At 45.5% G+C, this 288,358-nt stretch overlaps 1 protein-coding gene across 1 annotated transcript; it reads left to right on the forward strand.

Moving 5' to 3' along the window:
* Positions 1-101,548: 101,548 nt before the first annotated feature.
* LOC123067513 (aspartic proteinase NANA, chloroplast) lies at positions 101,549-105,522 on the forward strand. The gene is made up of 2 exons (XM_044490278.1): positions 101,549-102,353; positions 104,568-105,522. Exons 1-2 carry the CDS (start codon positions 101,557-101,559, stop codon positions 105,397-105,399), a joined length of 1,629 nt encoding a protein of 542 aa, XP_044346213.1. The 5' UTR covers positions 101,549-101,556; the 3' UTR covers positions 105,400-105,522.
* Positions 105,523-288,358: the final 182,836 nt, after the last annotated feature.

A 288,358-nucleotide genomic window follows, 5' to 3' on the forward strand; every position in this document is an offset into this window, starting at 1 on the left:
TCTTCGACATCTTCTTCAAGGCGTAGAAGTTGACGTGTCCAAATCTAGCATGCCATAACCACGAATCATCATCACTCTTGGCGAGCCAACACTCCGGTTGAGATTGATCAAGATTGAGGATATAGAGCTTGTTCTGTGTGCGATTTACACGGGCTAGCACGTTTCGGAGGTTGTCGAAGATCGTCATCACTCCGTTCTCAATATCCACCTTGCATCCATTCTCGTCAAGTTTCCCGACAGAGATGATGTTATTGCGAAGCCTTGGGATGTAGTACACTCCAGTGAGTATGCGATGTTCTCCTGTGAGACCCTCGAAGAGGACAGAACCTTGCCCGCAAATCTCCACATTTGAACCATCACCGAACTTGACCGAGCCTTGAACATCATATTCAAGCTCGAGGAACTTCTCCTTGCACCCCGTCATGTGGCTACTGGCACCTGTGTCTAGATACCACGACATGTTCTGGCTTCCGGATAACTTTGGTGTTACCTTTTTCTCATGAAGTAGCACCTTCCGGTTTGGTTTCACAACCGCTGTTTGGACGAGATCACAAACTTCGGCCATCAGAAGACCTGGACGTTCATCTTCCTGCTTTGCCAAATTTGCCTTGATCTCCCTCTTGTTAGGCTCCGGACAATCCTTCGCAAAGTGACCCATCTCGTTGCAGTTATAGCACTTGACCTCGGACATATCCAAGTTTTGTGGCTTCCGCTCTTTAGATCGGTCCGCCTTACCACGACCTTGTGGCTTGCCTTTTTCGGTTTGTCCATCGCGCTTCGCGTTGCTTGAGCCTTCGCCAACGTTGCGCCTTCCTTTGCTACTTGGGGACTCCCAATCTGCGCGCGCGTACATGAGTTGGTCACTACCTCCTCCGTTGCCTTTTCGACAGCCACGAGCATTCTCTTCCCATGTCCGCAAGCGTCTGATCGCCTCCGTTATGGTCATGTCGTCGATGTCGTAAAGCTGCTCGAGCGTGCCGATGATGTACGTGAATCTATCAGTCACCGAACTGAAAAACTTCTCCACAATCTCGGTCTCCTCGAGCTTTGCACCAAGTGCGCGGATCTCTCCCATCAAAGTAGTCAGACGCATGGCATAGTCGTTCACCGATTCAGTTTCCTCCATCTGCAACTTGTGAAATTGGCGCTTCAGCACTTGTGCCCGAGCCTTGATGACGCGATCTTCTCAAATCCTCATCTCTTTGAGTGCATTTCACGCCTCTCTTGCTGTCTCGAACTCCGCCAATGTCATCAGCACGGAATCCGGCACAGACTGGGCTATGGCGGCCATGGCACCTTCGTCGCACTCCTCGTTAACGTCGTCGTCCGTGATGGCCTCCCACACTCGTAGGGATCGGAGAATAATCTTCATCTTCACCGCCCACACGACGTAGTTGGCGTCGGTGAGCATCGGGTACTGGATGGGGATGTTGCGATGCGCCTGCACGTTGGTGCCGCCCGTTCCGCCACCACTGGTCGCTGACTTGCCGTCCTTCTTCACTTTGTCGCCATTCTTGTTCGCCTTGGAACCGCCGTTGCCGGACTTGTTTCCCTTAGAACCGCCATTGCCGGACTTGACTGACTCAGCGTCGCTGTTCGTCATCGTAGATCGTCGAGGCTCTGATATCAATTGTTGGCTTTTGATCTTGCTAGATCAAATCCACCCAGGAAGTATGCACACAAAGTGTAAAGCTAGCTAGATGTGGCTTGATTGATTCTCAAGCTGAACACACAAGCACATACGTGTACGTGAACTGGACCTGAGCTAGCTAGCTTGACCGATCGATCGTCTCGGCAGAACTTGCGAACGTAGACGAAGAAACTGATTGGAAGATTTTGGTGATAGCCACAGGTGCCTGTCGCACCTGGCTTTTCTTTATTACTTTTCTTCTTTTCTTGATACAGATTACACGGTCTGGGGTACACGCATACATACATACATATATATATATATATATATATATATATATATATATATATATATATATATATATATATATATATATATATATATATATATATATATATATATATATGCTGAGCATAGCCAACGAGCAAACCTAGTCGACTACTACCTGAAGTACTATTCGGACGCTAAGTACAAGTACTAGTCGGGCTCTGCACGATCGTGTTTAACTCTCACACGGAGAACACGTACAGTACAGTACACGGGGTAGAACAAAGCAGATTTAACAGCATGGCGCGCATCGATGCTACGCTCATGACCTGCGCCGCATGGAACCAAAGCTTAGTGGGTGGAACACCTACGACGAATTATGGCTGTCGATGCAGGGGACTGAGTCAATGATGAAAGAGTGATCATCATCATCATATTAGCCACACAGATGAGGCAAATTTGACTATTTTGACCTGTGGACGAAATCAATTCACAAAATGAACTGCCCGTGAAACTATTTCACAGCACTGACCCTTTTGTGTAGCGCCCGCCACGCAGGCGCCACACCCTACGGTGCAGCGCCCAACTCGGGGGCGTTGCACGCCAGTCCACCGTGGCAGTCCTTGGGCCCGCACCCAACAGTGCAGCGCCTCCTAGCTAGGCGCCGCACATGTAATGTGCAGCGCCTAGCGTTCGGGCGCTGCACTGTGACTTATCCAGCGGCTGGGCCCCCCTCCCCCACTCCCCCCACCCCACACACCCCAACCCGAGCTTTGCCCCCTCTCCCACTCTGTCCCCCTCTCAATTCCTCTCCCAAAACTTGCAAATTTGAAGAATTTGTCCGTGGATTTCGAAGTCATACCCTCCCTCAAGGTAATCTTCTCCGATCCCTTGTTTTGATCCAAGTAATGCTAGTTTGGGAAACCCTAGTTTTGTTTGGATCTAGAGATTTGCATGAAGATGTGAGATCTTTGTTTGCCAATTTCCTATGATTAGGCTTTGTTAGTATGTTAGGGTTATTCTTATGGGTGTTCTTATGTTGGTGCTAGGGTTATGGTTAGGGTTATTGTTAGGGTTATGGTTAGGGTTAGGGTTATGGTTAGGGTTAGGGTTATGGTTAGGGTTAGGGTTAGGGTTGTTGTTTGATATATATATATATATTAGGGTTTGTATTCCGTGTTAATCCTTAAATTAGTAGTCATGGAAGCAATGTTACGATGTGTTGTTTGAATGCTTATAGGGATGGGAAGAACATGTGTGTTTGTTCATCATGGGGACAAAGACGCCTTCTTGAAAGGCAATATTGAACCGGATCCGGATGAGCTAGATATGTTGTTTGATAGTAGTCCTAGCTATGCGGAGCTCTTGCAACAAGTGAGGAAAGATTTGAATTGGATGGACCCTAGTGATATCGTTGAGTTGGAGGGAAGGCATAATGTAGGTTTTGGAATGCACATCCGTTGGAAGACAATGCGTATCAACTCGGAGCAACGTTGGGTTGCATACAAGGAAACGGTGGCCGATTCACTTGACAAGGCTCTTGAGTTATTTGCAACGAAGAAGGTTGATTCAAATTTGCATTTGGACTTGAACCGGAAACCCTCCCCTTTGGTTGCTAGTAGCCCCCCACCCTTGAAGCGAGATGAAATTGTTGAACCTCTTTTGACCCAAGAAGTGAGGCCAACATTGAGCCCGTTTACAAACAACCAAGATGAAGCTTTGCAAGAGGACAATGATGAGTATGCAGACGATGACAATGAAGTTGATCTCCATGACAACAATGTGGGTGATCTTGACAAATATCATTTGCAAGAGACAATGGACCATTCCATCCCTTTTTCACGTTCATATGCATCGGATTCGGATGACGAAGGTCCCGATGAACAAGTTGATGAGGAGGGGTTCACGGTGAAGGAGGCCGAAGCTTTCGAGAAGGTATTCGGTCGGGATCACAAGACACCATTGTTCAAGGATGTTAGTCTCGCGGATGAAGCCGTTGTGGATGGTGGCAAATCTATATCTCTTGGGGTTAGGCCAAGCTCTCACCGTGATTTAGGAGACGACAAGAACCGGATTGGTAAAGGGTGTAAGTTCGAAACCTTCTTGGAATTGAAGATGTGGCTCGACAACTACTCGGTTACGCATTATCGTCCACACAAGGTGGTGCATTCGGACGTCAATGTGCGCTACACGGTTGCATGTGCATGTGAAGATGAAATATGTCCGTGGATTGTGCGTGCAAGACCATGGAAAGGAGGTCCCGCTTGGCACGTAGTGAGTTGTGTGCCAACTCACATGTGCCGAGGCAAAAGGGTGGATGGCAAGATTGTGTCCCAAGACCACAGACAACTCACGTCTGAGTTCATCGCTTACAGGCTCTCCAACTCAATATCCACACTTCCAACAATGAGCGTCCAACATGTCATTGACCTTGTGAAAGCCATCTTTCATTACAAGGTGAAGTACGGCAAGGCATGGAAGGCGAAGCAAGCCGCATTTAAGATGTTGTATGGTACTTGGGAGGAAGCATACAACCGAATCCCTAGGTTGTTGTTAGCCATGGCCGCCACAAACCCGGGCATGGTTCATGTTGTCGAGCCTCATGGGCACCAAACAACGGTTTATGAAGGAAAGAAAGTCCGAGTATTTGGCCGTGCATTTTGGGCGTTCGAGCAATGCGTGAGGGCTTTCGAACACTGTAGGCCGGTCATCTCCATTGATGTCACGTTCTTGACCGGACAATACAAGGGCACCTTGTTGGTTGCGATAGCAAGTGATGCCAATAACTGGGTGTTGCCATTGGCATTTGCTTTGGTTGAGGCGGAGAACAATGACAACTGGGAGTGGTTTATGCGTCTTTTGAGGACGAAGGTGTTACCCGCTCAAAGGAAAATTTGTGTCATATCGGATCGGCATGCAGGAATTCTTAACGCAGTGGAGATTGACATTCCCGGGCATGCTCCGTTGCACCATCGATGGTGCATGAGGCACTTTTGTTCGAACTTCTATAGGGCATGTGGCCTTAAGGAGTTGGCCGATGATCTTCAAGATTGTTGTCTTGCTTTCTCCGAGAAGCGGTTCGCCACTTTGTTGAACAAATTGCTCGCACACAAAAAACTTGATCACGGGGGTCAAGACTTTATGAATAGGCACATTCCCCACCGGAACAAGTGGGCACGTGCTTTTGATGAAGATGGCCGAAGATACGGTCAAATGACAAGCAATATGGCCGAATGCTTCAATAGGATGCTCAAAGGTGCACGTGGATTACCCGTGACGGCAATAGTTCAATACACATTTGACAAGATGAATGCGTACTTTCTAAAGTACTCAATGGAAACTGATGCACAGATAGCGGGTGAGAACCCGCGTAAGTACAAGTACAAGTTCCCACCCAAGGTTGATGAATGGTTAGAATTTCAATCACGAAAGGCGGACTCAGAAGAAGCTATATTATATGACAACGAAGAGTGGAAGTATGAAGTGAAAGAGCCAGGAGGAACCACAAACGATGGCTGGCAACATGGAGGTCGGGCTTTCAAGGTGTCGTTAACACAATGTGATTGCTCTTGCGGGAGGCCATTGTTGCTTCATCTCCCATGCTCACATTTGTATACCGCCGGTCGCGTTAGAAATGTGGACATCAATCACCCACGCACCGTGAGGGAGTTGGAGTTCTCAATCATGACGGTCAAGAAAACATGGCTCCCCGCTTTCACCCATACTTTGACCAATCACAATGGCCGGAGTACCATGGAGTTCAACTATGGCCGGATCCGGAGTTGAAGGTTGTTAAACGTGGTAGACGTAAAACAAAGCGTTTTAGAGGCGACATGGATGGATGGGGCCATGGTGGCTGCCGCGAAGCGGGAAACGATCAATTCCAAGAGCCTCGTGAGAGCTCCCGTTGTGGGGAATGCAAAGGTCATGGCCACAACAAAAGAAAATGTACGAAACCAAGGAAAAGGTCCAAGAAAAATGATGCAAGCACTAGCCAACAAGGAGCTACACAAGGGAGCCAACCAAGTGGTAGCGAACAAGTGCCAAGCCAATCAAGAGGTAGCCAACAAGTGCGAAGGCAACAACGTGGTAGCCAACAAGTGCCAAGGCAACCAAGTGGGAGCCAACCTAGTGGTAGCCAACAAGTGCCAAGGCAACCAAGTGGGAACCAACCTAGTGGTAGCCAACAAGTGCCAAGGCAACCAAGTGGGAGCCAACCTAGTGGTAGCCAACAAGTGCCAAGGCAACCAAGTGGGAGCCAACCTAGTGGTAGCCAACAAGTGCCAAGGCAACCAAGTGGGAGCCAACCTAGTGGTAGCCAACAAGTGCCTAGCCAACCAAGTGGTAGCCAACAAGTGCCAAGCTAACCAAGTATTAGTCAAAGAGGATCTAGGCAACAAAGAGGTCGGCAACTAGGACTTACAAGAGGCCGTGGTGGTGGTAGTCTAGGCCGTGGTGGTGGTAGAGCTCGTGGTGGTGGTGTTGGCCGTGGTGATGGTCTTGGCCTTGGTGATGGACTTGGCCGTGGTGATGGACAAGGGCAAGGTCGTTATAGAGGAATGTTTGGATACCTCGATGGACCATTTCCGTATGTTGCTCACTAACTATAATGTTTCAAATGTTCTTGTTTTCCATATGTTCTTTTTTTTCATATGTTCCATTTGTTTGTATTGTCTTTACTAACCATTATGTTTCACTCATTGTAGGTATGGCGGCTTCCCAACCCAACAAACCAACAATGAAGGAGGATGGCGAAGATGAGATGGCGGGATGGTGGGAGAAGGCTACGAAGAAGCTTAGAGAGGAGGATGCAACCAAGCTAAAGAAGAAAAAGGAAGAGGAGCTTGAGGAGAAGAGGAAGGAAGAAGAGAGAGCGTCAAATGCGATGCGCGCTAGGGAGCAAGCATTGGTGAGGAAATGTGAGGAGGCACGGAAGAAGCGTCAAAAGGATTTTGAAGAAGGAACCATGAAGCTTTGGGCAATTGCAGCTGAAAAAAAAGAGAGGGAGGAAAAGATATTCATGGAGAGGGTGGTTAAGGAGGCCCACCTCATAATGAAAAGGGAGGAGGAAGAGGAAGAAGAGAAGAAGAAGAAGAAGGGAAAGGGGCCTTGCTCTACGCAATAGAGCTATGTCATCTTCAACTTGCTTGTGGACGATAATCATGTTATCCTCTAAACTATGCTTTTCGATTTGGTTGTGAACTAGTATGTGTCATGAACTACTATCTCTCCTCTTCGATTTGGTTGTGATCTACTATGTGTCATGAAGTACTATGTATTATGAATTAGTATGTGTCGTGAAGTACTATGTGTCGTGAAGTACTATGTGTCGTGAAGTACTATGTGTCGTGAACTACTATGTGTCACAGTTCTTTGCTTGCTATGTGTCGTGAGCTACTATCTCTCCTCATCGGAATATGTGTGCGTGTGCCCAAAAATTTGCTAAGTACAGGTGCAACGCCTAGCTACTGGGCGTTGCACTGCACAGTGTGGCGCCTTGGTGCTAGGCGCTGCATGGGCTGTAGCTTGCAAACAGAGTGTTTGCTCTCTGTTTAGCTCAGTCCATGTGTGCAACGCCTCAGCTCTAGGCGTCACACTGTATAGTGCAGCGCCTAGAGCTGAGGCGTTGCACACATGGACTGAGCTAAACAGAGAGCAAACTTTCTGTTTGTAAGCTACAGGCCATGCAGCGCCTAGCACCGAGGCGCCACACTCTACAGTGCAACGCCTAGCTACTGGGCGTTGCACTGTACAGTGTGGCACCTCGGTGCTAGGCACTGCAGTGGCTGTAGCTTGCAACCAGAGTGTTTGCTCTCTGGTTAGCTCAGTCCATGTGTGCAACGCCTTAGCTCTAGGCGCTGCACTATACAGTGTGACACCTAGAGCCAAGGCGTTGCACACATGGACTGAGCTAACCAGAGAGCAAACACTCTGGTTGCAAGCTACAGCCACTGCAGCGCCTAGCACCGAGGCGCCACACTGTACAGTGCAACGCCCAGTAGCTAGGCGTTGCACTGTAGAGTGTGGCGCCTCGGTGCTAGGCGCTGCATGGGCTGTAGCTTGCAAACAGAATCATTATCAGGTAGAGATGAGGAAGGGAGAGGGGGACTTGGTGCACCCAGAGGGTGATTGTCATGGTTCAGAGTTCAATGTGGTTGAGCAGGGAGTTGAGGTCACCCTCGAGGATCCATACCAGTTCAAACATGTCGAGACTGCCAGTGTGAATGATCAAGATGAGGGCTTTAATGGTGAAGCTAATGAAGATCAAGTTCAACATTATTAAGACAACAAGTGCAACATAGAGGATCAAGTTCAACATTGCTAAGACGTCAACTCCAAGTTCAACATAACTAAGACATACAAAGAGGATCAAGTTTAACATAGAGCTACCACAAATAAAGGACTATGGCTGGTTCCTAAGAAGAGCTAGTTCCTTGAGCGCTTTTTGGCTGCTCCCTCCCCCTCTTGCTGGCTAACTTCTTGACCTTCCTAGGAAGAGGAACACGCTCCCGCTCCGGCTCCGGTTCCTCCACGTCATCGACATCGTCATCCAAATAGTCATCCAAAGCCGCCATCCGCGAGGTGCCGACCGTCCTTTTGCCTCTTTCGGTGAAGTCTTCAGGTGTGTACTTGTTGATTCCCTTTCTAGGCTTTAGCATGTATGCAGACCTAACCTGGTACGCCCCAAGGTCATATCATCATCAGCAACCTATGCATCAATAAAAGATATGGAAAGACCGTGTGTGAGGATATAGTTAGAAATGCATCAACAATTGGATATATATGCTCATGCCATACCTCTTGGGTGACCACACCCACATCCTCATCCTCCGAATGATCACCATGGCTCTGGCCCGAAGCGGGATCTGATGGTGTCGCCTACCTAGACCGTTCTGGTGATACATACTCGGGGTCACGACAACCAAAAAGGTTTGATAGCCACCTTAACTTTTGGCCCTGGCGCTGCAACATGTACAAGTCAATGAGACATCGAACGTAGCAACACATGTTAAGTGCTAGTTTGAAGGAGATGTGAACCTTGATGAATGCTCGAAGTGCACCTTCTCCATCGCTTTTGCCAGCCGGGGTTGTTTCAAGAATAGTCTCGGTCTCATCAGCTGCTTTCTTGATCTGGGCACGCTATGAACAGAAATGGTATTAACGTGTTAGGCAAGCGAAGATGTGAATAGTGTGAATGAAAATCAAAGAGGGCAAATACCACAAAGTTCATCATTGGAGCTGAAGGGATCACTGAGTTGCCTTTCCAGACTAATGCGTTGTACTGGTGTTGGGCTACCTCATCAAAAACAGTGGGTTCTTCCAAAATCTCCTCAGCATAGGCCGGCTTGCATACCTCCACACGGGTACTTGCAAGAAACCATGTGAGATAGTTGTTGAACGCTACAGGGCAGTGCTCACGAAGCTGGACTCCTTTTCCAGCCCTAGCTTGCTCCACACTAAGCGCAAACTGTACGACATACTTTCTGTGATGCTTGGCCCAATCCTTAATCTTCCGCTGCCTTTTCCTATCCAACCTGCAAGTTAGAAACATAATATTAGTAGCATCGAAACCACCGAGAAGCTGCTAACTACTCAAGGTTAATTATATCTTACGCGTGTAGCAACTTGTCCGTGTCCTCCCACTCCGGCGGATGTGCCTGGAACAAACCAAACTGACGGTGCACTCGATGTGGGAGGTGAAGCTCAACCGCCCAGTTGCATATGAGTGGGCACCGCATACGCCAGAGATCCCTATCCCTAGTGCACATCGGATTCAGCCTGAACTCTAAAGGGTTACCAAAACTATCTCCTGTTCCATACGGCTCCCATATCACCTGCAAAATGGGATAGAATGCAAAATTGATATCGAGTTGCAATAGAAGCATCATAATCACTTATGCCATGTCAATTCACCTGCTCAAGCGTGATCGCGTCAAGCTCACTCTGGTACAACTTGTACATGACCGAGGGATCATCTGTCGTCTCATTTATCACATCCCACTTGTAAGCCCAAGTGGGTAGCCGTAGTAGGTCGCCTTTGTCATCCCAATCATCGTACTTCACCTTCTTCGGACGTCCAACCGGCAAACGCTCCCAGCTCCATATGGAAAGTGCGAGCAAACAACCACCAATACCTCCAGATGACCTACAACAGGCTTCGTCCAACTGCACATAAAAGAGAACATGGTTCAATTAAGAGCAAGATCGCATTCATAATGTAGCAATGAAGTGAAAAATAAACAACTTCATACATGTCTATACAAGTAAGCCAGTGTCGCCGAACCCCAACTCCATTTGCTATCGAAGACGGTCAACGCCTTCAGCCACATCCATGAAGCATTCTTGCCTGTGCCATCAGCAAACATAGTCATGGATATCACATACCACATGTAGACACGAGCATATATCTTGACCGTGTCCTCATCAGCTTCCGGTGGGCAAGTACCAAAGTGCTCAGTAATCCACGTGAAAGTAGCACCGGCTACGACTCTTTCCTTCTTCTTGTTTTCTGCTGCTGGTTTCGGAGGCTCCGGAGGAACCATACCGATAAGGGCATGCATCTGCGCAAGCCATCCATCAGAGTCGGTGCTCATACATAGAGGATTCCCATCGATAGGAAGACCGGTGATCATAGCAATATCCTGGAGCGTCACTGTCATCTCACCGGTCCGTAGATGGAAACTATGTGTCTCCGGCCGCCAATGATCAATAAGCGCGGTGAGTGCTGGATCATTGTTGGGTGGCGTCGACCGTCTGACCATATGAATGAAAGGGAGAAGTCCTGTCTCCCTTACATACGGTGTGTATCGCTCATCATAGCGCATCCACCCAAGGGTGACCCCGTGAGAACGAAGCTTCAAAAGTGCAAGCGCCTACAAACAAACAATTCATAACATTACATATGGGGCATTTGTGTTTGAAATAAATACGAAATTCATAAAACAGGCCACTTTCATTATTACCCGCTGCTCCACCGCCATAGCGTACGACCGGTGTTGTTTGTCCCAGTGATCATCGAGAAGCCAAACCATCCTAACAATTTTGAAAGAAAGCTTTCTTGTCAACACGATTATCTTTTCAATACAAATAAACTAAAGTACGCCTACTAGATGCAAAATACAAAGCATATGTATCCAAACCATTCTTGCCAATACAAATGTAATTTCAATAAACTAAACTAAGCCTACCTCATGCAAGATTCAATACAAATATCTTTTCCATATAAATAAAATGTCAACCTATGTATCCAAACTATATAAATAACATGTCAACCTATGTATCCAAACCACATTCTAGTCTAACAAGGATTCCCCAAATCTAATACATGCAAGATTCAAACAAAAATTCCCTAAATCTAATACACACAAGATTCAAACAAGGGTTCCTCAAATCTCCAAAATAGCATACATTCTATGGATAGAAAGAAGGGGATCGGAGAAAAGTACCTTCTAGGATGGATTGGTGAAGGAATCCACGGGCCAAATCGTCAGATTTGAAGATTTTTTAAGAGGGGATTGAGAGGGGGAGAGGAGGAAGCCGCCGGCCGCCTGTTCTGTAACTCCTCTGGAACGAATGGGTGGGGTGGGGGGGCAGCGGGCGGCTGGCATCTAAGTCACAGTGCAGCGCCTGCGGGCCGGGCGCTGCACATTACGGTGCAGCGCCTAGCTCTGAGGCGCTGCACTGCTGGGTGCGGGCCCAGGGGCTGCCACGGTGGACTGAGGTGCAACGCCCCCGAGCTAGGCGCTGCACCGTAGGGTGTGGCGCCTGCGTGGCGGGCGCTACACAAAAGGGTCATTGCTGTGAAATAGTTTCACATGCAGTTCATTTTGTTAATTGATTTCGTCCATAGGTCAAAATAGTCAAAATTGCCCACAGATGATGAGCGCATGCAGATGCAGCGAGCGACGTACCAAAAAGCATGGGGCAAAATGCATGCACGGGGCCCTGGCCAGACAGGCATGCAATCTGTTAGGGAAAATCTATATAGATTGTGCAGTACTAACAGGTAAGCAGAGCTCTGTCTTACAATAATTTCCTCATGTCCGTGGATGCTCGTCGTTGGAGGCTCTGTCATCTGCGGTGAAATAAACCGAGTCTATCAAGCCTGGCCGTATGCCATCAGAAATCGGCACAGCTGTGGCCTCGGTGCTGCCGGCCACCACGACCGATCGAGCAGCAAGAGTGTGATCGTGGGTCTGCAAGTGCACGAGCGCGCCCACTGCACCAGTGCGCACCTGTGCACGGCGGTCCGCGGTAGCATCCCTGCATTCAGGTTCGTGGAAAGAAAGTGTAGATATTTTGACCGGACCATATATGATTGTGTCCATGGCCACGAGTAACAAGAACCCGGCCCCGATCGGTAGTAATGACAAATGCACCTGGGACACTATGTGCAGTTCGACCACCCGATCACGTGGCGGGATGGATCGATTCGACGGGACGCTGCCAGCTCATCCCCAACACGAACCCTCGAAAGACTCGCAAATATTTCAACTGAGGTCGTCCAACAAGGTACCTCTCGAACCATGGTGTGTCCTTTTGTTCAAAATCCTACAAACCCGCTACAAATTAGAGAAGGTTTGCGGGCATCCGGACCAGATCTAGGCCTACAGGTATGCAGAGTGTTCAAAATCCTGCAAAATCCTGAACCTAGGCCCAAATTTTCAGATAGGTCTATATGGGTCGCTGGTCCTCCTAGGCGCTGAGTCGAGTGTCCCGGCCTTCCAGGCCGCCTGCTTGGTGCGTTGGACATTTGACGATCGCTTGGTAACCTTGTAGGCGCATAGAGACGGCGGTATAGCACTTGAGAGTGCCATCCGGATGAGTCTTGTGCCGAAAGACTCACTTGCCCGTGATGATATTGGCACGGGGCGGCCAAGGGACGAGCCGTCAGGTACGGTTCCGCTGGAGAGCGTCGAACTCTTTCTGCATCTCAGCGAGCCAATGAGGATCCCGAAGGGCAGCTCGAGCTGACGATGGGAAAGGAGACGACTCATTGACGGAGGCAGCAAGAAGGTACTCATCGCTGGGTACCCGTGCTCGGTCGGAGAGTGCCAACCCGAGAGCGAGTCATTGGGCGGGGCAGCGGGTCCGGAGTGGAGACGGGCGACGACGAAGAAGAGCCCGCCTCCTCCGAGACGGCCGCAGGCGAGGCCGCCGGCGAGGCGGCGGACGAGACGGCGGCGGGTGAGGCCGCCGGCGAGACGGTGGGCGAGGCCGCCAGAGTGGTCGAGGCCGGGGACGCCAGGGGCGTCGCGGGCGCCGAGGGAGGTGCGGCCCCTAGGGCAGCCAACCGAAGAGAAACTCGACCCGTGGCGCGGGGGGCACCCTCAAAGCCGGGAGGCGGCCCAAGAGAGGCACGGGAGCGGCCGTCACCTGGAGCGGGCAAAGCCGCAACATCCGAAGGTACCTGCTGAAATGGAAAAACCATCTCATCAACGTAAACATGTCGTGAAGTGATCACCCGATGTGAGATAGGATCATAGCAGCGGTAGCCTTTGGTGTTGGGGGGTAGCCAAGAAAGATGCAGGCCACAGACCGAGGGGCGAGCTTATGAGGAGTAGTGGAAGCGATGCTGGGGTAGCACAGGCAACCAAAAATGCGGAGCTCGGCATAGGAAGGTGGCGTGCCAAACAAGATGTGATGAGGTGCAAAATTCCCGCGAGGGCGACAAGGACGAATGTTAATGAGTAGTGATGCGGTGGCGAGCGCGTTGGGCCAAAAACGTGGTGGCACATTGGCGTGAAAAAGGAGGGTGCAAACGCAATCATTGAGAGTGCGAAGCACACGCTCAACGCGGCCGTTTTGTTGCGAAGTGTATGGGCAAGTGAGACGAAAGATCGTGTCGTGTGAGGCGAGAAGGTTGCGGATCGCAAGGTTATCGAATTCCTCCCTGTTGTCTGTTTGCAACGCATGAATAGGACGTCCAAACTGTGTGGAGACATAGGAGTAAAAAACAGTGATAGTGGCAACGGAGTCCGACTTTCGCCGCAACGGGAAAGTTCACACATAGTGCAAAAAATCGTCAAGTATGACAAGCTAATAAAGATAGCCCGTGTTACTTGCAACAGGGGAGGTCCAAACATCACTATGAATTAACTCAAACGGGTATGATGCAACATTCGAGGAAGTGCTTAAAAGGAAGACGAACATGTTTGCCGAGACGACAGGCATGACAAGTGTGATCGTCGATCTTATTACACGTGAAGGAAAAACTCCAGAGAATATGACGAGGGTGGCGGTGTTGGGATGTCCGAGACGAGCGTGCCAAAGGTCCACTCCGGCGGAAAGCGCCATGGGTGCAGCGACGGAGGAGGTAGAGGAGTGGATCGGGTAGAGCTCGTCGGGGCTATCACATCGATGGAGCACCATCCGGTCATGAGGATCCTTAACAGAAAAGCCAAACATGTCAAATTCAACAGTAACAGGATTTTCACGTGTAAGAAAACGAACTGAAACAAGATTTTTAATGATGTCAGGAGAAATAAGCACATTAGAAAGATATAATGGCATGGAGTTAGAAGGAAAAGCAACATGACCGACATGAGTAATAGGCATGGAAGAACCGTCACCCATGGTAATGCGAGCAGCGGTGTGAACAGGGTGAGCGGCGAGAAGGTTACCGGGGTTGGCGGCCATGTGAGTCGTAGCTCCGGTGTCCATATACCAGTCGCCACCGCCAGCGTACTGCTGAGGCATGGGGGCGGTGTGGAGAGCCGCGAGGAGGGTGGGTGCCGGTGGGAGAGCCGGGGCGAACGGCACCGGCTGAGGCAGGGGCGCCACAAACCCACCGCCCGGAGGCAGCCCATAGGCCACAGAGGGGCCGTAGTGTTGGGGAACGTAGTAATTTCAAAAAAAATCCTACGCACACGCAAGATCATGTGATGCATAGCAACGAGAGGAGGGAGTGTGATCTACATACCTAGTAGATCGACAATGGAAGCGTTTGGTTGATGTAGTCGTACGTCTTCACGATCATACCGATCAAGCACCGAAACTACGGCACCTCCGAGTTTTAGCACACGTTCAGCTCGATGACGATCCCCGGAGTCTGATCCAGCAAAGTGTCGGGGAAGAGTTCCGTCAGCACGACGGCGTGGTGACGATCTTGATGTACTACTGCTGCAGGGCTTCGCCTAAGCACCGCTACAATATTATCGAGGACTATGGTGGCTGGGGGCGCCGCACACGGCTAAGGAATAGATCACGTGGATCAACTTTTGTGTTTCTGGGGTGCTCCTGCCTCCGTATATAAAGGACTAAAGGGGGGAGGCTGGCCGGCCAAGGAGGGCGCGCCAGGAGAGTCCTACTCCCTCTGGGAGTAGGATTCCCCCCCTCCCCCCAATCCTAGTTGGAATAGGATTCGCGGAGGGGGGAAAAGAGAGAGAGGGGCCGGCCCCCTTTCCTTGTCCTATTCAGACCAAGGGAGGGGAGGGGCGCGCGGCCCATGTAGGGCTGCCTCTTCTCTTTTCCACTAAGGCCCATCATGGCCCATTTAGCTCCCGGGGGGTTCCGGTAACCTCCCGGTACTCCGGTAAAATCGTGATTTCACCCGGAACACTTTCGGTATCTAAACATAGGCTTCCAATATATAAATCTTTATGTCTCGACCATTTCGAGACTCCTCATCATGTCCGTGATCACATTCGGGACTCCGAACAAACTTCGGTACATCAAAGTGTATAAACTCATAATATAACTGTCATCGTAACCTTAAGCGTGCGGACCCTACGGGTTCGAGAACAATGTAGACATGACCGAGACACGTCTCCGGTCAATAACCAATAGCGGGACCTGGATGCCCATATTGGCTCCTACATATTCTACGAAGATCTTTATCGGTCAGACCGCACAACAACATACGTGTTCCCTTTGTCATTGGTATGTTACTTGCCCGAGATTCGATCGTCGGTATTCCAATACCTAGTTCAATCTCGTTGCCGGCAAGTCTCTTTACTCGTTCTGTAATACATCATCCCGCAACTAACTCATTAGTTGCAATGCTTGCAAGGCTTAAGTGATGTGCATTACCGAGAGGGCCCAGAGATACCTCTCCGACAATCGGAGTGACAAAACCTAATCTCAAAATACGCCAACCCAACATGTACCTTTGGAGACACCTGTAGTACTCCTTTATAATCACCCAGTTACGTTGTGACGTTTGGTAGTACCCAAAGTGTTCCTCCGGTAAACGGGAGTTGCATAATCTCATAGTTATAGGAACATGTATAAGTCATGAAGAAAGCAATAGCAACATACTAAACGATCGGGTGCTAAGCTAATGGAATGGGTCATGTCAATCAGATCATTCTCTTAATGATGTGATCCCGTTAATCAAATAACAACTCATTGTTCATGGTTAGGAAACATAACCATCTTTGATTAACGAGCTAGTCAAGTAGAGGCATACTAGTGACACTTTGTTTGTCTATGTATTCACACATGTATTAAGTTTCCTGTTAATACAATTCTAGCATGAATAATAAACATTTATCATGATTATAACGAAATAAATAATAACTTTATTATTGCCTCTAGGGTATATTTCCTTCAGTCTCCCACTTGCACTAGAGTCAATAATCTAGATTACATAGTAATGATTCAAACACCCATGGAGCCTTGGTGCTGATCATGTTTTGCTCGTGGAAGAGGCTTAGTCAACGGGTCTGCAATATTCAGATCCGTATGTATCTTGCAAATCTCTATGTCTCCCACCTGGACTAGATCCCGGATGGAATTGAAGCATGTCTTGATGTGCTTGGTTCTCTTGTGAAATCTGGATTCCTTTGCCAAGGCAATTGCACCAGTATTGTCACAAAAGATTTTCATTGGACCCGATGCACTAGGTATGACACCTAGATCGGATATGAACTCCTTCATCCAGACTCCTTCATTTGCTGCTTCCGGAGCAGCTATGTACTCCGCTTCACATGTAGATCCTGCTACAACGCTTTTTTTAGAACTGCACCAACTTACAGCCCCACCGTTTAATGTAAACACGTATCCGGTTTGCAATTTAGAATCGTTCGGATCAGTGTCAAAGCTTGCATCAACGTAACCTTTTACGATGAGCTCTTTGTCACCTTCATATACGAGAAGCATATCCTTAGTCCTTTTCAGGTATTTCAGGATGTTCTTGACCGCTGTCCAGTGATCCACTCCTGGATTACTTTGGTACCTCCCTGCTAGACTTATAGCAAGGCACACATCAGGTCTGGTACACAGCATTGCATACATGATAGATCCTATGGCTGATGCATAGGGAACATCTTTCATATTCTCTCTATCTTCTGTAGTGGTCGGGCATTGAGTCTTACTCAACTTCACACCTTGTAACACAGGCAAGAACCCTTTTTTTTGCTTGATCCATTTTGAACTTTTTCAAAATTTTGTCAAGGTATGTGGTTTGTGAAAGTCCAATTAAGCGTCTTGATCTATCTCTATAGATCTTAATGCCTAATATGTAAGCAGCTTCACCGAGGTCTTTCATTGAAAAACTTTATTCAAGTATCCCTTTATGCTATCCAGAAATTCTACATCATTTCCAATTAGTAATATGTCATCCACATATAATATCAGAAATGCTACAGAGCTCCCACTCACTTTCTTGTAAATACAGACTTCTCCAAAAGTCTGTATAAAACCAAAAGCTTTGATCACACTATCAAAACGTTTATTCCAACTCCGAGAGGCTTGCACCAGTCCATAAATGGATCGCTGGAGCTTGCACACTTTGTTAGCTCCCTTTGGATCGACAAAACCTTCTGGTTGCATCATATACAACTCTTCTTCCAGAAATCCATTCAGGAATGCAGTTTTGACATCCATCTGCCAAATTTCATAATCATAAAATGCGGCAATTGCTAACATGATTCGGACAGACTTAAGCATCGCTACGGGTGAGAAGGTCTCATCGTAGTCAATCCCTTGAACTTGCCGAAAACCTTTTGCAACAAGTCGAGCTTTGTAGACAGTAATATTACCGTCAGCGTCAGTCTTCTTCTTGAAGATCCATTTATTCTCAATTGCTTGCCGATCATCGGGCAAGTCAACCAAAGTCCATACTTTGTTCTCATACATGGATCCCATCTCAGATTTCATGGCTTCAAGCCATTTTGCGGAATCTGGGCTCACCATCGCTTCTTCATAGTTCGTAGGTTCATCATGATCTAGTAGCATGACTTCCAGAACAGGATTACCGTACCACTCTGGTGCGGATCTTACTCTGGTTGATCTACGAGGTTCAGTAGTATCTTGTTCTGAAGTTTCATGATCATTATCATTAGCTTCCTCACTAATCGGTGTAGGTGTCGCAGAAACAGGTTTCTGTAATGTACTACTCTCCAATAAGGGAGCAGGTACAGTTACCTCGTCAAGTTCTACTTTCCTCCCACTCACTTCTTTCGAGAGAAACTCCTTCTCTAGAAAGGATCCATTCTTAGCAACGAATGTCTTGCCTTCAGATCTGTGATAGAAGGTGTACCCAATAGTCTCCTTTGGGTATCCTATGAAGACACATTTCTCCGATTTGGGTTCGAGCTTATCAGGTTGAAGTTTTTTCACATAAGCATCGCAACCCCAAATTTTAAGAAACGACAACTTTGATTTCTTGCCAAACCACAGTTCATAAGGCGTCATCTCAACGGATTTTGATGGTGCCCTATTTAACGTGAATGCGGCCGTCTCTAGAGCGTACCCCCAAAACGATAGCGGTAAATTAGTAAGAGACATCATAGATTGCACCATATCTAGTAAGTACGATTACGACGTTCGGACACACCATTACGCTATGGTGTTCCGGGTGGCGTGAGTTGCGAAACTATTCCACAATTTTTCAAATGTACACCAAACTCGTAACTCAAATATTCTTCTCCACGATCAGATCGTAGAAACTTTATTTTCTTGTTACGATGATTTTCAACTTCACTCTGAAATTCTTTGAACTTTTCAAATGTTTCAGACTTATGTTTCATTAAGTAGATATACCCATATCTGCTCAAATCATCTGTGAAGGTGAGAAAATAACGATATCCGCCACGAGCCTCGATATTCATCGGACCACATACATCTGTATGTATGATTTCCAACAAATCTGTTGCTTTCTCCATAGTACCGGAGAACGGCGTTTTGGTCATTTTGCCCATGAGGCACGGTTCGCAAGTACCAAGTGATTCATAATCAAGTGGTTCCAAAAGTCCATCAGTATGGAGTTTCTTCATGCGCTTTATACCGATATGACCTAAACGGCAGTGCCACAAATAAGTTTCACTATCATTATCAACTCTGCATCTTTTGGCTTCAACATTATGAATATGTGTGTTACTACTATCGAGATTCATCAAAAATAGACCACTCTTCAAAAGTGCATGACCATAAAAGATATTACTCATATAAATAGAACAACCATTATTCTCTGATTTAAATGAATAACCGTCTCGCATCAAACAAGATCCAGATATAATGTTCATGCTCAACGCTGGCACCAAATAACAATTATTTAGGTCTAATACTAATCTCGAAGGTAGATGTAGAGGTAGCGTGCCGACCGCGATCACATCGACTTTGGAACCATTTCCCACTCGCATCGTCACCTCGTCCTTTGCCAGTGTTCGCTTAATCCGTAGTCCCTGTTTCGAGTTGCAAATATTAGCAACAGAACCAGTATCAAATACCCAGGTGCTACTGCGAGCTCTAGTAAGGTACACATCAATAACATGTATATCACATATACCTTTGTTCACCTTGCCATCCTTCTTATCCGCCAAATACTTGGGGCAGTTCCGCTTCCAGTGACCAGTCTGCTTGCAATAGAAGCACTCAGTTTCAGGCTTAGGTCCAGGTTTGGGTTTCTTCTCTTGAGTAGCAACTTGCTTTCCGTTCTTTTTGAAGTTCCCCTTCTTCTTTCCTTTGCCCTTTTTCTTGAAACTAGTGGTCTTGTCGACCATCAACACTTGATGCTCCTTCTTGATTTCTACCTCCGCAGCTTTCAGCATCACGAAGAGCTCGGGAATAGTCTTATTCATCCCTTGCATATTATAGTTCATCACGAAGCTCTTGTAGCTTGGTGGCAGTGATTGGAGAATTCTGTCAATGACGCAATCATCTGGAAGATTAGCTCCCAATTGAATCAAGTGATTATTATACCCAGACATTTTGAGTATATGCTCACTAACAGAACTGTTCTCCTCCATCTTGCAGCTATATAACTTATTGGAGACTTCATATCTCTCAATCCGGGCATTTGCTTGAAATATTAACTTCAACTCCTGGATCATCTCATATGCTCCATGACGTTCAAAACGTCGTTGAAGTCCCGATTCTAAGCCGTAAAGCATGGCACACTGAACTATCGAGTAGTCATCAGCTTTGCTCTGCCAGACGTTCATAACATCCGGCGTTGCTCCTGCAGCAGGCCTGGCACCCAGCGGTGCTTCCAGGACGTAATTCTTCTGTGCAGCAATGAGGATAATCCTCAAGTTACGGACCCAGTCCGTGTAATTGCTACCATCATCTTTCAACCTTGCTTTCTCAAGGAACGCATTAAAATTCAACGGAACAACAGCACGAGCCATCTATCTAGAAACAAGCATAAACGAGCAAGATACTTATCAGGTACTAAGTTTCTTGATAAATTTAAGTTCAGTTAATTTACTTAAAGAACTCCCACTTAGATAGACATCCCTCTAATCCTCTAAGTGATTACGTGATCCAAATCAACTAAACCATGTCCGACCATCACGTGAGATGGAGTAGTTTCATTGGTGAACATCATTATGTTGATCATATCTACTATATGATTCACGCTCGACCTTTCGGTCTCCGTGTTCCGAGGCCATATCTGTATATGCTTGGCTCGTCAAGTATAACCTGAGTATTCCGCGTGTGCAAAACTGGCTTGCACCCGTTGTAGATGGACGTAGAGCTTATCACACCCGATCATCACGTGGTGTCTGGGCACGACGAACTTTGGCAACGGTGCATACTCAGGGAGAACACTTCTTGATAATTTAGTGAGAGATCATCTTATAATGCTACCGTCAATCAAAGCAAGATAAGATGCATAAAAGGATAAACATCACATGCAATCAATATAAGTGATATGATATGGCCATCATCATTTTGTGCTTGTGATCTCCATCTCCGAAGCACCGTCGTGATCACCATCGTCACCGGCGTGCCACCTTGATCTCCATCGTAGCATCGTTGTCGCCTCGCCAAGCTTGTGCTTCCACGACTATCGCTACCGTTTAGTGATAAAGCAAAGCATTACATCGCGATTTCATTGCATACAATAAAGCGACAACCATATGGCTCCTGCCGGTTGCCGATAACTCGGTTACAAAACATGATCATCTCATACAATAAAATTCAGCATCATGTCTTGACCATATCACATCACAACATGCCCTGCAAAAACAAGTTAGACGTCCTCTACTTTGTTGTTGCAAGTTTTACGTGGCTGCTACGGGCTTAAGCAAGAACCAATCTTACCTTCGCATCAAAACCACAACGATAGTTTGTCAAGTTGGTGCTGTTTTAACCTTCGCAAGGACCGGGCATAGCCACACTCAGTTCAACTAAAGTTGGAGAAATTATCACCCACAAGCCACCTCTGTGCAAAGCACGTCGGGAGAATCGGTCTCGCGTAAGCGTACGCGTAATGTCGGTCTGGGCCGCTTCATCCAACAATACCGCCGAACCAAAGTATGACATGCTTGTAAGCAGTATGACTTATATCGCCCACAACTCACTTGTGTTCTACTCGTGCATATAACATCAACATATAAAACCTAGGCTCGGATGCCACTCTTGGGGAACGTAGTAATTTCAAAAAAATTCCTACGTACACGCAAGATCATGTGATGCATAGCAACGAGAGGGGGGAGTGTGATCTACATACCTAGTAGATCGACAACGGAAGCGTTTGGTTGATGTAGTCGTACGTCTTCACGATCCGACCGATCAAGCACCGAAACTATGGCACCTCCGAGTTTTAGCACACGTTCAGCTCGATGACAATCCCCGGACTCCGATCCAGCAAAGTGTTGGGGAAGAGTTCCGTCAGCACGACGGCGTGGTGACGATCTTGATGTACTACTGCTGTAGGGCTTCGCCTAAGCACCGCTACAATATTATCGAGGACTATGATGGCTGGGGGCGCCGCACACGGCTAAGGAATAGATCACGTGGATCAACTTTTGTGTTTCTGGGATGCTCCTGCCTCCGTATATAAAGGACTAAAGGGGGGAGGCTGGCCGGCCAAGGAGGGCGCGCCAGGAGAGTCCTACTCCCTCTGGGAGTAGGATCCCCCCCCAATCCTAGTTGGAATAGGATTCGCGGAGGGGGGGAAAGAGAGAGAGGGGCCGTCCCCCTCTCCTTGTCCTATTCGGACCAAGGGAGGGGAGGGGCGCGCGGCCCATGTAGGGCTGCCTCTTCTCTTTTCCACTAAGGCCCATCATGGCCCATTTAGCTCCCGGGGGGTTCCGGTAACCTCCCGGTACTCCGGTAAAATCCCGATTTCACCCGGAACACTTCCGGTATCCAAACATAGGCTTCCAATATATAAATCTTTATGTCTCGACCATTTCGAGACTCCTCGTCATGTCCGTGATCACGTCCGGGACTCCGAACAAACTTTGGTACATCAAAATGTATAAACTCATAGTATAATTGTCATCGTAACCTTAAGCGTGCGGACCCTACGGGTTCGAGAACAATGTAGACATGACCGAGACACGTCTCCGGTCAATAGCCAATAGCGGGACCTGGATGCCCATATTGGCTCCTACATATTCTAAGAAGATCTTTATCGGTCAGACCGCACAACAACATACGTCGTTCCCTTTGTCATCGGTATGTTACTTGCCCAAGATTCGATCGTCGGTATTCCAATACCTAGTTCAATCTCGTTGCCGGCAAGTCTCTTTACTCGTTCTGTAATACATCATCCCGCAACTAACTCATTAGTTGCAATGCTTGCAAGGCTTAAGTGATGTGCATTACCGAGAGGGCCCAGAGATACCTCTCCGACAATCGGAGTGACAAAACCTAATCTCGAAATACGCCAACCCAACATGTACCTTTGGAGACACCTGTAGTACTCCTTTATAATCACCCAGTTACGTTGTGACGTTTGGTAGTACCCAAAGTGTTCCTCCGGTAAACGGGAGTTGCATAATCTCATAGTTATAGGAACATGTATAAGTCATGAAGAAAGCAATAGCAACATACTAAACGATCGGGTGCTAAGCTAATGGAATGGGTCATGTCAATCAGATCATTCTCTTAATGATGTGATCGCGTTAATCAAATAACAACTTATTGTTCATGGTTAGGAAACATAACCATCTTTGATTAACGAGCTAGTCAAGTAGAGGCATACTAGTGACACTTTGTTTGTCTATGTATTCACACATGTATTAAGTTTCCTGTTAATACAATTCTAGCATGAATAATAAACATTTGTCATGATTATAAGGAAATAAATAATAACTTTATTATTGCCTCTAGGGCATATTTCCTTCACGTAGAGTGGCACGGGCTGGTACGCCTGAGGGGCCGCGTGAAGCGCCTGATGAGCGGTCGGGCGGGCGCCGAAGAGGCCCGGAGCGGGGGCACACGGTATAGGCATGGAATATGCATGCACAACCCCGATCCAGGGGTTCTGGTCGGCCTGCCAGGACGCCGGGTGGAGCTGTGGGCGCAGCGCCCCGCCGGGCGCAGCCGGCTGCTGCTGTTTGCGGCCGCCGCGGCCACGGCGGCCCCCGCGGGGCTGCTACAGCTGCTCGTTAGGAGGCGGCGGAGGAGCCGGCTGCGGCTGCGGGTAGGGGAACCCGGGTGGCGGCGGCGCCGAGAAGGGGCCCGGGGCGGGCCTTGGCGGGGCGGAGGGCGGCGCACCACCGCGAGTACCGGCGGTGAGGGTGGTGTGGGTCATCCGGGCGCGTGACATCCGCATCCGCTTCTCCTCCAACTTCAGGTAGGCGATGATCTTGGGGAACATCGGGTTGGTGATGAAGGGGGTGTTGGAGGCGGCGTTCCCGAACTCATCGTTCAGGCCGGCGATGAGGGTGCTGAGGAGGAGCTCGTCGGAGACCTTCTCACCAAGGTCACGGAGCTCGTCAACAAGCTTCTTGAGGCGCATGCAGTAATCATCGACAGGCGAGTCAAGCTGCTGGCACCCAAAAAACTCGCCGTGCAAGAAAACCTTGCGTTGGAGCGCGTTGTCGGTGAAGAGGCCGTTGAGCTTGGTCCAAACGGCGAGAGCATCATCGTCGGCGGAGACCACCGTGTGGAAGAGGTCCTCCGAGATGGTGGTGTAGAACCAACGAATGAGGGAGGTGTCGATGGACATCCACTCCTCATCGTCCTCCATGAAGCGGGAATCCACGATGCCATCAATGTGATCCCGGATGTTGTACTCCCGAAACACAAGGGAGAAGTACGTCTTCCATGCATAGTAGGTGGAGGTGAGTTGGTCAAGGACGACGGGAACCCGAGCAAGGATGTTGAGGTCGCAGATGACGACGGGATCAGGGCCATCGAACGGATTGGTGCGGCGGCTGCGGCTGGTGCCGAAGGAGCCAGGGGAGGCCATGGGGAGACGAGGGCGGCGACGTCATGCGAGAAACGGCGCGGCGGGTTGGGGGGCAAAAGCAGGGCGACGGTCGCGGCGGCGTGGGGTGGCGGTGGCGGCGGCAGCGATGAGATCGCGGCGGCGGCAGTGGCACAGGTTTAGGGTTAGGATCTTAGATATGATACCATATTGGAAACGAGAGTTTGGCAATGCTTCACGATGTATTGATCGGTGCAAAACGCATGTATATATGAAGTATAAGGTGGACCACAACCTCAACTATACAATGACTAAGAGGTGGGCCTAGCTATACTATATGCATACACAAAACCATATATTCAACAGATATCAATTACATCCAGAGGCAAACATCCAGAGGCAAGCGAGACAGTTCATCCAGACCAGATCAAAATTGATCGCATCCAATGCCAGTGATGGGCGACACAGCGACAAGCGCAACGAGCCTCCCGTTTCTGATTAACTTCGTCTGATCAATATGTTGCTCTCGTCAAAACAGGTAGCTGGCTTGTCCTCCTAATTAACTTCGGTCTCTACTGTCCTACTTCTAATTCCTAAATCTTAATTAATTTCGGAAATGTTAACGCCCATACGTGTGGGCGTTGACCATCTCGACCACACGCATCCATCACCGTCTAGTACTATATGCATGAATCTTGACACAATCTGGCTGATTTTCTGTGCCACGTAGGACAAGGCATGTGTGTGGTGTGTGACATAGTTCACCCACACATCCGTTTTACCACACGGAGGGGCCGGTGTGTGGGCGTTTAGCAGTTCACCCACACACCAGTTTTCAGTCACGCACAAGGACTGGTGTGTGGGCATTTGCCATCTCGCCCACACGCCCGTCTCCTCTCCCACAAGTAAGCTGCTTGTTGCCATGTGTTTTTGCAGTGCACATGTCAACTGTCTCTAGTGTGCTTTATAAGCAGGTGGCAACTCTCTTTTTTTACCCGAGTTGCCATGTGTTTTTGCAGGGTACACGACAACTGCCTAGTGTGCACGTAAGCAGATGGCAACTGTCTTTTACCGAGTTGCCATGTGTTTTTGCATGGTACATGGCAACTACCCCAACGTTCACGTACATGGCAACTGCCCTAACGTGCACGTAAGCAGATGGCAACTCTTCCTTTTTACATGGCAACTGCCCTAGCATGCTTTTGGGGAATGTAGCAGAAATTCAAAATTTTCCTACGTGTCACCAAGATCTATCTATGGAGTCATCTAGCAACGAGGGAGGAGTGGATCTACATACCCTTGTAGATCACGCGCGGAAGCGTTCAAGAGAACGGGGTTGATGGAGTCGTACTCGTCGTGATCCAAATCACTGATGATCCTAGCGCCGACCGGACGGCACCTCCGCGTTCAACACACGTACGGAGCAGCGACGTATCCTCCTTCTTGATCCAGCAAGGGGGAAGAAGAGGTTGATGGAGATCCAACAGCACGACGGCGTGGTGGTGGAAGTAGCGGGATTCCAACAGGGCTTCGCCAAGCGCTGTGGGAGGAGGGAGATGTGTCATGGGAGGGAGAGGGAGGCGCCAGGGCTTAGGTATGGTTGCCCTCCCTTCCCCCCACTATATATAGGGCCAAGGGAGAGGGGGAGGGCGTAGCCTTGACCCTTCCTCCAAGGAAGGGTGCGGCCAAGGGGGGAGGAGTCCATCCTCCCCAAGGCACCTCGGAGGTGCCTTCCCCCTTTAGGACTCTCCCTTTCCCTTGATTCTTGGTGCATGGGCCTCTTGGGGCTGGTGCCCTTGGCCCATATAGGCCAAGGCGCACCCCCTACAGCCCATGTGGCCCCCGGGGCAGCTGGCCCCACCCGGTGGACCCCCGGGACCCTTCCGGTGGTCCCGGTACAATACCGGTGACCCCGAAACTTGTCCCGATGGCCGAAATAGCACTTCCTATATATAATTCTTTACCTCCGGACCATTCCGGAAGTCCTCGTGACGTCCGGGATCTCATCCGGGACTCCGAACAACTTTCGGGTTACCGCATACTAATATCTCTATAACCCTAGCGTCACCGAACCTTAAGTGTGTAGACCCTACGGGTTCGGGAGACATGCAGACATGACCGAGATGACTCTCCGGTTAATAACCAACAGAGGGATCTGCATACCCATGTTGGCTCCCACATGTTCCATGATGATCTCATCGGATGAACCACGATGTCAAGGACTTAATCAATCCCGTATACAATTCCCTTTGTCTATCGGTACGACACTTGCCCGAGATTCGATCGTCGGTATCCCGATACCTTGTTCAATCTCGTTACCGGCAAGTCTCTTTACTCGTTCCGTAACACATCATCCCGTGATCAACTCCTTGATCACATTGTGCATATTATGATGATGTCCTACCGAGTGGGCCCAGAGACACCTCTCCGTCACACGGAGTGACAAATCCCAGTCTCGATTCGTGCCAACCCAACAGACACTTTCGGAGATACCCGTAGTGTACCTTTATAGCCACCCAGTTACGTTGTGACGTTTGGCACACCCAAAGCACTCCTACGGTATCCGGGAGTTGCACAATCTCATGGTCTAAGGAAATGATACTTGACATTAGAAAAGCTTTAGCATACGAACTACACGATCTAGTGCTATGCTTAGGATTGGGTCTTGTCCATCACATCATTCTCCTAATGATGTGATCCCGTTATCAATGACATCGAATGTCCATGGTCAGGAAACCGTAACCATCTATTGATCAACGAGCCAGTCAACTAGAGGCTTACTAGGGACATGGTGTTGTCTATGTATCCATACATGTATCTGAGTTTCCTATCAATACAATTCTAGCATGGATAATAAACGATTATCATGAACAAGGAAATATAATAATAACTAATTTATTATTGCCTCAATAATCCAGTTCACATCGATATGTGATTAACACTCAAGGTCACATCCCCATGTGACTAACACCCAAGAGTTTACTAGAGTCAATAATCTAGTTCACATTACCATGTGATTAACACTTGATGAGTTCTAGGTTTGATCATGTTATGCTTATGAGAGATGTTATAGTCAACGGGTCTGAATCTTTCAGATCCATGTGTACTTCGCAAATCTCTATGTCATCTTGCAGATGCAGCTACTACGCTATATTTGGAGCCATTTCAAATAACTGTTCTACTTGGAGCTATTCTAAATTGTTGCTCCATTATACGTATCCGGTATCTCTAATCAGAGTTATCCGGATAGGTGTTAAGCTTGCATCGGCGTAACCCTTTACGACGAACTCTTTTACCACCTCCATAATCGAGAAAATTCCTTAGTCCACTAGTTACTAAGGATAACTTTGACCACTGTGTGTGATCCATTCTTGGATCACTCTTGTACCCCTTGACTAACTCAGGCAAGGCACACTTCAGGTGCGGTACACAGCATAGCATACTGTAGAGAGCCTATGATAAAAGCATAGGGGACGACCTTCGTCCTTCCTCTTTCTTCTGCCGTGGTCGAGCTTTAAGTCTTAACTTCATACCTTACAACTCAGGCAAGAACTCCTTCTTTGACTGGTCCATCTTGAACACCTTCAAGATCATGTCAAGGTATGTGCTCATTTGAAAGTCCCATTAAGCGTTTTGATCTATCCTTATAGATCTTGATGCTCAATGTTCAAGTAGCTTAATCCAGGCTTTCCATTGAAAAACACTTTCCAAATAACCCTATATGCTTTCCAGAAATTCTACGTCAATTCTGATCCACAATATGTCAACAACATATACTCATCAAAAATTCTATAGTGCTCCCACTCACTTCTTTGGAAATACAAGTTTCTCATAAACTTTGTATACACCAAAATCTTTGATCATCTCATCAAAGCATACATTCCAACTCCGAGATGCTTACTCCAGTCCTTAGAAGGATTGCTGGAGCTTTGCATACTTATTAGCATCTTTCAGGATTGACAAAACCTTTCCTCAAAAACGTCGAGGAAACAATGTTTTGACATCCTATCTGCAAGATTTCATAAATAATGCAGTAATCGCTAATATAATTCCAACAGACTCTTAGCATCGCTACGAGTGAGAAAGTCTCATCGTAGTCAACTCCTTGAACTTGTCGGAAAACATCTTAACGACAAGTCGAGCTTTCTTAATGGTGATACTTACCATCATTGTCCGTCTTCCTTTTAAAATCCATATGTACCTAACAGCCTTACGACCATCAAGTTGTTCTGCCAAAGTCTACACTTTGTTTTCATACATGGATCCTCTCTCGGATTTTATGGCCTCGAGCCATTTATCGGAATCCGGGCCCACCATCGCTTCTCCATAGCTCGTAGGTTCATTGTTGTCTAGCAACATGACTTCCAAGACAGGATTACGTACCACTCTGAAGTAGTATGCATCCTTGTCATCCCACGAGGTTTGGTAGTGACTTGATCTGAAGTTTCATGATCACTATCATAAACTTCCACTTCAATTGGTGTAGGTGCCACAGGAACAACTTCCTGTGCCCTGCCACACACTAGTTGAAGAGACGGTTCAATAACCTCATCAAGTCTCCACCATCCTCCCACTCAATTCTTTCGAGAGAAACTTTTCCTCGAGAAAGGACCCGATTCTAGAAACAATCCCTTATTGCTTTCGAATCTGAGACAGGAGGTATACCCAACTGTTTTGGGTGTCCTATGAAGATGAATTTATCCACTTTGGGTTCGAGCTTATCAGCCTAAAACTTTTTCACATAAGCGTCGCAGCCCCAAACTTTTAAGAAATGACAGCTTAGGTTTCCCTAAACCATAGTTCATACGGTGTCATCTCATCGGAATTACGTGGTGCCCTATTTAAAGTGAATGTGGTTGTCTCTAATGCCCAACCCATAAACTATCGTGGTAATTCGATAAGAGACATCATGGTATGCATCATATCCAATAGAGTGCAGTTATGATGCTCGGACACACCATCATACTATGGTGTTCCAGGCTATATTAGTTGTGAAACAATTTCCACAATGTCTTAATTCTGTGCCAAACTCGTAATTCAGATATTCATCTCTATGATCATATCATAGATCTTTTATCCTCTTGTCACGACGATCTTTCAACTTCACCCTGAAATTACTTGAACCTTTCAATAATTTAGACTCGTGATTCATCAAGTAAATATACTCAACAACTACTCAAATCATCTATGAAGTAAGAACATAACGATATCCACTACATGCCTCAACACTCATTGGACTGCACACATCAAAATGTATTACTTCCAACAAGTTGCTTTCTAGTTCCATTTTACTGAAAACGAGGCTTTCAGTCATCTTGCCCATGTGGTATGATTTGCATGTCTCAAGTGATTCAAAATCAAGTGAGTCCAAAGGATCCATCTGTATAGAGTTTCTTCATGCATATCTACCAACAAACATGGTTCGCATGTCTCAATCCTTTCAAAAATGAGTGAGTCCAAAGATCCATCAACATGGAGCTTCTTCATGCGTTTTATACCGATATGACATACGTGGCAGTGCCACAAGTAGGTGGTACTATCATTACTATCTTATATCTTTTGGCATGAACATGTGTATCACTACGATCGAGATTCAATAAACCATTCATTTTAGGTGTAAGACCATTTGAAGGTATTATTCAAATAAACAGAGTAACCATTATTCTCTTTAAATGAATAACCGTATTGCTATAGACATAATCCAATCATGTCTATGCTCAACGCAAACACCAAATAACAATTATTTAGGTTTTAATACCAATCTCGATGGTAGAGGGAGCGTACGATATTTGATCAACCTTGGAAATACTTCCAACACATATCGTCATCTCACCTTTTAGCTAGTCTCCGTTTATTCCGTAGCTTTTATTTCGAGTTACTAACACTTAGCAACTGAACCGGTATCTAATACCCTGGTGCTACCAGGAGTACTAGTAAAGTACACATCAACACAATGTATATCCAATATACTTCTATCGACCTTGCCAGCCTTCTCATCTACCAAGTATCTAGGGTAATTCTGCTCCAGTGGTTGTTCCCCTTATTACAGAAGCACTTAGTCTCGGGTTTGGGTTCAACCTTGGGTTTCTTCACTAGAGCAGCAGCTGATTTTCCGTTTCATGAAGCATCCCTTTTTGCCCTTGCCCTTCTTGAAACTAGTGATTTCACCAACCATCAACAATTGATGCTCCTTCTTGATCTCTACTTTTGTGGTGTCAAACATCGCGAATATCTCAAGGATCATCATATATGTCACTGATATATTATAGTTCATCACGAAGCTCTAGCAGCTTGGTGGTAATGACTTCGGAGAAATATCACTATCTCATCTGGAAGATCAACTCCCACTCGATTCAAATGATTGTTGTACTCAGACAATCTGAGCACAAGCTCAACAATTGAGCTTTTCTCCCTTAGTTTGCAGGCTAAGAAAATCGTCGGAGGTCTTATACCTCTTGACGTGGGCACGAGCCTGAAATCCCAATTTCAGCCCTCGAAACATCTCATATGTTTCGCGACGTTTCAAAACGTCTTCGATGCCTCAACTCTAAGCCATTTAACTGAACTATTACGTAGTTATCAAAATGTGTATGTCAGATGTTCGCAACATCCATAGACAACGTTCGAGGTTCAGCACACTGAGCGGTGCATTAAGGACATAAGCCTTCTATGAAGCAATGAGACAATCCTCAGTTTACGGACCTAGTCCGCATAATTGCTACTATCAACTTTCAACTAAATTTTCTCTAGGAACATATCTAAACAGTAGAACTGAAGCGCGAGCTATGACATAATTTGCGAAGACCTTTTGACTATGTTCAGGATAATTAAGTTCATCTTGTGAACTCCCACTCAGATAGACATCCCTCTAGTCATCTAAGTGATTACATGATCCGAGTCAACTAGGCCGTGTCCGATCATCACGTGAGACGGACTAGTCATCATCGGTGAACATCTTCATGTTGATCGTATCTACCATACGATTCATGCTCGACCTTTCGGTCTCTTGTGTTCCGAGGCCATGTCTGTACATGCTAGGCTCGTCAAGTCAACCTAAGTGTTTTGCATGTGTTCCGAGGCCATATCTGTACATGCTAGGCTCGTCAACACCCGTTGTATTCGAATGTAAGAATCTATCACACCCGATCATCACGTGGTGCTTCAAAACGACGAACTTTCGCAACGGTGCACAGTTAGGGGGAACACCTTCTTGAAATTTTAGTGAGGGATCATCTTATTTACTATCATCGTTCTAAGCAAATAAGATGTATAAACATGATAAACATCACATGCAATCAAATAGTGACATGATATGGCCAATATCATTTTGCTCCTTTTGATCTCCATCTTCGGGGCTCCATGATCATCATCGTCACCGGCATGACACCATGATCTCCATCATCATGATCTCCATCATCATGTCTCCATGAAGTTGCCTCGCCAACTATTACTTCTACTACTACAGCTAACGGTTAGCAATAAACTAAAGTAATTACATGACGTTTATGTTGACACGCAGGTCATAAATAAATTAAGACAACTCCTATGGCTCCTGCCGATTGTCATACTCATCGACATGCAAGTCGTGATTCCTATTACAAGAACATGATCAATCTCATACATCACATATATCATTCATCACATCCTTTTGGCCATATCACATCACATAGCATACCCTGCAAAAACAAGTTAGACGTCCTCTAATTGTTGTTTGCATGTTTTACGTGGCTGCTATGGGTTTCTAGCAAGAACGTTTCTTACCTACGCAAAAACCACAACGTGATATGCCAATTGCTATTTACCCTTCATAAGGACCCTTTTCATCGAATCCGATCCGACTAAAGTGGGAGAGACAGACACCCGCTAGCCACCTTATGCAACTAGTGCATGTCAGTCGGTGGAACCAGTCTCACGTAAGAGTACGTGTAAGGTCGGTCCGGTCCGCTTCATCCCACGATGCCGCCGAATCAAGATAACACTAGTAACGGCAAGCATATTGAACAAAATCAACGCCCACAGCTACTTTGTGTTCTACTCGTTCATAGAAACTACGCATAGACCTAGCTCATGATGCCACTTTTGGGGAACGTAGCAGAAATTCAAAATTTTCCTACGTGTCACCAAGATCTATCTATGGAGTCACCTAGCAACGAGGGAGGAGTGGATCTACATACCCTTGTAGATCACGCACGGAAGCGTTCAAGAGAACGGGGTTGATGGAGTCGTACTCGTCGTGATTCAAATCACCAATGATCCTAGCGCCGAACGGACGGCACCTCCGCGTTCAACACACGTACGGAGCAGCGACGTCTCCTCCTTCTTGATCCAGCAAGGGGGAAGGAGAGGTTGATGGAGATCCAACAGCACGACGGCGTGATGGTGGAAGTAGCGGGATTCCAACAGGGCTTCGCCAAGCGCTGTGGGAGGAGGGAGATGTGTCATGGGAGGGAGAGGGAGGCGCCAGGGCTTAGGTATGGTTGCCCTCCCTTCCCCCCACTATATATAGGGCCAAGGGAGAGGGGGAGGGCGCAGCCTTGCCCCTTCCTCCTGGGAAGGGTGCGGCCAAGGAGGGGAGGAGTCCATCCTCCCCAAGGCACCTCGGAGGTGCCTTCCCCCTTTAGGACTCTCCCTTTCCCTTGATTCTTGGCGCATGGGCCTCTTGGGGCTGGTGCCCTTGGCCCATATAGGCCAAGGCGCACCCCCTACAGCCCATGTGGCCCCCGGGGCAGGTGGCCCCACCCGGTGGACCCCCGGGACCCTTTCGGTGGTCCCGGTACAATACCGGTGACCCCGAAACTTGTCCCGATGGCCGAAATAGCACTTCCTATATATAATTCTTTACCTCCGGACCATTCCGAAAGTCCTCGTGACGTCCGGGATCTCATCCGGGACTCCGAACAACTTTCGGGTTACCGCATACTAATATCTCTATAACCCTAGCGTTACCGAACCTTAAGTGTGTAGACCCTACGGGTTCGGAAGACATGCAGACATGACCGAGATGACTCTCCAGTCAATAACCAACAGCGGGATCTGGATACCCATGTTGGCTCCCACATGTTCCACGATGATCTCATCGGATGAACCACGATGTCAAGGACTTAATCAATCCCGTATACAATTCCCTTTGTCTATCGGTACGACACATGCCCGAGATTCGATCGTCGGTATCCCGATCCTTGTTCAATCTCGTTACCGTTAAGTCTCTTTACTTGTTCCGTAACACATCATCCCGTGATCAACTCCTTGATCACATTGTGCACATTATGATGATGTCCTACCAAGTGGACCCAGAGACACCTCTCCGTCACACGGAGTGACAAATCCCAGTCTCGATTCGTGCCAACCCAACAGACACTTTCAGAGATACCCGTAGTGTACCTTTATAGCCACCCAGTTACGTTGTGACGTTTGGCACACCCAAAGCACTCCTACGGTATCCGGGAGTTGCACAATCTCATGGTCTAAGGAAATGATACTTGACATTAGAAAAGCTTTAACATACGAACTACACGATCTAGTGCTATGCTTAGGATTGGGTCTTGTCCATCACATCATTCTCCTAATGATGTGATCCCGTTATCAATGACATCCAATGTCCATGGTCAGGAAACCGTAACCATCTATTGATCAACGAGCCAGTCAACTAGAGGCTTACTAGGGACATGGTGTTGTCTATGTATTCACACATGTATCTGAGTTTCCTATCAATACAATTCTAGCATGGATAATAAACGATTATCATGAACAAAGAAATATAATAATAACTAATTTATTATTGCCTCTAGGGCATATTTCCAACACATGCTTGTGAGCACATGGCAACTCTCTCAACCGCCTAGTGTTAGTATGTGGCAACTCCTAAAATTATGAAATCATGGCAACTACATTAGATGAGACCATACATGGCAACTGCAGTTGCGCAACCATGGCAACTGCAGTTGTCCGACATGGCAACCGTAGTTCGGCGACATGGCAACTACAGATAAACGAACATGGACGAGGGTCTGGACCATGGCAACTGCGGGCGCACGGTGGGCGTCACGCATCGCGTGCGAGACCAGAAGGGTACGAGGCCTGACATACGTGCGTGTGGGCGTTATCAACTTCGCGCACACACACGTGTGTGAGAGGGTTCAGAAGGGAAAAAAGATGTTTGTGGGCATTAGTTATTTTGCCCACACGTAGGTGTGTGGGCTGGTTGCTGTCCATGCCACACGAGGCGTGTGGCATAACTACCCGATACACCACACGTGTGGCAGTTATCGGGACCCATTAATTTTCAGAAATGTTAACGCCCACACGTGTGGGCGTTGACCATCTTGACCACACGCATCCATCACCGTCCAGTACTATATGCACGAATCTTGACACAATCTGGCTGATTTTCTGTGCCACGTAGGACAAGGCGTGTGTGTGGTGTGTGACATAGTTCGCCCACACATCTGTTTTACCACACGGAGGGGCCGGTGTGTGGGCGTTTAGCAGTTCACCCACACACCAGTTTTCAGTCACGCACAAGGGCTGGTGTGTGGGTATTTTCCATCTCGCCCACACGCCGTCTCCTCTCCCACACGTAAGCTGCTAGTTGCCATGTGTTTTTGCAGCGCACATGGCAACTGCCTCTAGTGTGCTTTATAAGCAGGTGGCAACTCTTTTTTTTACCTGAGTTGCCATGTGTTTTTGCAGGGTACACGGCAATTGCCTAGTGTGCATATAAGCAGATGGCAACTGTCTTTTACTGAGTTGCCATGTGTTTTTGCATGGTACATGACAACTGCCCCAACGTGCACGTACATGGCAACTGCTCTGACGTGCACGTAAGCAGATGACATCTCTTCCTTTTTACATGGCAACTGCCCTAGCATGCTTGTGAGCACATGGCAACTCTCTCAACCGCCTAGTGTTAGTATGTGGCAACTCCTAAAGTTATGAAATCATGGCAACTACATTAGATCAGACCATACATGGCAACTGCAGTTGAACAACCATGACAATTGCAGTTGTCTGACATGGCAACCGTAGTTCAGCGACATGGCAACTGCAGATAAACGAATATGGACGAGGGTCTGGACCATGGCAACTGCGGGCGCGCGGTGGGCGTCACGCGTCGCATGCGGGACCAGAAGGGTACGAGGCCTGATATACGGGCGTGTGAGCGTTATCAACTTCGCCCACACGCACGCGCGTGAGAGGGTTCGGGAGGGGAAAAAAGATGTGTGTGGGCATTAGTTGTTTTGTCCACACGTAGGTGTGTAGGCTGGTTGCTGTCCATGCCACACGAGGCGTGTGGCACAACTACCCGATACATCACACGTGTGGCAGTTATCGGGACCTATTTTTTATAAGAATTGTTAGTTTGTTACTTCCTTAAAGGTGATTCTTACCTCCTCGATTAAAGATCACAGTATAGCAGTTCAATCAGACAAGACACAAGTCTAGTGTATGGTTGTTTTATGTATCCAATTATTATGTCAAAAAAGATACTCCGTCCGTAAACTAATACAAGAGTGTTTAGAATACTATTTAATATTCTAAACACTCTTATATTAGTTTACGGAGAGAGTATCATATACATTATTATTTTTTGTTAGTTCGTTTTTTCCGATGATAATGAGATAGGATCCATTTCTTAATCTCTCGCATGACCCGTATTCAGGCCACCCGCCACATACGCATCTGACCGCACCTCCCACTCCAATAAGTTTAAAAATATTGGTTGCATCATCTTGCACCATGCACGCATGCTCCACGTAACCTAACACTACGTGGCCGTGTTGTGGTTAGCGCGCGATTTGGCAGATTGGTGCACGCTCGCCGTCCACTTGACGTGTGCATGGTTAATTGCATGTGTTTGTCAACGGGGGCAGGTGAAAGCGACGACCATTAACGAGTTACTACATTTCAGTTTCTCTTTTTCTCCTGTATGTGTGTGTGAGGAAGCAACTGTTACGTGTACGGCCCCGTTACGGCCGACATGATTTGTGGGGCCAAGCCAAACCGGCCAATGACTGATGCAGTGAAAATAACGGAGTATGCAGACGTGTCATCCGATGATGTGACACGCCGGCCATCTGTTATATACTCCCTCCTGTTTTTTTTACTCTACATATTAGAATTCTCTGAAGTCAAACTTCACAAAGTTTGACTGTATTTATATGAAAAAATATCAACATCTGTCATGCTAAAGTTATATAATATAAAACTTTAAGTCATGACACATCTAGTGGTATTGATTTTAGATTGTGAATGTTGGCATTTTTTTCTATAAAGTTGGTCAAACTTTATAAGGCTTGACTTCAGTCAAATCTTATATGCGAACTAAAAAGGACCAGAAGGAGTACTCTTTCCATCCGCGAATAAGTGTTGTCCTAAGTTAAAATTCTAAAATTTTAATCGACTTTATTAAAAAGTGTAGTAGCAATAATTGGTATATTATGAAACTACATTTCAAAATGAATCTGGCGATACTAATTTAGTGTCATAAATGCTACCGCTTTTTCCTAAAATGTTGATCAAAATTTTAAAAGTTTAACTTAAGACAAAAGCTAGATATACACTTATTCGCGAACGAAAGAAGTATTACCGTAGCTAGTCTCTGCAATGCATGCATCAGCACAAGGAAACTGGTGTGCCATCGAGCTGCCACGTACGTGGCGAACAGGGATGACAGCAGGGCCGGTTCGTGTGCAATGCGCATTGCTAGCATAGGCGATTTTGTTATCGTGTATACGTGTGAACGTATGATTAGCAGGTTCAACAGATCAATATGCATGCGCATATAGCAACAAAAATCAATCAGTGGCACGTAATCAGGGGCGCACGTGTAAATGTGCTGGCTCGGTGTACATGCACCGGCGTATGTGTTTACCGGCGACAATCGGAGCTGTTCGCTCTGATTGGGGATTTTGGAATCATCCACCAAAGGTGCGTCGCTCTATGCTCGCGTATCTCTGCTGGAATCGGCGCCGCGGGCACATATGCCGTCCGTGCCAACTCAATCAAACAAATCTTGCACCTTGGAGACGAATTTGCGTGCCATCTTGCAGCCTCTACAGTAATCTTGCTACTGCGAGGAGCCTTTCTAGCTAAATGTCACATGTAATGTGGTTGTTTAATTGCCGTTTGTGCGAGCGCCTTCCTTCTGTCCGGCTGTTCCTTTCTTCACACAAAAATTGACTGACCCAAATTATAAATTTAGACGACTTACGTACAACTATTGTGAAACTTGATACTCACTCATTCTGGCCATGCTACTTTAGCTAGGCTTGAGAGCCCGGAACAACAGTTGTTTTTGCTGCCTCATTCTAATAAAATGGGACGGGAAATCCCTTTCCTTTAACTTTTACTTGATTACTGACGATTACGATCAAGCAAACACTAATAATATTGCCCCCCCCCCCCCTTAAAAATTCACATAATAATATTATTAGTGAGCATTGGCTAGAAAGATGGTTTCTTTTACAAAATCATAGAACCATAATATTTAATCACCCTGATTAAGCACACATCATTTTTTGACAAGTTATCGTCTAGTTGCCTAAGGGCAACTCCAATGCACGACCCTAAACGGACGTCTGTTTTATCCGGATTTGGTCCATTTGGGGGTGGCAATGAGGAGGGAGTCACCCGGATTTCTGGATGCGCCGGCCGTGCCCAACGCGTGGCCGCATCTTGTTCGTCTACATGTAAATTTTTCATAATCAAGCATAGGAAATAGTTCATAATCAAACATAGCAAATACTTCTACATCCAAAATAGTCTTACAACCCAATCAAAATAAAAACAATAGCAATATGACTATTTCGAATACTTCTGTAACTCAAAAAACTCTGAAAAATTAGGATGACCTGAGAAATTTGTATATTGATCTACTACAATTGGAATGGGTATTGTATCGCTCTATGATAAAAAAAATGGAAATTAATTTCGTGCGCATAAAAGTTTCTTTTTTTCAGCAAGATCAAACAACTATTGCCAAGAAGATCCTAAAGGCTTTACTTGGCACAACCACTAATTAAAACAAAAAAACACAATCATAATAGTAGCATAATTGTGCTAACACTCAAGAACAAAAATCAAAAAGCAAAAGAAAATTTTATTCATTGGGTTGCCTCCCAACAAGCGCTATAGTTTTACACCCTTAGCTAGGCATAAGGCAAGGATCTAAGTTTTGTCATCTTTGGTTCAAGTTTCATAAGATGCCCTCATGATTGATTCATAAGGTGGCTGAATTCTAGTTCTAGGAAAGTGTTCCATACCCTTCCTCAAAGGAAATTGGAACTTAATATTGCCTTCTTTCATATTAATCACGGCACTGATAGTGCGTAAAAACGGTCTACCAAGAATAATAGGACAAGACGGATTGCAATCAATATCAAGAACAATAAAATCTATGGGCACATAATTCCTATTTGCAAGAATAAGAACTTCATTAATTCTTCCCATAGGCTTTTTAATAGTAGAATCCTCCAAGTGCAAATTCAAGGAGCATTCTTCAAGATCGGTAAGACCAAGCACATCACATAAAGATTTCGGAATTGTGGAAACACTAGCACCCAAGTCACACAAAGCAAAACATTAATAAATTTTAATCTTGACTTTGATAGTAGGTTCCCATTCATCATGCAATTTTCTAGGGATTGAAACTTCTATTTCCAAATTTTTCTTCCAAGCTTTCATCATAGCATCAACAATATGTTTAGTAGAAGCTTTGTTTTGTTCATAAGCATGGGGTGAATTTATCATGGATTGCAACAAAGAAACACAATCAATCAAAGAACAACTATCATAATTAAAGTCTTTGTAATCCAAAATAGTGAGTACATCACTAGCTAAAGTTTTGACCTCTCCAAACCCACTTTCATCAATTTTCTCAACAAGATTTTCACCCTCCGAAATATTGAGACGCCTTCTACCTAAAGTTGAATCTTCTCCGGTCCCTCTTTCAACATTCTTAACTTTACTAAACAAGGAATCAATAGAAGAACACAAAATATTTTAAGATCTTCATCACTTTTGCAAGAATAATCACTAGAAAAAGCTTTTTTGAAAAATTCTCTTTTAGCTCTAAGCATAGAAGTTATTTTCTTACTTTCATCCATAGAAACATAAAGAGCTTTAATTGATTCATCTACTTTAGGCAAAAATAAATTCATCTTGAGGTTTTCCACATCATGAGCAATTCTATCAACACTTCTAGACAAATCATCAATCTTGTTCAACTTTTCTTCTATGGAAGTGTTGAAAAGTTTTTGTGTGTTGATAAATTCTTTAATATTATTCTCAAGATCAGAGGTGTTCCTATTATTATTGTAAGATTGATTTCTGTAGGAATTACCATAATTGATAGAGGAATTACTAGGAAAAGGTCTAGGATTAAAATTACCTCTATAAGCATTGTTGTTGAAATTATTGCGAGAAATAAAATTCACATCAATAGCATCACTATTTTGCTCAATAAAAGTAGACAAAGGCATATCATTAAGATCAATAGGAGCACTTCTATTATCAACCAATTTCACAAGAGCATCAACTTTTTCACACAAAGAAGAAATTTCTTCAACCGAATTAACTTTTTTACAAGTAGGAGCCCTTTCGGTATGCCATTGTGGATAATTTGTCATGATATTATCAAGCAATTTGGTGGCTTCACCCAAAGTAATTTTCATAAAAGTACCACCCGCGGCGGAATCTAAAAGATTACGAGAAAAAAAATTCAATCCCACATAAAAAAATTGTATGATCATCCAAAGATTTAACCCATGAGTTGGGCAATTCCTTAGCATCATTTTCATCCTTTCCCAAGATTGCGCAACATCCTCATGTTCAAGTTTCTTAAAATTCATGATCTGGGTTATAAGGGAAATATTTTTTGCGGGAGGAAAATACTTAGTGATAAAAGCATGTTTGCACTTATTCCAAGAATCGATACTATTGCGAGGCAAAGAAGAGAACCAAATTTTTGCAGGATCACGCAAAGACAACGGAAATAATTTCATCTTGACCACATCATTGTCCACATCTTTTTTTCTTTTGCATATCGCATAATTCCACGAAGGTATTAAGATGGGACGCGACATCCTCATTAGGAGTACCAGAAAATTGGTCTTTCCTAACAAGATTAAGCAAAGCAATATTAATATCACAACTCTCCGCACTAGTGGTGGGAGGAGCAAGCAGAATGCCAATAAAATCATTGTTGTTGGTATTTGATAAATCACATAACTTGGTGTTCTCTTGAGTCATGATTACCACACAACAAGATTGCACCCAAAAACAGATCCGTCAAGAAAACGGCGAACAGAACAAGAGGGGCGAATAAAACGTCATTTTTTGTGAAGTGGGGGAGAGGAAAACGAGAGGCAAATGGCAAATAATGTAAATTGCGAGGAGATGAGATTTGTGATTAGGAACCTGGTTATGTTGAAGATCCTCCCTGGCAACGGCGCCAGAAATTCTCCTTGATGGTAGCTGGAACTACGTCCGTATTTCCCTGGAGAGGGAGGGATGATGTAGCACATCGACGGTAGGTATTTCTCTCAGTTATGAAACCAAGCTTATTGAACTAGTAGGAGAACCAAGAAACACAACGTAAACAGTCCCTGCACACAAATAACAACACCTCACAACCCGACGTGTTAAAGGGGTTGTCAATCCCTTTCGGGTAACGGCGCGAGAAACGACGAGTGACAGGAGATAAAGTTGTAAATATTGATAGATCAAACGCCAAATAAAATAAATTACAGCAAGGTATTTTTGGATTTTTGGTTTAATATATCTGAATAAAAATGTAAAGAAAAAGTAGATCACAAGGAAAATATATGAGAAAGAAGACTCGGGGGCCGTAGGTTTCACTAGTGGCTTCTCTCGAGAAAAATAGCAAACGGTGGGTAAACAAATTACTATTGGGAAATTGATCGAATTTCAAATAATTATGACGATATCCAAGCAATGATCATTACATAGGCATCATGTCCAAGATTAGTAGACCGACTCCTGCCTGCAACCAGTACTATTACTCCACACATCGACCGCTATGCAGCATGCATCTAGTGTATTAAGTTCATGGAAAAACGGAGTAATGCAATAAGAAAGATGGCATGATGTAGACAAGATCCGTTTGTCTATATGGCGGTAGATATAGATCTCGTCTTTTTATCCTTAGTAGCAATGATACATACGTGTTGGTTTCCTTTCTGTCACTGGGATCAAGCACCATAAGATCGAACCCACTACCGGGCACCTCTTCCCATTGCAAGATAAATAGATCAAGTTGTCCAAACAAAACCCAAATATCGGAGAAGAAATACGAGGCTATAAGAGATCATGCATAAAAGAGATCAACGAAACTCAAATACTTTCATGGATATAAAAAACATATATCTGATCATAAACTGGAAGTTCATCAATCCCAACAAACACACCGCAAAAGAGTTACATCATATGGATTTCCAAGAGGCCATTGTATTGAGAATCAACAGAGAGATATGAAGCCATCTAGCTACTAACTATGGACCCAAAGGTCTACAAAGAACTACTCACGCATCATCGGAGAGGCACCAATGGAGGTGGTGAACCCCATCCGAGATGGTGTCTAGATTGGATTTGATGGTTCTGGACTCTACTGCGGCTGGATGAATATTTCGTCGACTCCCCTAGAGTTCTGGTATTTTTGGGGTATTTATAGAGCAAAGAGGTGGTCCGGAGGGCACCCGAGGTGGGCACAACCCACCAGGGTGCGCCTGGGCCTCCTGGCATGCCCTGTTGGGTTGTGCCCCCCTTGAGGCACCCCCCAGGTGCAACCAAGGCCTGTTGCCTTCCTTCTGGCCCATAAAAATTCTTCGTAAACTTTCGTGGCATTCGGACTCCGTTTGATATTGATTTTCTGCGATGTAAAAGACATGGAAAAAACAGCAACTGGCACTTGGCACTATGTCAATAGGTTAGTAGCAAAAATGATATAAAATGATAATAAAGCATCCAAGATTGATAATAAAACAGCATGGAACAATAAAAAATTATAGATACATTGGAGATGTATCAATACCTCTCCGGTCAATAACCAATAGCGAAACCTGGATGCTCATATTGGTTCCGACATATTCAACGAAGATCTTTATCGGTCAAACTGTTATGACAACATATGTTATTCCCTTTGTCATTGGTATTTTACTTGCCCAAGATTCGACCATCGGTATCATCATACCTAGTTCAATCTTGTTATCTCTTTACTCGTTCCGTAATGCATCATCCCGTAACTAACTCTTTAGTCACATTCCTTGCAAGGCTTATAGTGATGTGCATTACCGAGAGGGCCCAGAGATACCTCTCCGATACTCAGAGTGATAAATCATAATCTTGATCTATGCCAACCCAACAAACACCTTCGGAGACACCTGTAGAGCATCTTTATAACCACCCAGTTACGTTGTGACGTTTGATAGCACACAAGGTGTTCCTCTGATATTCGGGAGTTGCATAATCTCATATTCAGAGAAATATGTATAAGTCATGAAGAAAGCAATTGCAATAAAACTTAACGATCATTATGCTAAGCTAACAGATGGGTTCCTGTCCATCACATCATTCTCCTAATGATGTGATCCCGTTCATCAAATGACAACACATGTCTATGGTCAGGAAATTTAACCATCTTTGATTAACGAGCTAGTCAAGTAGAGGCATACTAGGGACATTTTGTTTTGTCTATGTATCCACACATGTATCAAGTTTCCGGTTAATCCAATTCTAGCATGAATAATAAACATTTGTCATGATATAAGGAAATATAAATAACATCTTTATTATTGCCTCTAGAGCATATTTCCTTCAAGATCAACTACAGATGGAGACATGAAAAACCACGGTGGACATAATGTTCGTTAGTAGCCGTAGCTTATGCTGGAGCGACGTTGTTGATGTCGATGTTGGTGACGACTTAATGCAGATTATGTTGAAGACGACGATGAGTAGTGCCACCTGAATTGGACGGAAGATGACCCATGGTGACGAACTTGAGAGTCGCGCTGAGCGCTTCCTGAAAATCTAATTTGTCCTCTCCCGGTGCAGGATCTCAAGGACAAAACGTTTTCGAACTCTCCCACGCGTCGATGCGTCGGTGCAAGTTACGAGATGAGGCAAAACCTTAAGTGTTTTCAATGTGTCTTTGGCCACGGCCGGTAAGTTGTACATATGAGAGTACTAAGAGTCCAGAAATCGGATTTCGACTGATCATTCACGCCGGATTTCGAACTTAACTATACAAATAGGCATCACACCTCGTCAACTCCAGGATGAGATTAAACTTTCGAACCACCACTTCCGTTTTATACATGGGCCTCTTTGAAATTTGAACAATTGTACATAGGTTTAGGCCCATTATTTGTAACATCGGCAACAATCAGGGTGTGGATGTCCTGACGAACATGGTTGTCATTCATCTTAGGAAACACTTGGTCGCTCATGTCGCAAGCGCATGTTGATCATTGTGTTTGGGAACACAGTATTTCAAAAAAAATTCCAACGATCACATAAGATCTATCTAGGAGATGCATAGCAATGGGAGGGGAGAGTGTGTCCACGTACCCTTGTAGACCGAAAGCGGAAGCGTTTAGTAACGTGGTTGATGTAGTCGAACGTCTTCGCGATCCAACGGATCCAAGTACCGAACACACGACACCTCCGTGATCAGCACACGTTCAGCTCGATGACGTCCCTCGAACTCTTGATCTAGTTGAGGCCGAGGGATAGTTCCATCAGCACGACGGCGTGGTGATAGTGATGATGAAGTTACCGACGCAGGGCTTCGCCTAAGCACTACAACAATATGACCGAGGTGTGTACTGTGGAGGGGGGCACCGCACACGGCTAAAAGATCAACTTGTATGTCTTTGGGGTGCCCCCTCCCCACATATATAAAGGGGGAGGAGAGGAGGCCGACCCTAGGAGGGGGCACGCCATGGGGGGGAGTCCTACTTGGACACCTAGTCCAAGTAGGATTTGGTCCCCCCCTTTTCTAGTCCAAGTAGGAGAAGAAGGGAAAGAGGAGAGAAGAGAAGGAAGGAGGGGGCGGCGCCTCCTCCCCTTGTCCAATTTGGACTGGGCAAGGGGGGAGCACGCCACCTCTGTCTGGCCCTCTCTCTTCTCCACTAAGGCCCATTGTGGCCCATTAATCCCCCAGGGGGTTCCGGTAACCTCCCGATACTCCGGAAAATGCCCGAACCTATCCGAAACCATTCCGATGTGCAAACATAACCTTCCAATATATCAATATTTATGTCTCGAACATTTTGAGACTCCTCGTCATGTCTATGATCTCATCCGGGACTCTGAACAAACTTCGGTTCACCAAAACACGAAACTCATAATACAAATCGTCATGGAACGTTAAGCGTGCGGACCCTACGGGTTCGAGAACAATGTAGACATGACCGAGACACATCTCCGGCCAATAACCAATAGCGGAACCTGGATGCTCATATTGGCTACTACATATTGTACGAAGATCTTTATCGGTCAAACCGCATAACAAGATACGTTGTTCCCTTTTGTCATCAGTATGTTACATGCCCAAGATTCGATCGTCAGTATCATCATACCTAGTTCAATCTCATCACCGAAAAGTCTCTTTACTCCTTCCGTAATGCATCATCCCATGGCTAACTCATTAGACAGATCGCTTGCAAGGCTCATAGTGATGTGCATTACCGAGAGGGCCCAGAGATACCTCTCCGATACACGGAGTAACAAATCCTAATCTTGATCTATGCCAACTCAACAAACACCATCGGAGACACCTGTAGAGCATCTTTATAATGACCCAGTTACGTTGTGACGTTTGATAGCACACATGGTATTCCTATGGTTTTCGGGAGTTGCATAATCTCATAGTCTGAGGAACATGTATAAGTCATGAAGAAAGCAATAGCAAAAAAATTTAACGATTATTATGCTAAGCTAACAGATGGATCTTGTCCATCACATCATTCTCCTAATGTTGTGATCTCATTCATCAAATGACAACACATGTCTATGGTCAGGAAACTTAACCATCTTTGATTAATGAGCTAGTCAAGTAAAGGCATACTAGGGACACTTTGTTTTGTCTATGTATCCACACATGTATCAAGTTTCCGGTTAATACAATTCTAGCATGAATAATAAACATTTATCATGATATAAGGAAATAAGAATAACAACTTTATTATTGCCTCTAGAGCATATTTCCTTCAGGATCAACTACAGATAGAGACATGAAAAACCACGGTGGACATAATGTTTGTTAGTAGCCGTAGCTTATGCTGGAGCGACGTTGTTGATGTCGATGTCGGTGACGACTTAATGCAGATTATGTTGAAGACGACGATGAGTAGTGCCACCGGAATTGGACGAAAGATGACCCATGGTGATGAACTTGAGAGTCGCGCAGAGCGCTTCCCAAAAATCTAATTTGTCCTCTCCTTGTGCAGGATCTCAAGGACAAAACGATTTCGAACTCTCCCACGCGCCGATGTGTCGGCGCAAGTTATGAGATGAGGCAAAACCTTAAGTGTTTTCAATGTGTCTTTGGCCATGGCCGGTAAGTTGTACATATGAGAGTACTAAGAGGACACAAACCGGATTTTGACGGATCATTCACGCGTGTGTCGCACATCCGCACCGCCCCGAGCTGTATGGTCCTATCTTTCTCTCCTCAACACTTCACTTAATGCGGCGCAGAGAATTAACTATATAAATGGGCATCACAACTCGTCAACTCCGGGATGAGATTAAACTTTCGAACCACCACTTCCGTTTTATACATGGGCCTCTTTGAAATTTGAACAATTGTACATAGGTTTAGGCCCATTATTTATAACATCGGCAACAGTCAGGGTGTGGATGTCCTACCGAACATGGTTGTCATTCATCTTAGGAAACACTTGGTCGCTCATGTCGCAAGCGCATGTTGATCGTTGTGTTTGGGAACATAGTATTTCAAAAAAATTACCAACGATCATGCAAGATCTATCTAGGAGATGCATAGCAATGAGAGGGGAGAGTGTGTCTACACACCCTTGTAGGCTGGAAGCGGAAGTGTTTAGTAACGTGGTTTATGTAGTCGAACGTCTTCGCGATCCAACCGATCCAAGTACCGAACACACGGCACCTCCGCGGTGAGCACATGTTCAGCTCGATGACCTCCTTCGAACTCTTGATCCAGTTGAGGCCGAGGGATAGTTCCGTCAGCACGACGGCGTGGTGACGGTAATGATGAAGTTACCGACGCAGGGCTTCGCCTAAGCACTACAACGATATGACCGAGGTGTGTAACTGTGGAGGGGGCACCGCACACGGCTAAAAGATCAACTTGTATGTCTTTGGGGTGCCCCCTCCCCACATATATAAAGGGGGAGGAGAGGAGGCCGACCCTAGGAGGGGCACGCCATGGGGGGAGTCCTACTTGGACTCCTAGTCCAAGTAGGATTCGGTCCCCCCCTTTTCTAGTCCAAGTAGGAGAAGAAGGGAAAGAGGAGAGAAGAGAAGGAAGGGGGGGCGGCGCCTCCTCCCCTTGTCCAATTCGGACTGGGCAAGGGGGGGCGCATTCCACCTCTGTTCGGCCCTCTCTCTTCTCCACTAAGGCCCATTGTGGCCCATTAATCCCCCGGGGGGTTCCGGTAAACTCCCGGTACTTTGGAAAATGCCTGATCCTATCCGAAACCATTCCGATGTCCAAACATAACCTTCCAATATATCAATCTTTATGTCTCTACCATTTGGAGACTCCTCGTCATGTCTGTGATCTCATCCGGGACTCCGAACAAACTTCGGTTCATCAAAACACGAAACTCATAGTACAAATCGTCATGGAACATTAAGCGTGCGGACCCTGCGGGTTTGAGAACAATGTAGACATGACCGAGACACATCTCCAGTCAATAACCAATAGCAGAACCTGGATGCTCATATTGGCTCCTACATATTCTACGAAGATCTTTATCGGTTAAACCGCATAACAACATACGTTGTTCCCTTTTGTCATCGGTATGTTACTTGCCCGAGATTCGATCGTCGGTATCATCTTACCTAGTTCAATCTCGTCACCGGCAAGTCTCTTTACTCGGTCCTTAATGCATCATCTCGTGGCTAACTCATTAGACACATTGCTTGCAAGACTCATAGTGATGTGGATTACTGAGAGGGCCCAGAGATACCTCTCCGATACACGGAGTCACAAATCCTAATCTTGATCTATGCCAACTCAACAAACCCCATCGGAGACACCTGTAGAGCATCTTTATAATCACCCAGTTACGTTGTGACGTTTGATAGCACACAAGGTGTTCCTCCCGTATTCGGGAGTTGCATAATCTCATAGTCTGAGGAACATGTATAAGTCATGAAGAAAGCAATAGCAGAAAAGCTAAATGATCATTATGCAAAGCTAACCGATGGGTCTTGTCCATCACATCATTCTCTAATGATGTGATCCCATTTATCAAATGACAACACATGTCTATGGCTAGGAAACTTAACCATCTTTGATTAACGAGCTAGTCAAGTAGAGGCATACTAGGGACACTCTGTTTGTCTATGTATTCACATATGTACTAAGTATTCGGTTAATACAATTTTAGCATGAATAATGAACATTTATCATGATATAAGGAAATATAAATAACAACTTTATTATTGCGTCTATGGCATATTTCCTTCATGTTGTCCATGTTGGCAACTGCTCGTCGGCCATGTCGCCAACATCAGCGAGAACCTGCTAGCCGTCCTCGCCCACGAGTGGTGCGAGATTAACTACCTACATGATTAATTAACTATATGTCTAATTGGAAAAGGATATATACTTCTAATTATCTATATGCCTAATTAATTATTGCATTAATGACTTGGTGTACAAATTGATTCTTTGCGAAAAAATCCTTACTGAAGTGGACCAAATTAATTACATAGGTAATTAACAAGTACTATCTAAGTATTAGCTAGCAGTTTTTCTATCATACCCGAAGGATGCTCATAAGGAATTTCATTTTCAATAGGTTCAGTAGGTTGAGGAGCAACTCTTTGCTCTACTGGTCAGGGTGAAGATACCCTGAACAAGCCCCTCAGAGGATTACTTTCCATAGTAACAAGTGACAGTAAATTTCAGCACACTATATAAATTTTTCCTTACCAAATTCCACCTACCAAAGGCGCTTCACTCCCCGGCAACAGTGCCAGAAAAGAGTCTTGATGACCTACAAGTATAGGGGATTGTAACGCCCCGAGACCAATGTGCCAGGTGTCTTTCAGTTATTCGCTGTTGTTGCCATGTCATTCGCTTGCGTGTTGCATTTTATCATGTCATCATGTGCATTGCATCATCATGTTTTCAAACCTTGCATCCATTCGGTTTCCCCCATTTCCGTCCGTTGTCCGTTTTGAGCCCAGACACACTTCCACGCGCTCGCGGCATGTCCGAAATAGTATTTTATAAGTGGTGGGAAAATGTTCTCCGAATGGGATGAGAGTTGACGTGTGGTCTTATTATAGTGTAGATAGACCGCCTGTCAAGTTTCATCGCATTCGGAGTTCGTTTGACGCCCCAGCGATTAACTATAGCGGCAGTATAGCTGGTCTATCGTCGGACGTTTTCGGTCTCCGGAAACAGTCACCGGGCCTCTCCTCTTCTCTCTTCTCCGATCTTTGCTGCACTACCTCTCACCGCCAGGCCCTACCTAACCTCTCTCATCAGCCCGCGGACCTCCTCCCGCGCGCATCCGAAATCTGTCCCGGACCCGACCCGGGCAGTCATCACCGTTGTGTCTGGATCATCCCCGAACATCTACAAAACGTCTTCGTTTTTCTTTTTGGGCTACCTAACCTATTTTTCCCGTCCGTCCGATTTCGATCGGAGGGACCTAAACGCCCTATACTGATTTCATCCACTATAAATATATCAGTCTAACCCTAGCCTACCCTATCCAATCCACCCCTTTCCCACCACGCCGCCGCCAGCCAACCACTCACTCGTCTCCCACCTCGGGATCCTCCCAGATCCAAACCCATAGCCGACCACCTTCCTGGTTTTCAGCGCCGAGCCAACCCAGTTCCTTCGATCCATCCATCCATCAGCCCGGCCGCCTCGTCCCTCCAGGTCGCAGCGCACCCTTCCCTTCCTCTGGTTCCCTTCTCTCTCTCTCTCTCTCTCTCTCTCGCTCTCTCAATTTATCTCTCTCTCTCGCCAGGAGCAGGAGCAACGGGAGGACGCCCTGCTGCCATGGCCATCGTTCCGTCGCCCTCTACAGGTCAAAATCGCCGCCATGGAACCGTAGATCCGCCGTCTGCCTGCTCCTCACCGGAGTACCTTGCAGCGCCTCGCCTCCCAGCCATGCTTCTCGTCCTGGATGCCGAACAAGCTCGTCGGTGTCCTCACGCCGTCCGCCACGAGCAGGACCAGGGCCCCTGCCTCGCGCCCTCCTCCTCCTCGTCCTTCATCGTCTAGAGTCGCCGGGAGCCCGCGCCAAGTCCCCCGCCTCGCTCGCCGGAGCTCTGCTCCAGGCGCCATCGCGGCTCTGCTTTTGTCGAGCAAAGGACGCCCGCTCGTCCCTGCTTCGTTGACCGTGTCCAGCTGCTTCGATGGCGACCTCCCATGGCCAGATCCGGCCTTCCAGACGCCCTGCCTCGAGCCACTCCAGCGCAGCAGCCGCACGTTGACCAGATTGAACACACACACAGTGCTACAGCTGGCCTGCTGCTGGCAAGGCCCAGCCTCCCCTTGGCCCATCCGCGCAAGCCCAGCGGTCGCGCTAGATCCGCTAGTCCAGCAGGCCTGCTAAGGCCCAGTGTGAGCTCCGCCCAGCCCCTTTTGACTGTGCATAGTTGGGCCAGCCACTTTCAGCCCAACTCCTGTTTTTTTATCAGGCGATTTGTCTATTTATCCAGAGTTGGCAGTTTTGCAGAAAAGCCCCCATACTTCATCCATTTAATAACTCCCAAACTATGCATCGTATGTAAAAACTCCAAATATGAAACTTGCTTAGAATTTCATCTAGTTTAATAATATCCAACTTTCATCCATGTTTAAAATGTTTAAAATGCTGTTTGGTTAAATTTGCTCCTATGCCATGTTAAAATGCTTTAATTCATAACTTAATAACCGTAGCTCGGTTTTAAATAATCTTTATGTGTAAATGGGGTAGAAAATGCCTAGTTTAACATGGGGTACTTGTTTTTCATGTTTAATAACTCTAAAATTATGTTTAGGGCAGAACAGTACCAAACCTAAAATATGCATATGAGGATTTTTCCGGACTTGTTGTTTGTTGTTCCGGCCTCATTTAAACTTGCCTAGATAGGTAGTTTTCATTTGCTTCACCCTCTTGCCATGTTTAACAACATTGAATATTGTTGGGTACATAAACAAGATCGAACTAAATAAGTCATGTGGTGTTTCGTCAATATGCAACTCCGTTGCATATTGTGCTCCACTTAATTTGTAGGATTGTTTGTGCACTTTGCCATGCCATGCTTCATTAAACCGGACATGCATCATACTTGATTGTGCATCATGCCATGCTTATGTGATGGTTGTTTACTATGTTGTTTGCTTCTTTCCGGTGTTGCTTCTTCGGGTTAGTTCCGATAACATCGCGTTTTTGAGGACCCGTTCGACTACGTCCGTTTGTCTTCTTCATGGACTCGTTCTTCTTCCTTGCGGGATCTCAGGCAAGATGACCATACCCTCGAAATCACTTCTATCTTTGCTTGCTAGTTGCTCGCTCTTTTGCTATGCCTATGCTGTGATACCTACCACTTGCTTATCATGCCTCCCATATTGTTGAACCAAGCCTCTAACCCACCCTGTCCTATGTAGGATCGAAAGTATGTCTAGAGGGGGGGGGTGATTAGACTACTTGAGCAAATAAAAGCTTAACCTTTTCCCAATTTTAGTTCTTAGCAGATTTTAGCTATTTTAGGACAAGTCAAGCAATCATCACATAATTCAAGCAAGTATGCAAAGAGTATATAGGCAGCGGAAAGTAAAGCATGCAACTTGCAAGAATGTAAAGGGAAGGGTTTGGAGAATTCAAACGCAATTGGAGACACGGATGTTTTTCCCGTGGTTCGGATAGGTGGTGCTATCCTACATCCACGTTGATGGAGACTTCAACCCACGAAGGGTAACGGTTGCATGAGTCCACACAGGGCTCCACCCAAGGGTAACGGTTGCACGAGTCCACACAGGGCTCCACCCATGAAGGGTCCACGAAGAAGCAAGCACCCACAAAGGGTCCACGAAGAAGCAACCACCCACAAAGGGTCCATGAAGAAGCAACTTTGTCTATCCCACCATGGCCATCGCCCACACAGGACTTGCCTCACTAGCAGTAGATCTTCACGAAGTAGGCGATCTCCTTGCCCTTACAAACTCCTTGGTTCAACTCCACAATCTTGTCGGAGGCTCCCAAGTGACACCTAGCCAATCTAGGAGAAACCACTCTCCAAGAAGTAACAAATGGTGTGTAGGTAATGAACTCCTTGCTCTTGTGCTTCAAATGATAGTCTCCCCAACACTCAACTCTCTCTCATAGGATTTGGATTTAGTGGAAAGAAGATTTGAGTGGAAAGCAACTTGGGAGAGGCTAGACATCAAGATTCATATGGTAGGAATGGAATATCTTGGTCTCAACACATGAGTAGGTGGTTCTCTCTCAGAACATATGAGTTGGAATGGTGTGTGTGTTCTGATGGCTCTCTCTTTGAATGAAGAAGGAGGTGGAGGGGTATATATAGCCTCCACACAAAATCCAACCATTACACACAGTTTTCCAATCTCGGTGGGACCGAATCAATAAGCTCGGTCGGACCGAAAATGTAAACCTAGTGACCGTTAGAGATTTTTGGTGGGACTGACATGCAACTCGGTAGGACCGATATGGTTAGGGTTTGGGCATAACGTAATCTCAATGAGACCGATTACACAAACTCGGTGAGACCGAGTTTGGTAATAAGCTAACCAGAGAGTTGGTCAGGCAAACTCGGTGGGACCGATTTGCTCTTTCCGTGAGACCGAGTGGAACTCGGTGAGACCGAAAAGTTACAAAGGGGAAACACTGAGTTTACATTGCAATCTCGGTGGGACCGATTCGCTCTTTCGGTGAGACCGAAAAGTTACGAAAGGGAAACAGAGAGTTTGCAATCCCATCTCGGTGAGACCGAGATCCTTATCGGTAGAACCAAATTGCTAGGGTTTGGCAGTGGCTAATGACAAGTGAAACTCGGTGGCGCCGGATAGGAAGAATCGGTAGGACCGAGTTTGGCTTAGGGTTTAGGTCATATGTGGATATGGGAAAGTAGTTGAGGGTTTTGGAGCATATCACTAAGCACATGAAGCAAGAGGCTCATTAAGCAACACCTCATCCCTCCTTGATAGTATTGGCTTTTCCTAAAGACTCAATGTGATCTTGGATCACTAAAATATAAAATGAAGAGTCCTGAGCTTTTGAGCTTGATCCAATCCTTTGTCCTTAGCATTTTGAGGGTTCCACTTTCACATCCATGCCATGCCAATCATTGAGCTTTCCTGAAATAATCATCTTGGAATAGCATTAGCTCAATGAGCTATATGTTGTTATGAATTACCAAAACCACCTAGGGATAGTTGCACTTTCAATCTCCCCCTTTTTGGTAATTGATGACAACATATAGATCAAAGCTTCGACAAATGATAATAAGCATGAAATATATCGTTGCTTTGAGAAGTATGTGATAAGTAAGAGCTCCCCCTAAATTTGTGCATATTTAAAATTTGCTTTGGACTGCAAATGCACAAGGAGTTAGGGTCATGGGTTACTCTTCCATGTCACATACATCTTGGTGGAGCGCTTAAAATGATAAGAATGAAATACATGCACTCATCACCAAGAATAGTGAATGATCACACAAGATAGATAAGATAATAGCATTAAGCAAGCATTAAGTGTAGCTTATGATCAAACACATGATCATCAATGTCTCACAAATAATGACTTAGTATCTCAAGCACTCAAAAGCAAACAAGTTCGAAAAACCACCAAATAAAGCAAGAGAGAAAAGCAACACTCTCTCTCTCTCGAAGCCTATGATCTATACATTTTTCTCCCCCTTTGGCAACAAGTTACCAAAAAGTTCCTAGAAAATGCATAGCACTAGATCGACGCTCAGGCTTGATCTTCTGGTGGTGGTGGAGTCTGGATCACTCCAAGGACGAAGGCTTCGGTAGACGCTGAAGTAGACGCTGGAGTTGGAGCTGAAGTAGATGCTGGAGCTGGTGGAACTAAGGCTGTAGCTGGTGCTGAAGTGGTGGCTCTGGTGTCAGCAACTGGCACGGCAGATGACCTCGGACCTCTTGGCACTCTAGCAAAGGCATGAGTAGTAGTCCTGCCTCTCCTCTCCTGCATGTCCTCCTGGAGCTGCTCCACTGCAGACTGAACTTCTGTTACTTTGACATCCAAGTCATAGAACTTCTGTTCCATGATTCTCTCTAGGCTCTGCTGATTCTGAGTGAGGGTGGCCAGACTTTGCTCAATCCTCAGCGTGGATGCAATCAAGTAACCAAGCTGCTCTTGTTTGGTCTTCAAGAAGTACTCAGATGCCTCCTCTTGAGTTGGCATCTTGGCAGCTTTCTCCTTTCTTGCCTTCTCCTTCTTTGCGTATGCTTGGGCAGATGATGGCTCGTTCTCAGTCATGACAACCTGACTGTCCTCAAAATCCGGATGGATGGGCAAATGTTCCTTGTCCAATAGATACATGCCCGTGCCCATCTTGGAGTTGATGAGCTCCTGAATCTGAGGGGCATATCCGCAGCTCCTCTTTTGATCTGCTGCAGTACTTTTGATAGTTTCCACTATGAGGCTCATCACTTTGAACTTCTGAGGCACATCAAACACATGTAGCAAGTTGATAGTATGGCCTCTGATCATCTTGTGATCACCTGACTTGGGCAATAAGGTGTGCCTCAAGATCCAATTGATAGTCGGGAGCCCTAACAGAAGGTAATGTACTGAGCCAAACTTGAAGGTATCAAGTGCTTCATTTGGGATCTCCTTGTGCATATTTGACATTGAGTTGTGGTCCATCTTCTTCTTGGCATATATGTCCATGTCATCATCATGCTCCTCTGGGGCATTAATCAACTTTGCCCATTCCTCAACAGTGGATTGGTACCTCGTACCCTCAGACATCCATGTGATCCTCCCATCTGGATAAAAATGTGCCGTGGAGTAGAACTGCATTATAAGCTCCTCATTCCACTTTGTGAACTTCTGCCCAACAAAGTCAGCTACTCCACAAGCTATGAAGTTGTCTTGCACTCCAGGATAGTGCTCCTCATTGTCCTTGATGTATGTCCAATCAACCCATCGCATATCACAGACAATGGGCTTCTTATCTAGCAGCATTGTCTCATAAAAATCCTGCTGCTCCTTGGTGTGAAACCTGTAGTCAACTGCTGTCCTTCTCCTTGAAGCATACGGGTCTGCTTTTCTCCACTTCCTCAGCCCTGAGTCTCTCCTAAGCTTCATGTCCTCAGCCACAGGATGAGCATCGTTGTGGTCTGGGATCTTGGGCTTGAGCTTTCTCAGAACTTGCTCTTCATCCTCCTCTTCAGCAACAGTTTCAGGCACTGGGGCCTTGTTCTTTTCAGCAGCTAGGATGCTCCTTGTATTCCTCTTGGGCTTTGGCTTTGGAGCTGGCTTGGCCTTGGAAGCAGCTCCCCCTGATTTTATGGCATCTCCCATTAGCTTGGGTGCCTTGGGTGCTAGTGCAGCTACTTCTTCTTCTTCCTCCTCTTCCATGATGGAAGATTTGCCAAACACTCTAGCCACAGTCTTCTTCACCCTTTCCTTTCTTTTCTTGCCCTCAGCTGCAACTGGCTCTATGGGCTTCTCAGTTGACATTCTGGCCTTTGACATTGGTTGCCTGCCTGTTGGCCTTTTGATTTTTAGCCCTGGCTTTGTGCCTTGAGCTGGCTCAACTCTCTTGGAAGTGGCCTCTTCCTCTGCCACATAGTCTTCATCTTCGGAATCTGAAGTCCTCTTCTTCCTCTATCTCATGGCAGCCTTTGGCAAGTTGCTAGGGGTGCTCCTGCTGCCCTCATCTGACGAACTTGAGGGACTAGTGCCCTCACTCATCACCACTTGCTGTTCTGACAGATTCTGGCTATCACTTTGATCAGACATGCTGCAAACTCTGACTGCTAACCCTGTGAACAGATTATAGATGAGTAGAAAGGATGAGCATCACAAAATGCAGAGATTTTTGCAAAAGAATGATCCAAAAACTTAGTTTTAGTTTCCCACTGAAATCATCTCGGATCTACCGATTTTCAAACTCGGTGATACCGAAGCAGTTTTGGAACCTAAACTAGTGAACTCGGTTGGACCGAGTCATAGTTCGGTGGCACCGAGACTGCTAGGGTTTCACAGAGTTCCAAAATCGATCACACCATAAGTAATTCTCGGTCAGACGGAGTCTCACTTGTGCAATGGCATAAGCCAAATCGGTGGGACCGAGTTTTTCAACTTGGTGGGTCCGAGATGGTTTCGGCGGAAACCTAAACCTAGAATTTTTGAATCAAACCTAATCTATGAGTTCATTAACTGGATAGAAGTGTTTCAATCGTGGCAAGAATCATGAAGAACACAATGTGCTAGGAATCAGATTGGAGAATAGCACAAAGATCAAGTCCATACCCTAGTTCGGCGGGGACTTGCTACGGCGGCAACGGCGGGGCAGAATTCCTGTTGACGGCGACGGAGACCAGCTACTGGAGGCGGCTGGCGGCGAGAAGACGATCCGGAGACCACGAGTGCAGAGCAGGCTATCGCGCGGGCGAAGGGGTTCGTAGAAATTTCCAAAATTTTGCCCGTGACTATATATAGCCCGACCCTGTCGGTGTGACCGAGTGGAACAACTCGGTGGCACCGAGATTCATAACTGCGTGCAGTTACTGAAACTCGGTGTGACCGAAATGTTCAAATCGGTTGCACCGAGATCGAAAACCTAGATCAACTTAATGATCTCGGTAGGACCGAAAGTGGGGTATCGGTCAGACCGAGAATCATAAAGAGGTTTTGGAAGTTTAAGTCTATGACGAATCGGGGACTCCGAGCGCTCCTCACACAGAGTGGTTCGAATCTGACTTGATCAAATATTGTGATGCAGCATGAATAGAGTTTGAGACGAGAAAAGCATAGATAGCTAGGGGAGGTTCTTAGGCATTCTTGTCCATCCACTTGGCAGAAGAAGATAAAACCAAACAATCAAAACAACAAGTGGATGTCCTCGAATGAGTAAAAGATGCAACCAGCATGCTCACACAATAAGATGGCAAATGAAATATTTGACAAGGCATGCACAACCAATTCTAGCATCTATCAAGCAATTTGCGATGGCTAGGTCATCTATATATGAGTATATTGACTTAGGAGTCAAGTGAGAACACTTGATCATAGGTCATACTCATCGTTTAAGCTCAAGTGGGGTTACCACTTTTACATAAAGCATTGTTGTGTTCACATCTTTAGAGTTGCTTTAGCTCAAGTCTTAGAGTAAAGCTCCCCCTAGATGTGATATCCCCCCTAAGAGGGATGAACTAACCTTGGGTTTGTCGATGATGACTTCATGTAGATGTTGAAGATGTGGATGCTCAATGTTGATGTAGATCACTTGGAGCTATCCATTTGAGTGAATTGCACTTTCAATACCTACATGGGTTAGTCCCACAAGGAACAAACAAGGATATCCATAGACATAGAGTGATGCACACAATGATGTCCATGAAAACTTTTAGGTTACCTTGTCCCTTGTCTTACCAACAAGAGGGTTTGTGACTCCTTGAACTAGTGCAAGATGTGGAAGTTGATTGCACTTGTTCTTGCCAAAAAGATAAGAGTGAAGTATGTTGGCGGAGTCACCCTCAAGAACTCTCTAGTTCTTCTTCTTTTGGATCCACATCATCTTGATGAGAATCCTTGGAGTTATAGTCGTACTTGATGAAGTGGAACTTGAATTAGTCTTGGTAATCCACTTGACTAAGGTCTTAGGAGCTTCTTCAAATGCATCAATTTCCTCTTGAAGCTTGTCCTTGCCTTTTTGCTTGTAGTCTTGTGGTGGAAGATCATCTTGAGCTTGTGTCCCATTGAAAGAAGCATCATACTTCTCTTCTTGAGGGACAAACTTTGTCTTGGGGTATTGATCTTCTTCCCACTCAACTTCATTGGTATTGAACTTTCGTTCAAAACCAACACCTTGATTCTTCCGGTGCATTCTTGCTTGCGCACAATTTCCTCGAATTGCTTACTCCCGGCAAGGCTTTTGTACACTCCTTTCTCTATAATTCCCTTCAATAAACTATTTTCTTGCTCAAGTGTAACTTGGCTAAGAGAATCATTAGTGGAATCAAGAGAACTACTAGAAGCAACAATATTGGATTTAGCATGATCATTGTTACTACTAGAGGAAGAATCTTTCTTGTTCTAGTTACTAGACTTGACTTGAGGCATGTAAGTGGATAAGAGTAAACGCTTGGCAATGTAAGAAGAACTTTTCTTGCGGAGATCATCATTGATTGCCTTTAAGAACTCATGCTCTTGCTCAAGATTGAGCTTTTCAAAGCGTAATTTCTCATGAGCTCTTAAAAGTTCTCGATGATCTTCGAAGATAGTGTCATGAGCTAACTTAAGAGTTTTTAGTTCTTTAGTTAGAGCCTCAATCTTCTCCTTATCATTGTCATTCGTTTTATCTTGATTAGCATGTTTAATTGACATTTCATCATAGTATTCATCACTAGAGTTGTCAACAAGCAAGTCATCACCTAACAAGTCATCTTCATCACTATTCAAATCAACATACTCAGGGTGTGTTACCTTAGGACCTTTGGCCATGAAGCATCTTCCAATTCCTTCATTTGGTGAGTCAAATATGTCGTAGGAGTTGGTTGACACAAGTGCTAGACCGGCAACACCTTCATCTTGAGTATCTTCGGAGTCGGAGTGATAACTTCTCTCGGAGTGGCTGTCGGAGTCGGAGCCGGATACCCATTCACCAACATGAGCTTGATGTCTTTGTCTTGTGTAGCTCCTTGATGATTTTTCCTTCCTTTCCGAATCCTTGCTTCTCCGTGAGTATCTTCGTTCATAACGATCATCTCTACTCCTTCTCTCTCTTGGTGGTGATTCTTTGCTTCTTCTTCTTGGAGAATCTTCTCTTCTCTTGTAGGGAGATGTACACTCATTGGAATAGTGTCTGGGTCTTCCACAATTGTAGCAGTTTCGCTCTCGACTAGAAGATCTTTTGTCATTGTAGGACCTTGACTTGAAGCTTCTATCTTTGTTTCTACTCTTGTAGAACTTGTTGAAGTTCTTCACCATTAAGCTCAATTCTTCATTGAAGTCTTGTTTCTCACTTGATGATGTAGGGGCTTCACATGAGGCTTTATAGGCACCACTTGATTTGTTGTGAAGTTCCTCTTTATCCTTAAGTGACATCTCATGAGCAACAATTCTTCCAATCACCTCCGTTGGCTTGAGATCTTTGTAATTTGGCATCATTTGGATCAATGTGCACACGGTATCATATTTTCCATCCAAGGCTCTTAGAATCTTCTTGATGATGAATCTATCGGTCATCTCTTCACTTCCTAAGCCGGCAATCTCATTTGTGATGAGAGCAAGCCTAGAGTACATTTCAGTGACACCTTCACCATCCTTCATCTTGAACTTGTCAAGTTGGCTTTGAAGCACATCCAACTTGGATTCCTTGACGGAGTCGGTACCTTCGTGCATATCAATCAAAGTGTCCCAAATTTCCTTCGCATTCTCAAGATGGCTGATTTTGTTGAATTCTTCGGGGCACAATCCGTTGAAGAGAATATCACAAGCTTGAGCATTGTATTGCAACATCTTCAACTCATCCGCGGTAGCTTCACGGTTTGGTTCTCTCCCATCAAAGAAGTCACCTTGCAAGCCAACACACACAAGAGCCCAAACGGCGGGGTTATGTCCAAGAATATGCATTTTCATTTTATGCTTCCAACTAGCAAAATTAGTACCATCAAAGTAAGGACCTCTACGGTGATAATTTCCCTCGCTAGACGCCATACTCTCCTAGGTTGTGAAACCAAGGCTATGACCACCAAAAGCTATGGAGATCAAGCAAATGGAGACCAAAGCTCTGATACCACTTGTAGGATCGAAAGTATGTCTAGAGGGGGGTGATTAGACTACTTGACCAAATAAAAGCTTAACCTTTTCCCAATTTTAGTTCTTAGTAGATTTTAGCTATTTTAGGACAAGTCAAGCAATCATCACATAATTCAAGCAAGTATGCAAAGAGTATATAGGCAGCGGAAAGTAAAGCATGCAACTTGCAAGAATGTAAAGGGAAGGGTTTGGAGAATTCAAACGCAATTGGAGACACGGATGTTTTTCCCGTGGTTCGGATAGGTGGTGCTATCCTACATCCACGTTGATGGAGAATTCAACCCACGAAGGGTAACAGTTGCGCGAGTCCACACAGGGCTCCACCCAAGGGTAACGGTTGCATGAGTCCACATAGGGCTCCACCCACGAAGGGTCCACGAAGAAGCAACCACCCACAAAGGGTCCACGAAGAAGCAACCACCCACAAAGGGTCCATGAAGAAGCAACCTTGTCTATCCCACCATGGCCATCGCTCACACAGGACTTGCCTCACTAGCGGTAGATCTTCACGAAGTAGGCGATCTCCTTGCCCTTACAAACTCCTTGGTTCAACTCCACAATCTTATCGGAGGCTCCCAAGTGACACCTAGCCAATCTAGGAGACACCACTCTCCAAGAAGTAACAAATGGTTTGTAGGTAATGAACTCCTTGCTCTTGTGCTTCAAATGATAGTCTCCCCAACACTCAACTCTCTCTCATAGGATTTGGATTTAGTGGAAAGAAGATTTGAGTGGAAAGCAACTTGGGAGAGGCTAGAGATCAAGATTCATATGGTAGGAATGGAATATCTTGGTCTCAACACATGAGTAGGTGGTTCTCTCTCAGAACATATGAGTTGGAATGGTGTGTGTGTTCTGATGGCTCTCTCCTCGAATGAAGAAGGAGGTGGAGGGGTATATATAGCCTCCACACAAAATCCAACCATTACACACAGTTTTCCAATCTCGGTGGGACCGAATCAATAAGCTCGGTCGGACCGAAAATGTAAACCTAGTGACCGTTAGAGATTTTCGGTGGGACTGACATGCAACTCGGTAGGACCGATATGGTTAGGGTTTGGGCATAACGTAATCTCGGTGAGACCGATTACACAAACTCGGTGAGACCGAGTTTGGTAATAAGCTAACCAGAGAGTTGGTCAGGCAAACTCGATGGGACCGATTTGCTCTTTCGGTGAGACCGAGTGGAACTCGGTGAGACCGAAAAGTTACAAAGGGGAAACACTGAGTTTACATTGCAATCTCGGTGGGACCGATTCGCTCTTTCGGTGAGACCGAAAAGTTACGAAAGGGAAACAGAGAGTTTGCAATCCCATCTCGGTGAGACCGAGATCCTTATCGGTAGAACCGAATTGCTAGGGTTTGGCAGTGGCTAATGACAAGTGAAACTCGGTGGCGCCGGATAGGAAGAATCGGTAGGACCGAGTTTGGCTTAGGGTTTAGGTCATATGTGGATATGGGAAAGTAGTTGAGGTTTTTGGAGCATATCACTAAGCACATGAAGCAAGAGGCTCATTAAGCAACACCTCATCCCTCCTTGATAGTATTGGCTTTTCCTAAAGACTCAATGTGATCTTGGATCACTAAAATATAAAATGAAGAGTCTTGAGCTTTTGAGCTTGAGCCAATCCTTTGTCCTTAGCATTTTGAGGGTTCCACTTTCACATCCATGCCATGCCAATCATTGAGCTTTCCTGAAATAATCATCTTGGAATAGCATTAGCTCAATGAGCTATATGTTGTTATGAATTACCAAAACCACCTAGGGATAGTTGCACTTTCATCCTAGCAAACCGTTGTTTGGCTATATTACCGCTTTGCTCAGACCTCTTATAGCGTTGTTAGTTGCAGGTGAAGATTGGAGTTTGTTCCTTGTTGGAACATGGATATTTTGTTGGGATATCACAATATCTCTTATTTAATTAATGCATCTATATACTTGGTAAAGGGTGGAAGGCTCGGCCTTATGCCTGGTGTTTTGTTCCACTCTTGCCGCCCTAGTTTCCATCATATCGGTGTTATGTTCTCGGATTTTGCGTTTCTTACGCGGTTGGGTAATAATGGGAACCCCTTGACAGTTCGCCTTGAATAAAACTCCTCCAGCAAGGCCCAACATTGGTTTTACCATTTGCCACCTAGCCTTTTCTTTCCCTTGAGTCGGCCGGCTCAAGGGTCATCTTTATTTTAACCCCCCAGGGCCAGTGCTTCTCTAAGTGTTGGTCCAACTGAGCGATGTTCGAGGCTACCAGGGGCAACTCTGGGCTGGCTTACCCGACGCCTTGCTCATCCGGTGTGCCCTGAGAACGAGATATGTGCAGCTCCTATCGGGATTTGTCGGCACATCTGGGTGGCTTTGCTGGTCTTGTTTTACCATTGTCGAAATGTCTTGTAACCGGGATTCCGAGTCTGATCGGGTCTTCCCGCTAGAAGGAATATCCTTCGTTGACCGTGAGAGCTTGTGATGGGCTGAGTTGGGACACCCCTGCAGGGTTATGAACTTTCGAAAGCCGTGCCCGCGGTTATGGGCAGATGGGAATTTGTTGATGTCCGGTTGTAGAAAACTTGAAGTTGACCTTAATTAAAATACTTCAACCGCGTGTGTAACCGTGATGGCCTCTTTCCGGCGGAGTCCGGGAAGTGAACACGGTGTTGGAGTTATGCTTGACATAGGTTGTTCTAGGATCACTTCTTGATCATAGTTTCACGATCGTGCTTTGCCTTCTCTTCTCGCTCTCTTTTGCATACATGTTAGCCACCATATATGCTAGTCGCTTGTTGCAGCTCCACCTCATACCTTTACCTTACCCATAAGCTTAAATAGTCTTGATCGCGAGGGTGTGAGATTGCTGAGTCCCCGTGACTCACAGATACTTCCAAAACCAGTTTGCAGGTGCCGATGTTACCGAGCAGGTGACGCAACCAAGCTCAAGGAGGAGCTCGATGAAGATCTTATCCTTTTTGTTGTTCCGTTCTAGTTGATCAGTAGTGGAGCCCAGTTGGGGTCGATCGGGGATCTGTGTAGCATTTGGGGTAGTCTTCTTTTTATTTTGGCTCCGTAGTCGGGCCCTGATTGTATCTGGTTGATGTAATGTTTTATTCATGTATTGTGTGAAGTGGCGATTGTAAGCCAACTATGTATCTCTTTTCCCTTATGTATTACATGGGTTGTGTGAAGATTACCTCACTTGCGACATTGCTTTCAATGCGGTTATGCCTCTAAGTCGTGCTTCGACACGTGGGAGATATAGCCGCATCGAAGGCATTACAAGTTGGTAATCAGAGCCTTCCCCGACCTTAGGAGCCCCCACTGCTTGATCGAATTAGCTGACGAGTTGAGTCTAGAAAAATGTTTTGAGTCATTTAGGAATTATATATCGGAGAGTTAGGAATTCTTTTTACTCCCCAGTCCCTTCATCGCTCTGGTAAGGCATCCTGACGTAGAGTTTTGACTCTTCTCTTCTCAAATTTCACTAAAAAATTTAGGATCACGCGGGTATCTTGGAATCGTTCCGATCGATTTGTGACGAGGACATTGTTCTTAGTGCCTCCTGTCATTTAGGGGTTGTGGCAGTGTCCCGGGGAGTTGAGCTCCGAGGTGTTGTCGTCACAATTTTATCGTTGCAGTTCTGGAATACCTGAGTTTAGTTTCGCCGACATCGAAAATCTCTTTTATGCAGTTGTTAGTGAGATAACCTCGATGCCACCCAGTACTGGGGAGGGAGTTCGGGAGTATTGCCATAACTTGTATAACGGATGCTTTTCGAAGGTTGAGGTAGATGATTTCCGAAGGTTTCTTGGTTATGTGTTGAAGGATGGATACAACTGGATGTAGGATTTGCTAGTTTTGGGTGAGATATTATGCTTCCCCTGTATCCCCAACACCTGATTGCATAACCAGAAAATTCAGGAGTTTATAAGTGGGAATTCAAGTAGCTCGTAGGATATCTTTCCCACAAATGTATGATATGAAATTGGTGTTCGACGTCTAGTGGTCCGCCTATTCACGGTTGATTTTATAGTGGTCTCGTTGTGTCTTAAAGAGTCCTTGGCTATGCCGACTCGGGGACGCTTCGTATGTCATGTGCACTGCCTTGTACATGATGGTGATGTACGATCGAGCCCATGTAGGCCCCACCACGAAAACTTCGGACGAAATCTCTATCATATGTTTGTTCCGGCTTATTTCGCAAGCCAATCCTTTGTTTTGTTTTGAGTTGTGGTATTCGAGTTGCTTCGAAGTCAAATGTTGATTCCATACCTTCCCCAAATGGTGTTCTCATACTCCGATGTGAATACTAATCCTTCTCGATCATCGAGTCTGTCATGTCAATCCTTTTCAACCGGTGTGTCTCTCTTCAAGTGGATCCGATCACTTCAACATTCGCAAGATCAATTATCAGTTATTCTCAACGGTGTTCATTTCATCCGTCTCCAAGTTGCCTGTGTTTTTCCCGCCCACCCACCCTTTTTCCTCAAGGACTAAGATTTCTTTATCAAGTATCCTTTTATTCTTGTGAAGTCTCGCCATTCTTTTCCGTCAATATTCTTATCCAGTGATTCTCATGAAGATCGTAACGGAGCTTCAAGTTATCATTCTTTGCTTCTTCTCTTCTCTGGTGGTTTCAATTCAAGCTGTGTTGATCATACCCTTTTCCTCGTTTCAAATACCTTCTCATGTCGGTGCTCATCATATTCATTCATTTCTCGCTATTCAATTATTCTGAAGTGCTGAAGATATCTTGGAAGGCTCGTCTTTTCCTTCAAGATCCGTTCAAACCTATTCCGAGGTTGTTATCTCATTCAAGCCATTTATTTCAACCGGCGCAATCTCCCTTTAAAAAATTTCAATGGTGTTTCTTTTGAGTAGGCCCTAACCCACAGGTCTTTTTCCAGGATCTTACCTGACTCTTCTTATTCTCCCGGAGTTAGTCTCAAATTCATTTCAAAGTTTGATGTAAGAATGATTTATCATCAGTCAAATGTCTTCTCCAAGATCCGTCAAAATCTTTTCATCGTTGGCTCAACCTTCCATTTTTCATCCCGGAGTATCTCAACAATTTAGTGGTGTTTCTCATCATGTGAAGACCGAAGAAGATTTTTTCTCCCAATCTTGTTCTTGTCTCTTCAAGACTCGTCATTCTAGCTTGTTGCCATCCTCTCATAGTTATTTTTGGATTGTGAGAATTCTTTCACCTATCCGGAGCAATTCAGGAGTCGTTTCAATTTGATTCTCAGGAGCCCATCATCTCATAATTATTTCATTCCCAGCTTTCAGTTATCGTTCTCCAAATCTTACCGCTGCATCATTCAAGTATTCTCTTATCAGCTCTTGATCTCTTCATTCTCTTGTATCTAAATTCTCTCAAGCATCTTCATTCTTTTGCTAATTCTTCCCGGTGTTTCCTTATCTTTTCTTCGTTTACTTCCTATTCTTACGGTGATTCGTTCAAGATTTCTTCTTCCCTCATTTATCATATCAATGCATTCTTGTTTTCAAATTCTACCGGTGGATCGTTGAAGACTTTCTCAAGTTTGCGCCATATCTCTCTAAAACCTTCCAACGGGAATAAGTTGTTTGCAATCCGTTGCTTGTCATCAACTTAAATTGATGAAGGATACGCATAACATAATTCTTATTCTTGTTTCTTTCAAGTAATCTAATTTCCTGCTTTCCGGCGTGGTTCATCATATCACATTCTCGGCTTGAGGTGCTCTATCTTTCTTTTCTGGAGTTCCAAACTCTCGCAATTATATCATCACGAAGATACACCTAAAGCATTACAAGGTTTCACCTTGTGTTTTCAACTTCCCTTTTCTTCTCGTTATCCTTTTGTTACCGGAGTTCTTCACGGAGGTTCTACATGATGGATTCATCAAGGATTTAATTCCTTCTCGAAGTGTTCATCGACATTCTTTGCTAAGAAGCTCAAGTTTTCTTCATCTTGCTATCCGGAGTGCAATTCTTTCTTCCGTATCATTGGAGATTGTATTATGTCATTCTTGATAATTTGAGTTCATGTTTCATGATTCACATCTTATTAAGAATTAGGTATTTTAAATCCTTCAATCTTGTCATTGGAGTTACCTTGGGTTATATTTCACCTAAAGCCTTCCCTAAGGAGTCTTGCTATCTATGGTGCTTATAAATGATCCAATTTCTTCATTTATCCTTTCCGGTGCGACATACTTTCTCGCCAATTTGCTCATATCAATCCTATTCTTTTCCCGTGAGTGGCAGGTTGTCACCTCATAATTTGAGATGTACTCCATAAGACCATATCAAGCTTTTTCTTTCGTTGTTGACTTTCCAATATCTTCGTTCGACCCTTCTCCTAAAGATGCCTTTTCAAACTCTTTTGTGACAGAAGTTGGCATTTTCTTCTCCATTCTTTTATTTCAATTATCTATATTCTATTCTTTCGTTCCGGAGGCCTTGTGATGTTGCTCTTTTCTATCATCATCTCGAATTGTGAAGATCATGTTCTTTTCGTGCTTATCAATTTAACCGGAGTGTGTGCCCACCGCTCAAGTTCTTTCTTTTTATCAAGTCTTGCATCCCTTCTCAACCGGAGTATTGTTCGAATTTGTTCTTCCTTGTTCCTCTTTCTTAACGGAGTGCTTTCAACTTTGTTCTTCTCCATGGCCTTCTTTCTTTCATTTTGCTCAACCTTTTCAAGGTTTTTTGGTTTCACTCGTTTGTCAAAGAAGCAACTTAGCTTTACCTCTTCTCTTTCTCTTCCATTTTCCCTCCGGTGCCATTCTAGATCTCAGGACGAGATCCTCTCGTAGTGGTGGAGTGTTGTAACGCCCCGAGACCGATGTGCCAGGTGTCTTTCAGTTATTCGCTGTTGTTGCCATGTCATTCGCTTGCGTGTTGCATTTTATCATGTCATCATGTGCATTGCATCATCATGTTTTCAAAACTTGCATCCGTTCGGTTTCCCCCATTTCCGTCCGTTGTCCGTTCTGAGCCCAGACACACTTGCATGCGCCCGCGGCATGTCCGAAATAGTATTTTATTAGTGGAGGGAAAATGTTCTTGGAATGGGATGAGAGTTGATGTGTGGTCTTATTATAGTGTAGATAGACCGCCTGTCAAGTTTCATCGCATTCGGAGCTCGTTTGATGCCCCAACGATTAACTATAGCAGCAGTATAGCCGGTCTATCGTCGGACGTTTTTGGTCTCCGAAAACAGTCGCCGGGCCTCTCCTCTTCTCTCTTCTCAGACCTTTGCTGCACTACCTCTCACCGGCAGGCCCTACCTAACCTCTCTCGTCAGCCCGCGGACCTCCTCCCGCGCGCATCCGAAATCTGTCCCGGACCCGACCCGGGCAGTCATCACCGTTGTGTTCGGATCATCCCCGAACATTTACAAAACGTCTCCGTTTTTCTTTTTGGGCTACCTAACCTATTTTTCCCATCCGTCCGATTATGATCGGAGGGACCTAACCACCTGTCGGAGTAAGTGACCATGGTTAGCCTAGCCAGCTCCCCCTAGCCTTTTTGAAAAAATTACGAGCCGATCCGGCTCTTAAGAATCCAAGACATGGGGCCGCCTTCCCCTGGCCGGCTGTCTCCCAGGCCGGCTATTGGAAGGCGGCCCGACTTCAGCCCTCATGAAGAAAGCCGCGGAAGGGCCGGCTCCGAGGAGCCGGCTGCGAGAAGGCCGACTCCAAGGAGCCGGCTCCCATAAATCGGTCAAGACCGTACCCCCGAAGTCTGCATCCACATAACAGCGATGTGACGGGGCGTGGCTACAGTGAAGCCTGCCACCCCCGAATCCTGGAGCGCGCCTGGCACAGTGCGCCGTACGGGTGGCCATGACCCGTCCGGTGCGGCACTGTTGCCACACTGACCCTGATGTCATCCACGACGGGCTACCAGTACGGCCCACCGGCGGTGGGCCCCTTCAGGCAGAGAGACACCTGAAGGCGGCCTGGCCTCCCCCAGTCGGCCCGAGACGGATCTAGCTTGCCACCCCCTCGAAGGAGACGCCCCACTAAGGAGACAAGACGCGGTGAGGCTACAGTGGTCACCCGCCGGACGGCAGCACTGTAGCCATGCTTACCTCGGCGAAGCCCTCGTCACCAAGATTGAGCAACAGTCACCAGCCACCGACAAGGCCCTGGACAGTGGGGCCTGCCTGTCGACCAGGGAGCCGGCAGCCGGCGGGACCCACCAGCCGGCGGGCCCCAGCAGCCGGCGCAGAAGCCGGAGAGCGAAGACACGGACGGCTGGGCCCCACGCCCAGCCGGATTACCATTGTACCCCCTGGGGGTAGGCCTATATAAACCCCCCGGGACACCCATGCAAAGGGTTGATCCCTGCTAGTTTTAGACACCACGTAGGGAGGAGAAGAGAGCAAGCAGAGCCCTTCTTTCTCCTCTCGTCAAACAACTCAAGGAGCATCGTGTAGCTACTTGTTCATCTAGTGATCATGCGGAGACCCCGCAGAGCAGCAGTAGGGGTGTTATCTCCACGGAGAGCCCCGAAGCTGGGTAAGATTCGCCGGCGTGCATGTCTTCGCCTCATCCCGTTTCCAGGCACCGGCGATGTTTTACTGGCTCCCACAATGATAAGCCACCCGCTGGCATATGTCGCACCTACCACCCGACATTTGGCGCCCACCGTGGGGCCAGGTGCACCGTCGTCCGGAAACCTGTTCTGGACGGGAACCCTCTTCCTCCCCCGCGAGCGTAGCCAGCCCGGCACGCCCGATGGCGCTTGCCACGACGCGCTGCAAGGCGTCACCAACGCCTGCGCAGCGAGCAGCCTCGCTGATCTCCTCGACAAGACCCTCATCTCCGACGAGCTCGCCTCCGACGCGGGCACCGACCACCTCGTCAACCTCCTTGGCCGGCTCCATGTCTCCGGCGAGCCTGCTGTGGACTTGGAGTCGGTTGGCTCCACCGATCCGATGCCTGTCGACTCCGACACGGCCTCGTTCGACACCTTCCCCACCAACGTCACGATCTACAACGACCCGCTTCCCCGAGCCGATGGCTGCGACGCTGTCACCACCGAGGTGATGGTCATCGGCCACGACGGCGCTGCTGACGAGAGCGCCCACGACGCCCCGCACGCGGCGGTCCACGACTTGTCCATCCCCCTCCCGGCCGACGCCGACGCTGAAGCACTGGAGGCTCGCCGCCTCGCCCTCCTCGCGGAAGGCCGGAAATTGGTTTCCATGAGACGCCTCGCTGAGGCCCACCAATGCGAGGCCGACCGCGCCGCCTTTGGCACGCCGCCCCCAGGCGGGCCCAGCCGGGTCGGCGTTGTCAGACAGCGCGGCGCTGTCGTTGCCGACACGTTAGGAGTCGACCGCCCAGTCTACGCCACTCCACTCGAGAACCTGCGCGCCGCCCAGGCGGCCGTAGACGAGCTAGACGGACTGGGGGCCGAAGAACTCCCCCACATGACCCGACGCATCCAGCAGCTGATCGATGCAGCCGCGCAGCGGCACGAAGCCGACGCCCGCGCGGAAAGCCCTCCCCCGCGCCGAGATCACGGCGCGACGTCCCGGACGCCGACTGCGGGTAGAGACCGCGCGCGGCGCGAGAAAGAGCCGGCTGCCAGCCGAAGCCAAACCCGGATCTCCATCGAGCGAGACGCAGAAGGCCACCCTCGGGCCGTGGAGTGGCAGGGCAACCCGCCTCCGCCTCGGCCCCGTGGAGAGAGATATCCCACCCCTCCGCCGGTGGCGCATCCGACTCTCAGCGGCCGACTAGGTCGCCGCGAAGGAGTCGGCGAAAACGACGCCCGCCATCGGATCGACCGCCTGGCGCGATCCCTGGCGCTGGAAGAAGAAGACGATGTCGGTCCGCCTTGCTTCGGCCCCCGCATCCGCGACGAGCCCTTCCCCAAAGGGTTCTCGCTCCCAAGAGACACGCCCAAGTACAACGGCTCCGTGAAGCCGGAAGATTGGCTGATCGACTACTCCACAGCGGTTAGCATAGCCAACGGCAACCGGCGCGTTGCCGTGAAGTACGTGCCCCTCATGCTGCAAGGCACGGCGCGGACCTGGCTCAACAGCCTCAAACCACGCAGCATCAACAGCTGGCTAGACTTCACAGAAGCCTTCGTCCGCAACTTCACCAGCACCTACAAGCGGGCTCCCAAGCCCAGACAGCTCTCCTTGTGCGTACAAGGCCCCGCCGAGTCAACTCGCGACTACCTCACGCGTTGGGCCGAGCTCCGCAACTCTTGCGAAGGGGTGCACGAGGTGCAAGCCATAGAATACTTCACAGCCGGGTGCCGAGAAGGCACCCTCCTCAAGCACAAGCTTCTCTGCGACGAGCCGACTACCCTCGACGAGCTTCTGGACATAGCGGACAAGTACGCCACCGCCGACTCCTCAATGAAGACCGAGCTCCGGGTAGACGCGTCCGGAAAAGTACTCAACCCGGCGCCCAAGACGCCGGCTGGGGATTCCGGCCGACGCCCACACTCGAACGACCACAAGCGCAAGGGCCCCGCGCCGCCTCCCGCCAGTCGGCAGGTGGCCACAGTTGAAGACGTGCCGCCCGAAGGGCGGCCCGCGCCCAAGAAACCCAAGGGCGGCAGGCCGGCTTGGCAGCCGGCCTTCTCCTACGAGCAAACTCTCGACGCCCCGTGCAAGTTCCACAGCGGCGCGAAGCCGTCCAACCACACAACCCGGAAGTGCCATTGGCTCACCCGAATCTCCAAAGGCGAAGGGCTCGCGCCGCCTCCGCCTGCCGGCCCGCCGCCTCCGGTTCCGCCGGCGCCGGCCGCTCGGCCCGCAGTCGGAGCCGTGCATGATGAGTTCCCCGACGAGCATGCCGCCTATATCGTCTTTACAAGCCAGCCCGAAGACCGGCGCAGCAAACGCCGAGAGAACCAGGAAGTCAGCATGGTTGCTGCCAACCCCGCCGAGCACATGCACTGGTCAGAAAAACCTATCAGCTGGAGCCGGGCCGATCACCCAGAGGTGATGCCATCTCCCGGCTCTTATGCGTTGGTTCTGGATGCCACCCTTGCAACGGACAGACGCGCCGCCCGCTTCTCCCGTGTGTTGATAGACGGCGGGAGCAGCATCAACATCTTGTACCGCGACACCCTGGAGAAGCTGAACGTCAAGACAAAGCAACTCATGCCTACTCGAACAGTGTTCCATGGCATCGTACCCGGCCTGTCCTGCGCCCCCATTGGCAAGATCAAGATTGATGTACTTTTTGGGGACAAGGAGCATTTCCGCCGGGAAGCGATCTGGTTTGAAGTGGTGGACCTGGAGAGCCCTTACCATGCATTGCTTGGCCGACCTGCCTTGGCCAAATTCATGGCAGTTCCCCACTATGCATACCTCAAGATGAAGATACCAAGCACCAAAGGCGTCATCACCGTAGCCGGCGATTACAAGAAGTCCTCTGAGTGCGCAGCAGCCAGCAGCCGGCTGGCCGAGTCCTTTGTGATTGCCGAAGAAAAGAAGATGTTGGACCGAGTCGTGGCCATAGCCGGCAAGCAGTCGGCCTTGTCCCCCGATCCCAAGGAGCATGATGCTCAAGGATCTTTCCAGCCGGCCAAGGAGACGAAGAAGATACCTCTTGACCCCGAGCACCCAGAGAGGTTTGCCGTCATCGGGGCAAACCTAAACAGCAAATAGGAAGGCGAGCTCGCCGATTTCCTCCGTGAGAATCGGGACATCTTTGCATGGTCCCCCAAGGACATGCCGGGCGTCCCGAAGGAATTCGCCGAGCACAAACTACACGTCCGAGAAGACGCAAAGCCAGTCAAACAACCCCTTCGCCGACTGTCGGAGGAGAAACGCAGGATTGTGGGAGAGGAGATAGCCCGGCTTCTGGCAGCCGGCTTCATTATGGAAGTTTTCTTTCCAGAGTGGCTCGCCAACCCGGTCCTCGTGCTAAAGAAGAACAACAAGTGGCGCATGTGTATAGACTACACGAGCCTCAACAAGGCCTGCCCCAAAGATCCCTTTGCCCTGCCGAGGATTGACCAAGTGATAGACTCCACGGCCGGATGCGAGCTGTTGAGTTTCTTGGATGCTTACTCAGGGTATCACCAGATAAAGTTGGATCCGGCAGACCGCCTGAAGACCGCCTTCATCACGCCATTCGGAGCCTTCTGCTACCTGACTATGACATTCGGCTTGAGAAATGCCGGTGCCACTTTTCAGCGTTGCATGCAGAAGTGCCTCCTCAAGCAACTCGGCAGGAATGCCCACGTCTACGTAGACGACATTGTGGTGAAGACGGAGAAGCGCGGCACCTTGCTGGAAGACCTCAAGGAAACATTTGAGAACCTACGCCGGTTCCAAATCAAGCTTAACCCCGAGAAATGCGTGTTCGGAGTACCAGCCGGCCAGCTCCTAGGCTTCCTGGTCTCCGAACGCGGCATCGAATGCAACCCAGTAAAGATCAAGGCCATTGAGAGAATGGCGATTCCCACCAAACTTCGAGACGTCCAGAAGTTTACCGGATGCTTGGCCTCCCTAAACCGCTTCATCAGCCGGCTCGGAGAGAAAGCTCTCCCCCTCTACCGCCTCATGAAGAAGACCACTCACTTCGAGTGGAATGACCAAGCTGACCAAGCTTTCCACGAGCTGAAGAAGATGCTGGCCACACCGCCAGTCCTAGCGGCGCCGACTGAGAAAGAGCCCATGCTCCTCTACATTGCCGCAACCAGCCGGGTGGTCAGCACCGTCATCGTAGTCCAACGCCCAGAAGAAGGCCGAGCCCAGCCGGTCCAGAGGCCGGTGTATTATTTGAGCGAGGTGCTGTCTACCTCGAAGCAGAACTACCCGCACTACCAGAAGATGTGCTATGGCGTGTACTTCGCCGCCAAGAAGCTGAAGCCCTACTTCCAAGAGCATCCCATCACGGTCGTATGCACCGCCCCGCTGGCCGAGATCATAGGCAGCCGGGATGCATCCGGCCGGGTGGCGAAATGGGCCATCGAGCTGGCCCCTTACACAATCTTCTACCAGCCTCGCACCGCCATCAAGTCCCAAGCATTGGCCGACTTCCTCGTCGACTGGGCCGAGACCCAGTACCTACCGCCGGCTCCCGACTCCACTCATTGGCGCATGCACTTCGATGGGTCCAAGATGCGCACCGGCTTGGGAGCCGGCATCATCCTCACCTCTCCCAAAGGCGACAAGCTCAGATACACGCTGCAAATTCACTTTGCCGCCTCCAACAACGTGGCCGAGTACGAGGCGCTCATACACGGGCTCCGGCTTGCCAAAGAACTCGGCATTCGCCGGATCCTATGTTATGGCGACTCGGACTTGGTGGTCCAGCAATCATCCGGCGACTGGGATGCCAAGGACGCAAATATGGCAAGCTACCGCTTCCTCGTTCAGCAGATCAGCGGGTATTTTGAAGGATGCGAATTCCTCCACGTACCGCGAGCCGACAACGAGCCAGCTGATGCTCTGGCTCGAATAGGCTCCACCCGGCAAGCAATACCAACCGGCGTCTCTCTACAACGCCTCCTCAAGCCGTCTATCAAGCCGTCTCCAGAGTCCGATTCCATCTTCGTGCCGCCTGACCCCGACGCGGCCGGGTCTGGCTCGAAGAACCAAGCAGGTGGCCCGGGGACTTCGATAGTCGGCCAGGGGGTATCAGCAGGCGGCTCGGGGACTTCCGTAGTTACGCCCGACCCGGGGACTGCCTCACCCGGCTCGGGGACTGCGGTAGTCGGCCCGGAGACTACACCAACACAACAGGCGGCGGCCGACTCCAGCATTTCACCGCCCAGCCCGCCCGCCCTGGTCACAGTAGCCGTTTTGGCAATAGAAGAAGTCGCAGCTCCGTCATGGGCTCAATCCATCCTCAACTTCCTAATAAACCAAGATCTGCCGGCTGACGAAGTAGAGGCAAGACAAGTCCAACGCCGAGCCGGAGCATACACAATCGTCAACAGAGAGCTCGTCAAGCGCAGTGTCACTGGAGTCCTCCAGCGATGCGTCGAGCAAGAGAAGGGCATTGCAATCCTCAGAGACATCCACCAAGGAGAATGCGGCCACCATGCGGCCTCAAGATCACTCGTCGCCAAAGCCTTCCGCCATGGTTTCTTTTGGCCGACTGCTTTGGATGACGCCAAGGAGTTAGTTAAACATTGCAAAGGGTGCCAACTCTTCAGCTCCAAGCAACACATGCCGGCTTCAGCACTCAAGACCATTCCCCTCACCTGGCCCTTCGCCGTTTGGGGACTGGACATGGTGGGCCCATTCAAGACGGCGCGCGGCGGCATGACACATCTGCTTGTCGCCGTGGACAAATTCACCAAATGGATTGAAGCAAAGCCGATCAAGAAGCTGAATGGGCCGACTGCCGTCACATTTATCGCAGATATAACAACTCGGTACGGCGTGCCACACAGCATCATCACCGACAATGGCACAAATTTCGCCAAGGGAGCCTTGGCACGTTTCTGCGCGACGCAAGGCATCCGGTTGGATCTAGCATCCGTCGCCCACCCGCAGTCAAACGGCCAGGTCGAGCGAGCCAACGGCCTCATCCTTTCCGGCATCAAGCCCCGACTGATCGTACCACTGGAGCGCTCAGCCGGCTGTTGGCTCGATGAGCTGCCGGCTGTCCTCTGGAGTCTGCGCACTACACCAAACAAGTCAACCGGCTTCACCCCTTTCTTCCTCGTGTATGGTGCCGAGGCGGTCATCCCAACTGACATCGAGTTCGACTCGCCTCGAGTAACCATGTACACGGAAGCGGAGGCCAAGGAAGCACGAGAAGACGGCGTCGACCTGCTGGAAGAAAGCCGGCTGTTAGCCCTCAGCCGGTCCGCCATCTATCAGCAGGGCCTGCGCCGCTACCACAGCCGGAAGGTCAAGCCAAGATCCTTCCAAGAGGGCGATCTTGTGCTCCGGCTGATCCAGCGAACAGCCGGCCAGCACAAGCTCTCGGCCCCTTGGGAGGGCCCCTTCGTCATCAGCAGAGCCTTAGGCAACGACTCCTACTACCTGATCGACGCGCAGAAGCCGAAGGCACGAAAGAGAGACGACTCCGGCAAGGAGTCGGAACGACCATGGAACGCCAACCTCCTCCGAAGGTTTTACAGCTGAAATGCAGTATGTATCACGCTAACTTTTGTACTAAGTACGAGACAATAGGGCCCCCGAGGAGAGCTCGGGGACTGCCATCTTTTGTCTATAAATGAAAAGTATCATGCTTATGGCCTTGTCATTGCATTCACTTTTTTCCGTCCGGCACCGGGTTCGACTAGTCGGCCCGGGGACTGGCCGCCTGGAGTTATATTAGAAGTCCTACCCGCAGTCAGACAAGTAGTGTGCCGGCTCCCAAGCCTTCTCTTGCCAAAAGTCGCAGTTCGAAGAACCGGCTGTCCGGCTGGCAAGAGTTAAGGGCAGGAACGGGTGCCCACACGAAAAACGGCTAGGGACTAACGGACTAATATAACAAAAGCCGGTTTTTCTCCCACCGCCGACCGGCTACCAAAGTAGCCGGCCGGCCGGCTTCCATTCACCTCGCTCCAATCTAAGAAAGCTCGAGTACTTGCCTTCCCAGAAGGGGAAGACGGCAAAGGAAACAGCCTAAGGATAAAAAGCATACGTGAATGGAAACCAAACATGCACACGATAATATTTACATAAAAGACCTTCAAAAGGCCAGCATTCAACATAGTTTGGATACACCCCCAGTGGGTGGAACTGCGGAAGCTTAATAAAATTGTTCAGAAGGCAACAAGCAGGAAAAAACAAGGACGGCAGATTAAGCCGGCGGAGCGACCGAAGAGCCGGGCAGGTCGATGGAGACGGCAGTGCCGGCTGGAGGAGCGGCCGGCTGGCGAACCTCGGCATGATCACCGCCTCCCGCGGAGGGCGCGCTTGCGCGCGCCTCGTTGCTGGAGGCACGGTCAGGCTGAGGCTAGCTGGCTGTTCCACCGGCCGGCTCGACGTCTTCGTCTTCCTCTGCTTCGTCATCTTCGCCTTCGTCGCTGGAGGCGATTTCTTCTGCCGAGTCTTCACCCGCCGCCGGATCCAGCCCGAACCACTCCTCCGGTTGGGCAACGCGGTCATCATTAATCTTGGGAGCGAAGATGCTGATGTCAATACACTCGGCGATTGTCGATGCGCGCTGAGCGATAGCCGGCCGCACCTCCGCTAGCTCCTCGTCGGCCTCCAGCCGCCAGGTGCGCAGCTGGTCCAGGTTCAGCCCCGGATACCAAGCTCGGACGAACTCCAGCGCCCGCCCAGCTCCAAGCCGGGCCGCCGACGCCTTCCAGGCCTCGAAGCGGCCAACCGCAACCTCCAGCCAGTCGGCAGTCCGACTCGGGGTGCAGGGAATCGCCTCGCTTGGCTAGAGGGCGGTCAACACCTGCGCTCCGGCGCGCTGGAGGCGGCGGAGCATACGATGAGTCGGCTGCAGCCGCGCTTGGACCGCCAAGAGTTGCTCTTCGAGCGACCGACTCGCGTCCGGCGCGACTTCAGCCCCCGCCTGCCGGCGCGCTTCGCGATGGGCCTCGATGGTTTGGGCGGCGAGGACGGAGTAGCCAGGAAAGTAGTCTGCACAGAGAATAAAAAGCAGCTCAAGTCAGAACACAAGTCAGGCGGCAAGGGGCAGGCAAGGAGCGAGGAAGGCGGCTTACCGTCGATCAAATCCTCAATACGGCCGAAGCCTTCATTCAGCGCTTGCCTAGTCTCAGCCCAGCCCGCCGCTTCAGTCTCGAACTCGGCCTTCAGGGCGGCTTCGTTATCCTGCGCCTTCTTCAGAGCCGCCTTGTGGCTCTCCTCCTGGTCAGCCAGCTTCTTGGCCAGGCGGTCACGCTCCAGGACCAAGGCGTCGTACTCGGTTTCCTTGGCACGAAGGGCGGCCTGCGCCTCGCTGAGCTGCCCCCTTAAGTCGGCGTTGGCTTCTGCGAGCACGAAAGACAAAAGAAAAACCAGTAAGGTGAAGTCGTCAGGAAAGATCCGACCCGACTGCTCAGCAGTCGGCCCGAATCTCGGGGACTACACCCAGTGGGTGCGCTGACGCGCCCCCACAGGAGATGAACGAAACCAAGTACGTACTCCGGCTGCTGATCAGGTCTTCGGTTCTCCGACCCAGCTCCTGGGCCTGGGAGTTGAAGCGGCAGCGCGGAGGTTATGATACTCCTGGAAGATTAGACAGGAGGCGAGAATAAGGTAGTCGTCAAGGAAGATCCGACCCGACTGCTCAGCAGTCGGCCCGAATCTCGGGGACTACACCCAGTGGGTGCGCTGACGTGCCCCCACGGAAGAAATCAAGAGAACAAAGCAACCAAAGATAGAAGACTCACCCGGATGACGGCCCGCGTCGCTAGGAACTCCTGGGTGTATTGCTGCAGTGAGGCGGCTTGGGCCTGAAGCCGGTTCCGAACCTCTTGGGCCGCCACATTCAGCCCGCCCGTCCCGCCGCTGGGAGTCCACTCGGACGTGCCGATGCTGGCCGCCTCCAAGGCCTCCGCCGTCCGGCGGGCACCCGAAGCTCGGTGCGGCTCTGGCGCAGCGGTGCCTCCCCCTGTGCGCTGGCGCACTGCCGGCTGCACCTCGAGGCCGGCTCCCGCTTCCGGCTCACCCCCAGCCGGCTGCTCTGGCGCCGCAGCCGACTGGCCGCCTTGGCCCACTCTGGTTGGCACTGCCGGCGGCGCCCTCTCCACGAAGATCACGGAGTCCTCCCTCCGCTCCATCACCGGTGGTTCTTGGTCGACCTCCTCCAGCGGAGGCACAGGAATGTTGGGGGCCACGGCACGGAGGGGAATGGCTAGCAGCGGAGGCTGGTTGTGCGAAGCCTCCGCCTCCGTCCCCGTAGCTGCCGCCTCCGTCCGAGCCTTGGCTGCTGCGTCGGCCTGCTCCTTCATTGCCTGGGCGGCCCTTCGCTCCGCCACCTCCCGCTCCTCCCGCGCCTCTCATGCGTTCCGCTCCGTGGCCTCCCTGAGGTCGGCGCGGGGATGCACTCGGCGGGAGGCTGAAGACCCTCCAGTCGGCCTGACTATGGAGCCGCCCGGACCCCGCTCAAGGGAAAGCGGTGCCCTGTCCGGCGAGCAAAGAAAGGTTTAGAAGAGTTTTCAATCGAAAAGAAGAACAACAAAAAATATATCCAAGCATTCGACGACTTACGCTGAGATCGCCTGCGGCTGCTTCACCGCCTTGCGGAAGCGGGCCGCCTTCGCGGCCGCCTCATCTCGCTTGGTCGCCGCTGTGGAAGCCTTGGACTTCTTCGGATGGATGCCGAAGAGGATCGACACGGCCCGGCGCTTCTGGGCGCCGCCGCCAGCAGCCGGCGCGGCGGACGAGCTCGCGCTTTGATGATCAGGCGCCGACTGGCAGCGCGGAGCAACTTCAACCTCGGCATCATCCGGCCAGTCCTCGAAGCCGGCCGTGAGCCCCGCGCCTCCGGCCCCGTCGCTTTCCCCCACGATGGCGTCTTCCATGGCGGCCGCTCCCAAGTCCGGGTCGTCGGCGTCATCCACCGTGCGGTCGGGGAGGAGCTGGCGCTCGACCCCCGCGGCCCCAGCTGTCGGCGGGAGAAGAGGGTTCTGCAAAAGGCAAACGAACTGATCAAGAGTCGGCTATCATGAGGCCGGCTACAAAAGGAAGAAAAGAAGAAAAAACTTACGACGGGCGGAGGGTTGGCGCGAGAGTACGGCCCCTTGCCGTACCGCCAATCCTCGGCGAGCTTGCAGTTGGAGATATAGTTCACCATGTAGGAGACCTCCGGATAAGGCATCTCCCTGGTGCTTAGCCGGCATGGGTCGAAGCGGCCGCTCATCTGACAAACCATGTGAGGCCGGCTTTGGAGGGGAAGAACCCGGCGCTCCACGAAGGCGGCCACCAAGTCGGCTCCGGTCAGGCCCTCCGACTGGATCATCACCCGAAGTCGGGAGACGGCTGCGTTCCCGGCCTGAGACAGCGACCTGGCCCGATAGCTCCACGAAGGCTGCCTCCCAGCCGGCGGGCCGGCTACGTAATCCGGCAGGTTGACGTAGTCGCCTTGCTGGGCGACGTTCCTCACATAGAAATAAGACTTCTGCCAAAGCTTCACCGACTGGATCAGCGGAATGGACGGGAACGGATTGTTCTCGCTCGCCCGCCTCATGGCGATGAAGGCTCCGCAGGAGGCGGGCACGCCCGCGACGACGGTGCCGAGTTTGCTCTGGAAGAATTCCGCCCAGAGCTCGAGCGTGGGGAGGACCCCAAGGAAGCCCTCGCACAGTGTGACGAAGGCCGACAGCAGCATCACCGTGTTGGGCGTGAGGTGATGCAGCTGGAGGTTGTAGAATTCGAGGAAGGCCCGGAGGAACCCGCTCGCCGGAAGGCCGAAGCCGCGCAGGCAGTGCGAGCGGAAGATCACCCGCTCGCCTTCCTTCGGTGCCGGCGAAATCTCCTTCTCCGGCGCTAGACGAACCCGAACGAAGTTTTCGCCGGGCAGGCGTTGCGTCTGGCGAAGGAACGCGACGTGGTCCTCATGGATGTTGGAGCCATCCCACAAGCTTGACAGCGCCATGGGGCAGCGCGGCGAGAAGCAAGACGATGCGGCGGCGGAACGGCGCGGCAAAGAGCTGCTGCGGGGAAGAGAAGAAGAAGAAGGGCGAGAAGGGGGCGGAGTGAGGGAGAGCGCGCGAGCATCTGCTGCTCCCCCTCCTCCTACTACTTATAGACCGCGCGGCGGAGCCGAGGAGGCGTGGCGTGGGGGAACGTGGGGATCAACTGCGCCCACTCCCCCACGTCCCACGATTACTGTGCCTTGATGGCAGAATAAATCCGTCGCGGGAAGGCGAGCGGTCCATGTGGGCCGCGGAAGATCCGCGCTCGGACCGAGGCCTGCGAGTGGCGGGCCCGGGCCTGCGGCGGCGTCCCGTCGCGCGCGTGCGTTGGCAGGATTTCCTCGCCACGTGGCCCGCGTTCCCGCCTACGAGAAACGGAGCCCTTCAAAGTCGGCGCGCACAAGCAAAGCCGTCCCCTCAGGATAGGAAGCTGACCAAGCTTCTCGTCCCTTTATCAGCCTCGAAGCTCGCTCAGCTTCGGGGACTACTGTCGGAGTAAGTGACCACGGGTAGCCTAGCCGGCTCCCCTGGCCTTTCTGAAAAAATTACGAGCCGATCCGACTCTTAAGAATCCAAGACATGGGGCCGCCTTCCCCTGGCCGGCTGTCTCCCAGGCCGGCTATTGGAAGGCGTCCCGACTTCAGCCCTCATGAAGAAAGCCGCGGGAGGGCCGGCTGCGAGAAGGCCGACTCCAAGGAGCTGGCTCCCATAAATCGGTCAAGACCGTACCCCCGAAGTCAGCATCCACATAACAGCGATGTGACGGGACGTGGCTACAGTGAAACCTGCCACCCCCGAATCCCGGAGCGCGCCTGGCACAGTGCACCGTACGGGTGGCCAAGACCCGTCCGGCGCGGCACTGTTGCCACACTGACCCTGATGTCATCCACGACGGGCTACCAGTACGGCCCACGAGCGGTGGGCCCCTTCAGGCAGAGAGACACCTGAAGGCGGCCTGGCCTCCCCCAGTCGGCCCGAGACGGAGCCGGCTCTCTCCAGCCGGCTTGCCACCCCCTCGAAGGAGACGCCCCATTAAGGAGACAAGACGCGGTGAGGCTACAGTGGTCACCCGCCGGACGGCAGCACTGTAGCCATGCTTACCTCGGCGAAGCCCTCGTCACCAAGATTGAGCAACAGTAACCAGCCACCGACAAGGCCCTGGACAGTGGGGCCTGCCTGTCGACCAGGGAGCCGGCAGCCGGCGGGACCCACCAGCCGGCGGGCCCCAGCAGCCGGCGCAGAAGCCGGAGAGCGAAGACACAGACGGCTGGGCCCCACGCCCAGCCGGATTACCATTGTACCCCCGGGGGTAGGCCTATATAAACCCCCCGGGACACCCATGCAAAGGGTTGATCCCTGCTAGTTTTAGACACCACGTAGGGAGGAGAAGAGAGCAAGCAGAGCCCTTCTTCATCCTCTCGCCAAACAGCTCAAGGAGCTTCGTGTAGCTACTTGTTCATCTAGTGATCATGCGGAGACCCCGCAGAGCAGCAGTAGGGGTGTTATCTCCACGGAGAGCCCCGAAGCTGGGTAAGATTCGCCGGCGTGCATGTCTTCGCCTCATCCCGTTTCCAGGCACTGGCGATGTTTTACTGTCTCCCACAATGATAAGCCACCCGCTGGCATATGTCGCACCTACCACCCGACACCGTCCTATACTGATTTCATCTGCTATAAATATATCAGTCTAACCCTAGCCTACCCTATCCAATCCACCCCTTTCCCACCACACCACCGCCAGCCAACCACTCACTCGCCTCCCACCTCGGGATCCTCCCAGATCCAAACCCGCAGCCGACCACCTTCCTGGTTTTCAGCGCCGAGCCAACCCAGTTCCTTCGATCCATCCATCCATCAGCCCGGCCGCCTCGTCCCTCCAGGTCGCAGCGCACCCTTCCCTTCCTCTGGTTCCCTTCTCTCTCTCTCTCTCGCTCTCTCAATTTATCTCTCTCTCTCGCCAGGAGCACGAGCAACAGGAGGACGCCCTACTGTCATGGCCATCATTCCGTCGCCCTCTGCAGGTCGAAATCGCCGCCATGGAACCGCAGGTCTGCCGTCTGCCTGCTCCTCGCCGGAGTACCTTGCAGCGCCTCGCCTCCCAGCCATGCTTCCCGTCCTGGATGCCGAACAAGCTCGCCGGTGTCCTCACGCCGTCCGCCACGAGCAGGACCAGGGACCCTACCTCGCGCCCTCCTCCTCGTCGTCCTTCGTCGTCTGGAGTCGCCGGGAGCCCGCGCCAAGTCCCCCGCCTCGCCGCCCCTTCGCCTCGCTCGCCGGAGCTCTGCTCCAGGCGCCGTCGCGGCTCTGCTTTTGTCGAGCAAAGGACGCCCGCTCGTCCCTGCTTCGTTGACCGCGTCCAGCTGCTTCGACGGCGACCTCCCGCGGCCAGATCCGGCCTTCCAGACGCCCTGCCTCGAGCCACTCCAGCGCAGCAACTGCGCGTTGACCAGATCGAACGCACACGCAGTGCTACAGCTGGCCTGCTACTGGCAAGGCCCAGCCTCCCCTTGGCCCATCCGCGCAAGCCCAGCGGTCGCGCCAGATCCGCTAGTCCAGCAGGCCTGCTAAGGCCCAGTGTGAGCTCCGCCCAGCCCCTTTTGAGTGTGCATAGTTGGGCCAGCCACTTTCAGCCCAACTCCTGTTTTTTTATCAGGCGATTTTTCTATTTATCCAGAGTTGGCAGTTTTGCAGAAAAGCCCCCATACTTCATCCATTTAATAACTCCCAAACTGTGCATCATATGTAAAAACTCCAAATATGAAACTTGCTTAGAATTTCATCTAGTTTAATAATATCCAACTTTCATCCATGTTTAAAATGTTTAAAATTCTGTTTGGTTAAATTTGCCCCTATGCCATGTTAAAATGCTTTAATTCATAACTTAATAACCGTAGCTCGGTTTTAAATAATCGTTATATGTAAATGGGGTAGAAAAATGCCTAGTTTAACATGGGGTACTTGTTTTTCATGTTTAATAACTCTAAAAATATGTTTAGGGCAGAACAGTACCAAACCTAAAATATGCATATGAGGATTTTTCCGGACTTGTTGTTTGTTGTTCCGGCCTCATTTAAACTTGCCTAGATAGGTAGTTTTCATTTGCTTCACCCTCTTGCCATGTTTAACAACATTGAATATTGTTGGGTACATAAACAAGATCGAACTAAATAAGTCATGTGGTGTTTCATCAATATGCAACTCCGTTGCATATTGTGCTCCACTTAATTTGTAGGATTGTTTGTGCACTTTGCCATGCCATGCTTCATTAAACCGGACATGCATCATACTTGATTGTGCATCATGCCATGCTTATGTGATGGTTGTTTACTATGTTGTTTGCTTCTTTCCAGTGTTGCTTCTTCGGGTTAGTTTCGATAACGTCGCGTTTGTGAGGACCCGTTCGACTACGTCCGTTTGTCTTCTTCATGGACTCGTTCTTCTTCCTTGCGGGATCTCAGGCAAGATGACCATACCCTCGAAATCACTTCTATCTTTGCTTGCTAGTTACTCGCTCTTTTGCTATGCCTATGCTGCGATACCTACCACTTGCTTATCATGCCTCCCATATTGTTGAACCAAGCCTCTAACCCACCTTGTCCTAGCAAACCGTTGTTTGGCTATGTTACCGCTTTGCTCAGCCCTCTTATAGCGTTGTTAGTTGCAGGTGAAGATTGGAGTTTGTTCCTTGTTGGAACATGGATATTTTGTTGGGATATCACAATATCTCTTATTTAATTAATGCATCTATATACTTGGTAAAGGGTGGAAGGGTCGGCCTTATGCCTGGTGTTTTGCTCCACTCTTGCCGCCCTAGTTTCCGTCATATCGGTGTTATGTTCCCGGATTTTGCGTTCCTTACGCGGTTGGGTAATAATGGGAACCCCTTGACAGTTCGCCTTGAATAAAACTCCTCCAGCAAGGCCCAACATTGGTTTTACCATTTGCCACCTAGCCTTTTCTTTCCCTTGAGTCGGCCGGCTCAAGGGTCGTCTTTATTTTAACCCCCCCCCCCCCCCCGGGCCAGTGCTTCTCTAAGTGTTGGTCCAACCGAGCGATGTCCGAGGCTACCAGGGGCAACTCTGGGCTGGCTTACCCGACGTCTTGCTCATCCGGTGTGCCCTGAGAACGAGATATGTGCAGCTCCTATCGGGATTTGTCGGCACATCTGGGTGGCTTTGCTGGTCTTGTTTTACCATTGTCGAAATGTCTTGTAACCGGGATTCCGAATCTGATCGGGTCTTCCCGCTAGAAGGAATATCCTTCGTTGACCCTGAGAGCTTGTGATGGGCTAAGTTGGGACACCCCTGCAGGGTTATGAACTTTTGAAAGCCGTGCCCGCGGTTATGGGCAGATGGGAATTTGTTGATGTCCGGTTGTAGAAAACCTGAAGTTGACCTTAATTAAAATACTTCAACCGCGTGTGTAACCGTGATGGTCTCTTTCCGGCGGAGTCCGGGAAGTGAACACGGTGTTGGAGTTATGCTTGACGTAGGTTGTTCTAGGATCACTTCTTGATCATAGTTTCACGATCGTGCTTTGCCTTCTCTTCTCGCTCTCTTTTGCGTACATGTTAGCCACCATATATGCTAGTCGCTTGTTGCAGCTCCACCTCATACCTTTACCTTACCCATAAGCTTAAATAGTCTTGATCGCGAGGGTGTGAGATTGCTGAGTCCCCGTAACTCACAGATACTTCCAAAACCAGTTTGTAGGTGCCGATGTTACCGAGCAGGTGACGCAACCAAGCTCAAGGAGGAGCTCGATGAAGATCTTATCCTTTGTGTTGTTCCGTTCTAGTTGATCAATAGTGGAGCCCGGTTGGGGTCGATCGGGGATCTGTGTAGCATTTGGGGTAGTCTTCTTTTTATTTTGGCTCCGTAGTCGGGCCCTGATTGTATCTGGTTGATGTAATGTTTTATTCATGTATTGTGTGAAGTGGCGATTGTAAGCCAACTATGTATCTCTTTTCCCTTATGTATTACATGGGTTGTGCGAAGATTACCTCACTTGCGACATTGCTTTCAGTGCGGTTATGCCTCTAAGTCGTGCTTCGACACGTGGGAGATATAGCCGCATCGAGGGCGTTACAGGGATCTATCGTAGTCCTTTCGATAAGTAAGAGTGTCGAACCCAACAAGGAGCAGAAGGAAGTGATAAGTGGTTTTCAGCAAGGTATTCTCTGCAAGTACTGAAATAAGTGGTAACAGATAGTTTTGTGATAAGATAATTTGTAACGAGCAACAAGTAATAAAAGTAAATAAAGTGCAGCAAGGTGGCCCAATCCTTTTTGTAGCAAAGGACAAGCCTGCACAAACTCTTATATAAGGAAAAGCGCTCCCAAGGACACATGGGAATACCGTCAAGCTAGTTTTCATCATGTTCATATGACTCGCGTTCGATACTTTGATAATTTGACATGTGGGTGGACCGGTGCTTGGGTGTTGTTCTTACTTGAACAAGCATCCCACTTATGAATAACCTCTATTGCAAGCATCCGCAACTACAACAAAAGTATTAAGGTAAACCTAACCATAGCATGAAACATATGGATCCAAATCAGCCCCTTATGAAGCAACGCATAAACTAGGGTTTAAGCTTCTGTCACTGTAGCAACCCATCATCTACTTATTACTTCCCAATGCCTTCCTCTAGGCCCAAATAATGGTGAAGTGTTATGTAGTCGACGTTCACATAATACCACTAGAGGCTAGACAACATACATCTCATCAAAATATCAAACGAATACCAAATTCACATGACTACTAATAGCAAGACTTCTCCCTTGCCCTCAGGAAGAAATGTAACTACTCACAAAGCATATTCATGTTCATAATCAGAGGGGTAATAATATGCATAAAGGATCTGAACATATGATCTTCTACCAATTAAACCAACTAGCATCAACTACAAGGAGTAATTAACACTACTAGCGACCTACTAGCACCAATCCCGGACTTGGAGACAAGAATTGGATACAAGAGATGAACTAGGGTTTTGAGCTGAGATGGTGTTGATGAAGATGTTGATGGAGATTGCCCTCTCCCGATGAGAGGAGCGTTAGTGATGACGATGGCGATGATTTCCCCCTCCGGGAGGGAAGTTTCCCCGGCAGAACAGCTCTGCCGAAGCCCTAGATTGGTTCCGCCAAGGTTCCGCCTCGTGGCGGTGGAGTTTCGTCCCGAAAGGTTGCTTCTGGTTTTTTTCTCGACGAAAGACTTCATATAGCAGAAGATGGTCATCAGAGAGCCACCAGGGGGCCCACGAGGTAGGGGGCGCGGGGCGCGCCCCCCACCCTCGTGGACAGGGTGTGGGGCCCCTGGTCTTCATCTTTGGTGAGGATTTTTCATTATTTATTATAAGGTATTCCGTGGAGTTTCAGGACTTTTGGAGTTGTGCAGAATAGGTCTATAATATTTGCTCCTTTTCCAGCCCAGAATTCCAGCTGCCGGCATTCTCCCTCCTTATGTAAACCTTGTAAAATAAGAGAGAATAGCCATAAGTATTGTGACACAATGTGAAATAATAGCCCATAGTGCAATAAATATCGATATAAAAGCATGATGCAAAATGGACGTATCAACTCCCCCAAGCTTAGACCTCGCTTGTCCTCAAGCGAAAGCCGATAACAATAAATATGTCCCCAAGTTTAGAGGTAGAGGCGTCGATAAAAATAAAATACGGACATGAAGGCATCATGATTATTCTCATAACAGCTACATATATAGATATTGTCATATGATTACTTATGTTCAAGTGATGATCTATTCATAATGCAAAAGTATGAATCAGAAACCTTATTGAGAACCAACAAAATATAACCTCAGTCATTGAAGCAATTGCAATTTATCATAACATCAGAAAAAGTCTATGTCAGAGCTAAAAAGCAAGTCCACATACTCAACTATCATCTAGTCCTTCATAATTGATAACACTCACGCAATACTTGTGGTTACAGAGTTTTAATCGGACACAGAGAAAGATAGGAGCTTATAGTTTCGCCCCACAACCTTTTACCTCGAGGGTAATGTCAACAATAATAACTCATGCCCCCCTACATCCAATTAGATATATATATATATATGTGTGTGTGTGTATATATATATATATATATATCAGGTTCTTTCCAACATGCTGGGCTTGCCAAAGGATAAAATGAAAAAGGAGAGGTGAAGTTCACCATGACACTTGCATAAGGTAGAAGATACTAATAAAAGATAGGCCCTTCGCAGAGGGAAGCAGAGGTTGCGATGAGCTTTTATGGTTGGATGCACAAAATCTTAATGCGAAAGAACGTCACTTTATATTGCCCCTTGTGATATGAACCTTTATTATGCAGTCCGTCGCTTTTATTACTTCCACATCACAAGATCGTATAAAGGTTATTTCTCCCACACTAATCATACATATTTAGAGCAATTTTTATTGCTTTGCATCGATGATAACTTACTTGAAGGATCTTATTCAATCCATAGGTAGATATGGTGGACTCTCATGGCAAAACTGGTTTAAGGGTATTTGGAAGCACAAGTAGCATCTCTACTTGGTGCTGAGAATTTGGCTAGCATGAGGGGGAAAGGCAAGCTCAACATGTTGGAGGATCCATGACAACATAGTTTATCTCAGATATAAGAAAACATAACCCATTACGTTGTCTTCCTTGTCCAACATCAACTCTTTAGCATGTCATATTTTGATGAGTGCTCCCAATCATAAAAGATGTCAATAATAGTATATTTATATGTGAAACCTCTCTTTCCTTATTACTTCCTATTAATTGCAACGATGACCAAAGATATGTCTGCCAACTCCCAACAACTTTTAATCGTCATACTCTTTCTATGTGAAGTCATTACTATCAATAAGATCAATATGAACTTTTGTTTCTTCTTATTCTTTTTCTCTTTTCTTTTATTCACCCACGATCATAGCAAGAAAATCAACCCCTTGACTCAACACTAATCTTTATTATATAGCTCACGGACTTGATTAATAGAGATATCATAAGGCAAAACTCAAAACTAGATCATGCCATAAACTTTATTCTACTAGATCAAAATGCTACTAATAGGATCGAACTGAGGAAAACGGTACCGGGGCACCTACCCCAAGCTTGGCAGTTGCCAAGGGGAGTGCCCGTACCCATGTGATTATATCTCCTTGGTTGGTGAAGATGGAGGTGATGGATAGTCGCACATCGAGCGTAAGAGGTCCTCTAGCTTGCGAATAATGCCCTTGAGTGCAAAGATATGCTCCTTCAACAAAATATTTTCACTTGTGAGATACTTGTTTTGAATACGAGTTAACTCAATCATCTGGAAAGCTTCGATCTCAGTTGGGGTAAGAAGGTTGTGATCAAGTTGAAGGATGTCTTCTGTTGCCGGAGCTTGGTTCTCCGTGGCCTTCTTGATCCCTTCATCCTTGTTGATCTCCATGGGTTCTTCCCTCTTCAGCTCTATCTTCATTAGTCAGGCATCTTTGTCACTGTTGTTGGAGGAGGGGGACGACATGATGCCTGGCCTTGACAACCCTGACAAATAACAGCCCAAAACAAGAACATGGGATATTTGCATGATACAGGAGTCAAAACCTTCGGGAGAATAAATAGTGAATTTTTACCGACCAAAATATGTATCGTGCAAGAAAACAGAGTCCGGAAGGCACACAAGGTGCTCACGAGGTAGGGGGCGCGCCCAGGGGGTAGGGCGCGCCCTCCACCCTCGTGGGGCCCTCGTGTCCTTCCCAGACTGCTACTTAATTTTCTATTTTTCTACATATTCCAAAACGGAGAAATATTGCCTTAAAAAACTGTTTTGGAATCGGTTTACTTACCGTACCACATACCTACTCCTTTTTGGAGTCTGAAACGTTCTGGAAAGTGTCCCTTATGTATTCCTCCGAGGTTACGGTTTCAATAATATGGGTTTCAATATTTATGGGATTACCTGAGATATAATGTTTAATTCTTTGACCGTTTACCACCTTTAGATTTGTGCCTTCGAAGTTGTTGGTTTTTATGGCACCGGAATGATAGACCTCCTCAATAACATAGGGGCCTTCCCATTTAGAGAGAAGTTTTCCTGTAAAAAATCTTAAACGAGAGTTGTATAGCAGTACATAATCACCTACATTGAACTCATGCTTTTGTATCCTTTTGTCATGCCATCTTTTAACTTTTTCTTTAAACAACTTGGCATTTTCATAAGCTTGGGTTCTCCATTCATCAAGTGAGCTAATATCAAATAACCTCTTCTCACCGGCAAGTTTGAAATCATAATTGAGCTCTTTAATAGCCCAATATGCCTTATGTTCTAGTTCGAGAGGTAAGTGACATGCTTTTCCATATACCATTTTATACGGAGACATACCCATAGGATTTTTATATGCAGTTCTTGAAGGAAATATGCCCTAGAGGCAATAATAAAGTTATTATTTATTTCCTTATATCATGATAAATGTTTATTATTCATGCTAGAATTGTATTAACCAGAAACATAATACATGTGTGAATACATAGACAAACAGAGTGTCACTAGTATGCCTCTACTTGACTAGCTCGTTAATCAAAGATGGTTATGTTTCCTAACCATGAACAAAGAGTTGTTATTTGATTAACGAGATCACATCATTAGTTGAATGATCTGATTGACATGACCCATTCCATTAGCTTAGCACCCGATCGTTTAGTATGTTGCTATTGCTTTTCTTCATGACTTATACATGTTCCTATGACTATGAGATTATGCAACTCCCGTTTACCGGAGGAACACTTTGTGTGCTACCAAACGTCACAACGTAAATGAGTGATTATAAAGGAGCTCTACAGGTGTCTCCAATGGTAGATGTTGGGTTGGCGTATTTCGAGATTAGGATTTGTCACTCCGATTGTCGGAGAGGTATCTCTGGGCCCTCTCGGTAATGCACATCACATAAGCCTTGCAAGCATTACAACTAATATGTTAGTTGTGAGATGATGTATTACGGAACGAGTAAAGAGACTTGCCAGTAACGAGATTGAACTAGGTATTGGATACCGACGATCGAATCTCGGGCAAGTAACATACCGATGACAAAGGGAACAACGTATGTTGTTATGCGGTCTGACCGATAAAGATCTTCGTAGAATATGTAGGAGCCAATATGGGCATCCAGGTCCCGCTATTGGTTATTGACCGGAGATGTGTCTCGGTCATGTCTACATTGTTCTCGAACCCGTAGGGTCCGCACGCTTAAGGTTACGATGACAGTTATATTATGAGTTTATGCATTTTGATGTACCGAAGGTTGTTCGGAGTCCCGGATGTGATCACGGACATGACGAGGAGTCTCTAAGTGGTCGAGACATAAAGATTGATATATTGGAAGCCTATGTTTGGATATCGGAAGTGTTCCGGGTGAAATCGGGATTTTACCGGAGTACCGGGAGGTTACCGGAACCCCCCCCGGAGCTATATGGGCCTTAGTGGGCTTTAGTGGAAAGGAGAAAGGGGCAGCCCAAGGTGGCTGTGCGCCTCCCCCCTTCCCCTAGTCCTATTAGGACTAGGAGAGGTGGCCGGCCCCCTCTCTCTCTTTCCCCCCTCAAGGAATCCTATTCCAACTAGGATTGGGGGGGGGGGGAATCCTACTCCCAGAGGGAGTAGGACTCTCCTGGCGCGCCTCCTGTGGCCGGCCAGCCTCCCCCCTCTAATCCTTTATATACTGAGGCAGAGGCACCCCAGAAACACACAAGTTGATCCACGTGATCTATTCCTTAGCCGTGTGCGGTGCCCCCAGCCACCATATTCCTCGATAATACTGTAGCGGAGTTTAGGTGAAGCCCTGCTACTGTAGTGCATCAAGATCGTCACCACGCCGTCGTGCTGACGGAACTCTTCCCCGACACTTTGCTGGATCGGAGTCCGGGGATCGTCATCGAGCTGAACGTGTGCTCAAACTCGGAGGCACCGTAGTTTCGGTGCTTGATCGGTTGGATCGTGAAGACGTACGACTACTTCCTCTACGTTGCGTCAACGCTTCCGCAGTCGGTCTGCGTGGGTACGTAGACAACACTCTCCCCTCTCGTTGCTATGCATCACATGATCTTGCGTGTGCGTAGGAAATTTTTTGAAATTACTACGAAACCCAACAGTGGCATCCGAGCCTAGGTTATTTATGTTGATGTTATATGCACGAGTAGAACACAAGTGAGTTGTGGGCGATATAAGTCATACTGCCTACCAGCATGTCATACTTTGGTTCGGTGGCATTGTTGGACGAGACGACCCGGACCAACATTACGCGTACGCTTACGCGAGACCGGTTCCCCCGACGTGCTTTGCACATAGGTGGCTTGCGGGCGACTGTCTCTCCAACTTTAGTTGAACCAAGTGTGGCTACGCCCGGTCCTTGCGAAGGTTAAAACGGAGTCTATTTGACAAACTATCCTTGTGGTTTTGATGCGTAGGTGAGATTGGTTCTTGCTTAAGCCCGTAGCAGCCACGTAAAACTTGCAACAACAAAGTAGAGGACGTCTAACTTGTTTTTGCAGGGCATGTTGTGATGTGATATGGTCAAGGCATGATGCTGAATTTTATTGTATGAGATGATCATGTTTTGTAACCGAGTTATCGACAACTGGCAGGAGCCATATGGTTGTCGCTTTATTGTATGCAATGCAATCGCGATGTAATGCTTTACTTTATTACTAAACGGTAGTGATAGTCGTGGAAGCATAAGATTGGCGAGACGACAACGATGTTATGATGGAGATCAAGGTGTCGCGCCGGTGACGATGGTGATCATGACGGTGCTTCGGAGATGGAGATCACAAGCACAAGATGATGATGGCCATATCATATCACTTATATTGATTGCATGTGATGTTTATCTTTTTATGCATCTTATCTTGCTTTGATTGACGGTAGCATTATAAGATGATCTCTCACTAAATTTTCAAGAAGTGTTCTCCCTGAGTATGCACCGTTGCAAAAGTTCGTCGTGCCCAGACACCACGTGATGATCGGGTGTGATAAGCTCTGCATCCATCTACAACGGGTGCAAGCCAGTTTTGCACATGCAGAATACTCAGGTTAAACTTGACGAGCCTAGCATATGCAGATATGGCCTCCGAACACGGAGACCGAAAGGTCGAGCGTGAATCATATAGTAGATATGATCAACATAACGGTGTTCACCATTGAAAACTACTCCATCTCACGTGATGATCAGTTATGGTTTAGTTGATTTGGATCACGTAATCACTTAGAAGATTAGAGGGATGTCTATCTAAGTGGGAGTTCTTAAGTAATTTGATTAATTGAACTTAAACTTATTATGAACTTAGTACCTGATAGTATCTTGCTTGTTTATGTTGATTGTAGATAGATGGCTCGTGCTGTTGTTCCGTTGAATTTTAATGCGTTCCTTGAGAAAGCAAAGTTGAAAGATGATGGTAGCAATTATACGGACTGGGTCCGTAACCTGAGGATTATCCTCATTGCTGCACAGAAGAATTACGTCCTGGAAGCACCGCTGGGTGCCAGGCCTGCTGCAGGAGCAACGCCGGATGTTATGAACGTCTGGCAGAGCAAAGCTGATGACTACTCGATAGTTTAGTGTGCCATGCTTTACGGCTTAGAGTCGGGACTTCAACGACGTTCTGAACGTCATGGAGCATATGAGATGTTCCAGGAGTTGAAGTTAATATTTCAAGCAAATGCCCGGATTGAGAGATATGAAGTCTCCAATAAGTTCTATAGCTACAAGATGGAGGAGAACAGTTCTGTCAGTGAGCATATACTCAAAATGTCTGGGTATAATAATCACTTGATTCAATTGGGAGTTAATCTTCCGGATGATTGCGTCATTGACAGAATTCTCCAATCACTGCCACCAAGCTACAAGAGCTTCGTGATGAACTATAATATGCAAGGGATGAACAAGACTATTCCCGAGCTCTTCGCGATGCTGAAAGCTGCGGAGGTAGAAATCAAGAAGGAGCATCAAGTGTTGATGGTCAACAAGACCACTAGTTTCAAGAAAAAGGGCAAAGGGAAGAAGAAGGGGAACTTCAAAAGAACGGCAAGCAAGTTGCTACTCAAGAGAAGAAACCCAAGTCTGGACCTAAGCCTGAAACTGAGTGCTTCTACTGCAAGCAGACTGGTCACTGGAAGCGGAACTGCCCCAAGTATTTGGCGGATAAGAAGGATGGCAAGGTGAACAAAGGTATATGTGATATACATGTTATTGATGTGTACCTTACTAGAGCTCGCAGTAGCACCTGGGTATTTGATACTGGTTCTGTTGCTAATATTTGCAACTCGAAACAGGGACTACGCAATAAGCGGGCACTGGCAAAGGACGAGGTGACGATGCGCGTGGGAAACGGTTCCAAAGTCGATGTGATCGCAGTCGGCACGCTACCTCTACATCTACCTTCGGGATTAGTATTAGACCTAAATAATTGTTATTTGGTGCCAGCGTTAAGCATGAACATTATATCTGGATCTTGTTTGATGCGAGACAGTTATTCATTTAAATCAGAGAATAATGGTTGTTCTATTTATATGAGTAATATCTTTTATGGTCATGCACCCTTGAAGAGTGGTCTATTCTTATTGAATCTCGATACTAGTAATACACATATTCATAATGTTAAAGCCAAAAGATGCAGAGTTGATAATGAAAGTGCAACTTATTTGTGGCACTGTCGTTTAGGTCATATCGGTGTAAAGCGCATGAAGAAACTCCATACTGATGGACTTTTGGAACCACTTGATTATGAATCACTTGGTACTTGCGAACCGTGCCTCATGGGCAAGATGACTAAAACACCGTTCTCCGGTACTATGGAGAGAGCAACAGATTTGTTGGAAATCATACATACCGATGTATGTGGTCCGATGAATATTGAGGCTCGTGGCGGATATCGTTATTTTCTCACCTTCACAGATGATTTAAGCAGATATGGGTATATCTACTTAATGAAACATAAATCTGAAACATTTGAAAAGTTCAAAGAATTTCAGAGTGAAGTTGAAAATCATCGTAACAAGAAAATAAAGTTTCTACGATCTGATCGTGGAGGAGAATATTTGAGTTACGAGTTTGGTGTACATTTGAAAAATTGTGGAATAGTTTCGCAACTCAGGCCACCCGGAACACCACAGCGTAATGGTGTGTCCGAACGTCGTAATCGTACTTTACTAGATATGGTGCGATCTATGATGTCTCTTACTGATTTACCGCTATCGTTTTGGGGTTATCCTTTAGAGACGGCCGCATTCACGTTAAATAGGGCACCATCAAAATCCGTTGAGACGACACCTTATGAACTGTGGTTTGGCAAGAAACCAAAGTTGTCGTTTCTTAAAGTTTGGGGCTGCGATGCTTATGTGAAAAAGCTTCAACCTGATAAGCTCGAACCCAAATCGGAGAAATATGTCTTCATAGGATACCCAAAGGAGACTGTTGGGTACACCTTCTATCACAGATCCGAAGGCAAGACATTCGTTGCTAAGAATGGATCCTTTCTAGAGAAGGAGTTTCTCTCGAAAGAAGTGAGTGGGAGGAAAGTAGAACTTGACGAGGTAACTGTACCTGCTCCCTTACTGGAAAGTAGTACATCACATAAAACTGTTTCAGTGACACCTACACCAGTTAGTGAGGAAGCTAATGATAATGATCATGAAACTTCAGATCAAGATACTACTGAACCTCGTAGATCAACCAGAGTAAGATCCGCACCAGAGTGGTATGGTAATCCTGTTCTGGAAGTCATGCTACTAGATCATGATGAACCTACGAACTATGAAGAAGCGATGGTGAGCCCAGATTCCGCAAAGTGGCTTGAAGCCATGAAATCTGAGATGGGATCCATGTATGAGAACAAAGTATGGACTTTGGTTGACTTGCCCGATGATCGGCAAGCAATTGAGAATAAATGGATCTTCAAGAAGAAGACTGACGCTGATGGTAATGTTACTGTCTACAAAGCTCGACTTGTTGCGAAAGGTTTTCGACAAGTTCAAGGGGTTGACTACGATGAGACTTTCTCACCTGTAGCGATGCTTAAGTCTGTCCGAATCATGTTAGCGATTGCCGCATTTTATGATTATGAAATTTGGCAGATGGATGTCAAAACTGCATTCCTGAATGGATTTCTGGAAGAAGAGTTGTATATGATGCAACCGGAAGGTTTTGTCGATCCAAAGGGAGCTAACAAAGTGTGCAAGCTCCAGCGATCCATTTATGGACTGGTGCAAGCCTCTCGGAGTTGGAATAAACGCTTTGATAGTGTGATCAAAGCATTTGGTTTTATACAGACTTTCGGAGAAGCCTGTATTTACAAGAAAGTGAGTGGGAGCTCTGTAGCATTTCTGATATTATATGTGGATGACATATTACTAATTGGAAATGATATAGAATTTCTGGATAGCATAAAGGGATACTTGAATAAAAGTTTTTCAATGAAAGACCTCGGTGAAGCTGCTTACATATTAGGCATAAAGATCTATAGAGATAGATCAAGACGCTTAATTGGACTTTCACAAAGCACATACCTTGACAAGATTTTGAAAAAGTTCAAAATGGATCAAGCAAAGAAAGGGTTCTTGCCTGTGTTACAAGGTGTGAAGTTGAGTCAGACTCAATGCCCGACCACTGCAGAAGATAGAGAGAAAATGAAAGATGTTCCCTATGCTTCAGCCATAGGCTCTATCATGTATGCAATGCTGTGTACCAGACCTGATGTGTGCCTTGCTATAAGTTTAGCAGGGAGGTACCAAAGTAATCCAGGAGTGGATCACTGGACAGCGGTCAAGAACATCCTGAAATACCTGAAAAGGACTAAGGATATGTTTCTCGTATATGAAGGTGACAAAGAGCTCACCGTAAAAGGTTAAGTTGATGCAAGCTTTGACACTGATCCGGACGATTCTAAATCGCAAACCGGATACGTGTTTACATTAAACGGTGGAGCTGTCAGTTGGTGCAGTTCTAAACAAAGCGTCGTAGCGGGATCTACATGTGAAGCGGAGTACATAGTTGCTCCGGAAGCAGCGAACGAAGGAGTCTGGATGAAGGAGTTCATATCCGATCTAGGTGTCATACCTAGTGCATCGGGTCCAATGAAAATCTTTTGTGACAATACTGGTGCAATTGCCTTGGCAAAGGAATCCAGATTTCACAAAAGGACCAAACACATCAAGAGACGCTTCAATTCCATCCGGGATCTAGTCTAGGTGGGAGACATAGAAATTTGCAAGATACATACGGATCTGAATGTTGCAGACCCATTGACTAAGCCTCTTCCACGAGCAAAACATGATCAGCACCAAAGCTCCATGGGTGTTAGAATCATTACAGTGTAATCTAGATTATTAACTCTAGTGCAAGTGGGAGACTGAAGGAAATATGCCCTAGAGGCAATAATAAAGTTATTATTTATTTCCTTATATCATGATAAATGTTTATTATTCATGCTAGAATTGTATTAGCCGGAAACATAATACATGTGTGAATACATAGACAAACAGAGTGTTACTAGTATGCATGTACTTGACTAGCTCGTTAATCAAAGATGGTTATGTTTCCTAACCATGAACAAAGGGTTGTTATTTGATTAACGAGATCACATCATTAGTTGAATGATCTGATTGACATGACCCATTCCATTAGCTTAGCACCCGATCGTTTAGTATGTTGCTATTGCTTTTCTTCATGACTTATACATGTTCCTATGACTATGAGATTATGCAACTCCCGTTTACCGGAGGAACACTTTGTGTGCTACCAAACGTCACAACGTAAATGAGTGATTATAAAGGAGCTCTACAGGTGTCTCCAATGGTAGATGTTGGGTTGGCGTATTTCGAGATTAGGATTTGTCACTCCGATTGTCGGAGAGGTATCTCTGGGCCCTCTCGGTAATGCACATCACATAAGCCTTGCAAGCATTACAACTAATATGTTAGTTGTGAGATGATGTATTACGGAACGAGTAAAGAGACTTGCCAGTAACGAGATTGAACTAGGTATTGGATACCGACGATCGAATCTCGGGCAAGTAACATACCGATGACAAAGGGAACAACGTATGTTGTTATGCGGTCTGACCGATAAAGATCTTCGTAGAATATGTAGGAGCCAATATGGGCATCCAGGTCCCGCTATTGGTTATTGACCGGAGATGTGTCTCGGTCATGTCTACATTGTTCTCGAACCCGTAGGGTCCGCACGCTTAAGGTTACGATGACAGTTATATTATGAGTTTATGCATTTTGATGTACCGAAGGTTGTTCGGAGTCCCGGATGTGATCACGGACATGACGAGGAGTCTCGAAATGGTCGAGACATAAAGATTGATATATTGGAAGCCTATGTTTGGATATCGGAAGTGTTCCGGGTGAAATCGGGATTTTACCGGAGTACAGGGAGGTTACCGGAACCCCCCGGGAGCTATATGGGCCTTAGTGGGCTTTAGTGGAAAGGAGAAAGGGGCAGCCCAAGGTGGCTGTGCGCCTCCCCCCTTCCCCTAGTCCTATTAGGACTAGGAGAGGTGGCCGGCCCCCTCTCTCTCTCTTTCCCCCCTCAAGGAATCCTATTCCAACTAGGGTTGGGGGGAATCCTACTCCCAGAGGGAGTAGGACTCTCCTGGCGCGCCTCCTGTGGCCGACCAACCTCCCCCCTCTAATCCTTTATATACTGAGGCAGAGGCACCCCAGAAACACACAAGTTGATCCACGTGATCTATTCCTTAGCCGTGTGCGGTGCCCCCAGCCACCATATTCCTCGATAATACTGTAGCGGAGTTTAGGCGAAGCCCTGCTGCTGTAGTGCATCAAGATCGTCACCACGCCGTCGTGCTGACGGAACTCTTCCCCGACACTTTGCTGGATCGGAGTCCGGGGATCGTCATCGAGCTGAACGTGTGCTCGAACTCGGAGGCACCGTAGTTTCGGTGCTTGATCGGTTGGATCGTGAAGACGTACGACTACTTCCTCTATGTTGCGTCAACGCTTCCGCAGTCGGTTTGCGTGGGTACGTAGACAACATTCTCCCCTCTCGTTGCTATGCATCACATGATCTTGCGTGTGCGTAGGAATTTTTTTGAAATTACTGCGAAACCCAACAGTTCTATAGGCCCATAATGCATCATCAAGTTTCTTGGACCAATTCTTTCTAGACCTATTGACAGTCTTTTGCAAAATTAATTTGAGTTCTCTATTACTCAATTCTACTTGACCACTAGACTGTGGGTGATACAGAGATGCAATTCTATGATTGGTGTCATATTTAGCAAGCATTTTACGGTAAGCACCATGAATAAAATGTGAACCACCATCAGTCATTAAATATCTAGGGACTCCAAACCTTAGAAAAATAACTGCTTTAAGCATTTTAATAGAAGTGTTATGATCAGCACTACTAGTTGGAATAGCTTCTACCCACTTAGTAACGTAATCAACAGCAACTAAAATGTGTGTATATCCATTAGAGGCAGGAAAAGGTCCCATATAATCAAAGCCCCAAACATCAAACAGTTCAATAACAAGTGAATAATTCATAGGCATTTCTTGACGTCTACTAATATTACCAATTCTTTGACATTCATCACAAGATAGGACAAACTTACAGGCATCCTTGAAGAGAGTAGGCCAATAAAAATCGGATTGCAATACCTTATGTGCAGTTCTATCTCCCGCGTGGTGTCCTCCATAAGTTTCGGAGTGGCACTTGCGTAGGATCTGTTCATGTTCATGCTCAGGTACACAACGTCTAATAACACCATCTACTCCTTATTTATAAAGATGTGGGTCATCCCAAAAGTAATGTCTCAAATCATAGAAGAACTTTTTCTTTTGTTGGTATGTGAAGCTAGGTGGTATGAATTTAGCAACAATGTAATTAGCATAATCAGCATACCAAGGAGTACTACGAGAAGTACTTATGATATTTAATTGTTCATCAGGAAAGCTATCATCAATAGGTAGTGGGTCATCATCGGGTATACCTGCAAGCTTAAATAATCCACAAACTTCATCCACATATATTACGTGTTCATCAGGATGCTTTGTTCCATCTCCTGTAAAAGGATTAGCTAGCAGTTTTTCTATCATACTCGAAGGATACTCATAAGGAATTTCATTTTCAATAGGTTCAGTAGGTTGAGGAGCAAGTCTTTGCTCTATTGGTCGGGGTGAAGATACCCCGAACAAGCCCCTCAGAGGATTACTTTCCATAGTAACAAGTGACAGTAAATTTCAGCACACTATATAAATTTTTTCTTACCAAATTCCACCTACCAAAGGCGCTTCACTCTCCGGCAACGGCGCCAGAAAAGAATCTTGATGACCCACAAGTATAGGGGATCTATCGTAGTCCTTTCGATAAGTAAGAGTGGCGAACCCAACGAGGAGCAGAAGGAAATGGTAAGCGGTTTTCAGCAAGGTATTCTTTGCAAGTACTGAAATAAGTGGTAACAGATAGTTTTGTGATAAGATAATTTGTAACGAGCAACAAGTAATAAAAGTAAATAAAGTGCAGCAAGGTGGCCCAATCCTTTTTGTAGCAAAGGACAAGCCTGGACAAACTCTTATATAAGGAAAAGCGCTCCCAAGGACACATGGGAATATCGTCAAGCTAGTTTTCATCACGTTCATATGATTCTCGTTCGGTACTTTGATAATTTGACATGTGGGTGGACCGGTGCTTGGGTGTTGTTCTTACTTGAACAAGCATCCCACTTATGATTAACCTCTATTGCAAGCATCGGCAACTACAACAAAAGTATTAAGGTAAACCTAACCATAGCATGAAACATATGGATCCAAATCAGCCCCTTACGAAGCAACGCATAAACTAGGGTTTAAGCTTCTGTCACTCTAGTAACCCATCATCTACTTTTTTTGACATAAAGACTGTAAGGGACCCCCCTAAAGTATAATTGGTGCAACAAACCCAAATTGCAAGTACCATGCCTTGAACCTGCGTGGGTGGGAAGGCATCAGCCCCTTCCACCACTAGGCTATGCCTTAGTCTGCAACCCATCATCTACTTATTACTTCCCAATGCCTTCCTCTAGGCCCACATAATGGTGAAGTGTTATGTAGTCGACGTTCACATAACACCACTAGAGGCTAGACAACATACATCTCACCAAAATATCAAACGAATACCAAATTCACATGACTACTAATGGCAAGACTTCTCCCTTGTCCTCAGGAACAAACGTAACTACTCACAAAGCATATTCATGTTCATAATCAGAGGGGTAATAATATGCATAAAGGATCTGAACATATGATCTTCCACCAATTAAACCAACTAGCATCAACTACAAGGAGTAATTAACACTACTAGCAACCTACTAGCACCAATCCCGGACTTGGAGACAAGAATTGGATACAAGAGATGAACTAGGGTTTTGAGATGAGATGGTGCTGATGAAGATGTTGATGGAGATTGCCCTCTCCCGATGAGAGGAGCGTTGGTGATGACGATGGCGATGATTTCCCCCTCCGGGAGGGAAATTTCCCTGGCAGAACAGCTCTGCCGGAGCCCTAGATTGGTTCCGCCAAGGTTCCGCCTCGTGGCGGTGGAGTTTCGTCCCGAAAGGTTGCTTCTGGGTTTTTTCTCGGCGAAAGACTTCATATAGCAGAAGATGGTCATCGGAGAGCCACCTGGGGGCCCACGAGGTAGGGGGCGCGCCCCCCACCCTCTTGGACAGGGTGTGGGCCCCCTGGTCTTCATCTTTGGCGAGGATTTTTTATTATTTATTATAAGGTATTCTGTGGAGTTTCAGGACTTTTGAAGTTGTGCAGAATAGGTCTCTAATATTTGCTGCTTTTCCAGCCCAGAATTCCAGCTGCCGGTATTCTCCCTCCTTATGTAAACCTTGTAAAATAAGAGAGAATAGCCATAATTATTGTGACATAATGTGAAATAACAGCCCATAGTGCAATAAATATCGATATAAAAGCATGATGCAAAATGGACGTATCATATGTCAAATTGGAAAAGCATATCTACATCTAATTATCTATATGCCTAATTAATTGTTGCATTAATGACTCGGTGTACAAATTGATTCTTTGCGAAAAAATCCTTACTGAAGTGGACCAAATTATATACGAGTTGGTACAGACATAACCTTTCGCTCCTGCCCACGTGCCAACTCCTATCTAGGGTTTCCTTGCCTCTCACCGGCGCCGCCAGTCCGCCTCATCTCCTATGGTCCTTGGACCATGGAGGCACAGTGGATCTCGGCTCTTGCGGCGGGAGGGCTTCGCTTTTAGATGGTTTTCTGAGTTTAGTTAGGGTTTGTGCCATGCTCAATAAGATGAGGCGGCGACGACTTTTTGAAGATGGAATAAGGTCCTCCCCGCCTAGCTTCCATCCCGGTGATGTTTCAAGCATCATCGGAAGGCGTGTGGAGGTTTGTCTTCGGCGGATCTCGTGGGATCCGGTCGGCGTTTGTCTTCGGTGGATCCAACTGGATCCGGTCTTCGTTCGTCTACGTCTGTGTGTCTGCAAGTTGGATCCTTCCGGTCTATGCTTCTCTTCATCGGCGGCGGTTGCTGTTTTGGTGCGCTGGTCCTATGGGGCCTTAACACGACGACCTCCCGACTGTCTACTACAACAATGTTTGCCCGGCTCCGATGAGGGAGGGGCGATGACGGCGGCGCGTCTTCGGCTCGCTCCAGTGCTTGTAGTCGTCGCTAGGTGGTCTATGGACCTGGATGTAAATTTTACTTCTAGTGTTCTTTGTACTACCTTGACAGTTGATTAATAGATCGAAAGTTTTCTCGTAAAAAAAAGAAATGGACCAAATTAATTGCACAGATAATTAGCAAGTACTATCTAAGTAATAATGAAATTAATGACTTGATATCAAAATTAATTCGGCGCTCGGTTTTGAAATTGCTTTCCAGTAATGACTACGTGCAAACGGCGACGACCTACGGATTCTTCTTTTAGAGATTTGCTTGCCCTCTTGAGCCTCTACAGTAATGATTTACTTGATTACTTACTTACAATCAAGCAAACACTAATTTACTTGATATACTTGTTACATAGAACCATACTATTTTCTCTTGATTTTCTCGTGTTGCCTAATTTGCAAGCATTGGAAGTTGATTTTCTTCTGAAATCACAGAACCATACTACTTCTTTCGTCTCATAATATAAGACGTTTTTTAACACTAGTATTTGCTTGATTACCCTAATTAAGTGACATAATGTAACATTTATGTGCAAATTACCCTAATTAAGCACATAGCATTATTTTGGCAAGTCATGTCCGGTTGCCTAATTCGCAGACACTGTCCTCTGAGGCTCTCACTGACACACCGCTCGTGGGTACATGATTAACGGGTCGAGCCGAATCGGGCAAGAAATGATTCTCGACCCGCAATCGCAGCGATCGCCAACGAAGCAAGCACCCAGCGCAATCAACCGCGTTATATCCGTCCATGTCTGGAGAGCGCAGGCGACTTTTATAAAAGCCGCCTCCCCTCGCCGTTGCCGGACACTGCCAAAAAGCAGGGGCCGCCAAGCTCCGCTCCGCTCGCCATTGTCGTCCGGTGAAGCTGCCAAGGAGGAAGAAGCAATGGCCCGTTGTGGGGTCGCCGTTCTCGTGCTGATCCTGCTGGCCTGTGTCGCTGCGGCGGCCGCTGGCGGTAGGGATCACCACCACCGGCGGGGCAGCAGGGCGTCGGCGCGGCTGCAGCTGGTGCCCGCCGCCCCGGGCGCGTCGCTGGCCGAGCGCGCGCGGGACGACCGGCACCGGCACGCCTACATCTCCCGGAGGCTGGCGTCGTCGGCGTCGTCTAGCCGGCGGCGCGCGGCCGAGACGTCGACGGCCCCGGGGCCGGAGGCGTCGGCGTTCGCGATGCCGCTGACGTCGGGCGCGTACACGGGCACGGGGCAGTACTTCGTGAAGTTCCGCGTGGGCACCCCCGCGCAGCCCTTCGTGCTCGTCGCCGACACCGGCAGCGACCTCACCTGGGTCAAGTGCCGCGGCGCGTCCTCGCCGTCGGCCGCGTCCCCGTCGGGCTCGCCGCGCGTGTTCCGGCCCGCCGACTCCAAGTCGTGGGCGCCCTTCCCGTGCTCCTCCGACACGTGCAAGTCCTACGTCCCCTTCTCCCTCGCCAACTGCTCCGCCGGCACCGCCCCCTGCGCCTACGACTACAGGTCAGTACCACCACCATTGCCAAGTTGTCGCTTCTCCATTCTAGCTCGCTCTGGATCGTGCGACACGGTGGTTCGGTTCGGGGTGGCGCGGCAGCAGGTGCGCAGTAAGTGCGCGCCGTGGCCGGCCTAGTGGCCTGGGTGCGTGCTGGGTGGGTGTGGCGCGCGGGCAGGGGCCATAAAGTTGCCGCGGCCGTGGTGACTGTGGCCGCCTCGCCGTAGCAGAGCAGGGCGTGGCATTCATTCACTCACGAAGCCCCGAGCTTCGCCTTCCTGCTTCGGCTTTTGTGGCGTTCGTTACGGCCATTGATTGCGCGCGCCCGCGTAGGTGGATGAGCGATCATGAGCATGTCCGAACGAGGTACGAATCAGAGCCCGTCGCGCCGATCGGCCCCCGTCCGACCCGCTCGCTCTTCACTCCGCATTCACTGGGTTTCCACCAACTCCACTGTGGAGTCCAGCAGTATCTATGTATAGAGTATACATTTTTCCTGCCAATTTTTCTACTATCTGGTTTCGATCGTGATGATGCACAGTCTCCAAGCTCGGACAGGGGGATTGAGGCGGTCTCCCTATTTAATCGTTGGCGTCAGACGGCCGCGTCACCTTGTCGCGCGCGCCAGATTTGGACGCACTGTGCGCGCTCTGGGCTTGCTCCGCTGGTGGCACGCCGCGCGCACGTTGCCGTCTAGGCTAGGCGGCGGCGCGCGCATGCGGCCAGCGACGATGCGCTGTCGTCGTTGCTATAAAAAACGGAGCAGCTTGGCAATGGTAGATGGCGCCCAACGGTGGGTCGGGCTGGCCGGGGCGACCGAGGAACGCGCCATGTGCGGCTGCGCGTACGTACGTACGTACGCGTATGATTAAAATTCAGAGAAACGCACGCAGTGTTTGCTTGCTCTGTCCTGAACTACTCCTGTTGCTGGCAACGCTGTCTTTTGCCAAGACTGTTGATTTGTTCTCCCTGTCGTTCATACTTAGCACAGCTTGCTCCTTCGTAGTACAGTGCTAACCGCAGTCGTGAAACTCATGACACTATTACCACAAGCGGTAGCACCCTCAAGCTGACCAGCAGACTGCGTCTGAACCTTTGCCACGTTCGGCCGCAAGCTTTTGGCCAACATGTCGATCCATCTGTCACCGATCGCTTTAGCACCTGCTTTACAGTTAACGGCTAGGTTTTCAGAAAAGGCGATTAGGAAATGTACCATTCCGCAGCTCGTTTATTGGGCATGTACGTGCGATGCAAGTTGGGATCGACGCGCGCGCAGTATCTGAATCTTGCCATGTTCGCCCTTATCCAGCCCAGCATATGATCTGTCACCGATCTCGATCTTCAGCACCTGCTTTGCAGGCAATTAACTCAAGTAGGTCCGATGCGCTGCTGTACTAATCCTACTAAAAAATGATTAGCTAGACAAATGTACTCTGTTCTTTTTCTTTTCGAGACCGGAGGGGAAGAATCCCTCGGTTTACTTTTATAGAAGAATTAGGTGAGTACGCGCTGGTATTGCGAGCACGGAGGCTCGAACCCAGGCGGGCAGGCATGCATCAGCCCATGCCTACCATCCCGGCTATGCCGTGGTTCTCAATCAAGGGGCAATGGGGGTGCCACTGCGTAGCTCGTTCGGTCTGCCAGCTAGCTTGATGAGGCTGATTGACATTCATATTGGTGCGTCACTGTTCTTTGCCGAAAACAGACTGGGTCACCTGGCTACAAAACTGTGTTGAGCTACGCTGGATTATTATGCCCTCCCTCCACTGTACTTAGGTCCACCTCTAGGAACAATGCTCCCTCCTTTTGCTTTACAGTTCATGAACAAGACGTGTGATCTTTTCAAATGATGATTCCGTTATGGAGCATATGGAAGATGAGTAGCAGTAGTATCTTGCAAGCTGGCTCTGTCTGTTGTTTACCTTGTGCATGCTGCCTTACGAAAAGACACGGTCCCCATGGCACACCACCATCACTTTGTAGTAGTAACTTGCAAGTAGGATTTCATCAGATGAACACATTAGGCCCAGGATCACCAACAGACACCGTGCGCGCTCTAGCTGGAGTGGGTCAACTCGGCTCCATCATAATGCGTTGCAAATTTTCTTCCCGGCTGCGCTGTGTTCTGCTACCCTGTCAGAATCTCTGGCTGCATGTGCCATCCAACCGCTAGCCCACCCAACTGATGATCCTAACGACCTGATCGTGCGTGTGGCTGGCAGGTACAAGGACAACTCGTCGGCCCGCGGCGTGGTGGGCACGGACGCGGCCACCGTCGCGCTGTCCGGCTCCAGAGGCGGCGGCGCGGACAGGAAGGCCAAGCTGCAGCAGGTGGTGCTGGGCTGCACCACCTCCTACGACGGCCAGAGCTTCCAGGCCTCCGACGGCGTGCTCAGCCTCGGCAACAGCAACATCTCCTTCGCCGCCCGCGCCGCCGCGCGCTTCGGCGGCCGCTTCTCCTACTGCCTCGTCGACCACCTCGCCCCGCGCAACACCTCCAGCTACCTCACCTTCGGCCCCGACGCCAACGGCGCCGCTTCATCGTCGAGGACGCCGCTGCTGCTCGACGCCCAGGTGGCCCCGTTCTACGCCGTCACGGTCGACGCCGTCTCCGTCGCCGGGGAGGCCCTCGACATCCCCGCCGAGGTGTGGGACGTCAAAAAGAGCGGCGGCGCCATCCTCGACTCCGGCACCAGCCTGACCATCCTCGCCACCCCGGCGTACAAGGCTGTCGTGGCCGCGCTGAGCAAGCAGCTCGCGGGAGTGCCGCGGGTGACCATGGACCCGTTCGAGTACTGCTACAACTGGACGGCCACGAGCACGCCGCCGGCCGTCCCGAAGCTGGAGGTGCGGTTCGCCGGGTCGGCGCGGCTCCAGCCGCCGACCAAGAGCTACGTCATCGACGCGGCGCCCGGCGTCAAGTGCATCGGGCTGCAGGAGGGCGTGTGGCCCGGGGTGTCCGTCATCGGCAACATCCTGCAGCAGGAGCACCTCTGGGAGTTCGACCTCGCCAACCGCTGGCTTAGGTTTAAGGAGAGCCGTTGTGCACAGTAATTAATTGTTAGGCAGCAAAGTAGTCATTTCTTCTGATTCCGTTCTCGTTCTTTCCCGTAAGGGTCTCGCTGATTCTGTAAGGCTCTTTCATAAGCAAGTGTTAATGAAAATGGGATGAAGATATCTGAAGTTGAAACAGGATAATGCAAGTTTCTGACACGGATCTTTTACAAAGATTCACTAAAATACGTAAAAGGCTATCTAAGAGCATCTTTAACGGCCGCACAAAAGTCTTGTGCCCAATAAAAATTATAGCGCGTCACTGTAACACTTTTAATGCGTCTGGACCAACATTACTTTAGTAGACGCTTAAAAACACGTGTCCAAAAAGCACACAATGTAAATTGTGAAGCACGCGTAACTCGGAACCCAAAATATGCTGCGCGTGATAGTGTTTTTCAGCGCACGCCAAAAAACTTTTAACGTTACAGCATCTACTGGAGCTGCTCGGCGCCAAAAAAATAAAATTTTAGTGCGTGAAGCTCTTTGTGGCCGCCTATTGGAGATGCTCTAATGGTCATTCTACCCTTGTTTGATTCTGAAGGTTGAGTATTACTATATTATGCTACCGTATCATAATAAATAATATGACACTACAATGTCTTATACTCCCTCCGTTCCGAAATAATTGTCTTTCTAGAGATTTCAACAATTGACTACATACGGAGCAAAATGAGTGAATCTACACTCTAAAACATGTCTACATACATCCGTATGTTGTAGTTCATTTGAGATGGCTAGAAAGACAATTATTTCGGAACGGAGGGAGTACATGAGATTTTCTAAGATATTCCCTCAGTCCCATAATATAAAAGATTTTTTGACACTTCCCATAATATAAGAGCGCTTTCCACAATATTATATTATAGTGTCAAAAAAACTCTCATATTATGGGAAGAAGGGAGTACTAATTTATGTATATTATGGATATAATAATACTAGCATATGATACTTCCACTACGACCAGCCTTAGTTATACAAATCCCATAAAGAATAAACACTAAAGAACCATTGATTCATGTGATGGGTTAAGATATTTAAATTGATCAATGTAATTTACTCGCATAGAGTTGCTAGCTAGCTATAACCTGAAGTCCCTTGGTGATTAGTGATTACACACTCTGGATCTTAGTTGGCACTTGGTAGGTGCCTAGTACAGACTACAGACAGAGCAAAAAGTAGAGACCAGAGACAATATTACCTTTGTGGAATATATCTGACCTAAGATCCAAGAGAAAGCAGACAAAGACAACTCCATACGTATATGAATATCTTATCATGATACATTATGGTACTCAAGTACAGTATGTACAATCAGCCGGCGAGATTGTTCGCTTGGCTGTATTCTTTCAGAGTCCCACACCAAATGCAGCATGTGCAAGCTCGGGAGTGGAAATGACGACTCCTCCACCTGCAATGTGGGCTTCGACATTGAAGCACGCATAAAAGTTGGCCATCCGTCAAGAATGGACAACTACATGCTCATTAGTTAGTTAGGGCATATCTAACGCCGACCCTTAAACTGTCTGTATCCGTTCGGACCGTCGAGAAATCCAACCCCGGACTATATCGATCCGCATAGCGGTCCGGACGTGTTTTCTTTCGCAAATCGGAATCAAACATGGAGAGGGTTTTGCGGGAGTCCGGACACATGAAACGTCACTCTCTGACCCCCACCCCCCTCCCGCCCCACGCGAAAGGAAGACGGAGCCCGCGCTTTTATAGCAACTCATAGTTTTTGCGCCAAAATCCTCCACTCCCCTTTTTCTTCCTCCGCCGCTCTTCGTCCAATTCCCGCTCTTTTCTCCCACCCTCTCTTTCCTTCCGCCGACGACGCATGGAATCGCGGAGAACCTGCCGAAGATGGAGGTGGCGAAGGTGCCGAAGGATTCGAGCATCACACTCGCACGGAAGATCGGCTCGGCTACGCGGCAAACTCGGTGTGTCAAAGCGAAGGCCGCAAAGGAGGAGAAGCTCAAGAACAGGGTGCTCGCAGGCTGTTCGCTATAATGCCTAGAGCGGGGAGCCGACGTACGACGACAACGACAGGCAGATGCTCGACATCATCTACGACGTAGGCGAAAGAGGAGGAGGTGGCTATGAGGACGGGTAGGTGGAAGACTCGGATCCCATCCAATCCGGCAATTACCACCAGCAGCAGTCCAACACCCAGACGGCCACGCAGCAATCTCATCGTCGTCTGCATAAGGTCATCACCGACATCATCAACAACAACATCGCACCAGCAACAGCTACGACTGCCAATGAACATGTGTTCGTGTCTTCTATTTGTAGTTGATGTTACATGTACGATGCTACTGTGCATTGCATGCGGTTGTTGCATACTAATTACTGTTAAGGCCAAGGTCGCGCGCTCGAGGACGACCAAGCGATAACGGTCGAGGGTTCCGACCATGCCTTCGAGAACAACAGTATAGGACAAACAGTCATACATCATCACTTTTTAAATATTGTTTCACCTCGTAGCAACGCATGGATATTTTAGCTAGTTCGTCTTCAAGATGCAAGATTTGATTGATTGAGTTGGTACGGGCACCATATATGCCCGCGGCGCCGATTTCAGCAGAGATACGCGAGTATAGAGCGACGCACCTTTGGCCGATGATTCCAAACCCAATCAGGGCGAACAGCTCCGATTCTGGCCGGTAAACACATACGCCGGTGCATCTACACCGAACCAGCACATTTCCACGTGCGCCCCTGATTACGCGCCAGTGATTGATTTTTGTTGCCATATGCGCGCGAACATTGATCTGTTGAACCTGCTAATCATACGGTCACACGTACCATAACAAAATCGCCCAACTATCGCCTATGATAGCAATGCGCGCATTGCACACGAACTGGCCCTGCTGCTCGCCACGTACGTGGCAGCTCGATGGCACACCCGTTTCCCTTGTGCTGATGCATGCATTGCAGAGACTAGCTACGTAGGAGCTTATAGAACAGGTGGCCGGCGCGTCACATCACCGGATGACACGTCTGCGTACCGATCATGTAACGTTATTTTCACTGCCTCAGGCAAAGGCCGGCTCGCATGCCGGCCTGGCATGGCCCACACAAACCATGTCGGCCGTAACTTGGCCGTACACGTAACAGTTGCTTCTCCACATACGTGAGAAAAGAGAGATTGAGATTTGGTAACTCGTTGCTGGTCGTCGCCTATGCTAGCAATGCGCATTGCACACGAACCGGCCCTGCTGTCATCCCTGTTCGCCACGTACGTGGCAGCTCGATGGCACACCAGTTTCCTTGTGCTGATGCATGCATTGCAGAGACTAGCTACGGTAATACTTCTTCCGTCCGCGAATAAGTGTATATCTAGCTTTTGTTTTAAATTAAACTTTTAAAATTTTGATCAACATTTTAGGGAAAAGCGGTAGCATTTATGACACTAAATTAGTATCGACATATTCGTTTTGAAATGTAGTTTCATAATATACCAATTATTGCTACTACACTTTTTAATAAAGTCGATTAAAATTTTAGAATTTTAACTCAGGACAACACTTATTCGCGGATGGAAGAAGTACTCCCTCTGGTCCTTTTTAGTTCGCATATAAGATTTGACTGAAGTCAAGCCTTATAAAGTTTGACCAACTTTGTAAAAAAAAATGCCAACATTCACAATCTAAAATCAATACGACTAGATGTGTCATGACTTAAAGTTTTATATTATATAACTTTAGCATGACAGATGTTGATATTTTTTCATATAAATACAGTCAAACTTTATGAAGTTTGACTTCAGAGAATTCTAATATGTAAAGAGTATATAACAGATGGCCGGCGTGTCACATCATCGGATGACACGTCTGCATACTCCGTTATTTTCACTGCATCAGTCATTGGCCGGTTTGGCTTGGCCCCACAAATCATGTCGGCCGTAACGGGGCCGTACACGTAACAGTTGCTTCCTCACACACACATACAGGAGAAAAAGGGAAACTGAAATGTAGTAACTCGTTAATGGTCGTCGCTTTCACCTGCCCCCGTTGACAAACACATGCAATTAACCATGCACACGTCAAGTGGACGGCGAGCGTGCACCAATCTGCCAAATCGCGCGCTAACCACAACACGGCCACGTTGTCACACAGGTGTTAGATTACGTGGGGCATGCACGCATGGTACTCCCTCGTTCCTAAATATTTGTCTTTCTAGACATTTCAACAAATAACTACATACGAAGCAAAATGAGTGAATCTATACTTTAAAATATGTCTACATACATTCGTATATAATAGTCATTTGAAATGTGTAGAAAAACAAATATTTAAGAACGGAGCAAGTACAAGTTAGTACCAAGATGATGCAATCATACTTTTTAACTTGTTACGGCAGCTGGTAGCTATGTGTTCTAAAATATCAGTAGGTGTGTGTGCAGTACGTGATCGGTGGACAAAACTCACAAAAGGGTAGGCGAATACGGCCAGCTAGACGGCGAGCAACTTATTGTTACCGCACGCTAGATTTGGTGGTGTTTGGTTATTTAGTCCTAAAATTTTTTCTAGTTTCAACTAAAAAGTTTCTAGTCCCTAAAAAGTTTCTCATTGTTTGTTTTTAGAGACTAAAAAGTCACTAGTCTCTTCCTAGAGATTATTAAATGACCATGTTGTCTCTAGTATATAGAAAAATAACAATCAAACAACACAATAAGATGGCGGGCCAATGGATACATGGAGAGACATTGTTGAAAAAGTCCCCAAAAGACTTTTCTTGAGAGTCTTCTTCATTTAGTACAAATGCCTAGTTTAATTCTTAAAAAATCTCTTTCGTTTGGTAAAAAGGTTTTAAGAGGGACTTTTTCTAGTCCTTATAAAAAAAGTCCATAAAAACAAACGCACTTAGCTGTGTTGAGTTGAGCCCGCCGAGTCCGGGTCGAATCGATCCGTCACGCTGTGTGATCGGGTGGTTGAACTGCACCCGCTTCGTTTTGAGAGGTTTTTTTCGGGTAAAGAGGGCTTTGGAGTGGGAGACGACGGTCACACACATACATGGCGGGCGGTCCGAAACTCCGAATGCCCGCAAACATTCTTTAATTTATATATCCAGTCTGCAGGATTTTAAAAAAGAGAAGACGGTGTGAATCGATGAGGTACCTTGTTGGGATTGTTGGGATGACCTCGGTTTGAACATTTTTTTTAATAAAGTACAGACGCAATACATATGCGCATATACTCATCCTTATGAATACATACATGTATACCTTATCCTATAAGCATCTTTGAGAGACTGAGGCGACACATCATCTTAAGATTTACAAAGTCATCATAAGAGCATCTACAACCGGATCCCTCATGTCCATCTCAAATGTCCGGGCAGGCCGTCTGGTCAGTGACCTGTCACAAAAATGCGACCCAATCAGACCCTTCATATCCGCCTCAAATGCCCGGACTAATCGATACCCTTCATATCCATCTCAAATATGAGGACGATATGAGGGCTCGTGGACATGCCCGGACGCACCCGGTCGGTCCACCACATATGACGCGACCCCATCCAGACCACATTTTCTCTTTCTTTATTCATTTTTTCTTTCTCTTTTTTTCCATCAATCACACGCAAGTGACCAGATATATGAGAAGTGTGGTTGCGCGGACGAAAAAGTAGGGGCTCAAAACGGGCGCGTCCCGGTCATTGACCGGGCGCGTCTGCGGGCATTTGAGGGATCGAATTAGGGGTGTGTGGCTGAAGATGCTCTAAGCGCCTCGTCGTTGACGGGAATCTCCTCCTACTGAAAATGTATCGCCGAAAATTCCGAAATAAATACAGAAATAATCCGAGCACCAAGACTTAAACCATGGTGGGCTGAGTATATCATTGTCCCTCTAACTATCCAACCACATGTTGATTCACCTCGGTTTGAATATTTAGAGTCTGTGCATTGGGGATGAGCTGGCAGCGTCCCGTCGAATCGATCCATCCCGCCGTGTGATCGGGTGCATAGTGTCCCAGGTGCATTTGTCATTACTACCGATCGGGGCCGGGTTCTTGTTACTCGTGGCCATGGACACAATCATATATGGTCCGGTCAAAATATCTACACTTTTTTTCCACGAACCTGAATGCAGGGATGCTACCGCGTCCGCGCGAGACGCCCAGACCGCCGTGCACAGGTGCGCACTGGTGCAGTGGGCGCGCTCGTGCACTTGCAGACCCACGATCACACTCTTGCTGCTCGATCGGTCGTGGTGGCCGGCAGCACCGAGGCCACAGCTGTGCCGATTTCTGATGGCATACGGCCAGGCTTGATAGACTCGGTTTATTTCACCGCAGATGACAGAGCCGCCAACGACGAGCATCCACGGACATGAGGAAATTATTGTAAGACAGAGCTCTGCTTACCTGTTAGTACTGCACAATCTATAGATTTTCCCCAACAGATTGCATGCCTGTCTGGCCGGGGGCCCGTGTATGCATTTTGCCCCATGCTTTTTGGTACGTCGCTCGCTGCATGCGATCATCGTCTGTCTGGCTAAGATGATGATGATGACTCTTTCATCATTGGCTCAGTCCTATGCATCGACCGCCATAATTCGTCATAGGTGTCCCCGTTCCATGCGGCGCCAGTCATGAGCGTAGCGTCGATGCCATGCCATGCTGGAATGAATTGCAACTGCCGAATCTGCTTTGTTCTACCCCGTGGACTGTACTGTACGTGTTCACCGTGCGACTGAACCGATCGAATGGAACACTGTGCCTAGCTAGCAGTCGTAGCTCTTAGCCTCTTATAACTAGATAACTAGATCATCTACAACCGGGTTCCCTAAACCCTCTTATGCTGGACGGACGGTCCGGTCAGTATCTGTTCACATAATCTTGATCAAAATGGGCTTTTCGTATTGGTTCTGTATAAATTTGGGTTGATCGACACCCTTGTATCATATCCAGTCCAAGTTTAAGGTGCATAGAAGGAGGCCTGAACACACCTGCCACGTCTATCCCAACCATGGGCGGATTCAGGCCCCAGGCAGAAGGGGCAGCGGCCTCTGGCGTGAGGCCCATCTCCTTTGTATATTTTAGCACTGTAGTTACAATAAAACGCTACAGTCAACGAAGCTGCCTGGGCCTTGGCCCAGTTCGCCTGGGGCGTAACCCATTCCTGGGTCCGCCACTGATCCCAACCCCACATATATTTGTCCCTATCCGTATTCCGGACACACTATAGCCACTTTACTCTGCCCCTAATCTCCCTTTCGGCGATCTTTGCATGATGCGGCGGATCCGACTCCGACCAGTCTCAGTCTATCGACTGGGGCATCGTCCCATGCAGGGACGAGGAGGTTATGGTCGTCCTCACGGCCCTCCGTCGCTCCCAGAAGGAGTGCACCCGACCGAGGTCGGATTCGATCCGATGATAATCCATTGCATCGGTGCAATTGACTCTTGGCTCCGCTAGAGCTGGAGGCTCGAGATCCGTCTTCCATCCCATCATCGATGCAGAAGTGTATGAGTGTTACCGGGGCCGGCATGCCTACCGTGAGATGCCAAAGGAGCAGGAGGGCGAGGCACGTCTCGTTGCCGACACAGCGGATGCAGCGTCGCCCGCTGCCTTGGAAGAGGAAGCCGTCTGTGCCCGCATCCTCCATAAGCGGCAGAGGGGAACACGCGTGCCCTCGTCCGAGTGCAAAACCTTGCGGTCCCTGCCATGGCCATGGACAGTCCCCACCCCCTGAAGAGGAGAAGAAGGACAGTGACTGGTCGGACAACTCCGGCGATGAACATATCCGACTTGATTTATTTTGCGTCTCCGAGCGCTACTTCCTCAACAAAGACGCCAATAATGCTGGCAAGGGCATGTGTGGATGATATTTTGTACATAGCATACTATGTAGAATATGTCATTTTTTGTAGACCGATGTCATGTATTGATGTAGTAGCCGGACGCTTTGTGCGGGATTTTTATGATACACCTGATTATACGAATTTCGGGTTTGCTAAATGAGATACGGGTTGTGGGAATGAAAAATTGGGGACTGTCCGCGGGCGCGGTTGGGGGGCGGATTACCTATAGGTGCGTTCAAGAACATTTGAGGGGCAGGATTAGCCCATGAATCTACGCACGTTTGAGGGACGAGATTAGTGGCTATAGATACTTTTACTGTTCATAGTTATGCCTACCTATGTTAGACACGTTCTCCTACATATTGTCTTGTCTCCGTAGGCCTGCATGACGATCGAACGAAGCTGTACCGCAGTTTGCGAAATTAGTCAGGTAGCAGGTCTTATCCCTAGCTGCACTTTCATGCATATATATATATGCACTTCGCTACAAGTTCCGGAAAGGGCAACGCCACGTACGTACGGTTGGCAAGCTGGAGATGACTCAAATGAGATAGTGGATTGGAACTTGGAAGGGACGCACATGGCGCATGATGAACAGAGGAGGAGAAGTAGTAGGAGCGGGCCACTAGCTGGATGGATTATTTGTCTTCATCTTTTCCAGCGAATCATCCATTGACTGCAGCGCAGACCGGCCACACCGCCACATGTTTGGTACCTACAGTGTCGACCCTAGAATAAAAGGGATATGGTCGCGACTTACAAAGGTCACGAGACCTCGAGTCACAAACTTATTAGCTGGCGAATCCCATGAAGAATATCTATTTATTATGATTTACGTACGGAGTTAAGTTAATGATTCCTTGGTTAGAGTCAGAAGTATCTTTGCCTGAAGGATGTACACGCTCTGGGTGGTTGTTTTTTTCTTTTCATTTTTGACATTACACACTATGGAATCTGGTTCTTAGTTGTCACTTATAATTGGTAGGTGAATAGTACAGAAGTACATGCTGAGTAAAGCAGAGACACAATCTTATCTTTGTGGTATATATCACCTAATTAAGAGCATCTACACCCGGGTCTCTTATACCCGTCTCAAACACCCGGTTAGTGATCGGTCACAAAAATTCGACTCAACCGGACCTCTTAAACGGGCCTCAAACGTCCGAATTGACCGGCACCCCTCATATCCTAGCCCAAATATAGGGCGGATATGGGGCGGCCCGGGTACAACCAAGCGCATCCGCCTGACAGGTCCGGCCCATCATAGACCCCATCAAAAAAACCCAATACAGGTGGCGAGCTCAAACCCTAGCTCCCTCTCTCCCTCTCTCGCTCTGTCCGTCCACTCCTCTCCCTCTCCGGTTCTGATCCCATCCACCACCATGAGCAGCTTCGGCAGTGACTCTGGCTCGGAGCTCGACTACGAGGAGGAGATGGCCCTCTGCGTTGCAATGGAGCGGTCCAAAGTAGAGACCGCCGACAGCTCCGGATCTGGAGCGTCGTCGCACCTCCCGCGCAGGCGCAGCACGGGCGTCAGAGCTGGACCCTCCCGCCCACGCGTAGCGACTCCCGATCAGCACAGTCAGCGCCGACCCCGCGCCGTCTCCTTCCCCCGTCGGCCTCTCCTCCATGCGGCCAACGCTGGGTGCTTGTGCCCGTGCCTCCGTCCCGCACGCGCACTCCGGGGTCGGAGGCGCGCACCGTGCGCCGTGAGAGGCAGCGGGCACGGGAGAGGAAGGCGGCGGTGCAGTCCGCATGCCGCCGCCATGGAACAGAGCCGGACACCGACGAGGACGCGTGTCTCCTCGCCTGGGTGTACTGCCGCTCCCTCACGACGGCGGGGACGGACGGCAGGACAGGGCGGTCCATTGGATGAAGGGGCTGATCGTCCTCACCGACTCTGACTCTGACGGCGGCGACAGCTGCACCTCATCGTCCGACGACCAAAACCCTCCACCAGCCGCGAACGCCTACAGTTGCGCCGACGACCGGAAAAGGCAAAGGCCCGGCGAGGAAGTGGTGATTCCGGCCTCCCTCCTCCTCAATGTTTATATCGTTTTAGTTGTAGAAGTTTATGAACTTGTCCGTGGACGAACTGTGATTTTTTTGGATGTGGTGAAGTATGTTTGTGTCAGCCGATCTTGTGTTCCGTTATAGCTTAATTTTGTTGTCCGCCGTCTAATTACGTAGGATAGATCAACATGTACATGGGTAGTATGGATATAAGACGCCGGATATGAGATAGGCAGATGTAGAACGACAAATACGAGAGGTGCCCGGTCAGTGTCCGCGGACGTTTACGATGCCCGATTTTGCCAAGTCCAACTGTAGATGCTCTAAGATCCAATAAAAATCACGCAACGAGTTCATATATCCATGTACACAGAAGTACCGAGGATTATTCTAACTCTGAGACACTATGAACATGACAGTAGTCGATAGATATTAGAAGTACGACGGCCGGTGAGACTGTTGGCTTGGTTGTGTTCTTTCAGAGCTCCAAACCAGGTGCAGCACATGCAGACCCTGAAGTGGAAACGGCCACTGCTCCACCTGCGATGGGGGCTTCGACATTGAATCTATAGTTCATCCCCACTATCATATTTCTCTACACATGCAGCCTATCCACATCAGCATCCATTCCCATGCTGCCACGTCAGCACTAATCTTGCTCCCGCACGGTTTTCCGTAGCTCTCTTTTTTCATGGCAGCGCCGCCTCTGCTTCCCAATCGCTAGCCCTCCCGGCCTCCTCCCTTCATCTTCTCTAGAGTCCATTAAATCGGGTAGTGTTGAAATCACGGAAGTGGAAAGGATCCAGCTCTATATTTACATGGGGGCATCGATCGATAACATCAGAGCCAACAAGATGAGACGTCGAGGTCGAGATTCAAGTCAAGAATCAGACAGACGGTGGAGGCGGAGCGACGGCTCCCCGGCGCGGCGGCCTCCTTCCTCGGCGGTCGTGGTTCAGGTAAAGGTTCATACATGCGGCAGAGGTGGAGCGACGGCTCTCCGGCATGGCGGCCTCCTCGGCGGTCGTGGTTCAGGTAAAGGGTCGGACCGGCGGTAGACACAGAGCGATGGCTCGCCGACGAGGCGGCTTTCTTGGTGGTCGTGCTCCAGCCGTTGGCGTTGCTGCTCGCAGCCGTGGCCTCTTAATCCCACCGGCCGGTCAACCACGTCAGTTCACAACCGGCTGCTGCCTGCTTCTGATGGATGCTTACCATTTCCTGCACATTTGACGCGCGCTTAACTCAAGCATGCATCCATCCTCTTATTCTCCTTTGATGCAGGGCTCCGCGGCGCTCTGTCCCACGTACTACCATCACCATCCACAGATTCACCTAATCGACTAGAGTGCACTGCAACAAGCAGTAGCATCAGCCGATGGAATTCTTGGCTTGGTCAAAAGGAGGAGAGCTGCTGCCTTTAGATACTTTTTTGGGACAACTGCATCATGATACGTTGCGATGTGAAGAGACACTAGCAGTCAAGAGCCAAGGGCATATGTACAGTTGTACACCCAAGAAATCCAAGATACCAGTTAACACTTCCAAGTTTCAGATTTGTTATTGACCTGATATTTGCTCTAACAGGATGCATCACTCATGTTAACTAAGTTTCTTTGTGATATAGTACGATGCTACCACCCACTAGAGGTAACTCTTGCTGCACCATTTTGTTGGTATGATTGCCTTAATTTGCAGACTGTATTGGCCATCGCTAAATGAGAGATCTGAAGAATTACCCTAAAAAAAGGCACAATTCTCTTTTGATTGCCATCGCTAGATAAGAGATCTGAAGAAATTACCCTACAAAAAATGCACAATTCTCTTTTGATCGTATGACGTCCATGATCTGTTTTGTGTTTTCAACACATCTTCTATTTTTGTAATTACTGATGTGTTCTGAACTTATTTCTAAATAATCAAAATATCTTGGTGTTTGCAGGTTACTTTTGTCTGGGTTACAGGGGGAAAAGTTTTTGTCCGGATTAGTACTCTTCCAATCTTGCTCTCGGCGTCATCAACTCTTCTTACACACCATTCCTTTTCCACTTTTCAAGTGTCACCGTTCTATTCCTATTAATATAGAAGATTGTTTGTTGTCTTTGCCAGATGAAATAATCAGTGAGCTATGATGCGAGCAACTAAGAATCATTACCACCTTCCAAGAAAATCATTAATGCCTATTTGATTTGTGGTCTATTTATTTGTTCTTTGTGGGCGAGAAGTTTCTGATGCACGAATGGGAATGAAACCACTAATGTTCATATGTTTTTGAAAGGAAATGTTATGTATATTGTTCAATCTCATGAAATAGTTATACTTTAGATGAGAGATGACAAGGTTATCAAGAATATTTCATTTGCGGATTTGCCTAATATACCTATTTTTCTTGCTACAGTTCCCGCAACAACGTGCGGGGTATCATCTAGTTGTGCATAAGAGTTGGTCGTCCAGTCCACCATCAATGCAACTGTTAAAAATCTCTAGCAGATTCCTGTTTGAAAGTTCAAAATCTCCTCCATGTCTTAAAAAGTGAAATTTCTCACATATCAGAGTCCCTAAAATTTGATCTCTTTAAAATTCATTCGAAATACATATTTAGACTACTTTATTTCATAATTAAACAATTGTACTACGTTAACATGATGTAGCACACTAGAACGGCCCATTCCCATCCTGATTAACATCAAATCTAGCATACTAGAACGGCTCATTGCCTAGTACCCCCTTTGTAAAGAAATACAAGACATTTTATATCGGAAATTCAGAAAAAGCGAGTGAGTAGCGCTTCTATTAAACTCCTAGTCAATGCTCTTAGCGCCAGGTAACAAAAACAGCGCCCGCGCTTCCCCTCGGGTGGGCTGTCCCAGCTGCGCGAGCGAGTAGCTTGCTCGCTCGTTCTTAAAAAAAACATGTCACTCGCTCGTCCAAAAAAAAACCCTATCACTCGCTCATGAAAAGCACCAACAATCGCTCGTCAGAAAAGTTCGTGAAATCAAAAAAGTTCATGTATTAAAAAATCATGAATCCAAAAAACTTCATGGATTAAAAAAATGTTCACCAATTTCAAAAGAATATATTGGTTTTGATATTTTTTTGCCAAATTTAAAAAAATACATGAATTTCAAAAAAAATCACCGATTTGGAAACAAATCATGAATTTGAAAAAAGCTCACGAATTAGGAAAAAGTTTTCGAATTTAAAGAAAACTTCTTCAATTTTTTTAAAAAAATTCATGGATTGAAAAATATTTCACGGTAAAGAAAAGGAATTTGGGAAAAGTTCACCAGTTTTGAAACAAAGTTCACGGATTTAAAAAAATGTTCACCAGTATGAAAAAATGTTCACAATTTTGGAAAAAGGTTCATCGATTTTGTAAGAAAAACGTTCACGAAATTGGAAATGGTTAATGGATTTGAAAATAAAAGTTCATGGATTAGAAAATAGGTCATGGGTTTTGGTAAAATATCATTAATTTGGAAAATGTTCATAGTTTCTAAAGAATCTCAAATTTGAAAAAAGATTTGCGGATTCGCAAAAAGTACACTAATTTGAAAAAATATGTGTTTTTAAAAAGGTTCATGAATATGAAAAAAGTTTATGTGTTCTGAAAAGAAGTTCACGAACATGAAGAAAGTTTTCAAAATTTTAAAAAGTTTGCTCACATAAAAAACGAAAAAAAGAAAAAAAATGAAATATAACAAAGGAGAAGTAGTAGTCGTAGCAGCAGCAGATGAAATACCAATTCTAAAGAGAACTGAATAAATTAATAGTACTAAAGAAATATTCCGAATCCCCCCCCCCCCCCCCTCCGCCCTCAAAAAATAAAAATAAAAAATAGTCCAATCTGATGATCTACCAAAAAGCATCATCCGTCTAGTATTTCTTGAACGAAGTCGTCAATTACATCTTCATAATATGTTCACCAACCAATTCGACTGCATCATAAAAGACGAAAGAACAAAATTAATAAACATGCGCACATGCACACAAACGATGGAAATGATAAAATTACATAATGATTTGATATAATATCTACCAAGATGAGTTGATAAGAAAAACATAATTATTCAATATTGTGTATACGTCGTAACATAATTATCCATCAGAAAAAATAGTCTAAATTATTAAAAAAGCTGGGATTTCTAAATTAGTAAATTAAGCAGGCCGTGCACCCAAAGAAAGACGGAGCGCGCTAGAGGGGCGTGCAATTGCCTGCAAGCCTAGTGTGTTGTTGTCACAATGAGGAAATAGCTTACCCGCATTAAGGCATAAAAAAAAGAATGAGGAAATAGTTTTTTAAAAAAGAAGGAAATAGCTGCGGCCTGTCATACTTACGAGAGGCCCGTATACGTGCAGCAAGCCCATGAGGCCCATTGGGGAGGGAGCGCGCGGTCGAAACCTGACCGTTGGGAAGGGAACGGGACGCTTCTCACGCCCACGCTTCAATTAGGAAAGTGTGATATCCAAAATAAAAATAAAAATAAAAATAGGAAAGTGTGCAGCCTCTCTCTCACCTGACCCGGACCACCTCGTCTCCGGTCCGGATCTCCGGCTCACCGCCGCCACCCATCTCCCTCCCCTTCAGATCGCCGCCGGCCCCTGCCCCTCCCATCCCCTAACAGATCAAGCCGCCGCCGCCACCCCATTGCCACCTCCCCCACCCACGCGGCCACCACCGTCAATCCCGACACGCGCCGCTGCCACCCCTCCTGTCGACGCGCGCTGCATCTCTCCTCTCTTCGCGGCGGGAAATTGGATCATATGCCCCAGTTTACTTGGGCATTTGATAATTTGCCCCACTTTACATAGGATTAGATGATTTGCCCTGCTTTTCTTTTCTCTTTAGATAATATGCCTTTTTTATTTACTGTAATCATTTTTGACTTTTTATCCCTATTTTCACGACATGAAATGACTCTACTGCCCCTGTGGCAAATTTGCAATTCTTCTTCTTATCTTCTCTCTCTACGTTGCTATACCCAACCAAACAAACAGATCAAGAAATCATAGATTGATTCTGTTATTAGTTTTTATCTCCATGTCCGCGCCCAGCAGAGAGGTGGATGCACCGCCAGCCACCAAGCCATCAACTCCAGCGCCTCCCGGACAGGGAGGGCTCACACAGGCCGGCGGCGAGGTGATTCCTCAAACTACCGGTCGGGCAGACGACTCCTGCATCCATGGATCATCACGAGATGCTGCAGATTGGTTAGTATCTGATCAACCACACCCTCCTCTCCCATGGCTGTTGCGGCGAGCACTAACACCTTGAGGATCATGATCCTAGATCCCACTTCCCAGTACAACACAAGCAGACCACGCATTTCACAACATCATCAGTCACGTACATCTAATCCTATTGAACTCGCTTCATGGTGTACATGTGTGCGCCTGTACATGGATCCTGGCTTTGATTAACCTAGGATCCCATTTCCCATGGTTATTGCAGCTAGCACAACACTTCTCTGGCGTTAATGAACCTGTACAGAAAGTAGAGTAAACTAAGATGAAGCATGAAAAAACAAACCTTCAGATCTAGCATAGTTTTGTTATTTGATAAAATGTTCTCTAACTAATTGGATGATGCCCTTATGTTAAAATGTTTATTTGTTCTCCAAGTAGGCCAACGGTGGTTGCAAGAAATGATATACATGTATCAACAATGGAAGGAGGCATTGATTGGTCCCAGATTGAGATAGCACCAATGAATGATGACGAAATTGATGTTCCTATAACAGAGGAGAACATGTGCACGGTTCTTGGCATCAATGACGAACCTGAGCATCGGAAAATTGTATCTGAAGCAGCTATGAAAGCCTCCATTGCACATGTTGATGCATGTGTGGCTGATATTGATGAGGATTTACTTGCTGATGCGGCTCTTCCTGTGCCTGACCATATGCCTGAAGAGAATCACTTCTGGTATGATAAGGAACATCCTGTGATAGAGGAAGGATCTTTGTTTCGTTCAATGAAAGAGTTCAGGATGCTCATGAGAACATTTGCTATTAGAGGTAAGTTTGACATCAAGATCAAGGATAGTGACACTACTAGATTTTTGGGTCACTGTAAAGGGAATGGATGTCCTTGGAGAATAACTGCTAGGACAATAGAAGATGGAAAAACAGTCAGGGTACAAACTTATCCAACATGAATTATTTTTTATGTTGAAACCATTTTACTTGTAACTGATGGTTGGTGTTATGTTTTGTGCAGGTTAACAAGATAGTAAAGCCTCATAAGTGTTCATCAACCGCTGCAGTGATTACAAGCATGGCAGACCAAGCATGGGTGGCAGAAAAGGCAATGGGGTATCTTCAAACTGAACAAAATATTGGTGCCAGGGAGCTCCAAAAAAAGCTACAAGCAGAGTACAAATGTACTATTGGGTATCATACTGTTAACAAGGGAAAAGAAAGGGCCAAGAATAGTTTATATGGGACCTGGGGAAAAAGCTTTCAGTCTTTATTGAACTTCAAAGCTGAGATTGATAAAAGATCTCCTGGTAGCATTGTCGAGGTTGATGTCAAGAGGGAAGGAGGTGAACTGCATTTCCGCAGATTTTTTATGGCACTTAAGCCGTGCATTGATGGCTTCTTGGCTGGTTGTAGACCATATGTCAGTATAGACTCCACATTTTTGACTGGAAAGTGAAATGGTCAATTAGCAGCATGTACAGCACTAGATGGGCAAAATTGGATGTTTCCTTTAGCATTTGGTTTCTTTGGTACAGAGACCGAGGATAACTGGATTTGGTTTATGCAACAACTGCATAGGGCAATAGGACATCTTCAAACTCTAGCTGTTTGTACTGATGCATGCAAAGGGTTAGAGAATGCAGTTAAAATTGTGTTTCCCCAAGCTGAGCAAAGAGAATGCTTTAGGCATCTGATGGCAAACTTAAAAAAATTCCATGGAGATGTTCTTAGTTGCATGCGGCCAGCAGCCAAGGCTTACCGTCTGGAAACATTTAACTATCATATGGGCAAGATATTTGAAGCTGAACCTGCAGTGAGTGCCTACTTGTGTACCTATCATAACTTAAAGTGGATGAGATGTGACTTCAACACAGAAATCAAATGTGATTACATTCACAATAATCTGGCCGAGTGCTTCAATAGTTGGATCAAAGGAACAAAGGAGCTGCCCATGGATGAGCTAGCCGATACAATAAGAGAGAACATTATGATACTTGTTTATAGAAGGAGAAGAATTGGGGAAATGCTCCAGGGAAAGATGTTGCCTGCCATCATTCAACAAATAAATAATAGAACTAGGCAACTTGACCATTTGGTTGTTGAAAGATCAACCGGAGAAAGTTGTGAGGTCAAGGACACTAGCAAGAATAATCTTAGGCATGTTGTGAAGATAGGCAGCCATGAGTGCACTTGCCTAGAATGGCAACACACTGGAAAGCCCTGTGAGCATGCACTTGCATTCCTTATAGAGACAGCAGATGTAAACTTTGAACCATATGTACATGAGTACTACTCCGTGAGTAGGTTCCGGGCTGCCTATGCTGGAGAGATTGAACCAATCACAGACAAGTCTCAATGGCCTCATGTTAATCTAGATATTGAGATGGTGCCACCGGTTTTAAAGAGCTCTGTTGGGAGACGGAGGAAGCAGAGAATCAGAAGTTGCCTTGAAGACGGTGGTCGTGGTGGCAGCAAACAGAAGAAGAAAGATGGTAATGGCAAAAAAACAAATGACCAACAAGGAGGTGACAAAGAGAAGGAAAAAGAAAAGAAGAGATTTGGCAGCAAAAATAGGTGCAAAGAATGTGGGATATTGGGGCACAGGAAAGCAACTTGCAAACAAAATGAAGCTAAAGAGAAGTAACCCATGCACTAGTATCTCATCTATATTAGTATCAAATTAGTACTATTATACCATCTGTAACATCCGGTGTGATTGAACCTTCTAGTGACGTGTCTACTCACGAGCTCGCTCCAGCTGTTGTTGCGACACCTACACACACAACAACAATCATACTACCTCCCAGCCTTCATAACAGCCCTGGGCCTATCACAAGGAGGTAACAATTATATTTCTCATATGCACATTTGATTCCTACTTTTATAACATTGGTGTGTAAACATGTAGGAGGCTTGCTATGGCCATAGCTGGAGACGATGCATCACAACCATCTGGGACAACTATTAATTCTGTAGCATCACCTACCTCTCACTTCCCTTCAAGCTCTACGACGCGCAAGAAAAAATTGACCCCAAAAAGGAAGAAGCTCCAATTTTAGTGCATTAAATTTCTATTTTAAATTCTGAGAGATGTTCACATCTGTCAGTTTCAAAGATATGGAGTCGGAAGAATTATTATTTTGCTTGATGTAAACTCGGATTAATTTGTCATGTCATTTGAACCGAGCAACCTTTTTGTGACATTACTTTGTGATTTCGGTGTGATATATTCTGCCAATTCCATGTGCTAAGTGAACATATGTTGTCACTTTATTTTTAAAATCTATGAAATTGTTATATGCTGCCAAATTCCAACGAAGTGCATATGCGAGGATGCACAACATATATACAGACCCCCGACCTGTGACTAGAGGAGATCCAGCAAGAGATGAACTCAAAACCATTTGTGATTTAGTTAGAAAGTACTCTTCAGCATCTACGCATTTTTTAGTGTGTGATACAATTTAAGTCTCAAGCATCTGGAGGAGATCACTCAGCGAAGTATTTTAAACAACCTACCCAGCTTGATGACTGAAGAAGGACCAGCAACTGCTAGGGTATTTATTAGTACTATATATAAACACTGTAGTCCAGCCATGGCTATTACCGGCGAAGCAACGAACTCACACACAAAAAATCTGTAAATCCATCAATCACTTAAAAAGTTAGCTTTTATCAGCAACGAGGGCTCCATCCGCAGCTCCGAGTTGCAGCCGGTGCCCTGGGACCCGCCGGTCCGCCGAGCTGCAACTGGAGTCGCCGAGCTGCCTACATGCAGCGGGAATCGCCGTGGCGGGCCGCCGACCTGCAGCCGGAGCAAGACGCCGCGGGCCGTCAACCTGCAGTGGCAGCCACCGCGCTGGGCCGAGGAGCTGCAGTGGGAGCCGCCGCCGCGGGGTGCCGAGCTGCAGCGGGAGCCACCGCTCCGGGCCGAGGAGCTGCACCGGGAGCCGCCACGCTGAGCTGCTGCTGCCGGGGGCCAAGGTGCCGTTGTCGGCATCCACCAGTAGGTTGGGGGAAGAAGAACAGAGTAGAGGCGTTGAACTGGGGAAAAGGTGAGCTGGTCGATGGAACTCACACACAGCAGAGAAGATAAGAAGAAGAATTGCAAATTTGCCACAGGGGCAATAGAGTCATTTTGCGTCGTGAAAATAGGGATAAAAAGTTAAAAATGATTACAGTAAATAAAAAGGGCATATTATCTAAAGAGAAAAGAAAAGCAGGGCAAATCATCTAATCCTATGTAAAGTGGGGCAAATTATCAAATGCCCAAGTAAACTGGGGCATATGATCCAATCTCCCTCCTCCGCGGCCCGCAATCCATCCTTTCCCTCTTGCAGAGGGAGTTGAAAGGCGGAGGGCGGAATGGACCAGGAGCAGGCGTCTGTCGGTTCTTTCCCCTCCGGCGCCTCCCTCCGGTGGCCCCGATGCTCCTTCAACTCCGGCAGCAATAGGTGATGGTTCCTCTCCTCTCCTTTGCTCTCTCAACACCTCTTTCTCTCCCATGCTCTGCTTCTTCGTGCCCACGGCCATCGAGCCATCGGCCTGTGTTGGGGATCTGATGGGCGTCCTCCTGTCAGATGTGTCAGTTTGCTAACCTACTTGGGAAGATCATGCTAGTTCCTCAACCATCCTGCTTGCTGTTTGCTAGCGATAATGCATTGTTTTGTTTTGCCTGGTGAAATTTCGTGCAGGAATTTGTGTCAACATTGAATGAACAATGCAAGATGTATACAACTCCTGTCAGATGTGTCAATTTGCTATTTGTTGTGTTCTGAGTCTATAGTGTTAGATGACACCCTGGACATGTACATTTGCATGATCACCAGTACATATTTTGGGTCATGTCTTATGACCAACTTCAAATAGGTCAATCTTCTGATTTTTTTAGCTTGACACTGCCTATAGCATTCTGATTGTTGGTAACTTAGATACCAAAGGAACACCTCACCTGATCGGTCAGCTAATTCTCTTCTACTAAGACATGAAATTAATTCATCGACCCTTTCTTAGGCCCTTTACGATGTAAGTAGCATGAAGTTTCCTGTAAAACAATGATGCCATATCTGCGCCAATGCATATTAGTTAGATGTTAGAATAGTTGAGAATCAAAACTGTCAAGGAACGTTGAATAGCCTGATAAGAAGTATTTTTAGGCAGGAAGTCAGCCACTTCATTATTATCATTTTCTTGTGTGGTTTTCCCAATTAAATATAACTCAACCTAAGATAATAGCACTCCGATACGCATGCTAACCGATCAGAACTCTAAAATTAATTACTGGTTGCAAGAGCTAGACTTACTGGGTGGCTATGTAAAGTCGCATACCATAGGCACATTTTCTTCCAAATGTCTTAATCTATAACCCAACCCAAATGTCAATGTAGCCAGAAAAGTCGTACATAAGGGCAAGATGTCCACTTATGTTTTTCTTACTGATGGCCATATCATGTAAATGTATCAGAAAGAAATTTTAGGAAGACATGCCGTGCTGGTAGCTAGCTTTTTCTAATCGGCATCGTTTCAAGGTTAAACTTCCATGCTTTTCGCTTAATCCCATCCTTTTCGGACCACCCACTCTAAATTGGTACATATTCATAGAACAGCAATCTGATGTTCGATGTAAGCTCAGCAACTTGCTTCTAGAGCAAAACACAAATATGGAGGAGGTCTGTTCAGTGCAACCTGCTTCTCATTCCTAAGCATTAATGCTTCTAATGATATTGCAGATAGTGACAATTCCTCTGGCGTTGTGGGAGCTGCTGCTGTTGCATTTAAATCGGTTTGTCCAAATCGACAGTCTGAGGCTCCAACTGATGCAGTCACGACCCTGCCTCTAGATCAGCTCACCACCCGACCAATTACACTCAGTTATGTGACAGTTTTGATTCATTCTACAGAATTATTGGAACTCTGGAATAACCAAATCCCAATTCTGCTTCAAAGGTATGATTCTGTTTTATCAACCACCTTAAATTTCTCCACAAGTGTTTACGACATGGTTATCTATTTCACACATTCTTATTCTATGTATATTGTGATTATATTTTCATTTCCTTAGTTGTGTTGCTGTTCAGTTGACTGTTAAGGTTACGATTATTTATTCTAAAAGAGAAAAGCATGTTTCTTTGTAGGAGACTAGCTGGTAATAGAGTTGCATATGTTTGTAATGTTTCTTGTTGCTACCTTGTCAAAGTGCAAATTTCCAATCAAGCACCATCTTGAGGATTCTGCTGTTGACTGTTAAGGTTATTTATTCCAAAAGACAAAAGCATGTTTCTTTGTAGGAGACTAGCTTCTATAGACTTGCATATGTTTGTAATGTTTCCTTTTGCTACCTTGTCAAAGTGCAAATTTCTAGTCTTTGTGTGTGCCAATCCATTTATAAGCTGTTATATGCTACAGTTCCGAACAAACTGTCACTTGAAATGTTGTGGTAATGAATCCTTGTTACTCCCTCCGTTCATAAATATAAGATGTTTTGGATATTTCAATACGGACTGCATATAGACTAAAATGAGTAAATAAACACACTAAAACCATGTCTATATATTCGACATAGAAAAAAGTTAGAACATCTTATATTTGTGAACGGAGGGAGCATTATTTACTTTTTTTGCTCTTTCCTTCATCACTCAATTCAAAGGTTGGCAGATGCTTACTATTCTGCTTTGCTCTATATGTAGGCTGTTTCTCGAGTATTTCTTATTGCAGACCATGCCGGAGAGACTCACAGACCGCTACTTGTGCTTTGGCTTTGTGTCATTTTCAGATCAACAGGTAGTTTAAGTCTAACATGATCCTGTGGTTAGGTCATATACGGATATACCTAATTGAAGGAAATATGCCCTAGAGGCAATAATAATGTTATTATTTTATTTCCTTATATCATGATAAATGTTTATTATTCATGCTAGAATTGTATTATCCGGAAACATAATACTTGTGTGAATACATAGACAAACCAAACGTCACTAGTATGCCTCTACTTGACTAGCTCGTTGATCAAAGATGGTTTTGTTTCCTAGCCATAGACATGTGTTGTCATTTGATTAATGGGATCACATCATTAGGAGAATGATGTGATTGACATGACCCATTCCATTAGCTTAGCACCCGATCGTTTAGTATGTTGCTATTGCTTTCTTCATGACTTATACATGTTCCTATGACTATGAGATTATGCAACTCCCATTTACCGGAGGAACACTTTGTGTGCTACCAAACCAACGTAACTGGGTGATTATAAAGGAGCTCTACAGGTGTCTCCAAAGGTAAATGTTGGGTTGGCGTATTTCGAGATTAGGATTTGTCACTCCGATTGTCGGAGAGGTATCTCTGGGCCCTCTCGGTAATGCACATCACATAAGCCTTGCAAGCATTGCAACTAATGAGTTAGTTGCGAGATGATGTATTACGAAACGAGTAAGGAGACTTGCCGGTAACGATATTGAACTAGGTATTGAGATACCGACGATAGAATCTCGGGCAAGTAACATACCGATGACAAAGGGAACAAAGTATGTTGTTATGCGGTCTGACCGATAAAGATCTTCGTAGAATATGTAGCAGCCAATATGAGCATCCAGGTTCTGCTATTGGTTATTGACCGGAGACGTGTCTCGGTCATGTCTACATTGTTCTCGAACCCGTAGGGTCCGCACGCTTAAGGTTTCGATGACAGTTATATTATGAGTTTATGCTTTTTGATGTACCGAAGTTTTTTCGGAGTCCCGGATGTGATCACGGACATGACGAGGAGTCTCGAAATGGTCGAGACATAAAGATTGATATATTGGAAGCCTATATTTGGATATCGAAAGTGTTCCGGGTGAAATCGGGATTTTACCGGAGTACCGGGAGGTTACCGGAACCCCCCGGGAGGTATATGGGCCTTAGTGGGCTTTAGTGGAAGAGAGGAGAGGTGGCCAGGGCTGGGCCGCGCTCCCCTCCCCCCTAGTCCGAATAGGACAAGGAGAGGGGGGCGGCGCCCCCCTTCCTTCTCTCTCTCCTCTTTTCCCCTTCCCGAATCCTATTCCAACTAGGAAAGGGGGGGGGGGAATCCTACTCCCGGTGGGAGTAGGACTCCTCCTGGCGCGCCCTCCTCCTGGCCGACCGCACCCCCCTTGATCCTTTATATACGGGGGCAGGGGGCACCCCTAGACAGACAAGTTGATCCACGTGATCATATTCTTAGCCGTGTGCGGTGCCCCCTTCCACCATAATCCTCGATAATATTGTAGCGGTGCTTAGGCGAAGCCCTGCGACGGTAGTACATCAAGATCGTCACCACGCCGTCATGCTGACGGAACTCTTCCCCGACACTTTGCTGGATCGGAGTCCGGGGATCATCATCGAGCTGAACGTGTGCTAGAACTCGGAGGTGCCATAGTTTCGGTGCTTGATCGGTCGGGCCGTGAAGACGTACGACTACATCAACCGCGTTGTGCTAACGCTTCCGCTGTCGGTCTACAAGGGTACGTAGATCACACTCTCCCCTCTCGTTGCTATGCATCACCATGATCTTGCGTGTGCGTAGGATTTTTTTTGAAATTACTACGTTCCCCAACACTAATCGATATGCAGGTTGTGTTGGATGGTAAATGCACTGTCAAGCACCATCTTGTGGTTGCACATTGTCTAGTTACAACTGTAAGATCATTAGTAAAACACGTTAGTGTAACTCCATTTTTTTGTCATTTCCTACAGATAGATTCGCTGATGGATTTAAGTTTTCATGCACCAACTTCGAAGTCTCAATCTCTCGAGATGAGGATGGTTATTCAGCTTATGTAAGTTACACTCGATAAGCATGATAAAACATGCATGCATATTTGTTCAACACCTTATCATTATATTTTCCTTTTGAATAAATATTTATTTGAGTTAGAATTACATTCGTAAGTTTTTGGCAAGATTACCCTCTGGATGATGCTGATAAGGTACACGCCCTTGTGTTTACAAACGTTTGATGTTATAGAGTATAGACACGGGCCTGGACATCTAGCCAAACCTACCTACATAGCGTTTCTAAAACAATATAAATTACGTGTGTAGACCCTCTTTTTTTCATAAGCCTTACTTGTTAGTAGATTCTAAAAATATGGTGTGATGTATAAAAAATTATGGTCAATGCTAGTTTAGTGTTTGGATCAAATTATTATTTGAAAGTAGGGGTTAAAGTTTGCCAAGACAGAGTACGACTATATTCCACCCAATCTTGTTTCCACCAAAAGTGTGGCCCACTTTGTTGAAGAATACATCGTCCATTTTGGTAGTGGGCCTAACTCATCTTAGCGGTTTTGGTTGGGCCTCACTCCCCTAATACGCTAGTCATCGTCTCATTTCCCATATTTGCCTTAGTCTCACTCCTAATCACTTCACGATCTGAGAAAGGGAATGACAGCAGCCATAGCGGCAGTGTCTCCTTCGGCAAACCGACTTAAAATGTGGATGGGATATGTAATGAATGGACGAGTGACATCTAAATAGACAAGACTCCCAATAAGATGATGACAGTGTGTTAGATCAAACAAAGGCTCACCGTGAGAAGCACAAAGATGGACGTTGAGTTCCATAGGAGTGTCACCAGTGACCTTATCATTAAGAGCAGCACGTACTTCTCTCGTGAACTAAAGAAGCCCTCAGAGTTCGCAAAAACCTCAATTCCAAGGAAGTAGCAAAGAAGACCAAGATCAAACATAAAAAACTATTCACAAAGACAAGCCTTTAAAAAGGCAATGCACTCAGAGTTGTTGGCAGTGATGATCATGTCATTGAAACTATAGATGCGGAGTTTGACTACGAGCTAAAAGATGGATATAAATTGTAGGATAATGAACACTTGGCAAAAACTAGTCATTGTCATCACTAAGGCAAAACGCTCAAACCGGACATGAGGCGCTAAAGGCATAGAGAGAGCGGTGAAGACATCAAATCATGCCATCAGGAAAAAAATATATAGGTGGTAGCTAGATGTAGATCTTCTCATGCAACTCACCATTAAGAAAGGCATTCTGGACATGAAGCTGAGAGAGAAACAAGTGGCGAACAGATACCAAAGCAAGAAGTGTGTGAAGAGTTGTCATGTGTGCCATAGGAACAAATGTCTCATCGTCATGGCCATGTTCCTTCTCAAAGCCACTAGTCACAAGACGAGCTTTGGAACACTCAAGAGAATCATCAAAGTCTAAATCTTGTAGACCCACTTACAAAATACAAGTGATGGGATGGCCATTGGGAGGAAGGGAAATGAGATCCCACGTGCCGGTGCGCTCAAGAGCAGCAATCTCTGACACCATTGCATGCTGTCGTTCAGTAAGAACACGCCATCAGTTGTCTCGAGAAGAATGGCGCAGGGATACCCATAGCGGTCAAAAGGTGGAAGCGGGTGAGTGAGCAAGCCACAAGTAAGTTGAGTTGGAGGCACCGCGTTGCCAACAAAAGGAGCCGATAATAGTCGAGGGAGATGGCTCGTCAAAAGATGGCACATCAGAAGAATCCACAACACACGAAGGACCAGTGTAATAAAGAAGAGGATGAGGGGGGAATCACCGGGGAAGCCTTAAGGGACAGGCAAGGTGGGGAAGTAGCAGGTGACGATGGCGTGAGGTCTACAATACTAGCATGGGAAGACATAGCGAGATGGGTGGATGAGGGCAATACATGAGTCATAGTTCTATTTGAAAATGTCAGGAAAGAAATATCATCGATGGGGGAGGCTGAGGGAGAGGATGGACGTGGATATAAAGGACTAGACTCATCAAAAGTCACATCCCGAGAAATGCACATCCGACGACTGGCACGATCCCAACATCGATAGCCCTTGTGCTTACCACTATAACCTAAGAAGACACATTTAGTAGACCTAATAGTGAATTTGGTGCATTCATGGGGTTGGGGGGGCCAAGAAGAGTGTATCAAATGCTACCAAAATAATGGAGCGCTGAGTAGTCACAAGAATGACCCAAAAATGCTCGAGATGAATGTCACCCTGTAGTGCGAGGAATGGTGAATGTTATGAGGTAGGTGGAAGGAGAAACAAAGAAGAGTGTACCAAATGTAATCAAACCATCGGAGCGCTGAGTAGTCACAAGAATGACCAAAAAGATGCTCAAGATGAATGTCAACCTGCAATGTGAGGAAGGGTGAATGTTATGAGATAGTTGGAAGTAGAAACAACCTCAACCCAAAAGTAAGGTGGAATAGAGGCGACGATTTTCAACACACAAGTCGCCTCATGCTTACGGTCAACAACACTATTTTAAGCAACATGAAGTCAGGAACATGACAAGAGAACTACAAACTGTGCCTTGCTCAGCAAGGAATCAATGCGGCAAATTATAAATAAACTCACAAGCAAAATCTACATGGAGCACACATATAAGCGTGGAAAACTGGGTATGAAGCATGGCGGCAAACTTCTTACTGTTTAATAAGACCTGACTACAAGAAAAGCATAAATTATATCGATGTGTGTCGAGAGAAGTCATTTATAAAGATAACATAGTAGCGATGGCCTCCTTTCGACGCGAAGGGAGCTAGACCCCAAACATCAAAATAAGCAAGATAGAAAGGAAGCTGAGGATAAACTACCTGAACCTGTTTGCCAAGACGACAAACCTGACAGTGTAAAGACACATTGCTAGAGACAGATCCAAACAGACCATGTCGAAATAAGAACGAGAGATAAGAGTCACATAAGTGACCAAGACGATGATGCTACAAAGAGCCAGTAGACGAAGTAATCGAGGCAGAGAGACTCGCGGCGGTGGCAGTCAAGGGAAGATTAAGCCAGTCAAGCTCCCAAAGGACCTAGAGTTACAACGTCGAGGGCCAACACCAAGTAGAGCATCCTTGTGAGGATCCTAATCAAAACAAGAGTTAAAGTAAAGAATGACCCTACAACCAGAGTCAACACTGTAATAACATACCTCAAAATGAGCAAGATAGAAAGGAAGTTGAGGATAAACTAACTGAACCTGTCTGCCTAGCCGACAAACCTGACAATGTAAAGACACACCGCTAGAGATAGATCCAAAAAGACCAGGTCGAAATAAGGATGAGAGATAAGAGCCACATAAGTGACCAAGACAATGATGCTACAAAGAGCCGACAGACGAAGTAATCGAGGCAGAGAGACTCGCGGCAGTGGCAGCCGAGGGAAGATTAAGCCAGTCAAGCTCCCGGAGGACCTGAGAGTCACAACGTCGAGGGCCAACACCAAGTAAAGCATCCCCGTGAGGATCCTAATCATAACAAGAATTAAAGTAAAGAATGACCCTACAACCAGAGTCAACAATGTAACCACGTGAAATGAGTTCCATGGGTCAAGGAACATGAGTAAAAGAAGAGACATGAATAGATGAAGTACTAAGACTGCGTCGACTATTGATTGGGAGGGAAGTTCCATCACCAGTAAGAACATGAACATGAGAATCTTGTGGTCGAAATGGCTTACAAACTGGAAGAATCAAAAGTTATATTAAAATACGTCCAGTACCAAGGATCCACGGAGATGTACCTAATTTTATAAAATGTGGTCACTCCATACCAGCAAAAATCACTAGCAAAACCCGTTGATGGAGAACCAAAAGAATCAGCTAGCAGAAGCTAGAGTCGCCTAATGTAGTGAGGGCCTTAACTGAAGTGGTTGACGAAGAAGTACTAGGCAATGAAACTAGAAGTGGCAAGTAGGTATTCGGTTAATGAGCAAAACCCAAAAGTATTTCTTGTTCTTCTTTGCTTGATTTCATTTGGTTTTTGATTGCTTTATTTTGTGTCATTTTTTTAATTTTTTTGCACCATATTGTTTTTGTTGTTGTTTGCTTTTAAAAGAAACCCCAAAAGATTTCTTCGTCCTTTCATTCTTTTGAAGTTCTTTAAGAAAACAACAAAAGTATTTCTTCGTTCTTTTTGCAAGTTTATTTGATTGCCTCTTTGTTGAAACTTTGGAATTCTTTTAGCTTTGTTTCTCTTTGTGTTCTTGTTTGCCTTCTTTGAGGAAAAAAATTTCAACAAAAAAACATTTCTGCTGTGTTTCTCTGAGTTCTTTGCCTTTTATGTTTCATAAAATCAAAAATATTTCTCTTTCGTTCTTTTTTCGTTTTCCTTTGTTTTTGGGTGTCTTTTTGTGCTTTTCTGTGTTGTTTTCTTTTTGTCGTTTCTTTCGTCTTTGTGTTTAAATTGCAAAACCCAAAAAATTCAAAATGATTTCTTGTTTGCATCTTATTGAGTCTTAACTATTCATTTTTTGTTTCATATTGTTTTTTTGTCAGTTGTTTGCTTCTATAGGAAACCAAAAGATTCCTCTGTTATTTGTTCTTTTGAAGTTCTTTGAGAAAACAACAAAAATATTTCTTCCTTCTTTTTGGAAGTTTATTTGATTGCCTCTTTGTTAAAACTTTGGAAATCTTTTATCTTTGCTTTTCTTTGTGTTCTTGTTTGCTTTTTTGAGGAAAACCAAAAATTTGAAACATATTCTGTTGTGCTTCTCTGAGTTATTCTTTGCCTTTAATGTTTTAGAAAATTAAAAAATTGAAACATATTTCTTTTGTTTTCCTTTGTTTTCTTTTGGTGCTTCTTTTTGGCTTTTCTTTCTCTTTGTCGTTCATTCGTCTTTGTGTTTGAGGTGCGAAATCAAAAAATTCTAAAAAAATAAATCTCGTTTGCATCTTATTGTGTCTTAAGTGTTTGAAGTGTTCTTTTTGTATTTTTTGCTTCCTATTGTTTATTTTGTTAGTTTGTTGTTTGTTTTTAAAAGAAACCTAAAAAATATCTTTGTCCTTTTGTTCTTTTGAAGTTCTTTGAGAAAACAACTAAAACATTTATTTGTTCTTTTGCATTTTCTATGGAAGTTTATTTGATTGCCCTTTGTTGAAACTTTGGAAATCTTTTCTCTTTGATTCTCTTTGCGTTCTTGTTTGCCTTATTTTAGAAAGAACAAAACTTCCAAAAATATTTTAGTTGTGTTTCTTCGAGTTCTTTGCGTATCATGTTTTAAATATTTCTCTTTCGTTGTTCTTTTGTTTTCCTTCATTTTCTTTTGGTTGTTCTTTTTGACTTTTCTTTGCTTTTTCTTTTTGTCGTTTCTTCGTTCCTTTTGTGTTTAAGTCGCCAAACCAAAAATTTCCAAAAAGATTTATCGTTTGCGCTTTATTGAGTCTAAAGTGTTTGAAGTGAATGGATTTCTGATTGGCTCTCATTTACAAATTGTCCAGTAGTAAAACCTACAAAACCTGTTGATGAACAACCAAAAGAAGCAACTAGCTAACACTGAAGTTGCGTAATCTCCGGTGTTGTGGGGGCTCAACTAAATAGGTTGACGAAGAAGCACCAGGCTATGAAACTAAAACCTAAAAGGTGTCGAAGCCGTGCAATCTCTGTTCCTCATCGATCCGGTTTGGTGTCCTTCCACTGTTTGTAGGTTATGTGCTATAGACTTGATGTCGCATCCCATGTTCCCTTGTTGGCGGCCCTTGGCCCCGGCGACAGGTAGCGTCGTGCACACATCATGTGGTTAGACATTGCGGTGCTGACTGCCCTTGCTCCTGCTCCATCGATAGGTGGTGCTCGAGCGTTCGGCTATGGCAGCGCCCATTAGGAGAACACGGTTTGTGGGATCGAGATAGCAGCAGATGAACCCGTAGCCAGGCAAAGGATGCCCAACCGGACTGGCAGGGAACAGAGAGTGCATGAGGGGTGTGGTGGAAGGGGTGAAAACACCGTCGGGAGCGGACCGCTGCCGCCGTTTAGCTTTTGGACCTGGAGTTGAGCGGTGAGGGATGGCGACATGGGAAGCAAGGAAGGACAAGGGGGCACTGGTAGGGAACGGAGAGTGCATGAGGGGTGTGGTGGAAGGGGTGAAAACGCCGCCGGGAGCGGACCGCTGCCGCCATTTAGCTTTTGGACCTGGAGTTGAGCGGTAAGGGGATGGCGACATGGGAAGCAAGGAAGGACAAGGGGCACTGGTAGGGAACGGAGGGTGCATGAGGGGTGTGGTGGAAGCGGTGAAAACGCCGCCGGGAGCGTACCGCTGTTGCCATTTAGCTTTTGGACGTGGAGTTGAGCGGTGAGGGGATGGCGACATGGGAAGCAAGGAAGGACAAGGTGGCACTGGGAGGAGAAAGGCATCATCCACCCTACGCTTGTGCGTTAGCCGCGACGTCCGACGGTTATGGGCAGATTGGGTGTCGGCACGTGGATCTACTACTCGGGATGGCACAACATGCTTGAGGTGCCACAACTATTGTGTTGTGTGAGTGAGTTTGGAGAGATAAAAGTTGTGGTGTACTCCAGTCTATGCCTTCATGAAGAAACCAACCAAGTGTAAATCGAAAGGGACATACTAAAGATTAATAATCTGATCCTGCACACTGTAAATCAAAAGGGACATACTGAAGAGTCATAATCTGATCCTGCACATTTAAGTGCACGAAGGAGGCATCAACATCAATATGCTTGGTGAGCTCATGCTTCACATGGTTGGGCGCATTCCTGATAGCACATATAATGTATGGTATGACAAGAGAGTAGTGTAGTGATAGAAACACCAAAATTCTCAAGCTCAAGGTGGATGAGCAACACCGAGTTTGGGGAGAGAGAGAAGCCGTATTGTGGAAAGGGACATATTGAAGAGTAATAATCTGATCCTGCACACTTGAGTGCATGAAGGAGGCATCAACATCAATATGCGTGGTGAGCTCATGCTTCACATGGTTGGGCGCATTCCTAATAGCACTTATACTGTATGGTATGAGAAGAACCCACAAATCACAGACCACCGCTGCAATAAATAAGAGGATGGGAGGGAATCAGCAGGGAAGCCTTAGGGGACAAGCGAGGTGGGGAAGCCGCAGGTGACGACCATGGGGTCACAATAGTAGTATGGGAAGACACATTGGTATGGTTGGACGAGGGCAATACATGAGTCATAGTTCTATTTGGAAATGTAAAGAAAGAAATATCATCGTTGGGGGAGGCTGAAGGAGAGGATGGATGTGGATATAAAGGATGAGACTCATCAAAAGTCACATCCTGAGAAATGTGCATCCGATGACCGACACGAGCACAACACTGATAGCCCTTGTGCTTATCACTGTGACCTAAGAAGACACATTCAGCAGACTTGGCAGTCCGTTTAGTGCATTCGGGTTGGGGGGGGGGGGCAAGAAGAGCATACCAAATGCAACCAAACAAACAGAGTGCTGGGTAGTCACAAGAGCGACCAAAAATATGCTCGAGACGTCTCCCTGCAATGCGAGGAAGGGTGAATATTATGAGGTAGTTGGAAGTAGAAACAACCTCTACGCAAAAGCGAGGTGGAATAGAGGCCACAATTGTTAACACACAATCCGCCTCATGCTTACGCTCATCAACACTGTTCTGAGCACCAGGACCACCACAAGATAATTGAGCAAGTGTGCTCTGGACAACAAGGATTCTGTGCAACAAATGATAGATAAACTCACAAGCAAAATCTTCATGGAAGACACATATTGGAGTGGAAAACTGGGTATGAAGCATGGCAACAAACTTCTTACTGTTAGATAAGACCTCACTAGAAGAAAAGTATAAGATATGTCCATGTATGTCGAGAGAAATCATCTATAAAGATAATATAGTAGCGATGGCCTCCTTCCGAGGCAAAGGGAGCTGGATCCCAAACATCAAAATGAACAAGATAGAAATGACATGTGGATAAAGTAACTAAACCTGTTTGCCAAGCTGATAAACCTGACAGTCTAAAGACACACGGCTAGAGACAGATCTAAGAAGACCATGTGGAACTAAGGATGAGAGACAATAGCCACACAAGCGACCAAGATGATGATGGTACACAGAGCCGGTACATGAAGTAACCGAGGCAGAGAGACTGGCGGCGGTGGCAGCAGATGGAAGATTAAGCCATTCAAGCTCCCAAAGGACCTAAGAGTTACAACGTCGAGGGTCAGCACCAAGTGAAGCATCCGTGTGAGGATCCTAATCAGAACAAGAGTTAAAGTAAAGAATGACCCTACAGCCAGAGTCAACAATCTAACCACCTGAAATCAGCTGCATGAGTTGAGGAACATGAGCAAAAGAAGGGACATGAATATACGAAGTGCTAAGAGTGCCTCGACTATCGACTGGGAGGGAAGTTTCATCAGCAGTAAGAACCTGAACATGAGAATCTGAAGGAAGAATGGTTGACAAACTAGAAGAATCAAAAGTTAGGAAGATACGTCCAGTACCAAGGATCCATGGGATGTACCTGGTTGTGTAAAAACTGGTCACTCGGTACCAGAAAAATCAGTAGCTAAAACCTGTTGATGGAGAACCAAAAGAATGAGCTAGCAGAAATTGAAGTCGCCTAATCTTCAATGTAGTGAGGGTCTCAACTGACGAGGTTGATGAAGAAGTACCGGACGATGAAACCAGAAGTAGCAAGTAGGTGTTCTATTGAAGATCAAAAACCTAAAAGTATTTCTCATTCTTTGTTTGATTTCATTTGGTTTTGATCGCTTTCTTTTTGTTCTTTTTTGTTTTTTGATTCCAATTGTTTCTTTTCTTTTCTTTGTTGTTTCTTTAAAAATAAAAAAGATTTCTTTGTCTTTTCGTTCTTTTGAAGTTCTTTGACAAAACAATAAAAAAAATCTTCATTCTTTTGCAAGTTTATTTGTTAGCCTCTATTGAATCTTTGAAAACCTTTTAGCTTTGTTTCTCTTTGCGTTCTTGTTTGCCTTCTTTTGGAATAACCAAAAATTCTAAAAATATTTATGTCGTGTTTCTGTGAGTTCTTTGCCTTTTATGTTTAAGAAAATTGAAAAATATTTCTCATTGTTCTTTTGTTTTCCTTTGTTTTCTTTTCGTGGTTCTTTTTTGGCTTTCTTTGTTGTTTTCTTTTTGTCGTTTCTTTTGTCTTTGTGTTTAAATTGCAAATCCCGAAAAATTCAAAAACATTTCTTGTTTGCGTCTTATCATGTCTTTAAGTGTTTGAAGTGTTCCTTTTTTTGCTTCCTATTGTTTTTTTGTTTGTTTGTTGTTTGCTAATGCAAACCAAAAATATTTCTTTGTTATTTTGTTCTTTTGAAGTTTTTTGAGAAAACAACAAAAAAAATCTTCTTTCTTTTTGCTTATTACTTCGATGTTTATCTAATTGTCTCTTTATTAAAACTTCGAAAATCTTTTATCTTTGCTTCTCTTTGCGTTTTCTTTGCCTTCTATGTTTCAGAAAATCCAAAAACATTTCTCTTTCATAGTTTTTTGTTTTCTTTTGGTGGTTCCTTTTGGGTTTTCTGTGCTATTTCTTTTTGTCGTTGCTTCATCTTTGTGTTTGAGGTGCAAAACCAACAATACCCCCCCAAAAATCTCGTTTGGGTCTTATTGTGTCGTAAGTGTTTGAAGTGTTCTTTTTGTATTTTGATTCCTCTTGTTTCTTTTGTTTGTTTGTTGTTTGCTTTTAAAAGAAACCCTAAAAGATTTCTTTGTCCTTGGTTGTTTTGTTCTTTTGAAGTTCTTTGAGAAAACAACAAAAATATTTCTTTGTTCTTTTTTGCTTTTTTTTCAGAAGTTTATTTGATTGCCTCTTTGTTGAAACTTTGGAAATCTTTTATCTTTCCTTCTCTTTGCGTACTTATTTGCCTTCTCTCAGAAAAATCAAAAATTCCAAAAATATTTCTGTTGTGTTCTTCAAGTTCTTCTTTGCCCATCATGTTTTAGAAAATCCAAAAATATTTCTCTTTCGTTGTTCTTTTGTTTTCTTTTGGTTGTTCCTTTTGGCTTTTATTTGCTGTTTTCATTTTGTCGCTTTTGTCTTCTTTTTGTGTTTAAGCCGCCAAACCCAAAAATTCCAAAAAGATTTATCATTTGTGCTTTATTGAGTCTTAAGTGTTTGAAGTGGATGGATTTCTGATTGGCTCTCATGTACAAATTGTCCAGTGGTAAAACTTACAAAACATGTCGATGAAGAACCAAAAGAAGCAGCTAGTTGACACTGAAGTCATGTAATCTCCAGTGTTGTGAGGGGCTCAACTGAAGAGGTTGACGAAGAAGCACTAGGCTATGAAACTAAAAACTAAAAGTAGGTGTCGAAGCCGTGCAATCTCTGTTCCTTGTCGATCCAGTTTGGTGTACTTGCCCTGTTTGCAGGTTATGTGCCACAGACTTGATGTCGCATCCCATGTTCCCTTGTTGGTGGCCCTTGGCCCCGGCGACAGGTAGCGTCGTGCACACATCCTGTGGGTTAGACATTGCGGTGCTGACTGCCCTTGCTCCTACTCCACCGATAGGTGGTGCTTGAGTGTTCGGCTATGGCGGCGCCCATCAGGAGAACACGGGTTGTGGGATTGAGATAGCACCAGATGAACCCGTAGCTAGGCAAAGGATGCCCAACCGGGCTGGTAGGGAAACGGAGAGTGCACGAGGGCTGTGGTGGAAGGGGTGAAAACGCCGCTGGGAGTGGACCGGAGTCGCGATTTAACTTTTGGACCTGGAGTTGAGTGGTGAAGGGATGGCGACAGGGGAAGCAAGGAAGGACAAGGGGGCACTGGGAGGAGAAAGGCATCATCCACCCTACGCTTGTGCGTTAGCTGCGATGACGGACGATTGTGGGCAGATCCGGTGTCGGCATGTGGATCTACTACTTGGGATGGCACGACATGCTTGAGGTGCCACATTTATTGCGTCGTGTGAGTGAGTTTGGAGAGATAAAAGTTGTGTTGTGCTCTGGTCTAAGCCTTCATGACGAAACCGACCTAGTGTAAATTGAAAGGGACATACTAAAGAGTAATAATCTGTCCTGCACACTAGAGGGCACGGTGTAAATCGAAAGGGACGTACTAAAGAGTAATAGTCTGATCTTGCGCACACGTGAGTGCACGAAGGAGGCATCAACATCAATATGCTTGGTGAGCTCATGCTTCACATGGTTGGGCGCATTCCTGATAGCACATATACTGTATGGTATGACAAGAGTGGAGTAGTGTAGTGATAGAAACACCAAAATCTTCAAGCTCAAGGCGGATGAACAACACGGTGTTTGGGGAGAGAGAAGCCGTGTTGTGCTCTGTCTGAGTCTTCATGAAGAAATCAACCAACTGTGAATCAGAAGACACATACTTAAGAACAATTATCACACTGGAGCACACAAAAGAAGCATCAATACCAGCATGCTTGTGAGCTCATGCTTTAGAGGGTCGCACGCAATACTGATAGCACTTGTATTGTCTGACAAGGGAGGAGTAGGTATAGTGACAATACACCAAAATCCTCAAGCAACAATCGTAACCAAGTCACCTCTATTGTCAATAGAGGCATAGCTTGCAACTCAGCCTCTGCACTAACAGGGAAGTGTAGTTTATTTCTTCGTCTTTCAGGCAATGAGAAAACCACAAACAAAAACACCATAAGTAGAAGGGTTTGCCAAACTTCAGCATGGGAATGTCACATCCCTAGTTCTGGCCTGACCTATGCTTGCTTCCATCTGTGCATCATGTTTAAATTTTTGAAACTTGAACTGAGGAATTTAGAAGCCTCAAAACCCTAAATAAAAGAAGGGCAAAAACCCTAAAATCTCATTCATTGTTCCAAAATGCTCTTCCTAGATGTTTAATATTTTGGCAAGGGTTTTGATCCAAACCAAAAATATTGAACATTTTTAAGGATTTATTTTTGGGACTTTGAATTTAAATCATTAGCTATTTGAATTTGAATTATATTCATATAATTAGAATATAATTTCAAATACCCCTGAAATATTTTATGAGCTTTTGGAAAAGTCCATCTAGCAAAATAAAAATATTCAGAGGAGTTTTTGGCATTGTTTGGATTATTTTAAATTCAAAACAGTGGCAAAAGATTAAAATAAAAGAAAACAGAACAGAAATATAAAAAAGGAGAGAAGCCCAGCAACTTACCTGACGCTTACCTGAGGCCCACTCACCTGGTGGCCCAGCAGAACCGGCCCAGCCCACCACTGCAGCCCCTCCGTCGTCTTCCTCCCCTCGCCCCGAAGCAGCTGCGTGCCCGGTGCGCAGGCGAGCCGCGCCAGCTCCTCCCTGCCTGCCTGGCTACCTCCTCGTCGCCCTGGAATGCCCCGGACGACGCCACGCAGCTCCGACCGCTCTCTCACTCTCTCCCGAACTCTTTCCCCTCTTCTGCTCCCTCTCCCTCTCGAGCCGAGCGCAGCCGCAGCCGCGCCACCGTAACGCCGCGGCCACCGTCTCCCCCTCGACCCCTCGCTGTGCCTGCGAGCTCCGTCTCGACGTCCCCAACCTCCTCGACAAGCCATGACGTCACGGACGCGCTGCAACGCCGCCATCACCACCGTCTTCATCGCCATGGCCGGAGATCGCCGCCACTTGATTCGCAGCAACGAGGACGCCCCCGAGCTCACCAACCCCTTCGTTCGATCCGCTGTGAGCTGCTGCGTCGATCCCCTCCCTCCCCTGGCACTTTTTCTCCCGCTAACGCCAATATCCACCGGAGCGGAGAGCTCACCGCCGCCGTGGTTCCTTGCCGTCGTGGCCAGGGCCACCGCAGCCCGCATCTAACCGCACCACCGTGCTCGGTGAACCCCCAGGAGCACGTAGCACCTGCCAGTTTACTCCCTAGTGCCCCGTAGCATCGACCCCGTCCACACCCGAACTTCGGCCGCCGCCATGAGCTCGACTCCGGCGAGCTCGATCCACCCCAACCCCTCCCATTTGGCTCTCTGGATGCGCAAGAGCGAGGGCTATGCCCTGGTGCCCTCAGCGCGCCAATCCGACGCCCCTAGCACAAGTCCGGCGTGCCCCGCCGTGTTCTGTGGTCGCCGTCGGCTGGTCTCTGACGTGCTGATGTGGCGCCGTCGTTAGGGGCTAATGACCCTGCTAATTAACCCATGTGTCACTGACAGGTGGGCCCAGAGCCCTGCTAATTTTAGCTTAGTACTAATTAACTTTTAGCTAACCCACTAAGTCACTGACGTGTGGACCCGCCCCTGTTAGTTATTAGTTAGGATTAGTTAGTGCTAATTAACCTAGATTAGTACTTAACCTAACACTAACTAATTCGGTTAGTTAGTAGTGTCACTGACCAGTGGACCCCACTGGTCAGGTTTGACCTGCAGTAGCGCCTGTTGACTTGCTGACGTCACAGTGACGCAGTGCTTACGCAATAAATCATTTACTGGATTTATTATTATTCAGGAAATTCCAGAAAATTGTATAAACTTCTAAAATTCATAGAAAATCAACCGTAACTCCAAATTAAATAATTGATATATGAAAAATTATCAGAAAAATTCAAGGAATCCATCTGTACCATTTTCATGCATGTTTGAACAATGTTTGTCCTCTGTTTTGGACAAAACAAATAAAGGGCATTTAAATAATCATATATGGAGTTGGAATTTGAATCATGTATTCAAACCAACTTCATTTAAATCATAGCTAGGTGCATTAGCCCAAAACACATTCATATTGCCATGTCATAGCATGCATCATATTGTGCATTGCATTGATCGTGTTTCTTCTGTGTTTGCCGGTGTTGTTCCCCCTCGGTAGACGCTGTACCGATGATGTGATCGTTGACACTGATGAAGACTCAATGTTATCTTCAGAAGTGCCAGGCAAGCAAAACCCCCTTGTTCATTCCGATAAAATCCCATTCTCCCGCTCCTGCTCTCTTTTACTGCATTAGGACAACAACGACATATCTGTTACTTGCTGCGGTAGCTGAACCCCTTTATCCTTTGCATGACCTGTCATTGCCACAGTAAATAGATGAAACCCACTAGCATGAGTAGGAGTTGTTTGAGCCCTATTGTGCCTACTCATTCATGCTTGTTTGTCATGCCTGCTACTGCTTAGAGTTGAGTCAGGTCTGATTCATCGGGGATGAATCGGAGGTGTATAAACATGTCCTACTGTTGAGAGCTAAGTGGGTGAACACGATTTGGTAAAGGTAGCGGTGAGAGGCCATGTAGGAGTACATGGTGGGTTGTCTCATTGCAGCCGTCCTCAGGAACTGAGTTCTGTGTTTGTGATCCATGATCAGTTACTACCACACATTGGGCTCCGAGCGCTCCAAGCTCTCTCGACTTATTAATCAACATGATCTCTGTCCAGGAGTTGCAACTAGTTTCTGGTGTTTGTAGGTAGTGTTAGTAGTCTACCAAGTGGCACCCGGTACAGGTGGGCTTGGGACAGACTAGGCACAGTGGCACGGTGTACCAAGCGTACATCCACCCGTCGAGGTGGGCTTGGGAACCCTGCACACATCGTTTGGGGCCGTGAGCGACACCCCGGCCGGATCTCCTTGCGGATGGAACCCGAATAGGCGATAAACCTGGACTAGAGACTTGTTCGGTTAGTCAGGTCGTGGCCGACTCCCTCGCCCGGCTTCCGCTTGAAGGTTGCCGAGGTACATGACGTGTACAGGGCGATAAGTGGTGAAAGCGTGTGTGAAGAAGTACACCCCTGCAGGGTTATCATTATCTATTCGAATAGCCGGATTCCTCAGATATGGAAACTTGGACCCCTTGCATAGTTCATAGACAAGTGAAAGTGGATACTCCAAAATACGCAAGATAAGCGTGAGTGCTATGGATGGCGTTCTCGTAGGGAGACGGGAGCGGATCCATAGTGGTGTATTGATATGGTGAATCTGTGGACTCGTGTGCGCCACCTCAAAAGAGTTACTTGCAGTCGTAGTTCAGGATAGCCACCGAGTCAAAGCTGGCTTGCTGCAGTTAAACTCCACCATCCCCTTGTTGATAATGATGCATATGTAGTTAGATCTGATGTAAGTCTTGCTGGGTACATTTGTACTCACGTTGCTTAATTTATGTTTTTTGTAGAGAGACTTCAGTCTCACTAGTAGTTCCACGTGGACTTCGACGTTTAGCTTGTTACCTCAGCTACGATCTTGTGCCCTCGGCAGGATCTGGTAGATAGTCAGGCTTCTCAGCCTTTTTCATTTATAGATGTCTGTACTCAGACATGTTAAGCTTCCGTTTGTGCTTTGACTTGTATGCTCTGAATGTTGGGTCATAAGACCTATGTTTGTAATATCTCGCTCCTCGGAGCCTATTGAATAAATACTTGAGTCGTAGAGTCATGTTGTGATGCCATGTTGTATTTGCACATATCGAGCATATTGTGTGTATGTTATTGAAATGCTTGGTATGTGTGGGATCTGACTATCTAGTTGTTTATCCTTAGTAGCCTCTCTTACCGGGAAATGTCTCCTAGTGTTTCCACTGAGCCATGGTAGCTTGCTACTGCTCCGGAACACTTAGGCTGACCGGCATGTGTCCTTCGTTCCTGTGTCTGTCCCTTCGGGGAAATGTCACGCGATGAATACCGGAGTCCTGTTAGCCCGCTACAGCCCGGTTCACCGGAGTCCTGCTAGCCCAGTGCTACAGCCTGGATTCACTCGCTGATGACCGACACGTTCGATGCTGGGTCATGGATGCCTGTCCCTGTAAGTTAGTGCCACTTTGGGTTTACGACTAGCCATGTCAGCCCGGGCTCCTTATCATATGGATGCTAGCGACACTATCATATACGTGTGCCAAAAGGCGCAAACGGTCCCGAGCAAAGGTAAGGCGACACCCGTGGGAATACCGTGCGTGAGGCCGCAAAGTGATATGAGGTGTTACATGCTAGATCGGTGTGGCATTGAGTCGGGGTCCTGACAGGGAAGAAGATAGATGGTGAGAGATAGTGCAACAAAGATATCATTGAACACGGGGAGCTATGGCAAACTGACTTAGAATGTGGATGGGATATGTAATGAATGGACGGGTGACATCTAAATAGAGTAGACTCTAAGATGATGTAAGTGCGTTAGATCAAACAAAAAGCTCACCGTTAGAAGCACAAAGATGGATGTCGAGTTCCATAGGAGTGTCAATAGTGACCTCATCAGTAAGAGCAACACGAGCAAGAAGATCCTGAATGTACTCTCTTGGGAACTAAAGAAGCCATCAGAATTAGCAGAAACTTCAATTCTAAGATGGATATAAGAAACTATTCACAAAGACGAGCCTTCAAAAAGATAATGCACTCAGAGTCGTTAGCAATGATGATCATGTCATCAAACTATGGATGCAGAGTTCGACATGAGCTAAAAGATGGATATAAACTGCAGGATAATGAACACTTGGCCAAAACTAGTCAATGTCATCACAAAGACAAAATGCTCAAATCAAACACGAGGGACTAAAGGCATAGTGGGAGCGACAAAAATGAAAGATCATGCCATCAGGAAAAAAATATAGGTAGTGGCTACATGTAGACCTTATGCAGCTCGCCATTAAGAGCATTCCTGACATCAAGCCGAGATACAAACCAGTGGTGAACAGATACCACAGCGAGAAGTGTGTGAAGAGTTGTCATGTAGGCCATAGGAGCAGATGTCTCATCATGGCCATCGCCATGTTCCTGCTCAAAGCCACGAGTCACAAGACGAGCTTTGTAATGCTCAAGAGAATCCTCAAAGTTTAAATCTTGTAGACCCACTTACAAAATACAAGTGATGGGACGGGCATGGGGAGGAAGGGAAATGGGATGCCACATGCCTGTGCGCTCCAGATCAGCAATCTCATATGCCATTTCATGTTGTCGTTCGGGAAGAACATGCTGTCAGAGTAAGTTGTCTCGAGAAGAATGGCGCAAGAATACCCATAGCGGCCAAAAGGCGGAAGCGGGTGAGCGAGGAAGCCATAAGTAGGTTGAGCATTGAGCTGGAGGCGGTGCATTGCCAACAGAAGGAGCCAATAATAGTCATTGGAGATGGCTCATCAAAAGATGGTGCATCAGAAGATTCCACAACACGCGGACGACCACTGTAATAAAGAAGAGGATGAGGAGGAATCACCGGGGAAGCCTTAGGGGACAAGCGAGGTGGGGAAGCCGCATGTGACGACGAGGTGGGGTCTACAATAGTAGTATGGGAAGACACAGTGGGATGGGTGGACGAGGACAATACATGAGTCATAGGTCTATTTGGAAATGTTAGGAAAGGAATATCATCAATGGGGGAGGCTGAAGGAGAGGATGGACATGGATATGAAGGATGAGACTCATCAAAAGTTACATCCTGAGAAATGCGCATCCGATGATGGACACGATCCCAACACTGATAGACCTTGTGCTTATCATTGTAACCTAAGAAGACACATTCAGTAGACCTAATAGTCAGTTTGGTGCATTCACGGGGGGTGGAGGTGGGGGTGGGGGGCAAGAAGAGCGTACCAAATGCAACCAAACGAGCGGAGCGCTGAGTAGTCATAAGAACGACCAAAAAGATGCTCGAGATGAATGTCAACCTGCAGTGTGAGGAAGGGTGAATGTTATGAGGTAGGTGGAAGTAGAAACAACCTCAACCCAAAAGAAAGGTGGAATCGAGGCAACGATCTTCAACACACAAGCCGCCTCAAGAAGGTGACGATGCTTACGGTCAGCAACACCATTTTGAGCATCATGACCATGACAAGAGAACTGAGCAAGTGCGCCCTACTCAGCAAGGAATCCACATAGCAAATCTAACTAGTAAAAGAAGCTGGTATACCCGGCCATACAAGCATTCTACGTCGAGGTAGTGATTTTGGGCCGCTAGATGATTTCACTGTTATCCTTTTTACCCTGCTTTTGGCTGGACAGCCGTCCATCCCTTTTGTACGCGCAAGCTCGGGCTAAGGCTGGATGACAGGTGGGCACTAGGCATGTGGGGTTGTGGAAGCGATGTTAGGTTTATCTTGTTTTCGATACGCGAACAAGGTGAAGGACGGTGTGGGCGACGAAGGATTTCATGGGCAGATGAAAACCCTAGCCCCATCCAGGACGCGGTGAAAAATCCCCTCTCAGCTCCCGCCGCCACCTCTCCACGTCTCTCCCTCCACCGTTTGGGTTCCTGATCTAGAGCGGGTCTGGGTTCCTGATCTAGAGCGGGCGGTTCCGGCATGCACCAAGCGGCTCCGTGGGATGGTAGAGAGTGGGAGTTCGAGGGCATGGCCAGATGTGGGAGATGGGTGGTGGGGTGGATCTGGTGGTGATGTTGGAGCTCGAGGTGGGGGTCTATATGGCCCCTGCTGCATCGTCCTCGTGCCTCCTCGTGGCCTGGACACGGCCGCATCCTGCTCCGTGCCTCCTTTGTGCGCACCCCCCGCTGCAACCTGCTCATCCTCCGGGTGCTGCCAGCGGCCTTGTTGAGAGCTTTAAAAAGGTGATCCTCTTTTTCTCTCTTCCCCAGTGCTCTCCTCTTCCTCACTGCTCCTCCTCCACTTAGGATTTAGCTACGTTGTTGATCAAATATCGGTGCTCCTATCTGATTAAGTTGTTAAAATAGGAATCAATAATTAATTTTACAGCAGTGAGAACTCCGGAGATGTACTCTCTTTGATGATTTGGCTTATCCAATATATCTGATATCTCTTATTTGTTATGTATATTTTTATCCTTTCTACCTTATTGATGTTATTTCTCTAGGATTGTTGCTTTCACTATAGTTTTTCTCATTTGAAATGAATTTGAATAAGCTCACTTAAGTAGCAAGGTAAACCAACTGGTTTCCAATATTTTTTCTTTGTTTCCCGAGAAGTGCCAAAATCCTAGGTGATCGTTAGATGTTATTGAGAATCATCAATTGATAATTATGTTCTCGGCTGTTGGTTGGCGACCAGTAAATTTATCAAAATATGCTTTTAGAATTTCCATATGTTGGATAAAATTGGCCATGGGATCGAGAGGTGGTGGCAAGGAATTATTTGGTTTGATGGCACTAGGGGCAGGAGGTATTGATTTAATCTTGGTCTGAATAGTTTAATACTTTGCTCCTTGCATGTCATTTTTGGTTAGTACATGAAACAGCGGTCATTGTTCCATGAGTATTTGGATCACAGCAATTGCTAACTACTTCATGAATCAGATTTCTTGCTTGGTTTCATATAATCCCCTAATTCTCTGCTTTGGATTTCTTTGGGAGGGAGGGCATGATGGATGCGTGCTGTTTTGCAGGTAGGCTAAGGTTGGGATATCCTTACTGATATTGCTATATTTCTTATTCTTAGTCCTTGGTTTTAAGCTACGTGCTTCCCGTGTGTGTACTGCATGGGATTTGGATTTTCTGGACCAGATTGACTGTTGTTCTAGAGTTCGTAATTGGGGTCAGCCAATCTGCTGCATATGAATTTATTGGGCTCTTATCTTCTCTTGGCCGCTTCTCCTTCAGGGTCTACACAGATCGCTTATTTTCTCATCTTTCTTATATATTACTTACAACAACAACAACAACAACAACAACAACAACAACAACAACAACAACAACAACAACAAAGCCTTTAGTCCCAAACAAATTGGGACATGAATAGCAAGCTTCCACGCACCCCTGTCCATAGCTAGCTCTTTGGTGATACTTCAATCCTTCAGGTCTCTCTTAACGGACTCCTCCCATGTCAAATTCGGTCTACCCCGCCCTCTCTTGACATTCTCCGCACGCTGTAGCCGTCTGCTATGCACTGGAGCTTCTGGAAGCTTGCGCTGAATATGCCCAAACCATCTCAGACGATGTTGGACAAGTTTCTCTTCAATTGGTGCTACCCCAACTCTATCTCGTATATCATCATTCCGGACTCGATCCTTCCTCGTGTGGCCACACATCCATCTTAACATATGCATCTCCGCCACACCTAACTGTTGAACATGTCGCCTTTTAGTTGGCCAACACTCGGCGCCATACAACATTGCAGGTCGAACCGCCGTCCTGTAGAACTTGCCTTTTAGCTTTTGTGGCACTCTCTTGTCACAGAGAATGCCAGAAGCTTGACGCCACTTCATCCATCCGGCTTTGATTCGATGGTTCACATCTTCATCAATACCCCCATCCTCCTGCAGCATTGACCCCAAATACCGAAAGGTGTACTTCTGGGGTACCACCTAGCCATCAAGGCTAACCTCCTCCTCACACCTAGTAGTACTGAAACCGCACATCATGTACTCGGTTTTAGTTCTACTAAGCCTAAACCCTTTCAATTCCAAGGTTTGTCTCCATAACTCTAACTTCCTATTTACCCCTATCCGACTATCGTCAACTAGCACCACATCATCCGCAAAGATCATACACCATGGTATATCTCCTTGTATATCCCTTGTGACCTCATCCATCACCAATGCAAAAAGATAAGGGCTCAAAGCTGACCCCTGATGCAGTCCTATCTTAATCGAGAAGTCATCAGTGTCGACATCACTTGTTCAAACACTTGTCACAACATTATCGTACATGTCCTTGATGAGGGTAATGTACTTTGCTGGGACTTTGTGTTTCTCCAAGGCCCACCACATGACATTCCGCGATATCTTATCATAGGCCTTCTCAAAGTCAATGAACACCATATGCAAGTCCTTCTTTTGCTCCCTATATCTCTCCATAAGTTGTCGTACCAAGAAAATGGCTTCCATGGTCGACCTCCCAGGCATGAAACCAAACTGATTTTTGGTCACGCTTGTCATTCTTCTTAAGCGGTGCTCAATGACTCTCTCCCATAGCTTCATTGTATGGCTCATCAATTTAATTCCACGGTAATTAGTACAACTCTGAACACCCCCTTTGTTCTTGAAGATTGGTACTAATATACTCCGTCTCCATTCTTCTGGCATCTTGTTTGCCTGAAAAATGAGGTTGAAAAGCTTGGTTAGCCATACTATCGCTATGTCCCCGAGACCTTTCCACACGTCAATGGGGATACAATCAGGGCCCATCGCCTTGCCTCCTTTCATCCTTTTTAAAGCCTCCTTGACCTCAGACTCCTGGATTCGCCGCACAAAACGCATGCTGGTCTCATCAAAGGAGTCGTCCAGTTCAATGGTAGAACTCTCATTCTCCCCATTGAACAGCTTGTCGAAGTACTCCCGCCATCTATGCTTAATCTCCTCGTCCTTCACCAAGAGTTGGCCTGCTCCGTCCTTGATGCATTTGACTTGGCCAATATCCCTCGCCTTCCTCTCTTGGATCTTGGCCATCTTATAGATGTCCCTTTCGCCTTCCTTCGTGTCTAACCGTTGGTAGAGGTCCTCATATGCCCGACCCCTTGCTTCACCAACAGCTCGCTTTGCGGCCTTCTTCGCCATCTTGTACTTCTCTATGTTGTCTGCACTCCTATCCAAGTATAGGCGTTTGAAGCAATCTTTCTTCGCTTTAATCGCCTTCTGGACATTATCATTCCACCACCAGGTATCCTTATCTTCGCTTCTCCTTCCCTTGGACACTCTAAACTCCTCCGAGGCCACCTTATGAATGCAAGTTGCCATCTTCATCCACACATTGTCCGCATCCCCTCCTTCCCCCAAGGGCCCTCCTTAATGACCCTCTCCTTGAACACCTGAGCTACCTCCCCCTTGAGCTTCCACCACTTCGTTCTAGTGACTTTGGCACGCTTATCCCGCTGACATGAATCCGAAAGCGGAAGTCAGCAACCACCAGCTTATGCTGGGGTACAACACTCTCTCCAGGTATCACCTTACAGTCAAGGCACGCATGCCTATCTTCCCTTCTCGAGAGGATGAAATCAATCTGGCTAGAGTGTTGGCCACTACTAAAAGTCACCAGATGTGATTCTCTCTTTCTAAAGAGGGTGTTAGCTACAATCATGTTGTAGGCTAGGGCAAAGCTTAAGACATCTTCTCCTTCTTGATTCTTGATGCCATAGCCAAAGCCCCCATGCCCCTTCAAAACCTGTGTTAGATGTACCCACATGGCCATTGAGGTCTCCTCCTATGAAGAGCTTCTCACCAATCGGTACACTCCTAACCATGTCTTCCAGGCCTTCCCAAAACTCTCTCTTGGTGTTCTCATTGTGGCCTACTTGCGGGGCATACGCGCTGATAACATTGTGAACCAAGTCCTCAACTACCAGCTTGACCAGGATAATCCGGTCCCCACGTCTCTTGACGTCTACCACTCCATACTTGAGGCTCTTGTTGATCAAGATGCCTACGCCATTTCTGTTTGCAGCCGTCCCCGTGTACCACAGCTTAAAGCCGGTATCCTCCACCTCCTTTGCCTTCTGTCATCTCCATTTGGTTTCTTGGACGCAAAGGATATCAACACCTCTCCTCACCGCTGCATCAACTAGCTCCCGAAGCTTCCCTGTCAGAGACCCTACGTTCCAGCTACCTAAGCGAATCCTCCTAGGCTCGGCTAGCTTCCTTACCCTTCGCACTCGTCGAGTCAAATGCGAAGACCCTTGCTCATTTTCCACTACATCCGGGCGCCGATGTAGCGCACCATTAAGGATGCGACGACCCGATCCTCACTCACTTTCCACCGTATCCGGATCAAGATACGGCGCGCCACCTGGGGGGTGACGGCCCGGCCTTTGCCCATTTTCCACCACACCCGGTTCCGATGTGGCGCGTCGCTGAGAGGGTTACGCCCCAACGAAAATCTTTTGGGTTTCATCTCCATAAGAGTGGCTGAGTTTTTACGTTGGCTCACCAAGCCTATCACAACCCTCCTCCTTTACCCGGGCTTGGGACCGGCTATGTTGAGACAACATAGGCGGAGTTTTCTTATATATTACTTGTGTTCACTTTTTTCCACTGTATTCGTTCAGAGGGAGTGTCATACATAAAAATAATGCCAGCTTATTTTCTTCTTTGGTTTCAGTTATGAAGTAATGGGCAAATGTGTGTTGTGCCATGCCTGCAGGAAAGAGTTTCAGTTACTTGCTCCGGATATTGCCTATGCCTTTATGGCAAGTAGGCTAAACTCTTTCAAATTATAAGCTCTTCGCTGCTACTAGCAGAGTTTATAGTTAACTGGAACAAGAGAACAGAGTCGTAGTTTCAGTTTTTTCTTACAGTGGTTGATCTGCTATGTTTGATGCAGTGCATTCTTATCATGCTATGGGTATGGGCAACAAATATCAGAGAACTGGGATCTAAGTGATTCTATAGTTATATGACGTTTCTTATGTAAACCTATTTTCTATATGTATTTTGTTGAGAGAAAGTATCCTCTAGAAAACAGAGAAGAAGAAAAAAATCTAGAAACTTTTATCAAATAAAGATATGACCACTTTTAGTGAGCTTTAGCTGAAGAGAGAAAGTATGATGCAATAGTGTAGCCTCCACAGATGTAGAACCAAGATCCATTAGTCTGCCTTCATTTGTCTAACACAGTTTAATCAGGATACTGACGAGAGGCCTCCAAAAGTTAAATTTATTTCTTCACCAGCTGATCTACATTGAAGACGTGTCCTACTTTGTGCAGGCAAATTATGTGCATAGCCATGCAATGGCACATTCTGACCTCATCTTTACCGGTAGTATTAAAGATAACATTCCCCTTTCATAATGATCTTGCATCAGAGTGTGGTAAAGATTGCAATTTAATGGTGTATTTATATCTTGATCTGTTGAGATAACCAAGATTGTACTCATTCCAATTTTGTGGTGTAGTTACCCTTTCTTATTGTTTGATGACAATATTATGTCATCCTACGCTGTACTTTTCTGGATCATGCATATGTAAGAATTCCTAAAATACTATTAGACAGACTTCTCTTTACCCCCCTTATGTAGTTTTAAATATAAATGAACTACTTTCTAGAGAAGGTGAATTTCTCTGCAGGATAAGGATGTTTCTTCTCAAGAATATGCTATTTGGCAAATCCAACATTTAACTAGATAAAATAAACAATGTACAGGATTATTGGAATGGACCAAGTTATCAGTGTTCCTGAAACGCGATACTAGGATCTTTGTACCCCAACACTCTTTAATGCTTATCTTGATGATTTTTCATCTGTTTTACATACATTTGTGTTGTTAACTCACTTTCATGTTCTCGATTGGCATATAATCAACTTAGAAAAAGTTATTTGAGCTGAGTACGACATTTGAGCTGCATTCTTTAAGCATATTGGTGTACAGAAGTGAACTTGTATCTCTTGCCAGATGAGATTATTCAGTTACCTGATCACCTATTATGCTACCCCATTGATATGCAGGGCAACTCTTTCTGATTCTTGGAGATTTAAATATACCTTTGAGGCTTTCATGAAGGGCATGCCTCACGCAAGGATTTACTTGAATACCCTCCAGGAGATCAGGAAAAATTATGGCTGTTACCTAATCAACAATATGTTTTTCCATAGGCTGTCCATTTGCTTTCTGCTTAAGCAGAGTTAACTGCAGCTCCTGTTTGTCAATCGGTGCCATCTCAAGTAAATTCCTGCCCCTGTCGATTATAATCCTCTTCCTTCTACATCTGCATTTGCCTGCTATTACTTGTTTATTTAGCTCCAGGCCTGTGCTGGTGTAAAATACAAATCACTTAGAAAAGATGTAAAGTGGAAGAACGATACAACGCAGGGGAGAAAAATACCTAGATAACGAGCGTACAGTATGTACATAATTACACTCAGTTGTTCCTTCCCTTTTTAATCTCTTTTCTATACTTGCAAGAACATCCATTAAAATTAATCCTATTAGGAAAGCCTTCTAGAACTAATTATTCCATAACATCTAGCTCTCTTTCTAGATGGAGGTAATTATCTGAATGTACTGTATGCAAGTTCTTGTTTGTCCCTTCTCAGATAGTTTTAGGGAAGAATAAACTATTACTCCCTCCGTCCGGAAATACTTGTCATCAAAATGGATAAAAGAGGATGTATCTAGACGTATTTTAGTTCCAGATACATCCCTTTTTGTTTATTTTGATGACAAGTATTTCCGGGCAGAGGGAGTAATATTTATGACTTATAGGCTCTAGAGGTTAGCTGCTTTTTATGTGTGAGAATAACAGAAATGTGTCTATATCTGCCCAGATTTATTTGGTGTGCCTGCTGTGTTTCACTTTCACTGCTCTTTGCTGAAGGTTGAGTAAACTGAGAAATTCTTGATTCTTTTTATGTTATTTCTTTACATGAAGTATGCAAATTAAAAGTTAATGTGTTATTCTCGCCGGCTTAGTCTAAACAAATGCATTTTAGATCACCTACTTCTCAGTTCATGATTTTTGATTCGGTGTATAGCAGTTGATTACCACACTGATCTGCCATGCCGCTCTCTTGTTATTACACGCACTCCTATTTTAACTCTTAAGGTTTCTATTCTATACATGCCAGTTTGTTTGACTTATCTTCCCATCGTATTTGCTTGCTTACAAAAATTAGAGCCGCTGCAATCCTAATTGATAACTGCTTGCTAACACGGTGGTTAAAAACTACACAGAGATCCATTAGTTTTCAATGACTGGCTGCCATTATCTTTGTTTGTCCTAACCCTTTGTGCTTTCCTTTTCATACTCATGGAAAATATAGTGGTCAGGTGATTCTACCCCTAAACAAATTCTGTCTCTCCATGCAGATCGCTATGGAGATGATTGATCTTTCCGGCAAGTTCCTGCTGCAGGCTATGTTTGAGAAGCTCGACCTGCCTCAGCCACGCTATTACACCTGCGCTCTTGAGCAAGGCAGGTATCTGTCAGAGATTGAGTTCTACCCCTCGACAGAAGTCCAGAACTGCAGCACCATATATGTAAATCAGTGTCAATGACAAGTTCCTTGTGCAAGGACGGAGCAAGTTCACGATTAAATCCATTATAAGCTACGCGTGAAGGGCGGCCAACCAGCTATGCCATGTGGCGCAAGCTGGTTGCCCGCGGTAAGAAATTTTTTGAAATTCTTTTTAGATGAAGGTGTGGATTATTTTTTTAATCTATTTTTTTCTTTTTAGATGGAGGTGAGGGCCTCTGGTACTTTTTAAATGAAGGATTATGCAAAGTGGCACTCGCGGGTAGGCTGCGGTGGTATTTTTTTTACTTCTTTTTTAGATGAAGGTGAGGATTTTTGTTTCTGAAATGTTTTTTTAGATGGAGGTAGGACCGTATGTATTTTTTTAATGAAAACATGCACACAACTTTATCTCAAGCGGCGTCACAGGGTGACGCCCCAACCATTAGTGACCTATTTACCAACACATGAATCCAAACACAGAAAAAATGATGCGCAGGACACGCAGGCAGCAAAGGGGGTTAATTAAACACAAAGAATAAGAACGACAATGCGGAAACCATTAGTTCAACGAAATCAGAACAATATTGATTCCTCGTCGGTGTCCCAAATACATGTGCAAAAGTTGTTGCACTTTTAACTCATTTTCCATCTACTACAACTACTAGACTGGAACTAGGCTTGGGACGTATGGGATGGCACCAAAGACATTTGAATGCGTGTATTCAACAAGTACTGTAGTGTCATCGTTGTCGGGATTAACATACATCAGCTCATTCATCCTAATCATATCGACACGTTTTCCAGTCCGGTAATTGTAGCGAAACAAAATGCGGCATCCGAACTGAAAAACTATCTGGTCGTCAAATATGGCTACCGGTCGAAGATCTTGGCTTGACATAGCATCATCAAGGTCGATGACATAAAGCTGATCCCATTGTGGCAGATTCTCATCCAAGTTATCACACATCCATATCGCGAGCGACATGTTGTCGGTTCCTGAATGGACAAGGCATAACTCCCCGCGCAGCTCGGCTAAGTGGGGCGCATAGTGTTGAGTGTCGAGCTGCAGCAAGGAGGTGGCGGCACGACGCTGAATGACTCGTCCTCCAAGTTGAGGCGGACAAAACCCGGCATGGAAGGGTTATCCCCCAAAAGCGACTTCTCAATGGTCCAAAACAAGGAGGCTTTGCAGAAGGTCGCCGTTCGACGTGGCATGATAGGGTATGGCGGTGGCGTCGCCGTCTCATGCCAGCGCTTGTCCTCCCCGAGAGTGAAGATCTCCATGCCAGGGATGAGGTTGTGATAGACGGCACGCGGACTCGTGTCTAGCCTGTTTATGGAACGGTAAAAGAAACGAACAACTTTGTAGGTATTGGACAGGGGATCATGGCCGAGGCCAAACGCCTGATGACCCTGTAAGAGTCGGTGTCCACCCATTGGCACGGTGATGCGGTGGCTCCACGGAAGCTGGAAGACACGCCGTGTGGCTGGGTTGAGCACGCGCAGCGTGCCTCTGTGGGGAGGAGCACCAGGACATCGCAGTGCGCCAAGCCGTGCGGCGCCTCCGTCGGCCGGAAGGAGTGGCAGTCCTGCATGGCATGTACGAGGGTGGCGACGCCTTGCTGGCTCTTATCCCACCGGTACAGGCCGGCTGCGGTGACGATGTCCTTTCTTGCCCAGGAAGAGCCCTCGTTTTCGTCGATTACGGTCTGCGGCGCGATGAGCATGCACTGGCTCTGGAGGCGGAGGTGCTCGCGGGGGAAAGAATCGTCGTCGTCGATGGTGTCGCGCCATGCCTGACAGACGCACCGGAACCGCAGCAGCGACCTGACGGGAAGCCGGGGCAGGATCAGCGACACGATGATCTCGGGCAGCAGGTACGACGTCTCCATCTTGATCTAGCGGGCCCGTCCGCCAACCCAATGTGCGGCAGGGTACGGCGTACTTATAACTTTGGGTTGGATGGGTCGTGTTGGATTACAAATCTTGTTACGTACGTATGCATGCTGGGAGTTACCGGTGCGTATACAAGAAAGGATAGTTTAACGTAGCCCTAGCTAACACGACAGATCCATCGATGGCGTCGATGGACACCCTCCCGGTGGACCTTGCAGCCGTCGTGCTCCTCCGCCTCCCTCCGCGCCACCTCGACCGCATCCTCTTCGGCGCCGTCTGCCGTTAATGGCGTGCCGCCGCGCGGGAGAACCCCGCCCTGCCGCCACACTGCCCGTGGATCGCGTTGTCGGACCTGAGTTTCTGCTGGAATTTTGCTAGTAGGCCTTTGGCCCAAAGCCCAACTAAAATTCTGAAATTCTCTTGGCCCATTCATGCACACATGTGAGTGGAGTGAGTGAGGCTAAAGTTTAGTCCCATCTCATAAGTTGAGAGAGAGCTGCATCTCTTTATAAGGTGAGCTCTTCTACCACTTGTATGAGCATGAGAAGAGGAGACCTACACGCGCGCTCCGCTCGTCACGACGCGCTGCGCCGCGCCACGGGTTGCGGGATTTAGCCGAGCCAAGGACAGAGCTATGCACGTTGTCTATATTTTTGCTGCACGGGAAAATTAATGAGTCTTTAGTTAATAATTAACGGATGTGTTAATTACTGAACCGTTTTCCGATTCTTTTGGATCGTGACGACTCGGACGTGGGTTTACTCACACGACCTACCCGGCCTGCACTATATAGTCAGGCAGACGTCTACCCTAGCGGTAGCCGCTTCGTATGGTTTCTCATCACCGTTCCAGATCATTGCGCCGCCAAGCAAGTCTTCTCCATCCCTCCTTTCGGCATGCACCGGGAGAAGGGACAGCATGCCTCCGGAACCCCGCCTCTCATGATCCTGTACGGAAGAGGGGCGATCAGGTTTTTGGGGAGCGCACTCGCGCGACTGCTGGCAGCGATGACTTCGCGAACGACGACTTCTTCCCCGACCTCGGCAACCTCATCCTCGACGACATGGGCGACAACGTCAACGCCGGCGGTGCTGCATCCGCTGCACCGTATGTGATTCTATCCTTCCTGTTCGAGATCGTGGTAGAATCCATGTTTCTAGTATGTGCCCTAGATGTGATCTGTTCATCTGCTATGCTAGTTCGCACGATTAGTTTAATCTCTGCTATTGCTATCATGATCTATTTCCTATTTATTCGGATTAAATCTCATAGTAATTTGCTCATATTTCCAACAATCGAAAAACCTGATTATAGGCAATTTACTTCGAGTGGTTTTGCTGCGCATCTGAAGCCGCCTGCCTTTAAGGGGGCGCAATATAAGAGGTGGCGCACGAGAGCAGTCTAGTGGTTTCAGACCATGGGCTGCTATGACGCCACCCAGGGCACGCCTGAGGGCGATCTTAATCCAGCACAACTGGAAGCTTTTAAGAAGATTGATATCCTTTTTAAAGGCGCTCTTCTGAGTGTTCTTGATGACTCCATTGTGGATTCGTATATGTCGTTTGACAACGGCAAGGACATGTGGGCTGCGCTCGAGGCCAAGTTTGGTGCCTCGGACGCCGGCAGTGAGTTGTACTCATGGAGCAATTCTATGACTACAAGATGACTGATGAGCGACCTCTTGTACAGCAGGCTCATGAGATACAGTCGCTCGCAAAATAACTTTAGTACTTCAAGTGTGTGTTGCCGGACAAATTTGTTGTAGGAGGCATCATTGCCAAGCTTCCACCTTCGTGGAACAATTTTGCTACTTCCCTGAAACACAAGAGACAGGAGTTTTTCGTTGCGGATCTCATTGGTACTCTTGATGTTGAAGAAAAGGCGAGAGCAAAAGACACACGTGCTCGAGTTGTTAAGGGAGGTTCTAGTGCCCACATGGTATAGAAGAAGAACTTCCAGCCCAACAAGTTCAAAAATAACAAGAACAAAACTCAGGGCAAAGGCAAGTTTGATACAAAGAACAAGCCATCACATTCTACCAACTTCAAGAAGAATTCTCATAAGAAGGGGAAGGGACTTTGCCATGTCTGCGGTGATCCTAATCACTGGGCTCCGAAGTGTCCTAACCGCTTTGAGGAGCGCGAACATGAGAAGAGCGGCAAGTCCGCTAATTTTGTCATCGGTGATACTGATATGAAGGAATCAGGGTACGGTATTTTCCCTACCATCCTTTCAGTATTCCAATCTCCTGATTGGTTAATTGATCCCGGTGCCAATGTACATGTTTGTGCTGATGCCTCCATGTTTTCTTCTTACCAGGCAACAGGGACTTCACCTATGCTGATGGGGAACGGGTCACATGCCATCGTTCGAGGTGTTGGTACGGTCGACCTGAAGTTTACTTCGGGGAAGACTGTGCGTCTGAAGAACGTTCATCATGTGCCGTCCATCAATAAAAATCTCGTTAGCGGTTCCCGTTTATGTCGAGATGGTTTTAAGTTGGTTTTCGAATCCAATTGTAATTTCTAAGTGTGGACAATTTGTTGGAAAAGGTTATGAGTGCGTAGGCTTGTTTCGCCTGTCTTTGTCGGATATTTGCACTAAAGTTATTAATAATGTTTGTCACAACAATGAGTCTGATATTTGGCATTCATGACTTTGTCACATTAACTTTGGTTGCATGACGCGGCTAGACAATATGAATTTAATTCCGAAAATATCTATTGTCAAAGGCTCTAAGTGCCAAGTATGTGTGCAAGCTAAGCAACCTCGCAAGTCCCATAAGACTGCAGAGGCAAGAGACTTGGCGCCACTAGAGCTTATACATTCTGATCTTTGTGAGATGAATGGCGTGTTGACAAAAGGTGGAAAGAGATACTTCATGACGTTGATTGATGACTCCACTAGATATTGTTATGTGTATCTTCTGAAATCAAAAGAAGAGGCTTTAACTTTCTTCAAAAACTATAAAGCCGAGGCAGAGAACCAACTTGATCGAAAAATTAAACGGCTTAGGTCCGATCGTGGTGGAGAGTATTTTTCCAATGAATTTGATTTTTTTTGTGCGAAACATGGTATAATCCATGAGAGGACGCCTCTCTACTCACCCCAGTCAAATGGGGTAGCCGAAAGAAAGAACCGAACTCTAACTGATATGGTTAACACCATGTTAGACACTTCGGGTCTATCCAAGGAATGGTGGGGGGAGGCGCTAATGACTGGGTGTCATGTCCTAAACCGAGTTCCCAAAAAGCATAAGACCATGACTCCATTTGAGGAATGGGAAAGGAAAAGGTTGAGACTTTCTTACCTACGTACTTGGGGTTGTTTGGCGAAAGTCAATATACCAATTCCCAAGAAGCGCAAGCTTGGACCAAAAACCGTGGATTGTGTTCTTCTGGGCTATGCTTTTCATAGTATCAGCTATAGATTTTTGATAATAAAATCTGAGGTATCCGACATGCATGTTGGTACGATTATGGAGTCGAATGATGCAACTTTCTTTGAGGACATATTTCCTATGAAGGATATGTCAAGTTCATCAAATCAGGAGATACCTACTCCATCTAGTGAGGAATTCGTTGTAATTCCTGAATCCACCATTGCGATGGAACACGTTGAGAATCCTATTGAGGGTGACAATGGAACTCCTGTGAGGAGTAAGAGACAGAGGACTGCAAAGTCCTTTGTGATGATTTCATTGTGTACCTTGTGGATGACACACCCAGGACCATGTTAGAAGCCTATGCATCTCCTGATGCTAACTACTGGAAGGAAGCTGTACGTAGCGAGATGAATTCCATCTTAGCTAACGGTACCTGGGAGATCACTGACCGTTCTTATGGATGCAAACCTGTAGGATGTAAGTGGGTGTTCAAGAAGAAGCTTAGACCTGATGGTATGATTGAAAAGTACAAGGCACGGCTTGTGGCTAAGGGTTATACCCAGAAAGAAGGTGAAGACTTCTTTGATACTTACTCACCTGTGGCTAGACTGACCACAATTCGGGTGCTACTATCACTAGCTGCCTCACATGGTCTTCTCGTTCATCAAATGGACGTTAAGACGGCTTTCCTCAATGGAGAGTTGAAGGAGGAAATTTACATGGATCAGCCAGATGGTTTTGTAGTACCTGGTCAGGAAGGAAAGGTGTGCAAGTTATTAAAGTCTTTATATGGCCTTAAACAAGCTCCTAAAGAGTGGCATGAGAAGTTCGAAAGAACATTAACTGCTGCCGGCTTTGTAGTAAACGATGGCGACAAGGAGGTTAAGGATTTCTTATCTCGCTGTTTTGAGATGAAGGATCTAGGAGTAGCTGATGTTATCTTAAACATCAAGCTGTTGAGAGATGAGAATGGTGGGATCACACTGCTTCAGTCTCACTATGTGGAAAAGGTCTTGAGTCGTTTTGGGTATAGCGACTGCACACCTTCTCCAACTCCATATGATGCTAGTGTGTTGCTTCGAAAGAATCAACGAATTGCTAGAGATCAACTGAGGTATTCTCAGATTATTGGCTCGCTTATGTATTTGGCGAGTGCCACGAGGCCTGACATCTCTTTTGCTGTGAGCAAGCTGAGTCGGTTTGTGTCAAAACCGGGAGATGATCATTGGCATGCGCTTGAGAGAGTTATGCGCTATTTGAAAGGCACCGCGAGCTATGGGATTCACTACACCGGGTATCCAAGGGTACTGGAGGGTTATAGTGACTCAAACTGGATATCTGATGCTGATGAGATTAAGGCCACAAGTGGTTATGTTTTTACACTTGGTGGTGGCGCTGTTTCCTGGAAGTCTTGCAAGCAGACCATCTTAACGAGGTCAACTATGGAAGCAGAACTCACAGCATTAGACACTTCCACTGTTGAAGCAGAGTGGCTTCGTGAACTCTTGATGGACTTACCTATGGTTGAGAAACCAATACCCCCTATCCTGATGAACTGTGATAATCAAACTATGATCGTCAAGATAAACAGTTCTAAGGACAATATGAAGTCCTCAAGGCATGTGAAAAGGAGACTAAAATCTATCAGAAAATTGAGGAACTCCGGAGTTATTATGTTGGATTATATTCAAACATCGAAAAACTTGGCAGATCCCTTCACAAAGGGTCTATCACGTAATGTGATAGATAATGCATCGATGGAGATGGGTTTGAGACCCACCACATGAGTTGTCCATAGTGGTAACCCACTCTATGTGATCGGAGATCCCGTGAAGTAGAAGTGGGAGACAAGCTGTTCGTCAGCTAGGAGGAGAGTATCCCTATATTACCTATCCCACTCCGTGAAGTTCAAGGCATAGTCCACTATTCAAGTTGTGATCTAGTGTAGCATAAATCTCTAAGTGGAAGTTCAACTTCACAGTCTCCACTAAGCACCGGTATATAAACAATGTTTTGGAATTAAATGATGAGATGTGCCAATGAGACTTTGTGGGGGATTGTTGGAATTTTGCTAGTAGGTCTTTGGCCCAAAGCCCAACTAAAATTCTGAAATTCTCTTGGCCCATTCATGCACACATATGAGTGGAGTGAGTGAGGCTAAAGTTTAGTCCCACCTCATAAGTTGAGAGAGAGCTGCACCTCTTTATAAGGTGAGCTCTTCTATCACTTGTATGAGCATGAGAAGAGAAGACCTACACGCGCGCTCCTCTTCCTCGCTCGCCTTGCCACGCCATGCCTCGTCACGACGCGCCGCGGGTTGCGGGATTGAGCCGAGCTGAGGACAGAGCTATGCACGTTGTCTATATTTTTGCTGCACGGGAAAATTAATGAGTCATTAATTAATAATTAACGGATGCGTTAATTACTGAACCGTTTTCCGATTCTTTTGGATCGTGACGATTCAGACGTGGGTTTACTCCCATGACCTACCCGGCCTGCACTATATAGTCAGGCAGACGTCTACCCTAGCGGTAGCCGCTTCCTATGGTTTCTCACTACCATTCCAGATCATTGCGCTGCCAAGCAAGTCTTCTCCATCCCTCCTTTCGGCGTGCACCGGGAGAAGGGACAGCAGGCCTCCGGAACCCCGCCTCTCGTGATCCTGTACGGGAGAGGGGCGATCAGGTTTTTGAGGAGCGCACTCATGCGACCGCTGGCAGCGACGACTTCGTGAACGACAACTTCTTTTCCGACCTCGGCAACCTCATCCTCGACGACATGGGCGACAAAGTCAACGCCGGCGGTGCTGCACCCGCTGCACCGTATGTGATTCTATCCTTCCTGTTCAAGATCGTGGTAGAATCTATGTTTCTAGTATGTGCCCTAGATGTGATCTGTTCATCTGCTATGCTAGTTCGCATGATTAGTTTAATCTCTGCTATTGCTGTCATGATCTATTTCCTATTTATTTGGATTAAATCTCGTAGTAATTTGCTCATATTTCCAACAGTTTCTACAGCCTGCCCGGTTCCGTGTTCCGGTCGTTGCCGGTCCACCTCGACGGCCACCGGCAACGCTCGATAGGGCAGAGCTCTTGCGGCGGGTGGGTGGTCTTCGAGCATGTAACGCCCCAAGACCGGAGCTTCAGTTGCCTTCCAGGGTTCCTGGGTTTCGTTGTGTGTTTTGTTTGGCCCGCTGCATTTTATCTTTGCATCATGTGCATTGCATCATGTCATTTCTTTTCTTAACTCAACTAAATAAACCGTATGGATCGTCGATCCATTTAAACCGAGGGAATTCACATGGTGATTCTCTTTACAACTTATCCTCTCGATATTTAGAGAGCTATAGTAATTATTCCAATTATGTGGAATTACCTTAACACACTTGCAAAAATCCCAATGCCTTTTATTATTTCAACTCTTGGCCTCTAACTTTGCCACATGTCCTTTCATCATTTTCAGGAGCTCCACCTAATTTCTCAACATTTTTGGGCACTTCGAAAAACCTATCCTAGTTCAAACTTTTTGAATTAAATTCAAAGGAATTTGAATTTAATCTTTCAAACTTGACCTTTTTCTATTTTCCCGGACCGTGCTCATTTTTCTGAGTCCGTGAAAATTATCCCCGTGCCCAAATTCTTCCTCTAACCTTCTCTTCTCTCTTTTCCTTTCTCCTATTTTATTGTCTCTGTTTTTGTTAAGAGCAGAATCAAGAGAGGGAGAGAAGGGAGCCCAGCAGGCCATTTGGGCCCAGCTGCATCTAACCTAGCCTAGGCCGGCCCATCCTTCCCCGCAGCCCACCTAAACCTACTTCCTAACCCTAGGCCCAACGAACCAACCTCCCTCTCCTCACGATCTCCTCTTCCCTCGCGCCGCCAGAGAGACCCGCAGCCCGATCCCCATCTCCCTCGTGCGTGCTCCTCTTCTCGCTCGCTGGTCGCAGACTCCTCCCTCGATCCCTCTCCTCCTCTCGCTAGTCTTCTGCAGTCGCCACACCCTCTCGTTCGCGCCCGATCCTCCCCGGCAGCCACGTCCAGCGCCGGCCCTGCCGCCGAGCGACGCCCGCTCTTCGGTCCGGCGTCCCGTGCTGTCCCCGTCACCATCGCCCATCCTGTCACCGGAGCCCGGCGCCTCTACCTCACCTCTGCTCCCGCATGCTTCGCCTCCCCGTGCTCCAGTTGCACCGACGTCCGGGGCTCCAAGTCCTCCACCTCCATTGTTCGCCCCAAGGTCCGGCGAGGTCACGGCCGGACCCAACTCCGGTGCCCCGTCCCCATTGGTGCTGACCTCCACCGCAGGGGCAGCGTGGTCGCTGCCTTGCTTCTGTGTTGTTTGCCAGGTCCCGCAGGAGGCCGCGCGAGCCCGCGTTGACCACGTCGGTGTGGGTCCTTTTCGCCTGTAGCTGCCGCCATGGAACCGAGCTTAGAGCTCCGCTGCTACCTTGGTGTTGCTATGCCCAACTCCTCCTTGACAGTTGCCTCGTCTCCGGCCCTGCCCGTTGGAGCCATGCCTCCCGGTGCCCGCAGCCGCGTCGCCGGTCTTCTGTCTCGACCCGGCATCTTTCCCTTGTGGCATCTATTTAGGTGCAGCACCACAAGTTTTGCCTCTGTGCACCCGGGTGATGTTGGCAGTGGAGTACCTCGACGCCCGACGCCTAAAACGATCACCGAACCGGAAATAACGCCAAGTACTAGGTCAACGAGGACCGCCAAGTTCGTCTTCCGCCGTCTCCGAAATCGCCAAGTACCACGACGATACGTGAACGACCACCGCCGACCCCAAGTTACTCGGATTCGTCAAGTACCTCTACGAAAACATTGTACGACTACTTCCGTGGCTGAAAACCCGTGTACAACTACCGTCGCCGTGTACGACTACCTCCACGACGAACGTCCCGAGAACGTATACGTCCTCTACTTGGCACCGAACGAGAACCGTCCCTTTTGCACGCTTCGAAGGTATAACCCCGAGTCGACGCCCGTGAACGCATGAATGCATGTTGGATGAGATGCACCCTTTGTTTGCACCGTGTCCGTATTGTCACTCGTTTTCCATGCCACTAACCCGTGGGACACCCGGAATCCGGGATCATCCCACCATCTCTTGCACGCTCCCGTCACTTTTCCTTTTGCACCGGTATCCCCGTGGACTACCTGATAACCGATATGTTGCCGTGGCATCATTTTCGTATTCGTCGCCATGGCACCCCTTTTCCTTGGCACCACGGTGACAAATGCTTCATAATGCTCTTGTCAACTTTTATTAAAAATTGCTTAAACTTGCACATGTCATCCGCATCATGATAACAACTTCAAGATTGGTTAAAATTGTTGTTGCACCAAATTGATAATTGCATTTGGGGTTTACCGGTTTTGTTGTTTATTATATCCGGCCCCATTTAAATTGTTTAGATGATATAGTTTTGTTATGCTTCACCTCTTGCCATGTTTAAACAACATTTAATATTGTTGGGTACCTAACCGAGAGTGAACTAAATAATTGATGTGGTGTTCGGTCAATATGCAACGGAGTTGCATATTGAGCTCCACTTAATTTGTAGGATTGCTTGTGCACTTTGCCATGCCATGCCGCTTTAATCCGGACATGCATCATACTTATTTGTGCATCATGCCATGATTCTGTGTTGGTTATTTACTATGTTATTTGCTTCTTTCTAGTGTGCTTCTTCGGGTTGTTTCCGGTAACATCGTGTTTGTGAGGAACCGTTCGACTACGTCCGTTTGTCTGCTTCATGGACTCGTTCTTCTTCCTTGCGGGATCTCAGGCAAGATGACCATACCCTCGAAATCACTTCTATCTTTGCTTGCTTAGTTGCTCGCTCTTTTGCTATGCCTATGCTGCGATACCTACCACTTGCTTATCATGCCTCCCATATTGTTGCACCAAGCCTCTAACCCATCTTGTCCTAGCAAACCGTTGATCGGCTATGTTACCGCTTTGCTCAGCCCCTCTTATAGCGTTGTTAGTTGCAGGTGAAGATTGAAGTTTTGTTCCTTGCTGGAACATGGAGATGTTGTTCCTGGTTGGTACATGTTTACTTGTTGGGATATCACAATATATCTTATTTAATTAATGCATCTATATACTTGGTAAAGGATGGAAGGCTCGGCCTTATGCCTGGTGTTTTGTTCCACTCTTGCCGCCCTAGTTTCCGTCATATCGGTGTTATGTTCCCAGATTTTGCGTTCCTTACGTGGTTGGGTTATAATGGGAACCCCTTGACAATTCGCCTTGAATAAAACTCCTCCAGCAAGGCCCAACATTGGTTTTACCATTTGCCACCTAGCCTTTTCTTTCCCTTGAGTCGGTCGGCTCAAGGGTCATCTTTATTTTAACCCCCCCGGGCCAGTGCTTCTCTAAGTGTTGGTCCAACTGAGCGATGTACGAGGCTACCAGGGGCAACTCTGGGCTGGCTTACCCGACGTCTGGCTCATCCGGTGTGCCCTGAGAATGAGATATGTGCAGCTCCTATCGGGATTTGTCGGCACATCTGGGTGGCTTTGCTGGTCTTGTTTTACCATTGTCGAAATGTCTTGTAACCGAGATTCCGAGTCTAATCGGGTCTTCCCGCTAGAAGGTCTATTCCTTCGTTGACCGTGAGAGCTTGTCATGGGCTAAGTTGGGACACCCCTGTAGGGATTTGAACTTTCAAAAGCCGTGCCCGCGGTTATGGGCAGATGGGAATTTGTTAATGTCTGGTTGTAGAAAACCTGAAGTTGACCTTAATTAAAATACATCAACCGCGTGTGTTACTGTGATGGTCTCTTTCCGGCGGTGTCCGGGAAGTGAACACGGTGTTGGAGTTATGCTTGACGTAGGTTGTTCTAGGATCACTTCTTGATCATAGTTTCTCGACCGTGCTTTGCCTTCTCTTCTCGCTCTCATTTGCGTATGTTAGCCACCATATATACTAGTCGCTTGCTGCAGCTCCACCTCATACCTTTTACCTTACCCATAAGCTTAAATAGTCTTGATCGCGAGGGTGCGAGATTGCTGAGTCCCCGTGGCTCACAGATACTTCCAAAACCAGCTTGCAGGTGCCGATGAGACCGTGCAGTTGACGCAACCAAGCTCAGGAGGAGCTCGATGAAGATCTTGTCCTTTGTGGTGTTTCGTTCTAGTTGATCAGTAGTGGAGCCTAGTTGGGGTCGATCGGGGACCTTGTCGCATTTGGGGTTCTTTTATTTTGGTTCCGTAGTCGGACCTTGATTGTATTTGGATGATGTAATGCTTTATTCATGTAATTGTGTGAAGTGGCGATTGTAAGCCAACTATGTAACTTCTTCCCCTATTTTATTACATGGATTGTGTGAAGATTACCTCACTTGTGACATTGCTTTCAATGCGGTTATGCCTCTAAGTCGTGCTTCGACACGTGGGAGATATAGCCGCATCGAGGGCGTTACAGAGCACAAGGACGGCGCCCCCCACGCTCATCACCCCTTTCTCTGCGGCCGCCGCCACCATGGTGCTCCCTGGACCCCACACTCTCTACGATCGCCACAAGCCTGGCATGCAGGGGGCAACCATCCGGAAGTTAGTCGTGTGCTCGGATGATCTCATTGAAGGAAATATGCCCTAGAGGCAATAATAAAGTTATTATTTATTTCCTTATTTCATGATGAATGTTTATTATTCATGCTAGAATTGTATTAACCGGAAACATAATACATGTGTGAATACATAGACAACCAGAGTGTCACTAGTATGCCTCTACTTGACTAGCTCGTTAATCAAAGATGGTTATGTTTCCTGACCATGAACAATGAGTTGTTATTTGAGTAACGAGATCACATCATTAGTTGAATGATCTGATTGACATGACGCATTCCATTAGCTTAGCACCTGATCGTTTAGTATGTTGCTATTGCTTTCTTCATGACTTATACATGTTCCTATGACTATGAGATTATGCAACTCCCGTTTGCCGGAGGAACACTTTGGGTGCTACCAAACGTCACAACGTAACTGGGTGATTATAAAGGAGCATTACAGGTGTCTCCAAAAGTAGATATTGGGTTGGCGTATTTCGAGATTAGGATTTGTCACTCCGATTGTCGGAGAGGTATCTCTGGGCCCTCTCGGTAATGCACATCACATAAGCCTTGCAAGCACTGCAACTAATATGTTAGTTGTGAGATGATGTATTACGGAACGAGTAAAGAGACTTGCCAGTAACGAGATTGAACTAGGTATTGGATACCGACGATCGAATCTCGGGCAAGTAACATACCGATGACAAAGGGAACATCGTATGTTGTTATGCGGTCTGACCGATAAAGATCTTCGTAGAATATGTAGGAGCCAATATGGGCATCCAGGTCCCGCTATTGGTTATTGACCGGAGACGTGTCTCGGTCATGTCTACATTGTTCTCGAACCCGTAGGGTCCGCACGCTTAAGGTTACGATGACAGTTATATTATGAGTTTACATGTTTTGATGAACCGAAGGAGTTCGGAGTCCCGGATGAGATCGGGGACATGACGAGGAGTCTCGAAATGGTCGAGACGTAAAGATTCATATATTGGATGATATGGTTAGGCCAAGGGGTCAAGCCCATGAGGCTTTAGATCGGTGCAAAAAGGAGTTTTGCGGAGGCCAGGGGGCCAAACGCCGGAGACCCTGGCGTCTGGCCCTGGGCCAGACGCCGAGGCCCATGGCGTCTGGGCCAGACGCCAAGGATTGTGGCGTTTGGTCCTGGAGTCCGAGTGGGACTCTTGCCTTTCGGGCAAAACCGACTTTGAGGAGGCTTTTGCTCCAAGTTTCGACCCCGGGGCTCAACATATAAATAGAGGGGCAGGGCTAGCACAAAGGGACAACAAGTTGATCCACGTGATCTATTCCTTAGCCGTGTGCGGTGCCCCCTGCCACCATATACCTCGATAATACTGTAGCGGAGTTTAGGCGAAGCCCTGCTGCTGTAGTTCATCAAGATCGTCACCACGCCGTCGTGCTGATGGAACTCTTCCCCGACACTTTGCTGGATCGGAGTCCGGGGATCGTCATCGAGCTGAACGTGTGCTCGAACTCGGAGGTGCCGTAGTTTCGGTGCTTGATCGGTTGGATCGTGAAGACGTACGACTACTTCCTCTACGTCGTGTCATCGCTTCCGCAGTCGGTCTGCGTTGGGTACGTAGACAACACTCTCCCCTCGTTGCTATGCATCACATGATCTTGTGTGTGCGTAGGAATTTTTTTGAAATTACTACGAAACCCAACAGTGGCATCCGAGCCTAGGTTATTTATGTTGATGTTATATGCACGAGTAGAACACAAGTGAGTTGTGGACGATACAAGTCATACTGCCTACCAGCATGTCATACTTTGGTTCGGCGGTATTGTTGGACGAGACGACCCGGACCAACCTTACGCGTACGCTTACGCGAGACCGGTTCCCTCGACGTGCTTTGCACATAGATGGCTTGCGGGCGACTGTCTCTCCAACTTTAGTTGAACCGAGTATGGCTACGCCCGGTCCTTGAGAAGGTTAAAACGGAGTCTATTTGACAAACTATCGTTGTGGTTTTGATGCGTAGGTGAGATTGGTTCTTACTTAAGCCCGTAGCAGCCACGTAAAACATGCAACAACAAAGTAGAGGACGTCTAACTTGTTTTTGCAGGGCATGTTGTGATGTGATATGGTCAAGGCATGATGCTGAATTTTATTGTATGAGATGATCATGTTTTGTAACCGAGTTATCGGCAACTGGCAGGAGCCATATGGTTGTCGCTTTATTGTATGCAATGCAATCGCGATGTAATGCTTTACTTTATTACTAAACGGTAGTGATAGTCGTGGAAGCATAAGATTGGCGAGACGACAACGATGCTACGATGGAGATCAAGGTGTCGCGCCGGTGACGATGGTGATCATGACGGTGCTTCGGAGATGGAGATCACAAGCACAAGATGATGATGACCATATCATATCACTTATATTGATTGCATGTGATGTTTATCTTTTTATGCATCTTATCTTGCTTTGATTGACGGTAGCATTATAAGATGATCTCTCACTAAATTATCAAGAAGTGTTCTCCCTGAGTATGCACCGTTGCCAAAGTTCGTCGTGCCCAGACACCACGTGATGATCGGGTGTGATAAGCTCTACGTCCATCTACAACGGGTGCAAGCCAGTTTTGCACACGCAGAATACTCAGGTTAAACTTGACGAGCCTAGCATATGCAGATATGGCCTCGGAACACGGAGACCGAAAGGTCGAGCGTGAATCATATAGTAGATATGATCAACATAACGATGTTCACCATTGAAAACTACTCCATCTCACGTGATGATCGGTCATGGTTTAGTTGATTTGGATCACGTAATCACTTAGAGGATTAGAGGGATGTCTATCTAAGTGGGAGTTCTTAAATAATATGATTAATTGAACTTAAATTTATCATGAACTTAGTCCTGGTAGTATTTTGCAAATTATGTTGTAGATCAATAGCTCGCGTTGTTGCTTCCCTGTGTTTATTTTGATATGTTCCTAGAGAAAATTGTGTTGAAAGATGTTAGTAGCAATGATGCGGATTGGATCCGTGATCTGAGGTTTATCCTCATTGCTGCACAGAAGAATTATGTCCTTAATGCACCGCTAGGTGACGGACCTATTGCAGGAGCAGATGCAGACGTTATGAACGTTTAGCTAGCTCAATATGATGACTACTTGATAGTTTAGTGCACCATGCTTAATGGCTTAGAATCGGGACTTCAAAGACGTTTTGAACGTCATGGACCATATGAGATGTTCCAGGAGTTGAAGTTAATATTTCAAGCAAATACCCGAGTTGAGAGATATGAAGTCTCCAACAAGTTCTATAGCTAAAAGATGGAGGAGAATCGCTCAACTAGTGAGCATGTGCCCAGATTGTCTGAGTACTACAATCGCTTGAATCAAGTGGGAGTTAATCTTCCAGATAAGATAGTGATTGACAGAATTCTCTAGGCACCATCACCAAGTTAGTAGAACTTCGTGATGAACTATGATATGCAAGGGATAACGGAAACGATTCCCAAGCTCTTCGTAATGCGGAAATTGACGAAGGTAGAAATCGAGAAAAAACATCAAGTGTTGATAGTAGACAAGACCACTGGTTTCAAAGGGCAGAGGGAAGAAGGGGAACTTCAAGAAGAACAGCAAGCAAGTTGCTGCTCAAGTGAAGAAGCCCAAGTCTGGTCCTAAGCCTGAGACTAAGTGCTTCTACTGCAAAGGGACTGGTCACTGGAAGCGGAACTACCCCAAGTGATTGGTGGATAAGAAGGATGGCAAAGTGAACATAAGTATATTTGATATACATGTTATTGATGTGTACTTTACTAGTGTTTATAGCAAACCCTCAGTATTTGATACTAGTTCAGTTGCTAAGATTAGTAACTCGAAACGGGAGTTGCAGAATAAACAGAGACTAGTTAAGGGTGAAGTGACGATGTGTGTTGGAAGTGGTTCCAAGATTGATATGATCATCATCGCACACTCCCTATAATTTCGAGATTAGTGTTGAACCTAAATAAGTGTTATTTGGTGTTTGCGTTGAGCATGAATATGATTTGATCATGTTTATTGTAATACGGTTATTCATTTAAGTAAGAGAATAAATTGTTGTTCTGTTTATATGAATAAAACCTTATATGGTTACACACCCAATGAAAATAGTTTGTTGGATCTCGATCATAGTGATACACATAATCATAATATTGAAACCAAAAGATGCAAAGTTAATAATGATAGTGCAACTTATTTGTAGCACTGCCGTTTAGGTCATTTTGGTGTAAAGCGCATGAAGAAACTCCATGCTGATGGGCTTTTGGAATCACTTGATTATGAATCAGTTGATGCTTGCGAACCATGCCTCATGGGCAAGATGACTAAGACTCTGTTCTTCGGAACAATGGAGCGAGCAACAGATTTGTTGGAAATCATACATACTGATGTATGTGGTCCGATGAATATTGAGGCTCGCGACAAATATCATTATTTTTTGATCTTCACAAATGATTTGAGTAGATATGAGTATATCTACTTGATGAAACATAAGTCTGAAACATTTGAAAAGTTCAAAGAATTTCAGAGTGAAGTGAAAAATCATCGTAACAAGAAAATAAAGTTTCTACGATCTGATCGTAGAGAAGAGTATTTGAGTTACGAGTTTGGCCTTCAGTTAAAAACAATGTGAAATAGTTTCACTACTCATGCCACCTGGAACACCACAATGTAATGGTGTGTCCGAACGTCATAACCGTACTTTATTGGATATAGTGCAATCCATGATGTATCTTACCGATCTACCACTATCGTTTTGGGGTTATGCATTAGAGATAGCTGCATTCACGTTAAATAGGGCACCATCAAAATCCGTTGAGACGACGCCTTATGAACTGTGGTTTGGCAAGAAACCAAAGTTGTCGTTTCTTAAAGTTTGAGGTTGCAATGCTTATGTGAAAAAGTTTCAACCTGATAAGCTCAAACCCAAATCGGAGAAGTGCGTCTTCATAGGATACCCAAAAGAAAAATGTTGGGTACACCTTCTATCATAGATCCGAAGGCAAATTCGTTGCTGAGAATGGATCCTTTCTAGAGAAGGAGTTTCTCTCGAAAGAAGTGAGTGGGAGGAAAGTAGAAAACTTGATAAGGTAATTGTACCTTCTCCTTTATTGGAAAGTAGATCATCACAGAAATTTGTTCCTGTGACTCCTACACCAATTAGTGAGGAAGCTAATGATGATGATCATGAAACTTCAAATCAAGTTACTACCGAATCTCGTAGGTAAACCAGAGTGAGATCCGCACCAGAGTGGTACGGTAATCCTGTTCTGGAAGTCATGTTACTAGACCATGACGAACTTGCGAACTATGAGGAAGCGATGATGAGCCCAGATTCCGCAAAATGGTTTGAGGCCATGAAATCTGAGATATGATCCATGTATGAGAACAAAAGTATGGACTTTGATGGATTTGCCCGATGATCGGCAAGCCATAGAAAATAAATGGATCTTCAAGAGGAAGACAGACGCTGATAGTAGTGTTACTATCTACAAAGCTAAAATTGTCGCAAAAAGGTTTTCGACAAGTTCAAGGTGTTGACTACGATGAGAGATTCTCACTCGTATCTATGCTTAAAGTCTGTCCGAATCATGTTAGCAATTGCCGCATTTTATGAAATCTGGCAAATGGATAAACAAAACTAAATTCCTTAATGGATTTAATAAAGAAGAGTTGTATACGATGCAACTAGAAGGTTTTGTCAAATCCGAAAGGTGCTAACAAAATGTGCAAGCTCCAGCGATCCATCTATGGACTGGTGCAAGCATCTCGGAGTTGGAATATACGCTTTGATGAGTTGATCAAAGCATATAGTTTTATACAGACTTGCGGTGAAGCCTGTATTTACAAGAAAAGTGAGTGGGAGCACTACAACATTTCTGATAAGTATATGTGATTGACATATTGTTGATCGGAAATAATGTAGAATTATTCTGTAAAGCATAAAGGAGTGTTTGAAAGGAATTTTTCAAAGAAAGACTTCGGTGAAGCTGCTTACATATTGAGCTTCAAGATCTATAGAGATAGATCAAGACGTTTGATAAGTTTTTTCAATGAGTACATACCTTGACAATATTTTGAAGTAGTTCAAAATGGAGCGGTCAAAGAAAGAGTTCTTGCCTGTATTACAAGGTGTGAAGTTGAGTAAGACTCAAAGCCCGACCACGGCAGAAGATAGAAAGAGAATGAAAGTCATTCCCTATGCCTTGGCCATAGGTTCTATAAAGTATGTCATGTTGTATACCAGATCTATTGTATACCCTGCACTGATTTGGCAAGGGAGTACAATAGTGATCTAGGAGTAGATCACTGGACAGCGGTCAGAATTATCCTTAGTAAAATAAGGATATGTTTCTCGATTATGGACGTGACAAAAGGGTTCGTCGTAAACGGTTACGTCGATGCAAGTTTTTGACACTGATCCAGATGATTCTAAGTCTCAATCTGGATACATATTGAAAGTGGGAGCAATTAGCTAGAGTAGCTCCGTGCAGAGCATTGTAGACATAGAATTTTGCAAAATACATACGGATCTGAATTTGGCAGGCCCGTTGACTAAGATTCTCTCACAAGCAAAACATGATCACACCTTAGTACTCTTTGGGTGTTAATCACATAGCGATGTGAACTAGATTACCGAATCTAGTAAACCCTTTGGGTGTTGGTCACATGACGATGTGAACTATGGGTGTTAATCACATGATGATGTGAACTATCGATGTTAATCACATGGTGATGTGATCTAGATTATTGACTCTAGTGCAAGTGGGAGACTGAAGGAAATATGCCCTAGAGGCAATAATAAAGTTATTATTTATTTCCTTATTTCATGATGAATGTTTATTATTCATGCTAGAATTGTATTAACCGGAAACATAATACATGTGTGAATACATAGACAACCAGAGTGTCACTAGTATGCCTCTACTTGACTAGCTCGTTAATCAAAGATGGTTATGTTTCCTGACCATGAACAATGAGTTGTTATTTGAGTAACGAGATCACATCATTAGTTGAATGATCTGATTGACATGACCCATTCCATTAGCTTAGCACCTGATCGTTTAGTATGTTGCTATTGCTTTCTTCATGACTTATACATGTTCCTATGACTATGAGATTATGCAACTCCCGTTTGCCGGAGGAACACTTTGGGTGCTACCAAACGTCACAACGTAACTGGGTGATTATAAAGGAGCATTACAGGTGTCTCCAAAAGTAGATGTTGGGTTGGCGTATTTCGAGATTAGGATTTGTCACTCCGATTGACGGAGAGGTATCTCTGGGCCCTCTCGGTAATGCACATCACATAAGCCTTGCAAGCACTGCAACTAATATGTTAGTTGTGAGATGATGTATTACGGAACGAGTAAAGAGACTTGCCAGTAACGAGATTGAACTAGGTATTGGATACCGACGATCGAATCTCGGGCAAGTAACATACCGATGACAAAGGGAACAGCGTATGTTGTTATGCGGTCTGACCGATAAAGATCTTCGTAGAATATGTAGGAGCCAATATGGGCATCCAGGTCCCGCTATTGGTTATTGACCGGAGACGTGTCTCGGTCATGTCTACATTGTTCTCGAACCCGTAGGGTCCGCACGCTTAAGGTTACGATGACAGTTATATTATGAGTTTACATGTTTTGATGAACCGAAGGAGTTCGGAGTCCCGGATGAGATCGGGGACATGACGAGGAGTCTCGAAATGGTCGAGACGTAAAGATTCATATATTGGATGATATGGTTAGGCCAAGGGGTCAAGCCCATGAGGCTTTAGATCGGTGCAAAAAGGAGTTTTGCGGAGGCCAGGGGGCCAAACGCCGGAGACCCTGGCGTCTGGCCCTGGGCCAGACGCCGAGGCCCATGGCGTCTGGGCCAGACGCCAAGGATTGTGGCGTTTGGTCCTGGAGTCCGAGTGGGACTCTTGCCTTTCGGGCAAAACCGACTTTGAGGAGGCTTTTGCTCCAAGTTTCGACCCCGGGGCTCAACATATAAATAGAGGGGCAGGGCTAGCACAAAAGGGACAACAAGTTGATCCACGTGATCTATTCCTTAGCCGTGTGCGGTGCCCCCTGCCACCATATACCTCGATAATACTGTAGCGGAGTTTAGGCGAAGCCCTGCTGCTGTAGTTCATCAAGATCGTCACCACGCCGTCGTGCTGACGGAACTCTTCCCCGACACTTTGCTGGATCGGAGTCCGGGGATCGTCATCGAGCTGAACGTGTGCTCGAACTCGGAGGTGCCGTAGTTTCGGTGCTTGATCGGTTGGATCGTGAAGACGTACGACTACTTCCTCTACGTCGTGTCATCGCTTCTGCAGTCGGTCTGCGTTGGGTACGTAGACAACACTCTCCCCTCGTTGCTATGCATCACATGATCTTGCGTGTGCGTAGGAAATTTTTTGAAATTACTACGAAACCCAACACTCATTGCCACCACGGTGATCCAAGACACCGGAACGGAGCCATAGCGCACCGGCTCTGGCGTCCTCAGGCTGGCGCTGTGCCGGCCAGGGGCATTCTCGTGGTCATGGGCACTCACGAGCTTCCCCTATGTTGGAACTAAACCCGACGTACTCGCCGTATCCGGATCGTATATGGAGATATTTTTGATGATAATACGTTTCTTATCTATACCTATTATTTATATTTATATTTATATATTATATTATATTATATACTAATAAAAGAAATAGGTATTCTTAGTACGTCATGTTATTTTGTAGAAAACCCCTTGATGTTTCTAACATTAAACCCGCGGTACGTATCAAATATGTTTTTTAAATACTCATATCTTTTAAACCGTAACTTCAAATTTAACATGTTATATATGAAATTTGATTAGAAAAATATGTAGAATCTGAGTCTGATGTTATTTTACCTGTTAAAATTTTAAAAAAATACTATCTAGGCTGCAATGTTAATCAACAATGCATTATCCGTCTTTTTTTCATACCGGTACTTATTCAGATTGGGGATGAACACCTAAGCAAAATCAGGATTGGACATGAAATTGAAGATAAGTTTGCTAAAGACACGCAATAAATAAGGACATGCATGACAAGAAATAAATTAAAGACCCAATAACGACGGATATAAAATAAATAAAAAAAGAAAATACAGCGGAGATCCGATAAAGATGAGATGTTGTGCTATTCTCTTGTATGTAAGAAGAAGAAAAAGAGGACATACACGAAAAAGGGTAAAAAGGAAGCATGCATGAAAAAAAGACAAATTTGATAAGATATAAATATTGATGAAACAGAGACCAATACCTATGACATGTATGGTAAAAAATAGTGATAAAATAGAGGCGCAAGTACCAGCGTCAACAGAAGACCATACAAAATATTCTTTTCTAGACAAAAAAATATCTCCTTTTATGACTAAAAAGTCTTTTATCTTTTTAACAACCTTTTTAACAACTCTTCATTTATTTAAGAAATAGCTACAAATTCTCAGATTATAGAACATTTTTTGTAAATTAAGAGCATGTGGTATTTTTTTTATCCCGTTGCAACGCACGGGCCTTTTTGCTAGTTCATATCATAAATATTAAAGTACATCATAAAGACTGACATGACAAAACTGAAAAGACAGCAGAACGTCTCTGAGCTTGACACAAACGCCCATCACATGCCTCCGACACCACCATAGCAGCCACCGAAAGAAAAAAAATTATGGATCACCTTCTCACCCGAGCTCGATACGGCTGCATCGCTGATATGCATCTTTACGGACCTCTAAGGTGGCTCGTCAAAGACGAAACCATTGCTGTTGAATGAATCAAACTAAGGCAACACACCGGACACGCCATCGTATATGGAGCAATTACCTAGTGTAGCAGCAAACGCAATCAGCTACATGGAAAGGCGCTACCAGAAGATGCATATGCCGTCAGGCGACCTGCACGCCCAAAGTGCGAATTTCGTACGTACTCACCGGAAGCAGACCATGCTTCGTGTCACCATGTACAATGGCTAGTGGGACTGTGTGTGACTCTCACGACCATGTACAACAAGAGCGTCAAATCAAAACAACCCGTGCAAATACAGCAATGCTACATTCACGGACTAATAGGGGGGTTTACGGAGTGGTTGTGACTTGTTAGATGTTGATTGGATTAAAGAAGAGGAAACGGCCCCACCCACCTGAAAATCAGGGGGTGAATAGAATTAGATTTTTTTTTTTGAGGTGATGAATAGAATTAGAAGGAAGGGCCCGTAATGCCCCGTAATGAGCCCGTGCATTTAGCATTTTTGGTGCAAATATATAGTACCACTCACTTGCATTCCAACCAGGCCCATTTTGTTCAGGATCACCAGAACTTTGCGATATCACAGTTTATGTTTTTCCGTGCCCCTCCCTATACGAAGAGTATGTACTTCCAATCATTTTTTATGCAGCATGCAGTATGACGTTGAAATAGTCTGCGTGGTAGTAACTGAGCTGGGCCAAATCCAAGGGGTGAAGATATATATCACACCCGTAGGATCATCGGCCAGGAAGGAATCTAGTCCGAGAGAGATGTTTGCGGCGCGTTAGCCACGAATCAGACTCACGACCCCTCTCTGGTGGACGCACACAGCTAGCCGTTGCAGCAGATGTTTGTGACGAATACACATCGAACACTTTATAACTACCTATATTCTGATTTTTTTTAAATTCAATCAATTTTTTTACATGCACTACAACTTTAGAAAACATGCGAATAATTTTTGAGTTTATCAATAAATTATAAAACGGGAACACTTCAGCTTGTGTACAATTTTGAAAAAACGGGACCATTTCTAAAAATTCGAAACATTTTTGGACCAACACGAGTAAAAAATATGAACAAATTCTGAATTTGTTAACGAATTTTTAAAACAGAACATTTTTCGAAATTCTGAATAAAACTGGAAAAATAGAAATATTTTCTAAATTCTGAACAAATTTTGACTAACACGAACATATTTTGTAAAAACACGGGCAATTTTTGAATTTTTGTGAATTTCTTGTAAAAATGGGAACAGACAAGTTTTGAAAACAGGAACAATTTTTTAAAAAACCGATTTTTTATAATCCGAACACTATTAAAAAACCATGGACATTTTCTAAAATTGGAAACGATTTTTCAATTTAGAACATTTTTGTAAAATTTGAACAATTCTGAAAAAAACAAGATTTTTTTAAAATTATAAGCAAATATTTGAAATTTCCCACAAAAATTAAAAAAGAAAAATAAAATTGAAAATGATAAGAAGGAAAACTGAACGAGAAAGAAAAGGAATAAAAAAAATGGAAAAAGGAGAGAGAAAAAAAACAAACACGTCATAAGGAGAAAAGAAAGAAAAAGAAATGGTTCACAAACCTCTTAGAAGGTTCCGAAAACTAAAAAATATTAGAACATGAAAGATATGTAAAGGGGCGGCCCAAGCCGATCTTTGCATGTTCATAAGGTCCATTTTTCGAATGTTTTTCTGTTCGCTTTTTCCGATCAAGAACATCGGTCTTGGTGGTTACTGTACTGGTTTCTTTCGGTATTATTTTATTTTTCACTTTATTTAATTCTTGCTTTCGGCTATCTACTTCTTTAACATTTTTCTTTAATCTTATCTTCATTCACCGGTTTTTTTCTTTCACAGTTTTCACTGGATTTTTCTTTTCTTTCTTTTTTCTTCGTCTTCTTTGTTTCTTTCTTGGTTTTTATGAGGTTTTCGGTTTTCTTTCTCTGTTTTTTTCTTGGTTTCCATCGGTTTTCTTTATTTCTTTCTTAGTTTTTGAATACATGGTCAACATCTTTTCTATTCATGTTTTTAATATTTTTCAAATGCTTGATTAACATTTATTGAATGCATGATCAACATTTTTTTCTATACACATTTTTAACATTATCAAATGTTTGCTTGACATTTTTAAAATACAAGATTAATAAATTTATAATGCATGGTCAACATTTTTCTTTATACATTAACATTTTTCCAATGCTTGATTAACATATTTCAAATGCGAGTTTACCATTTTTTGAATAAAATAAAGGCTTACTTTTTTAATACATGGTAAACATTTTTCCTATACTCATTGAACACTTTTCAAATGCTTGATTAAAAATTCAAATATATTTTAAACATTCTTTGAATACATGGTAAAATTTGTTCTAATACTTGATTACCATTTTTCAAATACTTGTTCAACAATTTTTCAAATGCTTGATTAACAATTTTTAGATGCATGATCAACTTTTTCCACATACATTGTTTTTTTGTATACATTTTTTTCTTATACATTAGAAACATTTAATATTTTTCAAATGCTTGGTTAACATTTTCAAAAGTTTCTATCAAAAATGTTTTTTGTAATATATTTATTTAGTATATTTGAAAGTATAAACGAAAGGAAAGAGAAAAGTAACAAGAAAACTGAAACAAAAAAGTACATGGATTTAGAAGAAAAAATCGAGGTTGTGGCCTTCCACACATCCGGGTCTGCCCATTTAGGGAGGCGCTTTACGTGAGAGTGCGCTAAGTCTCGCTATAAGGAGATATAGCGCTACCCTACGGATTAGCTTCTGTTTGGCCAGTTGACCTTCAACCTAGTATGCGTTGACTAGTTGACCATTTGACAGCTAACCAGATGACATTTAATGCTAATCATGGATCTAAAAAATCATAATTTGAAAAAAAATCATGAATTCTGAAATGTTACGATATTTGAAAAAAAGTTCATAAATTTTGAAATCAGAAATTCACAAAAATATTTTAAATGTGAAAGAAGTTCACGAATTTGAATAAAACTTCTTGAATTTCAAAAAGTTCACAAAATTGAGAAAATTTTCACAAAATTGAAAAAATCTTCTTGAATTTGGAAAAAAGTTCACAGATTGACAAAATGTTCATGAATTCAAAAAATTTGATAGATTGAAAATTGTTTGTGAATTTCTAAAAAAATTCATTAATTTGAAAAGATTAATGAATTTAGAAATAAATAGCAGATTAAAAAATTATGCCTACATTTATTCTATTCTTATTTGCCATAAATTATCTGTGAGGTCATCTCATAGGGGGAAAACATGTTATGATGAAAAGGAAGTTGTTACCTATGACTGGTAGTTCCAGATGGAAACTTTCAGCCCATGAATCATCAAATCCTTATGCGAAAGCACAAAATTGTACGAATCACATGTTAAATATGCCTACACCATTTTGATACATCTCCATACAGAAGAGCAGCAATGGAATAATTTTCTACTCACCATGGCTCCCTAGGATGCACATCTATAGAACGAACTGGCTCAAATTAATTCCGACTGCATAGGATTTGACACAACAACAATAAATTGAAGATCACAAAATCGAGCATGCCATTACCATAGTTAATTAAATAATGAAGATCAATATAAAATACATATATAGCTATAGCTTGGGTTTTTTGCACTACACCTACTGAACTCACCTTGGGTTTCATTGTGCCACTTGATGGGCGGACGAAAATAGTTACCTTATGCTCCTCATGGTTCATCTCACTTCAGTCACTATGGCGACTGTCCCCACTCTTCACCTATCCCCTCATGGCGACAGTCACTATGTTGAATATGCCCGTGTCTGGTGGCCGTTGTGGCCCTTGTATTATGACATTCACGAAGTGAGTCTCCATTGGTTGTATAGTACCAAAGCCTCTTGAACTCCCCAAATGATACAACTCTGTGAACTATGGTACAATCTGAAACATGACAATACAGTCTATCACGTTGGTTTTGTTCAGTAGGCAACTAGTTTCATCTTTATCCTATGCATTGAAGGGAAATCAGAGCACACGAGGGTCAATGTCGAGCAGTTCAACCCCAGTTGACTCTATAGAGTTGTACTTATTTGGAACAACACACATATCCCAGTAGTGGCAGGACAAACTATCAAACATTCGACCCGTAATAAGCTCGGTTTTCCACCTGTATTATTAGTTATGAAGATCCATTGGTTGTGATTAGATTATTAACTAATTCCACTATTAGATGTTGAGCTTTTTAGTTTTTTTCTTTTCCTTTTTAAGTTTATAATAAATCCTCTCGAACAAGTATTTTGTTTTCGAGTGTGGTTTAAATGACAACTCAACTGCAAGCTTATAGGTATTATTTGGCTCCCCATCTTTCACGTATAAATTTGGGTTCTGATACCTTCTCACGAAGATGTTACGATCCCATATGAGCTATCACCTTCTCCAATTGCTGCAACACCGATATGTATCCTTTCGGACACACATTAGGCGTACAATCACATAAATGTCTAGCTAGGTTAAGGCCAAGAAGGATAACAATGATGCCCAATCCATTCTAAGTAAGAGCATCTCTAACCTATCAAGACACAATCAACCGTGAAGGCACCATCAAGATCAAGGACTCATAACTATTGCCAAGATGAAGATATTGCTTTATGCCACGCTTGATGAACATGCCACTTGATGCATCGGTTGGAACAGATCAATCAGAGGACCGGTTTTGGGGTAGGATTGCCGAGTACTGCAACAACACCGCGAAAGTCACATCAAGCCGCACCGTGCGAGCACCATCCAAGACCAAAGCAACAAATGGTCCGGTTGTATTGATCATGTCAATCATGCGTACCGAGTGGTGTGCAAGTCTAGGAGTATGGGCCTATCACCCAAGACCTTTTCAACCAATGCATCGCATTGCACCATTGCTACAAAGAACGTTCCGACAATGACAATTGGATTAGAAGAAACTTCGAGACCACACCAAAGAGGTCAAGGTTAAACATATCCATTGAGGAAGATGATGAGGAGGATTAAAATTCCAACAAGAGACTAGATGGTAACAAGATTGCAAAAGAGCGAAGGGGAGAGGAGCCATTAGAGGCACCTGAAAAGAAGAGCTTGTGGCCATGATTGAGAGCAAAAAAGCATGGGCAACCGAACACAAAGAAGAGAAGGAGGCAAGATGGAGTGAACTCAAGTTGTTGGAGGACAAGAAATGGAGGTCAAAGTTGGCGGCCGAAGAGAGGAAGTTGAAGGCGGAGGAGCGTAGGCTTGCACTCGAGGAAGAGAGGCTTGTGAAACAGAGGAACGTCGAACAACGAACTCTCATTTTCATGAACCCAAGCACAATGGATGACACGGCAAAAAAATTGGGAGCTCACTCGTGGAGAGATCTTGACTCAAATGGAGATCACTCTTCGGGAATGTAGGTGGTGGTCGTGTGGATGGGGGTGGCAGCACTGGGGATGGCGATGGAGAAGGAGGAGATGGTCGTGTCAATGGGGGCAGTGGTCGTGGAGATGGTGATGGACAAGGAGGTGGTGGCCATGATTTCTTTGGTCAGGATGGTCTTTGAGTTCGTGTTTGCATGCCTTTGGTTGGGCTCGATCCATGGCATAATACATGCTATGTTGTGGTGATTTTGGATCAAACTTGATCGATGTTTGTGTTGCATGCCTTTGGCTAGGTTCGGTCCATGACACAATGCATGCTATGTTGTGGTGATTTTGGATCAAATTTGATCGATGTGGTGCCTTTTGGATGAACTATTTGCATGTTTCAATTTGAGTTGCTCGATCCGTGCAACTATATGTGTGTTCGTGATTTCTTTGCTGTGCATATTTATTCTGAATTATTTGAATCATTGATGAAATAGTGTGCAATTTTTTAAAATGAATGTGGCAGGGCTAAAAGAATAGAGGAATTTTTTTTATCCTTCTCTAAATATAGGAGATCGGTTAGATCTGGCCACCATTAGAGGAGGAAAATTATCGTCCTCTAAAGATGTTCGGTCGTATCCTCCTTTAAATTATAGAGAGTCGGTTAGAGATGCCCTAAGGTAGTAAGGTGTCTGATTCTCTAATCCCAAGTCCAGCCAAACGCGATAGGATACAACAAGCAGGTTTTGCTAGTAATTTTACAAAGGAAGCTGTCCTTCCTCGGGTCATTTCCAGTGCACTCTGTGTACTTATTGTAAAGCACCCAAAAAATGATTTATTTTTCTTGTAAACTCAGCCAATACATAATTTTGATATATTCTTTTTGGCTACTACGTGCCTGTCTGCAACGACAGTCATCGCAATTTCCACCAAAACTCATTTACACGTTAGCAAGGGAGGTGTATGCGACTAAGAACTCAATAGTTCCATATCCTAAGCAAGTTTTGCTAGTAGTTGACGATATTACAGAAGAAAATTGTCCTTTCTTGGGCCATTTCTCGTGCAATCCGTTCACTTATTAAAGACAGCCAAACAAGACGAGTTATTTACCTTGTAAACTCAGCTAGGATTTTTGTTTTTTGGCTGTTACATGCTTGTCTGCATCGAGAGTCATCGTGATTTCCACCAAAAACTCATTTACACTCGAGCGAAGGAGATGTGTAAAACTATATAAGGACGCAATGGTTCCATATCCCAAGCAAGTTTTGCTAGTGGCCGGGTCATCACGACAGAAACAGAGAGATGGATGGCACGAGCCTCTGTGGTCAGTGGCGGAGCCAGCTCAAGTTTAGAGCCGGGGCAAGATCTAAGTGCTGCTAAATTACTTAGTTTTTGCCCAAACAAACTTCCACTTCACCCAATTTTCTCTACTAGAGCTTCATGGACTTGCACCAAGGGAGCCCGGGCAAGTGCCCCAGCTCGCCGGGTGCTGTCTCCGCCACTGTCTGTGGTTGCGTCCGAAGCAGATGCCATCATGGCCAGGTACTCCGGCCGAAGAAGATGCCATCATGGCTCCATATCCCAAGTGGGTTATGCTACTAAGCTAGTTGATAATTTTACAAAGGAATCATTTCTTGCCCAATCCGTTCACTTGTTGCAGACCGCTAAACACAATGATTTATTCCCTTGTAAACACACTGAGGACAAAATGTCTGCATCTAGAGTCATCGCAATTTTCAACAAAACCTCCTTTTCACGCTAGCGAGGGAGGTGTGTGCTATATAAGGAGTTAATGGCTCAGTCATCCCAACAACGAACATTGCGTGAAGAAACATTGATACAGGTTATTACGTCCCTCTTGCTTTGCTTGCTGATACATCTGCTCATGTAGGGCTTAATTCGACGCCAGCTTCTAATTAAGATTCTGTTTTTTGAACAGGTGAACTGTAGACATGAGTACCCAATATAATCTAGTTGTGCCGCTCATGGGTGTGGCTGCTATGGAAATACTGAAGCCAGCCAAGAAGATAGTCCGCCGTTGCTTCGACGGCGGAAAAAATGTGGGGAGCTTGGAAGATGCTACAGCGGATCTAAAATCAAGCACAGAAACATTGCAAGGAAAGATCCAAACAGGTCTGGCTCAGGGCAGGGTCGTGACGACGGAAGCAGATAGGTGGATGACAAGGGCCACAGAGCTTGCTTCCGAGGCAGATGCCATCATGGCCAGGTACTCAGACCGAGCTGTTCTTATGTACGACTGGTCACTGGCTTTCTGGTCAATCTACAGTATCAGCAAGGAAGCCATGTTGACGCAGAAGGATATCAGGCAGCATCAGGACAGCCGTCCCGGTAACGACGAGCTATTCGTGCAGATTGCTGATGTTGAAGCTCCCCTAGAGGAACTGCATTATCTCGATTTCATTGTGAATGCGCTCCTTGGGTGATTTTGAAGTTCCAATAAAGGCGACGAATCTGTTCACTGCCAATAAAGGGAAGCATATATGTCGTCCTTGTCTCATGTGAGCTGTATGGACATCTAACTCGTATGTGGATGCAAAGTGTATGGATACAACCGGGTAATGGACTCGTCTGCTTAATATTACTTATCAAATATATTACCCGCAATAAAATAAAATATATAATACTCCCTCCGTAAAGAAATATAAGAGTATTTAGATTACTTTATAACTTTGCATGACAAGTGAGTTTTTTTGACCGACGACTTGTCATCTTGTGTCGTGTGAATGTGTGATGACTCCTCTTAAGGATGGCCGATGGTTGATGGTTGCTGACATTCGAGGTGGACTTTTTCTTACTAAAATGCATTTGCGAAAGCCTATTCTGAGCTCGAGCTCAGATGAGCTCGATATCCAGGACATCAGCTCGCTCTAAGATTCGAAACACCACGTGTATTTTATTTTGTATTCGAAAATGTAAATTATTTGTACATCTTACACGTGTGATTATATTCAACATAAGTATTTGACACTTTTCTTTTGAAAGGGGTGCAAGCCCGGCCTCTACATCGAGCGATGCACTCAGTCATATTATTAAAGTAAAGTTCAAAGCTACAAAGCAAACACACCTGGAACCGAATGCCTCGCTACAGGATGTCCCCCCGCCTACCATTAACCCTATTACAGAAGACAAAAACAAAGAGAAAATATGCAGCTTCTGAGCAAAGCCTTCAAGAAGGAATCGTCACACGAGCGTTGATGATAACGAGTCAGACGAGATCAGAATTCTCATCCCCAAAGACGAACTTCGAGCCACCAACTTCAGCAAGGGCACGAAGCAAGCACGTGTCGACATTGCCTTAAATGTTCCCACCAAAGTGTGTAGACTCGATGTAGACGCTTTTATAATCAGCTCCTGTCTGGCCAACGACTCATCGCTAACCAGATGCCTCTAGATGAGAAACTTGAAACTGACGACGTCCCATACGGCCTCGCCTCTGGCCGCCGTCGCACCACCTTTGATCGACCAACAAGCATGACTTAACATTGCGGAGAGACATCGTGTATAGCACCTGCCAGGATGAGGCATGCCTTGACGCCTCCACATGAGACGTCATGCATCACCACTGCTGGCGTGGCATGACTTGAAAACTCCACCGACCCATCGTGTGTAGCACTTGCTGAGTCAAATCAAACCTGATCTCGCAATGGAGGGAGCGTCTCATACCACCACCGACCTCAAAACTCCATGGTCACGGTAGAGGACGTCCCATAACACCATTGACCGGGACGCACCGAGATGGAGACCATCACCAAAATAAAGATCCAGCCACCGTGTCATCTACATGACCACGATAATCGCCGTCGTCTAATGTCCAGGGCCTCCGCAAGACCTTCTGATCCGCATACCTCGGATGTCTGCGGTTCTAACGCATAAGCGTCATCGACACTGGAGAAAGCTCCGGTCGCCACACACCTCTAGTGATGACATCGGGTGTGGGATCTCGATATTCTCTGCCACTAGCACCGCTAAAAGGAGCCGCGACATGGCTCGTCATCCCCAACAGAGGGGATGCTGCCGCGCCCATGACCGGAGCTGCTGCCACAAGGACCAGGGGTCATAGACCGGGCGCACCCCCTGTCGGGTCGACATCCCCACAGTGCTGCCCGAGTAGTGCCGCGCCGCGGGAAGAACGACCACGGGAGGACGATCTCGCCACCTGCCCCTCCAGACAGCCACGCTACGAACAGATCCCCGTTGTCCCCATCACCGGCGGTACACGCTGTTACCCGGCGACAACGTCTAGGGACAACGAGGGGGTAGAGGATGGAGGAGGGGGCAACTGAAGGAAATATGCCCTAGAGGCAATAATAAAGTTGTTATTTTATATTTCCTTATTCATGATAAAAGGTTTATTATTCATGCTAGAATTGTATTGATCGGAAACTTAAATCCATGTGTGAATATATAAACAAACACCGTGTCCCTAGTGGGCCTCTACTTGACTAGCTTATTGATCAAAGATGGTTAAGGTTTCCTAATCATGGACATGAGTTGTCATTTGATAACGGGATCACATCATTAGGAGAATGATGTGATGGACAAGACCCATCCGTTAGCTTAGCATTATGTTTCTTCCGTTTTATTGTTATTGCTTTCTTCATGTCAAATACATATTCCTTTGACTAGAGATTATGCAACTCCCAGATACCGGAGGAATGCCTTGTGTGCTATCAAATGTCACAACGTAACTGGGTGATTATAAAGATGCTCTACAGGTATCTCCGAAGGTGTTTGTTGAGTTGGCATAGATAGAGAATAGGATTTGTCACTTCGAGTATCAGAGAGGTATCTCTGGGCCCTCTCGATAATACACATCATAAGAAGTCTTGAAAGCAAAGTGACTAATGAGTTAGTTGCAGGATATATTACGGAACGAGTAAAGAGACTTGCCGATAACGAGATTGAGCTAGGTATGAAGATACCGACAATCAAATCTCGGGCAAGTAACATACCGACAGACAAAGGGAATAACGTATGTTGTCATAATGGTTCGACCGATAAAGATCTTAGTAGAATATGTAGGAGCCAATATGGGCATCCAGGTTCCGCTATTGGTTATTGACCGGAGAGGTGTCTCGGTCATGTCTACATAGTTCTCGAACCCGTAGGGTCCGCACGCTTAACGTTCGTTGACGATATAGTATTATATGAGTTATGTGATTTGGTGACCGAATGTTGTTGGGAGTCCTGGATGAGATCACGGACATGACGAGGAGTCTCAAAATGGTCGGGAGGTAAAGATTTATATATAGGACGATAGTATTCGAACACCGGAAGTGTTCCGGAGGGTACCAGGTACATATCGGGTCACTGGAAGGGGTTCCGAGCACCCCCTGGCAAAAGATATGGGCCTAATGGGCCAGGAGGGGAAACACACCAGCCACTAGGGGCTGGTGCACCCCCCATATGGACCGAACCAAAGGGAGAAGGAAAGGGGGAAGAGAAAGGAAAGGGGGGATTCGGCCTCCCCCTTCCCTTTCTCCCCTCCTCTTTCCTTCCCCCTCCGCTAAATAAGGAAGGGGGGCTAGGAGGAACCCAAGTAGGATTCGGTCCTACTTAGGGCGCCTCCTGGCCTCTTCCCTCTTCCTCCCACCTATATATATGTGGTGGGGGGCTAGCACACCCCAGACAATTGCCTAGCCGTGTGCGGTGCGCCCCTCCACTGTTTACACCCTCGATCATATTTTCGTAGTGCTTAGGCGAAGCCCTGCGAGGATCACTTGACCATCACCATCACCACGCCGTCGTGCTGACGGAACTCATCTACTACCTCGACGTCTTGCTGGATCAAGAAGGTGAGGGGCGTCACCGAGCTGAACGTGTGCAGAACGCGGAGGTACCGTGCGTTCGGTACTTGATCGGTTGAAGCGCGAAGAAGTTCAACTACATCAACCGCGTTGAGAAACGCTTCTGCTTACGGTCTACGAGGGTACGTAGACACACTCGCACCCTCATTGCTATGCATCTTCATGGATAGATCATTGCGTGTGCGTAGATTTTTTTTTGTTTTCCATACAACGTTTCCCAACAGCAACGACCAGGGGGCTAGGGTCCTCCCCCTCCCCCCCGCGCCGATCGCCCCGAAAGAGGCGACAAAGAGGGGTGCTTCCTACTATACATCATCGTATTTGACACTTGAACCTTCAATTTTGAATCTTTCCTTTGAACTTCCAATGATTGAACTCTACTTAGTCGTATCTAATCTGTACATGGTTGCTAATAAAACTAAGTTTCTTCAGGAGATAAATTAATCTTCCATGTTTCTTACCAGTTTATCTAGACGATGAAGCACTAGTACACAAGGAGGCTATTAAGCCCCCATAATCTCACATGATAGGGACGAAATGTGTGTGATGGCTACATTGCAGATGGTATGAATATAAAACCGTTTTCTAGAAAATAAACGTCTGCGATCAGAAGGCTATCGCGCACGGCCAAGGAAAGGGAACTATATGCGCTATAAAACAGATGGGTCTAAAAGAATAATCGTTGGTGAAGTAGTTATTTACCGCCCACATTTTCTGGAAGAGAACTATGTGCATGATAGGATCCATGGTTTCACAAAGACAATTGTCTATGATGGCTATAGCTATTCCACACACACAACTTGTGAGGACCCATGTGTGATTGAGAACAGAGGGATCTGACACAAATGTGGCAACACCACTCCCCTTCTCCCTTCCTCACACAGAACCTCCCCCCTTCTTCCACTCGCATTCCACACCTAGCCTCATTCGCTACTCTGCCCAAATCCATGAGCTTGATGACTTGCAACGTGGGCTATCCCCATAGCATGCAGGCTCGCGCAACATGCCCCTTCACCATCGGCCACCTTCGCCCGTAGCAGCGGCAAAATAACAACCCAAGAGAAGTTGAAACCTCCAGCAACTCACCTCGTGATGACGATTGCCCAAATGGTACGCTTCCACTGCAACCACCAAGAATATGTCTTCAATGGGGACGCTAGTCATGGGATGCATGTGAGCTTTAGGTTGAAAGTCGAGACCTCCTGATTGTGAAGATGAATGGGGTCCTTCAGGCCTTTGTAATCATACATTGAGGACTCTCTCCACTCAACAAGCGCCATGGTGTCCAGGGAGATCTCGATCACCGACCTCCACTTAGTTCTCTCTCGTGGAGGTTCATTAGAAAATTTGGGCATCCCCGCCTCCGTGTGACACCTAACGATATCGTGAGCATAAAATCAGTCCTGCTCCCACTCCTCCTCCTCATCTGACATGGGGAGCTTAAAGTACTCACTCGAACGAGGTTGGTTGGACGCCCCTCCACAGTTAGGAATTCTTCCATCCTTCATACATGGCAAGACCTAAAGAAATATTTCCAAAGGCCAAAGTGAGGATCCACACCGAGGAAGCATTTGTAGAGCGTTACAAAGCAAGACAAATGCAAACCCCGGCCAGGGTCAGGTGATGGATCTGCAACCTGTAGTAAGTGAGGATCATGCATGTAAAACTATTCAGGGGAAGGCGCATGTCATGCACAATGGAAGGCGTAGGCACCACCAAATTCTAGGGAAGAGGATCTGGAACATTATCGGCTCGCTGCGCAGCAAGACAATGGAGTGAATTGCACTTGGGCAACCACCCCTAAGTGGTCAAGCCTTGTAGATGCTCCGAGGTAATCGTGGAGGGCTTCCAATCACCGGACCTTGTGGGCCAATTGTCCGCCTCGCCTCGGCCGAAGGGGGCAACAGCAGGTCCAGGTCTCCCCCAGTGACACCTCCACGACTAGTGGCTGCACTAACCTTGCGTGGCTCGAGCTTCATGGTGTTTTTCTTCTCTTGCAATGGCGGTCGCTAAAATTTTGGACTGGGAAGATGCATGGTTAGCACCAGCCTCCTCACAGTTTATCGAGAACCAAAAGGATCTAAAGTGGTGGCATAACTCCCGAAGATCGCGCCGCTGCCAGTGACTATGCGTGTAAGGCTAATAGTGGCGACGATTAACAGTGATCACCAATGGGCTGCAACCACAACCCAAGATTTTTGCACTAGCCTAGACGACATTGGCCTTCTTCGGGTGCCACCTCAGCCTCGGAGCTCACGGACGTCCATAGGTCGTAAGATAGGAGCCCTCTCACCGCGAAGCCCGCACCAGGAACAATCGTGAAACAGGGGCAGGAGAGCCCTGGGAACGACGAGACATCGAGGGTAAGCCGTAAGCCTCTCTCGATTCAACCAAGCCAAGCTCCCCATCAACCGTCGACAAGATCAGTACCCCACCCGGGTTCTCGAAAGACAGAAGAAACTCTAACTCGAGACAAGCTCGGGGGCTAGTGATGGTGCCACACACTCTATGTGGCTCCCTCTAGGGAGCCTAGAGGAAGGCTTGTCTAGGGTCCCAAGAGGTCCGCCACGAGGCTGATGAGAGTAGGGAGACTCGAAGTGTAGGAAGGCACCCAAGGGATCATCTTGACGCCCAAGTTATCCTGGCGATAGGCAAGATTGGATCTACCTTTGTAGAACCCCAGCCCCTTGTGTATATAAGACAAGGGCTATGGGGATGTCATTCCCATATATTCCCTTGTAGACACAACTTCTGGTAGCATCTCATACTCTCCATTGTAACCCATCGCATGAGTTACACCCACCATGAATAACAAAATCAAGCAGGATGTAGGGTATTAACCTTCACCAGAGGCCTGAACTTGGGTAAAATGTGTGTGTGGGCTCTGTTCTGGTACTTCCGACCATGTTAGGCACCCTACCGAGGTACTGACAACTTTGCGCTCAGTCAACTACTTCAAGTGTGATGGTGGCCTCTTTGGTGGAACCATGGTACTACCCACGCAAACCTTTCGGGCAGTTCTTCCATTGTCAGTGCATACAATTAATTGAACTTAGCGTACCTAGGAAATCTCTTGTTGCTCGAATTACCAATATTTTTGTGTCTTCCATAGTTGGTTGGTACTCTGATCCAAACACCATCACCATGATGCGTGCAAATTGCATTGTGGTCTTCTCATATTCGGATCTCAGTATCAATGGTATCTGCTGCTTTACCCTGAGCAAGCATCCTGAGAGTAGCCGCGCATTTCTGGATAGGATGGAAGAAAAATTGCCCGCAACAATCCTTCCTCAGCTCGAAATAGTCAGCGGCCTCCTCAACGGCATTCACTATGCACAAGAACAAATATGTGCTCATCCAGTAGTGACTTTGAAACAAAAGCTTCATAGCATGCTTGGTCCGCTTTGAAGTAGTCATCGTAGAGAAGCCTTGCACCAACGATCCTATCTCGGAGAACAACTCTTCTTCCCTTTTATCGAACCCTTGAAGTTCAACACATGCTCCTCTTGGTTCTCCAGTTCGTCCTGGATGCTTATCATCATCATCATCATTTCAGCATCATCACCGTCCGAATCCAATGAACTGATGAACTCTCTGTATGTGAATTTTTTCAAGGTCCCTGTTTCCATACTCGTCATCCAATGATGAATCCATCATTGACCTAGAAATGAGCAAAAGAAGTAAAAAAAAACTGATTGGACATTTCATACTTAGATTCCAAGGTGAATACCGAGAGGAGTTGCACGTACTGGAGTGGCGTCTGATGGCGGCGTGGTTAGCGGCGTTATGTGTTGGGGCCTCTGGTGGCGGCTTTGTGGGGTGGGGTGATAGCAGAGCTACAATGGAGGTTGTGTGGACGATGTAGAAAAGAAGAGAGGAAGATGGCAGGTCTGGCTAGGTCAAGGATGTCTTGAAGAAATTGCCGCGGGCCATTGCCATATGTCTGACATTGCAGATGCGTCCATGCATGTCTGGGCATCCCCATATCCTCCACACATATGGGTTGTGTATGAGGGGTGAGAGATAACCTGTACATATAGCGCCAGTTTGAGGGGTCCAATGGGGTGGCAAAAAAGTGATAGTGCGTCCGCCCAGACGTATAGGGAGGGTATGAGGGGTTCGCCTGTAGATTTTCTTAGGTGGGCAAATAGGGGGCAACTCATTAAGATGTAACCACTGGAGGGCTCACACAATGTCGCTTTCTTGGGCCCAAGAGCAAGCCAAGTGGTGCGCTCGGCCACCGTCATGTGTTGCACGCTGGGCACGTCATCGGGATTTCAATTTTTTTGCATGCATTCAGTTTTTTTTGGGGTTTTCATCTTTTTCTTGGTTTCTCGTACATATGGTGTGTTTTTTCGAAAGCCGTGCTTTTGCATGAGAAGCAAAACATGTGCTTATGCGAGAAGCACAACTGTTCTTTCCAAAAAAGGGGAAAGGCACAATGTGTACTTTCCAAAAAGGGAAAAACGCAACTTGTGCTTTCACGAGAAGCGCAATTGTGCTTTCTGAAAAGAGAAAAGCATAGTCTATGATTCCGTAAGAAGCACAACTTCGCTTCCAAAAAAAGTGAAAAGCACAACTATGCTTCAGGCTCATTGTTTTTTCTTTCGGCTTTTGGTTTTTCCCAATATATTGTTTCCTATTTCCAGTTTTTCTGGTTTTCATTTTTTTCTCAGCTCCTGGTTTTTTTGTTTTTCTTCTTCTTCTTTTTTGTTGGTTTTCTATAAAAAATGTTCATCAAAACCTATTAACATAAGAATCTAGTTTCGAAGATCTCGACTCGAGAAATCCAATGGTGAAAATGGTTCATGATTTGGGAGGACGGTTCAAGAAATAAACCATTTTGAAAAACTGAATGTACGATAAAAAGAAGAAAAACTCTCAGGTTAAAACAAGTGGTGCACATGAAGTGCCCCACTTGAAAGTACTAGAGAGGGTGGAAATGACCTTTGCAAATGGTACCCCTTAATTAGTGATTTCGAGTCAAATTCAATTTTGCTTGTTTGTTGGATTTGCTACAGTGTTTTCGGCCCAAAGAAAGTTCAGGGCCGAAGTCTGAACCAACAGTGCGGATCCTTTTCCCAATCCAATTCGACGCCCGCTGCGCCGGTTACATGCAAATCTGCAAACCAACGCACACCATGTCTCCTTTGATAGTTTCTCGTGGGCCAACTCATATACGGATGAACGTTTCAGAGAAGCTCCTAACCGGTTTTGGGAAGCTTCCTGGTTGGGTTTTTATTTCGGGAAAACTTTGCTTTTGCCACTCTAGTTTTTGCCCACTTTGCTTATGCCCCTCTATAATTTGACATTTCACTTTTGCCACTCTTAGCTTTTGACAATATATCAATTTTGCCATTTCATGGCAAAAACAAAATTTTTAGAGTGGTAATTGTGATACATGTCAAAAGCTAAGACTGGCAAAAGTGAAATGAAAAAATATCGTTTTGCCACGGAATGGCATTTGTGATGTATTGTCAAAAGCTAAGAGTGACAAAAGTGAGATGTCAAATTTCTAGAGTGGCATAAACAAAGTGGGCACAAACTAGAGTGGCAAAAACAAAGTTTTCCCTTTTATTTCTGTTTCTATTTCTTCCGACAGATTTTTTCTTCTTTCCTTTTTTCATTTCCCCTTTTTAAAACGGATGCATTTTTCAAATTCATAAACTTTTTTAAAATTTTGTGGACTGTTTTCAATTTCAAAAATGTTTGTAAATTCATGAACCTTTTTCTAAAACACATGAACTTTTTTTGAATCTGCATTTTTTTAGATGCGTGAATATATTCAAATCAATGAACTTTTCCAAATCCGTGCATGATTTTTTTTCCAAATTCATAAATTGTTTTTAAAAATCTATAAATATTTTTTAACTTCGTGAACTTTTTTCACAATGAATGAACTTTTTCAAATCCACCAACTTTTCTCAAATTCGAGATTTTTTTCAAAACCGTTTAACTTTTTGAAAATTTATATTTTTTTTTAAAATCAAAAACTTTTTAAAATCTGTGAACTTTTTTGAATTTGTGAACTTTTTCCATTTTTTGGCATTTCTTTTCTTTTTTGTGTTATTTTTTCAAAAGTCAATGGTTGACCGGTCTTTCCTAAAGTCAACAGTCAAATGGACTGACAACACGTCCTACTTTTTTAGCACCTTTTCGTATTGGTTAACCGATCGACAAATAGGAACCGAAATCTTACCTACTAATAAAGCACGGACTGTTTCTGGTCGTCCGTCACACCATTTTACAAATAAACCCCTCAGTTTTCTGTAAATCAACCCACAGTACATGTTTAGGTTACAATCAAACCGTTTTTTTCATTTTCTCAGAAAACCCCCTGACGTTTTAGACAATTAACCCGCCATCTATATTTAAGTCAGACGAAACCTTTTTTAGTTTTAGCGGAAAACCCCTTGACGTTTCGGTTAATCAATCTACAATTTATGTAAAATAAGATTATTCATATATTTTAAACCGTAACTTAGATTTTAACATGTTATATATGAAACTTGATTAGAAAAATATGTAGAATCTAAATATGAAGTTATTTTTAGCTGTTAAATATTTCTAAAATATAATTTTTGGTGCAAACTTAATATATAATGTACGGTCTGTTTTTTTGTACCGTCGGTGATTCGAATGGCAAATAAAGATCTATTAAAACCAGAGTGAGAGAAAAAAACATCGAGAACTATGCATACACAACTATGAAAAACCTTGCGGGAAAAAACAACATACTTTTTATCTTATTCCAAGCGAGTGTGAGCACGTGCGCGCGCGCAAAAAAGAGAGACATTAAGGCTAACCACATTCAAACGTGTTTTCATTGTGTGAGCACAGAGGTCACTGTCGGCAACACAAATGTGATGCCATATGAAACTAAAAGACGTGGGCCTATTAATGTCTTGAGTCATGGTTATTGGGTTAAGAATGTGTGTTATTTTCTTTCCCGTTGCAATGCATGGGCTTTTTTTTTCGAGCGAGTGTGTGAGTAGAGAGTAAATACAAATGTGATGCCATGTGAAACTAAAAGATGCGGGCCTATTATGGTCTTAAGTCATGGTTATTGGGTTAAGAACGTGTGTTATTTTCTTTTTCGTTGCAACGCACGGTTTTTTTTTTCTAGTAGTATACGAACGAAGAAACAGTAGTTGCCGAGTGGGCTGTTTAGATGCAGCCCAGTAAGTCGCGTAGTGGGCGCCAGTTGGAGGACTTGGCGCTGAAGGCGCCCAATAGGCGCTCTCGGATCCTTCAAACGATTGGACTATTTCACTTTTCACCTTTTGCCTGCGTTCCACCACTACCAGCAACCAAAAGTGAAAATAACCGTCAAGGAAGCATGGTTCGGGTACATTTGGCATTCATCCGTCCTGCTGATTAGTTCCTCCAAAACGGCTGAGAATGATCTGTTAGTAACTGTGGCTCGGTTGATTCTGTCAATGGCACCCACCTTCTTCCAAACTTTCCTCGCGCGACCGCAGTCAAACAACGCAAGGCGATTATCTTCCCTACCCTCGTTACATATTTGGCAGATCAGTGGAGAGTTCATATTCGGTGACACAATTTTATCCTTTTGGAATATATATATCACCAAATATCCATACAAAGACAAGTCCATACTGAGTTGGTACTGCACATATACGATGTTATCATTAAGTATACAATCAGCTGGACGCACAAATTGTTCGCTTGGCCGTGTTCTTCTTTTAGTGCCCTAAATTAAATCAGGTGCAGTGCAGCACACGCAGGGCCCTGAAGACTGAAGTGGAAATGGCCACCTGAAATACGTGGCTTCGACATTCAAATGCGCATAAAAGTTGGCTATCCACCATGAATGAAACGATTAAGTACATGATCATCTTCCAAGCTAGCTAGCTAGGTTCTGGGATCACCTAATTATAACTATCACCTTCGTTACAAAGTACTTTCCACCATTTTCAAGGCCGTGTTTGGGTTCCCGTTTTACTTTTAAATACACTTGTAAATAATACATGTCTCGGCCCGTCGTTTCATTTCCAAACGTAAACTGCTCAGCGGCCGGTAATATCCGGGTGTAAGTTAAATATACATAGATTCCAAGCGCGCGCTATGGCTGTCCTATGATTTAGATTGAGAGGGATATGCATACAGCTATATGTTCGGAACTGTCAGGACCTCGTGTCCTCGACGTCTGAAGAACAACTCAAGCTGTCCTCTGAAGGACGACAGGCGCCCCAAGATTCAGTTAAGTGATGGCCAGGATATATAGTCTGGGAGAAGTTTAATTCTAGCAATCAAGCGGTGCAAATAACATGGATAAAGCATGTAAGCATCACTAGCACATATGCCCGTGCGCCGTAACGGGAGGAAAAATAGTGTGCACTTAATGTAGTGAGAATTATACATGTCAAGAAGGAACATTTTGGTTATGGGTTTCGCCGCGTGTGAAGTAATCAATCCACTATGTTTTCATTCATTGATCGAGTGGATTTAAGAGTTTTATTAGGTTATCGCACGCCAGAGAAGGTCCGTGAATTATTCAATCTATTTTTTCATTCATTCGAGAGGATTTTAAGGCATGTAGTTCAATAATGTGGAAATGAGGCGGGTCTTCTTTTCTTAGAGTACATGCCACCGATGTGTACAACCGGAGTTAATTGTACTCCACTATTTTGCGTTCCTTGGTCGAGGGGATTTGAGGCTGAAGTTCCATAATGTGGGAGGTCGTCGGGTCTTTTCTTTTTCATGCATCTAGCTCACGTAGTCGGGTCTTCTCTTCTCTTTGCCTCGAGTAGGAATCCTTAAGAAATCTAGGGCCCTTTTCTAGATAGTTCAGCTAGCAATTCATCCATCTAGCTCACGTACTGAATTTAATTCCCTCTTTTTAGAATGCCCACGTACGAATCCATCCATGCTTCATTCAATTTAATTCATCTATCCTTCATTCAGTTCACTACATATAGTTCCGCACACGTATAAAAATTATTACGACTTTATGTAAACGAGCAATATGGGACTATTGAACATAATTTATTTTCCTTATTTCCTAGGTAGCTGGGCTAGCTAAATTGCATGGGGTGTGAAATTCTCAGACATTGAATGACCTGTGTTTGTAAGGCGTGAGTACAAATCCAGAAAGAAAGATGAGTTGAAGGATCGTACTCACGATCTCAAACACCTGACATAGTGCTGCCATTGACTCGAATAAACATGTCCTACTAACCAATGGCCAACATAAAAATTTAAGAACATACCACAACGTTAGATTTGAAACATTCTATGATTACTTTTTTTACTTCTAAAAAAATAATTATTATTATGAATTGCCGCATATTCTTGGAAACATGAACAAATTTTGAAATCCCAAACAATTTTCAAAACTGCAATTTGTTTTTTTGGAAGTTTCATACATTTTTCAGAAATACAGAAACAAAATTTGAAACGGGAACATTTTCTAAAATTCACAAACATTTTTTAAAACACGAACCTTTTATAAGAGCAGGAGCATTTTTTAAATTTTTGACCAATTTTAAAAAATGGGAACATGTTTACCTTTCAGAACAATTTTAGAAAATTTGTAATTTTTAACATGAACATTATTTGAATTTGTGAGCATTCCTCTAAAGCAAGAATATTTTTAAATTTGGAGAATTTTTTAAAATGTAATTTTTTAAGAATCTTGAACAATTTTGGAAAATACAATTTTTTAAAAAAAAATGGGAACATTACTTTTCATTTAAAAATTTCAGTGTCCTTTTCCAGCTTGCTCACGTGCCAATACATCCATCCTTCATCCGGCATAATAGATCCATACTTCATACATCTTATTACTACATGTAGTTTCACACACGTTTATAAATTGGTACGACCGTATGTAAAGAGCAATACGGAGCTATTTCAAATATTTTTATGTTGAATTCGTGAACATTTCACTACAATAAGAATTTTTTTCGAATTTGGAACATTTTTAATGTTTTTTAATCTCAAACAATTTTGTAAAACAGAATGACAATTTTTTAAATATCTTAACATTTTTGAAATGGGAGTAAAATTTTGGAATTCTGAACATTCTTCAAAATTTTGAATGAAATTGAAATTGTAAACATTTCATAAAAAAACATTTGATAACAAAAGTAAAAATAAACAAAAGTAAAATTAAAAATGAAAAGGGAAAAAAGAAAGAGGAAATAAAAAGAGAAAGAAACATAAAATCAACACAAAAATATGAAAACGGGCCGGCCCAGTCCAGGGCTATCTGTGGGAACCTCTGACTATCTGTCCCCACGTGCGGCAACTAGGAGTTTCCCAGCTGCGTGGGCAGGAAAATAAGTGGGCTGGCTTTACTGGGCTTTAGCGCGTGGCCCATGTACGAAATTCTGGATAAACTGTATTTCTTTTTCTAGCACATGGATGCATAAAAAATTAGTACCACCTCGGATAGTAAAAAAATCTATTCACTGGTGAACGGATAATTTTTTTGGAGAAGCGCAATATATATATATATATATATATATATATATATATATATATATATATATATATATATATATATATATATATAAAAGAAAACAAGGGCGTAGGGAGCAGGAGGCCGATCCACGTGTTGGGCCATGGAAGGCGCGAGACACGAGCGTACCGTACGTCTCGCTATAAGTGAGACATATGCGTGGCTAAGGTGAGTGATATGTATCGCTCGCTGCGAGCTACAAGCGTCAAGTCGCCCGCGTCCCCCCCGCCAGTGCGTGTCACCCGCGTCGCTCATGCCAGATGGGCTTAGCCTAGTAAGCTCATGTCTATTTTTTTCGGTCGGTTAATTCAAATTTGACAAGAAAAACCAAGAATACATAATGTTTTATTAATTTAAAAAGTAACGTGAATTCAAAAAATGTTTGTGAATTCCAAAATATCCTTTAATTTGTAAAATATTTGTTAATTCAAAAAATGTTCCCGAATTCAAAATAAGTGGGAATTAGAGAAAAGTTTGAGAATTCAAAAATTCTTCACGAATTTGAAAAAAGTGAGCAAAAATAAAAAAATGTTCATGTATTATAAAAAGTTCGTGAGTTCAAGCATTGTTCATGAATTCTGAACATGTTTTGGAAACACGAATAAAATATTGAAAATTTTAAATGTTATAAGAAATTATGGAATTTTTTTGAAAACTCAAATGTTTTTTCAAATTGTGGACACTTTTTTTAAATGTGAACAAACTTTGAAATTTGTGTACATTATTTGAAATTGTGAATATTTTTAAGTTTTGAACAGTTTTTTTAAAAGGAAGACATTTTAAAAATTGTGAGTTTTTTTAAAAAAATTTAACTAATTTTGAAATTTTGAACAATATTTTTTAAAATAATGAACAATTTATGAAAATTCAAACAACCTTTTGGATTTGTTTCTCGGTTCAATGTTGGTCGATGGGGAACATTAGGTACAAACTAAGAATTGAGTGGGTGATCCCTAAACAATTGATTGATGGTATGTCCGAAATCATCCTCTTTTTGCAGCAATTGAAGCCAGTGGTGCAGATGAAGGACATACATGTGTTGGAGCTCACGTTTAACAAGATCGTACTAATGTACTCAGTGGAGGAGGTAGGGGGACCAGCAGGGGCCCTGCCCCCCTAACATTCTTGACTTAAGGGTAATATCCATCTTAGTAGTGCTTAATTGATGTATACAATGACGTATTTTGATATGCCTACCCTCCCAGCAAGACATTAGAACACTTGACCACCCTCATATGATTTTCCTGGCTCCGCCACTGAATGTACTCACAACCCAAACCCCTATGAATCTGAGATTTGTCGATGCCGCATGTGCCCATTTTGGTATGTTCCGCGAATATGTAATAACTAAACTTGTGCGTGTGTTGGTTGTGGTGGTTTCATTAATTTAAAGTTGAGCTCAGCTTGAGCCTTTTGTTCTAACTTACATTGTTCTCTTGGCCCATAATTAAGCAATAATATCATGATCAAAGCATCATGATAAAATTTCCCCTAAAAAGTAACAACAACAAATTAATTTGCCTTTAGGAATATACTAATTCAGTTCTCCAATCTTTTCACCATTTTATTCATGCCAAAGATGACTCACCTGATTAGAATAATAACCAAGAGAACCAATTAACATCACAACAACAAGCCACAATATCAATTGATTGATAGATCTACTTTTCCTCGAAGGCTGGAACCATCACCGACATCGGCGGCGTGGCTATTGTATCCTTCTCTTCATGCACCTCTTTCTCCTCGGTGTTGGTGGCAGCCTGTAGTTCTTTTGCGATTGCGAGGTGGATGTGGGTGATCTGTTCGAGGCCAGAGAACATGTCATCGGGGCAGTCGCAAGACTCCATGAAGGCATCGAGCGAGTGCTCGAAGTCTTCCTGTGTCTTCGCACAGTCGGGCTTGCGAGTGGCCGCGACGGTAGCGATGACAAGCGCGGCATAGGCAACAGCGTTGACACCCACAAACTTGGCCATTGGAGATGGAAGAGGTTACTCTAGATCTTACCGCATCGATTTTTGTTGGGAGAGCTCGGTGTCACTTTCTTATATATAACTCCTCTTAATAATTCCTATTTAATTTACCGATCACTATGTATCTCACGGTATGAGTAAGAGTAGTTGTTAGTATCTTTCTGTATATATTGAGAATCATATCGTTGATTTGTTATGTGCAAGGATTTATTGTTGTGTATTGACGACAAAGATTTTGCACCGAAAAGATTTATGTTGTTCCACGAAAGCAATACCCTCCAGAAAGTGACACGTCATCATGGGTTTGGTGCAAGGGATCCACGATGATGTGAATTAAATTACAACCGATGGAGTATATTGTAGTGTGCACCACATAATATGTAAGTAACTACATGGGTATAATAGAATCGATGTAGACATTCATTGTGATAATCCTTGGTAGGGTGTGCATAGACTCAAGAAAAATGTGTCGGTAAAGGATAGGGATGTCGACTATAAGGGGTTTAATAGGTGTCTAGAAAAGGTTAACCTTTTTTGTTAAGTTTAGGAATTCCGAAATTATGTGTGCTCTAAAAATAAGTGAATCACCCTAAATGACTAGATACAACTAGCAAGAAAGATAAACAATATTAACTAAACAAGGAATGGTCAAGTAATATGATTAACCAAAGGGGGATAGAAACGAAGTGATTTATCCCCAAGCTCATGCTCATGTCCTTTGGGGGTGGGGAGGGGTTCTAATCTCCGCTGGAAAGGCTTGGGTCACAATGCTTCCCAACTACAATGAATGTTTAGATTACTTCTCCTTGAGCTTGATACGTCTCCAACGTATCTATAATTTATGAAGTATTCATACCATGTTTACAACAATTTTATATGGTTTTGGTATGATTTGGTTAGAACAAACCCAGAGTGACGCTGTTTTCAACATTAGCACACATATCTATACTATCAACTAAATCTATGGAGGGAGGAGGGGCTGTGGATGGAGGAGGGGCTGTGGAGGGAGGAGGGGCTATTGATGGAGAAGGAGGGGCGGCTAGAGGAGGGAGGAGCAGGGGGGATGAGGGGAGGAGGAAAGGCAGCTAGAGGAGGGAGGAATGGGGCGGAGGAGGGAGGAGGGGCAGCTAGAGGAGGGAGGAGGGAGGAGGAAGAGGAGAAGGAGGATAAAAGTGCAACTATCCCTGGGTGGTTTTGGTAATTCCTAACAACATATAGCTCATTGAGCTAATGCTATTCCAAGATAAATATTTCAGAAAAGCTCAATGATTGGCATGGCATGGATTAGAAAGTGGACCCTTCAAAATGCTAAGGACAAAAGATTGGCTCAAGCGCAAAGCACAAGACTCTAGATTTTCTATTTTAGTGATCCAAGATCACATTGAGTCTATAGGAAAAGCCAATACTATTAATAAGGGATGAGGTGTTTCTTAATGAGGTTCTTGCTCAAAATGCTTAGTGATATGCTCCAAAACCCTCCACTACTTTCTCATATCCACATATGTCCCAAACCAAAAATCCAACTCGGCCGCACCGATTCTTTCTATCCGGAGCCACCGAGTTTAGTTGACATAGCCACTGCCAGAAACCCTAGTCTTTTCAGTCTCACCGATAGGGATCCCGGTCTCACCGAGATGGGATTGCAAACTCTCTGTTCCCCTTCATAACATTTCGGTCAAACCGAGATGAGCGATCGGTCCCACCGAGATTGCAATGCAAACACTCTGTTTCCTTTTCTTAACGTTTCGGTCCAACCGAGATGAGCGAATCGGTCCCACCAAGTTTGCCTGACCAACTCTCTGTTAGTCTATTACCAAAATCGGTCTCACCGAGTTTGTGTAATCGGTCTCACCGAGATTACGTTATGCCCTAACCCTAATGATATCGGTCCCACCGATTTGACATGTCGGACCCACCGAAAATGCCTAACGGTCACATTATGAACCAAATTGGTCTGACCGAATTCTTTGAATCGGCCCCACCGAGTTTGGTGATTTGTGTGTAACGGTTAGATTTTGTGTGGAGGCTATAAATACCCCTCCTCTCACTCTTCATTCATAGATAGAGTCATCAGAATAGGCCTACACTCCCAACACATATTTTCTGAGAGAGAACCACCTACACTTGTGTTGAGGTCAAGATATCCCATTCCAACCACATAAATCTTGATCTCTAGCCTTTCCAAGTTGCTTTCCACTCAAATCTTCTTTCCACCAAATCCAAATCCTATGAGAGAGAGTTGAGTGTTGGGGAGACTATCATTTGAAGCACAAGAGCAAGGAGTTCATCATCAACACACCATTTGTTACTTCTTGGAGAGTGGTGTCTCCTAGATTGGCTAGGTGTCACTTGAGAGCCTCCGTCAAGATTGTGGAGTTGAACCAAGGAGTTTGTACGGGCAAGGAGATCGCCTACTTCGTGAAGATCTACCCTAGTGAGGCAAGTCCTTCGTGGGCGACGACCATGGTGGGATAGACAAGGTTGCTTCTTCGTGGATCCTTCGTGGGTGGAGCCCTCCGTAGACTCGCGCAACTGTTACCCTTCGTGGGTTGAAGTCTCCATCAATGTGGATGTACGATAGCACCACCTATCGGAACCACGGATAAAAAATCTCCGTGTCAACATTGCGTTTGCTCCCTCAAACTCCTCCCTTTACCTTCATATGCAATTGTTTTACATTCCGCTGCTATACTCTTAGAATTGCATGTGTAGGTTGATTGCTTGACTTGTGCTATGTTGCTAAAATCTACCAAGAACTAAAATTGAGAAAATGATAGATTTTTATTTGGTCAAGTAGTCTAATCACCCCCCCTCTAGACATACTTTCGATCCTACAAGTGGTATCAGAGCTTTGGTCTCCATTTGCTTTGATTTCCATAGCTTTTGGTGTCCATAGCCTTGGTTTCACAACCTAGGAGAGTATGGCGTCTAGCGAGGGAAATTACCACCGTAGATGCCCTTACTTTGATGGTACAAATTTTGCTAGTTGGAAGCATAAGATGAAAATGCATATTCTTGGACATAACCCCGCCGTTTGGGCTATTGTGTGTATTGGCTTCCAAGGTGAATTCTTCGATGGGAAAGAACCTAACCGTGAAGCTACCGCGGAAGAGTTGAAGATGCTACAATACAATGCTCAAGCTTGTGATATTCTCTTCAACGGACTGTGCCCCGAAGAATTCAACAAAATCAGCCGTCTTGAGAATGCAAAGGAAATTTGGGATACCTTGATTGATATGCATGAAGGTACCGACTCCGTCAAGGAATCCAAATTGGATGTGATTCAAAGTTAACTTGACAAGTTCAAAATGAAGGATGGTGAAGGTGTCACTGAAATGTACTCTAGACTTGCTCTCATCACAAATGAGATTGCCGGCTTAGGAAGTGAAGAGATGACCGAAAAATTCATCATCAAGAAGATCCTAAGAGCCTTGGATGGAAAATATGATACCGTGTGCACATTGATCCAAATGATGCCTAATTAAAAAGATCTCAAGCCAACGGAAGTCATTGGAAGAATTGTTGCTCATGAGATGTCACTCAAGGATAAGGAAGAGTTTCACAACAAGTCAAGTGGTGCCTACAAAGCCGTGTGTGATGCTCCCACATCATCAAGTGAGAAACAAACCTTCAATGAAGAATTGAGCCTAATGGTAAAGAACTTCAACAAGTTCTACAAGAGTAGAAGCAAAGAAAGAAGTTCCAAGTCAAGGTCCTACAATGACAAAAGATCTTCTAGTCGTGAGCGTACTTGCTACAATTGTGGAAGACCCGGACACTACTCCAATGAGTGTACGACCCCCTACAAAAGAAGAGAAGATTCTCCCAAAAGAAGAAGTAGAAGAGAAGAGTCACCATCAAGAGAAAGAAGGAGTAGAGATGATCGTTATGAACGAAGATCCTCTCGGAGAAGCAAGGATTCGGAAAGGAAGGATAAGTCATCAAGGAGCTACACAAAAAGAAGACATCAAGCTCATGTTGGTGAATGGGTATCCGGCTCCGACTCCGACCATCACTCCGAAATAAGTTATCACTCTGACTCCGAATATACTCAAGATGAAGGTGTTGCCGGTCTAGCACTTGTGTCAACCAACTCCTACGACATATTTGACTCACCAAATGAAGGAATTGGGAGATGCTTCATGGCGAAAGGTCCAAAGGTAACACATCCCAAGTATGTTGATTTCAATAGTGATGAAGATGATTTGCTAGGTGATGATGATTTACTTGTTGACAACTCTAGTGATGAAAGCTATGATGAAACGTCAATTAATCATGCTAATCAAGATAAAACGAATGATGATGATAAGAAGGAGATCGAGCAACTAACCAAAGAACTAAACACTCTTAAGTTAGCTCATGAAACTACCTTGGAAGATCATCGAGAACTTTTAAAGACTCATGACAAGCTACGCTTTGAAAAGCGCAACCTTGAGCAAGAGCATGAGTTTTTAAAGGCAATCAATGATGATCTTTGCAAGAAAAGTTCTTCTTACATTGCCAAGCTTTACTCTTGTCTACTTACATGCCACAAGTCAAATCTAGCAACAAGAACAAGAAAGATGCTTCATCTAGTAGTAACAACAATCATGCTAAAACCAATGTTGTTGCATCTAGTAGTTCTCTTGATTCCACTAATGCTTCTCTTAACCAAGTTACACTTGAGCAAGAGAATAGCTTATTGAAGGGAATTATAGAGAAAGGTGTTTACAATAGCCTTGCCGGAAGCAAGCTATTTGAGGAAATTGTACGCAAGCAAGGAAGACATCGGAAGAATCAAGGTGTTGGTTTTGAACGAAAGTTCAATGCCAATGAAGTTGAGTGGGAAGAAGATCAATACCCCAAGACAAAGTTTGTTCCTCAACAAGAGAAGTATGATCCTACTTCTTTTAAAGGGACACAAGCTCAAGATGATCTTCCACCACAAGACCACAAGCAAAAAGGCAAGGACAAGCTTCAAGAGGAAATTGATGCATTCGAAGAAGCACCTAAGGCCTTGGTCAAGTGGGTTCCCAAGACTACATCAAGTTCTACTTCAACAAGTACAACTACAACTCCAAGGATTCCCATCAAGATGGTGTGGATCCCGAACAAGAAGAACTAGAGAGTTCTTGAGGGTGACTCCGCCAACATACTTCACTCTTATCATTTTGGCGAGGACAAGTGCAAACAACTTCCATATCTTGCACTAGTTCAAGGAGTCACAAACCCTCTTGTTGGTAAGACAAGGGACAAGGTAACCTAATGCTTTCATGGACATCATCTTGTGTATGCATCACTCTATGTCTATGGATATCCTTGTTTGTTCCTTGTGGGAATAACCCGTGTAGGAATTGAAAGTGCAACTCACTCCAAAGGATTGCTCCGAATGATCTACATCAACATTGAGCTTCTACATCTTCAACACCCACATGAAGTCATCATCGACAAAACCCAAGGTTAGTTCATCCCTCTTAAGGGGGATATCCCATCTAGGGGGAGCTTTACTCTAATCAATTGAGCTAAAGCAACTCTAATGGTGTGAACACAACAATGCTTTATGTAAAAGTGGTAACCCACTTGTGCTTAAACGATGAGTATGACCTATGATCAAATGTTCTCATTTGACTCCTAAGTCAATATACTCATATATAGATGACCTAGTCATCGCCAATTGCTTGATAGATGCTAGAGTGTTTGTGCATGCTTTGTCACATATTTCATTTGCCATTTTAAATTATGTGAGCATGTTGAATGCATATTTTACTCATTCGAGGACATCCATTTGTTGTTTTGATTGTTTGGCTCTTTCTCTTTTGCCGAATGGATGGACAAGAATGCCTAAGAACTCCCTCTAGCTATCTATGCTTTCCTCGTCTCAAATTCTATTCATGCTACATCACAAAGTTTGATCAAGTCAGATTCGAACCACTCTGTGTGAGGAGCACTCGGAGTTCCCGATTCGTCATAGACTTAAACCTCCAAAACCTCTTTGTGCATCTCGGTCTGACCGATTCATCCTTTTTGGTCCTACCGAGATCACTAAGTTGATCTAGGGTTTTCAATCTCGGTGCAACCGATTAGAACGGTCACACCGAGTTGCAGTAACTGCTTGCAGTTTTTCATCTCGGTGCCACCGAGTCGTTCTACTCGGTCACACCGACAGGGTCAGGTTATATATACCGATGGGCCAAATTTTGGAAATTTTTCTGAACCTCCTCGCCCGCACGTAACCTGCTCTGCCTCCTCGGGTCTCTGGATCGTCCTCTCGTCGCTAGCGACCTCCTGCCGCTGGTCTCCGCCGCCGGCAATGGCAATCTGCCCCGCCGTTGCCGCCGTAGTAAGTTCGCCACCGAACTAGGGTACAAACTTAAACTTTGTGCCAATCCTTAACTCTGATTCTTAGCACATTGCTTTGCCATGATTCTTGCCACGATTGAAATCATCCTGTCCAGCAAAAACGTCCCGTAGATTAGTTTTGATTTGAAAATTTAGGGTTAGGTCTCCGCCGAATTCATCTCGGACCGACCGAGTTGTAGAAATCGGTCTCACTGATTTGGCTTAGGCCAAAGCACATGCCTTTTCGGCCTGACCGAAAATAGCAAATCGGTGTGACCGAGTTCGATTCTCTGTGAAACCCTAGCAGTCTCGGTACCACCAAACTGTGACTCGGTCTGATCGAGTTCACTAGTTTAGGTTCCAAAAGCTGCTTCGGTATCACCGAGTTTACAAATCGGTATACCCGAAATGCTTTCTGTGAAGAACTAAAACTAAGTTTTTAAGTCATCTATTTTGCAAAACTCCTGTACTTTGTGATGCTCATCTTCCCTACCTCATCTACAAACTATTCACAGGATCTACTAACTGCTTGCCAGCAAGATGTCTGACCAGAGTGATAGCTAGAACAAGTCTGAACAGCAGGTGCAGATGAGTGAGGGTTCTGATCCCTAGCTATGATGAGGGCAGCAGGAGCACACCAAGCAACCTGCCAAAGGCTGCTATCAGGACAAGGAGGAAGAGAACTTCTAATTCCGAGGATGAAGACTATGTGGCTGTTGAAGATGAGGCCACTTCCAAGAAAAAGATGCTGAAGAAAGAGTATGGCACAACTGCTACAACAAAGCCTGGATTGAAAATAAAGGCTCCAGCAAGAAGACAACCCATGTCCAAGCCAAGAAAAGTTGCCACAGGTGAAACCATGAAGTTCACTATTGAATCTGAAGAAGAAGCAGCTGGTGAGGATAAGAAGAAGAAGAGGGCCAGAACCCTTACCGCCAGAGTTCTTGGCAAGCCCTCAATGAGGAAAGATTCTGAATAGGAAGAGGAAGAGGATGTTGCACCAGCACCCAAAGCTCAAAAGCTTATGGGGGATGCAATCAAATCAGGGGCTGCTCCATCTAAGCCCAAATCTACTCCCAAGGCTGCTGCTCCAGCTCCAAAGCCTAAACCCAAGAGAAGCACTAGGAACATCCCCGCTGAAGAGAAGAACAAGGCCCCAGTGCCTGAAGCTGCTGAAGAAGAAGATGACTCTGTTGTTCTGAGGAAGCTGAAACCCAAGATCCCAGACCACATTGATGCACACCCAGTTGCAGATAACATGAAAATCAGGAAGGATGCAGGATTGAGACTATGGAGACAGTCTGATCCATATGCTATCAGGAGAAGAACTGCTATGGACTATAGCTTTCACACTAAGGAACAACAGGACTTCTATGAGACAATTCTGCTTGATAAGAATCCTATTGTGTGTGACATGAGATGGGTTGACTGGGATTTCATCAAGGAGAATGAGGATCACTTCCCTAGTGTGCTTGATAGCTTCAAGGCATGTGGAGTAGATACTTTTGTTGCCCAGAAGCTCACCAAGTGGAATGATGAGCTCATCATGCAGTTTTACTCCACTGCCCACTTCTATCCAGATGGAAGGATAGTATGGATGTCTGAAGGTACTAGGTACCAGTCTACAGTTGAGGAATGGGCCGAGCTTATCAATGCTCCTGGGGAACATGAGGATGACTTGGATATCTATGCAGAGAAGAAGAAAGAGCACAACACAATGGCCAACATGTACAAAGAGATCCCAGATGCTGCCTTGGATACACATAAGTTTGGATCTGTTCACTACTTGTTGTCTGGTCTGCCAACTATCAACTGGATCTTAAGGTACACACTGCTACCCAAGTCAGGTGATCACAAGATGATCAAAGGACATGCAATAAACTTGCTGCATATATTTGATGTCCCACAGAAGTTCAAGGTCATGAGTTTGATTGTTGAGACAATCAAGAGGACTGCTGCTGACCAGAAGAGAAGCTATGGGTATGCCCCACAAATTCAGGAGCTCATCAACTCAAAGATGGGCAAAGGCAAGTACATTTTGGATAAGGAGCACCTGCCCATCTATCCTGAATTTGAAGATAACACAGTGGTGATGAATGAGAATGAACCATCTTCAGCTCAAGCACATGAGAAGAGAGAGAAGGCTAAGGCCGAGAAGGCTGCAAAGATGCCAATAGTAGAGGAGGCATCTCAGGTATTCTTGAAGAGCACGAAAGACCAGCTTGGGTATCTAATCCAATCCACCCCGAGGATTGAGAAGGGCTTGGCGACCCTGACCAAGAACCAGGAGAGCTTGGAAAGGATTATTGAGACAAAATTCTATGACCTTGATGTCAAGGTGACAGAGTTCCAAACTGCAGTTGAGCAACTTCAGGAAGAAGCTGAGGAGAAGAAGGGCAATCTACCACAGATGCTTTTGCCAGAGTGCCCATAGGACAGAGATCTGCTGCAGTGCCAGTGACAGACACTAGAGCTACAGCATCAGCACCAGCATCTACAGCTCTAGTTCCACCTCTAGCAGCTACTCCACCAGCTCCAGCTACTTCATCTGAAGCCTTCGTCCTTGGAGTTCTCTCAACACCTCCTACCGAAGATCAAGCCTGAGAGTCGTTTAGCACTATGCATTTTTGAACTTTTTGGTAACTTGTTGCCAAAGGGGGAGAAAAATGTATAGATCATAGGCTTCGAGAGAGAGTGTTGCTTTTTTATTCTCTCTTGCTATTTTGGTTGAAACTTTATTGTGTGCTTGTGTGAGCTACCTTATGTCCTTGTGAGATACTTGTTTGATCATGTGTTTGATCATATGCTACCCTTAATGCTTGTTGGATGATATTATCTCTTATATCCTCTTATGATCATTCACTTTGCTTGATGATGAGTGCATGTGTTTTAATCTCTATCATTTTGAGCACTCCACCAAGATGTATGTGACATGGAAGAGTAACCCATGATCCTAATCGATTGTGCATTTGCATTCAAAAGAAAAATTAAATAATGCACAAATTTAGGGGGATCTCTTGCTTATCACATACTTCTCAAAGCAATGATGTTTTTAAATCTTATTTATCATTTGTCGAAGGTTTGATCTATATGTTGTCATCAATTACCAAAAAGGGGGAGATTGAAAGTGCAACTATCCCTAGGTGCTTTCGGTAATTCCTAACAACATATAGCTCGTTGAGCTAATGCTATTCCAAGATAAATATTTCAGGAAAGCTCAATGATTGGCATGGCATGGATTAGAAAGTGGACCCTTCAAAATGCTAAGGACAAAAGATTGGCTCAAGCTCAAAGCATAAGACCCTACATTTTCTATTTTAGTGATCCAAGATCACATTGAGTCTATAGGAAAAGCCAATACTATTAAGAAGGGATGAGGTGTTGCTTAATGAGGTTCCTTCTCAAAATGCTTAGTGATATGCTCCAAAACCCTCCACTACTTTCTCATATCCACATATGTCCCAAACCAAAAATCCAACCCGGCCCCATCGATTCTTTCTATCCGGAGCCACTGAGTTCAGTTGACATAGCCACTGCCAGAAACCCTAGTCTTTTTGGTCTCACCGATAGGGATCTCGGTCTCACCGAGATGGGATTGCAAACTCTCTGTTTCCCTTTGTAACGTTTCGGTCAAACTGAGATGAGTGATCGGTCCCACCGAGATTGCAATGCAAACACTCTGTTTCCTTTTCGTAACATTTCGGTCCAACCGAGATGAGCGAATCGGTCCCACCGAGTTTGCCTGACCAACTCTTTGCTAGTCTATTACCAAAATCGATCTCACTGAGTTTGTGTAATCGGTCTCACAGAGATTACGTTATGCCCTAACCCTAATGATATCGGTCCCACCGAGTTGACGTGTCGGTCCCACCGAAAATGCCTAACGGTCACATTATGAACCAAACGGTCTGACCGAATTCTTTGAATCGGTCCCACTGAGTTTGGTGATTTGTGTGTAACAGTTGGATTTTGTGTGGAGGCTATAAATACCCCTCCACTCACTCTTCATTCGTAGAGAGAGCCATCAGAACATGCCTACACTTCCAACACATATTTTCTGAGAGAGAACCACCTACACTTGTGTTGAGGTCAAGATATTCCATTCCAACCACATAAATCTTGATCTCTAGCCTTTCCAAGTTGCTTTCCACTCAAATCTTCTTTCCACCAAATTCAAATCCCGTGAGAGAGAGTTGAGTGTTGGGGAGACTATCATTTGAAGCACAAGCGCAAGGAGTTCATCATCAACACACCATTTTTTACTTCTTGGAGAGTGGTGTCTCCTAGATTGGCTAGGTGTTACTTGGGAGCCTCCGTCAAGATTGTGGAGTTGAACCAAGGAGTTTGTACGTGCAAGGAGATTGCCTACTTCGTGAAGATCTGCCCTAGTGAGGCAAGTCCTTCGTGGGCGACTGCCATGGTGGGATAGACAAGGTTGCTTCTTTGTGGACCCTTCATGGGTGGAGCCCTCCGTGGACTCGCGCAACCGTTACCCTTCGTGGGTTGAAGTCTCCATCAACGTGGATGTACGATAGCACCACCTATCGGAACCACGGATAAAAAATCTCCGTGTCAACATTGCGTTTGCTCCCTCAAACTCCTCCCTTTACCTTCATATGCAATTGTTTTACATTCTGCTATTATACTCTTAGAATTGCATGTGTAGGTTGATTGCTTGACTTGTGCTAAGTTGCTAAAATATGCCAAGAACTAAAATTGGGAAAAGGATAGATTTTTATTTGGTCAAGTAGTCTAATCACCCCCCTCTAGACATACTTTCGATCCTATAGGGGAGGCTTACCGAGGCCGGAGGATGGCAGGGACACCGGCAGCAATGCGGCGACGGCGGCGGCAATGCGGCGATGAGGGCGATGTCAAGAGGAGGACGGCTGCGACAGTGTGACAGTGAGACATGAGAGTGAGAAACGGGCGGGTGCGCAGGGGGATAATGCCGGATTAGCAGTAACCCACACTACTGCTAAACTACCTAGCAGTAGTGCGTTTCAACGGATAGCGCTACTACACTTAGCCTGGCGGCTACGGTGGGGTAGTAGCGCTCTTTATCCTTGCCGCGCTACTGCTATGTCTATAGCAGTAGCGCCTTCTATGGAAGCGCATCATTTTATACAACGCTCCTGCTAAGGTTCTGTGTATAAGATTTTCCCTACTAGTGTTACTGCCCTTCCGACAATGCGCGAGTAGTTTACCACAAACCTACGGGTCCATAGTTAGTAGCTAGATGGCTTCTTCTCTCTATTTGATCTTCAATACAATGTTCTCCTTGATGATCTTGGAATTTTTTCTGATGTAATCACTTTTTTGCGGTGTGTTTGTTGGGATCTGATGAATTGTGAGTTTATGAACAGATTATCCATGAATATTATTTGAGTTTTCTCTGAACTCTTTTATGCATGATGGTTACATCTTCGTATTTCTCTCCGGTCTATTGATTTGGTTTGGCCAACTATATTGATTTATCTTGAAATGGGAGAGGTGCTTTGTAATGGGTTCGATCTTGCGGTGCTCAATCCTAGTGACAGAAGGATACATGACACATATGTATCATTGCTATTAAGGGTAAAAAGATGGGGTTTATTCATGCGTGAGTTTACTTTGTCTATATCATGTTATCTTGCTTAAGGCGTTACTCCGTTCTTTATGAAGTTAATACTCTGGATGCATGCTCGACATCGGTCGATGTGTGGAATAATAGTAGTAGATGCAGGCAAGAGTCGGTCTACTTGTGTCGGACGTGATGACTATATACATGATAATTGCTTGGATATCGTCATGCTTATTTTCTTTTCTATCAATTGCCCAATAGTAATTTCATTACCCAACGTATGCTATTTTTCAAGAGAGAAGCCTCTGGTGAAAACTATGGCCCCGTGGTCTACTTTATCATATATTAGAAATCCTAGAAATACCTTGCTGCAATTTTCTTCTCTTTTGTTTATTTTATTTTTTTATTTTTTTCGATCTATCTATCTATCACCATACAATTTAATCTTGCAATTAACTGTCAAGTGATTGACAACCCCTTGTTCGCGTTGGGTGCAAGGATTTTTTATTCACTACAGGAATCAGGTAATTTGCCGTCTGTGTCCCTCAGACGGCAAAGACTGAAATCATGATGGCAAAGTGTGTCGCCAAAGAGTAAGTCAGCAAAAACTGCTTTGCCGTTAGCTTTTCATCTGGCAGGAGGAAAGATTTGGCCGACGGCCAAACTGTCTTTGCCGTCAGCCGAACAAATAACAAATGGCCAAGAAAATGGTCTTTGCCGTCAACCAAAAATGCATCTTTGTCGTCAACCTGAGACATCACAGACGTCAAAGAATCTTTTTTGATTTATAAAAAAGACCTAAATCAGAAGTCCAATTTCAGACGATGGATGGTCAAAGGTGTAGACAAAACCATAACTTGTTTTCTTTTGATATTCGTTTGTTTGGGTTGTGTTAAAGTTATCTGACAATCATATTATGTATACGTAAAAGTTTCATTACAGAGTGATTACAGATAGTGTCGAACAAAAAAAAGATTACAGAGGGTGGTCGGCATGGCACGACGGTGTCCGGCGCAGCCAGAGGTGGATCGCGCGGCCAGCAGTGGCTGGCGCGGCATGGAACACGGAGGTTGTGGAGGCACGATGCATCGCACGCGGGGCCGACGGGGAATGAGGCCGGGGCCGACGAGGGCGAAGGGCCGGGGCCGATGGGGGATGGGGCAGGGGTAGCGGAGGCCTGCAGGAGCGAATGGGACAGGGCCTGGGACGACGGAGGCCTGTGGGGGCGAAGGGGACGACGGGGCGCAGAAGCATGCGCACGGGGGCGCTGTGGCAAGGAGGCATGCGTGGGGCTATGGCGAGGAGGCCTGCATGGGCGCTGGGGCGCGAGGCCGAGGGTCTCCAGCGCTGGGGCGCGAGGCCGGGACCGACGGTGCTGGGGTGAAGCGGGAAGAGGCAGAGCCAACTATCGACGAGATGGCCAGACCAAGGTCAAGGCACCGGCGCCGGGGTGCCCTGGCTTGGGAGCTTGAGCGGCAGGTTCATGAGAGAGAGAGAGGCAGATGCGTACGAGAGATGGTTCATGTGGGTGGAGAGAGCGGGTAGGTACGGTCGTGGCTTGTGGGTGGGGCGGGTAGGATCATGGGGGCACGTGCGTCGTCGGTCAGTGGGTTGGGTGGGGCCGTATGTTCGGTGGCCCTGAGTGGGTGGGATGTGCGTCTAAGATGTTACTAAGTCATCCATCCGTGTGATCGATCCGCGTGGTGTGCTTCCTCTTTGCCGTCTGCGAAAACAAACACACACAGCAAAAATCCCACTTTGCCGTCTGTGAAAAAATACAGAGGACAAAGAATCTCTGCCGTCTGCCAGAACAAACACAGATGGCTTTGTTTTGGCAGACGGCAAAGTGAGCTCTTTGTCGTCTGTGTTTTTTCACAAACGCCAAAGTCTATTTTGCCATTATTTTTTCTTTACCGTCTGCTGATTATAGCAAATCCTTTCTTTGTCATCTGCAAAAACCTCATGGCAAAGATGGCCCCTGATGACAAATTAGTTGCTTCTCGTAGTGATTTTGTGTGCTGGGGCTGTTAATTAACGAGTTGTTGCGTGATTCTCCTACTGGATTGATAACCTTGGTTTCATAACTGAGGAAAATATTTATCTCTATTGTACTGCATCATCCCCTCCTCTCCGGGGAAATCCCAACGCAGCTCACAAGTAGCAGGAAGAATTTCTGGCGCCGTTGCCGGGGAGACATCATCAACATCTAGCAAGTATCCATAAGCTTTCATCTCTTTGCATTTATTTTATGGGTTAATTATCCTTTTGCCCTCAGTGGTGTCCATGTGCTCAGTTTTGCCCTTAGATGCAAATCGTGCTCAGTTTTGCCCCTAGTCCGTGCGCACCAACTCGTTCCGTGAACTCTGCCATCTCCGTCAGGTCAACCTTTTGACTCGCCCTTACAGGTGGGAACAAGCGGCAGAGACACCCTAGACGATCAGACCGTTGCACGCGTGGCTTGTGGGACCCAGCAAAGAGCCGTTGAGTAGAGAGCCGTTGAGGGTGTGCTATATAAGCGGGCGACAGACAGTGGCAGTGACCACGGCGACAGAGAGCATGACGGTGATAACGGCGATAGAGAGAGAGAGAGAGAGCGGCGGTGGGAAGCTAGTTGTGGAGGGCGCGGCGACGTTGAGATCCCCTTCGGCTCCGAGCTCCATGTCTTCCTCAAGCTCCCGCGCCACCTCGCGGATGCAGAGCCGGGCGCGGGTGGACATGCCTGTCTTCGTCTGTCCGTGGTGCTGGGTGGGCGTTGATCGGAGGGTTTCTCACACACCGAGGAACTAGAATCGTCCATTCTACGTGTGCAACGAGAATGGGGTAAGAATCGGGGCAAATGCACCATTTTCGTGGTCGGGATGTTTGAGCAACGGGTTGATCTGTTTAGCGTTAATGCAGGTGAAATGCTTCTTTCTTTGGGTCGATGCTCTGGCCAAGACTCTGATGAATGAACTGCAAGAATAGCATGAAGAATGGTTGTGCATGCTGCCACGAACGGCAGTGGCCGCAGCACGAGCTCCGGAAGAAGAGATGGAGGGCGAAGCACGCACTGATAGAGAGCTAGCTGTTGAGCTTAGGATGTTGAAGAACAAGGTTAGGAAGCTTGAAGATCAAGCACAAATACCAATACCCATTTGCAATTACTTCTAGGCATTTGTAGGTATGGTAATCGCACTGGTTGTAATATTGAAATTGTATGGAAATGCATGAGTTATGGAGGAATTTGTAAGCTTGAAATTGTATGAGAAATTCACCTAGTTTAAATGTTGGTCAAAGTTGTTTAAATGTTGAAAAAAAGAGAAGAAGTGACCAACATTTAAATATGTTGAAAAAAGGGAGAAGAAATGAGGAATTCAGAAAGTTTTGATCAATGAAATGCAACTCTCTACTCTGCCTTTCTATCAAAAAAAGGTTCCTCTGTGGGCCAAATTCAGAGCGTAGAGCCAAGTGCAGGCTAGACTAATGGGCCAACTGCATCCAACTAGGCCCATTCGGGGGTTCTCTTGTGTGTTTTTATGTTTTCTGTTCTGATTTAATTTAGGCGGTAAATCATAATGCTGAAACTTTTTGTGGAAGATAATTGAATTATTCCAGAGCCAAACAATTAAGTTTAGAAATTGTTTTGGAGCTGTTAAATATTTAATAGCAATTTAATTACTCCAATGCAAATACACCATGATTTAAATCAAAGACCAAAATGTCATGGAAAATGTACCTCAGCTCTGGTAGAGGTTTACACCTGGTGCCAGAATTAATGAACATTTTTTAAGGGCATTACATTGAGAAAAAAATAATTTGTCTAAAAAAATTAAGGGTGGAAAATGCACAAAAAATTGGTGCGGCTGGGGACTCAAACCCAGGACAGCGTGGGTTTGTGGCGTTTAGGGTTGCGCTGGTAATTGCTAGGAGAGATGGAAATACTTTGACATGGGTAGGGAAGGAAGGTATACATAGTGAGACCGTGAATGTTTGCACATGTGTGAGAGTGGTTTTCCTTTGTTTTGCACAGGAATTTTGGAGGGTTGGAAACGTATGTTTGCACTACCACATGATTTTGGTTAGAGTGGCACTTGGTTTAGGATTTAAAGGGAATAAATTTGCATGTTAGTTTATGACTTGGTTTTTTTGAATGAAAGAGAGGGCTTCTCACCCCCTTCGATTTTCATTAATGAAAACCACAAGTTCTCGAACTTCATGGCTTGGTTTAGGGAAGAAATGATATGTTTGGGCACATACATTTTTTAACACACATAATAACTTGGATAGATAAGATGCAACAGACCGTACCCTTACATTAGGCAATAATAACTTGGACCCATAAGTTCACGGACACGACACGACACGACACGGCACACACGACATAGAAAATCAACAAAATAAAAATGATAAAACTAAAACATGACGAGCTTGACTTTGGGCTCGCACCCCTTCTTAAACATCTTCATGTTGACCTCCTTCTTCCACCTTGACCGCGCACCCCTTCAACACCGTGTTCAACTTCACACCTCCTCCTCCTCGTCGTAGGGAAGGGAGTGCATCTAGCCTGGAGTGGGGAAGATGCTCTCGTAGTTGGTGTAGATGTTGCACACTGTGAAGAAGATGGCCTCGTAGCCGCACCAAAAGACTTGGCCGAGGAGCTCACGCGCGTCAAACGGGTTGGTGAAGGTGACCGTGAGCAGTAGGAGGATGCCGCCGCGGTCATGAACCTCGTTGACGGTGAACATCCTAGGCGAGCCCCGTGGGAGGTGGGCATAGCCGGCTCTAAGGAATGCGTGAGTGAGTTCGACGGACCCCCTCCACCTTGAAGTCGCCCACACACGGAGCTCCCTCTTCACAAGCACGCCCGGTGGGTAGCGCAGCTCTGGCACGACATGCGGACGATTGAAGGTCGGCCTGTTGAACTGCATCTTCACTTGGTCACTTGGAGAGGGCTCGGTCACTTGGGTGTTTGTAGTTGGAGAGAATGGATCGGATCTGGCTTGTGGGTGGGAGAGGAAGAGAGGCACCCCATTTATAGGCCTGTGGGTGGGAGAGGAAGAGAGAAGGGATGAGAATGGTGCATGTGTGAATCCGGACGCGTGTGTGTATCTGTTATGTTTTGGACCCTTAAATTTTTGCACGAAAATGATGCATGGGGCGCGTGCGTGCATCTGAATCACTGCATAGGGAAGCTCTTTGACCGGGCGCGTGCATCTGACTCGCTGCTGTAATCTGAAGCAATGGCCTAACTCTGAATCAATGCGTGCATGGTCACCTAGCTCGCCTAGCTCGCATCGCTCGCCTCGCTCGCATGCATGCACGTCCGCCTCCCTCTCGCCCATGCAAACCCATGTCGCCTCCCTTCCCATGCATGCAGGCCTAGAAAGGCTGAGACGGGCTATTAATTGCGGTCTCAGGCCCAGACAGTGAGACGGCCCAACGGTCCATCCAGCGCGCCCGGTACTTGTTGAGAAAAAACAATCTCCCAGCCAATCGGATTGCATCTCGCGGATCGCCCCCTCCTCCCCGCAGATTCCTTCTAGAAAGGTTAGATCGACGATCCTTGATCGCCGCTAGGGTTAGATGGACGGTCCTTGTTCAGCGCTAGGGTTAGCGGGGTTTGGGAGGGGTTTGGAGTAGTCAAAGATAGGTTTGAGCAGATTTCAAATGAGCATAATAAATTAAATAAAAATCGGAAAAATGAAAAACATGTGCACATAGTCTTCTTATGTCATATACTAACGATTTAAGTTGATAAACAAGGTTTACATACATTTAAACAAAAAGTTCATGTGTCTTGTGTGATATCTCAGGTATCTCAAACTCTCTTGTATGAAGTGAAGAGAAGTGTTTTGGGGAAATGAACATGAAAATTTCAAAAAACTCACCACAGCTTCATTTTGAAGTGACTAAGAAGGATCCAGGCTTAGTTTTGCATTTTGATGTTTTAGACTTGTTTAAATCTTGGTCAAATTTAAGTTTGACCAGAATTCAAATGAGCAAAAAAAATTAAAAAAAATGGAAAAACCAATGCACATAGTCTGTATATATAGAATATATGTGTAGGAAAGTTATTTGACTGATTTAGACAAGGTCGAAAAAACCTTGCTTAGAAATGAGGTTGTTTACCCTACCTTTGGACCCTCTTTTTAGCACTTTTTTGATGAAAATTTCAAAAACCTCACCACAGCTTCATTTTGGAGTGACTAAGAAGGATCCAGGCTTAGTTTTTCATTTTGATGTTTTAGACTTGTTTAAATCTTGGTCAAAGTTAGGTTTGACCAGAATTCAAATGAGCAAAACAAAATTTAAAAAAAATCAAAAAAAGGAATTCCAACATCCATATAGCATGTCAAATTTGAAGTTCTAATGTAGGTTCAACATCATTCAAACATAGTTCTAACATAGGTCCAACATCATTCAACAGAAATACAACATTATTCATAATGTTTCACAATTATTCATAAATAGCGTAGGGGCTTGTGTCTGTTCCTTAAGCTTCTTGCCATTACTTTGCTCCTCATGCACCTTGTGCTCATTGATTCTTCTCTTCTCCTCTTAGTTGTTGGTACCTTGCGTGTCTTCTTCAAACCTACCACAGAGCTGTGCAAAACATAAAGGGTAATGAGATCATGTCAAGTGATAAATGTACAATAGTATTTGCAAGATTTACATACCTAGCAGAACTCACAACAACAAAAGGTTGGTCACCATTTGGAGCCTCACTTGGATCACCATTTGGAGCCTCACTTGAATCATCATTTGGAGGATATTTTGGATCATCGTCAAAATCTGCGGCTGTTGACCATCATCATTTGGAAACTCGTCAAAATCCTCATCTGATGCAACCGACTGTTGACCATCATTTTCATCATCTGTTGAGGCAACCGGCTGCTGACCAACATTTTCATCGAAGCCTTCATTGAAACTCTCTCCGAATGCTGGATCTACTGTGTTATCACAATACTTACCGAAATGACCAGACCCACCACAGCTTGTGCACTTACGCTTCCTTGCTCCAAGTCCAGCTCCTTCGCTGCAAGGTCTGATTTGACTCTTCCTTGGTCTACCTGCTGCTCTCTTCAGAACTGGAGCGCAAAGCTTGAATCCAGGGTCCACCATGTCCCATTGTTGTTTTCTCTCCATAGCAGGCAAGGCATAGGCATATGTGGCTTTGAACCTTGCAACAGAGTAGTAATCATACACATACTGTTGTATGTTCCCTGCTGGACCTGGGAGAGAAGTGATGAAAAACAAGGCATGAATGCATGGCAACCCAGTTATCTTCCATTGCCTACAACTGCAATATCTAGCTTCTAAATCCATTGGATACCTCCATTCCCTCTTCTCTTTATCTAAATATGGTATCTCTGCTGTGGTACCCGAGCAAAGAGTCATGCTCATTTCCAAGCCTGTTGTTTTCTGCTTCAATTCATTCATCATGGCAGGGATGATAATGTGGCCCATGAATTTTGCCTCAGCTATTCCTGCATGATAATGAAATTTCTGCATGTATTCTATCCTTATCCTGTCAAGCAAATCCACCACATAATGACCCTTTAGTTTCTGGATCGTTGAGTTGAAAGACTCTTCTAGATTATTGTGCGCATAATCAACTTTGCTCAGTTCACTGAATTGGCTTCTGGCCCATAACTTGGAGTGGTGCGTTTCCAAGTATTCTTTCACTTTGGGATTCATGTATATCTACCTCAAGTGGTAGTTGTGCTTCTTCACACTGCAAGTCAAAGATGTTGGCCATAAATTGTCGGTATACACCTTTCCTTTGAATTTCTTCATGAAATTTGCAGCAAGGTGACGCATGCATTCCCTATGCTCTACTCCAGGGAACACATTGTCCACGACCACTTCTAAACCTTTGCAGGCATCTGTATGAATGACCAACCCATTGGGATGTGCAATAGCCCGGCGCAGATTATGCAAAAACCAAGTCCAACTCTCCTCATACTCTGCCTCCAGCACACCGTAGGCAACTGGAAATAGAAAATTGTGTGCATCAATTGCACAAGCTGCTACTAACTGTCCTTTAATCCTCCCTGTGAGAAAAGTGGCATCAATAGCCAAATAAGGCATGCAGCCTGCCAAAAAACCCTGACGACAAGCCTCAAAGCAGACAAAAACCCTCCTAAAGCATCCCTTGGTCTTTGTCACTCCCTTGAATGTGTACTCCACTATGTGGTCAATATCTACAATACTACCTAGGCTGGTCCTCTCCACTTCACCTTTGAATGAATACAACAATTGAAAACTTTCCTGCCAGTTACCATAAATAGAATCCATAGCATGTTGTTTACCATTGAACAACCTCATGTATGGTAAATCTATCTTGAACTTATCTTTGCTGTCCTTCTGCAATTCCTTTGGACCCACTTGCTTGTTTTCTTTCACCCACTTCTTTACTTCTTCTTCCACCCATCTTGACTTGGCTCTACTGATTGTATCCTTCCTAAGGGTTGATTCCTGGCATGTGTGCTTAAAAGGGTTCACTTTGACCTGAACATTAGTGCTATTTTGCATTTTAGATGCGAGCATCCTCCATGGACAACCCTCAGTCGGACAGTGCACTCTGTAACGTACTTGATTGCTCTTGTCAACTTTGAAAGTACGTTCTACCTTGATGCAATATGTCACAAGTGCATTTCTACACTCAGTCATGGATGCAAAAACGGTACCTTCTTACATATGAAGGTTCAAAGGGTCCCATTCAACAGCTGCAAGGTCTTCGTCCTCACCCACCGCGTCATCATCCAGACGGACTGCATTGTGAGCCTCATCTTGGTTTTCAGCCCGAGGTGCCCGTCGTAAATTCTGAATAACATAAGAATATCGCTTCTCTTCATCAACCTCAGAATTGTAGTCATCAGGCTCCACTTCAAGGGGGACCCTACTGTCGTTGCCCACGCTTGTCGAGCCACCACATCATCGTGCGCTAACTGAACTGCTCTAGCTAGAGATGCCATTACGACGACTTGGTTCTCCCCAGATGTTGCACCCGCCATCCTAGGTCCAAATGCCTGCTCAAGCACATCAATTTGCAGCCTCACATGAAAATTCTCTTTCTCTTTATGCCTAGCAAACATGGTAGCCAGCTCTTCATCATTACTAACTGTCACCCATTTCTTTTCCCCATCATAGTATTTGTATACCACTTCATCAAGCAAACCCCAAGGATATTGGCTACAAATTACCTCCTCGAATTATCTGAAACTCCAATTGCTAGCCATTGGCAAGCGATAATCGAAACCTCCTTGGAATTTCTTCTTATTCTTTGCATTGAACATGTACCGGTCCCTTCTAATGTGCACCAAGAAAGCAAACCGCAACTCCATCCTAACCGACGAAAAACAGAGACGCAATCAGCACACTAATCGGGCAAACCTACTTGAATCGACTATTCAAATGCACAACTAAGCTCAATCTAAACAGGAGGCGTGACTTACCCCTCGGGAACCCAGTCGTGGACGCGGCGGATCTCCGGCCCGATGCCTGCCTCGCCAAATACTCCGGGGTCGCTGCTGCTCACCATTTCGCCCTGGGGTTCTTCCTCCTAGTTCAAACAGCTCCACCAGCCCCCCACCTTTGAGCGCTCCTGCCGGGCACATGGAAGGAGGCCGCGCTACGGGTCTAGCAGGTGGCGGGCGCCCCACCCGTGGCGTCACAGGAAGGTGGCGGGCGGAGCAGGTAGCGGTGGAGCATCGACGTAGGATGGTAGTGGCGGAGTAGGCCGTGCAGCTGGTGGCGGGGTAGGTGCTGGCTGCGGCGCAAGCGGCGGCGGTGCAGGCTGGCCGGCCGACGGATGGGCAGAGTGGGCGTCGATTTGGCCGGCTAGAACCCTATGAATGATTTGGGGATTTTGTTGCACGGGCCCACATGTCAGCTCCGGACCCACGTCCATGCGGTTCCATGTGTAAGCTCCGGACCCACAACCACTAACGCCGACAGACGGAATGGACTAAAATCTGGCTATTTGGCCTCGTCATAGTAGCTGCGCATGGACTAGGGGCAAAACTGAGCACAATTCGCATCTGAGGGCAAAACTGAGCACATGGACACCACTAAGGGTAAAAGGATGATTAACCCTTATTTTATTTGCCTTTGTCTCTTGTTTTCATCTCCCTCACTTCTAAAAAGTTTTTACAAAAATATTTTCCGTTTGCCTTTTGCTTGTTTGCTCGTTTGAAACTGTTATCATGAATGATTTTGGCATGGCAGAAGCTAATGATTGTAGAAGTCCTAAAATTGGAAGTTCTAGCAATCTTGATGCTAAAACTTTTGTGTTGGGCCAAGGGAATGTTATAGGAAAAAGTGTCATCCAAGAATTCTTTAATTGCATTGGGACCTTGACTTGTGATGATGCTCCTATACTTAGAAGAACCAAAAACTATGTCGAAGCTATTTCCGCACTTTTTCTTAAACTTGAAAGAAGATTTATTTGCACCCATCCTACTTTGCAAAGATTGTTTTATGAGTTGCCAGTTATAAAAAAATCCTAGAGATAAAAATATAGCTACCCTTGTCCTCATGAATGAATTTGATCACATAGTGCGAGAAGCTAGAGAGATCTTTGATTTTGATGCTATGAACCATGAAAAACCAGTAATAGATGAGATCCTTTATAATAGTGATTACTTGTTAGGTATTTGTTTCAGAATGACCACATCTTTGATGAGAATACTAAAAAGGAAGTTCCTCCTTTGAATATAATCCAAGAAGTTTTCAATAGTGTTAATAGTTAATACTCTTCGATTATAGCCGGTAATCAAGGGGGGTTTGCAGATGGACAACTTGCTGGTGCTAAAATTTCTATGGATGATGTGTTTCATATTACTTTTGAAAAGCCTCCTGATGAGAACGCGTCCTTAGAAAAGAAGAAGAAAGATGCCAATACTTGAAATTATGCATTATGCCTAGCTAGGGGCATAAAATAATAGCGCTAGTTGGGAGGCAACCCAATAGTTATCTTAATTTTCTTGTTAATTTTTATGTTTTCTTGTGTGTGCACAATTATGCTACTGTTATGATTGTGTTTTTTATTTCTTTAATTAGTGTTAGTGCAAAGTAAAGCCTTTAGGATGGTTTGGATGATAGTTGACTTGATTCTGTGAAAAAAATAGAAACTGTTCACCCAGTTCTGGAATTTTTTAAATTCACAGAAACATGATTTTTCTCTGAATGTTTTACACATAATTTATATACAAATTGCCCACGTTAACCTAATTTTTTTTAGAAATTTTGGAGTGACATTAATATGGTCGATGTTCAGATTACTACAGACAGTTCTATTTTTGAGAGATTATGTTTTTGTTGCATTGTTTCTTACTTTGATGAATCTATGGATTGTATCGGGGGGTATAAGCCATGGCAAAGTTAGAATACAGTAGGTATAATGCAATAATAAAATATGAATGGGTTTGTAATAGTACTTAAAGTAGTGATTTGCTTTATTATACTAATAGATCTCATGAAGGTTTTGTTAAGTTTTGTGTGATTGAAGTTTTCAAGTTTTGGGTGAGATCACGATGGATGAAGGAATAAGGAGTGGCAAGAGCCTAAGCTTGGGGATGCCTAAGGCACCCCAAGGTAATATTCAAGGACTCCCAGGCAACTAAGCTTGGGGATGCCCCAGAAGGCATCCCCTCTTTCTTTTAACGATCACCGGTAATTTTATTTGGAGCTATATTTTTATTCGTCTCAGTAAACGAGTTTTACTTGGAGTGTCATGTATTATATGAGTCTTTGTTTTATTTGGTTTTTAGTTTGTCACAATCGTCTTTGCTGGACACACCTATTTGAGAGGGTCACACATTTATCATGATTTGTTAGAATGCTCTAGGTGCTTCACTTACATTTTTTGAGATAGGTAGTTGCTCTAGTGCTTCACTTAAATCTTTTTGAGCACGAAGATGATTATATTTTAAAGAAATGCACTCTCATGCTTGACTTATATTGTCTTCCTTATGAGTGGCAGTCGGGGACGAGCGATGATCTTTTCCTACCAATTTATCCCCCTAGGAGCATGCGTATTAGTACTTTGCTTTGATGGCTAATAAATTTGAAAATAAGTATGTGAGTTCTTTATGACTAATATTGAGTCCACGGATTATACGCACTCTCACCCTTCCACCATTGCTAGCCTCTCTAGTACCCCGCAACTTTCACCGGTGCATTAAACCCACCACATACCCTTCCTCAAAACAACCACCATACCTACCTATTATGGCATTTCCATAGCCATTCCAAGATATATTGCCATGCAACTTCCACCGTTTCGTTTATTATGACACATACCATCATTATCATATTGCTTGGCATGATCATGTAGTTGGCATAGTATTTGTGGCTTGGCCATCATTCATATTTTTTATACATGTCACTGTTGATCATTGCACATCACGGTATACCACCGGAGGCATTCATATAGAGTCATATTTTGTTCTAGTATCGAGTTGTAATTCTTGAGTTGTAAGTAAATAAAAGTGTTGGGGAATGTAGCAATAATTCAAAATTTTCCTACGTGTCACCAAGATCAATCTAGGAGATGCTAGCAACGAGAGAGAGGGAGTGCATCTTCATACCCTTGAAGATCGCTAAGCGGAAGCGTTACAAGAACGCGGTTGATGCACTACAAAAAAAATACACTTCCGTGATGATACGCGTTTGTCATAGTAGGTCGCGTTTTTTGTCATGCATGTACATCCATGACAATTTTATGACAGAATCAAGATAGTCATACCTGTGCTGTCGTAGAAGTGTTCGATGACATTACCAAAATTATCATCACGGAAGTGTCCACTTCCATGACGATAAATCGCACGTCACAGAAGTGCTTTCGTCAAGGGTGACCGACACGTGGCATCCACCGTAACGGAACGCTGTTAAGCTATCAGGTCGGGTTTTGGATCCGATAACCTGTTAACAGCCCCGACCAATGGGGATTTCCACGTGTAAAATCATCATTGGCTGGAGGAAACACGTGTCGGCTCATCGTTGGGACATATGTCATCCACTCATTGGACGGAAGGCGCCTATGATACGTCGACACGTGGCACGGCCCAACAGAGGCCCATTCCTGTGAAAAGGCCGGCCCGTTTGACTTGGTCAAAAGGTGGCGGGCCGGCCCATGGAAAGCCTGTTAACGGCCTGTTCACATATAGCCCATTTACAGCCCGCTACGCCCTATCTGAATTAGGCCCTGTAGCGTCATCTGGGCCATCCAATATGATTCCAGCCTATTTTACTTCTGGCGCATGTATGGCCCATGACGTCTTTCGGCCCATATGAGGCCCTATGTAACTCTTGGTCTATTAACGGCCCGTGGTGAAACTGGCCCGTAATGAACAGTGTATCACTTTACACCCATTAACGGCCCATGGTGAAACTGGCCCGTAATGAACAATGTATCACTTTATACCCATTAATGGCCCATTATTCCGTTGGGCCATTTCCAGCCCATGTTATCTTTCGGCCTTCTCAGAGCCCATTTATTCTTGGGCTCATTTCCAGCATTTGTTTACTTATGGCCCGTTACTGTCATTTTCTGCTTGTGGGCCAAATTCAGCCCGTGGTTACAGTCAGCCCGTTTGTGGTCCGTTAATATGTTGGGCCATTTTCATAGCGTCATCAAATACGGCCTATTAACGATGGCCCGTTATGGTCGGCCCATGAACGGACGATTCCAACTCTAGCCGGTTTACGGCCATAATGCGGTCTGTTTGGCCCATGTTTGGCCAATCGATCATATGGGCCGTATAAGGCCCATTGATGATACGGCCCGCAGAAGGCCCATTGTTTCTATGGCCCGTAGAAGGCCCATTGTTTCTATGGCCCGTAGAAGGCCCACTGTTTCTACGGCCAGTAGGAGCCCCAGTGTCTAATAAATATTAGCCTGTGGTTATTGTGGCCTAGTTTTAAAAAATAGGTTATTGCAGCCACTAGCTAACCGCGGAAAAAGAACTGCAATGACTACAAGCAAACAAATAAACAAGACAACAAGGAAATAAATAAGCAAGCAACTAACGCTAGGCTATCACGGCTATTACACATATTACATCCACTAGGCATCAAAGTTCGCCACCACTGCAAATATAGGGAACAAAGCAGCATATCATATACACTAGTTGTCAAAGTTGGCGACCAACGCAAATAAACGCCGCAGCAAAACAAATCCAGAACTGAAACCACTTCAGAAGATCTCAAGAACCAATATCCTAGGTACCCATAATGCTGGCAAGATGCTTAGAAAGCTTATTAACTTTCTCTTGTTTGGCACTTAAATCATCCAGCGCTTGTTGTTGCACCAGAAAATATGCATCTGAATTCTACAGGGACTTCCTCAGTCCTTCAGCTTCCTGTCACAGCACATCTGATCGATGTCTTTCAACTTGAAGTTGAGACTCAAGAAGACAAACTGATTCAGGCAGCGAGTTCGAAGAGCTTGTGCTAGCAGTAGTGGCCAGTAACTCGAACACTACATCAAGACAAGACTTTTGGGTTCCCTCACTGTCGTCAAGATAGTTTTTATCAGCTTTCTTGGAGACCAACAGGCATGTCTCACTATCTTGAACCTTATCTGCATTACTTGCTTTACCATTGGATAACGCGGTACTGTTCTCCAATATTTTGTCCGCATTCTAAAAGAGAAACAAGCAGACACATCACATGTTTACCATGTTGTATATGAAACTCATTTTGGTAAATGAGTTCGGTAGTAAAGTGGACAGGATAACAACATGAAACAAACATATATCTATGTACCATGGTCACTTTATGGTCTATATCATTCTAGTTTTTGTTGCCAAATCAAGATAGAGACACAGTTCAAATAATATTTGTTCAAGACAAAGCAGAATAGACAGAATATAAGTGTGGGTAACTATAGAGCAATAACAACACTTGTAATGTGCATGACATGAGAACATAACTGTTTATTCAATTGAAACTGAAATCAACATAGAGCAGGTTACAACAGCAAACCAGTTAAAGAAACAGGTTTAAAACATACCTGTTGCGCCATTGGAGTTTCAATTCCATCCTTCAAATTTGAAAATAGTTGGTATGAGTAAATACAGTAATGCAAGAGCAAAGGAGTATGAACCATAGCTACAGAACCTGACCTGAGAACAAATCTTCTTCTCCTTTAAGCGTTGAGTTGGGATTCGGAGTGGTGGTCCTCGTGCTTTGGGCACTGCAGTTCCCTTACTAACTGCTCGTGTTTGGGTGCTCTGTGGTGGAGACGGTGCTGTGTCAACTGGAACTGGGTTACTATCTGCCGGGGTTGGGGTTAGAAGGGGTGTAGCTGGTTCTCTGTCCAACTGGGTAGGGGTACAATCTGCGAGAGTCTGGGTTATGTGTGGTGGATCTGGTCCTTGGGCAAGTACAACCATGGTTCTATCTGCATCAACTGGTAGCACTATCTTTTCTGAAGACCGTGTTGTTACTCCCTTAGATACTGCCATCACGCTCTCCAATTCAAATGGCTGATAAACAAGAAAAGTAATTGAAAGTATAGACATTGTATGATAGACAGGTGCAATGGATAGTGGGGAATAAAAGAGGGCATGAAATAATTCATATTTATGTTGTCTAACCAAACAGGATAGCATGACACAATTTCACATATATGATGGCTAACTAAACAGGATAGCATGACACAATTTCACATTATGATGGCTAACTAAAAAAGATGGAAAGACATAGTTCAAAATATGAGACTATGTAAACAGGATGACATGACATAACTATATAATGTGTTTATTAAATAGGTTGGCATGCCATAATTCACATACATTCACGGATAGAATGCCATAATTCAAAATATGATGACTGTAAACACTAAACAGGATGAGATGATATAACTATATGATGTCTTTATTAAATGGGTTGCCATGCCATAATTCAGATAGATGATGTGTATGTACTATGTAAACATGATGGCATGATATAATTCAAATATATGATTTATATAGTAAGCAAGTAAGCAGATGGCAATCCATATATGATGTAAAAACTAAGCAATGCAAGACAACATGCATGACATGGGTAATATAACCCTGCCAAGTTTGAGCATAGACCTCAGGGGGGAAATAGGACTGGTCATCAGTCTCTGAATCCTCCTCTGAGGAGCTCTCTGTAACCAGCAAGATGTCTGCTTCAGCAGGTAGCATTGTCTGCTCTGAATACCTTGTTTTCACTCCAGATACTTCCATCACCGCTTCAAATGGCTGATGCACAGGAAGAGTAGTTGAATATACAAACGTTGTCGACAAATGGAACACGTAATACAAAAAAATGATAGCATGATATAATTCACATACATGATGATTGGCTAAACAGCATGGCATTGCATAATTCACATATATAATGCCTTTGCAACAAGATAGCATTGTATAATTCACATATATAATGTCTTGCAACAAGATGGCAATGCATAATTCACATATATGGTAATTAGACACTGAACAGGTGGCATTCACACAAAGCATGTCTAAACTAATCAAATGACATAGCAATGCGAGACACCATACGCACGATATGAGCAACATAACCATGCCAAGTTAGAGCATACACCTCGGGGGGGGGGGATAGGACTGGTCATCTGTCTCTGAATCCTCCTCTGAGGAGCTATCCGTAACCAGCGAGATATGCGCTTCGTCAGATAGCATAGTCTGCTCTGAAGACCTTGTTTTCACTCCAGAATTTGCCATCACCGTGTCAAATGGCTGATGCACACAAAGAGTAGTTGAATGTACTAACATTGTTGACAAATGTAATATGTAACGAAAAAAGGATGGCCTGATATAATTTACATATAAGATGACTGGCTAAGCAGGATGGCATTGCAAAATTCACATATATGATGCCTGGCTAAACAAGATGGCGTTGCATAATTCACATATACGATGAATAAACTAAAGAGATGGCATTCGCACAAAGGATGTCTAAACTAAGAAGATGACATATTTGATGTATAAAGTAAGCAATGCAAGACACCATATGCATGATATAACCAACATCAGCATGCCAAGTTAGAGCGAAGACCTCAGGGGGTAAATAGGAGTTGTCTTCTCCTTCTGAATCCCCCTCAGAACAGATATCTTCCTCTCGATTACAATCCGAAATCCGTGGAGGGGGGCTGCCTTTGCGCCTACCATGGAGCAACGTCTGCATGAAATTTTATTGCCACGCAAGGCTCGTCTCTTTTGCTCTACATGTTCAGTTCCACTGTTTACAATAACTATCATGCATAGGAATAAAACATAGTGAGATTATGTAAGGAGTGCATGCAGAAATCCAGAGTGATAGTAGCAACCTGTGGATAGACCCAAAACCAATAATAGCAGGCAGATAATGGCTTCAATTAAAAAATACAGATAATGGCTTCTTTACTGTTTTTTCCCACGCAACATGAAACTCATAGTAGACACCGAAGATTAACCAGATAGTACATAGATACTATTGATAGCGGCCCCGATATGTACCCCACAACCATTTAAAAACTCAAGTTTGACCATTAGTTTGGAGCTGACTCAGAGTCTAATCGGTGAACAGGACGATAAAGTAGCATGTAATATTAAGCGATGCATAACGTAAGCAGACACGAAAGAGTGCGACCTCTCTTGCGGACCCATGTAATCCTCGAGGTCATCTGCTCGGTTGATGATGGTAATGCAGTTTTCATGGCTGCCAGCGGTGGGGAAGAAGATCTAAGGCGGCGAAAGACAGTCTGGAGGCCGGATCCCTGCTGTGCTAGACCCTTCTGTCGTTGGAGCAGCTGAGCTGGGGTGGACGACGACGCAGTAGGAGCGGGACAAACCACGGAAGGTTTTCTTTGACAACTATCTGTAAGAGAAGTAATTCTGTAAGGGCTCGTTTGAATTGGAGGATCCAACAAAGCAGGGATAGGAAATAGACAGGAATAGGATAGGAATGCACGTGCAAAACAGAGAATTTAAAAACACAGGATTTCTGCCAATCTGGGTGTTTGATTCACAACAATTGGAAGATCATAGGATGCAAAGAAGCATGGTTAGATTAAGTCAAACCACAAGAAAAAGTACGGTTATAATGCTGTTATGCTACTATCTCTTAGTCTTGTGCTTCATGAATAGGAATTTGAAAAGGAGGACAAGTGAAAATTAAAACTCCTACGTTTTTTCTTTCAAGGAGACACTAAAGGAACAAATCCGTGTGCTTAGTGGATAATATATATAACATGTAGAGTAAAAAAGAGATGCAACAAGTGTACAACCTCTTTGGCGAAGCCATGTCGATCTCAGCGTGATTGGGTTGGCTGGTGAGGATGCTCCGGCTGACTTTGCTGTCGGAGGAGGGGAAGAAGATCTTAGGCGTCTGGAGATGGAGCCCGAGGTACTGCTCCACTGTGATGGTGGGTTTCGTCGTTGGAGCAGCTCCGGTGAGTTGTACGACGCCGAGGCTGTGAAGCATGACAAGAGAGACAATGAACAACGTTAACCTGAGTGGAATTCTAATAGCATCTCCAATACATGACATAAAATACATAACCACAAAGTGCTAGATGTAAAATACATCAGCCGCTCATCTGTGAACTTAACTGTTGAAACTGAACTTAACTGTCGAAACTGAATTTTGCTGTCGAAACTGAATTTTGCTGTCGAAACTGAACGCACTAGCAAGGTGAGGCTACACGTCGGTCGACTGACTTTTTCATCTCTGGTCAGTCGATTTTGCAGCCGTTGGATACGAAATCAAGGGCCTGCGGTTCATCTTCAACCTCCACCCCCTAAGCCGCCAACCACCACCGGCCAAACAGCAGCCCCCCGCCGCCCGCGGCCGGCGGTGCGCCGCCCCGCCCGCCCCAAAAACACTCCCCACCGCCGGTCCGCCGCCGCCCCGGCCATTCCTCTAGGCCCCCCTATGCCGAGCTTTTTCTCTGGCGATCCCCACGCCACCGCCCCACCACCGCCGGCGACCACTGCCCCCATCCTGAACCCTAAAATAGATAGTGGGGTACCTCTCCGGAGAGCGCCCCTCCCCGTTGCGGCTGGTTCTTCCTTCACCCCGGCGAGCCCCCCCACCCCCTGAAAATTGACTAACCCAAAAGTTTATTCAGTCGACTGAAGTGTAGCTAAATCGGAGCAGCATCACAAGCAAGAGCAAGAGCGAGAGCAGCAGCTCGAGCAAGAGCAATAGCAAGAGCAGACTAGGCAGGGGCCCGAGAGCAAGAGCAGAGCAGCAGCGCGAGCGAGAGCTAAAGCAGCAGCAGCTCCTACTGATGTGGACGTCGCCTCCGAGGGAGCGACACCGTGGAGGAAGTGGTCGGCGACGCCGCCGTGGATGGAGCCGTGCCGTGTTGGCTCGGGACCGAGCGCCGGCAGCATCGTGAGATCGAATCAAGAAGAAAATGCGGCGATTAGTGTACAACCTCTTTGGTGGCGGCGATTAGGCCGCAGCTTCATCTAAGGAAACGGTGATGATGATGCTCTTCCGGTGATGGAGGTGAAGACGAAGGTGTGGGAATGGAGGTGGCATGAAAGACGAGGGGAACGTCGGGGCAGCTCCTTGGAGGTGGAGGATGGGGTGGCTGAACCGGCAGGACAATGAGATCGACGACGGATCCTCATCCGGTACGGTGGATGAGGGACGTCGAGGTGTTGCTGTGGACGGCGTCGTCGGGGAAGAGGCTCCGGCTGGGTGGCGGACGGAGCAGGGTGTGGGGTTTCGTCGAGGGTTTTCGCGGCCTCGGTGTACGAATGGGTTGGCGGATGGGATGGCAGTGGGGAACTGACACGGAGTTTTTTTAGTCCCTACACCAAAATGTCCCTGTAAACAAACACCCTCTAATAATGCCGCTGGAAAATTGATGCAATGCCACAGTTAAAAGCAAATTACATGTTTAACGAATTTTATTGTTAATATAACCTCTATGTTAATATTAATCAATGCCACCGTTTAAGAAATGCTACTGTCTTGCTTTCTTTCCCATTTAGATAAGGTATATACTTCTTTTTGTTGGCTTCTATGTCATCCACCATTATTGACCACTAATTGTTTCCTTTGCACCTCTGTGTAAATAGGGTTATCTACTTCATCTTGTTGCCATTGTGACCTTTTGTTGCACTGCACAAAACACTTTTGTTTTAAGAGTGTTTTGTGCAGTTCAACCAAAATGTCACACCGACAACGTTGCTTGATTGCTTTATCTTAGTGGAACTGCACAAGAGGAGATCTTACTTCCTATCCGTTAAGGCGAATTTGGTTCAGATCTTCTTCTTGTGAGTTGTTTCAATTCCGCATCATGAGAGGTCAGTACTAGCCTTCTTTCACATGATTCTGCAGTGTGCTTTCATATGTTGTGCTACTTGTACGATAATGTTGCTTGATTTTAGTGAACTGCACAAATGGAGACAAGACTTCCAATCTATATGTGCACCGTAATCTCCCATTGAGGTAAGATAAGGATATTTCACAACTGCTGGCCTGTATTTTGCCACTTTCATCAAAAAATTAAGTTTAGTACTATACTTGTGCTCCCTAATTGACATGCCAAATGTTACATTGAAGGCGAAGCTTGTCTGTTATTGAACCAAGTGATGAAGGGGAAGAACAAGCGGAAGAAAAACAAAAATCAACTCCCGGTGCTGTAATGAAGCACTGGAACTATGAGGACACAAGTAATGATATAGTTTTGCATCTTAATTTATTGCTATGGCTGGAATGAGCAATTGTTTTGCCACTGATTTGATGCCACTCTTATGTAATATGTAATTATCTCTACTTTGAGCAAACAGTGATCTTCTTTGAAGATACCATATATTTTAGTGGAACTGCACAAGAAGATGTTGGAAACATTAAACTAATCGAGGAGTATATAGTAAGCATGGCCACCACCGTAGATAGCAACAGATGGTTCCGGAGAAGTGCTTCATCTGTATGCTCTACACAATAAGCCTCCTGACAAAGGTTGGTACTCGCCCACTGATTTCATCCATATGATTGAGCTTTGTCATCTCTATTGGTGTTGTGCTACTGTTTAGATACCATCATGAAAAAATGGTATTGTCCTTGAGAAGTGCTTCATCTATGCTATTTTAAATATGTCCTTTCCTTTTTTCCGAGCAAACAGGGATGCTAGCATTTAGTAGTCCTCTTGTCTTTGCACAACAGGATCATCTTCCTCTAAAGAAGAATATGGAGTACGTGAAGTGACTAGTTCCGATTATGCCAGGATGAAGAAGCCATGTCTATCTTCTCATCAGAAGGAGCAGTTGAAGGATGGTTACATTACTCCCCACAAGACCAAACTAACTTCAGCTCAGAAGGACTGACAAATCTCCATTTTTTTGTTGTGATGCGCGAGTACAATGTTGTTCTAGGATTCTTTCTGGTGAGTTCCATTTTTCTAAAAGTGTGCTCTACATGGACCATGTATGTGCCTGTTGAAACTGTCAATTCATAGTACAGTTTGCTTTATACTAATCACTTTTTTGTATTTATGCAAACAGGGGTGCTCAGCTTGATTTCGATGGGAACTGCACAAAATGTTCATGAATACATCGAATCATTCATTTCCACCACAAGAAAGGAGGTGCCAATAAGTTCAAGGCTTTGCAACATATAAGGGCGAAATCATACAAGCTACGTGCGAATTTGGTTGATTTTGGTGGAACTGCACAAAAAGAACAGCTGGTTTATTTAGCACGAGGTGCCATGTCAATGTCTGAACTGGTGGCAAACCCTGCCCATTCCACAATCGTAGGCATTTGATATTTTGGAATGGGACAACCTTGTCAAATTTTGCTCATTGATTTTAGCAAGACATGCATTTGATATTTTCGAATGGGACGCCCTTTGCTGTCAGCAGCGTCGATCAATTTTTTCTTTATTCTTTAGTTGTGAAGTAAATATCGCCTCTGACATGTGTGTCGCTGAGATGCATAATCATCGATTGTTTTGAATGTTCTTTATGAATTGCCAGGCCTGTGTGTTTGATTGCAATGTACAAAAATGCTAAAAATCTGCTCAAACACTTTGTACTCCTTCTATTCCTTTTTACTTCGCACATTGTGAAAGTGCAACCTTTTTTGTATAAGATTGGTCAAAGTAGAGATACTTTGACTGCAGACAAAACTTATATGCAGACTAGAAAGGACCGGAGGGAGTACATGTGAAACTGCTGCAAACGAGGTGATCACCCTGGGAATAATGCTAGTACGTATTGTTTTGCATGTTCATCCAATGCCAGTGATACGGGAATTCGAACTAATCGAAATAAATTCATTCATACACGGTCGGATTTCATATAAACATGCCAGATTTCATTACATTTCATACATTCTTCAACTAAAAAGGGGTGCACTGGAGGTATAATTAATTAACCGAAGCTACCCACCTGTGTCCCGCTGAGCCAAACAGAAGCTTCAGTGACTTAACTGCAGGTGCAATTGCGTAACTGACATGTGGCCTATTGGGCCCACGTGTCAGTCAGCCAACTGCACCAGCAGTTAAGTAGAAGCAGCGTTCTTCTCCAGCGCAGCTCTCTGACTCCACGTCGTTGCCAAGAAGCTAACTGGCCGTCAATGGTCAACCCGCCTAGCTTGGCTTCAACCGGAGGGTAGCAGCGGTGGCCTTACTTGGACCTGAGCGGCGGCGACCTACCGTGTTCTACTCTTCCTTGTTTTCTGTGCGGCGCGGCCTCGTTGGCAGCGGGGCGAGGCCTCGGCGGAGCCGGCGATGTCCTCTATCTCGTTGCCGGCGGGCGGTGCCTCAGCGGAGCGGTGGAAATCCTCCCCCACGTTTCCGGCAGGGTGGGGCCTCGGCTGAGCCGGCGATGTCCTCTGCCTCGTTGTTGGCGGGGCGAGGCCTCGGCGGAGCCGACGGTGTCCTCTGCCTCATTGTTGGCATCACGGGGCCTCGGCGGAGCGGGGCCTCGTCGACGCCAGCGAAGCGGGGACTCGTTGGACCTGGCATTGTCCTCTGCCTCGTCCTCGGTCTCGCCAAACAGCGCCTCGCCCGCTTCATCGCCCTCTTTGCTAGCCTCTTTGTAGGCGGCCGCAGCCTCCGCCACCCGCACGTGGTACCGCCAGCGCTCGAGGTGGCCCTTGCGGGCAGAGCGGTAAGATTCGAGCAGCGCCTCCTGCTCCACCCGCTCTGCGGCGATCCGCTCCTCCGCCTGCAGGTGCTCCTGGAAGAGATGGTGGTTGTAGGCGGCGTCAGCCTCAGCGGCGGAGCCAGCGTAGACGCGTTGGGTTCAAGTGAACCCAACGACTTTTAGCTGATGCGTCCGTGTGGGTACGTATTTGCGTGATATGAACCCATTAAAAAATCTTGGCTGACCCCATCAAATTACACATCACGTCACGTGGATAGGTAAACAAAGGGCCCAAAAGGCAAAAACCCAGGAGCAAAGCAAATGAGTACGGACGCAGCCTGTATATACGCTCGCAGCCGCACACGGCACGCCTCGGTCTATTCGTTTCTCCAATTTCCACCTCTCGCCTGTTCGGCCTCGGCCGCCGCACGCCAGCGCTCACACCTAGCAATAACGTCGGAAAGCAGCCCCCTGCAGACCGAGGTAATTAGATGACATCGCCATATGCCCATATCCCCTCTCTTGTGGATGTTCTATCTATTCTAATAGCAGTGATTTTTTTGCCCTAGTTTTTTGATTTATTTTTCTCCATGGACTTTGATTGATCGAGGATATGGAGTAGTATTATTGAAGGAGAACTCGGTCATCAGATCCAGATAATGATACAGGCACACGAAGGTCACCCATTATTTTGCAGAGGATAGGCTCCAAAAAAACAAAATGAAGCTATATGGAATGTAGTTCTTGAGAATGCTCCAAAAAACTGTATGTATAGATATTTAAGGAAATTACAAATTATTTTGCAAAGATAACATCAAACTAACTTGTCACATTTTCAATGTTCCACGAAGATAAGAAGCTACACCTGGAGCTACAAAGTTATTTAATACTACTCATAATATGTAAACAAGTGATTTTATAATTTTATTGAATCGGTATTCTTGCACTATTCAGTTTTTAATGCAACACAATATGTGATATCTGATGTCGTATTTCTATTCATTATGTTGTTTTCGGGTGTCATAATTTTGTTATAACATAATGCAAAATTAGACTTTACACTTCACATATTAATACCAACTTCTCACAATGAGCCATGGAGTGAACCCAATGGCCAAATTTTCTGGCTCCGCCCCTGGTCAGCCTGCGCCTCCCGAAACTGCTCCTCACGCATCTGCCTCACCCTGTCCATATATTGGGCACGGGCCTCGCCGATGGTCATGGTGCAATGCACCGGCGAGGATGGCGCGGAGGAGGGGGTTGGCGCTGGATTGTCGACTACCATGTTCTCCATTGGAACGTCGTCGTCCTTCGGCTGCCTGCCGGCCAACCGGTCGGCAGCAATGACTGCCATATCTCCTTGTGGTCCGTCGTCCGCCTGTCCGGAAGAGCGCTGGAGCGTGAGGAAGCCATGGTGGGCAGTAGTGATGTGGACAGGAAAAAGGGAATGGGTGCGGATGACTGCGGCTATAGCCGGTGCAGCAGTTTATATAGCAATGGTGGGCGGGCGGAGGGATGGACGTGTGGCGCCGGAGTAGCCGCCTCGGCAACCGCGTATCATTAATGTGGGCGGCATATGGACGGACGGACGGCACTTGTGTCGTTTGAAGGCGGAGCAATCGCCTGCACCGGGAAGCGGGGTGGGCGGCGCTGACTGTTTCGGGCAGAAAGTGCGCGTGGGCGAGGAGATGACTTTACTTGGAGAGGATGACAATGTGGACCCACCAGGTCCATAGCCTCACGTATGCAAGTGCCTCATTATATATATATATATATATATATATATAACTATAATTTATTTTGCTTCCTCCTGGTTTCCTGACATCATGGTCCCACACCATTGTCAACCTATGTAGTAGTCAATAAACGAGAGAATTGCACAAGAAGCGGCCGACAGCTGGAACCAAGCAGCTCGAGCAGTATTTGTGTTTTTGAGGTGTGAGCACTGCAGAGTTTTTCGATGTTTAGCCCAGATATTAATTTTATCCTCTGAACAACAACGAAAACATCGCTGCAGGTATTAACTGGGCGGGCTGTGGCTCGTCTAGCCCATGCCAGATATCCAGCCCAGATATTAATTTTTTTTTCAAGCTGAAAATGGCTAGCCCAGCTATACTTTTTTTTAGGAATACCCAGGCAAGGTGAAGTTGTTATTCTCCGCCCCACTGGGCTGCAAATCTTTCCTAGGATGGATGCATTAGGCTTAACAAGAAAATGGGCTTTAAGAAATAATAAATGGGATGTAATTATAAAAACTAGGCAGTAACTATAAAAAATGCACCAAACACGTGATTACTTTATAAAATATTATTTTTGGATATTAAAAATTTTAATTTCATTAATTGTTGCGAGCGCAATGTTTCGTTGGATTTTTATGTAATATAAATTTATATTGAAATTGTATTTAATCTGACTAGAAATTTTGGGATAAAAATATTTCGGATCCCATCAAAATGTGGGAAATTTTATTGAATTCTGTTTTGAACGGTTGGTTGAAATGGGCTGTACTTTTAACAAACTGTAAATGGGCTGTAGTAAAGTCCATTAGAATTCAAAAATGGGCTACACATTCTTACAAATCTCAAATGGGCTATAATTTCTCTGCCACACACTTCTGGCCTTACTAAGTTGACGCGTCCCCTAAAAAAATAGAGTTGACGCGTATGCAAGGCTTTGTCAACTTATAGTCAACACACGGTTCTAGCAGCAGTGGCCGTTGGATGTCCATTCAACTGATGCCATGCTTCTTCTTCAATCTCGGATATTCTAGCTTCACCCGCCCAAAAAATGATTCCTCCCCCTGACATCTGGGGCGCACTGTTTCGGAAGCTGACCTGTGGGCCTACTAAGTTGACGTACCAAGGGCTTTGTCAACTTAGTCAATATAAACGATTCTAACTGCAGTGACCGTATGATGTCCATCCAACGGCCGTCGTGCTTCTTCAACCTCTGGTCTTCTTGCACCAGCCGCCCAAACCAGCGCCGGTCATGTCGCCTGCTCCTGCCTCCCGTGGCCGGCTGTTTTGCCGCGGAGGCCTCAACGCCCCCTACTACCCCCACCGCTGGCCAGGCCATCCCTCCACTCACCCACACCCCCTGTTATTCTGCGGCGACGGTAGCGTAGCCGAACCACTGAACCCTCGTACTCCTCTCCGCGTGTGCATCCACTACCGCGTCTTCCCCGGCTCCGCCTCGTCCCCTTCCCAGGCCTCGCCGTCGTCCACCGCCCTGGTGCTCTTGGAGTGGCGTGGTCAACGTTGTCAAGGAACGACTTCCATCGGCCGTGGACTGTACATGGAGAGGCTGACAGCTGGGTCCACGGCAGCCGCAAGGAAGTGCCTCCTTATTACGCGCAAAATAATTATTCCTCCACCTGACAGCGGGGACCCACCGGACGGGCCACTGTATTTTGCGAAAAAAATGATTCACCCCCTGACTGCTGCGACCCACGAGCTACATCTTCACACGCAAGGAAGTGCATCCGGGAAAAAACGATTCGCCCCCTGACAGCTGGGACCCACCAGCTACATCTTCGCACGCAAGGAAGTGCGTCTGAAAAAAAAAACGATTCGCCTCCCGACTGCAGGGACCCACCAGCTACACCTTCGCACTCAAGGAAGTGCGTCCGGGTAAAAAAACAAAAGATTCGCCCCCTGACTGCTGGGACCCACCAGCTACATCTTTGCAGGCAAGGAAGTGCCTGACAGTCGGGACCCACCTGGTCGAAGCGTACGTAGCGTTGTCATTCTGGTCGCGAACGTGTACGTACATATATACTGGTGGATGTAGAGGCGCACACGTGTCGTAGTAGAGGCGCGTACGCGTCGTAGTAGAGGCGCGCACGTAGCATGTACACGTACATATAGCGGCTAGGGCGCAAGAAAGAAAATACGGCCACGTATGTGTACATACGGGCGGGGTCTCGAACGCCTACTCACGCATACGTACGGCCAAGGCTCATGTACATGGCTGGGTCGAAACAGAGAAACAGTGTCGTCGTCGTGTTCATGAGGAGGCAACGAAAAGCGTCGTGTTCATGGGGAGGCAACGAAATGCGTCATGTTCATCGGGAGGCAACGGAACGCGTGGGAGCCGACCGGCTGGGTCGGAACAGAATGCGTGGTCGTGTTCATCGGGAGGGCTTGGACGAAACAGGCGATGGAAACGAGGCCTGGCGTACCGCACAACGGAGGAAACAGACCTCCTACGTTCGGAACGGGGTCCTGTTGATCGGGAGGGGTGGCGCGTACCGCAAAACGGAGGAAAGGGACCTCCTACGGTCGAAAGGGGGGTCCTGTTGATCGAGAGGGGTGTGGCGTACCGCAAAACAGACGAAACAGACCTCCTACGATCGAAATGGGGGTCCTGTTGATCGGGAGGGGTGTGGCGTACCGCAAAACGGATGAAACAGACCTCCTACGATCGAAACGGGGGTCATGTTCATCGGGAGGGGTGTGGCGTACTGCAAAACGGGACTCCACGGGATACTGTTCATCTCCACCGTCGACCTCCTCCAGCCTCCACGGGCTCCTGTTCATCCAGCCTCCACCACGCGCTACTCCACCGGATACTGTTCAACCACCCCTCCATCGTTTACTGTTCATCCAGCCCTCCACGCCACGGGGTCCTGTTCAACCACCCCTCCACGGGCACCCCTCCACCGTCTACTGTTCATCCAGCCCTCCACACCACGGGGTCCTGTTCATCCAGACGCAACGCCACCGCTCATTGTTCATCCAACCCCCCCGGCAACGCTCACTGTTCATCCAATCGATCGGCTTCAGTTAGCAGCAGTAGCGAAGGAATCGCTCGATCGGGTTCAGTTAACAGCCATCGATCGATTGCTCGGGTCCAGTAATGTGTAGCCTACAGTGCAATCGCTCGGGTTCAGTTAGAGCCCAACGCCTCGCTCGGGTTCAGTTAGAGCCAACGCCTCACACACATGCGCGTACGTGTACGAGAGAAATGTGCATCGCTCGGCCCCCGACCTCCCACCGTAAGCGGGAACTCCCCGAAATTTTCCTCGCCCTTGCTTCTACCACGGTTTTTTCCATCATGGACGGCCCAAAGAATGTCATGCAGCTGCGTCTCCGGCCCGCCCAGGACGAAAAGCCCATTTTCTGTCATGATTTTTTGTCATAGAAGTAGGAGCCCACCACATCTATGATGATACCGGGTTTTGTCACAATTATCGTCATAGAAGTGTCATATGTATGACAGAAAAAATATTCGTTCGGCCCAAAATGTCACGGATGTGTCTTTTTTTGTAGTGATGGAGTCATACCCACGGCGATTCAAATCGCGAAAGATCCGATCTAGCGCCGAACGGACGGCGCCTCCGCGTTCAACACACGTACAGCCCGGGGACGTCTCCTCCTTCTTGATCCAGCAAGGGGAGAGGAGAAGTTGAGGGAGGACTCCGGCAGCACGATGGCGTGGTGGTGGAGCTTGTGGTATTCCTGCTGGGCTTCGCCAAGCTCTACGGAGGAGAAGGAGGAGTTGGAGGAGGGAGGGGCTGCGCCAGGGAAGGGTGCGGCTTCCCTCTCTCTCCCTCACTATATATAGGGGGAAGGGGGGTGGAGGAGGTGCCCTAGGATTCCCTAGGGGAGGGGCGGCGGCCACAGGGGAAACCCTAGATGGGTTTGGGCGCCTCCACCCCTAGGAAACTTGCCCCCCAAGCCGGGAGGGGTGGCTGCCCTAGGGGAGGCGCCCCCACCTCTCCAAGTTACGTGAGAGGGGTTGGGAGGGGCGCACAGCCCCTTAGTGGGCTGGTGTGCCCCCTCCCCTTGGCCCATAAGGCCCCCCAACGCTTGTCGGGGCCTCCGAAACACCTTTCGGTCACGCTGGTCGTCACCCGGTACTCCCAGAACAATTCCGGACTCCAATACCCTTCGTCCAATATATCGATCTTCACCTCCGGACCATTCAGGAGTTCCTCTTCATGTCCAGGATCTCATCCGGGACTCCAAACAACCTTTGGTAACCACATACTATTTCCCATAACAACTCTAGCGTCACTGAACCTTAAGTGTGTAGACCCTACGGGTTCGGGAACCATGCAGACATGACCGAGACACCTCTCCGGCCAATAACCAATAGCGGGATCTAGATACCCATATTGGCTCCCACATGTTCCACGATGATCTCATCAGATGAACCACAATGTCGGGGATTCAATCAATCCTGTATACAATTCCCTTTGTCTATCGGTATGTTACTTGCCCGAGATTCGATCGTCGGTATCCCTATACCTTGTTCAATATCGTTACCAGCAAGTCTCTTTACTCATTCCATAATGCATGATCCCGTGACTAACTCCTTAGTCACACTGAGCTTATTATGATGATGCATTACCGAGTGGGCCCAGAGATACCTCTCCGTCATACTGAGTGACAAATCCCAGTCTCGATTCGTGCCAACTCAACAGATACTTTCAGATATACCTGTAGTGCACCTTTATAGTCACCCAGTTATGTTTTGACGTTTGGTACACCCAAAGCATTCCTACGGTATCCGGGAGTTGCACAATCTCATGGTCTAAGGAAATGATACTTGACATTAGAAAAGCTCTTAGCAAACGAACTACACGATCTTGTGCTATGCTTAGGATTGGGTCTTGTCCATCACATCATTCTCCTAATGATGTGATCCCGTTATCAATGACATCCAATGTCCATGGTCAGGAAACCATAACCATCTATTGATCAACGAGCTAGTCAACTAGAGGCTTACTAGGGACATGTTGTGGTCTATGTATTCACACATGTATTACGGTTTCCAGTTAATACAATTATAGCATGAACAATAGACAATGATCATGAACAAGGAAGTACAATAATAACCATTTTATTATTGCCTCTAGGGCATATTTCCAACAGTCTCCCACTTGCACTAGAGTCAATAATCTAGTTCACATCACTATGTGATTGTAATGAATCCAACACCCATGGGGTTTGTTCATATCTCGCTTGTGAGAGAGGTTATTAGTCAACGGGTCTGAACCTTTCAGATCCGTGTGTGCTTTAGAAATCTCTATGTCATCTTGTCAATGCAGCTACCACGCGCTACTTGGAGCTATTCTAAATAACTACTCTACTATACGAATCCGGTTTACTACTCAGAGTCATCCGGATTAGTGTTAAAGTTTGCATCGACATAAACCTTTACGACGAACTCTTTTACCACCTCCATAATCGAGAAAATTCCTTAATCCACTAGTTACTAAGGATAAGTTCGACTGCTGTCATGTGATCCATTCCTGAATCACTCTTGTACCCCTTGACTGACTCATGGCAAGGCACACTTCAGGTGCGGTACACAGCACAACGTACTGTAGAGCCTACGTCTAAAGCATAGGGGACAACCTTTGTCCTTTCTCTCTCTTCTGACGTGGTCAGGTCTTGAGTCTTACTCAATACTCACACCTTGTAACACAGCCAAGAACTCCTTTGCTGATCCATTTTGAACTCCTTCAAAATCTTGTCATGGTATGTATTCATTTGAAAGTACTATTAAGCGTTTTTGATCTATCCTTATAGATCTTGATGCTCAATGTTCAAGTAGCTTAATCCAGGTTTTCCATTGAAAAACACTTTTCAAATAACCCTGTATGCTTTCCAGAAATTCTACATCATTTTTGATCAACAATATGTTAACAACATATACTCATCAAAAATTCTATAGTGCTCCCACACACTTCTTTGGAATTACAAGTTTCTCATAAACTTTGTATAAACCCAAAATCTTTGATCATCTCATCAAAGCGTACATTCCAACTCCGAGATGCTTACTCCAGTCCTTAGAAGGATTGCTGGAGCTTTGCATACTTGTTAGCATCTTTCAGGATTGACAAAACCTTCTGGTTGTATCACATGCAACCTTTCCTTAAGAAAATCATCGAGGAAACAATGTTTTGACATCCTATCTGCAAGATTTCATAAATAATGCAGTAACTGCTAATATAATTCCAACAGACTCTTAGCATCGCTACGAGTGAGAAAGTCTCATCGCAGTCAACTCCTTGAACTTGTCGGAAAACATCTTAACGACAAGTCGAGCTTTCTTAATGGTGACACTTATCATCATTGTCCGTCTTCCTTTTAAAATCCATCTGCATCCAACAACCTTACGACCATCAAGTAGTTCTTCCAAAGTCTATACTTTTTTTATACATGGATCCTCTCTCGGATTTTATGGCCTCGAGCCATTCGTCGGAATCCGGGCCCACCATCTCTTCTCCATAGCTCATAGGTTGATTGTTGTCTAGCAACATGACTTCCAAGACAGGATTACGTACCACTCTGAAGTAGTACGCATCCTTGTCGACCTACGAGGTTTGGTAGTGACTTGATCCGAAGTTTCATGATCACTATCATAAGCTTCCACTTCAATTGGTGTAGGTGCCACAGGAACAACTTCCTGTGCCCTGCTACACACTAGTTGAAGTGACGGTTCAATAACCTCATCAAGTCTCCACCATCCTCCCACTCAATTATTTCGAGAGAAACTTTTCCTCGAGAAAGGACCCGTTTCTAGAAACAATCACTTTTGCTTCCGGATCTGAAATAGGAGGTATACCCAACTGTTTTGGGTATTCTATGAAGATGCATTTATCCGCTTTGTTTCGAGCTTATCAGCCTGAAACTTTTTCACATAAGCGTCGTAGCCCCAAACTTTTAAGAAACAACAGCTTAGGTTTTTCTAAACCATAATTCATACGGTGTCGTCTCAACGGAATTGCATGGTGCCCTATTTAAAGTGAATGTGGTTGTCTCTAATGCCTAACCCATAAACGATAGTGGTAATTCAACAGACATCATGGTATGCACCATATCCAATAGGGTGCAGTTATGATGTTCGGACACACCATCACACTATGTGTTCCAAGTTGTGAAACAATTTCCACAATGTCTTAATTGTGTGCCAAACTCGTAACTCAGATATTCATCTCTATGATCATATCATAGACATTTTATCCTCTTGTCACAACGATCTTCAACTTCACTCTGAAATTACTTAAACCTTTCAATAATTCAGACTTGTGTTTCATCAAGTAAATATACTTAGCATCTACTCAAATCATCTATGAAGTAAGAACATAACGATATCCACTGCGTGCCTCAACACTCATTGGACTGCAGACATCAAAATGTATTACTTCCAACAAGTTGCTTTCTTGTTCCATCTTACTGAAAACGAGGGCTTTCGGTCATCTTGCCCATGTGGTATGATTTGCATATCTCAGGTGATTCAAAATCAAGTGAGTCCAAACGATCCATCTGTATGGAGTTTCTTCATGCATATATACCAATAGACATGGTTCGCATGTCTCAATCTCTTCAAAAAAGAGTGAGTCCAAAGATCCATCAACATGGAGCTTCTTCATGCGTTTTATACCAATATGACTCAAATGGCAGTGCCACAATTATGTGGTACTATCATTACTATCTTATATCTTTTGGCATGAACATGTGTATCACTATGATCGAGATTCAATAAACCATTCATTTTAGGTGCAAGACCATTGAAGGTATTATTCAAATAAACAAAGTAACCATTATTCTCCTTAAATTAATAACCGTATTGCGATAAACATAATCCAATCATGTCTATGCTCAACGCAAACACCAAATAACAATTATTTAGGTTTAACACCAATCCCGATGGTAGAGGGAGCGTGTGATGTTTGATCACATCAACCTTGGAAACACTTCCAACACATATCGTCATCTCACCTTTAGCTAGTCTCTGTAGCCTTTTATTTCGAGTTATTAACACTTAGCAACTAAACTGGTATTTATTACCCTGGTGCTACGAGGAGTACTAGTAAAGTACACAATAATATAACATATATTCAAAATACTTTTGTCGACCTTGCCAGCCTTCTCATCTACCAAGTATCTAGGGTAGTTCTGCTTCAGTGACCGTTCCCCTCATTACAGAAGCACTTAGTCTCGGGTTTGGGTTCAACCTTGGGATTTTTCACTAGAGCAGCAACCGATTTGCCGTTTCATGAAGTATCCCTTCTTTCCCTTGCCCTTCTTGAAACTAGTGGTTTTACTAACCATCAATAATTGATGCTCCTACTTGATTTCTACTTTCGCGGTGTCAAACATCGTGAATTGCTCAAGGATCATCATGTCTATCCCTGATATGTTATAGTTCATCACGAAGCTCTAATAGCTTGGTGGCAGTGACTATGGAGAACCATCACTATCTCATCTAGAAGATTAACTCCCACTCGATTCAAGCGATCGTAGTACTCAAACAATCTGAGCACATGCTCAATGATTGAGCTTTTCTCCCTTAGTTTGCAGGCTTAAGAAACTTGTTAGAGGTCTCATACCTCTTGACGTGGGCACTAGTCTGAAATCCCAATTTCAGCCTTTGGAACATCTCATATGTTCTGCGATGTTTCAAAACGTCTTTGGTGCCACAATTCTAAACCGTTAGCATTACGCACTGAACTATCATGTAGTCATCAAAACATGTATGACAGATGTTTCACAACATCCACAGACGACGCTCGAGGTTCAGCACACCGAGCGGTGCATTAAGGACATAAGCCTTCTGCGCAGCAATGAGGATAATCCTCAGTTTACGGACCCAGTCCGTATAATTTCTACTATCAACTTTCAACTAAATTTTTTCTAGGAACATATCTTAAACAGTAGAACTAAAGCGTAAGCTACGACATAATTTGCAAAGACCTTTTGACCATGTTCATGATAATTAAGTTCATCTGATTATTTACTGAACTCCCACTTAGATAGACATCCCTCTAGTCATCTAAGTGATACATTACCCGAGTCAACTAGGTCGTGTCCGATCATCACGTGAGACGGACTAGTCATCATCGGTGAACATCTTCATGTTGATCGTATCTACTATACGACTCATGTTCGACCTTTCGGTCTATTGTGTTCCGAGGCCATGTCTGTACATGCTAGGCTCGTCAAGTCAATCTAAGTGTTTCACATGTGTAAATCTGGCTTACACCGGTTGTATGTGAACGTTAAAATCTATCACACCCGATCATCACGTGGTGCTTCGAAACAACGAACCTTCGCAATGGTGCACAGTTAGGGGGAACACATCTCTTGAAATTTTAGTGAGGGATCATCTTATTTATGCTACCGTCGTTCTAAGCAAATAAGATGTAAACATGATAAACATCACATGCAAATCATAAAGTGAGATGATATGACCAATATCATCTTGCGCCTTTGATCTCCATCTTCGAGGCGCGGCATGATCACCTTAGTCATCGGCATGACACCATGATCTCCATCATCGTGTCTTCATGAAGTTGTCTCGCCAACTATTAGTTCTACTACTATGGCTAACGGTTAGCAATAAAGTAAAATAATTACATGGCATTTTTCATTGACACGCAGGTCATACAATAAATTAAGACAACTCCGATGGCTCCTGCCGGTTGTCATACTCATCGACATGCAAGTCGTGATTCCTATTACAAGAACATGATCAATCTCATACATCACATATATATATATAATTCATCACATCCTTTTGGCCATATCACATCACATAGCATACCCTGCAAAAACAAGTTAGACGTCCTTTAATTGTTGTTGCATGTTTTACGTGGCTGCTATGGCTTTCTAGCAAGAACGTTTCTTACCTACGCAAAAGCCACAATGTTGATATGCCAATTGCTATTTACCCTTCATAAGGACCCTCTTCATCGAATCCGATCCGACTAAAGTGGGAGAGACAGACACCCGCTAGCCACCTTATGCATCAAGTGCATGTCAGTCGGTGGAACCTGTCTCACGTAAGAGTACGTGTAAGGTTGGTCTGGGCCGCTTCATCCCATAATGCCACCGAATCAAGATAAGACTAGTAAGGGTAAGAAAATTGAACAAATCATCGCCCACAACTACTTTGTGTTCTACTTGTGCATAGAATCTAAGCATAGACCTAGCTCATGATGCCACTGTTGGGGAACGCAGCAATAATTCAAAATTTTCATACATGTCACCAAGATCAATCTAGGAGATGCTAGCAACGAGAGAGAGGGAATGCATCTTCATACCCTTGAAGGTCACTAAGCGGAAGCGTTACAAGAATGCGGTTGATGGAGTCATACTCGCGGCGATTCAAATCGCGGAAGATCCGATCTAGTGCCGAACAGACGGCGCCTCCGCGTTCAACAGACGTACAGCCCGGGGACGTCTCCTCCTTCTTGATCCAGCAAGGGGAGAGGAGAAGTTGAGGGAGGACTGCGGCAGCACGACGGCATGGTGGTGGAGCTTGTGGTATTCCTGTAGGGCTTCGCCAAGCTCTATGGAGGAGAAGGAAGAGTTGGAGGAGGGAGGGGTTGCGCCAGGGAAGAGTGCGGCTGCCCTCTCTCTCCCTCACTATAAATAGGGGGAAGGGGGTGGAGGAGGTGCCCTAGGGTTCCCTAGGGGAGGGGCGGCGGCCACAGGGGAAACCCTAGATGGGTTTGGGCGCCCCCACCCCTAGGAAACTTGCCCCCCAAGCCGGAAGGGGTGGCTGCCCTAGGGGAGGCGCCCCCACCTCTCCAAGTTACATGAGAGGGGTTGGGAGGGGCGCACAGCCCCTTAGTGGGCTGGTGTGCCCCCTCCCCTTGGCCCATAAGGCCCCCCAACGCTTGTCGGGGCCTCCGAAACACCTTTCGGTCACGCTGGTCGTCACCCGGTACTCCCAGAACAATTCTGAACTCCAATACCCTTCGTCCAATATATCGATCTTCACATCCGGACCATTCCGGAGTTCCTCTTCACATCCGGGATCTCATCCGGGACTCCGAACAACCTTCGGTAACCACATACTATTTCCCATAACAACTCTAGTGTAACTGAACCTTAAGTGTGTAGACCGGGTTTGGGAACCATGCAGACATGACCGAGACACCTCTCCGACCAATAACCAATAGCGGGATCTAGATACCCATATTGGCTCCCACATGTTCCACGATGATCTCATCAGATGAACCACAATGTCGGGCATTCAATCAATCCGGTATACAATTCCCTTTGTCTATCGGTATGTTACTTGCCCGAGATTCGATCGTCGGTATCCCTATACCTTGTTCAATCTCGTTACCGACAAGTCTCTTTACTCATTCTGTAACGCATGATCCCATGACTAACTCCTTAGTCACACTGAGCTCATTATGATGATGCATTACCGAGTGGGCCCAGAGATACCTCTCCGTCATACTGAGTGACAAATCCCAGTCTCGATTCGTGCCAACTCAACAGATACTTTCGGAGATACCTATAGTGCACCTTTATAGCCACCCAGTTACGTTGTGACGTTTGGTACACCCAAAGCATTCCTATGGTATCCGGGAGTTGCACAATCTCATGGTCTAAGGAAATGATACTTGACATTAGAAAAGCTCTTAGCAAACGAACTACACGATCTTGTGGCTATGCTTAGGATTGGGTCTTGTCCATCACATCATTCTCCTAATTATGTGATCTTGTTATCAATGACATCCAATGTCCATGGTCAGGAAACCACAACCATCTATTGATCAACGAGCTAGTCAACTAGAGGCTTACTAGGGACATGTTGTGGTCTATGTATTCACACATGTATTACGGTTTCCAGTTAATACAATTATAGCATGAACAATAGACAATTATCATGAACAAGGAAAAACAATAATAACCATTTTATTATTGCCTCTAGGGCATATTTCCAACAAAAAGTGTGATGATCATTATTAGAGCATTGTCCCGTGTGAGGAAAGGATGATGGAAGCTATGATTCCCTCACAAGTTGGGATGAGACTCTGTACTTCAAAATAAAACATGCCAAATAGCCAACAATAAAAAAAAGGCCAAAGTGCCCAAACAACAACAAAAATGAGAGAAAAGAGAGAAGGGACAATGTTACTATCCTTTTTCCACAGTTGTGCTTCAAAGTCGCGCCATCTTCGTGATGATAGAGAGTCTCCTATTTTGTCACTTTCATAAGTGGGAATATTTCATTATAGAACTTGGCCTGTATATTCTAATGATGGGATTCCTCAAATTGCCCTAGATCTTCGTGAGAAAGTGATGACCCACAAGTATAGGGGATCTACCGTAGTCCTTTCGATAAGTAAGAGTGTCGAACCCAACAAGGAGCGGAAGGAAATGACAAGCGGTTTTCAGCAAGGTATTCTCTGCAAGCACTGAAAATATCGGTAACAGATAGTTGTGTGATAAGATAAATCGTAAACGGTAACAAGTAACGGAAGTAACTAAGGTGCAGCAAGGTGGACCAAGCCTTTTTGTAGCAAAGGACAAGCCTGAATGAACTCTTACATAAAGCAAACTGCTCCCGAGGACACATGGGAATTACTGTCAAGCTAATTTTCATCATGCTCATATGATTCACGTTCGTTACTTTGATAGTTTGATATGTCGGTGGACCGGTGCTTGGGTGTTGTCCTAGCTTGGACAAGCCTCCCACTTATGATTAAGCCCTCTCACAAGCATCCGCAACTACGAAAGAAGAATTAAGATAAATCTAACCATAGCATGAAACATAGGGATCCAAATCAGCCCCTTACGAAGCAACGCATAAACTAGGCACTACTAGGGAAAACCTTATACACAGAATGTTACCAGTAGCGCTGTACAAAATCAAACGCTACTGCTAATTAGTAGCAGCGCGCGTAAATAAATTGTGCTACTGCTACGACTTTTGCAGTAGCGCGTACTGGCGAAAAGCACCGTTGCTATGTTTGAACTGGGCGCACATGGCTAGCCCAACCTAGCAGTAGCGCGTATACTGGCCTAGCGCTACTGCTACGCTCCATAGCTGTAGCGCGCTTACCTGTAAGGCGCTGCTGCTAACGGAAATAAAATAAAGTGAAAAACAAGTAGAAAAGTAAATGAAAATGAAAGAAATAGAAAAAGGAGAAAGGAAAAAAATAAAATGTAAAGAAAAATAAAGGAAAAAAGGAGAAAGGAATAGCAGTAGCGGGTTTCAGTAAACGCGCTATAGCTAACATAGCTATAGCGCGTTTTTAGAAACTCGCTACCGTTACGTTTCACTTAAACAGCGGTCCCCCCCCCCCGCCCCGCCCCCCGGCCACCACTTCTTCCCCAAATCCCTCGCCCTCGCCGCCGTCTCCCCAATTCGTCGTCGCCCACTTCGCCGCCGTCTCCTGCCGGCGTGGACGCCCGCAACCTCACCGTCTCCCCCCGAGGCCGCCGTCATCCTCACCGCCGCCGCCCGAGGCCGCCCTCAGCCTCACCGCCGCCGCCCGAGGCCGCCCTCGACGTCACCGTCGGTGCCCTCCACCTCACCGCCGCCCGAGCCCGCCCAGGACCGCCGTTGCCCGTGCCCGAGCCCGCCCTCTCTCCCCTCTCTGTAAGTCCCCCACCCCTCCCCCCACTCATCTCTCTCTGCATTTTAGAGAAAAAATAGTAGAGCAAAATTAGTAGAGCAAAAGTTAGTTAGGGCAGTAGGGTTTAATTAGTGTAGATGCTGCTTGTATAGTATATAGTGATACTAGTAGATGTTAATTAGGTTAGGGCAATAGTGGTACTAGTAGATGTTAATTAGATGTTTTTCAGTTAGGGCACTAGCTAGAGTTTTGCTAGGTTAATTAGGTTAGTAGTGCTGCTAGTAGTAGTGGTACAGTAGGTTAATTAGGTGATGTTAAATGAATAACCTAAATGAATGAAATTAGTAGTTAACTGAATTTTTTTCCTTTCATCATTATAGAGCACTAAAGTTAACTGAATTTTGTTCTATTAGTAGTTAAATGAATTTTCTTCTACACTTTGTTTTTGAATTAGCTTGCGAAATTTGGACATGTGGTTGCTCGTGTATATTTGGACACTGTTTCCAGGGAATGATGCTTAGTGGCCTATGTTTTGCCGGAATGTTGATTCATTTCTTTTGCGGCAAATTTCAGGTTCTCGATTTGTCCACTTTTTAGCAAAGGTCATGCCGAAATTTTCCGTGAATTTCGGCATGACTTGTGCTACAAACTAGGACATATCGAGTGCCCGTGATTTGCCGCACCAGGAAGGAGTCAACATTCCTGCAAAACAATAGGCCTTTTTTATGTCATTATTCATTTTATTAGGTCTAGAATTAATTGACTAGATTTAATCATAGGAAACATGGCTAGCAACGATGAAGGACAGGGTTCTGGTGATTGCGACGACGCCTACCGGGCGGCAGACGAATTTTTTAGCCTTACCGACGATCAACCGATGTTATTGCTGGGCCCACCGGTGGCATCGGGGACTGAGACCGACACGCAGACCGGTGCTGAGACTGAGACCGGCGCTCAGACTCAGACCGGCATCGAGACCGGCGCTGAGACTGAGACCGACGCTGCCTCGGGGAGCGGAGCCGGTGTAGAACCGAAAGCAAAGAGGCAACGGGTTCCTAACAAACTCAGGACTACTAGAGTGGTGGTCACGAAGGTGGACGACGGCAATTTTGAGCCAACGGCGCCCGAGGAAGCGCGTCGATGCTACGGCAATCAAATAGGCTGCATCGTACGGACAACCGCCACCATCAACGATGAGAAACTACAGAAGATAGAAAATATGAGGAGCTCCCTCCTAAAGAAGTTTCACCAGATATTCTTGTTCCCGGGCCGGAATGAGAATGATTATAAAGATCCAGATGAGGACCCGACAATGAAGAAGATAAACAAACACGCCATGACCAAGTTTAGCGACGCGTTGGCCGCCTGGAAAAATCGAGTGAAAGCAAGGATCATCGACAAGAAGGAACCCTACTCCGAGATTGTAAAGGATAATCCGACAATCACGGAAGAGCAGTTTCAAATATTCAAGGAGGCTTGCGAGGCCGAAGATGCCAAAAAAAGTCTAAGTACATGAAGGGGCTTCAAGAGAGGAACTTTGGGAGCCACCACCTCGGAAGCCGTGGTTACGGCGGAAAGAGGTCCAAATGGGCCAAGGAGGACGCGGAAGCCGCGAGTCTGGGCATCGCAGACCCCTTGGCGGAGTTCACCGTCCAGCAGGAGCGTGACGTCCTCAGGGCCCGGCACCGTTGGGACCCAGTGAAAAAGGTTTACGAGACAACACCGGTCATTACGGAGTTCATAAGACTGCTGGTAATTTTAGTTTCTGATCAATTCGACTGCACACGTTAGTCATATTTGTAAACGATCGTTGTGCCTTTTGCAGAGAGAGCAGCACAGGATTGCGGCCGAAAGCGACTCGCCGTCTGAGGCATTGGCGAGGCCAAAGTGGGACACTCCATTCAACCGGGCATTGAACATATTGAAACGACAACCGGTGGATACTCGACCGTCGTATGGACGCGTGCACGGTGTCGGAGACGGCGCCACGTGGAAGAAGTACTACCGTGAGACCACGGAGGAGAGAAAGGAAAGACGGAGGTTAAATGAAGAAAACATCGACAAGAGGGTTGAGATTGTGGTTGAGAAGAAATCAACTCAGACAGTCGCAACAGCGGTAGCTGCCGCAAAACAGGTGGCTGTAGATATTTCTACTACCTTGGTTCCGGTCGTTTTCAATTGGACCAGGCAAAATCCAGAAAAAAATGCAGCGGACTTTCCCCTTGCTAACTTCTTGGCGGGGAGCTGCTCGACTAGCGTTGCACCAGCACCTGTAGCTGCACCTGCTCCCGCACCGGCTCCCACACCAGCTCCCACACCGGACGTGCTAGGCGGTGCTTCGTCTTTGGCTGAGCTCGATGCCCTCACGGTATCTGTCACACCAGCCCCGTTCAATATAAATGTATAATCTCCCGTTTTCGTTGCCTATCGGATGTCTCACGTCGCAGACTTTTCTTTGTAGGCTGACGAAACCCCGTGCACCATATTGTACACCATCGGTGACCAGAAGGTGGACGTGGGGAAGGCGACGATAATGGAGCCGAAGGAACCATTGTTCCATAGACGGCCGATCCCCCCGAACGTCTTCAAGGTTTCCATGGCCAGTGTCAAACCGGGCCACGAGAATTTGCCTCCTCCAGTACTACTAGGGGATGACGATGAGACACCGCAGCGGCTTGGTGATTGTTGCAATGCTGGGTGGGTCCTGTTGTGGCCAAAGAGTCTCCTTCGTCTGGAGGCGGCCGGGAGCACACCCACGAGCATGCAGCCTCAGCAAGGTATGAACATCAACACCCCACCTACCCAATTAGCGTCGGGTGTCGGGTTGGGTGATAGCGGACGGGGTAAGGAGGAGGCTCCATTAGTCGCTGATGACGTCGCCATGGATGAGGATGAGGACGACGATGGCGCTGCTGAACAGTATGTCTATACTGGCGCCTCCTCAGGGTTTGAGCGTCATGAGTCGGTGCCTGAATTGCCGTCTCAACATATTATGGACGACCTTCCGGTAGTAAAGAAGTTTAGGAAGAGAGCGAGGAAAGGCAAAAAAGCTGTTTCTATGATCCAGCCGCCTCAGCAGCCTCGGCTTCAGGACTGTATAGATATCCGCGATGCGGATAAATGGCATATCCCCGGTCAACCAATCCTACCTGCAACAGCGCTACGGGCCAGATTCGGCGATCTAAAGAGACTTCATGACGATGTGCTGCGGGTAGAGAAAGACCTCATCGCCTCGAAAGATCCAGGATACCCACTCTACGTGGTTAACGTTCCGCGGCAAATGTCGTACATCGACAGCTTCCCCGCGGATAAGTTCTTCCTCCGATTCGATTACATATTCGACATGTTTCACATGAAGAAGCTGGATTTTACGTTTGTCCGCCTTTATGCCTTGCACATGAACTACATCATCGGGGTTGAGCAGATATCTCATATCTGTGTCGCTGACCCGTACTACATGCACGAGGGCTTCTTGGGAGTCTGCGCAAATCACCGTGAATACGCGAGGGATTACATCGTCAGTTTCATGCTCGCCAATAAGGACAAGGGGGCGATTCTCGTGCCTTATCATCCCGTGTAAGTCATCCGCGCTGCTATCCTTCGTCCTTCGATTTCAATCATTCATTTGCACGGTGGAGGCTAATTAATTTGAGGACTTATTTTGCGCAGCGGCGGGCGCGCCGTCCTCATCATCCTCTACCCCCGATTCTCCCACGCTCTTTACTTGGACTCGTCGAAGAACATTCACAAAAAGGATTACACCCACATCAAGGATGTTCTCGACAGTGCTATGTATTACTACCAATCAATGGGTGGAGAGGTCAGGGACAAGAAGATAAGGGGCGGCAGGGTCGCCTTCGGCCATAAGACCGACTTCTGCTGCATCCAGCAACCGAACGATTCTCTTAATGATGGATTCTATGTCCTACACCACATGCTGGAGTACAGACGGGATCACCAGAACCTTCGCATGGCACCTTCTTCCGGCGATGCCCATATTCTGCAATGGGCAAAGGACATAGGAGATATCGAGGATCATCGACTTCGAGCTGAGTTCTATAACATCCAGCGCGAACTTGCCCAAATCATCATGAAGGAGGTCGTCGGAAAAACAGGGATGTTCTACGGAGAAGGACAAATGTCGCGGGAAGACGTCCGAACATGGATAGCCTCTCAGCGTCTCGACCTGAAGCCTTTCACTAGGCTCGGGGACTATCTCCCTGACTTGGATGGATGGAACGACATGTTGGAGTGATTGTCGATATATGACAATGTGTCCGTTTAGTCCATACTTTCTGTATGACAAAACTTTGAGTTATGCACGGTGAAACTTTATTTGTGATGTAATTAAACCGTCCTCCTCCTCGACTAGCGAAAATCACTCTAGTTAGGGCATTTTGGGGTACGATGAACTTTGTTATTTATGCTTATGATATGTTGTTTCTATTTTTGCCAAGTCTGTCTCTTTCTGTTGCTCAACTATATATGTTGCATATCATCGACTCATGTGATGATGCAGGTGCATAGATCATAGATGGCGAAGAAGTGCTACGCCAGGAGTATATATACGACAAGTGGCCGGAGTGTCAGGCCCCAGGTGTACCGGTTTCCGGTTTCCGAGCGACAGGCAGTAGTTAGTTTAGGTTCACGCTAATGCGAGAGAGGGATACGAACTCATGTTCTCAAAGTGATAGCTCTTCTCGTGTATATCATTGTTTAGATGGATGACGATGTATTTGCAGTAATCGAGACTTGTATCGCTATTTTCGAGATGATGACGAGAGACCACTTTGTGTTGGATGATGATTATGATGATGACATGATTTGATGAGACTAATTGTATGTATATGCTATGTTTACATTTGTATATGTATGATATGCTAAAGATTATTGTATAAAGCCTATTCAAATACAAAACAAATACAAAACAAATATGCAGGAAAAAACTAACAAATAAACTAGTAGTAGCGAGGGGGGAAATTTAGTAGTAGTGCCGCATTATCAGTAGCGCGTCCCAGCAAACAGCGCTGCAGATAATATCAGTAGCGCCCTTTCCCAAAGAGCGCTATAGTTATTCATGTATAACAGTAGCGTGGGACAACAGGCGCTACTGCTATATGTTAGCTGTAGCGCCTTATTAGTAGCGCCGATACCCGCGCTACTGAGAGGCCCAAAACCCTCGCTGCTGCTAGGCTTTTCCCTAGTAGTGAGGGTTTAAGCTTCTGTCACTCTAGCAACCCATCATCTACTTATTACTTCCAAATGAATTCCCCTAGGCCCAAATCATGGTGAAGTGTCATGTAGTTGACGTTCACATAACACCACAAGAGGAAAGACAACATACATCTCATCAAAATATCGAATGAATACCAAATTCACATGGTTACTTATAACAAGACTTCTCCCATGTCCTCAGGAACAAACATAACTACTCGCAAAGCATTTTCATGTTCATAATTAGAGGGGTTTTGAATAGCATTAAGGATCTGTACATGTGATCTTCCACCGAAGAAACCAACTAGCATCAACTACAAGGAGTAATCAACACTACTAGCAACCCACAGGTACCAATCTGAGGTTTTGAGACAAAGATCAGAAACAAGAGATGAACTAGGGTTTGAGAGGAGATGGTGTTGGTGAAGATGTTGATGGAGATTGACCCCCTCTCGATGAGAGGATCGTTGGTGATGACGATGGCTTCGATTTCCCCCTCCCGGTGGGAAGTTTCCCCAGCAGAATAGCTCCACCGGAGCCCTAGATTGGTTCTGCCCAAGTTCCACCGCAAGACGCTGGCGCTTCATCCCGAAAAATTTCTCCTTATTTTTTCCAAGTCAAAACACACCATATAGCAGAAGATGGGCACCGGAGGCCTGCCAGGTGGGCCACAAGCCAGGGGCGCACCCAGGGGGTAGGGCGCGCCCCCAGGCTTGTGGTTGCCTGGTGGGTCCCCTTTGGTATTTTCTTCGCCCAGTATTTTTTATTAATTCCAAAATGATTCTCCGTAAAGTTTTAGGACTTTTGGAGTTGTGCAGAATAGGTCTCTAATATTTGCTCATTTTCCAGCCCAGAAATCCATTTGCCGGCATTCTCCCTCTTCATGTAAACCTTGTAAAATAAGAGAGAAACGGCATAAGTATTGTGCTATAATCTGTAATAAGAACCCATAATGCAATAAATATCAATATAAAATCATGATGCAAAATGGACGTATCAGCAAGCAAGTTGGATGCACAACCACTCAATTTCTTTTTAGCTTTCATACACTTATAGCTCTAGTGCATCCATTGCATGGCAATCCCTACTCACTTACATCGATATCTATTGATGGGCATATCCATAGCCCATTAATTTGTCTAATTGATGTGAGACTTTCTCCCTTTTGTCTTCTCCTCACAAGCTCCACCATATTCTATTCCACCTGTAGGGCTATATCCATGGCTCATGCTCATGCATTGCATGAAAGTTGAAAAATCTTGAGAACATTAAAAGTATGAAACAATTGCTTGGCTTGTCATCAGGGTTGTGCATGATAAAATATTTTGTATGATGAAGATAGATCATAGCCAGACTATTTGATTTTGTAGGGATAACTTTCTTTGGCCATGTTATTTTGAGAAGACATGATTGCTTTATTAGTATGCTTGAAGTATTATTGTTTTTATGTCAACATTGAACTTTTGTTTTGAATCTTATGGATCTGGGTATTCATGCCACAATAAATAAAATTGCATTGATAAATATGTTAGGTAGCATTTCACATAAAAAATTCTATTTTATCATTTACCTACTCGAGGACGAGTAGGAATTAAGCTTGGAGATGCTTGATACGTCTCCAACGTATCTATAATTTTTTATTGTTCCATGCTATTATATTATCTGTTTTGGATAATTTATATGCATTAATTAATATACTATATTATTTTTGGGACTAACTTATTAACCTAGAGCCTAGTGTCAGTTTATGGTTTTCCTTGTTTTTGACTTTTATAGAAAAGGAATATGAAATGGAGTCCAAACGGAATAAAACTTTATGGCGATTTTTCTTGGACCAGAAGAAACCCATGAGACTTAGAGAGGAGGCTAGAAGATCCACGAGGAGGCCACAAGCCGTAGGGGCGCGCCCACAGGGCTTGTGGGCCCCTCGGTGACCTCCTAACCCAAATCTTCGCACTATAAATCCTCAAATATTCCCCCCATGGCATAGGTCAAACCAAAAATACTTTTCTGCCGCTGCAAGCCTCTTTTCCTGTGAGATCCCATCTTGGGGCCTTTTCCGGCACTCCGCCAGAGGGGGGATTCGATCACAGAGGACCTCTACACCAACCTTCCTGCCCTTCCGATGATGTGTGAGTAGTTTACCACAGACCTATGGGTCCATAGCTAGTAGCTAGATGGATTCTTCTCTCTCTTTGATCTTCAATACAATGTTCTCCTCGATGTTCTTGGAGATCTATTCAATGTAATCTTCTTTTGCGGCACATTTGTTGAGATCAGATGAAATGTGGATTTCTGATCAGATTATCTATGAATATTATTTGAGTCTTCTCTGAACTCTTTTATGCATGATTAAGATATCTTTGTATTTCTCTTCGAACTATCGATTTGGTTTGGCCAACTAGATTGGTTTTTTCTTGCAATGGGAGAAGTGCTTAGTTTTGGGTTCAACCTTGCGGTGTCCTCACCTAGTGACAGAAAGGGTAGCGAGGCATGTATTGTATTGTTGCCATCAAGGATAAAAATATGGGGTTTATATCATATTGCTTGAGTTTATCCCTCTACATCATGGCATCTTACTTAAAGCGTTACTCCGTTCTTGTTAACTTAATTCACTAGATGTGTTGGAAATATGCCCTGGAGGCAATAATAAATTGATTATTATTATATTTCCTTGTTCATGATAATCATTTATTATCCATGCTAGAATTGTATTGATAGGAAACTCAGATACATGTGTGGATACATAGACAACACCATGTCCCTAGTAAGCCTCTAGTTGACTAGCTCGTTGATCAATAGATGGTTACGGTTTCCTGACCATGGACATTGGATGTCGTTGATGATGGGATCACATCATTAGGAGAATGATGTGATGGATAAGACCCAATCCTAAGCATAGCACAAGATCGTGTAGTTCGCATGCTAAAGCTTTTCTAATGTCAAGTATCATTTCCTCAGACCATGAGATTGTGCAACTCCCGGATACCATAGGAATACTTTGGGTGTGCCAAACGTCACAACGTAACTGGGTGGATATAAAGGTGCACTACGGGTATCTCCGAAAGTGTCTGTTGGGTTGGCACGAATCGAGACTGGGATTTGTCACTCCGTGTAAACGGAGAGGTATCTCTGGGCCCACTAGGTAGGACATCATCATAATGTGCACAATGTGACCAAGGAGTTGATCACGGGATGATGTGTTACGGAACGAGTAAAGAGACTTGCCAGTAACGAGATTGAACAAGGTATCGGGATACCGACGATCGAATCTCGAGCAAGTATCATACCGCTAGACAAAGGGAATTATATACGGGATTGATCGAATCCTCGACATCGTGGTTCATCCGATGAGATCATCATGGAACATGTAGGAACCAACATGGGTATCCAGATCCCGCTGTTGGTTATTGATCGGAGAACGTCTCGGTCATGTCTGCATGGTTCCCGAACCCATAGGGTCTACACACTTAAGGTTCGATGACGCTAGGGTTATAAGGAATAGATATACGTGGTTACCGAATGTTGTTCGGAGTCCCGGATGAGATCCCGGACGTCACGTGGAGTTCCGGAATGGTCCGGAGGTAAAGATTTATATATGGGAAGTCCTGTTTTGGTCACCGGAAAAGTTTTGGGTTTTACCGGTAGTGTACCGGGACCACCGGAGGGGTCCGGGGGTCCACCAAGTGGGGCCACCAGCCCCGGAGGGCTGCATGGGCCAAGTGTGGGAGGGGACCAGCCCCAGGTGGGCTGGTGCGCCCCCCCCCCACCCACCAAGGCCCAAGGCACCTCCAAGAGGGAAGGGGGGCAAACCCTAGGGCAGATGGGCCCTAAGGCCCAGCCCAGGTGCGCCTCCCCCTCTCCCCCTTGTGGCCGCCACCTAGATGGGATCTGGAGGGCTTCCGCCACCCCTAGGGAGGGAACCCTAGGTGGGGGCACAGCCCCTCCCCTCCCCCTATATATACTTGAGGTTTGGGCTGCCCAAGACACACGAGTTCCTCTCCTTCTTGGCGCAGCCCTACCCCTCTCCCTCCTCATCTCTTGCGGTGCTTGGCGAAGCCCTGCTGGAGTACCACGCTCCTCCACCACCATCACGCCGTTGTGCTGCTGCTGGATGGAGTCTTCCTCAACCTCTCCCTCTCTCCTTGCTGGATCAAGGCATGGGAGACGTCACCGGGCTGTACGTGTGTTGAACGCGGAGGTGCCGTCCGTTTGGCACTACGATCTCCGGTGATTTGGATCATGACGAGTACGACTCCTTCAACCCCGTTCTCTTGAACGCTTCCGCTTAGCGATCTACAAGGGTATGTAGATGCAATCTCCTTCCCCTCGTTGCTGGTTTCTCCATAGATAGATCTTGGTGACACGTAGGAAAATTTTGAATTTTTGCTACGTTACCCATCAGTGGCATCATGAGCTAGGTCTATTGCGTAGATTCTATGCACGAGTAGAACACAAAGTAGTTGTGGGCGTTGATTTTGTTCAATATGCTTACCGTTACTAGTCCAATCTTGTTTCGAAGGTATTGTGGGATGAAGCGGCCCGGACCGACCTTACACGTACTCTTACGTGAGACAGGTTCCACCGACTGACATGCACTAGTTGCATAAGGTGGCTAGCGGGTGCCAGTCTCTCCCACTTTAGTCGGAACGGATTCGATGAAAAGGGTCCTTATGAAGGGTAAATAACAATTGGCATATCACGTTGTGGTTTTGCGTAGGTAAGAAACGTTCTTGCTAGAAACCCATAGCAGCCACGTAAAACAAGCAAACAACAATTAGAGGACGTCTAACTTGTTTTTGCAGGGTATGCCATGTGATGTGATATGGCCAAAAGGATGTGATGAATGATATATGTGATGTATGAGATTGATCATGTTCTTGTAATAGGAATCACGACTTGCATGTCGATGAGTATGACAACCGGCAGGAGCCATAGGAGTTGTCTTTATTTATTGTATGACCTGCGTGTCATTGAACAACGCCATGTAATTACTTTACTTTATTGCTAACCGGTAGCCATAGTAGTAGAAGTAATAGTTGGCGAGCAACTTCATGGAGACACGATGATGGAGATCATGATGATGGAGATCATAGTGTCATGCCGGTGACAAGATGATCATGGAGCCCCAAGATGGAGATCAAAGGAGCTATATGATATTGGCCATATCATGTCACTATTATTTGATTGCATGTGATGTTTATCATGTTTTTGCATCTTGTTTACTTAGAACGATGGTAGTAAATAAGATGATCCCTCATAATAATTTCAAGAAAGTGTTCCCCCTAACTGTGCACCATTGCGACAGTTCGTTGTTTCGAAGCACCATGTGATGATCGGGTGTGATAGATTCTAACGTTCACATACAACGGGTGTAAGACAGATTTACACACGCGAAACACTTAGGTTGACTTGACGAGCCTAGCATGTACAGACATGGCCTCGGAACACAAGAGACCAAAAGGTCGAGCATGAGTCGTATGGTAGATACGATCAACATGAAGATGTTCACCGATGATGATTAGTCCGTCTCACGTGATGATCGGACACGGCCTAGTTGACTCGGATCATGTAATCACTTAGATAACTAGAGGGATGTCTATCTGAGTGGGAGTTCATAAGATGAACTTAATTATCCTGAACATAGTCAAAAGGTCTTCGCAAATTATGTCATAGCTCGCGCTTTAGTTCTACTGTTTAGATATGTTCCTAGAGAAAAATTTAGTTGAAAGATAATAGTAGCAATTATGAGGACTAGGTCCGTAAACTGAGGATTGTCCTCATTGCTTCATAGAAGGCTTATGTCCTTAATGCACCGCTCAGTGTGCTGAACCTCGAACGTCGTCTGTGGATGTTGCGAACATCTGACATACACATTTTGATAACTACGTGATAGTTCAGTTAAACGGTTTAGAGTTGAGGCACCGAAGACGTTTTGAAACGTCGCAAAACATATGAGATGTTTCGAGGGCTGAAATTGGGATTTCAGGCTCGTGCCCACGTCAAGAGGTATGAGACCTCCGACGATTTTCTTAGCCTGCAAACTAAGGAGAAAAGCACAATTGTTGAGCTTGTGCTCAGATTGTCTGAGTACAACAATCATTTGAATCGAGTGGGAGTTGATCTTCCAGATGAGATAGTGATGTTTCTCCGAAGTCATTACCACCAAGCTGCTCGAGCTTCGTGATGAACTATAATGTATCGGGGACATATATGATGATCCTTGAGATATTCGTGATGTTTGACACCACAAAAGTAGAAATCAAGAAGGAGCATCAATTGCTGATGGTTGGTGAAACCACTAGTTTCAAGAAGGGCAAGGGCAAGAAGGGATACTTCGTGAAACGGCAAATCAGCTGCTGCTCTAGTGAAGAAACCCAAAGTTGAACCCAAACCTGAGACTAAGTGCTTCTGTAATAAGGGGAACAGCTGTTGGGTAACGTAGCATAAATTCAAAATTTTCCTACGTGTCACCAAGATCTATCTATGGAGTCATCTAGCAACGAGGGAGGAGTGGATCTACATACCCTTGTAGATCGCGCGCGGAAGCGTTCAAGAGAACGGGGTTGATGGAGTCGTACTCGTCGTGATCCAAATCACCGATGATCCTAGCGCCGAACGAACGGCACCTCTGCGTTCAACACACGTACGGAGCAGCGACGTCTCCTCCTTCTTGATCCAGCAAGGGGAGAGGAGAGGTTGATGGAGATCCAGCAGCACGACGGCATGGTGGTGGAAGTAGCGGGATTCCAATAGGGCTTCGCCAAGCGCTGCGGGAGGAGGGAGATGTGTCATGGGAGGGAGAGGGAGGCGCCAGGGCTTGGGTTTTGCTGCCCTCCTTTCCCCCGCTATATATAGGGCCAAGGGAGAGGAGGGGGCGTAGCCTTTGGCCCTTCCTCCAAGGAAGGGTGCGGCCAAGGGAGGAGTCCCTCCTCCCCAAGGCACCTCGGAGGTGCCTTCCCCCTTTAGGACTCTTCCTTTCCCTCTTCTCTTGGCGCATGGGCCTCTTGGGGCTGGTGCCCTTGGCCCATATAGGCCAAGGCGCACCCCCTACAGCCCATGTGGCCTCCCGGGGCAGGTGGCCCCACCCGGTGGACCCCCGGGACCCTTCCAGTGGTCCTGGTACAATACTGGTGACCCCGAAACTTGTCCCGATGGCCGAAATAGCACTTCCTATATATATAATTCTTTACCTCCGGACCATTCCGGAACTCCTCGTGACGTCCGGATCTCATCCGGGACTCCGAACAACTTTCGGGTTACCGCATACTTATATCTCTATAACCCTAGCGTCACCGAACCTTAAGTGTGTAGACCCTACGGGTTCGGGAGACATGCAGACATGACCGAGATGACTCTTCGGCCAATAACCAACAGCGGGATCTGGATACCCATGTTGGCTCCCACATGTTCCACGATGATCTCATCGGATGAACCACGATGTCAAGGACTTAATCAATCCCGTATACAATTCCCTTTGTCTAGCGGTACGATACTTGCCCGAGATTCGATCATTGGTATCCCGATACCTTGTTCAATCTCGTTACCGGCAAGTCTCTTTACTCGTTCCGTAACACATCATCCCGTGATCAACTACTTGATCACATTGTGCACATTATGATGATGTCCTACCGAGTGGGCCTAGAGACACCTCTCCGTCACACGGAGTGACAAATCCCAGTCTCGATTCGTGCCAACCCAACAGACACTTTCGGAGATACCCGTAGTGTACCTTTATAGCCACCCAGTTACGTTGTGACGTTTGGCACACCCAAAGCACTCCTACGGTATCTGGGAGTTGCACAATCTCATGGTCTAAGGAAATGATACTTGACATTAGAAAAGCTCTAGCATACGAACTACATGATCTAGTGCTATGCTTAGGATTGGGTCTTGTCCATCACATCATTCTCCTAATGATGTGATCCCGTTATCAATGACATCCAATGTCCATGGTCAGGAAACCGTAACCATCTATTGATCAACGAGCTAGTCAACTAGAGGCTTACTAGGGACATGGTGTTGTCTATGTATCCACACATGTATCTGAGTTTCCTATCAATACAATTCTAGCATGGATAATAAACGATTATCATGAACAAGGAAATATAATAATAACCAATTTATTATTGCCTCTATGGCATATTTCCAACAGTCTCCCACTTGCACTAGAGTCAATAATCCAGTTCACATCAATATGTGATTAACACTCAAGGTCACATCCCCTTTGACTAACACCCAAAGAGTTTACTAGAGTCAATAATCTAGTTCACATTACCATGTGATTAACACTCGATGAGTTCTGGGTTTGATCATGTTATGCTTGTGAGAGATGTTATCGTCAACGGGTCTAAATCTTTCAGATCCATATGTACTTCGCAAATTTCTATGTCATCTTACAGATGCAACTACTACGCTACATTTGGAGCTATTCCAAATAACTGTTCTACTATACGAATCCAGTTTACTACTCAGAATAATCTGGATTAGTGTCAAAGTTTGCATCGGCGTAACCCTTTACGACGAACTCTTTTACCACCTCCATAATCGAGAAAATTCCTTAGTCCACTAGTTACTAAGGATAACTTTGACCGCTGTCTTGTGATCCATTCTTGGATCACTCTTGTACCCCTTGACTGACTCATGGCAAGGCACATTTCAGGTGCGGTACATAGCATGGCATACCGTATAGAGCCTATGACAAAAGCATAGGGGACGACCTTCGTCCTTCCTCTTTCTTCTGCCGTGGTCGAGCTTTAAGTCTTAACTTCATACCTTACAACTCAGGCAAGAACTCCTTCTTTGACTGGTCCATCTTGAACACCTTCAACATCATGTCAAGGTATGTGCTCATTTGAAAGTACCATTAAGAATTTTGATCTATCCTTATATATCTTGATGCTCAATGTTCAAGTAGCTTAATCCAGGCTTTCCATTGAAAAACACTTTCCAAATAACCCTATATGCTTTCCAGAAATTCTACATCATTTCTGATCCATAATATGTCAACAACATATACTCATCAAAAATTCTATAGTGCTCCCACTCACTTCTTTGGAAATACAAGTTTCTCATAAACTTTGTATAAACCCAAAATCTTTGATCATCTCATCAAAGCATACATTCCAACTCCGAGATGCTTACTCCAGTCCTTAGAAGGATTGTTGGAGCTTTGCATACTTATTAGCATCTTTCAGGATTGACAAAACCTTCCGGTTGTATCACATACAACCTTTCCTCAAGAAAATCGTCGAGGAAACAATGTTTTGACATCCTATCTGCAAGATTTCATAAATAATGCAGTAATTGCTAATATAATTCCAACAGATCTTAGCATCGCTACGAGTGAGAAAGTCTCATCGTAGTCAACTCCTTGAACTTGTCGGAAAACATCTTAACGACAAGTCGAGCTTTCTTTAATGGTGACATTTACCATCATTGTCCGTCTTCCTTTTAAAATCCATCTGCACTCAACAGCCTTACGACCATCGAGTTGTTCTGCCAAAGTCTACACTTTGTTTTCATACATGGATCCTCTCTCGGATTTTATGGCCTCGAGCCATTTATCGGAATCCGGGCCCACCATCGCTTCTCCATAGCTCGTAGGTTCATTGTTGTCTAGCAACATGACTTCCAAGACAGGATTACGTACCACTCTGAAGTAGTACGCATCCTTGTCATCCCACGAGGTTTGGTAGTGACTTGATCTGAAGTTTCATGATCACTATCATAAGCTTCCACTTCAATTGGTGTAGGTGCCATAGGAACAACTCCCTGTGCCCTGTCACACACTAGTTAAAGAGACGGTTCAATAACCTCATCAAGTCTCCACCATCCTCCCACTCAATTCTTTCGAGAGAAACTTTTCCTCGAGAAAGGACCCGATTCTAGAAACAATCCCTTATTGCTTTCGAATCTGAGACAGGAGGTATACCCAACTGTTTTTGTGTCTTTCTATGAAGATGCATTTATCCGCTTTGGGTTCGAGCTTATCAGCCTGAAACTTTTTCACATAAGCGTCGCAGCCCCAAACTTTTAAGAAATGACAGCTTAGGTTTCTCTAAACCATAGTTCATACGGTGTCATCTCATCGGAATTACGTGGTGCCCTATTTAAAGTGAATGTGGTTGTCTTTAATGCCTAACCCATAAACTATTATGGTAATTCGATAAGAGACATCATGGTATGCATCATATCCGATAGGGTGCAGTTATGATGTTCGGACACACCATCACACTATGGTGTTCCAAGCTGTATTAGTTGTGAAACAATTTCCACAATGTCTTAATTCTGTGCCAAACTTGTAATTTAGATATTCAACTCTATGATCATATCATAGATATTTTATCCTCTTATCACAACGATCTTTCAACTTCACCCTGAAATTACTTGAACCTTTCAGTAATTCAGACTCGTGATTCATTAAGTAGATATACTCAACATCTACTCAAATCATCTGTGAAGTAAGAACATAACGATATCCACTACATGCCTCAGCACTCATTGGATTGCACACATCAAAATGTATTACTTCCAACAAGTTGCTTTCTAGTTCCATTTTACTGAAAATGAGGCTTTTCAGTCATCTTGCCCATGTGGTATGATTTGCATGTCTCAAGTGATTCAAAATCAAGTGAGTCCAAACGATCCATCTGTATAGAGTTTCTTCATGCATATCTACCAACAAACATGGTTCGCATGTCTCAATCCTTTCAAAAATGAGTGAGTCCAAAGATCCATCAACATGGAGCTTCTTCATGCGTTTTATACCGATATGACTTAAGTGGCAGTGCCACAAGTAGGTGGTACTATCATTACTATCTTATATCTTTTGGCATGAACATGTGTATCACTACGATCGAGATTCAATGAACCATTCATTTTAGGTGCAAGACCATTGAAGGTATTATTCAAATAAACAGAGTAACAGTTATTCTCCTTAAATGAATAACCGTATTGCGATAGACATAATCCAATCATGTCTATGCTCAACGCAAACACCAATCTCGATGGTAGAGGGAGCGTACGATATTTGATCAACCTTGGAAATACTTCCAACACATATCGTCATCTCACCTTTAGCTAGTCTCCGTTTATTCCGTAGCTTTTATTTCGAGTTACTAACACTTAGCAACCGAACCGGTATCTAATACCCCGGTGCTACTAAGAGTACTAGTAAAGTACACATCAACACAATGTATATCCAATATACTTCTATCGACCTTGCCAGCCTTCTCATCTACCAAGTATCTATGGTAATTCTGCTCCAGTGGCTGTTCCCCTTATTACAGAAGCACTTAGTCTCGGGTTTGGGTTCAACCTTGGGTTTCTTCACTAGAGCAGCAGCTGAATTGCCATTTCATGAAGTATCCCTTCGTGCCCTTGCCCTTCTTGAAACTAGTGGTTTCACCAACCATCAACAATTGATGCTCCTTCTTGATTTCTACTTTTGTGGTGTCAAACATCACGAATATCTCAAGGATCATCATATATGTCCCTGATATATTATAGTTCATCACGAAGCTCTAGCAGCTTGGTGGTAATGACTTCGGAGAACCATCACTATTTCATCTGGAAGATCAACTCCCACTCGATTCAAGCGATTGTTGTACGCAGACAATCTGAGCACAAGTTCAACAATTGAGCTTTTCTCCCTTAGTTTGCAGGCTAAGAAAATCGTCGGAGGTCTTATACCTCTTGACGTGGGCACGAGCCTGAAATCCCAATTTCAGCCCTCGAAACATCTCATATGTTTCGCGACGTTTCAAAACGTCTTCGGTGCCTCAACTCTAAGCCGTTTAACTGAACTATCACGTAGTTATCAAAATGTGTATGTCAGATGTTCGCAACATCCACAGACAACATTCGAGGTTCAGCACACTAAGCGGTGCATTAAGGACATAAGCCTTCTATGAAGCAATGAGGACAATCCTCAGTTTGCGGACCTAGTCCGCATAATTTATACTATCAACTTTCAACTAAATTTTTCTCTAGGAACATATCTAAACAGTAGCACTGAAGCGCGAGCTACGACATAATTTGCGAAGACCTTTTGACTATGTTCAGGATAATTAAGTTCATCTTGTGAACTCCCACTCAGATAGACATCCCTCTAGTCATCTAAGTGATTACATGATCCGAGTCAACTAGGTCGTGTCTGATCATCACGTGAGACGGACTAGTCAACATCGGTGAACATCTTCATGTTGATCGTATCTTCTATACGACTCATGCTCGACCTTTCAGTCTTCTGTGTTCCGAGGCCATGTCTGTACACATGCTAGGCTCGTCAAGTCAACCTAAGTGTTTCGCGTGTGTAAATCTGTCTTACACCCGTTGTATGTGAACGTTAGAATCTATCACACCCGATCATCACGTGGTGCTTCGAAACAACGAACTGTCGCAACGGTGCACAGTTAGGGGGAACACTTTCTTGAAATTTTAATGAGGGATCATCTTATTTACTACCGTCGTTCTAAGCAAATAAGATGTATAAACATGATAAACATCACATGCAATCAAATAGTGACATGATATGGCCATCATCACTTTGCTCCTCTTGATCTTCATCTTCAGGGCTCCATGATCATCATCGTCACCGGCATGACACCATGATCTCCATCATCGTGTCTCCATGAAGTTGCCTCGCCAACTATTACTTCTACTACTACAGCTAACGGTTAGCAATAAAGTAAAGTAATTGCATGACATTTATGTTGACACGCAGGTCATAAATAAATTAAGACAACTCCTATGGCTCCTGCCGGTTGTCATACTCGTCGACATGCAAGTCGTGATTCCTATTACAAGAACATGATCATCTCATACATCACATATATCATTCATCACATCCTTTGGCCATATCACATCACATAGCATACCCTGCAAAAACAAGTTAGACGTCCTCTAATTGTTGTTTGCATGTTTTACGTGGCTGCTATGGGTTTCTAGCAAGAACATTTCTTACTACGCAAAAACCACAACGTGATATGCCGATTGCTATTTACCCTTCATAAGGACCCTTTTCATCGAATCCGATCCGACTAAAGTGGGAGAGACAGACACCCGCTAGCCACCTTATGCAACTAGTGCATGTCAGTCGGTGGAACCAGTCTCACGTAAGAGTACGTGTAAGGTCGGTCCGGGCCGCTTCATCCCACAATGCCACCGAATCAAGATTGGACTAGTAACAGTAAGCATATTGAACAAAATCAACGCGCACAACTACTTTGTGTTCTACTCGTGCATAGAAACTACGCATAGACCTAGCTCATGATGCCACTGTTGGGTAACGTAGCATAAATTCAAAATTTTCCTACGTATCATCAAGATCTATCTATGGAGTCATCTAGCAACGAGGAAGGAGTGGATCTACATACCCTTGTAGATCGCGCGTGGAAGCGTTCAAGAGAACGGGGTTGATGGAGTCGTACTCGTCGTGATCCAAATCACCGATGATCCTAGCGCCGAACGGACGGCACCTCCGCGTTCAACACACGTACGGAGCAGCAACGTCTCCTCCTTCTTGATCCAGCAAGGGGGGAGGAGAGGTTGATGGAGATCCAGCAGCACGACGGCGTGGTGGTGGAAGTAGCGGGATTCCAACAGGGCTTCGCCAAGCGCTGCGGGAGGAGGGAGATGTGTCATGGGAGGGAGAGGGAGGCGCCAGGGCTTGGGTTTTGCTGCCCTCCTTTCCCCCACTATATATAGGTCCAAGGGAGGGGGGGCGCAGCCTTTGGCCCTTCCTCCAAGGAAGGATGCGGCCAAGGGAGGAGTCCCTCCTCCCCAAGGCACCTCGGAGGTGCCTTCCCCCTTTAGGACTCTTCCTTTCCCTCTTCTCTTGGCGCATGGGCCTCTTGGGGCTGGTGCCCTTGGCCCATATAGGCCAAGGCGCACCCCCTACAGCCCATGTGGCCCCCCGGGGCAGGTAGCCCCACCCGGTGGACCCCCGGGACCCTTCCGGTGGTCCTGGTACAATACCGGTGACCCCGAAACTTGTCCCGATGGCCGAAATATCACTTCATATATATAATTCTTTACCTCTGGACCATTCCGGAACTCCTCGTGACGTCCGAGATCTCATCCGGGACTCCGAACATTTCGGTTTACCGCATACTTATATCTCTATAACCCTAGCGTCACCGAACCTTAAGTGTGTAGACCCTACGGGTTCGGGAGACATGCAGACATGAACGAGATGACTCTCCGGCCAATAACCAACAGCGGGATCTGGATACCCATGTTGGCTCCTGCATGTTCCACGATGATCTCATCGGATGAACCACGATGTCAAGGACTTAATCAATCCCGTATACAATTCCCTTTGTCTAGCGGTACGATACTTGCCCGAGATTCGATCGTTGGTATCCCGATACCTTGTTCAATCTCGTTACCGGCAAGTCTCTTTACTCATTCCATAACACATCATCCCGTGATCAACTCCTTGATCACATTGTGCACATTATGATGATGTCCTACCGAGTGGGCCCAGAGACACCTCTCCGTCACACGGAGTGACAAATCCCAGTATCGATTCGTGCCAACCCAACAGACACTTTCGGAGATACCCGTAATGTACCTTTATAGCCACCCAGTTACGTTGTGATGTTTGGCACACCCAAAGCACTCCTACGGTATCCGGGAGTTGCACAATCTCATGGTCTAAGGAAATGATACTTGACATTAGAAAAGCTCTAGCATACGACTACACGATCTAGTGCTATGCTTAGGATTGGGTCTTGTCCATCACATCATTCTCCTAATGATGTGATCCCGTTATCAATGACATCCAATGTCCATGGTCAGGAAACCGTAACCATCTATTGATCAACGAGCTAGTCAACTAGAGGCTTACTAGGGACATGGTGTTGTCTATGTATCCACACATGTATCTGAGTTTCCTATCAATACAATTCTAGCATGGATAATAAACGATTATCATGAACAAGGAAATATAATAATAACCAATTTATTATTGCCTCTAGGGCATATTTCCAACAACAGCCACTGGAGCAGAATTACCCTAGATACTTGGTAGATGAGAAGGCTGGCAAGGTCGGTAGAAGTATATTGGATATACATTGTGTTAATGTGTACTTTACTAGTACTCCTAGTAGCACCAGGGTATTAGATACCGGTTCGGTTACTAAGTGTTAGTAACTCGAAATAAAAGCTACGGAATAAACGGAGACTAGCTAAAAGGTGAGATGACGATATGTGTTGGAAGTATTTCCAAGGTTGATCAAATATCGTACGCTCCCTCTACCATCAAGATTGGTGTTTGCGTTGAGCATAGACATGATTGGATTATGTCTATCGCAATATGGTTATTCATTTAAGGAGAATAATGGTTACTCTGTTTATTTGAATAATACCTTCAATGGTCTTGCACCTAAAATGAATGGTTTATTGAATCTCGATCATAGTGATACACATGTTCATGCCAAAAGATATAAGATAGTAATGATAGTACCACCTACTTGTGGCACTACCACGTGAGTCATATCGGTATAAAACGCATGAAGAAGCTCCATGTTGATGGATCTTTGGGCTCACTCATTTTTGAAAAGTTTGAGACATGCGAACCATGTCTATTGGTGTATATGCATGAAGAAACTCCATGCAAATGGACCGTTTGGACTCACTTGATTTTGAATCACTTGAGACATGCAAATCATACCACATGGGCAAGATGACTGAAAGCCTCATTTTCAGTAAAATGGAACTAGAAAGCAACTTGTTGGAAGTAATACATTTTGATATGTGCAGTCCAATGAGTGCTGAGGCATGTAGTGGATATCATTATGTTCTTACTTCACAGATGATTTGAGTAGATGTTGAGTATATTTACTTGATGAATCATGAGTCTGAATTATTGAAAGGTTCAAGTAATTTCAGGGTGAAGTTGAAAGATCGTCGTGACAAGAGGATAAAAGATCTATGATATGATCATAGAGATGAATATCTGAATTACGAGTTTGGCACAGAATTAAGACATTGTGGAAATTGTTTCACAACTAATACAGCCTGGAACACCATAGTGTGATGGTGTGTCCGAACATCATAACTGCACCCTATTGGATATGATGCATACCATGATGTCTCTTATCGAATTACCACGATAGTTTATGGGTTAGGCATTAGAGACAACCACATTTACTTTAAATAGCGCACCACGTAATTCCGATGAGATGACACCGTATGAACTATGGTTTAGAGAAACCTAATATGTCATTTCTTAAAAGTTTGGGGCTGTGACGCTTATGTGAAAAGGTTTTAGGCTGATAAGCTTGAACCCAAAGCGGATAAATGCATCTTCATAGGACACCCAAAACAGTTGGGTATACCTCCTGTCACAGATCCGAAAGCAATAAGGGATTGTTTCTAGAATCGGGTCCTTTCTCGAGGAAAAGTTTCTCTCGAAGGAATTGAGTGGGAGGATGGTGGAGACTTGATGAGGTTATTGAACCGTCACTTCAACTAGTGTATAGCAGGGCACAAAGAGTTGTTCCTGTGGCACCTACACCAATTGAAGTGGAAGCTTATGATATTGATCATGAGACTTCGGATCAAGTCACTCCCAAACCTCGTAGGGTGACAAGGATGCGTACTACTTCAGAATGGTACGTAATCCTGTCTTGGAAGTCATGTTGCTAGACAACAATGAACCTACGAGCTATGGAGAAGCGATGGTGGGCCCGGATTCCGATAAATGGCTCGAGGCCATAAAATCCGAGAGAGGATCCATGTATGAAAACAAAGTGTAGACTTTGGCAGAACGGCTCGATGGTCGTAAGGCTATTGAGTACAGATGGATTTTAAAAGGAAGATGGACAATGATGGTAAGTATCACCATTAAGAAAGCTCGACTTGTCGTTAATATTTTTTTTCCGACAAGTTCAAGGAGTTGACTATGATGAGACTTTCTCACTCGTAGCGATGCTAAGAGTCTGTTGGAATTATATTAGCGATTACTGCATTATTTATGAAATCTTGCAGACAGGATGTCAAAACATTATTTCCTCGATGATTTTCTTGAGGAAAGGTTGTATGTGATACAACCGGAAGGTTTTGTCAATCCTGAAAGATGCTAATAAGTATGCAAAGCTCCAGCAATCCTTCTAAGGACTGGAGTAAGCATCTCGGAGTTGGAATGTATGCTTTGATGAGATGATCAAAGATTTTGGGTGTATACAAAGTTTATGAGAAACTTGTATTTCCAAAGAAGTGAGTGGGAGCACTATAGAATTCCCGATGAGTATGTGTTGTTAACATGTTGTTGATCGGAAATGATGTAGAATTTCTAGAAAGCATGTAGAGTTATTTGAAAAGTGTTTTTCAATGGAAAGCCTGGATTAAGCTACTTGAACGTTGAGCATCAAGATCTATAAGGATAGATCAAAACGCTTAATGGTACTTTCAAATGAGCACATACCTTGACATGATCTTGAAGGTGTTCAAGATGGATCAGTCAAAGAAGGAGTTCTTGCCTGAGTTGTAAGGTATGAAGTTAAGACTTAAAGCTCGACCACGGCAGAAGAAAGAGAAAGGACGAATGTCGTCCCCTATGCTTTTGTCATAGGCTCTATACGGTATGCCATGCTGAGTACCGCACCTGATGTGTGACTTGCCACATGTCTGGCAAGAGGGTACAGAGGTGATCCAGGAGTGGATCACCAGATAGCGGTCAAAATTGTCCTTGGAGTAATAAGGACGTGTTTCTCGATTATGGAGGTGATAAAGAGTTCGGCGTAAAGGGTTACATCGATGCAAGCTTTAACACCTATCCGAATGACTCTGAGTAGCAAACCGGATACGTATAGTGGAGCAACCATTTGGAATAAGCTCCAAGTGGAGCGTGGAAGCAGCATTTATAATATGACCTAGAGATTTGCGAAGTACATAAAGATCTGAATGTTGCAGACCCGTTGACTAAAACCTCTCTCACAAGCAAAACATGATCAAACCCAGAACTCATTGAGTCTTAATCACATGATGATGTGAACTAGTTTAGTGACACTAGTAAACTCTTTGGATGTTGGTCACATGGCGATGTGACCTGTGAGTGTTAATCACATGGCGATGTGAACTAGATTATTGACTCTGGTGCAAGTGGGAGACTGTTGGAAATATGCCCTAGAGGCAATAATAAATTGATTATTATTATATTTCCTTGTTCATGATAATCGTTTAGTATCCATGCTAGAATTGTATTGATAGGAAACTCAGATACATGTGTGGATACATAGCCAACACCATGTCCCTAGTAAGCCTCTAGTTGACTAGCTCGTTGATCAATAGATGGTTACGGTTTCCTGACCATGGACATTGGATGTCATTGATGACGGGATCACATCATTAGGAGAATGATGTGATGGATAAGACCCAATCCTAAGCATAGCACAAGATCGTGTAATGGTTCGCATGCTAAAGCTTTTCTAATGTCAAGTATCATTTCCTCAGACCATGAGATTGTGCAACTCTCGGATACCGTAGGAATACTTTGGGTGTGCCAAACGTCACAATGTAACTGGGTGGCTATAAAGGTGCACTACATGTATCTCCGAAAGTGTCTGTTGGGTTGGCACGAATCGAGACTGGGATTTGTCACTACGTGTAAACGGAGAGGTATCTCTAGGCCCACTCGGTAGGACATCATCATAATGTGCACAATGTGACCAAGGAGTTGATCACGGGATGATGTGTTAAGGAACGAGTAAAGAGACTTGCCAGTAATGAGATTGAACAAGGTATCGGGATACCGAGGATCGAATCTCGGGCAAGTATCGTACCGCTAGACAAAGGGAATTGTATACGGGATTGATCGAATCCTCGACATCGTGGTTCATCTGATGAGATCATCGTGGAACATGTAGGAACCAACATGGGTATCCAGATCCCGCTGTTGGTTATTGACCGGAGAACATCTCGGTCATGTCTGCATGGTTCCCGAACCCGTAGGGTCTACACACTTAAGGTTCGATGACGCTAGGGTTATAAGGAATAGATATATGTGGTTACCGAATGTTGTTCAGAGTCCCGGATGAGATCCCGGACATCAGGAGGAGTTCCGGAATGGTCCGGAGGTAAAGATTTATATATGGGAAGTCCTGTTTTGGTCACCGGAAAAGTTTCGGGTTTTACCAGTAGTGTACTGGGACCACCGGAGGGGTCCGGGGGTCCACCAAGTGGGGCCACCAGCCTCGGAGGGCTGCATGGGCCAAGTGTGGGAGGGGACCAGCCCCAGGTGGGCTGGTGCGCCCCCCCACCAAGGCCCAAGGCGCCTCCAAGAGGGAAGGGGGGCAAACCCTAGGGCAGATGGGCCCTAAGGCCCACCCAGGTGTGCATCCCCCTCTCCCCCTTGTGGCCGCCACCCAGATGGGATCTGGGGGGCTCCCGCCACCCCTAGGGAGGGAACCCTAGGTGGGGGTGCAGCCCCTCCCCTCCCCCTATATATACTTGAGGTTTGGGCTGCCCAAGACACACGAGTTCCTCTCCTTCTTGGCGCAGCCCTACCCCTCTCCCTCCTCGTCTCTTGCGGTGCTTGGCGAAGCCCTGCTGGAGTACCACGCTCCTCCACCACCACCATGCTGTTGTGCTGCTGCTGTATGGAGTCTTCCTCAACCTCTTCCTCTCTCCTTGCTGGATCAAGGCATGGGAGACATCACCGGGCTGTACGTGTGTTGAACGCGGAGGTGTCGTCCGTTCGGCACTAGGATCTCCGATGATTTGGATCATGACGAGTACGACTCCTTCAACCCCATTCTCTTGAACGCTTCCGCTTAGCGATCTACAAGGGTATGTAGATGCACTCTCCTTCCCCTCGTTGCTGGTTTCTCCATAGATAGATCTTGGTGACACGTAGGAAAATTTTGAATTTTTGCTACGTTACCCATCAAGATGCATGCTGGATAGCGGGTAATGTGTGGAGTAATATTAGTAGATGCAGGCAGGAGTCAGTCTACTTGTCACGGACATGATGCCTATATTCATGATCATTGCCTTAGATGTCTTCATAATTATGCGCTTTTCTATCAGTTGCTCAATAGTAATTTGTTTACCCACTGTATGTTTTTTCAAGAGAGAAGCCTCTAGTGAAACCTATGGCCCCTGGGTCTACTTTCCATCATATATTTTCATATCAATAAAAACAAAAAATACCTTTCTGTAATTTATTTATATTTACTTTATTTTTCTCTTTTATTTATCTTTTATACCTATCTCTATTAGATCTCACTCTTGTTCGTGACCGTGAAGCGTTTGACAACCCCTTTTTCGCGCTGTGTGCAAATGTTTGTTAGTTTGTGCAGGTGCATATATTGGAGACTTGATTGTGCCTCCTACTGGATTGATACCTTGGTTCTTAACTGAGGAAATACTTATCTCTACTTTGCTGCATCACCCTTTTCTCTTTGAGGGAAAAATCAACGCAAGCTCATGAAGTAGCAATGCTTCACTTGTATTATTTTGTGAGTTGATAAATTTTGAAGAAAATATTTGCACTATACATTTTTAGAGTTGATAATAGTAATGGTAATTTGAACAAGATATGGTTTTGGTCCCAAAAGTCATGAATATTCAAGAGGAATATAGTAAAAGCTTTCATGAAAGATCATTGGATATGATAAGTTTGATTCCTTGCAATAGTTTTGCGATATGGAGATGATAATATGTGAGTCATGTGATGACCCACAAGTATAGGGGATCTATCGTAGTCCTTTTGATAAGTAAGATTGTCGAACCCAGCGAGGAGCAGAAGGAAATGACAAGCGGTTTTCAGCAAGGTATTTTCTGCAAGCATTGAAATTATCGGTAACATATAGTTTTGTGATAAGATAATTCGTAATGGGTAACAAGTAACTAGTGTAACAAAGGTGTAGCAAGGTGGCCCAATACTTTTTTTAGCAAAGGATAAGTCTGGACGAACTCTTATATAAAGCAAAGCGCTCCCGAGGACACATGGGAATTGTTGTCAAGTTAGTTTTCATCATGCTCATATGATTCACGTTCGTTACTTTGATAATTTTATATGTGGGTGGACCAGTGTTTCGGTTCTGTCCTTACTTGGACAAACCTCCCACTTTTGATTAACCCCCATTGCAAGCATCCGCAACTATGAAAGAAGAATTAAGATAAATCTAACCATTGCATGAAACATGTGGATCCAAATCAGCCGCTTACGAAGCAACTCATAAACTAGGGTTTAAGCTTCTGTCACTCTAGCAACCCATCATCTACTTATGACTTCCCAATGCATTCCCCTAGGCCCAAATATGGTGAAGTGTCATGTAGTCGACGTTCACATAACACCACTAGAGGAAAGACAACATACATCTCATCAAAATATCGAACGAATACCAAAATCACATGATTACTTATAACAAGACTTCTCCCATGTCCTCAGGAACAAACATAACTACTTGCAAAGCATTTTCATGTTCATAATCAGAGGGTTTTGAATAGCATTAAGGATCTATACATGTGGTCTTCCACCGAAGAAACCAACTAGCATCAACTACAAGGAGTAATCAACACTACTAGCAACCCACAGGTACTAATCTGAGGTTTTGAGATAAAGATCAGTAACAAGATATGAACTAGGGTTTGAGAGGAGATGGTGCTGGTGAAGATGTTGATGGAGATTGACCCCCTCTCGATGAGAGGATCGTTGGTGATGATGATGGCTTCGATTTCCCCCTCCCGGAGGGAAGTTTCCCCGGTAGAACAGCTCCGCCAGAGCCCTAGATTGGTTCTGCCCAAGTTCCGCCTCGAGACGGCGGTCCTTCATACCGAAAGCTTTCTTCTTATTTTTTCCAGGTCAAAACACACTCTATAGCAGAAGATGGGCACCGGAGGCCTGCCAGGTGGCCCACAAGATAGGGGTGCGCCCCCAAGCTTTTGGCCACCTGGTGGGTCCCTCTTTGGTATTTGTTCGCCCAATATTTTTTATATATTCCAAAATAATTCTCTATAAATTTTCATGACTTTTGGAGTTGTGCAGAATAGATCTCTCAGATTTGCTCCTTTCCGGTCCAGAATTCCAGTTGCCGATATTCTCCCTCTTTGTGTAAACCTTGTAAAATAAGAGAGAAAAGGCATAAGTATTGTACCATAATGTGTAATAACAGCCCATAATGCAATAAATTTCAATATAAAAGCATGATACAAAATGGACGTATCATCATGTTAGTGAGTAATTATGGTTTAGTAAGAATATTGATGTGAAGATTTGTCATTCCCTATGTAGGCACGTAAAGTCAATAGTTATGCAACGAAGTTATATCCTACTTATGGTACATTATTCGTGTTAGTTATGTTCAATGCATGTTTATGACCGTTTTTGTTTTTTTTGGTTGGTCGCTTCTCAATCTATTTGCTAGCATTCATTTGTACTAAGCGGGAATGCTGCTTGTGCATCCAATTCCTTAAACCCAAAGTTGTGCTAAATGAGTCCACCATACCTACCTATATGCGGTATTTCCTTGCCATTCTAAGTAAATTTGCATGTGCCAACTCTAATTTTTCAAAATAATTTCCCGTTTTGTGTGCCTGTTCCGCTCATGAAGCGACAGGGGGTGGCCAATATTTTCGCTAGGTGGGTTATTCTCATGATGAGTGTTTATTCACTTGTCATTGCACGAGAGTGTGGCAGGTGATAGGATGCCCAGTCCCGAAATAAAAATAATAATATGACGATAATAATAAATTCCTTGGAAAGTGTTGGTATGGAAGGCACCCGTGGATATGGCTAGCCATGGACTGTGAAAGAATGGTGGAAAGGAAGTAAACTTCATTTTATGTTTGGGAACCACCTATAAAGTGTCTATAATGGAAGATATTGGGAATTATCAGTCGTTTTCGTTGACAGGAAAAGCATGCCTCTCAAAATAATTCATCTCTCAATTTAAGCCTTGAGTGATGGCACCTCTGCACATCTCTGCTTCTCTCTACGAAGGGCCTATCTATTTACTTTTATGCATTTTTATTTTTATTTTGGTCTCCATCTTCTCTTACAAAGCACCAACTAGATAACACTATTGTCATACTTGTGCATTGGGTGTACCTAATTTTGAGTGTGTTTAATGAATGGATCAATGATTAAGCATAATGGGCTAGGGATAACTTTCTTTAGCATTGATATTTTGAAAGACATGGCTGCTTGTTAGTATGCTTTACTATTGATGTCTTCATGTCAAACTATAGACTATTTCTTTGAATCATTCAAGTCCAAATGTCCATGCCACAATATAAAATATTATATGATGAATATGATAGGTAGCATTCCACATCAAAAATTCTATTTTTATCATTTACCTACTCGAGGACGAGCAGGAATTAAGCTTGGGGATGCTTGATACGTCTACAACGCAACTACAATTTTTTATTGTTCCATGCTATTATAGTATCAATCTTGGATGTTTTATATACATTTGCAAGCAACTATATATCATTTTTGGGACTAACCTATTAACTTAGTGCCCAATGCCAGTTTTTCCCCTGTTTTTGCTTTTTTCAGAATATCAGTACCAAACGAAGCCCACATGCCACGAAACTTTTTGGTGATTTTTTTCTGGACATAAGAGACCCTGGAAGTTTCGGGAGGGGATGAGAAGATGGAGCAGTGGCCCACGGGACATCAGGGTGCACTCAGGGGGTAGGCCGCGCCATGGTGGCTCATGGGGCCCCATGTAGCTCCATTTGACCTAACTCCGCCTCTATAAATTCTCAAAAATTGAGAAACCAACAAAGGAGTCCACGAAATACTTTTTTCACCGCCACAAGTTCTAGTTCTCGAGAGATCCCATCTGGAGGCCTTTTCGTGCACTCTGCTAGAGGGGGGATCAATCATGGAAGGGCTTTACATCAACCTTTCTACCCTTCAGATGATGCGTGAGTAGTTTACCATAGACCTACGAGTCCATAGTTAGTAGCTAGATGGCTTCTTCTCTCTATTTGATCTTCAATACAATGTTCTCCTTGATGATCTTGGAGTTCTATCTGATGTAATCACTTTTCTTGCGGTGTGTTTGTTGGGATTCGATGAATTGTGAATTTATGATCAGATTATCCATGAATATTATTTGAGTTTTCTCTGAACTCTTTTATGCATGATTATTATAGCTTCGTATTTCCCTCCGATCTATTGATTTGATTTGGCCAACTAGATTGATTTATCTTGCACTGGGAAAGGTCCTTTGTAATGGGTTCGATCTTGCGGTGCTCAATCCTAGTGACAGAAGGGGACATGACACGTATGTACCATTGCCATTATGGGTAAAAAGATGGTGTTTATTCATGTGTGGTTTTACTTTGTCTACATTATGTCATCTTGCTTAAGACGTTACTCCGTTCTTTATGAGCTTAATACTCTAGATGCATGCTAGATAGCGGTCGATGTGTGGAGTAATACTAGTAGATGCAGGCAGGAGTCGGTCTACTTGTCTCGGACGTGATGCCTATATACATTATCATTGCCTTGGATATCGTCATGATTATTTGCTTTTCTGTCAATTGCCCAACAGTAATTTTTTTACCCACCGTATGCTATTTTCAAGAGAGAAGCCTCTAGTGAAAACTATGGCCCCGGGGTCTACTTTATCATATATTAAAAATCCTAAAAATACCTTCTTGCATTTTTATTTTATTTATTTTCTTTTTTGTTTTTGTTCGATCTATCTATATACCACCATACAATTTAATCTTGCAATTAACCGTCAAGGGATTGACAACCCCTTGTTTGCGTTGGGTCCAAGGATTTGTTATTTTGTGTGTAGGTGTTGTTAATAAATTGTTGTGTGATTCTCCTACTGGATTGATAATCTTGGTTTCATAACTCAGGGAAATAGTTATCTCTATTATACTGCATCATCCCCTCCTCTTCGGGGAAATCCCAACACAACTCACAAGTAACATACACTCCCGCAAACATGTAATTAGCAGTTGCACCCAGTCGTTGGACATGTAACATGCGCGATATCAGCCGACATGCGGTTGCAGTTGCATGCAATTGACAGACATGCAAATATAGTTGCATGAGCTCCGTGGACATGCAACTGCAATTACACGGCTTTGCGCGGACGTATGTGTGTGACTACGCACATTGCTGGACATGCAACTATAGTTCTGTGTTGGTGCAAAAGCATGAAACAAAAGTTGTGTGTGACCGGCATGCCATTATAGTCAATAGAAACATGAACTCAATCAAACGGATAAAAATAACAAGCCCCCTTTCCTCCTTAAGAAAAGTCTCCTTCCTCCTCTGCCAGTGTGTCCAGCGAGAGGGACCCCGTTCTCGTTTTTATTATGTTCAACGTTTTGGTTGAGGTTGTGTCACGGTGGCAATGTCCCTCAGTAGTAATAATGTCTCCCACGTCCGATCCGCACCCCGATGGTGCGATAGCATCGTCGGAGGATATGTGGGGGTGTGATGACCCACAAGTATAGGGGATCAATCGTAGTCCTTTCAATAAGTAAGAGTGTCGAACCCAACGAGGAGCAAAAGGAAATGACAAGCGGTTTTCAGCAAGGTATTTTCTGCAAGCACTAAAATTGTCGGTAACAAATAGTTTGATAGGAAGATAATTTGTAACAAGTGACAAGTAGAAATAGTAGAAATAGGTGCAACAAGGTAGCCCAATCCTTTTTGTAGCAAAGGACATGCCATAACAGTCTCTTATAATAAGTAAAGCGTTCTTGAGGACACGCGGGGATTTAATTTCATCTAGTCACTTTCATCATGTTTGTTTGATTTGCGTTTGTTGCCTTGATAATTTTATATGTGGGTGGACCGATGCTTGGGTGCCATTATTAATTAAACAAGCCTCCCTCTTATGATTACCCCCTCATGCAAGCATCTGCGACTACAAAAGAAGAATTAAGATAAATCTAACCATAGCATGAAACATATGGATCCAAATCAGCCCCATACAGAACAGCGCATAAACTAGGGTTTAAGCTTATGTTACTCTAGCAACCCATCATCTAATTACTACTCCACAATACATTTCCTTAGGCCCAAAGATGGTGAAGTGTCATGTAGTCGATGTTCACATAACATCACTAAGGGAATCACAACATACATATTATCAAAGTATCGAACAAATATCAAATTCACATGATTACTTATGACAAGACTTCTCCCATGTCCTCAAGAACAAAGGCAACTACTCATAAATCATATTCATGTTCAAGATTAGAGGGTTATTGAATAGCATAATGGATCTGAACATATAATCTTCCACCAAATAAACCAACTATCATCAACTACAAGATGGAATCAACACTACTAGCAACCCATAGGTACCAATCTGAGGTTTTGATACAAAGATTGAATACAAGAGATGAACTAGGGTTTGAGATGAGATGCTCCTGGTGAAGATGTTGATGAAGATTGATCCTCCCGTGATGAGAGGGTTGTTGGTGATGACGATGGCTTCGATTCCCCCCTCCTAGAGGGAAGTGTCCCCTACGAAATCGCTCCGCCGGAGAGCAAAAGTGCTCCTGCCAAAGTTACGCCTTGAAACGGCGGCTCCCGAAAGTCCTCCCTTTATTTATTTTTCTAGGGCAAATGGGCTTATATACCAGAAGATGGGCATCCGAGGCTAGCCAGGGGCCCCACAAGCCACCATGGTGCTCTGTTGCCTCATGGGCACCTGGGTGGCCCCCTCTGGTACTTCTTTCTCCAATATGTTTTATTTATTCCAAAATAAATCTTCGTGAAATTTTAGCTCATTTGGAGATGTGCAGAATAGCCATCTCTGACATAGCTTTTTCAGGTCCAGAATTCCAGCTGCCGGCAATCTCACTCTTCATGTAAATCTTGCATATTTAGAGAGAAAAGGCATTAGAATTGCTTGATAAAGTGTTATATTGATTAAAAACACTATAAATAACAGTAGGAAAACATCGAAACAATTCCTTTTTTAACACTATCTTAAATTTCGTTTCCTTATTTGACACTGAAAAACTATTTCTTCCCTATCTAACAACGAGTCTAAAGTTTATGTCTTTTATGACACTCTCGTCCATTTGGAGCCTAAATGACACCTGAGAAGACCCTTTTGCCCCTCATGGGGTATGTGTGTGTGCGTAGTAGTGGAACATAAACACACCATCAGTGCGAGGGCGGTAGCACACATGCAGCAGCACATACGCACGCAACAATACACACGCACGCGCGCACACACACACACACAACACAGTTATAAGTAGCAGCACACATGCATGCAGCACACACGCACACATGCAGTAGCAGCACACACATGCAGGCTGCAGCACAGCATAGACACATGCAGCACACAGCAGGAACAGCGCATGAGCACACATGTACACATGCAGTAGCAAACACACATGCGCACGCACCTGTAGCACACACACACGTGCGCGCACACGCACGTGCGCACACACGCACACGCCCAACATCACACATGCGCGCACACAAATATACCACATGAGGGCAAAAGGGTCTTTCCAGGTGTCATTTAGGCTTAAAATGGACATAAGTGTTATAAAAGGCATAAAATTTAGACTCGTTGTTAGATAGGGAAGAAATTATTTGTCGATGTCAAAAAGGGCATAAAATTTAGACACGGTGTTGAATAAGGAATTCTCTCGAAAACATGATGCAAAATGGACGTATCAGGGTGTGTCTTCGTCAGATCTCATAAGAGTCGGTTGGTGCTAGTCTTCGGTGGATCTATTTGGATCCAGATTTTGTTCGTCTTCATGCGTGTGGTTATAGGTTTGATCTTTTCGATCCACAACTCTCTTCATTGTGATGGTTGCTGCTCTGGTGCACTAGTCCTTTGGGAGCTTAGCACGATGACTTCCCGACTATCTACTACAACCAGGTTTGTCTGGATCTCTTGAGGGAGGGGCGATGATGGCGGCACGCCTTTCGCTCACTTCAGTGCTTGTAGTCGTCGCTAGGTGGTTCATGGACCTGGTTGTAGTTTTTATTACCTCTATTGTTCTTTGTACTGCCATGATTGATGAATAGATTGAAAATTTCTCTCGCAAAAAAATATAAAAGGTAAAAAATAGAAAATGTAAACTAAATCGTAAAAATTTGCATGTAAAATCTCACAGATATAGTCTTCATCAACTTAGACTTATCCAAGGCTAAGTCTTCTTATTTTTCACGAATACGCTAGATGCGTATCATTTCTTTAATAGAGATTAGAAATTACAAGTAGCAAGCCAATGCCAACGCACACTACACGAGAGGTGGCTATGGCTGCTAACGAGCAGATGAGAAGGGGATGCTCGGCCCTAGATTACAAAGGCCTAATGTTCGGGGATGGTCATGCTCAGCCCCTTGGCTCCAACATCTACCCACCGGAAGCTTGACCCCAAGCCCATGTCCTGCAGCAGTCCCCACTGCTATCGGCCATTGATACGTCTCCAACGTATCTATAATTTTTTATTGTTCCATGCTGTTATGTTATCATTCTTGGATGTTTTATACTCATCTCATAGTCATTTTATATCATTTTTTTGGTACTAACCTATTGACATAGTGCCAAGTGCCAGTTGCTGTTTTTTGCATGTTTTTTACATCGCAGGAAATCAATACCAAATGGAGTCCAAATGCAGCAAAACTTTTTGTGGATTTTTTTGGAACAGAAGACATCTAGTGGGTCGAAGAAGCACATGGGGGCTGCTCCGAGGGGAGCACAACCCACCAGGGCATGCCTGGAGGCCCAGGCGCGCCCTGGTGGGTTGTGCCCACCTCGGGTGCCCCCTGAACCGCCTCTTTACTCTATAAATACCCCAATATTCCAGAAACCCTAGGGGAGTCGACGAAAATCAATTCCAGCCGTCGCAAAGTTCAGAACCACCAAATCCAATCTAGACACCATCACGGAGGGGTTCACCACTTCCATTGGTGCCTCTCAGATGATGTGTGAGTAGTTCTTTGTAGACCTTCGGGTCCGTAGTTAGTACCTAGATGGCTTCCTCTCTCTCGTTTGATTCTCAATACAATGGTCTCTTGGAGATCCATATGATGTAACTCTTTTTGTGGTGTGTTTGTTGGGATCGGATGAACTTTGAGTTTATGATCAGATCTATCTTTTTATCCATGAAAGTTATTTGAGTTTCTTCGATCTCTTATGTGCATGATTGTTTATAGCCTCGTATTTCTTCTTCGATATTTGGGTTTTGTTTGGCCAACTTGATCTATTTATCTTGCAATGGGAAGAGATGCTTTGTAGTGAGTTCGATCTTACGGTGCTTGATCCCAGTGACAGAAGGGGAACTGACATGTATGTATCATTGCTACTAAGGATAAAATGATGGTGTCTATTTCTAGATAAATAGATCTTGTCTACATCATGTCATCGTTCTTATTGCATTACTCCGTTTCTCCATGAACTTAATACACTAGATGCATGATGGATAGCGGTCGATGTGTGGAGTAATAGTAGTAGATACAGGCAGGAGTCGGTCTAGTAATCTTGGACGTGATGCCTATACAATGATCATTGCCTGGATATCGTCCTGATTATTTGAAGTTCTATCAATTATCCAACAGTAATTTGTTTACCCATCGTTTGCTATTTTTCTCGAGAGAAGCCACTAGTGAATCCTATGGCCCCCGGGACTCTTTCTCATATTATTTGCCTTTGCGATCTATTTTATTTGCCTTTTATTTTCAGATCTATTAAACCAAAAATACAAAATTACCTTGCTGCATTTTATTTTATTTGGTGTTCGATCTATCAATATTTACTACTCTCTGATGTCCGTTTGCCAAATTCTGGCGCCGTTGTCCGAAAGGGATTGACAACCCCTTTAATACGTCGGGTTGCGAGTAATATTATTTGTGTGCGGGTGCTGTTTACCTAGTGTTGCTTGGTTCTCCTACTGGTTTGATAACCCTGGTCTCATCACTGAGGGAAATACCTACCGCCGCTGTGCTGCATCATCCCTTCCTCTTTAGGGAAATACCGACATAGCTTCAAGCCGCATCAAAAGGAATTTCTGGCGCCGTTGCCGGGGAGGATCTTCAACATCTACCAGGTTCCTGATCACAAATATCATCTCCTCGCAATTTACATTATTTGCCATTTCCCTCTTGTTTTCCTCTCCCCCACTTCACAAAAAATTGTCATTTTTATTCGCCCTCTTTTTCGTTCGCCGATTTCTTGCCAGATCTATTTTTTGAGTGCAATCTTGTTGCGTAGTCAATGACTCAAGAGAACACCAAGTTGTGTGATTTCTCAAATACCAACAACAATGATTTTATTGGCACTCCGATTACTCCCGCCACTAGTGCGGAATCTTGTGATATTAATACTGCTTTGCTGAATCTTGTTATGAAAGATCCATTTTCCGGTACTCCTAATGAGGATGTCGCATCCCATCTTAATAACCTTCATGGAATTATCCGATATGCAAAAGAAAAAATATGTGGACAATGATATTGTGGAGATGAAGTTATTTCCGTTTTCTTTGCGTGATTCTGCAAAAATTTGGTTTTCTTGTTTGCCTCGCAGTAGTATCAATTCTTGGAATAAGTGCGAAGATGCTATTATCACTAAGTATTTTCCGCCTGCATAAATTATTTCCCTTAGAACCTAGATCATGAATTTCAAGCAACTTGAACATGAGCATGTTGCACAATATTGGGAAAGGATGAAAATGATGCTAAGGAATTGCCCAACTCATGGGTTAAATCTTTGGATGATCATACAAAAAAATTATGCGGGGTTTAATTTTGTTTCTCGTAATCTTTTAGATTCCGCCGCGGGTGGTACTTTTATGGAAATTACTTTTGATGAAGCCACCAAATTTCTTGATAATATTATGGCAAATTATTCACAATGGCATACCGAAAGAGCTCCTACTAGTAAAATAGTTAATTCGGTTGAAGAAATTTCTTCTTTGAGTGAAAAGTTGATGATCTTATGAAATTGGTTGCTAGTAAGAGTGCTCCTATTGATTTCAATTAAATGCCTTTGTCTACTTTGAGTGAGAAAAATAGTGATGCCGTAGATGTGAATTTTATCTCTCAAAATAATTTCAACAACAATGCTTATAGAGGTAATTTTAATCCTAGACCTTTTCCTAGTAATTCCTCTAATAATTATGGTAATTCCTATGGAAATCCTTCATATAATAATAATAGGAACACCTCTGATCTTGAGACTAATATTAAAGAATTTATCAACACACAAAAAGTTTTAAAACACTGCAATAGAAGAAAAGTTGAATAAGATTGAAGATTTGTCTAGAAGTGTTGATAGAATTTCTCAGGATGTAGAAAATCTGAGGATGAAATTTTTTGTGCCTAAGGTAGGGGAATCAATTAAAGCTCTTTATGTTTCTATGGATGAAAGTAAGAAAAGAACCGCTATGCTTAGAGCTAGAAGAGAATTTTTAGAAAAAGCGTTTTCTAGTGATTGCTTTCGTAAAAGTGATGAAGATCTTAAAATGATTGGTGTTTCTTCTATGATTCCTTGTTTAGTAAAATTAAGATTGATGAAAAAGGGACTGGAGAAGAGTCAACTTTAGCTAGAAGGCGTCCTGATAATTCAGGGGGTGAAAATCTTGTTGAGAAAATTGATAAAAGTGGGTTTGAAGAGGTCAAAACTTTAACTAGTGATGTGCCCACTCTTTTGGATTACAAAGACTTTAATTATGATACTTGCTCTTTGATTGATTGTATTTCTTTGTTGCAATCCATGA

This window comes from Triticum aestivum, chromosome 1A (genome assembly GCF_018294505.1).
Source record: "Triticum aestivum cultivar Chinese Spring chromosome 1A, IWGSC CS RefSeq v2.1, whole genome shotgun sequence".
Taxonomy (NCBI): domain Eukaryota; kingdom Viridiplantae; phylum Streptophyta; class Magnoliopsida; order Poales; family Poaceae; genus Triticum; species Triticum aestivum.

Excerpts from the sequence above, each read along its gene's own strand:
- LOC123067513 (XM_044490278.1), top strand. The coding sequence starts at position 101,557 with ATGATTCTCGACCCGCAATCGCAGCGATCGCCAACGAAGCAAGCACCC. Across the intron at positions 102,354-104,567 it reads CCCTGCGCCTACGACTACAG|GTACAAGGACAACTCGTCGG; the intron begins GTCAGTACCACC and ends TGTGGCTGGCAG.